Source organism: Equus asinus, chromosome 10 (genome assembly GCF_041296235.1).
Source record: "Equus asinus isolate D_3611 breed Donkey chromosome 10, EquAss-T2T_v2, whole genome shotgun sequence".
Classification (NCBI taxonomy): Eukaryota; Metazoa; Chordata; class Mammalia; order Perissodactyla; family Equidae; genus Equus; species Equus asinus.
The window spans coordinates 88,976,515-89,264,872 of NC_091799.1; the positions used below are offsets into that span (position 1 = coordinate 88,976,515).

The 288,358-nt window shown below is 35.6% G+C and overlaps 1 protein-coding gene across 1 annotated transcript; it reads left to right on the top strand.

The window, feature by feature from the left end:
- Positions 1–14,740: 14,740 nt before the first annotated feature.
- LOC106822705 (cadherin-10) lies at positions 14,741–183,955 on the top strand. Its single transcript, XM_014827978.3, has 12 exons — positions 14,741–15,155; positions 71,145–71,500; positions 134,266–134,560; positions 136,103–136,222; positions 136,655–136,822; positions 160,270–160,457; positions 162,018–162,271; positions 165,292–165,428; positions 170,607–170,728; positions 176,631–176,739; positions 179,913–180,164; positions 182,907–183,955. Exons 2-12 carry the CDS (start codon positions 71,270–71,272, stop codon positions 183,395–183,397), a joined length of 2,367 nt encoding a protein of 788 aa, XP_014683464.1. The 5' UTR covers positions 14,741–15,155; positions 71,145–71,269; the 3' UTR covers positions 183,398–183,955.
- The last annotated feature ends 104,403 nt before the right edge of the window (positions 183,956–288,358 follow it).

The following is a 288,358-nucleotide window of genomic DNA, read 5'->3' on the forward strand; positions in this document are numbered from 1 at the left end:
AAGATGATTTAATGGAGATTTATGCTGATCACTAAATGTTTAAAAATATTACTTTGCTATAATGTAGTAAGAGATATACACATTAAAGTTATATTAAACTAAATATTATTTTACATACGATTTTAAAATTTACGCCTATATATTTAGATACTTCATATGGGTTTGGAGAGAGTTTATTATTGAGATCTACTTTTCAGCAAGATGACAATTATTATAAATGTTTTAACTAAAAAGAAGTTACCTTTGGCATTATTCTGATTAATTCACTTTTTAATTTAGTATTGAGTGTACAAACCTCAGCCTCCCCATACCTAGTACAATGTTTCTCTAATAAACAGTGCTGACAGTTTTGAATTAATGAAAACGAGAGTAGTTATTTTTTTTTTTAAAACTGCCCCTCTCCCGCCTTGATTTTTTTTTTTAAAGATTTTATTTTTTTCCTTTTTCTCCCCAAAGCCCCCCAGTACAAAGTTGTATATTTCTCGTTGTGGGTTCTTCTAGTTGTGGTATGTGGGACGCTGCCTCAGCGTGGTTTGATGAGCGGTGCCATGTCCGCGCCCAGGATTCGAACCAACGAAACACTGGGCCGCCTGCAGCGGAGCACGCGAACTTAACCACTCGGCCACGGGGCCGGCCCCGAGAGTAGTTGTTTTAATATTTGAAACCTATCACCTAACAGGCCCAACATGTTCATTCCCACCTAACATCACCTAGGAACCAACTGCCATTGCTGAGAAAATCAAAGAGAACTTTATAATACTGAAATCTCATCTCAATGAATTTGCATATGTCTTCAAAATATCATTCTTATTTAGATTTCCAAATTAGGTTTTATCTAAGAAAGCATTGACTAGAAACTACTCAAGTGAAAAATGTGTAGTTTGAAGGGTGGTTAGGAAGACAAGTAAGCAGAAAACACTGACGAGATGAACTTCAGAGTGAGCAGCACAGAAGGAGGGTGTCAAGCGTGAAAATACCCATGGTCTCTCCTTATTCTGGCATTTTTAAATTAATGAAAACAATAAAAGTCATGTGTGATGTTGCAGGCAGGTCAAAGACAGAACAAGTCAACATATGTGAGGTGTGGAAAGGTAAGAAATGTTTAAAAATCACTAAACAGACAAGTATTTTTGTTGGCCCCGAACCTATTTTTCCCTCAGTTCTCCATCTCAGTATGGAGACTCCATTTTGCAGTTGGAGTCATTCCCTTTTTCTTTTTTCTAACACTAATACCTAATCCAGTAGCAAATCCTGTTGTATTTATTTTCAAAATATATCCAAAATATAACTATTTCTCACCAATTCCTCCATGATGTCATCATCTCCTACTTGAACAAGTCTCTTTGTTGGTCTCCCGGCTAGACCACTCTATTCTTCCCTTCCTGCCATCTGTTCTCCATCAAGTGATCAAAATGACCCATTTTAAATCAAAATCAGGTGATGTGTTCCCTCTGACCCCCCCCCCCCCACACACACACACACACCTGCAAAGGCTCCCTATGGCAATCAGGAAAGAATGCAATGATATAAGAGACCCAGCTGGCTCCCTGATGCCAGCATGCATTACTGAATCCTCCATCCTTGATTTACTGCTTTTCAACCCTGATGATCTATGCTATTCCTCAAACAATTGAGCATGTTTCTGCCTCAGGGCATTTGCACTTGCTATTGCCTCTGCCTAGAGAGTTCTTCCCACACGTATGCAGATAGCTGGCTTTGTCACTTCATTCAACTCTGCTCAAACATCACATCATCAAAGACACCTTCTCTAACAGGATTATGCAAAAAACATACTCACCAGTCAGTAATCTCTCTTGGTCTCCTGTATTAGTTTTCTATCACTGCTGTGACAAATTACCTCAAATTTGGTGGTTTAAACAACGAAAATTTATTATCTTACAGTTCTGTAGATCTGCTTTCTGACAAGGGTCTCCCTAGACTAGAATCAAGGTCTCGACAAGGGCTGCACTCCTTTCTAGGGGGGATCTGTTCCACAGCGTTTCCTAGCTTGTAGACACTGACTGTATCCATCTGTCTTTTTTAAAGATTGGCACCTGAGCTAACATCTGTTGCCAATCTTCCTTTTTTTCTTCTTCTTCTTCTCCCCAAAGGTCCCCTAGTACATAGTTGTATATTCTCGTGAGTACCTCTGGTTGTGCTATGTGGGATTATGTGGGACACCACCTCAGCATGGCTTGACAAGCAGTGCCATGTCCGTGACCAGGATCTGAACCAGTGAAACCCTGGGCAACCGAAGCCGAGCGCGTGAATTCTCTCGGCCACGGGGCTGGCCCCATGGCTCATCCATCTTCAAAGTCAGTAGCAGTGGGTCAAGTCCTTATGCTGTCATGTTATCTCACTGGTTCCATTCCTCAGTTTTCACATTTCGTTTTGAGCTGAAAAATGTGCTCTGCTTTTAAAGACTCGTGTGATTATACTGAGTCGCCGGAATCATGCAGGATAAACTCTTCACCTCCAGATCCTTAACTTAAGTACATCTGCAAAGTCCCTTCTGCTACGTAAGGTAATACATTCACAAGTTTCAAGAACTGGGGCGTGGGCATTTTTGGGCTTCATTCTTCTGCCGACCACATCTCCTTACCCTGCTTTATTGTCACCTAGAGCACTTAGCACCATCTGTGGTATTATATGCTTGTTCATTTGCTTACTGTCTTTCTCCCCTTATCTGAATGCAAGTTCCTCGAGAATAAAGACTTTTCTGCTCTATCCCCAAGACCTAGAATAGTACCTGGAATCTAGGAGGCATTAAAGAAATATTTGATTAATGAATAGATGTCAGGTGTATTTAATAACTACAACAGATATTTATGACCAGGACTAGTAGATTCAACATTGAAATTAAGAACTATTACTCAAGAAATTTGTGATTTAGTTTGATTACAAGAATAAAATTTGCAGGTGTAGTGAAATAATATATGTCATGTTTTCATTATATCAATTTGTCTGCAAACCACCACATGTTCCATGCCCATCCAAGGAGTGGTGGGTTAAGGAAAGGAAAACGAACAAATCTTGTGTAGAAATTTTATAACAAGATGACATTTTCATTGTTTAGGAGAAGTGATACACACAATAACATATTAGCAGTTAAGGTAGATCACTTCCCACAGATTCCAAACAGTATGTGGGTAGGGGGTGCAGGGTCACTGGAGAAAAGAAATGATGTCCATACCTTTCATCCTAAGAGCTTTTGCACACCAATGTCTTCTAATTGAAAAGTGTTGGGGCTGCCCCTGTGGCCAAGTGGCTAAGTTCGTGAGCTCCGCTGCAGGCGGCCCAATGTTTCGTTGGTTCGAATCCTGGACGCGGACATGGCACTGCTCATCAAACCACACTGAGGCAGCTTCCCACATGCCACAACTAGAAGGACCCACAATGAAGAATATACAACTATGTACTGGGGGGCTTTGGGGAGAAAAAGGGAAAAAATAAAAAAATCTTTAAAAAAAAAGAAAAATGTTAACACTCATTAAAATAATTATGATCTAAATTTATTTCCTTTGACTATGTTCATAAATCTATCCTGATTGTTAGCATTTAACTTTTGATTTTTTTTTTGAGGGATTGCGTATAAACAAAAATCTACATATTTATTTCTGTTTGCTTCAAAAATGGGCACATGTGATCTTGCCTGCACTATAGACTGAAAGCCAACAAGGAGAACAGAAAGCGTAAAAGGTAATAACATCATGATAAAGATTTCGAAAGCTCTAATAATTCATATCTGCAATCTACTTCCCTCTATGATATGACATAGCCATTTACGTATGACTGTATATGGCGCTAAAGTTAAATACATCCACATATTGCACAGCTCACATAATTGTGTCAATACTGCTAATACAATAAAGATTTAAATTCTCCCATCTCAATGTGTTTATCAATTTCATAAATCTTTCAATGACTTCTTTTCATGTATAGTTTTCTTCTTTGGGAAAAAAATATAAAAATTAATTAAATGACAGATTTTACTGATCAGACAGACAAAGACAGAGACGCTGAGGAATGTACGTAGACCTCTAACAGTGAATAGGGTATGAATCATAAACTCGTATTTTAGCATAGTTCACTTTATCCTCCATCCTGGTTTTATGGAGGGTGTTGACTGAAAAAAAAGAGTCTAGGTAAATGTTAAAGGAAGGAGTTTGTTCAGATAATCTAAGTGAGGAGCTTGAGTCCCAGGAAACAGTACAATGGAGTAGTCTGAGGAACTGCTCCGGGGTCTACAGATCTGAGTGCAGTTTTTCTACTTTTTAACAATGCAGCATACATGCAGGAAAGGGCTTACACATCTAATATTCGTATACTTTAAACATAACGTGAACAAGAGCTTTTTGGTTATACATCAAGCAAGGCTTGAAGTGTTAGTGTTATCTATGTTTGGAGGGTGGCAAGGAGACGGGTCATTACTTTTTCCCTCAATCTCTAAGAAACTGTTGCTGGGAAATGAGAGAGCAAGGCACCCTTTATTTTTTCTGTTGGGGAGCTGTCCAGCTGGTGCCTTCAGTCGTGAAGTGTGGGGTTGCGACGTCATTCTAACACAAGCTTAGGATGGCCACATGGCTGCTTCACAGCACAGCCTGGATTTCTGTACTGACTTTAAGCCTTTGCAGCTTGCTTGCTAGATTCATCTGTTAGACCAAGGAGAGGGGCTGCAGTCTCATTTACAAGGAGAAACAGCCCATTATTGTGGTTACAACCACCTTACCCAAGCCAGGACCAGAAGCCTTCAGTGATGAGGTCAAGCGTGGAGGCCTCCCTCTCCTGGGGCTTTGATTCAAACTCAGTTCTTTCCCACTTCTTCTAGGTCATTGCATATCCTCCTCACTTCAGGCCTTCCCTCCTTGCTAGTATCTTCTCCCAAACCCAGTGCAAGATATAAGGAGCTGAAAACATCTAGATTGATTAACAATGGAGTGAGCATGAACTTACCAAAAAAATGTCAATTAGGTCTGGGAGACTTACAAAGGGAGGCAGGAGAGAGAGAGGAAGGCAATTTAGAATTAAGATAAGAAAGAGAATTCATTTGATTAAAAAAATAACAATATAAAGTTTAAACATACTTTGATGATTACGATGTTCTGAATATCACGTCTATATAAACACATTAAAAAGTTTTAGAGTCATTATAATGTTATTTGATATGAGTTAACTCATATCATATGATTGACTGAAAGTCACTGATAGTTTTGTTTCTAAAATGTTTCCCTTTATTTGGAATTCTATATGTATGACTACTTATTTTGTTAAATGATGTTGTTCTCTTGTTTTTCTTAAATTTGATGATTTTCTTTTCACTTTGGAAAAAGACCATTTTACTATCCTAGAATGATGACAAATAAGAAATAAGGTTAATAAAGAACACAAAACATTTCCACTCCTGGAGCACTATTTACAGAAACCAGCTTAGGAGTTTCACAAATGATCATTCTTATCCTTTGATTTATTTTGTTTCCTAAATTTAAATTTAATATTTTAAACTAGGCAGTAATTGAACCGCTAATAGTTTGAACAAATCAGCTAAAATTTGCTATTGATTGTGCATTTTTTGCAGAGACTTTTAATCCATTTATATTAATTGAATTAGGATAAGAAATGCAAAATGTTAAGCAACTCTACTTAGCTTGAGATCTTGTATCTGGTTGAATAGTTATTGTATCAATTAAATGATGAAATTTATGAAATACAAATACTTAGCTAAAAATAAAACTCCTGTAATCAGAGTGCATTTATTTTGTGTCTTGGTTTAACCATGGGCTGAATCATGTCATGATTAAAAAATCTAAATACTTGGTAAATCTTGGAGGCTTTTCAGCCAAAAGATATTTTGATGCAGGGACCATAGTATAAAAAAACAATCTCTAAATAAAAATTAAACAATGGCATAGTTCACTATATAAATGAGTTGTTCCAACAAAATTTTTTTTCCCCAGGATTTTCCTAAAATATGGTCTGATACCAAAGAATTAACAAATGGTTCAATATTTGTTGTTGTTTTGCTAGTGCTAAAAAGCTGGCAAAGATAAAGTACTTTCACTGGGCTAGAGAGGTAAGCTTTAGCACATTGTAACAGTTGAAGTATGTTTTGCTCTAGTCCAATGACCTATAGCATGAGCAAGATGTTCTTCAAGCAAGAAAAGGGATACATATGCACAATATGTCTGATAAGTTAGGAATCTATTGTGGTGGTGGTTACAAATATCTGCAGTAATGGAACTGTTTGGTCAATTAGGTGCCAGGAGGGCAAGATTTGTGCTACCAGGCAACACAGAAAATGATTTCTTCTAAAAGTCACTGGAGTGAAGGGCATTCTATCATGTTTCTAATTTCACCTCAAGCTCCACCTCGTCTAAGAAATTTCTCTGACCCCCTTTCTAGCCCCTCTCTCTGCTTGCCCTCTAGTTGGGTCAAGACCCTTGTAAACTGCAATAGAATCAAGTGCCCTCTTTCAGAGCGCTTTTCATGGTGAATAATAAGACAATCTTTTGTGAGATTAAATAATTATTCTTTCCTCTTACTAGAGAGTGAGCTCTGTGGGGATGAGAATGGAGCGAGCTATTGATTGCCATCACATCCCCAGTGCTAAGCAAAATGTATGCCATATTGTAGCAGCTCAATAAGAAGCTGGAGAGTGAATAACTGAATACATGAATGAATGAAATTTTACCCACTGATTTCATCGAGGCCTTATGCAGTACCCTGACATTAGAGATCAAATGTTATAGAGTCAAGCCCAGCTTAACACGAGTCAAGTATACTTTACTGTCCTTGTTTACTAATGACAAATAGATTTATCAATGTGTTTGTCTGTAAATGTCAACGTTGATTACTGTTCAAACACTCACCTGTGATGGGATCTTTTTAGTTCATGGGTGACACCATACTGCATCAGCATGAGCAGCAGTTACTAAACAGATCAGTGGCAAAAATCATGTGCCCCAGTGCAAAATGAAAATGTGGAGGCCCTTGTTCAAAAGTTATTAAGAAATTCAAGAGTGCACCAGCAGTGCATTAAACCAAGAGTGGACCCCTTCTAAGGGTGGCGCCATGTGTGACTACACAGAATGCATACTCATAAAGCCAGCACTGTCAATCAGGGAGAAGACATTTTTGGTTTTCTTTTGTTTTGGAATCGGATTTTATGAAATTCCTCTGATTTTATGAATTTCCTCTCACTGCTTCATTCTCTCTTCCTCATTCTCTTCCATAATGTCACATGAAGGATTACACAGCGTTGAGGGTGAGTGTAATCACAGAGGGACTGAGGTAAGGACAGACATTTGCATACAAAGCAAGCTACCATCATCAATGGAGATTATCAGAAAAGAGTTCAGAACTCCTCCTCTTTCTGGTCTATTCTCTTGGCAACTCTGGTGGGACTTTATTTAATCAACATGCTGCTAGGATGGAGCATCATGACCAGGCATTTTCACTGCCATCTACCCCCTAGCATGTTGAATGCTGAAATGAAAACCAAAGCTGACATTCATCACAGTTGCAATACTCTATTTCGAAAACTTGAGAGTAACTACTTCTTCATTCATCACACACTTGGCAAAATTCCCTTCTTTCTTCCCATTCATTTACTTTTGTGTATCACTTGTCTTCATTTCTGTCTCTCTCATTAGGTGGTTAAATCCTTATTTAGCCAGGACCATGGTTGTAGCTCTCTCCCACAGTCTCATAAATAGCATAACGTTTTGCAGTGTTTCTGCATATAATATGTATGTGTCAAAAATAATAAGTGATTGTATAAACAAATTTTATGCATTCATAAATCATGAGTTTTAAGTCAGGGTTTCTTTCTTTTCTAGATTGCTTTAACATAACTATAGGCCAGTGATTCTCACATTTTAGTTCTCAGAATCACGTTGAGACATTTAAAAACACAGAATGCTGAGCACTCCCATAGTTACTGATTCAGTAGGTCTGAGATGGGACCCAAGAATCTGCATTTATAACAAGGTCCCAAGTAATGCTAATGTTGTTGGCCTAGAGACTGCATTCTGAGAACCATCGTTCCAGACATTAAAGAAGAGATTATTCAGTGACACATGCTAAAGCACGGTAAGGAAGCTTATTCAAAGGAGCCATCGTGATGGACATGGGGGACCACTGCAGTGGGGTCTTGCAGTGGGGAGGAGAGATTGGGCTCAATTCTGAATACAGCATGGGCAAGTGGGAATTTGTAGTCAATGAACAGAGTGGGGGTCAGTGCACAGAAAACTACTAAGAGAAAATATCAGGGGCAAGAGGAGATTCTACCTAAAGTGACCTGACAGTATTCTTGCTGAAGGCAGAATAGGGTGATCTGACATCACTGGGGGATGGTGGAGCATGAGGAATCTAATTAAAAATCAAAAGTGATCAGATATTGAGGGTGGGGATTCTGGTTAAACTGAATTAGCAGGATTCTCACTAAAATTGGACAATGCAGAGACGAGTCCAAAAGTCAAGTTTAGTTGAAAAGGAGTTCAGGGGAGCCTGAGTAAAGTTTCATCAATGAGAGAGTCTTTGTCACAGGCCATATAATTGGTCCTATAGGTAGAATACCCAGTCATCTGCAGAATTTTTCCTAAGGATTAGGGTAACCACATGCTGGGAATAGGTGAGTTTCATAGCCAATATTTATCATTGGATCAATAAATAATAATCTTGTGAGATAATTTTCCATATGTCTCTCACATTTCTGCACTAACTTCTCTTTTCTTTAAACTATCATTTTAAGTTCATTTGTATAGGAACAGCCTTGGATGATGAGATATTGTCCCCATCAGAATTGAGGGATTTGCATATTGTACAACGAAATAATGATAATGTCTCCCTTCGGAGTAAAGTTCAGGCAGTTTTGCTCAGTCTATTATATAACAAATGGAGTTCCCTAAGCTTAGTGTCCTTCAGCTATGATACAAACCCACTTCATGTGCAACATCCACCTGAGCCCATCTCCAGCATCGGCCAAATGAGAAGCGGGGGACAGAAAATATGATGACCACACTGCTTCCTGTGCCTTTTGTCTCTGACTTGAGAGTCTCATGTCTTCTGTCAGCATCCATGAAACTGGTATGCTAATTTGATAGCTACAAGTCAGGTAAAATATCACAAAGTTAACGGCTATTGACAAATAATAAGGTGCGGAAAGGAGGAGAAGGAATGAGATGATATTTTAAGAAAGAAAAAACAAAATAATAGTTGTGATGTGTCTACTCTTTTATTGTTATTAGTCCATTGAGTCGATCCTGACTCCTAGTGACCCTGTGTCCAGCAGAATGGAGCCCTCTCAGGTCTTTTTGCGCCATCCTCTCACCTTCGGCACTACATCAGACAATGCTCCGCTGATATTCACAGGGTTTTCATGGCCAGTTTTTCAGAAGTGGGTGGCCAGTTCCTTCTTCCTCGTCTGTCTTAGTCTGGAAGCTCTGCCGAAATCTGTCCACCATGGGTGACCCTGCTGGTATTTGGAATACCAGTGGCATAGCTTTCAGCATCACAGCAACGTGCAGTCACCACAGTGTGACAACTGACAGATGGGTAGTGTGGTTCCCTGACCAGGAAACGAACCTGGCTGCAGAGGTAAGAGCACCAAATCTTAACCACTAGACCACCAGGGCTGACCAGTGTTTTATAAGAAGGTATTTAATATATTTAAAAATATTGCTTTTTCTTAAAAAGATTCTAAGAATTCTTAGAATGGCTTTTCAGAGCGATGATGTCAATTAAAATGCTGCTTCACCACTCAGATCTAGTCTCTGCATTAACAATACAGCTTAAAATAAAATATAAAAATAAAAGATTATACCTTAGTTCACTAAATACAATTGCAAACACATTATACTTATGATTTATTGTTTTCCACTACTTTTTTTTATTTGAAAGATTTTTCTTTCATTCACTTTCTCAGGCATAAAATTAAATCACAACCAGACAATGGAAAATTCATTCCTGATTACTTTCACTTCACCAATGTTTCAACATTTAAAATAGGCCACTAACCTTATTCGGGTATGGATGGAAGCAGTCAGACTGAGTAAGAATTTACTTTTCAGTCAACATGAGAATTATTCAATCTATTTTTTTCTGTCTTGCTAAGAAGATAGGATTCAATTTACTTGTAAATCTTTTCATATGTAACCAAAATTTTTACATTAAAAATAGTAGGTAAAAAAACTCAAGCAGTGTGATTCAGGTTTGATGTAAGAAAGTTAAGAAACTAGCCCTGACCTTTAGACCTAAAGCACACAGAAGACAGTGGCTTATAAAGAAAAGAAGAGTCCGAATAAATTTAAGATCATGTGTTCTCTCATTAACTCTTTTTTTTTTTTAAAGATTGGCACCTGAGCTAACAACTGTTACCAATCTTTTTTATTTTTTTTTGCTTTATCTCCCCCTCCCCCCTCCCCCCTCCCGCCCCCCTCCCCTCCCCTCCCCTCCCCTCCCCCTCCCCCCTCCGCCCCATACACAGTTGTATATCCTAGTTGCAGGTCCTTCTAGTTATGGGATGTGGGATTCCGCCTCAACATGGCCTGACGAGCAGTGCCACGTCCGCACCCAGGATCCGAACCCTGGGCTGCCGCAGCGGAGCACGTGAACTTAACCACTCGGCCACGGAGCCGGCCCTCTCATTAACTCTTGATTGTTTTTCAAAATAATTACATTTAGAAACAAAACCAGCTGTTTGATACATTAATTTGTCCTGGCTCAATCCTTCATCTTCCCATTTCCAAGTTACGTGATCTAAGAAATGTGGAGATACGGTTAAACAGTCACAGTGACAGAGCTTACTGTGACAGAAGATTCAGTAACCATTCAGTTGCAGGTAACAGAAACCACTCTAGCTACTTTAGGCAAAAACAATAATAATTATACTATTATTTCATTTTGAGTAGTAGACGGTAGTTTACAACATGAATAGAAAGAGAAGGACTGGGTGAATATTAAGAGCATTTCCAGCTGCCAGAATCACACATCCATCGCTGTGGTCCAGTGGTCAATACCACCTCAGGTAAGGCTGAACACAAAACCATGCTTCCTCGGCTACTGTCCTGGGTGGCCAAATCAACGCCTTCCACTTTGCCTTTCTCCATATTTAACTCAATTTCTACTTCAAGGATGAGGAAGACATCTAACAAACAGAATATGAATCCCCCCAACTCCCACAGCCACCCCAAACACTGGCTGCCAGGGGAATGTAATCTTTAATTTTCCAACCCCTATAGTCCAGTAAGACAGACTGGAAGGAGATTAGAAAAAATGTTGTGTCAAACAAACGATACAAAATTATTTTTCAGCCAATGTATTTGAGGGGAGTGAAGCAGTGTAGACATTCTCTACTCTTGTCTCATAGCCATAGAGAAAGAACTGGGTTTGATTCACTTCCTGTTATGGTGGAAATTGATATTATCTTGAATATCATTCAAAGGAACCCAGGAAAGGCGGCTGAGAAGCTATTGTTTTAAAACAAGTATGTATCTGTTTAGTAAGTGACACCTTAAGGGCTGATGCTTATTGTTTAGTGACAACAGCATGACAACTTTTAGGCACATAATTCCACATGGAATGGAAGGTGGTTTTATTTAACTGATTTTAACCAAATTAGGTCTTCTACATTTGCGATGAAGACAATCAGCCTTCAGAAGGTCCCATTGTTACAATGGTAGAATGCCCTTCAATTTCTTGAGTGTTTTATGATTATAGTAAGGCATTTTCTGTGCAATTTCACATTTAGTTTTAAAAGTGTAGAAATGCATTTTTAAATTTTAATTTCATCAGCTTTTATTTGCTTATAATGGACATATGGCCTCTCCTCACAGAGAGAGACATTTTAGTGAGGCACTGACTCATTCATCCCATTCATATAGAGCTTACTGGCCATTTTTCTGACTTCGTGGGCCACCGTTTCTTAACATTGGTGACTATAGGGAAGTTTTATCTAACTAACAGAGCTAGTTTACATAGGATTTCCGAGAAAATGCAAAAGAAATAAACAAATTCACAGAATCTAAAATTAACCCATTTATAGAGTGAAATAAAGAAGAAATTGAAAAATGATATTGTTTAATAAAATAAAATTCATTATCAGAGGTTTTCATTTTTAGCCAATGTTGTATTTGTTCATTATTTTATTATTATTATTTTTTACTAAAGATTATATTCAATAGGATAGTATATGTATCTCTTTATAAGGAGAGCATTAAGGAAAATGGGATAAATTTTAATACATTCATTGTTCAAATGTTCTCTCTCTTTCTCATTTCTGTTTCTACATCTCCTGAATTTTGGAATACATTGATGCCCTTTCTATCATTTATTAAATAATTACCTCATCATAAAACAGAAAATGTAATAACCAACAGTACCATTGTTTCATACTTCAAAGTTTTAAAATATTATCAAAATGACTTTGCAAGGATACCATTCTCTAACATTATGACAAAATTTTAATTTTAAACAAGGACAAAATTTTGGTTTTTCCTCTAAAAAGCCATAAAATATGCTACTATATGATGCATAGATATGATGGCTCTGCTGCTGTTTGTATCCAAAATTCTGCCATCTCCCTCTCTAACAGTATCCATTGCTTTAACTGGGCAAATAGCTTTCCAGAGTAAATACTACATTTCTAAGCCTCCCTTGCAACAATTCATGGTTAAGTGTCTCGTTTCCAGCCAAGGAAATCATAGAAGATTCTAATAGAAGGGAGCAGTCTTTCGTTTTTCATTTTGCCGCTGCTTCTAGACAGCAGATTTGGGGGTGACCTCTCTCGGATCAAATACATGAGTTCAACTCCTTGAAAGTGGTTAAGCATTAAGACAGAAGGAACCTGAATTTCTCACGATTACACAGAGCACAGTAATCATACCAACTCAGAAATTTATGTAAGAAATGAATAAACTTCTATCTGGTTAAAAAGCTATTATTTGGGGAACACATCATTGCAACATGTATTTTCATTAATAAAATAGCATTTCACATCTGATCTCAGCCTTTGGTTATTTTCTCAACTGGACCCATTTAAATGAAATCCAAACAACTCCTCATGTTATGCAGCCATTTACTCTGAAACTAATATCAAACAAACATACAAAAATGGTTAATCTAATAAGAGGCTATCATATGTGTGTGCACCTGATCTGCTGTACTTAATTAAACATGGTGTAATTTATATAGAGAGTATGAGATTCTAAAACTTTTGACAACCAACTTTAACATATCAATGGCAGTATTATATTGAACATATACATCTTATTAATACAAACACATCCCAGAAAAAAACGCAATACTTATTTTGACCTGACTCTAAAGTTAAGGCATTCTGTTGAAAAAAACTATGAGTAAGTGATCCAGAGATGAGTGTAAGAATTCCAGCTCTGTTATCACACAACTTTTAGTAGGGTCACTACAATTTTCCAGATCTTAATGGCCTCATATGTAAAATTAAGTGTTTCAAAAGTCGCTTTCTGCTATCAGTATCATTTTGTTGAATGGAAATATTTGGCATATTAAAAAAAACTAGTTGGTAGCATTAGTCATATAATAAACTTTTGGTACACTAAAAGTGTTTTGAAATCTTATCTAGAACCTCCCTCCCCATCTTTTTCTCCCCAGATTCAGTTTCTTTCCTTTCCCACTATGCTGACTGTATGAGGGCCCTACTGATGCTGGAATCATCAAACATGTACCCAGGAGGTAGTATGACATCTCAGAAACAGTACTCAATTGGAATTATAGACATAAATGTTATATATTTATATAAATAGATATAAGTTATAAACTGTCATTGTTTTAACTTCGTCACTAGTTATCTCTGTGAACTTAAGCAAGTCATTTAACATTTCTGAGCCCTGTTATCTATTTTTAAAAAAAGTCACAGCTGGACAAGATTGTCATCCTAATTCCTCCTCTAGTTTTAAAATTATTTTTATAGTATACTATTTTATAGTATGTTTAAATAATTTATTTACTTTAAAAAGAAATTTACATGTAGCCAGAAAAATATAAAGGTGTTCATTATTTTGTGGAGCTATACTGACATCCTTTGGTAAGGTTTTGGTTGATTTCAACTCAATGTAGAGATAGATAAATAGATGGACAGTTAGAAGGTTGATAAATAAACAACCATCCAGGTGTATTTACACTCTGTTTACACAAACATTTGGGCATGAAATGCAAAGTTTTGAGGAAAAAGTTAAAGAAAAAGGAGACTGCGTCAAGTCCAAAGTCTAAATAATGTAATAGCATTAATTGCATATTTAAATTATGAGTAAAACACTTTTATCTATAAACTATAAAAACGCAAAGCAGATAATACTAAGCAGACAAGCCCGGCTCACGGACATTTCAAAACGATGAACAAGGTGTGTTCTCATATGACAATAAGCAACAAAAAGAAGGAATTTGGAGAATCAAGAAAAGTTCACTGAAAGCAAAAATAAATAAAAATTTTAAACGGCAACAAAAATCACTCCGGTAACGGATCAGATTTGGTTGCAATTTGGCTCGGCGCTCCGTCAATACGCGTATTTCGGTAGTCTGGCGTAAGGATGGTGCAGGAACATATATGTCAGAAGAAGTGTCTATTAAAAAGAATTGCAGGAAGCAGTCCTGTTGCTGAGATTGCGTTGGGGACACAGCCGGATTAGATTGGGCTGATTACCTTCGCCTTGAAACAGAGAGTCTTTCTGCCCTGCGGGGGAGGGGACGCCTTTCATCCACAGCCCTCCTCGCGGATGCGCCCTCCCCTCGCATTCACTTGCAAATCGCTGTGTGCTTGCAAAAGCCAGCGCTTCCCCAGTCTCTAACCTTCCCATGGCGAGCGCTGCAGCTCTATCAGCAGAACCTTTCTCTCCGTGTGAGGAAGGGCTTTTTTCCCCTCCTCCTTTCTCTTTTTTTTTTCTTTCCCCTTAATCAGAAGCACTGAATGAAAGCCAATCAGAGAGAGCTCGCCCTCCGTTTTCTTCGGTTCCCTACCGTCCAGAGTTAAAAGTGATGCTGAGAGAAAGCTTGAGTTAGATTGAAGTAGAATCAGTGATAGAAAATAACAGGAGAAAACAAACAAAAAAGGAGACCTTGTGACAGTTTCTCCAGGATTATTTTGGCTGGAACCAACTTCCGTTACCCAGAAGCTGATAAAAAAGGTAGGAAGACTTCGTTTCTCTCTCTCTTCTTCTTCTTCTTCTTCTTCTTTTTTTTTTCTTTTTTAACTCCCTTAATGTCTTTTATTTTCTTTCTCTTGGGGGAAAATATTTGTTTTTAAGTTGTATTTAATAATTACTTCCAAGTAATTATCTTTAATATATGCATAAGTTAAGCATAAAACTCTGCATATTGGATTCTAGAAATAACTGCTTTGAATACCTATAGCGGTAATGTAAAACTGGATAAATTATATATTATGCTCAACAGTGGGTCATGATATTAAAGTTATGAATGTATTCACTCTGAACAAATGCTAAAAATATATTATGGAGTGTAATTTATCATGCTCATACTTGCTCATCTTTATTTTAAAAATCAGTTGAAGAGAGAACATTGTTGCTGTGAACTCTTAACATGTAACATTACTTTGCATTCCATACGAATGGATTCACTCTGCACTTATTTGTAGTCATAGTTCATTGTACCTTCAATATAAAGAGAAATGACAGGCGGAAGACAGATTCCTTGAAACTGTCAATGGTCCCTAAGCATCTACATAAATAAAATAGATTGCCATTCATCAGAAATAGAATAGGCATAATTCCTATATTCACATTTTACGTCTCAGTCAGAAGTATGAGGGGGGAAAGATGAAGGGGGGAGATGAAATGCATGTAGTCAGCAAATGCAGCATTTATTGTCTCTGCTGCAATAAAATCCATATTTTATGTGGTGTTAAATTAATGCAGCACATTGCAACTCTAAATGCCTGTCCCCAACAAGTAACTATTGATAGCACTCTAAGTATGGGCAAAAGCAGTAGTCTGAAAGTATTTTTATGCCACTACAGTAAAAACCTCCCATCTCCTTACCATTAAAAAGGGGAGTTTACAGGTACAGTCAAAACAAACATCATTTAAAAACTGACCTATCATCTTTTGCTTCCAAAAAACAGTATAACTGTGGGTCTTCATTCCAGTAAAAGATTCTAATATCCAAAACTGCCCAGCCATTACTTTAGCTGTTAAGAGATGCATTATTTTTTCTTCTTCTTTTCTTGAAGGATCTGTATTAAAAATAATCTGCCCTCTGATGCTAACAACTGTTCTACTTCAGTGCGTATGTTACTAGACTCTCGCCCTCCACACCATGCCCCTCTCTATCCTTCTTTAAAACGTAGCTACAAGAGCCTCTCTGTGGTGAATACCACTTGGCAAGAGTGTGCTCATTTTTTAGGTCTGGTATGGTGAGGATTTTTAATTAGTAGAACTTTCATGAAAACGTTATGTCATTGACAAGAGCTCTAGGTTCATTTTTAGTTAAAGTGATGAAGAAAAAAGGAAGAGGTTGTGTCATAGATAAATAGGTAAATGATAGGTTGCATAGGTAATCTGCCTGGCGCCCTTTCCCGGAAGAGTAATAAATGTGGCACATATGTATTCAATGCATAAGCAAATAGTGGTTTATCGGGGGGGGGTGGGGGGGGCACAGCCAAGGGATTAGAGAGTGCACAAATATAAGCAGAGTGTGTCTGTGGCTTAGGGACACATCAAATACAAATCCATTCTGATGGTAAAAACAAAGAAATGCTTCGTGTGTTTGTGTTCACTTTTTTTCTTGGGGCTGTGTTTTTAAAAGTATGAGTCAATGTCTGCTTTCATTAAATCAGATACTTCTTTGCTTTCAAACGCTTGCTGCTAACAAATTGACTTCCCTGGTGAATACATGTGCCTTCCCTGACTCCAATCAAAAAAGAGAATTCCATACCCTTAGATGTCTAGAAAAGGAAAAGAAGAAGGGAAATAGGAAAGGAGCGAATAATCTGTATGACATCCACATACATATGCATTTGTGTGAGGTCAGTGGTTAAATTGCCTGGTCCTGGTCTGTGCTTCAGATGATGTTCCTAGATGTTTATAAAAACTAGCTGTTTATTGATAAGAACAGTACTACACAGCTATTCAATTTAATATGACACTGCTAGATTTTTTCCTACACTGAGATTTTCTTTAAAAAAAAAGGAATAAAGGGATGGAACACTGATTTTCTACCTAGAGAGAGATACATTTCTGGCACATTATTAGGAAAGTTAGTGTAATCTGAAAGAGGTATGATTATTTTTTCTTGTTGAAAAAGGGAATGTTTGAAAATGAAAAGGTTTGTTCCAAAATTTGTGGACCCTGTTCACACTCTAGGATGCGTTTCTTGATCTTCACTTAATTTCCCATTTAAGCAAATAAGTGAGGCAGAGTATATATTACCTGGGAGATTTCTGGACACATGACTTATTTCCTGTTTCTTAACCTACTTTGCAGCCGGTGATAACACTGGGTCCTCCTGGAATATGTCATTTTTATACCCAATCATTCCGCTAGGCTGCAGCACAAGAACAGCGTTAGCTCCCATGATGCTGATTCAGCAGCCAGGTGAACCACATTTTTAAGTGTTATTATCAGTAACGGCGTTGCATAGTTAGCAGTTAATACCAATGAGAGATATAAACCCAACTACCTCTAGTCTAGCCCTTGAGTTTCAAAAGCATTAGCCGTAATATCTTATTTCTACTATGCAAATTACATTCTAATACTGTTGCCACGTTAGACATGCTTGTAAATTACTGAAACAAAGTGACAAAGTATTAAGTAAAGAAATCTAAAAATTATTTATGCCAACCATCAGTAATTTTATGCAGATATTTGATCTCCAAATTTCAAGTCTATGTTTGAAAACTTCTACTTTTGATTAACCTAGAATATTATCTGGATAGTATTTCAGAAAAGTCACTTTACTAACCAGATAATATTTAACAGTCATGTCTGAAATAGGCTGAAGTTGAAAACTAACTAGCAAGAAATGTGCCCTCATTCTTGTTAGGCTTTTACAGAGCAGTGGTGACATTGGTGAAGCATTGTACTAAGTATATATGGTCCGTATTATGCATATTTTGAAAAAAAATCAGTCCAAGTAATAGCATTATGAATACATGTTTGAGAAGTGAAAGTTAACATAGGAAAATCGGTTTTCCTTTTCTTGACACTACTGAGGATGAGTTCATCAATAAAATTTCATTTTGGCATAATTACAATAACCTGAAATATGCATGTAGAAAAAATGTCCTGTATTTAAACATTTTTCAATCGGCTTTCTTTTTTTCTAGTTAAAGCATTTGGATTATGTTTACAGAGCACTAATATAACATTCCTTGCTTTTATCCCAATAAGTTCAACACTCAAAATTACAGATTTTTTTTCATGCATAAGAATGAGAAAATTTCACAAGGAGTGCCTGTTTTCGAAGATAACAACCTCAGCTCAGGGTCACCTCTGTCCTCTTCTTCCTTTCATGCCCTACAGCAGCCTCACCTCACTTGACATTTTAGGATGAGACCTTGAGCTCTTTGAAAATCCAGTTGTGGTGTCTTTTGTAAGGGTATCTAAAGCATATGAGGCCATGTTTGCCTTTGCCATGTCTTCTTTGTCACTACTCAGTCCAACTAACTCAAGAGGCAAACATCGTGAGAAAAGCACATCTAGCACTTTAAAGTTGTAGATTTCTGGGAATGCATTATCCTTAATGTAACGTTAACATCGATCCATTAAAATAATCTGACAGTTTAAAAAAATTGTTTCAGTATAACTTTTGCTTAACTCTTTATTATTAGTGCAACTTCTCACAAAAAGTAACGATTTTGTAAAGAATAAAGGTACTTTGATTTCACTAATGTCTTTATATTTTTATCCTATTTCTCTCTTGCAATACCTGTGATGTTCTGTCCTCTGTATTACTAAGAGACATTTGTTAAACATTACCGTGTTAGTGGTGGATGTAGAGAAAGGGAAAGCTGAAAACTGAGTAAGAATGAATAAAATAAAATTCCAGTTTATCTCATTTTAGAAAATAAAATGTAGCCTTCCTTGAAAATAATGACTACCTGTGGGAGGTTGAAATACCTTCATATGACAATCCCTGGTAGTAAAGGGATATCCATCCTTAGAGAGTTTGTCAGTAACATTATAAAGCACTTTACCAAACCATGTGATCTCAGTTTTCAATTCCCCCTCCCTTTTATAGAAAGCAACCTTGATTCTAAATATCAATATAATGCAGAAATATGAATTAAAGTTAAATAACGTTGTGAGCTTCAGGACAGGATTAAGCAATAGGCTATAAGGTATAATGCAACATCATTTCACAACAGGAAATTCAGCAGTAAATGACATGTCTAAACACTTCAGAGCCTGCTGATTCTCAGAAATTTAGCACTGCTCTCTCTCCCTCTCTTTCTGTCTCTCTCTTCCTCCCTTTCTCCCTCCCTCTTCCCCCATCCATCTCCCTCCCTCTTTTTCTTCCCCCCTCCCTCATTAATGACAATTACAAAAGTCCTTGATTGAATTTCCCATGTGCTTTTTTATATTACCCTATATGAAATAATATTTCTGTAAATCTTGTGATTTTTATGATCAGTATTCTATCATTTGCCACATTATAAACTGGATTTATTACATTATCCTTTGCATTATAGCACAAAGTATATGACAGTTCAGTTAACTAGAGCATGTCTTTTAAAATGAAAGCGATTCTTATGGATATGATAACACCTAGGCTTTTAAGGAATTGAAATTGGCACCAATGTAGTTTACTGCACTAGCAAGCAAAATATGGGAAATTCAGCATCTATTAATGAAATGACTTCTGCAAAGTATCCGAATGTAGAATGCATAGACATGAGTTATTATAATCAGTGTGTCAGTTATTGATTGGGAATCTTTGTTGATTTACTGTAACAGAGGATATTGAAATAGTTTGACAGAGTCCTGATTTAAAAAATAAATTTAAGGTAAATTGTGTGTTTCCAGAAAGCAGACTTTCATTAGACATGTTGATTCTTCTTTGTTGTAAGATACAGATATTACCAGTGTGTGATCTAGAAATGTACACTGATATATAATGAGGAAATGTCTATTCTGGATAATGTAGAGTCATGAACTACCATTGCTCCTTCTTGTTTCCAGCTGGAAATGCGGGAAACATATACTGGAACAATAATCAAGTTCAGCAGAATGTGTGGGAACTTAAAATAATCAATAAACTGAATAAAGTAAATGTTTTAACTTGGGTTATTCTGGTAATTCTGTACAATGTTCACATAGTATTCAAAAATACAAGAGTTTAAGTTGAAATTTGACATAGTTATATGAATAGAGCAAAGGCAATCAACGTATTTGCCTAGGTTATTGAGTACCTTTTATGCATAATCCTGCTAATGTCATAAGTTTTTAAAATGTGACCGATTACCCTTTTTCATGTAAATCTACTCCCAATAAAATGAAGTTAAATCAATTCCATTTGAAAACTATGTAGCTTCTGGGACTTTTAAAAGTAATGAATGTTTCCATAATTCTTGAATCAGACTTCAAATTTAAATGAAGTACAGTAAGGTTTCTGGAAAATTTGACTTCTAGGCATCAGCTTTAAATTGATAGCCTTATATTTAGGTAGATTTGAAAATATTTGGACTATCTGAGGGACTTTAATGGTTTGGTGTTTACCATGTAAATCTTCTACATGTTAAGTATATTCATTAGTTTTTTATTTAAGGTATTTGCTTTAAATAAACTAAAAAATTAAAATTTTATCACCTCTAACTCATTGGCTTAAATCTATTGCTAATAAAATAAAGAATCTGAATTACATGTACTTTTAATACCAACAGTGTGGTGGTTATTTGCTTTAGCAAAGACATAAAGAAAAGAAACCACTGGAATAAAAGAAAGTCTATATTACCTTATTTAATCAAATGAGCAGAAATTGAGTACATGGTGATTAACCATTATCCTAGTTAAGTAGAAATTTCTTCTTCTTTTTTTCTCCTTTTTTTGTCTTCCTCCTAAAGCTTGATAACTTAGGGGTTATTCCTGCTCTGTAGTGTTGAACCATATTGTGTCACTAGAGTGACTTTTCAATATGTAGTCTCTGGAGAGTGAAAACCACGAAGACACACATTTATTCTGTCTGCATGTAGCTTCCTAAATTTGAATAAAAGCCATTCCCCATGAAGAAGAACCATGGAAAGTCTTTATTTTTTATGCCCTCCCTTCACCAAGGTTTCCGTTATTCGTTTGGAGATTTGCTCAAAATTTAATCTTAAGTACAGGCATGTACTTAGAAGCCCTTTTCCCTCTTTCTCCCCTTCTACTCTTTTTTCCTGTTGGAGTGAAGAGTGGGGATTTTCTGTAGAATTTCAACACTAAATAAATACTTTTTTTCCTACTGACGTAAAGCTTTTTAGAAGGGTGCAATTAAAAAAAATGAGAATGCTACATTTTTGTAACACTCTCTTCTCTTCCAGCTACTCTGACTTTTAAAATATATGCCCTAATTTTTCAACATTTAATAACTAAATGGTTCTACATATTCTTTTTTTTTAAAGAGATATCTAGCCTGCTTTAAAAAAAAAAAAAAAAAAGATTGGCACCTGAGCTAACAACTGTTGCCAATCTTCTTTTTTTTCTGCTTTTTCTCCTCAAATCCGCCCAGTATATAGTTGTATATTGTTTTAGTTGTGAGTCCTTCTAGTTGTGGCATGTGGGACGCCGCCTCACCATGGCCTGATGAGCAGCGCCATGTCCACGCCCAGGATCCAAACCGTTGAAACCCTGGGCTGTGGAATCAGAGTGCGCGACCTTAGCCGCTCGGCCAGGGGGCCAGCCCTACATATTCTTTTTTTATTAGTTTGTAAAACTGCATTATCTTTGAAATAGGCACAAGTATTTATTTTCAATACTAAACAAAAGATATACTTGGGAAGTGAAATATCTCTAAAGTCTAAGTTAAAAGAAGTAATTTCTTTACTAAATGTTTTTTTCTTGGAATTGGATTATCCTCTGTCAGAATATGAAATCTGAACCAAGTGAGGGAAAAACATCTTTTCTTTTTTGGTACAAAGATCTGTGTTAGGTGTATACAATCTCTTGGGCATCCAGACCAATGGAGATGTCAAGTTAGAGAAATGGTAACCATAATCTTGACTTCAGAGCAAAGACATTCATTCACTTCACTTTATAGATAGGGGCTGCATCAAACCCATTTCTAGGTAAGTCCAAGATGAAAAACGTGTGGATGAGAAGAGCCTTGTCCTTTCTAGGAAGCAAATGAAGACATTGCGTATAAACCACTGTTCCCAAAAAATCACTATGGAAATTTTCAATTTTTAATAGTGCTAACAGGCCAAATACTATGATGATGAAAAATTCACAATCGTTAATTTACCTGTCTCTTGATTTTAGGCTATCATACATAGCTATTTATTCTTTTGCATGTGTTATATTTTCTTTTGTATTTTCCTTTATAATTTTAAATGATCTGGCATCTAAACAGTAACTTCCTCCATTTTCCTCAGCTTCTAATTAATTCTGTTTATTTTGGAGGAGGTTGCTAACAGCCATTTCCTTACTACCACACCCAGGGACAGGACGTAAGGATGAATCCAATACGAATTTTCTGCTTGAGGAGAAGTGGTCCTCATGTGAGATATTCACCATTAAATATCATATGATCTATAATAGAAATAGTAGATATGTTCTAAAACTTTCCATTTTTATGGAATAGTGATCAATTAGATAGCAGGGTATCATTTTGCAGTCACCTATTCCTCTGCCTAACACAGGGACTTCAGGTTTGATTTTCTGTTATATAAACAACTGAAGAAACCTCTCAGTATCTTATTTCATTCATTCATTCCTTCATTCATTCCTCCATTCACCAAGTATTCTTACTGCCTAGTAAGCCAGACACTGTGCAAGCAGCCAGAGATACAATCACGAAGAGAGAAAAAAACAAAACTTTCATTGCAGTGAGGTATTAAATGAATAGGCACAGGACTCATTATTGTATTCCAGTTTTGATAGTTATGAGAAAGATGACTACTATGTACTTTTAAAATGAATAACATGGGACTCTAGTTTACCTATTTGTTTAAAAGCTGCATTATTGTATTCAAAGCTACGTGACATCTTTCAAGAAGATATCAGAATGAGTTAGCAGCCTAGTTCAAGGTCTATTTTTGTGTAGCCTCAGAGTCATTCAGTGGAGTCCCCAGAGGGCATTCTGAATGGGCGCTTGGGTTACGAGCTGCCATCTTGGTTGGTAAGCTAAGTTTGCGCTTCACATTTGCAGTTAGCCAATCATCGTCTTGCAGCAAGGACTCAAATTAGAGACTAATATTCCAATCCCAGACAAGAAGCCTCAATAAAAAGGACATATCTGAAGACCAAGTGGACCCCAGCATTCTTTTGCTAAGAATTCTTATGAACGGAAGTTTCCATACTCCCTCAAGTAATTAAAATATGCACTCCATAGAAGCCACTGATTTTTGGACTCAGTCACTCTGTGAAAAAGTTTCTCTTATATAATACTCTGTTTTGCCGCAAACAACTGGTGAAGGTCATATTTAATAGGAAGACAACACGGTGATATAGCTGTATGGCAGCAGCACTGAGATTGCTTTCTTCGAAGATGTAATGACTCTAACCTAAGTACTCTCACTAAGACCTTTGATGGATGAGAACATGGACCATGGCACCAAGCTGCCAGGGTTCAAATCCTGTGTCACTTACCATATATTGAATATTTAATATTCCTAGTAGTTTTTCCATCTGCAAAATGGGATTAATAATTGTACTTATATAATAGTGCAGTTGTCATGATTAAAAGAAACAATAACTGTAAAGTACTGACAACACCTGACACACGATAGGTGAATTCTAGTGCTACTTGTTATTGTTACTTATCATTTTTATTGGTTTGTTATTGTATGTAAATTCATGTGACCTATGCTTTTTCATTATTGAGCGAGTTTTATTTTAATCATAGTACATGATATGACTTGGGCTACCACTTTAAAATCTTTGAATATTTTGATTTATATCATATAATAATAATTTTGTACTTGAGTTGAAGTGAAAACCACTTGGTGTTTTAATTCTGATTCTGTCACTAATTCTACTGACAACGTCATAAATTCTTCATTCCAATTTCTTTTTGTTTGTGAAAATGGTGGTTTGAACCATGTAATTTCCAAAGACGCAGTTTATTTATTGTTCTGATTGGAAAGGGCTAATAAAATCTGTGACTGTAATTGGAAAGGACTCAATGTATAACCATTACAAACATATGCATTCTCTAATGGTTTTAAAATGTCAGTTGCATGAAGATAGAATGTAACCTGAAAACTTAAATTACATTCTCAGAATTATGTATAGTAATTGCGTGAACTAGGGAATTAACAGATATGTATTTTGGAAATGATAGGAAGGACCCAAAAAGAGGACAGAAGAGGGAGAAAGCATTAGAAAGACAGAGGCGAAGAGTCGTGACTTTCATAAGCCACATAAACTCACTCAGGTGAAACATGAACCATTTCTGAATATGCTGCAGTATATTCACAGATTCTCCTTCTTGAGGTCAGAGTAATGAGAATTAGAACAAGAATGATGAACATTGGCAGTGCATTACGGAAATAATCCCATTAAAGTTTTGATACCTATAAATCTCAAGAATAATTCTGCAATCTTCTATTACAAGCTGAAAGGTCAGTGGGCTCCTGCTTTCTTTGACTAGGTCCCAGAAACCATCTGATAAAGACAGAATCTGCTGCAAAATGTGAAAACTTTAACAGCTTTTTATTTAGACATTTTATTCTTTTCATTCTTTACATCCAAAGTGATATGAAGACCAACTTAAAATCACTGTTTCTGTTTTTTTATTCCTTTTTGCGGCTCTGTTTATATGGTAATTAAAGAAGCTTCTGGAATGAATTCTATGGATTACGTAAAGAAAATATTAAAGCCATAAAATATACATCCCAAGGAGTCCATAAATCCTTTTTAAAACTTAATTTTAAAAATCCAGAATTATATCACAGTTTTTATTTTTCAGTTTTATTTATAATTTGGGACTAATTAATATATTTATTTCAGAAATTCACTTATTTAAAGAATATACTTAGCATTTTATCTCATCCACCCACATGTAAAGAGGAAGTGAGTCATAACAGAGCCTTCTAAACCAAACCAACAGGTATAATTTTGTGAACATCGTAAAAACATAATTCTCATTTTTTGTCACAGCTATATATTTAAATTTATTAACTATTTAATTATATGTATATGTATGTATATGTAATATATAGCTATGTATAGATATATCTATAATATATCTATATTACTTATTTAATCAAAGTCAGTCTTCTTCATGTCATCTTTATTGAAAGCTGTGATCATTTAATAACATTCACTTTTTTCACGGCTTCACAATATTTGGCTAAATGATTTAACTTGATGGCTGATTGATTAGGATAGCTAATTTAAAATATCCTATTAATGTTGTATGCTTTAGTTCATTTGATTTTCTAAAAGTTTGTACTTTCAGAACTAGTCCTTCTGAGGGCTAAAAATTACATCTGCTTCCTCTTTAGTTTTAAAATTATTTAATTATGCTAAAGAAAAAGTTCATTAACTTGAAAATATTTTCCTTTCCTTTAATTGAAAATCAAGGGAGAAGAAAATTGTGCAAAACTAGAGGAGAAATTAATTTTTAAAACCTAAACAAGACAAATGTTGAATAATTAATTATGCAGACTAAGGAATCATTTCCTATCAAAATCCTTCAAATTTTTCAAGGTTTTCCTCCATTTGATGTGTTGTTGTGAATGTCTGCATTTTAAAATAATACAAATTATACTTCAAAATTTAATCAGGAGGTTGAAATGAGTTTATGTTTCTGAAGTATTGACCCATTTATAGGGTAAATTGCTGCTAACATTTCTGGTAAAATTCTGTTCACTTGTCTAGAGGTAAAATAACATACTGCAGTGTTTGGAGCCACCTTGTGGCCACATCATAGTATGTTAAGCAATGCTCCCTGGTTTCAGATTCTTTTCCAACGCAACATTGCCCTTGAAACCAATGTGAACTTACATTAAGGACTATAAAATGGCGTAAAAAATGGATCATGTTTAGATTAATCCAGTTTAATTTTTACATGTCAATATGAATGACAAAAATATTGTTTTGCAAAAATCTAAACAAAATATTTTAAACAGCGCTTTTGAGGCAAGGTGTAATTTTTAAACTAAAATGTATTTTTACTGTGTAGCTCCAAGTAAACTCTAATGCCTTCTGAGACGTTTAACTTTCTCAGGGCAAAATTCCTCCCAGCATCTTCTGGTCGGCAGCACAAAGAAACCGGGCACTGCATTATTGTGATTTTTGCATTTTGTAAAACTTTAATGTAAATATGCAGCCATGAAAAGCGAAGAATTGAAGCCAGCAACCCCTGGGCATTGAATAGGTTTTTCAGGGGGCTCGCTGAAAGTTCAGACAGACAAATTTGTTTGCTTTCATTTTTTCATAAATACTTCAATAATTTATAAGTTGCATCGTGTAATGTACATATTCACCAAATGTCAAGCCTCTTTTACTAGATTTTTTGTAGCCTAATAACACGCTTGCAGGAGAGCAGGACCCATGGTTACTGCTTCTCTTGTAATTTTACAAGAAAGTACCTGGACTTAAACAAAATAATACAATCATTTTCTAGAAGCTGGAAATAGGCACTTCTAGATTTTTAAGTCTGGATCATTCATTCATTGCTTATAAGGTCTTATTCCTCATTATTTACTTTATTATCTGAAGGTAAGAATAAAGAAATTTGATCAAAATGGATTTTCTTGTTACATTTCCCATAGCAATAGATGAGCAAAAAAGTCCTTTAATTAATTTGTGTATCTATACCTATATCTATAGCTATCTCTGTCTATCTGTCTATCCATCTATCTATCTAGCCTTTGTCTATCAATCGATCCATCTATTGATCTTCTATCTATCTCTTTATCTATCTGGAGATATTACGTTACCATCCTAAAATATTGTTTTCATCATCATCCTCATTGTTTTTAAAACCCCAGGAAGACTTCAGTTCCAAGATGGACGTGGGGTCACTTTTTACATTTACAGCTGCAATGTGAACAGCTCCTGAATTGACTCTCTTTGGGGCACTGGGATGAATAACTTTAAAAGAATAGAGCTCCATGGGAACTGAAGAAAAATTTATAAAATAACAAAAAATCTAATGAAGATTGTCTTTATGTTATGTGTTAAAGCCATGAAGTGACCATCTTTATCAAGCAAATCATTTTCTCTCTGTTTTGAACATGCCAGGCTGCCTCTTAACGTAAAGCGAGTGGTCAGAACATGTCATTTCTCATGCACAGCCCAATAGTCTGACTGAAAACAAAGATTGCTTTGCTTGCCGTTAAACCATGTTCCCTCTGTCAACAAAAGTGCTTCTATTCTAAGAGATATTACTATTGATTCGCTTTTATTCTCAAAAGACTGCTAGGGTTTTTTCTATGCAGTGCTGCACACTGTGTATTATTTCAAATAAATAAATAAAGTATTTATTTCAACTCCAAAAGGAAGACAGAAATTGAAATGGTGTATGTAAGGGTTTGGAAATGTTTAAAATTTAGATGAAACTTTTTGATGATGTCATATTCACATTTAGCGCTATTGCTTGGAGGAAAGATTTTGAAGAATGACTAGTAAATGGATAATTATAAATATAGAGAGAAACATATGGAAATACCTCCCAGGTGAGTAAAAACTAAGAAACAACCCAAGATGCTTTTAGCTAGAAATTTCTAGTTCCTTCTCAATTTTAGTCTAAAACATAGCACACCTATTTACTCAAGGTAATTTAGCCTCAAATGACAGGGAGATTGCCGTTATTAACCATCATCCTGAGACCATTTTTACACTTCTTACCATTTTCTCACTGTCCTAGGGCTAAAAATGCATTGCCTATAAATCTTAATTTTTTTTGCCTCAAATATGCTTATTTGACAAATCCTTTTAATTCTAACTGTATGAAAAGTATCAAACTGGTCCTTTCCTTGATTCCAGCTCAATAGTACAGAAGAGGTTCAAATTATCTCTTTCTTTTACGATTCAACTATATTGTAGAGTTTTTAATATATGTTATAGAGTTCACTAGGAACATGGGAAACAGTTGTCGATAATATGGTCCCTTCCTCAATGAGGTGAAAATATGGTCGGAGAGAGCAACATGTAAAGGTAAATATGTTATAAATTGTTTAGTGTTTTACTTGTAGGATGAATGAAGTTTTAGGGGAAGTAGATGGGGGAACATGCCAATTTAATTATAGGGGAGATGAAGAGGCACTTGTAAGTACTTTTTCATTGGTTGCTGAAAGGTGAAACTGAAGAAACAGGAGGCATGGTTCTCTGCAAATCCAAAGACCGATTGGCTGACCTTCTCTCTTCCCTGCTTCTAACTCTCCTTAAAATATATTTTTCTTAATGCATTTTTATACAATTATTCATTCAGTAATACTTATTGATTTTTGCATTATGGAAAAGGCAATATGTTAGGAACCAAGATATGGTAAAAAATAAGTCATATTCAAACTTCCTAACCTCGAATGACTTCTGGTGTTTTCCAGGAGACAATCAAAACAGAAATTACAATAGTCTGATAATTGCGAGGAACGGTATGAGCACTATGAGGTTAAAACTGAGGGCATATGTCAACATTAGAGTACAAGAAAGACTTCCTTCAGGGATGAGATTAAAGCTAAACCCTTAAAGCTGTGACACTTTGTGTCACTCACTAGCTCAAAAATTTTCCTGCACAACTCCATTTTGAGCGATGCTACTACATGGAGGTGAATTATTCTCACTCCAGAGTTGAGCAGATCCACATGGAGTTTTACCTCTGCCACCAAGGAGCTTGGGAATCTTGACCAAGGTATTTGATCTGGCTAAGCCTCAGTTTCCTTGTCTGGAAGATGGGATAATAACATGGCTACTTCTTAAATATGCTGAAAGGATTAAATGAAACTATGCTTATAAAGCACTTAGCAAAGGTATTTGGTTTGTTTTGCAATTAATAAATTCCTAATAAATATTAGCAGCATTGCCACAGCTTATTGAGTAAAATCAGACTCTTTAACCTAATCTGATCTGATTGCTCCTTCTTTTTTTAAATCGTTGTGGGTGCCTCTGCCTGAACTCCTGTAATTTGCCTTATGATGCAGACAAGTTGACCAGCTCTCAGTTCTAGGAGAATTCTCCTTATTTTATGCATTATTATTTTATTATTATTTTTAATCTTTCTAACTTTGTATTGGTCACTCTGCCCTCAGGCTCTGCCTGCTGAAACTCCTCCTATTCAGGTATGTTTCAAATGTGACTTTTTCCTGAAGATCTTCTTCGGGTTCTCCCGCTAGACGGCCTCTCCAGCTTTGGAGAACTTGTAACTCTTTTTTGTATTATACCTCTCTTTTACCGTGGGTCATCATCTGCCTTGAGTTATTATTTTATGCCTTATTTATTTTTTCATATAATTACTTTCTTAAAACCGGGTTCATTTTGATTTTTATCTACAACCCCAACACCTAACTCAGTATCTCCTGTATAGTAGCAACCGTGTGGTAAGGATATTATGCATAAGATAAGTAGGACATGTATGATGGTTTACATTTTACCAGTAAATATACTACTGTAGAATAATTGAAAGAGTAAATACTCATTAAAGTCACAAAAGATGTTTTGCCTTCTACTGGACAATATTCTCTACCTCTTTAACTTAAAGCCATTTTCTTTTTTAGAGGTACAAACTCTAAGGCAGGTTTTTTTCTCAACTTGATTATTTATTTATTTACTTATTTATTATCCTTTTCATTTAACATGCACAACTGGCCTCTCCCTGGAACTAGACCTACTGCCTTAGAGTTTTTTGAGTTATGTTATGGCCATATATATTTTAAAATTCTTGTTGGGTGACTTGAATGTGCACAGCAGATTAATAATTGTAGCTCGAAAATACTATGATGTTTTTATGTCTGAGCCCATAAACTGATTGTAAAATCAGTTTTAAATGAGAAAGTTTCAGGGCTGGCCCAGTGGCGCAGCAGTTAAGTTCACACGTTCGGCTTCTCGGTGGCCTGGGGTTCGCCAGTTGGGATCCCAGGTGTGGACATGGCACCTCTTGGCAAACACCATGCTGTGGTTGGCATCCCACATATAAAGCGGAAGAAGATGAGCATGGATATTAGCTCAGGGCCAGTCTTCTTCAGCAAAAAGAGGAGGATTGGCAGTAGTTAGCTCAGGGCTAATCTTCCTCAAAAAAAAAAGGAGAGAGTTTCATAAATACCTTGAAAATAGTGAGTGTTTGTTCTTCAAAGTAGGAACATTGAAGGAGACATTACTTCTTTTGAAATATACAAATTGTTATTTGATTCTTTTTTAGTTGACTCTTGCTTTATAGCCATTTATTGTCTTAAGCACATATCTCGCACAGAGCTTTATGTTATACACTAAGATGGATATAATAGAAAAAGTAAGAGACATATATTACTGAGATATAAAATAGCACAAGTGGTACCCTGGTGGTATATAATTAAGCACTAAAATAACTCTAAACCAGTAAATGCTAGGAATCATCAGTATAAATCAGAAAGCTGAGGTAATGAGGGAGATGAAATCCTTTGCTTGGAGGGTCTCTAGAATATATGGAAGGGGTGGGGATTCCAGAATTTGTATCACTATGAGTAACGACAGGATTGAACTGTCCGGGTTCTGTTGGTCACTAAGGAATCAAGCTGGGTTTATGCCGAGAAAACGACATTTATGAGGAAACTTGAATACTAGGTTAAAGAGTTCAGGCATGATTTAAAAGTTCATAAAAGAGATACTATTTTAAAAGTTCATGAGAAAAGGTGTTATTTTACCCTGAACTCATTGGGACGAATAAAGTTAAAAAAAAAAAACAATCAACCACTATTCTTGGCATTTTATATGCATCAAATAGTAGTGTTAATATAAACCTAAATGCTTCAATATCAACCCAAAACTCTTGTTTCTTTAAGGTAAGCCAACCTGGGAGTGCCAATGGAATTTTGCTACTAAATAATATGTGTCTGATTCTGCCCATTCTTCATCCCTAGCAATTTGCTCGTATGTGCTCTCAAACACTGTATACTCTCAGTTAACATTTGGTGTCTGTGATTTTCCTCCGCTCCGTATAGAGTTCCTCATGGTTTGATTGTCGTCTACCACTTTCTCCCACTGGTGGAAGCGTAGTTTTCTCTAGTCTATGTTTGCTGACGGGAACTGGTGTTCCAGAGCTATTAAAATGACGGATGGTCACACTAAGGAATTCACATCTTTGATGTGTCAGATAGTTTTGTTTAAATTCCACTTCAATTTAGGCTCATTTGTGTGACCAGGGGTTATTTATTTCAAACTCTGTTTTGTTTTGCTTTTTTTTTCCCTGAGAAAAGAACTTGTTCTTAATCTGATGGCTAGTTATTGGAAAAATACGAAGTAGAACATATGTCTTAAAACTCCCATCCCTGCATTATCACCATGCTATAAGAGTAGTCAAAGTTTTCCCCACAGTAAAAGGAAGACCCAGGCAATATCAACTTCACAAATGGACTTATTTTTTATAGTTAACTGAGATTATACATAGAATGTGCTAGTGTTGTGTGGTGTACAGTGCATACTCAATATAATAATTAAACCTATCGTTGTTCTTTCACTAATACTGATTATTTGTAGAAGATAGTAGTTCTGTTATTAAAAAGTTTTAAAGTAAATGATTAAATATTGGTAATACCCATCATAATAACTATCATTTATTGAGAACTTTCTAAGTGCTAGACACTGAACAGTGTGATTTACATCTCTTATTTCCTTTAATCATCTTAAAGATGGCAAGAAACATTGTTGTCTCCATTTTACAGATGAGAGAATTGAGGCACAGAGAGGTCAGGTAACTTTCACAAATCACAGAGCTAGTAAGCGAGAGAGCCAGAATGCAAACTCTATAACATGGACCCTGCCCCTCTATTCTTAACCTCCACCCCATATTTATATAAGTCAGGTGTGTATTCCTGAGAGGTGAAAATGTGTCATCTATTTTTTCTACTCCTATTTTCCTTTTTATAAAATTTTTATTTATTAATAACATGTTTATTGTTTCTTTTTCAATAAGAGAAAATTGACCTAAAAATAAGTGGAGTTTAGCATTTAAAAGTGTACCAAACGTGCCATACTTTAAGCACTATTTTATTTTATTAATGCATAAAATTGAGTTGTCAAAATTTATGAGTGATGAAGAGAAGTCTTGCATTGTAGAAAGGAAAAGTGTCACTAAAAAAACTAACTCTAAAAGTAGTCATAAATTCCCCAGTGGACTTCATGTCATTCTCTTAGCATTATATACTAGGTTTTTTGTTTGTTTGTTTTCATTGGGAAATAAGTCATATAATGATATTTTTTAATGTACATAGAATATTTTTTAATATGAATAGGAAGATAGTTATAATGGTTGCCTCTGGGTACAGGGGTAAGAGATTTATGTGTCTACAGTATATACATAATTTTGTTAGAAAGTGTTATCGTGAATATGCATTAATTTTTCAAAAAAACTAATTAAAAAAAGCTTGTCATTCATCAGGAAGCCGCGAGCGTATGAAAAATCAAAGGTTCCAAATTCTTGAACTCATCTTTATAACATAGGTAGACTCAGTCATTGTCTCTTTATATAAAGCAAAAAAAAATGTTAAGTGCATGTACCCACGTACACACAAACATATTACTCACTGAGTTTTAGTAAACTGAGTAGTTTTACCAGGAAAACACTCAATAACATTTCTTCCCCGTGTGGCTCTAACAATAAAGGGGATTTTATATTTCTTTAAAAATTCACTATTAGAGAACCATGTTGAGGTTGTTACATAAACCAGTATTTCTCAAACCTGATTCAGGTTACATGAGTTTTGAAAACTGTGAGCTTTCATATGGTAATATGAATATATTTTAATATAACCATTTATTTAAGGTGAATGATTATCTTGTAACAATGACTCTCATGTTATTTCAAGACCCACTTTTTCATTATGATCATGCTTCCTTTAGGTTTCTGAAAAAAGAAAAGAGGTGGAACTATTATATATCTTAGGGGTTTTTGCCAAGCAAGCTTCAAGTGAGGTTATGAAGAATTACTATATGAATTATTTGAAAGTTTTGCCATATAGAGAAAAGTGAATCTAGAGTGGACTTTGCTGTATTGCATTAAGCTCTAAAGAATTTTCGTTTCAATTCTCAGTGCCATATTCATGCTCATCAACCACTTCGTTTTTATGAACCAAAAGAAACTGATGCATAAAATTAATGTTAGCTTGAATGCTATTAGTTTTGTGATTTTTCCTTGCAATTGTTACTTTTTGTGCCATATTATAAGCACAAATGTTTATCACTTTACAGATAATTTATATAAACTCTTATGCTTAGTTTATACATGTTCCACTAACATTATTCTACAAGTCGTTCATATCAATGTAACAGCAAGGATCATGATAAAAGAACACGATTCAACATAAAAGCCCACAATAAATCTGAAATGATCTCTCTCAATATTTAGTAAAAATGTTGCAAATCCTAATCACTCAGTGACTAATAAGTAATGATGGTATTTTATTCTGCAGCTAAGGCTAACATTTTAAAATGTGATGGACCTCATGCTGTGAGACAACTTTATAGATCCCTAGCACCAACACACCAAGATGCTTTGAAATGAAGCCTTCCTCATACCAAAATCTAGAATGCATATCTGGTAGAGAAATAATCTTTGATACCTTTTCATATTTATGAATTTGTGAGTATATATATCAGAAAGACCTTGTAGCTAAATGTAGAGATTTAATCCAAACACTTGGAGGGAATGCACCCTCAGAGAGAGTTCAATATATGTGTCTAATCACATTTTCATAATGGTCACTTGGAAATTTTACCTTGGCTGCAAGAAATTAATTCATATGACAGTTAGTTACCGAGTACATATTGTGAGCAGAGTACTGTACCACCTCAACTCTTTTACTATTTAGCCCATCTTACTAAGACACTTGGTTCTTTAAGTTCAGTGTGAAAATCTTCAAGCTTGATCACTTCAAATATAACTGGAGAGAAAGGGGAGCCCTGTAGTTTGACAAAGATAAAATCAGTATAAATGGTATATTGGGCCACTTCCCTTTAATAGTCTAGAATTGATTTATTGTATGTTTTTATATCTAAACCTTTTATGAAGCTATCATATTTTCAGCCTGTGTTACTTCCCTGAGCACTCTACCTAATAAATAAAGTAGTATCGCACTTCCCGTTATTTGTCCTAAATTTATCTCTTAAACTCCAGAGGGTGCCCTTAGACCTGGTATAATGGAAGTTCGTGGATAGCTTGGCTTTCACACTATCCACTGTCTTCATGATTTAATAGATGTTAGAGTTTCCAGATTGAAGATTATAATTTTTAAGGTCTTCCTTTCCAAAGCTGCTCCACTCTTTTAATGATAGTTTAGTTGTCTTTCTGCGAGCATTTTTTAGCTTTATTATATTTCTTTGAAGTGATGCAGTCAGCATTGTGTGAGAACATTTAGGCACGTGGTTCATAGAAGTTCATAATAGAAAGCATGAGCATTTCAGAATATGGGTTCCAGTCCTGCCCTTTTCACCGATCAAGGGATCTTTAACACATGCCCTAATACCTTAATACCTTAAAATCTTGAGTTTATTTTGCTTTCATCAAATATTGGGCATTTAAAGAGTTGACTTCTAAGTTCTTTTCTGAATCTAGAATCAGAAATGAAATTACAAAATTACTATTTTTAAAAAAGAAAACAAAAAAAAACCTTTTCGATCTGGTTAATGACACAAGGAGTAAAATGAAATGACTTAAACTTCACCTTTGTGTGGTGATTAATTTGGAAATAGCCACTCAATTGCATATAACGACATAGGAACCCTCTCATACCTCCGTGACCACCATACCCCGGTCTTGTGTCACCTCGTTATAGCTTTCTTTAAATGTCTCAGAGAGAATTATGGTTTCTTTCCTCTTTCTTCATGTTCTTTACCCACAATTGGCTTAAAAAGTTTTCAGTGATATTTGGTAATTTTTAACTAATTCATTTAAATATTGATTGAGGCAGTGGAAAAATAAATTTATGTAAGAGAGACTAAAATCTATGACCTCATAGAGTTTACATTCAAGAGTAGGGATCAGAATATAAAAATCTAAATAGCAGAAATATTTAATATGACTGACGGAAAGAAGTGCTATGGAAGAAACAATGCAAAAAAGGCCGTGTTATTGGTCTAAAAATCACAACAGGATGCTGCTTCTCAATGGCCAGGTTTTGGCCTCTTCTATACCTTGAAGGACCTAGTGAGTTGTCCAAAAAAGGGTTGCCTTGTGGATATCTGGCTATGTCCTGTTTTTTCCTTCAACCTGCTGTTATCCTTTGATAGTGAAGAAATGTTACAGAAATGTATTTCTTGGGGAAAAAAAGAGAGAGAGAATTTTCATTTCTCACTAGATAAGGTACATTTCAGAAAACGCAAAAAATAGTTTTGAGTGATACATTTTTCATTTTCATCGCTGATATAGTTGACAGTTACGTGAAGAAAAAAAAAAAAGACATGCCATGAGACAAATCTCTAAAAACATGTATGCGGTTATTTAAAAGTACAGCTCGCCCTGCAATTGCATTTGGAATTCAGCATTGCCTTCTGCTTGCATTGTTTCTGATAGCTTTCCTTTTCTTCAAGGTAAGAGATCCTCAGACCAGAGGGTTGTTTTATTTCATAAATATTTTTGTTCACATAATGCTTAAACGCTGTTGAAAAACTCCTGCCAGACCTGCAAATCTCTCTGTTTGGGGTTTTCTTCTCTGTTGTTAACTTTGCATCATTTTCCATTCACGTAGCTTTGAGTTGATTGAAAAGAGAGAATTTCTCTGATTGTTTAAATGATTTCGGATTTGAAAGAAATACTCTGCTATAAGAATGCACATTACATTGACATTTCTCTTTTAAAATTTGTTATGCAATTTACACGTTTTGGACTGTCACTGCACGTTTGTTCCGTTGTATATTTTTATTACCTATTTTCCTCGTCGTGTGTCATATTTTATATGCAGTCATCAGACACTTTCATGCTCAAGTGGTCGTTAGCTGTGTGCTCTCCAGCTGTTTGAGACTGTTAAATAAGACTAGTGCCCCCATCGGGAGCGTGCCTGACTGCCTTGCCTGCATCTTCAGGAACCGCTGGCTTGGTATTGGTGGCGAATCAACAATGTGAGGCTGCGTTGGACCAGGAGCTCTATTTCCCAGTCCTATATCTTCCTCCTGTGTGACACAAAGGAAAGGTGAAATAATACTCATTTCTGGCAGAGGCATACTGGCTTTTTTTTCTTCTTCTTTTCCATGTACTTGGCATTATAAGCGTGGCACTCTTTGAAGCTACCTCACATTTTTATATGTCCTAGAAAGTGCCAGAACTGAGGTCAAATATACAAGTCACATAACTTCATTTGATCTCAGAATCCTCTTTTTGAAATGAAAGAACTGAACTGGCTGATTCTATTATTTTTTTTCTGAACTTTACAAAATGGACTGTTTCTAAGTAAGGAGTTTATTTAAAATATATATGAGTAAAATATAAATCTGACATTAGGGAGTTTTTTCCCTAACTACCTGTATTTTTATTTCTTTGTCAGTAAAATACATGAAGCCATGTTGATGTCACATAAATATTGGGAGCCGCCATACTACTAGCATCAATAAATGCTCCTCTCTCCTAGAATTTTCAAGTGCTCAGACATCAAGAGGAGTAAGTCATAGTCTATATCCAAAAGTTTGTATTAGCAGATTTAAAGTGCATCATGATTATTCCTTTCAAAACCGACAGGGATTTAGAATGGTGATCCCTTCTCTAATCACAAGCAAGAGTGATTTGGCTAATGCGCATATCTGATTCTGCACATTCTCATCCATCCTAATGCATTCCAAATTCTGCAGCTTACTGGAACAAATCCTTCAGTATCCACAGAGCTAATGAATCTCATATGGCTAGCTCGGAGAAATGTCCCTTCTTCCCTCACGCTCTTATCTCCTCCCTCCGTGCGAATTCTCAAAGCCCACTTATTATTGATATTTTCTTGATCCGCCATGTGTACTCCTGCCCACAACATTTAGAAGCTGAAAAAATTTGATCCACAATCGTTCACCACATCCGATGAATATGTTTTGTCAAAGGTCAGCTGCAACTTGTGAGTTTGAGTTTGTGCTGACATTTTCTGGAGTCTTCATCCAGACTGAATTGAAGAGCATTCAGATGGGTCTCCTTGTTTCTGCACTTGCCCTACTCAACCTATTCTCAACTTAAGTGAGGTTATGTCACTCCTCTGTGCAAACATCTCACTTGGTGTAAAAGCCAAAGACTTTGCAAGATCTGGCAAGGCCTCTCTATAGTCTGGTCCCCATTCCCTCTCTAGTCTCATCTCCTTCTGCTGTCCCAGGGCTGACATCACTTCTGCCATCTTGGTTTTTAGCTGATAATATACCATTCTGTCCTGTCCCTGCTTTGAGTGAGGCCTTTCCATTTTGATGGCCCTTCTGCCTGGAAAGATTTTCCTATACATTTTCATATACATAATACATATTCATATATATACACATTTCGTATACATATAGCATATATCTATTTTATATGTATGTATGTTTGTATGTATATATGTATGTATCTGTCTGTCTAACTTACATCTGCCAGGCTCACCTTTTTTTCCTTGCAGTTTTTATTCAAATGAGACTCCTTCAGGGAGGATTTCCCTGACATCCCTTTTTAAAATAGAAATCCTGCAACACTCTCTATGCCATTTTCCAGTTTTGATGTTTCCTAAACACTTCTGACACCCAGGATACTATATATTTTACTAATTCCATTTGTTCATTGTTAGTATCCTCCCAATGAAATCAAGCTTCTTGACGGCAGTGAATTTGCTTGTTTTGTTTCTGCTGTGTTCTTTGTTTATTGTGTTTATTGTTTAAATCCTTCCAATAAAATGTAAGCTCAGTGCTGGCTGAGAATACTGTTTGATTTATTTAGCTTGATGCCCTCTCAATGCATATGCTTTGGTTGAATGCATAAGGAAATGAATGGGTGTGGGGATTCTGTCGGGCTTCTAGATGGCGGCCCATGCTGGAGATTTCAAGGAGACTAGATCACCTGTTTGGTTTTCTTGCTCCCCGCTGCTGCTCTCACAGCCGTCAGTTTTGTGGGTAGGGGTAAGAGGCAAGGTGTTTGTAGACACTCTAAGGAGTGCCTCCCCTGAACTGGCAGTTCCGACTGTCCTTGAGTACCACTGATGAAGGAGGTTCCTTCCTGAATTAAACTGCATCAGAGCTCCCAATATTTGCTGCATGCTGGCAGATATATCCCATTTTCAACCGCAGAATATATTAAGGCAAATGCTGATAGGTCCAAATGTCTTAAATATTATGCTGGCAGCTAGACCTTGACGATAAGATGAAACTAAAAAGAATTTTCCATAAACCTTCAAAAGTTGAAGCAAACTGTCCAGAGCTTGTCAGTCAGCTAAATTGATTGCTGCTTTATAAGATTTGGATGTTTTGTCTGTGCCTCTTCTGTCAACATTCTTTATGTCTAATGTGAATACCTGGTACAGGAACCAATTACAAAATTGTGGCAATGAGAGGAGAAAAAAACCTGCTTTGCCCCGTAACTGTGGTAATATATAACTGGCATATTCAGAGTCGATTGCCTAGAGTAATTCTAAACAATATATAAAGGTTAGGAAAGTACAACTTTGACAAGTATATGTCCTGACCCTACCACCCTTCTAAAAAAATAGTTGGGTTTATAGGATTTTAAATCAAATGCAGTGTTAATGTGCTTCTTCATTTTTAGAGAGCTTTCTTTATTCACAGGCCAGATTTTGAGGAGAAAAAGCACATGATCACATTCTATCTGTCTTATGCAAAGTTTTTTCTTATTTTAACTGATTCACAATTAAGCCTGGTTCATTTTAGACAAAATGAAGAACTTTGCTTTTTAATACTAGTCTTTCTCAGTGTATTTGAAGGCCTGATTATTGAGGAAGATTATTTCATCTTAAAATAATAAGGAGTCTTTATAATGCATATAATTTTGTCAAAATATAATAGGTTTAAATAATTAACTACTGTATTTTGAGCTGTTTGACAAAAGGACAACAGGGAAAAATAAAAATTCAGGAATATTAGAAAAACTGTTATTATGTCTACTGGGATAAAAATTAAATACCTTAACATCTGTGAGAGATAAGTGCCTTATGCTGAGGTCAGTAAGGTAGGATTGAAAGGGAAAAAACATAGAAGTTTTTTTGGAGAAGAGTCTATGCTGATACATGTAAGTATACCTCATTCACTTTGCTGATAAAAGTAATTTTTTTACAAACAGATCTCAATTGTAATGAAGATTAAAAAGAAAAAACCCCAATAAGCCCAATGTGGTACCATTTACATAGAAACAATACAAAATAAAATCATATGTTGTTTTTGGATACATAAATTTTGGCAAAAATTGAAAAAATATACATAAAAACACACACCAATTTTATAACAGTTATATTTGTAAAAGGAGAAGAAAAAGAAGAGTTGGAATAATACTTATTTTGATTTTTAAAAAGGAGTCATCTGAAGCAAAAATGATGCTATTGGCATGTCTAAATCTGATTTTTGGATATTTGAATTTCTGTTGCAGTATTTGCTATATTTTAAAATACAGGCAATAACATAGACGTGTTTAAGTGCATGGACAAATAATATCAAATTGCGTTTGTAGAACCTATTCAAAAATTTTGAACTATTTTCAAGCATTCCAGATTGTGTTTAACTTTCTTTCCATGCATGCTATTGAAAAGAAAGAAAATGCTAGCTTCCCCTTTTCACAAAGTACTTATGATTACGTTTTTGGTCATAGAACCGAACAGTTTCAGAATTAGAAGGGATCTGCTATAGACTGAATGTTTATATCCCCCCCCCCCAAAATTTATGTTGAAACCTTATTCCCAATGTGAGGGTATTTGCAGGTGGGGCCTTTGGGAGGTGATTAGGTCGTGAGGAAAAAACCCTCCTGAATGGTAGTCATGCCCTATTTGAGAGAGATTCCAGAGAATTCCCTTCCCCTTCTACTATGTGAGAACACAGCAAAAAAATGGCCATCTGTGAACCAGGAAGTGGGCTCTTACCAGACAACAAATCTCCTAGTGCCTGGATCTTGGACTTCCCAGCATTCAGAATGGTGAGAAGTAAATGTGTCTTGTTTAAGCCCACCAGTCTATGGTGTTTTTGTTAGGGCAGCGCAAACGGACTACGCCAGGATCTTAGCAGTCATTCTTTCTCCACTCCTTATTTTATATACCTAGTCAAAAATGTTTTGTGATTTTCCCTGTATCTCTTGCAAGAGCTAAAAGGGCAGATTACAGCCCCCAATTCATCAGTGTCCAATTTCGATGATTAATTATCTGTTCATTCAAGAGCCCATCTCAGAAAAATGAAATATTGCTATAAGCATAATATTGGATAATATTAGGTTAAAATAATTTAACATGGCGGTGATGGCAATAATTTGGGGGTCACTGGAAACTGCACTTTTAGGAGTGTTACTGAAGGCTGATTAGTTTTGAAGCAAAAGTTCAAACGAATTGAAGTTAAACGTGCAAACTGCCTGAAGCTGGTTCCTGAGTGCTTCATTACCACTTGTTTTTTAAATCATGTCAATTAACATGATATTTACCGAATTTAAATATCACTATTAAAACTCGTATGACTATACCACTTTTATGCAAAAATATTAAATGGACAACACGAAAACTTTTTCTTTTGCGAACTTTATATTTTGATTAAAGTTGTAAATTTGTATTAACTATATCTTTTAAACTCTCGTCTCAATTTTATTCTGACATAGTGATTTCAAGGAAGGACTGGTTCCATCTAAGCGGTAACCATCTAACTGATTAAATAAGTGGTCCATTAACTACTGCTGGCCACTTGATAGAATCATAGAGGAGAAAAAAGTTATATTGTATAATTATGTAAGCAATGCTGGAGCATCACAATAATTTAATCAAATGTTTGTTCATGATCATAAAACTCAATATAGGAACATTTCCTTTTCTTTAATTGGACTTCTTCCTTTGTAGAGGTTATTTTATACTGAAATTAAATGATATATTAAGAAGTGTCAAGAGGCATTCCATAGTGTCAGTGATAAATTTCCTATCTTCCTAATCATCCTCAATATGAATTTGAAAAAACAATTGCTTGATTATTTAATTTTGAATTATTTGCAAACTTCAAAGGCCTCTGTCAAAATTTTAATTTTTATCATTCTTATTCTTTATTGTTTTAGTGTGTCCCGTAGGATTTTTCAGTAATGTACTAAAACAGTCAAACTTAAAAATAACTCAAAACACGAGTTTATTTTTTAATTGATAAGAGTATGTACAATAGTGATGTGAATTTCCTAATCTCTAAACATTTATGCAAATGTTAACTTGTTTCTCTAAATTCAAAGGGCAAGAACAAGAAAGGGTAACTGTAAGCACCATTTTACACATTTCAGTGAGATGTGAATTAGTCCCTCTTCTATGAAATTGGATATAAAATATGTGTGAGCATCTTACTTTTAGGAAGAAAATGTAGGCATAAATTATTTAACTTAAAATTCTTGGCATTGTATATTAGAAATATGGATTATATTATTGAAGTTGTAGGATTTAAGTTATTCACTGGATAGAATTTATGGTTTAGACTTAAGATTCACATATTCAAAAGTTCAAATCCTTATTTATGCTTTTTTAAAAAAATTACTTTAAAATCTTCAAATATCAGGTAAAAACTATGACACAATGTTAATAAATAAGTCCATGGATAAATTTAAAAATGCTCACTAAATGTCCTGGGAATAAATTTTAATCTTACTGCTTCTAATGAGCAAGATATTACCTGTATCAAAACACACTCTTAGGAATTCAAATGGCAGATTTTTAGCAAGTATTAATCCCACTGAAGTGATCATTAAATGTCTTCATTACTGGAAGTTTATTTAGAAAGATCTCACACTTGCTGAGTTAGTAATGCTATCAAGATGTTTTCTCACACTTAATGTATTTGTTAAGATGGCCAACATTCTTCTTGTTTAATGAAAAATTGCTTTTTCATCAAGAAAACAATTAAACACCATGTTAGGAAAAAATTTCATAAATAAAATAATACATTATCTTGTATGTGGAGCTAAACCAACAAATACTATTTTATTTCCAGTTATACATCCATAGCTTGTCATAGGATGTTAGGATGATTTTGTTTGCAAATTTTAGTGAACCTCCAGTTACTAGATTTAATTAGATCTTTAAGAAAACCTGTTGGTCCAATTAGCTAGGAGGCCAGAGATGAGTCAACCTTATGGTTGCCTGAAATAGAGATTCTGTGCTGTTCAAAGACCCAGGTTCCTTCTGGCTCTTTTCTCTTCCAGTTGCAATTTTGAATTCATCCAGTGATAAAGCCCCTCATGGTTGTAAAAGTAGCCAGTAATAATCTGTTACATGTTTATGATTAGCAGGTGAGAGAGAGAGAGAAAGCAAAAGCGAGACAGAGATATCATTGAGAAGAACTGACGAGATCCTCTCAGAATTCTCTCCTTGAATCAGTCAGAAACAAGGGGCATGGCATGGAAATTGCAAATTTTGATGTGGTTATGTCTTTCCTTGAGGCTCATGAGCTGACAAGGTGGGAGTGGAATATAAAAATCTAAATATGAGATTAAGAAAGAGGAAAAAGGAATGAATACTGGCTAGCTTGGGAAATTTCTTCCAGTCTCTGGGCATGCTTATTCCAATAAGATGCCTAAAAACTGCATACATTGCTACTGGATAGTTTGAGATCTCACTGAGCTGATCATGAGTTAAAATTAAATCAAAAGTATATTTTGACACTCATTTGTCCCCATTCTGGCTAGGGGACAGAAAATCTTTTATTTTTTGCATCAGAAAATCTTTTGGATCCCTAGATATTTTCACTCGCTTGAAACGTTTATCAAAGTCCTCAAAATGTCTGGCTATTTCTCTCCCCCTGGTTCACAGTTAGCCCGGGAAATATTCACAGTCTCATTTGGGAAAGCTAGGGAAAAGATATTTGTGCTGTTATCATGGTCATCACTCAGGTATACTAAAATAATCATTCACTGGGCTCTGAGTCTTTGAAGTAACTCAGGCCTGTAATTTGGCTGAAGAGCCATACATCTTTGTTATAGTTGGAGCATCATTTTTCTGCCTGACCAACCAAAAGGTTTTTCAGATATATAATTCATGTAGACCTCTAGACTGCTGTACATATATTTCAGTCCTAGAGACTATGATCAATTAGCCACTGAAAAATGCTCTCTTGCAGTGCCACTATTAATTACCGAAATTACATCTTGCATCTGATGATTCACTGACATTATTTGTTCTCAACATCCAAGGATCTCATCATGCCCATGCAAATAAGAGAGCCTATTTACTGCAGAATCTCTTAGCGATGTTCATAGCTAACAGAGAACAACCTCTACAATGCTTTTTAAAGATGCTGATGTGCCATCATCCGTGTGTTCCTCAATACTCAGTTAGAAAGCGTTTTTCATCCTCTCTTAAGAGAGATAAGGAGTAGGTTGAAAGAATTACCCGTGATAAAACCACTCTTCCATTCTCATTTCTTTCATTAAGTGAAACTTTTATACACAAAATACTAAGGAGTTTTGGGCATTCCATGTTTTAATTAGCTAACCAAACAACAAAGCAAACCCTATTATCATGAGCTGAGGTTAGCACAATAATTCTAAACTATATGAGAAGGGCAACCATATTAATAAATGCTGCATTATAAAATTGTGTCCTGCAATCCTTGGTTTAGTACTTTTAAAACTTATTTCTATATATATCTTCTAGATTTTTGCTGATACAAATCCAAAAATTCTCGCAATATTTTCATGCTTAATCATCTCTTCTAGAATTTGAGTTTGTAATTGTCTCCCTGGGGCATGTTGGGTTCTGATTCTAATTTCGATCAGGAGATAATTAGAAGTGGTGGAGGATGAGCATAATAAGAATAGTTTTCCCTTGTAAGATAACTCTCTCAGATGAAGTCGTTATTGGATTTTAAGAGCAGCAAAAAGAGCCTTCTTGCTCTTGGAAAGGCTGCCTCTGCTGACAATGAAGACACAGAGATGTTTGGGAGTTTGAGGATGCTTAGCCAACAGGATTCTACCACATTTCCTTGCTCCAATATTCAGAATCTTATTTGTTCTCAATCAGTTCACTAGCTTTCATACTGCAGTAATAATAAGACTGTGCATGCAACCAACTTTTAAATTTTATAGTTGGCAGGATCAAATTTTTCAGTTTAGTGCTCTGCCTTAGGTCTACGATTGTGGATACAAGATTACTTCATCAGTCACAAAATTCCCATGGTTTCTCTCTGTGCCTTGAACCAAAATTTAGCGCTTTGAGCTTCTTTGTTTCCTTCAAGCTATCAGTACTGTTTGAAACAACCAGCTCACCTTCACAGTTTACACGTTCCTCGTGCTCTTTATATTGTTCTCAAAGCCTGGGGCTCGGAGGACATTTTATTCCAGGTTACCACAGGTCCTAATTTAATTAGGTATGTTGATACTGCAAACTATGGGATGATAAAATTTCATTTTTAATTTTAGCTGGATTTTTTTTTTGAGACATCAGCTATATCAGGCCTGATAATAAAGTCAACATTTCTTGTATTGCCCTAAGGTTGTGTTGCCTACATCCACTTCTACCAATTTTTGAATCTTTTTGAATTTTGATGTGTCCAGTTTGTGGAGCCAAATCCACATGTAGGTCTTAGCCATAAAGGAGGCTAAGAATCTATTCTTTGGAATTCTTCCTTGGGATTCAGGAATTATAAGGCAGGACATTCAATCAACATTGGAAGGATATTTGAAATCGACTTCTCAGCAGAAATAATAACATATATATATAATACAGTGATTATTATCTTTCCTTTGGCCATTGTTTATTAGTTTTGTACTTATTTTCTCATTGCGCTTCTCATTTTTTTTTGTTAATTGGTCAAAGTACTTGGTCCCTTAGAGGTATTAAATCCTTTATCATATGTGTTGCATGTATTTTTTTCCAGATATCCACATTGTCCTTAAAATGTGTAAGTTTTTTGTTCTTATAGCTTTTACATTTATTATCTCCTTAGTGTATTAATTTTTTCTTTAAAGACTTTTAAAATGTCATATCTATGATTGTGGGATGAATTTTTATAACTACCTTTTGATTCATATTGATTTCGATTTCATTAGGATCCTAAGTACTTGTGTGTGTACGTGTTTTCTCCAAAAGTCTCTCTGAAAGTACCAAAATCGTCTTTTTCCTACTGACATTTGGAATATTTGAAAATATAGTCAAAGCTTATACTTGTCAGCTTTTTCTTTGATGTTTTTATGCAAACAAAACAGAACAAAATCTTAGTACTTCTCTCGCTCCTGGGTCTGCCGGTCAGCTGGCCTAAGTAAGTTACATGACCAACACGAAAGTGAATGGAATGGGGGTATGGGTTTCATTAACTCAACAAGGAGGATCTTCTTTTCAGAGGTACGTGGCCAAGAGTATAGGTATGTAATCCTAGCAGAAGGAGCAAAGGAAGACTTACAAATGGTTGTTTAATTATTCCTTTGTAACGCCTTCCTTTAATTTATGGTTAGATGTTTTTCTATTCTTCTGTTTTCAATCTAAGAACTGAAAAACATTAAACAACAATTTTACTTTTATACTTACTCTTTAAGTCATTTGGAATTTATGTTGACATCCTTAGGCTGTGAGGATCCAATTTTATTTCAAATAATCAACTAATTTCGTCAGCAAATTTGGCTGGATATATGTATTTTTCTGTTTTAAATTAGTGCCAACTGTTTCCTTTTTAATTGGGGAAAGTATTGTGAGTATTGAAAAATGTCGAATAAACCAAGATCCCTAAGTCATCAAAACTACCACAAATGATATTTGATTGTCATTATTGCCTCCAAACCAAAAATGAAGATGTTCTTTCAAAAGGTATATTGAGTTAATGCGTTCTAGTGAAAACTATGGTGAAAATAAAGATAGATGACTAGACAAACCCTTAGGATAAAAACTCAGACAAATATATGCTGAATACTGTTGCTTAAAGAAAGTGACTTTTTGAACTCTTCTGAAACTAAGCATTCTTACCTCTCCCTTCTCCCACATACCTCAAGTGCCAATTTTTCCAGCTAATCTCTATGCAATTATTATAGAATAGAACTTACTAAGTGATATCAATCACACACTTTAGTGTAAGGGAGCTTTTCCATATTTTCCTGAGTTTCTGTTCAGTGTGTTGCAGGAGAGAGCCCAAGTGTATGCTTGAGAATATACAGAATGTTGTAGAGCATATATGGAATGTTTTAGGGAATTTGGTGTGAGATTGGAGTCTGGAGTTTGGGTTATTGGATCAGCTATGTTGGTATGAACCCTTGGGAAAATAATTTACCCCTATGATGATTCATTTTTTGCATTGGATTAGATTAACTTCGAGGTCATTTTGAACTTTAGGCTTTTACGAAAATAGCTTAGAAATGAGAGAACAGAAGAACATCCTATAAAAAACTTGGCTTATGTTGTAAGTTTGCATATGAATTAATTAGCAAACATATGCTTAATGGCTTCCTCTTTCCAGGACTTTAGCCAGGTCCTAATTTCAGTCTTCCTTTTTTTAAAAACTTACACATTTTGTTTAGGGTTTGCTTTCAGCGCTTCATTAAGTTATTCATCTAAATATAAATATTCTGTGTGATGTTACAATTTTGTGGCTCTTAATTGGGGGTCATGTTGCTTCTACTCCTCCAGGGATGGTTTGGCAGTGTCTGGAGACATTTTTGTCCTTCACAACTGAGCAGGGGGGCATTGCTACTGGCATTGGGTGGATAGAGGCCAGAGATGCTGCCAGACATCCTAACTTGCACAGGATGCTCCCCACCCCCGCCCCACAACAATGAATTGTCCAGTCCAAAATATCAACAGTGCTTCCGCTGCAAAACCCTGATATAAATGCACTATGAATACAACTTGACGCATTCGCAAAGAGCTGGATTTGCCATTTCTTTTCAGTAATGACCAAGCAAAGATTTTTGACTAAAGGGATATATGTTTTAAAAGGATGAGATGTTAAATCCAATGGAATCATAATAATGAGGGATTTGTGTTTTTCTAAAATCGCTATCTTGCTTAGATGTTCTTAGATGAAAAATGTAAGATATATTCCTAAGATAGCTGCTAGAGGAAAAATAGTGTGGGCGCTCTGAGGACCAATACAATCTATGGTTATGCCGCAGACTGGACTTAGCTGATAGACAAATTGATCAACACAAGACTTCGGCCTTAGCCCAGTCGTCTAATAGATAAATGAATTTGATACTCTTTTTTTATCCAGAATCAATGAAAGAATCTGAATGCCTCCCAAAATATTCTAGAGAATACATTTTATTTTGTTACACAGCTAAGTTCTCATAGAAGAGTACAATTGATTGTACAATACTTTTTTTCTAATATGGAAAGTTTTAGTTATGTCCAGATTTTCCAACATAATTTTAATCTAGTCATGGCCTCTACTTTGTATTGACTTCATTCACATTTATCAGTGCTATGATTTGTTTTTATATCTATTTATTTTATATTTTCTTCTTTTTTTGTCTTTCACCTTTAAGAAATCCCCAATTGTAGAACCCATATTCAGTGTTCTTCCCTAAAAATGCAAAAATCTTGAAAACCATAATCCAGATTTATCGCTCAAAGAACAAATTCCTGATTCTCTTTAGCTTTGCAAAACAACACAAGGATAATTCTTCTTTTAATGACAAGTAGTGAACATTTGAATATTACTTGGTCTTTGCAGCAGAAAAATGAGATAACTAAAGTCTTCTTTTTCTTGCTGAGGAAGATTCTCGCTGAGCTAACATCTGTGCCAGTCTTCCCCTATTTTATATGTGGGTTGCTACCACAGCATTGCCTCCAATGAGTGGTGTAGGTCTGCACCTGGGAACTGAACCTAGGCCACTGAAGCAGAGCACACTGAACTTAACCACTGGGCACACGACTGGGCCTAAAGTCTACGTTTTTACTAAACCTGGATACCTCTTAAAAATTACTATACATTGACCCCCTCCGTTCTTTTTAACTTGCTGAAAAGAACTAAATCCATACAATGTAGTGGAAAATATCTGGTTTTTTTTTGAAACAGCATAACAGATAAAATAATTATAGGTAACATTGCATAAAATGAGGGTGGCTCTCATTGATATAATTTGGAGTAATTAGAACAGAAGGCATGCTAGTACCTTGGTAATGTGAAAGGATAAGTGAAAAATGCTATAGTCAACATCATAACTTCTAATTGCCAAGTGATTTGGGTAGTGAACATTTGCTATGGTTAGCTGATCACAGTGGGAACCACTTCTTCCTTCAGGGCATAATTTCCGAAAGATATGGCATGCTCAGCCTTGATCACTTTGTTGAATTACATATATGAATTAATTTATGACATCAACAGTATAAACAGAGTCAATCTAATTGGTAGGCTTAGAGGTGAGTGTCCGAACTGTACCTGGAAACCAAGTGAAAGTTAGAGATGTCTGTTTATATTATTTGCAGCATTATCTTCACCAAAAGAAGCTCCATCCATGATAGATACAGAAGGTTTCAGAGAGGCTCCCCAGTCTTAGAAAGGACTAAATTATTCGTTCATTCTTTGTTTCATTCGATTTGTTCTACAATGTGCTGAGCACTGCTCTGTGCTTGTGGCTGCAAAAAAGAACAATATATATTAGTTTCCTGTATTCATGTAGCATGTATTTTAGGGATAGATGACAAATAGTTAAACAATAGATAAAAATAACAATTTCACTGTGTGATAAAATTTATGAAAGAAATGAATGAGATGAAGTGAAGCAGAAATTTCTGAGGACGTGATATTTGAGTTGAGACTTGAGAAATATGAAATGTGATCAAAGGGCTTTCCACGCAGGAGGAACAGCAAGTGTAAAGATCCTGAAGAGGAAATGGGCTTGATGTATTGGTGGAAATCAATGGAGGCCAGTGTAACAGAAGAAAGTTGATCAAGAGAAATAGATGAGTTTAGAAAAATAGGCAGGGACAGTATTATAATGCATTGTGAGTAACTTGGGCAACTTGAGAAGATGAAGGGGGAGGAAACGGGAAGTTGTTGTTCAATGGGTATAAAGTTACAATTATACAAGATGAATAAGTTATAAAGATTTACTGTAAAACATAGAGCCTATAGTTAAGGATACTGTGTTGTGCAAAAAACTTAAGAGGATAGGTCTCATACTCAGTGTTCTTCCTACACACACACACACACAAAAGCAAGCAGATGCAAGAAATCTTCTGGAGGTGATGAATATGTTTATTACCTTGTTTGTGGTGATGATATCTTGGGTATAGGCCTATGTCCAAACTTATCAAAATGTATACATTAAATATGTGCATTTTTTTATGTGTTAAGTATACCTCAATAGAGTTTATAAGAAAAGAAAGAAAGGATAGTTAAGAGTGTATGTCAATGGGTTGGGGAGGTGGCCACAGTCACCCGTGACATCAGAACATCTGATTCCTGCCAGGTGCCTGGCTCCTGCGGTTGAAAGGTGGTGTGATGGTTGAAGCCAAAGCATGCATGTCTTCATCAGCCACTGTTCTAGGCAATAGGAAAGCAGGGAGGAACTACATAAAAAATGAGCCCTAATCTCTTAGATTTTCCTCAGAACAAGCAGGTGGCAAAATGAATAATGAAAGGCAAGATAAACATGGTTCTTGTATTGTGCCCCAGTTTAAACAGGTGGCCTCGATTCATCCTCAAATACATTTTATTCTAGTTGACAGAGAGAATTATTGAAGACATGCCTAGTCTAATAGTTGTGACTGGTTCTCTGTTTACCTTGTCTGGAAAACAAGTAAATTCTCGCATCTTCAGATGGTGGCTCCAACAATGAGAAGGCTGTGAAAGCAATGAGAGAGAAAACATGGTGGGATTGACCCCTCACCCATTTCACTGGCTTCTGCCATGTCATGCTCATTGCTTTGCCAAATACTTAACTTTTCAACCCTCTATTATTTAGAATTTAAAGCTTTGATACGTAAATCCTCAACTACAGTGAGATCAGCAAGGTGAGCAAATATTTTCCTGATTCTTACTTTTCCTGTTCCAAATTAATATTGTCCAAATTCTATACTGTATGATCAGGAGGAAGTGTGGCTACCATTGAAAGAGTATGAGCTCTAGAACTAATTTCATGACAATAAGAGAGATTTTTCTATTTCTTTGTGGTTTTAGAATGGAAATATATTGCATGTTGTATTATGCCAGGTCCTGTTATTCAAACATGCCTTGTTTTCATTGTCTTACTTCATAAATTTTCATTCTAGTGATGTGATCTACCCTTAGATCTCACAGAGTTTGTCCTATCGATAGCAAGTAATTATTTTTTTAACACTTTTGAATCCACCATGTTAGTATTATAGATATATGGTAATGCTGACCGTACAATAGAACCAGAAAACACCCTTATCAAAGTTATTATAAGACTATGTTCCTTAGCTGTCTATGTGACTTTACTCATACTCTTTGAGAATGCATATTTTTACCAGCAAAATAGTCTGTTAGTTTTGGTGTTTAGGTATCCCTCTGAGTAGATAATTCCTCAGATTCACAGTTGCGTTTATTTTCCTATTCTCAAACAAATGCTTCATTGAAAAAACTTCTGTTCATTGAATAGTTTAGTCAAGGAGTTTTCAGTGGAGGTGGGAGAGCAATGGAAACCCAGTTCAGGGCCCGGCCCCATGGCTGAGTGGTTAAGTTTGTGCACTCAGCTTCCGCGGCCCAGGGTTTCGCTGGTTTGGACCCTGGGCATGGACGTGGCACTGCTCATCAGGCCGTGCTGAGCTGGTATACAACATAGCACAACCATAGGCACTCACAATTAGAATATACAACTATGGACTCGGGGGCTTTGAGAGAAGAAGAAAAAGAAGAAAAAAAAAAGAAGATTGGCAACAGATGTTAGCTCAGGTGCCAATCTTTAAAAAGAAAAAAAAGAAAGAAAGAAACTCAACTCAAAAAGGGCTTTCTGGGGCTGGCCCCATGGCTGAGTGGTTAAAATTCTGTGCATTCTGCTTTGGCAGCCCGGGTTCGCGGGTTCAGATCCCAGGCGCAGACCTACACTGCTTGTCAAACCATGCTGTGTCAGAGACCCACATACAAAATAGAGGAAGATTGGTGGCAGATGTTAGCTCAGGATGAATCTTCCTCAGCAAAGAAACAAACAAAAATAAAGAACTTTCTGCTAGAAGTCTTTTTACTCAAAAAATAGTGAAAATATTTCATCTGTACTATATATTATATCTTCATAAGAGACTGATTCTTTAATGACCAACAATTATGTGCCCTAGAATTAGTTTATTTAAAGCTTGAAACAATCTCCAGGATGTCCTCAATAGGAACACTGTCCCAAATCCTACTTACTGAGAATGTCTTCACCAGCTGCCTCCAATCCTTCCAAGAACATTCTTTCATTTTTATGGCAAATGAAAGCTGTCATTTCATTTTTTTCAGTGAAGAGGATGATTGCAAGCAAAACAATAGAGTGAAGAATACAATGAAAACAGTAAACAAAATTTTGAAAACTAGTATACAGGAAAAAGAACACATAGAAAATAAAGATGATTTAATCTCTCTTTTTTGCTAGAACGGCTATAAAAATGAATGATACTGCTGTGAAAATGAGTCTTATCTAACCACTCAGTTATTTATACTTGCTTATATTTATATTAACAGCAGAGAAAGCAAATGCATTATTTTTCCTGTTTTTTTTTTTAATGGTACTTTTGCTAACTGCAGCTAGAGCCAAACAAAACATGAAATACTAACAGTTTAATGCTGATACCTAAGCCACTCTCCATACATTCTCTACTGCTGATTTGCACTTCAATTATCCGTCTTCATTTTTAAGAAACGGGTACCTCCAGTAAGGGTAGAATGAAAATTATTACATTGTACTCTTTACCATTTTTTTGTATGGATTTTCTAGGATTATCTTAGGCGATGACAGTGATACCCACAACCAGTTACTTGCAGTTTGTCTCAAAAACAGTAGGTGTGAGTTACGTGTTTCAGAGGGGTGTGTCCTCATGCTTTGCAAATAGGGTACTGCACAATCCTGATACAGACATCCGATCATCCTTTAAAAAAAGACCCACAATATAATAGGAATATTCCATCAGTGGCTGTCACAACCACATACATGTTTTGATGGATTAAAAACTACTCTACATTCCCAAAGTTCAATTTGTGTCATTTCAGTTTTACCATATTGATCAAATGGGACCATAGCAATAAATTGAACAAATGAAAAAATAACTTTTTAATCTACTGTAAGTAATATGTGTATAAATTTGAGGGCTATATATTTTCTTAGTTAACTTCTGAATTTCTAAGGACCACCATGTTTTTTATTCCAATATTACAGACCCAAAAAAAGAATATTAAAAATGTATACTATAACACATGGATAAATTATTAGCGTTCATCAGCTGTATGAGTACTATTTTGTGTCAATAAAAGAATAAACTTCTTTTAATTCATCTATAGTGTAAATTGAAGGTGTTTTCTACATTCAAAGATGGTAAAATGTGGAAAAATATGCATCTTTAAATGATAAGATCAGAAGACAGAGTTTGCATCAAAACTTTTTTTTTTTTAAAGATTGGCACCTGAGCTAACAACTGTTGCCAATCTTCTGTTTTTTTTCTGCTTTTTCTCCTCAAATCCCCCCAGTACAGAGTTGTGTATTCTAATTGTGAGTCCTTCTAGTTGTGGCATGTGGGACGCCACCTCAACGTGGCCTGACAAGCGGTGCTTTGTCCGCACCCAGGATCTGAACCAGTGAAACCCTGGGCTGCCAAAGCGGAGCGCACAAACTTAACCACTTGGCCGCAGGGCCGGCCCCTCAAAAATTTTGTTAAAGCTTTCAAAAAATTTCCTTTTTGAAATACCTTACTATAATTGGAACCACATTAATTATGGCATTTATTGTAGTTCAAGGAACTATTCTTACTTCAAGTGGGCCACTAGGACACTTTGTGTCTTTCCTACATGTATTTGTATAATCATAAGCAACTGATACTTTTTTCTAGCATATATCACCCTTTTTAAAAATTAACTTGTTTGAATATTGTCATATTAGTTATATATTAATGTATAACAAATTATCACAAAACTTAGATGCTGGATTTTATTTTAAAAGATTGGCACCAGAGCTAATATCTGTTGCCAATCTTTTTTTCTTTTTTCCCTCCGTCTCCCCAAAGCCCCCCAGTACATAGTTGTGTATTCTAGTTGCAGGTCCTTCTGGTTATGCTATTTAGGTACTTTAAAACAACATGCATTTGTTATCGTACGGTGGCTGTGGGTCATGAATCCAAGCATGACTTAAGATCTTTAAGATCTTTCAAAGGTTGCAATCAAGGTGTCATGAGAGGGACTAAATAGATGATTGTTGGGAGGATTCAGTTCCTTACTGGTTGTTGGACTGAGGGCCTCAGTTCCCTGATGGCTTTTGGCCATAGGCCATGCTCACTTCCTTGCCACATGGTCCTCTCCAACATGGTAACTTGTTCATAAAGCCATGCCAGCAGAGAAGGCAATAGGGAGAGTCTACTAGTAAGATGTAAGTCGCAGCCTTTGGAATTAATATACCTTCACCTTTCCTGTATTCTGTTGGTTAGAAGCAAGTTACTAGGCCAGCTCACACTCAAGAGGAAGGAATCATACATCAGTGTGAAGACCAGGAGGAAGGAACATTGGGGACCATTGAGATGTATACCTACCACAATTATTAATGCAAAATTTACTCTGAAAAATAGAAGACAGGAAGATTTAACAACTTTTCTAATGATCCTGTTTTATTCTCTCCCTTATAACTATGTTTTTACTGTTTTAAAACTTATGAACAGTCTATTGTTAGAAGATAATGTAATAAAGAGGAAAGAGAGAAAAACTGTTTTAAAATCTGAGTTTAGCCACTTACTGGCTGTATTACACTAGACATGTTACTTAATTCCTCAGCATTGTATGATTTATCACTTAAATAGGATTAATATTCAATATGACCTAGCTGAAGGCATCCTGGGAGGGAAAAATAATATATTACTTTCCAAGGATTTATTGAATGACTATAGATGCAAGGATCCATGCTAGATCCTCGGGATGAGAAACTAAGTAATAAATCGTCTTTTCACAGAACAGTAAGTAATCTGGGATGAGAAATAATATTTAAACTCTGTAGAAATTTGTGTGGCCATAATAGTCACTCAGCCAATGTTGGCCCTGCAGAGGCCTTTTGTTCTTTTTCTATTTTCTTTTACTAAATATTGATTGTTGATCCTTCAGTGACAGCAAAGGAGCGATTGTTATCCTCAGGAGATCAATTGAAGGAGCAACAGTCCATCTTTCTCCAGCCCCCTCACCTGTTAGTTTACATTTCTTTACCTCTTTATCATTTCCCATCTTTCTTCCCTGCCCTCTAAACTCACGTAAGTACAAGGCGCTTAAAATCTTCTTGAGGATTTGGACTGAGGAAAATAAAATACCGACGATGAGAATATTGCCAGGAAGTATTTATTAATGTTGGTATGTGGATTTCACCAGAAATAAATTAAATCAATATATAATCTCTGTATTCAGGGATCATAATTCCATTTGGTAGAGCTATTTAGCATTGCCATTCAGAGGAAACGAAATGTTTTATTCATAAGTGTTTTTTGAAATCGAGGCCAAACATTCATATTTCTGATATGAAAAAAACACATTAATATTTAAATATCTATCTCTAAATTTAATCAAATGCAATTAGCATAATGGAAGTAAAAATACAGATGACCCTAGTCAATACAATTTTTAAATGGACTATAAAATTACTGTTTATTGAAATTAAGCTTAAAGAATTCAATTTATATTTAAGAAGCTATTTAATATGATGTTATTTTCTGTAGCCCAACACGTGCATCTTAAAAATCTTTTTCCTTATTTTTCCCATTTATATCATTAGAAATCTAATTCACTGTATTTGAAGAATTAACTTAGCGTTTGTGAAAGTACCTTGCTCAGTGGTTGGCACATAATAATTGGTGAGATATAAAAGTTGATTTTCCAGAACTGTCTCAAGATAAAATTAGGTCTTACAAACAAGGACCAACTAGCTAAAAATGTCCAGTGTAGGTGTTTTAATATGGAATAGTTCTGGCTCCAGCACTACCTTAGAATCTGCTGATAATTTATACTGGGATCCCCTCCCTGCTCCTCTGCCCTGCACCCCTGTCTTGCATTACAATGGTTACCAGGTGTTATTGCCTGAATTCTGGGACTGGTAGGGGAAGAGGTGAAAAGACATTGACAGGCCGTGAGCAGCATGATCAGCAATTCTGATGGGCACCTGACCATGGAGGCAAAGCCAGCTGACCAGGGGAATTCAGAGACCGTCAGCTGCGGTAAGGGTGACTCAGTGTGTACACGCAGAGAACAGAAACCCAAACATTTCAGGGAAGCTCACATAGCCTCCTGGTGGTGGTATGTGGTCTCTTGGATTCCTGTTGGTCTCTGTTGAGAAGTAGCTAGTCCCTAAAAACCTACACTGTGATCATTTGAGGGTGATCGTTTTGGTAAATAACCCCAGAGTTGTGCTGGCCTCTGATGTAGTAATTGGCTTAATATTTTCCACTAGTGTCCTGCTGCTGAAGTCTGTGGTCCTGCTGTCTTGCCTTTTTCTCTCTCCCTTCTAATGTTCTGGTTCATGAGTTGCTTCCTTAGAACACTCTTGATGGTATGGGGCTCTGTGAGGCTGCCCTCCGACTCACCCTCCTAGATGCATTCATCAGCCATTTCTATCTACCACCTGGTCTGTACTTCTGGCTTTCCCTCTCCATCCCTCAGCCAAGCCTCAGAGATGTTGACTAGAGGCTTAGAAGAGGAAGAAAGTGCCAGGAGCCAGGAGACTGACCCTTAGGTCACTTGCCATTCGATTTCTTTTCCCAAGAGCTCTTCTTCAGAATTCATAGTTGTTTCTGGCTTTCCAGTGGGGTGGGAATTCTACATTCTATCCTTAATTCTCTCCATACTGAGATTCTTAGGAAAGCTATATAGATTCGAAATTTACTGACGTTCAAGGCATTAATCCTGCAAATAATATTGAAGAAAATACAATTTGAAGTACAGTGCTAAATAATCCACAACTTTATTCTGTCCATTCCCTTGGAGCCTAACACCCAAAGCCTCCAGCCCAAAAAATAGTGTTAAATCAATTGAGGTATAGCAAGGAGCAATGTGTGTCATGGGAAATTTTTTAAATGCAGAAATTTTAATAACTTTAAAATGCTTCTCACTCAGTTTATATTGTTCATATCTCTATTTCTCCCTGTTGAATTTTAATCTTTTTTAAAGGAGTGTTGTTATACCTTTAAATCCTGATTGTGTATCACAGTATCTGGTTTATACTGAGTCTTAAATAGTTGTTCATTGAATCGACTAATTAAGTGATGGAATGATAAAAATTTTGATGGTTTCTTTTCACTGAAATATTGTGACAATGCAGTTTGCACTATGATGTTATATTTTGAAATCTTTTGCTAAAATATTCAGAACATAATAAATCAAGCCATTAAAGAGCAAGACATATTGTGTTGACAGAGTAAGCAAAGTCAAGAGAGATGGCTCCCTTTGCTAACACAACCCATTACTGCTCCATATCTTTTCCCATTACCACTGGTTTAAAATGAGATAATTCTGTTTGCAATCTATTTTGTTTTGTAAGACTGTGTCTATGTTGTTATTAAAAAGTACAAAATATTGTCTCACCTACAATATTTAGTGTCCTTTCTCCTCATACTAACATTTCTTCTCAAGGATCTTTCAATAGCAAACTGAACATTCAAAATATTGTCAGGAAACTAAAATGTCTGGGTTGATGTTATCAAATAAAAAAAAATAGAGGACTTGCTTTAAAAGATAAAATTACCTTTACAACAATACTGAGTTAATAATTTTTTATCACCAGATTATCTTTAATATTTAGGTCAGACTAAGAGATAAGATATTTAAAATATTAATAAAACACTTTCATGAAAATCATCACAGAATATTTGCTTTTGCTTCAATATGAACAAAACTTCACTTGTATGATCTCAGATGAAAAATCTTTCGTAGCTCTGTGAATGATACATAATTCAACTTCTTTTGAGAAATCATTAATTTGACTTTTTCAGATATAATTTTAAAAGGTATGACTAAGGACATCCCTAAACAGTGAAGAATAAAATACAATATATGAATTCTAACTCATAGTTCTTGAGTTTCTCTGGGATTTACAAAGGATTGTTAGAAAGCTTAGCATATAAGTCATAAAAATATTATTCCTTATTTATAATTTATGTTAGGAATTTGTGTGTGAATAAAGTGGGAACCATAGAAGCCTGGTGGTATTTTTCATAGCGTTCGTTCTTATAAATAATGCAGCTCTGTTGAGTTTGTTTCCTTAGTTGGCTGGCCTTAAAGTCTGCCCTTCCCTATTTTGGTTCTGTTCCATCAGATACTTGTAAGTCTCAATGCCTTTGAGAATAACTCTCCCACCTTTGTGTCTGTCTCCAAGGGAAAATGTAATCTTACTTTAGTCATCTCATCAGCAGTAGGAGTTTCTGTGCTGCAGGCTTCGACATCAACACAAGTTGTGATGAGCCAGCCTGCTGACATCGATGAACACTTTATTAAATTACACACTCCCCTAAGCAGGCACAGGCTTTCAGAGCCCTAATATTTTATGCACTATTGCACTGACTCCGTTTGCTGAAACTGTGAGTGTCCAGGCCAAGCTGAGGGTATAAAGTCTTGATGAGATTATGGAGAATTTTTTAACAAGATTTGGCATACTCCTAGGTGTTAGGTTTAGTCTATTGTTTTGACAACTGATAACTAAAATGAAAGAATAATAGGAAACAAGATGGGGCATACAATCTAGGGCATCTTTTTCTTTGGAACAGCAGTGGCTCAGAGTAGAATAAAGAATCATTGATCTGAATAAAATTTCAAAATGATAAATCTTTTCTTGATACTGCATATTTATGTATGTAATTAGTATGTAGTAGGTTTTGTTTCCTGGATAATACATAAAATTGTGTGTTCTTAAGTGGTTTTAATTATTAAAATATTTAGCATTCGATAAAAGGAAAGTGTAATGAAGGTAAATATTGTTTTTAAAAAATGACATTTGTCCTTTTGTAGAATAGCCGTCCTACCAGGTGTGAGGTGAGATCTTATTGGGGGTTCGATTTGCGTTTCCCTGATGATTAGTGAGGTGGAGCATCTTTTCATGTACCTGTTGGCCATTTGTATGAAGGTATAATTTACAGAGAGTAGAATCCATCCTTTCTAGTGTAAAACTCTATGCATTTTGACAAGTGTATACAGTCTTATGACCACCATCACTGACAAGATAGAGAACGTTTCCAGCTCACTGAAAAGTTTCCTGATGCCACTTTGTGGTGATTCAGGCCTGGCAACCACTAATCTGTTGTGGTTTGTATCTGTATACTTTTAGTCTTTCAAGAATGTCATATAAATGGAATCACATGCTGTATATGATTTTTGAGCCTGGTTTCTTCTGCTTACATAATGCCATTGAGATTCATCCATGCTGTTACATGTATCAATAGTTCATAAGTTTTTATTGGTAAGGAGCATGCCATTGTATAGATGCACCAAAGCTGGTTTGTCCACTCACTCATTTGAAGCCATTTGAATTGTTTACAGTTTTTGACAATAATGACTAAAGCAGGTATAACCATTTACATACAGGCTTTTGTGAACAAGGGTTTTTATTTCTCCTGGATATATACCTAGGGTGGGAATGCTATATCAAATAATAAGTGCATGTGGAACAATTTGAGAAACTGCAATTTGTAATACAATTTATTTTTATATTATTTATATTAATTATATATGTATATAATTTTATATAATTAATATTATATTTATATTGTATTTTATCTGTATTAAATGTATGTATATTTGCCTTTCATCTCCTTGATTTGGGATTAATTTATTCTTCTTTTAAAAGTCTCTTAAAAGGAAAGCTTAGGTAATTGATTTGACAAGTTTCTCTTTGCTGAAATTGCTATTTAATGCTGTAAATTTCCCTCTGAGCACTTCTTTAGCTACATCACACAAATTTTGAAATATATTGGGTTTTTTCAATTTTTATTCCATTCAAAACATGTTCTAATTTCTTTTGTGACTTCTTCTTTGACCCATGGGCTGTTTAAAATTTGTTGTTCAATTTTCAAATATGTATAGATTTTCAGATCTTGCTGTCTCTCTTAGTTACTAATTTAATCTGTTATAGTCAGAGAAATGTTGTATGATTTCAGTCTTCTTCAATATACCATGACTTGTTTTATAACCCAGAATATGGTCTTGTTACTGCATCTGATAAGTATACTCGAAAAGAATGTATATTCTGATATTTTGGGGAGGAATGATGAAGGTGCCTACTGTAATTGTATAATGGTTGATTTTTTAATTTCTTCTTTCAGTTCTATCAATTTTTGCTTAATGTATTTTGAAGCTTTGCATACACATTTATGATTGTTGCATTTTCTACATGAACTGGCCCTTTCCTCGTTATATAACAGCTTTCTCTCTGCTGGTATTTCTTGTTCTGATGTCTTCTTTATCTGACATTAATTTAGCCGGCCCAGATATTTTATAAATTAATGTTTGCATGACAAATATTTTCCATTCTTTTACTTTCAACTTATCTCTAACTTTCTACTCAAAAAATTTTCTTTTATATAGTATATAGTCAGGTAATACTTCATTACCCACCCTGGTAGCCTGCAAGCTAGGATACTAAGCTTCCTAGTATTTGGAAGAACTTCACTCATCCTAGTAATTAATTCTAAAAATAAAATGCAATTTACTGTAAGCTTGTTACAGTTTATTACATTTTTGTTATCCATTTTTTTTCCTGGTGATAAATCCACCTAATCAAACTAAAAATTAAAATTAAATTGTCGTGCTTTATATCCATAGACCTTATTTGCACTGACTTTGGCAAGTGTTAATACCATGAAAAATGTAGTAAAACTATTTTTGTCCCCACAGTTAACTAAGTTAATTTCTTTCAATTGCACAATTTCTTTTCAATTGTGACTTTGTAATTGTTCTTTATAATGACAAACTTAGAATGTATATTTGTGCTACACAACAGATGTATACAATATTAGGGGAGAAGAAACTGGAAAGGACCGCTACAAGCTTTAAGATCTTAAATTGTATTTCGTCTATTGTGTCTTCTCATGTAGTTTTATCATCATTTTCCCACTGCCATGTATTCTTGTTCTTCAGAGCCTTCAGGTAAAGTCAGTGTTAGAGATACGAGCCCACTGTTTACTGTATCTATACAGCCTGCTTCATTTGTATTAGAATCCAAAGACAAAAAGTGAATCGAATGGTTTTTACAAATAGAGCTGAGGAGGGAAGAAACTGATAACTCTAGTCACGCAAAGCCCCGTACTTCCTTATTGCACTGTGTTCTCTGTTCCTCTGGATCCTTTATTTCTTCCCTGGTTGTATTGAAAAAATTGAAATCAGCTGGGTATTAGAAGTTTCGCTATCAGATGACACTTCCATAGTCCAAGATAAGTTATGGAAGTGGTCAATGGTTATGTTTAAATGGGTGAATATACATGTTTACAAAAGAAATCAGGAGATATCTTGAATGAATACAGGAGGCTTCCATTCTAGAAAGTTAGGATTTGAGACATATTCCTTTTTTGTGACTGCTTATTCTCATTCCATAGCTGAGAGAAAGTGAGAAAACTCTAAATAAACTTTTAATTCCTTTTCTATATCCCCCCTCTCATCTCCCAGCCTCCACTTATCTAGGATTTCATCTTCCTAGGTGGTGGTAGGAGGCAGGAAAATAAGTTAAATTGCCCTCAAATGTAAATGCATGCTATATAATGCTTCCTTTGATTGACTCAGTCCATTAAAGGCCGTTGAGGACACACACACGCACAAATTCACGTACACACAAACTCATACATACACACACATAGCGATAAATAGGAGGATGCTTTTCCTCAAGATGCTGAATGCCTGTTTGGAGGAATAGTCAAAAGTCAGGTACCACCACGTAATAAGTATACCCAGGCAGAAATTCAGACGGTATCCTGTACACATGGAGGGGAAGTATACACAGAAGGTATACCAACTCTCTGAGGAGCTAGTACTCTGCTTGAAATTGTAACTTGCAATTAAATGAGTGAATGGCATTTTATAGATTGTGTCCAAATGGTCCAGAATTTAGATGTCCTGCTTTGTTTCTGGCACTAAGCTTAATGCACTAACTTCTTATTGAAATGATGAATCTTTCTGGTTCCCACAGTGATTGTGATTAGATATGGGTCAAGTATATAATTATTTCAGGGGGCCAATGCATAATCTCTTTTAATGTCTGAAAGCTTACAATTTCACTGGCTTCAGCAAGCATAGATTTTTGTTCTAGTGATTTTTTTTGGTACTATACTGGATTTGGGCACCAAATGATACAGTGAAGCAGACTTGTAAACTCTAATTCTTCTAACTGTTAAAGTAATCACAGGCTGTGATTTCACCATTGGTGTTTGCACTTCCAAAAGAAAAGTCAGATACACACATATGAAAAGCAAAATTTCTTAAAGTGAGTGGCCATAAAACTTATCACATGAAAGAGTGCAAGCTGTAGGTTGCAAGATTTCCTATGAAATCCAAGAGGCATAGCTGGCAATTAATTGTGGTAGGACCGGGATGGGGGTGTGAAGTTAGTGAGGGGCGGGGGCAGAAACCACTAAGCACAGCCATACTTTTTAAGGAAATTTTTAAAATCTGTTTTTTATTAACTAATTTACAACTTTAACCAATTCCAGTTTTCCTTCCAAAGACCCAATTCTTAAAAAAGAACAATTCGCTACTGAATCTTTGTTCTCAAGGGGACTTGAATAGCAAATTTGTACTTAAAATTCAACATGTCTGTGATATGTTTCAAATCAAAAGCAATCTGTGGAATTTACATGTGCAACCACATTTTCATGAACGTTTTTAGTAAATATTCTTTACCCAGAACCTTACTATATGTCTCCAAGTACTTCCATAGCCTGTGGTTCCTAACCTCCCATGGTATCAGAAATCTCCCACTCTCTGCGGGTCCATCTTATTGTGCTCAGCAAAGTGGAAGCTAGTCAGGATGTCTTCTAGATAAGAGCATTAAAATGTAAGTTTTAATCATAATAACATCTGTTCATTATTAAATTATGCAGGACATTTCAGAACAGTGCAGGGGGAATCTGGTGACCTGAGTTATGTTTCTGGTTCTGACACTAACTCTCTGAGACTGAGCACATCACATAACATTACTCTTGAAACTGTTCCCATATCTGTCAGATTAAGTTACAGGAGGAAAAATTTATTGCTGAAACTCAGTTCAAAAGTACTTGATCATCTGTTGCTGCTAAGGTCAGGGCTGGTTTCTCCATTAGGCAGAGTAAGCCCAGGGCCTAGGGCCCTCAATCATTTCAGGGAGGGACCCGTGAAAATGTTTTAATTTCTTTTAAAATCAGAGGAAAAGTTGAACTTTTAGATCAAAGACTATGCTTTACTATATAATATTAATATATGTGTCTTTATCTGTATGCAGTTGTAAAATATATTTTCTTTTATTATTTTCTTGAGGAAAAAGCCCCTGAAGGTAGACTGCGTAGGGCCCATGAAAGCCCTAACGTAGCTCTGGCTAAGGTAGAGGAAATTGTGGCTGAAGGATTAGTTGATTTGGATTCCATGTCGTAAGAGGCCTGGACCTAAAGTTAGATTTGAGCTTAGTCATCTTAGAATTGTGTCATATAATCAGAGCGAAATTATTTCATTATCAGTGCATATGCTCTTCCCCCCACCCCGAGCTTTTCACATTCTTTGCCTTATTTATGGCCCATTACATATTCATGACCCATTATTCCAGTTCATGGAACACAATTCCATCCTGTTGTGTTGTCAGAACTCAGTTTAACTCCCACACTCATTTGCATACAACATGCACACACGTACACACAATGACACTCTGTCTCCTCTTTCCTGGGTGTCATCTAGGACATGATTTCCTCCAAAAGGACTTCTCAGACCACCCATGTTGGAGTAGGTGCTCTTTTCACCCATTCACACTGTTCATTCTTAGATGGGAATGATTCTTAGAATCATTTCAATGTTGTTTACATTTGACAGCTTTCTTGTAGCAAAACGTGTGGCACATAGACAGCGCACCATGAACATGGCTGAGAGGCTCAGTGACCCCATCTATAGAATAAAAATTCTAAACACACTCCATTGAGATGTGTGAAAAAAGACACAGCTACAACGATTTCTACCACTAGTTCATTGGGGTGCTCATTATAACACAGCTTAATACTCCACGTATTTCCAAAACTAATAGTATGTTTTAGAGTCTAGAGTCTATACTTAGGCACTGATACCTTTAAGAATTAAAAAAAAGTAAGAAAATAAAGAAATAAACCTTCTTGTGTTGTCTTTTTAGTTCAGTTGAAAACTGTGAAAAAAGTACTATTTAGCATTGAGCCAAGCATTATGAAAAATAGAAAATAAATTATGCTCCAGTCTCTCTGTCCTCAAGAAAATGAAATTTACCTCACGCAATGCTATTCCAATTTTATATTTCAGCTACAGATACATAATTTAGGAGTTAATCCTTTTTTGTGTAATGGCTCTCTACATAGAGATAAGATAGGCTATCTACAAATGGGCTTTTTAGTATTGTGCAAATATTAAAGCATAATTAGAGTTAAAAATTAGTGCTGATAAAATTTTCAGCTTCTTTTGTTTAAGTCTGATTGTCTCATAAATGCATGGCACAAAGATCTGTCTTATGCTTACTGTGCTTATCCTCATGTAATAACTATAATTATACTTGTAACTTAAGTAGATTTTTAATGACCAGTGATATATCTCCCCATGTTTGTACCTTTGGCTAGTTTTCACAAATGACTATCACAAGTGTTTTTGCACTTTCAGGTATAACAGCAAGGACACATTTTGCAATATAGTTGATCCCAGTTTGGTACTTATTCTACACATTCATATAGTAGAACATGCTAAATGTGTAGTCATTGTTTACGCACTATTTATTGGCACATGCGCAGAAGGTCTTTGTAAAAGTAACTTTGAATGGAAATGATCTTTAACAGATTCTTCCAGTTATGAATATTTTTTCTTGATGTTCTACTAATAATGCATTAAATGAGGAATGACACCCTCTCTTGGATAGGAATTCTTAATAACACTCCCAAGCTCTCTCTCCCCATCTCTTCACTTATTGCATTTCAGAAGCAGTTCAAGTGCTGGATCAAAGAAAATTGGGTACCAGATGGCTTTCATCCTAACATCTTTAAGTTACCCTGAGAGCGTTCTTGCTACCAATTTCCCCATAATGAAATAAATCCTAGCTACAGTAGAATGAGACTTCCAGGAGCAGCAGGTGTAATGTCACAGCTGTATTAGCACTACTAACTTGGTCGTGGATCAAGTTACATCTGGGACTGTCACACTTGCTGCTGAAGTTAAAAAGGCTGCTGAGAGAGTAGCAAGAACTCTTGGGTGCTGTTCCTTAGCCTGTTAGCAGAACATGGCCACACGAAGTTATGTGTCTCACTCAACAGTGCTTCTCTTTACCCTTGCCATATGCTCTATCCATCGACCACCCAAAATTGATGTGGGTTATAGCTGGTTTTACAAATTTTCATTTTAAGATGTTAGCAGGTAGTATAGCTGGAAAAATGTATTACTGGTTTGTGTGCAGGTCACATTTCTGGAGAAGAAAATTAATTTCAAATGGTTTTGCTTGAAGAGGAAATTTAATCTGAGAAGAATAGCAAGGATCAGAGCTTCTTGGAATTCTGTCTGCACTGGTAACAATCCCCGCCATGTTTGATAACTTATCTGAGACTGGCAACCCTTTGTGTTGCGTATTTCATCCAACAGTCGTGTATTGATTGCCTGTTTGATTAACGTCTTGTGTGAGTTTTGTGATGTTGTATATAAATAGGATATAAGCACAATATGATGTAAATGATCCTTGGCTTGTTGCCGTGCTGTTTCAGGGAAAGAAATAAAGTTTCCTCTCACTGAAATATTTTAGGGAGAATGGTAATATTCAACCCAATTCAAAACATATTTATTGAATAGTTTGTGCAAACCCTGTATTAGTAACTTTGGATGGAAGACATAAGACCCTGCTTTAAACTTACAGTCTGAGCAGAGATACATATATAAATAAATATTTAAAATAGAGTGATGAATATTCAGTGTGGAACTATACATTTTCTATGCCGTTAGAGCACAGGAGGCAATGTGTAATGAACTCCTGGAAAATATGATTAGGCATATGGACTCATATTATTTGTGTCCTTCGCGTAATGCTTTGATTCGGTTATCTCACCTGGTGTGTTATAGTAGATGCATAAACTGGTATCAGCTGCTTAAAAAGGAAGTATTTAGTATGCACTAGCATATTTTAATTGTATAAACACACCTGAAAACTGTTCCTTTATTTCTCAGTGTTGAAATTTCATTAGACTGTATTGGTGCTATGAAACTCTAAAAGAATTAAAATTGTTCATCCATAGAGGTTTGAGTTTGGTCTCAATAATCTTTAGCATTTTGTTACAATTATAAATGGTAAAATTAAAGGAAAAAAAGGATGATACATTAGGATCTTAATCAACATAATCAACTGACTGGAGAATGACTAATTCCTTTTATTAGCCAAGTATGGATTGCAGCTTAATTGATCACCCGTGATGTGTGGAGACTTAAATAATCATGGAGATACATCAAAATGCCTATTATACTGTATTCTGCGATCTGCTGTTCTTGGCTTTCTATATAATAAAATTAACAGGTTATAGAGAAAATAATGGTAGTGAGAAGTATTTCAGAAGAGTATTGAACACTCTGTGATGATAGAAATGGAATAAGATTCAGTGAGCAAATGCTTTAAAATGTATCTATAAATGAAAACCTAGTTTGTAGTATGATCAGGAGAATAATTGCTGTAGTGTGTGCTGACTTGAATCAGACAGATTCTTCTAGTCAAAAAAATTCCAGGAAAATATTGATTATTTAGAAATAATGTTGTGATCTTCCCACAGTAGTCACCTTATATTGTATTTTCCCATCAATGTAGTAGGCCGCATACTAGGGTTGTGAGACATGAAACAGGAAAAACTTATAAACACATCCTGAAGATGATTTTAGGTTTGGAGAGGTCTCCACCTCTGCTGTTCAAAGCGTGTGGTCCAGCCACATGGGCATTGCAGGGGAGCTTGTCAGAAATGCAGGATGTTGTGCCCTACCTCGGACTTGCTGAATGAGAATATAGATGCCTGACAAGAGCCCCGGGAGACATGAATATAGAAGGCTTGAGAAGCGCTGGTCTATAGGAATTACCAGAATGCAGACTGCTGAGGGATGGTCTAATAATTCTTAAACTTCATTTAATGTTCATACTAAATTATTTTTGAGATTAAAATAAGGAAATGTGGTTTTGCAAGAATTTCTTGAAAGTGAAAGTTATTAACGGGAAATAACATTATAGAATTTCATTAAATTTTAGCATTTTCATTCCAGGAAATAACTGTGGTCTCAACCTACTTGATTCCTTCTAATTATAACTCTGTTTATAATTTCAAACAAGTGCAACTCCCTTATATAATATTTTCATATTCTAAAATTCAGCTTTTATTTTTCATCATAAATAGTCCAATCTATTCAGGAGGCTCTTTTATGAACATATTAATCACTTAATTCAAGAAATGTTCACTGATACACCTATATAAACATAAAAATGTGCTATTCACCAGTGAGGGAAATTCAATAATATATGAGTATTTAGACATGATTCACAATTATATATTAGTGGGGGAGTAGTTTGTACATGTAGATATTTACACAAGAGGAATGAAATCACATGCTCATCTAAAAACTTGTATATAAATGTTTATAGCAGTTTATGGATAATAGTGAAAACCTGGAAACAAGTCTAATGTCACAGGAATGGATAAACAAATTATGGTATATCCCTATAATGGAATGCTACTAGGTAATAAAAAAGGATGACATTTTTTGTTCCACGTGTAAGGAGCTTGGAAGTTACTCCTCCATCCTAAAAACAACAAGAAGCTGAACAGACTGAAACTGAAAAACCAACAACTCTTCTTGGATCCATAAGAGATGGAGGCCTCAAGACAAACTACTGCCCTCAAGATTGGAGACATTGGCAAATAGAGGGAAGCGCAGCTCACCGGCAGAGACATCTCTGCAGAAACCACCACAAAACCAGTCATGGGGCAGGAAACCTGAACTGCAATTGACAAATTGCTGGAGACTTACTGGACACACGTCTGAAAATTCAAAACTCCAAAGAGACCCAGTCATAGAGGGCCCTCCTCAATATTGTGAGATTTACCTCAGGGAGCTTGATCAGGTTCCCACAATAAATATCTGAGAAAAATCCCATTGTGCTTCCCACAGGGGGAAGGGAAAAGGAAACATTTTGAAATACCTTAGATCACTGTTCTTAACAAGATCTGCCCTCAGGGGAAACTAGTTGCCCTGGGAGAAGAGAAAGACACAATCCAGTCTTCTCCAGCCATCCTGCCCCATCTAAGGAGGGAGAACAAATCAGAAACGCTTGTGAAGTTCATAGTCCAGAAGCACAGGCTCACTGACAGACAGTACTAATCACAGACTATAGAACCCTCTCCCTGCCGCGACACCTAACCATCACGTTACTAAAGAACTATTTACAACAGTTCAGTTTCCCAGTACATCACGTTGGCTATCAAGAAAAAAATTACAAGGCACACCAAAAGGCAAAAAGCACTAATTGAAGAGACAGAGCAAACACCAGAACCAGATATGGCAGGGCTGTTGGAATTATCAGATGGGGAATTTAAAGCAACTATGATTAATATGCTAATAGTTTAATGGATAAAGTACACAGCATGCGAGAACAGATGGGCAATGTAAGCAGGAGATGAAAATTCAAAGAAAGAACTAAAATGTAATGCAAGAGATCAAAACACTGTAACAGACACGAAGAATGCCTTTGATAGGCTAATGGGTAGTACTAGGACATGGCTGAGTAAAGAATCTCTGAGTGAAAAGATACATCAATAGAATCCTCAAAAACCTTATACATTCATTCTTATACATTTGTCCAAACTCATAGAATATACAACACCAAGAGTGAACCTCAGGTAAACTATGGACTTTGGGTGATTATGATGTGTCAATGTATGTTCATCCTTGGTAAAAAGATGTACCACTCTAGTGAGTGATGTTGATAATGGGAGAGATTATGCATGTATGGTGGCAGTGGGTATATGGGAAATCTCTATACCTTCTCAATTTTCTTGGAACTCTAAAACTGCTCTAAAAAATGAACGACTGATAAACATACAAACAAAATGAAATAAAAATAGGAAATTATGTGAAACAAACCAACACTTAATTTGCCCAATGTTAATTCTTCCTGGGTATATTCTATGTAGCTAGAAGCCTATTTATTAGCCTTTTCAAAACATTGCTCCTTCATTATAAATACCACAAATAATCAGAGTTGCTCACAAATATTTTTAAGATTAAAGAAAGAGCTGAAATGAGAAAGGCTGTTGCTTCAATAAGTTGTAAAGCTTTTATAGAAGAGAGAAGATACCCTGGATTACACACACTCCCCCCTAACTCTCAGGAACAGTGTAAGTTTCTGGAGACTATCATCTAGCATGTCCTGACAGATAAAAAGACAAACATTGCTTTGGTAAATAAATGTTCCTATTACTTAGAATCCAATCCATTGAGTTTCTGTAAAGTCAGTGCTTTGTGATCTAAAACCATTTTGTGCATCAGATAATTTCTATAAGTATAGCATTACATGATATATTTTAATACAGTCTACATCTGTCATGTTGGATGCTTCATGTGTTGTGGAGAGCTCCACTGTCATTTAATACACTCAAGGGAAATACTGCTTCACCATTAATCTTGTTTCTAAAGCATGTTTGCATTGACCTTTAAATCTTAATAATAAAACAAAAAAAAAGTAAACAGATTGCTTACAAATCATTGTGGATGAAAGCATAAATGTCAGAGCTGGAGTACTTAGAATGCATAGCCATATTAGAGAAGTAGAACTCAATCCTTTTAGTCCCCAAAGCACTTATTATAACAAATATTTTATCATATCCTGAAATAAAATTCATACCTAACAGGAAACAAACAAAACAACCTACAGAGAAAAATGTAAAATAATATCCTAACAATATGAATGAAGAATAAAATAATTATGATTTTAAAATGTATCTTTTCATACATAAATGTTGACGTATAACTAGAGAAGGTAATGGCACTCAGATGTTTGAATCAACTTATTGTTCACTCATTCATTCAAAGTGTTTATTGAGCATCTACTATGCGCAAGGTTCTGTTCTAGACACTGAAAACAGAAGCAAAGAGCAACATTCCCTTCCTTCATGGGATCAGAGCAGGGAAATAGAATATACACAGGATAAACAAATAAAGCACATGTAGCATATTGGTATATATGAAATGTTAGGAGAGATTTCCAGAAAGCCCTCATGGAAGCAGAGATCTACCTGTGTCATATTTATGGGGAAAAGCATTCCAGGCAGAGGGCACAAGGAGAAAGGTCCTGGTTGAGGAGAGGAGCATATGAAGTGTGTTGCAGGGTAAAGTAAGAAGGACACGTTGACTGGAAAGGAGTCAGTGTTGGGAGTGGCCTGGAGGATTGAAGCGAAACATGCTGTCAGAGGAGTGACTGACAGTCATGAAATTGAGTACAGAATGGTAGGTCCTTGCCAGACACTGAGTTTTACAAAGTGAGTTAAGACGTCATTGGAGCGTTTTGTGCAAAGTCGTGACATGATCTGACTTACCTTTTAATGGGATGTCCCAGGATATTTCATTGCAAAAATAAGTGCAGGGAGGGAGGTGGACAGCAGTCAGGAGCCTATTGCACTAGTCAGGCTGGGGCGTCATGCAACTCTAGAATGGTATTGTGACAGTAGGGGTGGTTAGAAGTGGACAGCTTGCCCAAGTGTATCAAAAGTATAGCTGACAACATGATGAAATCCGACTACAAAACAGTATTAATTATATTACAAATTGATTTACTACAGTTGAGATTTTTTTCTACTCCAGGAAACTCTAGGTGTTCCACAGACCAATCTAAGAGGGAAGAGAGAGAGGTCTTTGGCCCAAGGCACTCCTGTTTTTGGTTTTGTTTTTGGCTTTACTTCTAACTTAAAGCAGGATTAAATTTGAAGAAATTGTGCTGCGGTTTAAAAAACATTTAAATATCATTGCATTGTACAGCAGATGCGTGTTTTCTGTAGTTTATTTAAATCACTATTTTGTTTTCAGTGTTTTAATTTATGTTAAATTGCTCTGGAAAATTTGACATGCAAAATTAATTACATCTCAACTCTATGTAGGGATTATAATTTCTGAAAACTGTTCAAGTGCCAGGAGAAAAAAAAAATAAAAGCTTAATGTATTCCTTCTTTAGGATTTGTTTGAAAGAAATTATTTACCATTATCTTTTCTTAAATTGTAGACATGTCACTAGGCGAGTAATGCTTCCCAAAACTACTCATTATTTTATGTAAAAGAGGAAAAGTAAATATTTAGGTTGCTCTTATTAATTAATATGTATCACTTTAGGTTTAAAGTGACAGGTAACATTCATGATGTTGTCAACTGACATTTTTTATTTGTTTGTTTGTTTATTTCAAGGTTTTGGAAACATGTCCTAAGCACTGATGAAATGTTGGAAACCAGTTGAAACACAGTAAAATTCAACCCAATAAAATAGGACTGCTTTTTCTTCATCCACGTTGGGAATTTTCAAGAAGCGAACTATGACAATATATCAATTTTTGCTACTGTTTCTACTCTGGGTATGCCTGCCACATTTCTGTTCGCCAGAGATCACGTTCAGAAGGACTCCTGTGCCCCAGCAAAGACTTTTAGCTGCACATGTACCTAGGAGTGATGGCAAACTTCTGCATCGTCAAAAACGTGGCTGGATGTGGAATCAGTTTTTCTTACTGGAGGAATACACGGGATCTGACTATCAGTATGTGGGCAAGGTAAGTCTGCATTGAAATGGCAAATATTTACGCTCTTTCTTGATGTGTCTCAGGAAAATTTGAAGATTATCAAGACCATCATTCTTATAAAGTTGATTCTCTAAATATCCCTAAAGCAATTTTTGTTTATGCGATACAAACTATAATTTGAAAAACTATGGAGTGAATGAATATAGCGTGATAAAGGTAGGAATTCATTTACTGGAATTATTTCTCCCCAATACCTCATGGATTAAAGAGATACTAAAAATTGCAGCTTTAGGATTTGTAGTTAGAAATCAATGATAGTGAGAAAATTATGTCAATATAGTTGTTTAAAATGACAATGCATATGTATAATATACAGCACATATCGCTGTTGACATCAGTGAGGAAGAAAAGATATTTAAAAGTTGTTTAATATACTACAGAATGAGAAAACAAATGGCATTAAAAATATGACCTAGGGCCAAAATAATTGCTTTTTTATAAGAAAACTTATTCCAGATATGAGTGTTATTTATTTTTATTCAAGTCCCACTATGATACATTTATATAAAGGAAAAATAAATAGGAGCACAAGCAGGTAAAGTAGTTGACTTATTGTGATATGATGTGGGCAGAGACGAGTTTTCATTCTATCCAATTATAATAGATAGTGAAGAAAATTAGTTTTGGTTGAGAATGGACTGAGAAGTGTGACATACAAGTAGCAACGAATGCTTTTATCTACTAGATTGTACTAAATTCCAATTTTCTTTCTTAGCACCATCTGAGTCTAATCGAAGTTAGATAATGTCTTCAGAAAGAATTCGTTTTAGTAGTCAGGGTTATTATTTTTATGGACAATCTATCAAAATACGTCAGAGAAAAAAGAAGTTAAGCACACTAACAAAAGGAAAACAGATATAATCACATGTAAATACCTCACATGTTAACACTGTGAAATTGATAGGTACATTACTGTGTTGGTGACTTTTGCATTAACCTAAACTTTAATAGCTTCAGTCAAATAATTAAAACTATGCTAAAAGTTTTTTTCTTCTAAGGAAAACTATTTTTGAGAGAATACATTTTCATTGATTTTAAAACGCTTTGATATGTTTTTTCATGTTCCAGGTATTTCAGTCCTTTTTAAATGTCTGGCAGTGTGGCCAAGATAACATTAAAGGTTAAATGTCAGGTTGACTAGAAGGAGAAGGAAAAGAATCAGCAACCTAAGCAATATTACCAGAAATCTCTTAGGAGCAGACTTGTCACAGGTCTCATCTGATTGGCTGTCTAAGATCAGAGGGTTAAGGTAAATTTCATGGTTGCTGCAATAGGCAACTTTTATATAGGAAACCAACAACATTAAAGTGTAATAATAGAAATCTGGACTGTAGAAACTGTCAAGTAAGCAGTTTCCTTTTGTTCTTCCCAGACGTAGCACTTATTTGGCTTATTTGCATCTGTTTTCTTCATCTTGTCCTTAATGAGGATCTAATAAATGTTGGTAAATTAAATTATCATTACATTATATACTCTCACGTGATAGTCAAGTTACTTCTTATGTATTTTCATTTGTTCTCTCCCAAAAGAATATCAATACCTTGAAATCAAGAACCTTACTTCATATCTCAATTTGTCTCTAGCTCTTAGAGTAGAGCTTAATATTCAGTTGATTGAATTGACTTGAGTTGTATTGAATCAAATTCCCAGAATCATCTGATAGCGCTGGCCTCTTTGGTTGAAAACTAGTCCAGAAAATGACTTCACTATTGGCAATTAAAGCTTCTAAATGCTTAAGATGTATGCATCTTGATATACAAGTGAAATTTTATTCTTCCTTGCTATGCTCTATAAAAGCAAACTCTTTAATGAGGACAAAGATGAGGAATTTATGGGATGTGTTCACCCGTTCCTTTCTCTACAATATGTGCTGAACTACTGGATCAACAGAAATTTATTAGATTCTGTAGCTATGAGTTTACTTCTAATGTCCAGAGTGTCTATTTCTTAGCTTGTATTCCAAGTCTCCTCTACTTGTATTATACAATTACCTATTAATTATTTATATATTGCATTAACTACTTATATGATTAAAAACTTTATTGAGGTGTAAACATATGGATTTGTGTATGCCAAAAAGGCAATGTGCAATATAGAATATTTTAATAAACATACATTATAATGAATATAAGTTGAGGCCAAGATACATTTTCTTCGTGAAGTATACAAAATTCAAAATCCTCTAGATATTCTTTCCAACATTGTTTCTAATAAGTTTATTACATAGTCATCTTTTCTGTCAGAAATTTCACTTCCAGTTTTTACTACCTTTAGAGAAGGCTTCTTCTTTAGGCATTGATGCTCAGTGATTCAGTATCTCTAGGTTAGCTTAGGTGTAGTAGTCATACATGTCCTAATTACTCAACATGTGGGAAGATAGTGATAGACTCCCCATTGAGGAGGGTAATATTTTGAGAGCTCAGAATAGGAACAATGGAAAGAATTACACTGGTGGGAATTCTCACTGGTAGAAAGAGTGGACAGCACATGCACGAAGAAGGAGAAAAATTTTAAAACACCAAACAATTAGCCAACCAAATCCTATAAAGAATGGATGGCATTTAATTTTTCAGATGAAAATCCATTACTGCTTAGGGAGTTAAAGCAGAGAGAAGCTTAGGAAAAGCACATAACTCTCAGAAGACCTAGGATGTAACTCTGTTTGGGTCACTGTTTTTCTTTCAGTGGTTAAATCAGCTAACATCTCCTGGCCTTCATTTTCTCATCTATGAAATCAAACTGTATGATTATGTCAGTGGTTTGATATATATATTCATTTTATATACTTAATATATATCATATTTTATATACATTCATTTTTAATATATGCATTTCCATCTACATTCAGTTTTAATTTAATAATATTTTAAAATATAAATATAAAATATGTGAGTATTTTAAAACTCATTTAGGAAAAAAGAAGAAATAAAGAGAGACAGAAAAAGAGAAAGTCCAGTAGCTAAATTGTCAGTGCCATAACTGTTATTAAGAAATTAAGCCAACCAATAATGAACTCAGTGCATTTCTTTGTTCAGCTCTCAATGACGTAAAAGCATTTTCCTCTAAATCATTCAATCAAATAGATTCTAAGCCAACATATATTCAGTGTAAGTTCTTTTCCTTTTCAGTGAGATAATCACAAAATGGACCTTTAGGCAATTTCCTATACATGATAGAGATAACATGATAGAGATAGAGATGAGAAGGTGTTAACCTTCTCTACCCTTTCTTTACCTTTCATAGCAAGGGGTTTAAAACTTGAACTTCAAGCAATTTTCTTTTAAGCTATGTTGCTTTCATAGCACAACCTTCTATAAACATATTAAAATTTCCCAATTTAATATTTGAGAAACACTGTAATTATAAACTTTTTAAAATTAATGTAATGTCTTTCACATGTAGCTTTTAATCACAGTTTCCCATTGCCTGATTTAGTTGCCCTGGACAGGTCATTTCAAATTTCTAGGCTTCCAAATATTCAAATAAAATAAATAATAACATTAAACTACATATTTCTTGAATTTACTTTTAGGTGTAACAAATACACAGCTCTAAGAGAATTACTAATTTTATTTACTGCACAAACTTTGTAATTTATATAATAATTATTCTCAAGTGGAGAAAAGCATGTTAAAAATAAATTTTTAATCAAAACCAGAGATTGAGAAAAGTCCCCAAACACCAAAAAAATTAATAATATAATTAGGTAACAGTAATCTTGATTCTGAATCAGCCACTAAGATCATTCACTCTGGGAAGTAAAAACATAATATTTTTTTAAATACTTAGGATAACTGACTATATCTTCTTGATATCATGAAAATAACTGGGTGGAGGAAGGAAGGCTACTGGCATCTAGTTGGCAGAGGCCAGGGATGCTGCAAAAATCCTACAAAGCACAGGACAGACCGCCATAGAATTTTCCAGTCCTAAATGTCAATAGTGCCAAGACTGAGAAACTCTGTCCTACACCTCCTTAGTTTGCCAGAGTCTTTTACATTTTCCTAAACACCTCAGTCTCTATGTTACTTCTTTCTGGGTTCTTGCTTCTGAATCTGCTCTCAATTATCATCATACTTCTTTCCTTCAAAGTTACCATTAGTATTTACTTTCTACAAGTTGGGTTTCTCTCAAGGTCTCCTCTCCTTCCTGTCCTGTCTAATCCTTAGGGCAGTTTGGCTTCAGCCTCTTGATCATCCTTCTCTGTAGACTTGTGGCCCCACGAACCCACTATGAATGGAGTATTTATTCATTCTCTCAGCAAATATGTAGAAGACCTTCTACTACTCAGATACTCTGGTATTAAATATTCACAGGTAAAAATGTAATTTCTCTGCTAATACAGTATCTGCCTTTAAGAGAAGGAGAAAATAATAATTAAGAGTAACAGGAAGTTATGGGGCTCTTTTTATCTCAGATACAGCACAGGTGCCCAAAGCCAAGAGCAAAAAAGTAGGTGCCAAATATCCCCATGTTCCATCTCTGCAGTACTTGTAAATAAAGTGGAGATAAAAGATTTTTGGGATTTGCATTACATGAATTAATGCTGTTAAATGTTGAAATTGGAGAGTCAAGCTATATGCTTTTGTTTTTTATTTATCTGTTTATTTCTTTGAAAGGGTTGTTTGATGTGCAATGCCTCATAAAAAAGTGATCATTGGAAATTTCTAGAAGAGAGATCTCCCAGAAACTGAAAAAAAAATGATCCATGAGAGAATAACCCGGCTTTAAACAGCTACAAGGCCTGGAAATACCAACTGTGCCCACCATGTTAGACCATGTCCCTTTTGCCCTTAAAAATATGGGTATCGTCAGGTCAAACTGGCTACAGCAGGGAAAAGAGTAGTTAGAACTAGGAGAGAGAGAAGATGATGAACTGGCCTCTCCACTGCCATCTTCCTAGGGTGAGCTAGATCTAAACTGAGCACATGGAGAAACTTTGCATTACATGAGAGATCAGGGGGTTGGAAACACTCTTCTGGACGTTTTAATAATGGTAATGGTACTGTTCTTGAGGCTTAAAATTTCCAGGTAACTATTTTTTTAAATCCAAACATGTCAAAAAAGACCTACATAAAAAAGCATTTAGTTGCCCAATACGTATAGACCTGATTTTAGTGGTGGGACGGAGGCAGGAGGGGTGTTGGTATACAGTTATTTTCTATTTGAATCCTATTAATTGCATCTATAAAAGGGATGAAGCATGAAAGAAATACAGTAGGTAATGTTAGATAGAAAAATTCCTGGAAGAAAATAAATCAGGATGATGTGATAGACATTGGCAGAGCTACTTTGGATTAAATGATTATAGACCTTCCCGATGAGGGGGTATTTGGACTTTTGGATGAATGAAGACATTATTTCTCTGATATGTAAAGACCACAAAATAAGGTGAATCAGAATTACAGGAGTTTGTAAGAACTTTTTATATTAATCCTCAAGCAACAGGTAATAAAGGCATTTTTCAATAGAGGCATGCACTGCAGAATCCTGATAATGTTTTCCAGGTGGACCACCTCTTGGTTTTTAATTCTCAAAATCCATACAATGTTTGTGTCTTTTAATACAATGATATTTTAGCCAGCAGTTATATGGGGAAACTATGCTTATATCCTCAAAACTCACTATAATATTTTAACAAAAAAGTATTTAGGAAGATTTTGAGTTGCATTCCAGATACACTTGGTAGAACTTCAAAACCACCCATAGGTGATTTGAAGATAACAAAGGCTGTCAAAAAGACTGTGCATCAAATATTTCATAAGCACTTAGAGAAGCCACGCTAATTTGCATTAACCTTTATGTGATTAGGTAACACTTGTTTAATCATTTTATATATTAACATTATAGCATGTTATTCATATATGGATAGTTTTCTGTGCTTTAGTTATATTTTAGGAACGTGGTTTTGAATTTTGGATTAATGTGTAAGCATTATATTTGTTCCCATTTAAAGTAATAGGAAATAAGCTCCCTGTTAGCATTTTCAAGCAAATGTCAAATGTCAAATGTCAAATGTTGAAGGTAAAAAAAACCACAAGATAAATGGAATTAAGTATGGGATGCTCATATACAAGTCACAACCACAGTCATCCTTTTATTTATAAGTTCTTACTGGTAGTAGAAAAACATATGTTTACTAAACTCTCCCATGAAGTTATTTACATATCAGGTTATCATATATGAAGATTATTCATGTATATATGTGACAAGTTCATTTGATAGCTTTCATGAAACAAAAAAACACACACCCCCTAAACACATTCACCACACCCCATCGCTCATACTATGTGCTAGGGATTTGTGGAAAGTCTGCCATCCCTATCTCCTGTTTTTCCTGTTGAGTTACTAACCCAGAGTCACTGTGACTGTTGTCGTCTTTTCTTTCCCACCACAGCCTTGTCTTTGTACATTTCTCTCTCAAATTCTCCATTTCATTAACCCCCTCACTCAGAAGCTTTTTCATCCCTTTTTCCTGTTTCTTCAGTTTGTCACATAGCATCTTTTAAAATCCACCTCTCTGTGTTTTAGAATATGTTTTAGATAAGCGATACTTAAGGATTTATTTTCAAAAAAATATTATTTCTGTGGCTTTTGGCCAGGGAATTCAAAAAGACTACTAATAGTTGGAAGTAGATAGAAGGACTTTGACAATGATCATAGACTGATAATAATAAAAAACAGAGTCAAAGAAATTTTTCGGTGCCAAATAAATTTTGAAAAACTTTACCTATTATTTGAAAATAATCAAATTCAAATAAAAAATTTAAGTCTACAATTTAACCCATCATTTTTCAAATATAAAGCTTTTAAGAAATGTAATCATCTTGGAATGAAGATTATGTGAAAATTGAGTTGATGACTTCTAGCAAAAATTTGAGAGAACTCTCTGTAGATAAAAATGTATTTAATCTCACATAAACTTGCTCTGCAGAAAATATCTCAATGTAATTTATCAGTAACAAGTACCTATGTAATGGCCATGAAGCATGGGAAATTATTATTATAGTATTATGAAATTTCTACTAAAGCCCTCTCATTTTCTTTCCTGGAGACAATATATAATTACGTATTCCATTAAATTTTGTTCCCATTGTACTGAGGAATAGTTTTCTTTTCAGTAAAGAAAATGAAAAAGTAGGATGAATGTTCTTGTGTTTGCTCATCAATGTCTCATACGTGGTATATGTTCATATATTCAAATTCTCAATTGCTTCTTAGGAAAGCATGAATAGAAAAGGAGGGAACACTTTAATAAATGTTCTGAAGTGAAATATTAAATGTTCACATAATATAGTTAAATTTCTACCTTTAGTTTATTAAAAAATATTTAATCTAAATATTTGTTGTATTGTTATCATTATTATTACTACTGTTATTATTATTATTGTATTTATAATTGAGTAACTGCATTGCATGGCTCCTGGTACTTGTAACAAAAAGTTAAAATAAAGAAAGTCATATAAGTTTCCAGGGAGATGCACTAAATTTAGAAAAGGAAGTAGTAATTTTGTTGGGATATAATGTACAAACCTTTCTCTACTGAGAACTCTCTTCCACAATAGTCAAAGGGCACTTTATGTAAATTTCAGATTTTCTTTTTAGTAAAATTCTTTCACTAACTTCACATTTAAAGCTGTACTTTATGCATTTAAAGATTACATAAACTCTAAAATTTAGATTTTTATATTAAGATGTTAAATCTCAGCCCAGGACTAAAATTATTTTACCAAATAGGAAATTTTACTAAATAACACTGTGTACTATTGTAGGCATTTTTCTGCAGGAATATTTCCTATTTTGGCTGCTATTTAGCTTAAATTTCATCAGTGAACTTCTCAGTTCAGTATTGTATCTTCCAAATACACCCCAAAAGCTCCAAGACCACTGGGTTTTTCAATTTTTTTGACACAAATTTTATCACTGTTTACAAACCAGCATCAAAGTCTACCAGCAAATCCAGTTTGTACCTGTTCGATTATCCTGAGTCCAGCAGAGCAGAGGGACAGAGTTGTGAATCACGAATGGACCGAGCTTCTGCATCCATGATAGTTGAGCTTCTGAAGGGAGACAATAAAGAGAGAAAGCAAAGATCAAGAACATGACCTTTGATTATAAATCAAATAACGTAGAGGTAGCGAACATCCAAGAGGAGAAGGCGATGTGGGGAGAAGGGCAGACTGGGGCTATCATAGAGGGCAAAGGAGAAAAAACAACAAAGAATACAAGACTCATCTTGTTCAGTGATGCAGACTCATCAAGGAGAGAGGTGGGGCGATTTAGAGGTCAGTGTGGGCCAAAGAGAGAGTTATTGCATAATCTGAGGCAAAGGGGGGTCAGATGGCTTTGCATTAGCCTAGAAGGTGGCTACACAGTAATTTCTAGTAGGCAGATTATCAATAAGTTAAAATAAGTGAAGAGTGAGAGATACTTGGAAACGATGAAGAGCTGGGGAGAGGATATTATGATATGGACAGAAAGAGAGGATGTGAATGTGTACAACAGGTGAGCTCGCTCTCCTTCTTAAGAGTTAGAAGTGAAAATGTATTAAACTGATGGCCAGCATCCTACATAATTGCTAAACAAAAAAAGTATTTTCTTTTAAAACACCAGCAGGAGTAAACTCCACCCCACAGAAAAAAACAAACCACCTTTCTCGTCACTAATATTTAACACACTTCTGGAAGCAAAATAACCATGTAAATAATATTACATACAGTTTTATGTGAGAATTAACTGAGATAATATGTAATATTCTGAAGTATCCTAACATAGCCTGATAATGGTACCTCTAAAATTTATTTTATTTGTTATTACTTAATATTCCAACAACCTCATAGAGTAGTTTTTATTATTGTCTCTCATTTAAAAGTAAGGACAACATCCTTATGTTCTAAATACGTTGTCTAAGGGCCTCGATCGAGTAATTTGAAGAGGTGGGATTCTGACCCAGAAAGAATGACTCCAGAGTAAATGCTGACATTGCACCCCACTGCAGCATTATTAATAACATTGTTAGGGCCGGCCCGGTGGCGCAGCTGTTAAGTTTGCACGTTCAGCTTCTCAGCGGCCTGTGTTCACCGGTTCGGCTCCCGGGTGCAGACATGGCACCGCTTGGCAAAAGCCATGCTGTGGTAGGCATCCCACATATAAAGTGGAGGAGGATGGGCATCGATGTTGGCTCAGGGCCAGTCTTCCTCAGCAAAAAGAGGAGGATTGGCAGTAGTTAGCTCAGGGCTAATCTTCCTCAAAAAAAATAATAATAATATTGTTATTAATATTATATGTGTTACCTCTCCAAAACAAGTATACTCTTGTTTAAGCAGTACAATAATGAATGTGTTTGGTGGCTTGCTTTCTGAATGGTAGCAGTTCAAAATTAAAATTGCACAGGTCACGGATATTTCTGCTATTTTATACAGAAGTCAAATTTACTTTTGTGCTTGTGTGTTTATTATTTAATTTATATATGGATTGTTAATGCATGCACTTTGTATAAACTTTAGAAGGCAAAATAGAGTATATAGTTAAAACTAAGACTCTCACCAGGATCCTCAGGCATCCGTAATTCTCTTTGTAAGAAACAACCATGTTTACCAATTTTGGGGGTGTTTTGGGTATATGTTCCAAAAAACATTCTAGAACTATGTAAACTCATATGCATGATTTTATTTTTACATAACAGGTGCTGTACTTCCAATGTCATATAGTGTGGGGTTTTTTTACTTGCGAATGTAGCTTGAGGCCTCATTCCATTTCAGTACATAAAGATATGGTCTTTTTTTTTTGTAAATTTTATTGGCTGCATAGTACTTTTCCAGTGGATGTATCATAATTTGTTTTACCATTTTCGTTTTAAAGCGTATTTAGTTATTTTTAAAAAATTATTTAGTCATGTAATAATATGATGTATTTCACACAGTGCTGGTATATCTTTAGGAATATGTCTAGAAGTGGAAATGTGGAAGCAAAGTCTTGAGAAATTTTAAATTTTCGTATGTATTGCTGAATTGCTCTCCACTGATATTGTTTCCATTTATCGTACCAACCGTAATGTGTGAAAGTAGCTATTTCCCCACAATTGTATCTAATCTCTGTATTATCATTACTTAAAAAATTTTCCAACCTTGTGAATGAAACATTTTTCTCTTATTTTAAGCAAGGATGAGCATTTCTCCGTGTTTAAAGCATTTTCCATTTCTTTAAATGAGTGCTTATATCCTTTATTAATTTTTTTACTGGCAAGATACTCTTCTTTTTCTTTTGGTCCATAATTTTTCCATATTAATTGTCCTTTAATTCTTTGTTTTTTGATTTTCAAATATAATACATACTAAAAGTTGAATAAAACGCATATATACACTTTAATGAATAAATATAAATCAAGTGGGGCGACCACAAGCTGGATCAAGAAATGGAAAATTGCTAGTCCTAAGAAACACTCCCTGTGGGTCTTTTAGAAACTCACCATTTCTCCTTTCTAGAGGTGACAAGAAGCTTCCTTTTGAGTTAATAATGTCTTGCTTGTCTTTATAGTTTGAACCTTTATGTAGCCATTCCTAAACACGTACTAGAGTTTTAAATGTTTCTGAAATTGAGTGTAATCATAGTTCATATGTTCTCTGTGTGTTTCTTCTTTCACTCAAATATGTTTATGAAATTAAACCATATTATTGTGCAGAGGATGCCTTCATAAGAATATGTTCGGATTTAGTTACACACTATCAATAGTGGATACATGGTGTTGCCCTTTCCCATAGCTTTGCTTATTGCTAACAATGCTGCTATGAATCTATCTGTACACGCATCCTGACACTTATGTACATTGAATAACTTTAGAGTCTATATAAGTAGGAGTAAAATTTCTAATCTGTAGTGTGTGCCTAGCTTCAGTTTTTCCATGTATTGCCATATTAGTTTCCCAAGTTTAAACCAATACATACTCCCACTGGCAGTATGTGAGAGTTCCTGTTATTCTGTGTCGAAACTGAAGCTTGTTATTTTTAGAATATTTTTCAAATCTGGTGGTTTAATTTGCATTTCCCTAAATAACAAGGAGCTTTCTTTGTGAAGAAAGTTTTTAAGTGTTATACCAATCGTTTCTTCAGATCTTTTGTTCTTTTCTTCTTGATTGCTTCATTCCCAAATCCATAATAGGTGTGGAGGACCTATTATTTTCCAAACACTCTCAAGGTCACTGGGTCACATCACTGAATAAAAGATCATGAAGCCCACAATTTTAGTGGGAAATTGAAAACAAACGTAATAAATATATTACTCTGATCCCATGTTAGAAGATGAAGAGAGCCATCAGAAATGAAGAGGTAAAGCGAGGTGAGGAATATGGGGGGGCGGGGGGTGGGACGCAGCAGGTGGTGATGGTTGATGCCTCCTCACTGAGAAGGTGATACTTGAGCAAAGGGTTGTAAGGAAGTTAAAGAAGTAACTAAGCAGCTATCAATGGAATACGTTTTGCATGAGGAAGTTACTGCAAACACTGTAAACCTGGTGGTTCCTTGTGAATATTCAATGAAGGGCAAGGAGGTGAGTGTGGGTGGGGCAAAGGAAACAAGAAGCAGGTGGTAAAAGGGGAAGACAGAAAGATAATGGGATACCCAGATCCTACAGAGCATGGTGATGGAATAAGGGCCCCAAAGACATCCACATCCTAATTCTCAGAAGTCGTGAACATGTTATTTTAAATAGCAAAATAAGACTATGCACCTGTAATTAAATCAAGGATCTTGAGATGGGGGTATTATCTTGGATCATCCAGGTGATCCCAATGTAATCACATGGGTCCCTATAGGAGAGAGGCAAGAGGGTCAAGGTCAGAAGAAAAGAGATGTGACAACAGAACCAGAGGTTAGGGTAATGAGCTTTGAAAATGGAGTAAGGGGCCACAAGCCAAGGAGTGCAGACAGCCTCTAGAAGCTGGAAACTGCAAGGAAACGTCTCCTCTGAAGCCTCCAGAAGGAGTGGAGGCCTGCTAACACCTTGGTTTTAAACTTATGACCTCCAGAACTATAGGAGAATAAATATGTGTTGTTTCAAGCCACTAGGTTTGTGGTAATTTGTCACAGCAGCAATAGGGAACTAGTACATAGGACTTTGTAAGTATTCCGACTTTTACTCTGAGTGAAATGTGAAGATATTGTAAGAATTGGTGGCAAAACACTGACATTATATGACTTAGGTTTTAAACATATCCTTCTGGCTTTAAAGTTGATACAATGGAAATTTCTCTAGTGTTATATATGGAGTGTTAAGGAGTGTTGTTATGGATGACTCAAAAAAAAAATTGGCCTGAGTGACTGGAAAGATGGATTTGCTTTTATTTGGAGTGCTAGAGCATTAGGAGTAAGAAATAGAGTTCATCTTTGGGTGTGTTAAGATAATGGAGTTTTAGGGGCTGGTCCCATGGTCAAGTGCTTAAAGTTCTGTCTGCTCTGCTTCAGCAGCCCGGGTTTACAGGTTCAGATCCTTGGCACAGACCTACACCAGTCCTCAAGCCATGCTTTAGTGGTGACCCATATACAAAATAGAGGAAGATTGGCACAGATGTTAGCTCGGGGTGAATCTTCCCCAGCAAAAAAAAAAAAAAAAAAAAGGTAATGGAATTTTGAGATTATGCAAGTTCAGGAAGAGTTCTAAGCTGAGACCTCTTAGGAGTTATCAGCATATAGTAGGTATTTAAAGTCATGGGACTGTATGGTATCAAGAAAGTGAGTATAGCGAGAGAGGAGGAAATAGGCTGTTTTCAGGGACAAACCCAATTAAGACGTGTGTGTGAGGTGGGGGAGGATGTGGGAGAAAAGAAGAAAAATCAACAGATAAAATTGAAAATGAGTGTTCCTTGAGCTGTAGGCAGTACTAAGAGTCTAGGGTGATTCAGAAGACAGGTGAAGAACGTGTTTGGAGGAGTGTGTTAACTGCGTCAAGAGCTGCTGCTAAGTCAAGTACATGAGAGTTTTGAATTAGCTATTGATTTCAGTTTTGTGGTGATTACAGGTGAACTTGATGTTTATGGTTTCAGTGATAAGGTGGGTCCAGAATTCTTACTGCAGTGGATTTAAAAGGGAATGGAGAGAGAAAAATTGGAGAAAGTGCGCGCAGGCAACTTTAGAGTCTTGCTGCTGAGAAGCACTTTATGCCGCAGTATCTGGCAGGAGAGAGTGTTAGTGGGATCAAAGAAAAAAATCATTTTTTTAGTTGTCTTTCTGTATTGATAAAAACTCCAATACAATATTGAATAGATGATTGTGAGAGGAGCATCTTTATTTTGTTTTTGATTTTAAAAAAATTCAACATTTTACTATTAGTTGTGAAGTTTCTTGAGGTTGTTTTTAAAGATATTTTTGTCATACTAAAGAATTGCCTTTTAATTCTAATGTGCTGTGTTTTTAAATCATAAATGAGTATGAAATGTTATCAAATGAATTTATGCATCTATTGAGCTGTTTTCCCATTAATATGTTAATCTGAGGGATTAACTTAAATGATTTTTCTCATTTGAGCTAAACTTGCAGATCTGAAGTCCACATTGGTAATGATATAATTGCTTTATATTATTGTATTCCATTTGCTCTTATTTTGTTTAGAATTCTACTTTTATAAAATCATTGATTTTTATCCAAGATATCACCATATAAAATGTATTTTCTTTAAAGTCTGTTCCTATTGTATTTAGGCATCAAAGTTATGATAGCCACATAAAATGAAACAGGAAGTATTACCACTTTTTCCGTTAACTTAAATAATTTGTATGATTGAATTTTTTTATATTTTATTTTATTTATTTATTTATTTTTGAGAAAGATTAGTCCTGAGCTACCATCTGCTGCCAATCCTTCTCTTTTTGTTGAGAAAGACTGTCCCGGAGCTAACATCCATGCCTATCTTCCTCTACTTTATATGTGGGACGCCTACCACAGCATGGCTTCCCAAGAGGTACCATGTCCGCACCCGCAATCCAAACCGGTGAACCCTGGGCCGCCAAAGTGGAATGTGCGAACTTAATGCTGCGCCACCGGGCGGGCCCCTGTGTGATTGAATTTTTGCTTTCACAAATGTTGGCTAGAATTCACTAAAAATTCCCTTTGGTACTATAGTTTTATTGTAGGGAAATCTGGGCTATTGACCTATTTTCTTTAATGGTCATGGGACTACTCAGGTTCTCTGTCCTTCTTAGTTTTTGTAAGTTGCATTTTTGGTGTGTATTAAATATTTTTGAAAGAAACAAAACAATAATGCAGAAAAGAGTCCCAAGGAGACTTTTAAAAATACACTATTTTTGAATCACTTTAATTTTACAAAAGAGTTGCAAAAGTACAGAGTTCCTGTTCACCCCACACCCAGTTTCCCCTGTTGTTAACATTTTAAATTATTGTAGGGCATTTGCCACAAGTAGTGAACAGCGGGAACAGATTATTTTTTGACTGCATTCCATAGTTTATCAGGATTTCGTTATATCTCCCTTAAGGACCTTTTTCTCTTCCAGGATCCCTCCAGGAGACCACATTGTATTTAGCTGTCATGTATTTTTAGTCTCCTCCGGGCTGTGCGAGTTTCTCAGATTTCCTTTGTTTTGATGACTTTGACATTTTCGATGTGTACTAATCAGGTATTTTGTAGAATGTCTGTCAATTTGTATTTTCCTGATATTTTTCTCATGGATATACTGTGGTTGTGAGCTCTGGGGAGGAAGACCACAGAGGTGAAGTGCCATTCTTAACATCATGTCAGGCTTTAAATATCACTAATTACTGATGATGTTAATGTTGATTTGATACTGGCTAAGGTCTCCGCTGTAACATCACTTTCAATACTGTTCTCTTTGGGAACTAGTCACTAAGCATAGCCCACACTTAAGGGACAGGCAATTATGTTCCAAATCCATGAGGTGTAGCATGTACAAATATTTGAAATTTTTCTCTGTGGACGATTTGTCTCTTCTCTCCTGTTTATTTATTTAATAATTTATTTATATTCATATAAACATATGGATATTTGTTTTTCTGGGTTACTCTCTATCACTGCTTGATTTAATTTGTTGCTCAAATTGATCCAGATTTGACGTAGGGAACTCTTTCAGATTAGCTCCTGTGTTCTTTTGACACACTTCGCCATTTTGTCTTTTAGGCACTTTCTTATTTTCTAGCACTATACAATGTCCCAGATTCATCTTATATATTTCCTGCCTCAGCACTAAAACAAGGTCTTCGAAGAGGATATTTTTTAAAATAGAAAGGTGTTGAGGAGATTTAACCTTCTAGAGTTTAAATCAAATTATATTATAATCCTAAGAAGCACTTGGCTCTGACAACAAAAAGAAAAGAAAATCCAATATGCTAAGAGAAATTCTAAAAGATGATGTAAATTTTTATGAAATTTAAGTGTAATACACATCAGGAGCAACTCAGTAATAGAAAAGTCATCCTCACTTCCATTGCTGTTGGAGATACTGAATAACAACATAGGAAATTTAAATTCAAATTATAGCTGATTATAACAGAAGAAATACAGATAACAGGTCATCACAAAAAAGTAAAAATTGTCGTTAGAAATGAGAGAAATAAATCTGTTAAAAATAATCGAAGTTGTAAGAATGTTATTGGCAGATTAAAGAGAAACAGGTACACATGAATGATGGCTCTATAATTTGATTCAAATTATCAGGAATCAATATTTCAGACAATATGTAACAAACTATAAATGTTTATATCTTCAATCGGGTAATTCCAGTTTGCACAATTAAGAAATTATTAATCCCAAAGAGACAAAAATGTTTAAGGAGATACACCTTATGAAACAGCAAATGGAAACCTATCCAAACTCACAAGAACAGGATAATTACTGAGCCATTAAGATATCTTAACACCATTTAAAACTTGCAGGGGTCTTAACACACATACAGACTATATTAAAAATGTGACTGGGAGAGAATATTTTCATTACTGGAAAGAATATTACAAAATAGAAAGCATGCGCTATTTATAATAAAATGAATATATACGTCTGCTCACTCACCATCATTTATTCAGCTATCCAATAAATACCCATCTCTTTGAGCACCTACAATGTTTTGGATGCCGAGGATACAGTGTGACAAGTCAGATGTAGTTCCAGCCTTTGTGAAACTTTTATTTGACAAAACCTCAAACCATTTTACAGCAATATAATAAAGTCAAATGTTCATTAACTTAATTTTTAGGCAAAATATCTCAATTCATAGAAAGATGAAAACAATAGAGTGTTCTAAAATTTCCGACTGAGGATGCAGGATATCCTGAAGGCGAAGTTAACCTCTTTGTCTCAGATCAGTTTGAATGACTGAAAACTTTACCTGAAAATACTCTTTTTTTACAGTTACTTTCCATCCTGGTGGAAGGACTTTCTTGGTAAAACGTCAACGTAATTGACGTCATTTGTAAATAATACATTGAGGTATTTAGATTATTGACACTTAATATGATTATTGATATGTTTAGGTTTGAATCTATCATCTTGCTATTTGCTTTCTATTTGTACCATCTGATTTTGTTGCCTTCTTTCCTGTTTTCTACCTTCTTTTGAACAAAGTCAATTTTTTTATTGTCTCATGTTACTTTTTGTCTCTGCTTGTTTGTAACTCTTCATTTGGTATCTTAGTGCAGGAGTTGGTAAACTATGGCTAATGGGCTAAATCCACATGGCAACCTCTTAGCTCATGATCTAAAAATAATTTGTACGTGTTTTTAAGGGTGAGTTTTTTTTTTTTTTAAAGAAAGGAAAAGAGGAGGACTTTGGTGTAAAGACGCTGGCCCTCAGAGTCTAAAGTTTTTACCATCTGCCCTTTTACACGCAAACACAAAAGTTTGCTGACCCTGTCTTAGTGATTTCTTTAGAAATAAAGTGTACAAAACCCTCTTTTTGCCTGGTAGTGTGGTACTGTGTCTGTGCATGCTGGAACCATGCAACGTGATCGCAACAATCATTTACAAAATGCTATATTATCTTAAAATTTCTTTTTTGTCAAAGTTTCAGAACCCTTCTACTATTTGATATAAATTTATTGGAAATGGATAAAATAGAAAACTAATATTATTGAGTGTGCTATAATCTAAAAGATTATAAACATTGAGAATTAAATTTTTTTATTTCTTTATAAAGAAAGATGAGTAGTTTGAATAACGCTTGCATTCTTCTCACCATATACGTGATACGGAGTGAGCATCGTTTTTTATGCCGTGGCAAATTCTCACACTGCTTTCTAAGTGTTGTTGTGAAATATTTTGAAGATTCCCTTTAGTCTATAAGGTTACCTGGATGCTGGGTCGTAAAAGTACCACAGTGTGCATTCTCACTCTTCATCTACAATATGAATTATTGATTCATTGTCTTTTATGTTCTTTCTTTGTTTAGATTTACCCACATCTTTTGCATTCTCTTCACTCTGTTTCTTCTTACATCTCAAACATTCAGTTAGGAATCACTTGCCTTTATTATGCAACAAGTATATTTATTAGTATATATGATGGTGATCGTATCTTCAGCTTTCTTTATGAAGATATTTTGGCCTTGTGTTAAAAAGTTAGTTTTTGTGGATATAGAATTTAGGAATGGCAACCACTGGAGGTAACATTTCTCTGTCTCCTGGATTATTAATGGCTTGTTGCTTTTGAGAAATCAGCTGACAATCTGCTTCTCTTTTGGAGATAAATAGCCTATTTTTGCCTGATTGGTTTCAAGTTTTTATCTTGGAAGTCTCTGGTTTGCTTACATATTTTTAATCTGGCTCAAAATATTGGTGAGGGCTAGCCTGTGGTCATAGCTCCTCAAGGTCAGTTGTTTTTCTTTACCTTTAGTTACATATGCATTTTCTTTCCTTTATTCCTCTAGCTCTACTTATGGGAAGGTGATTTTCTCTCCTTCTGTAGCATGAGCATCAGGTTTTAAGTGTTAAATCTTTGCATGTTGAGTCTATATCTTTGGCCTTAAATTGTGTACCTGTTATCCAAGGAGGGCAACAAAGCTGAAAAGCAAGTTTTACCTTATAAACATATTCTCATAGAAAAAGTAGCCTTGTGCAATGTTCTACAGGTTTTTACTTTCCATTAGATTTTGTTCTAGCATCTTGTCTTGTCTTTATTACTTTCATGAAACTCTTGTTTGTATTCTTTCCAGCGTTTTAAATTGTTTCCAACGTAAGTTTTTCTGAACAACTTCTCTACTGTATCTGAAAATGAAACTCTGAGAATTTTATTGAGTTACAAATATATTCTCACCAGTATATATTGTATTTAGCCATTTGAATATGTATTCCTAAACAGATAATTTGATTATTTTTATGAAATTAAATTTTTTATTTGTTTTTGTCTTCTAAGATTTTCCCCCTGATTCTATTCTTGGAAACTTCTTTCATTCTTTTTTTTCCCTCTCAAAATCTTTTTATTCCTCACCCAAAAGATTTAGTGTTGATTTCTTTCAAATAAAGGCATTCCCTTTATTTTAAAGAGGACCATCAAAATCAGGAAGTTAACGTTGATGCATTGTAAACATCTACCTCAGGCCCCATTCAAATTTTGTGAGTTGTCCCAATAACATCCTTTACAGCAAAATGATGCAGCTCTCAATCATGCATCACATTTAGTTGTCATGCCTCTTTGGTTTCCTTCTCTCTTCTGATAGAACTCTCAGTCTTAGTTTGATTTCATGACCTTGACACTTTGGAAGATGACAGGCCAGTTATTTTGTAGAATGTCCTTCAGTTTGTGCTTGTCTAATGTTTTCTCATGATTAGATTTAGGTTATGCATCTTTGGCAGGAAATCACAGAAGTGATGCTATTTCTCTCATTGCATGTTATCAGGTGGTGCAAGATTTCAATTTGTCCCATTATTGGTAAGAACTATGATGATTGGATTAAAATGGCATCTCCACTGTAGAGTTACTCTTGTTACTTATTCCCTTTTTTGTATATTATTTTAATTTATTTTTAAGACTATCTTTAAGAGCAATTTTAGATTCACAGCAAAACTGAAGAGAGGAAAACATATTTCTGATACACCCCTTCCTCCACACATGCATGGCCTCCCCGTTATCAACTACAGTGGTGAGCCTACATTGACACATCAGAATCACCCAACGTCCATACCTTACCTTACAGTTCACTTTTGATATTGTACCTATTGTGGATTTGGACAATAATAATGCTAAGTATCCATCATTATGGAATCATAGGGCCTATTTCACTGCCCTAAAAATCCGCTGTGTTCCCCCTATTCATTCTTCCTCATCCCCTAACCCTGGTAATCAATGATCTTTCCACTGTCTCCATAGTTTTGTCTTTTCCAGAATGTTACATAGTTGGAATAATACACTACGTAGCTTTTTCAGCTTGGCTTCTTTCATTTAGTAGTGTGCATTTAAGGTTTCTCCATGCCTTTTCATAACTTTATAGCTCATTTCTTTTTAGCACTGAATAATATTCCATCATCTGGGTGTACCACAGTTTATGTACCCATTCACCAGTGGAAAAACATCTAGGTTATTTCCAAGTTTTCCAACTATAAGTAAAGCTGCTATAAACATTTGTGTGTAGGCTCTTGTGTGGATATAAGTTTTCAACTCCTTTGGGAAGATATCAAGGAAGATAATTGCTGGATTATCACAAGAAGAGTCTGTTTAATTTTGTGAGAAACCACCAACTTGTCTTCCAAAGTTGCTAACATTTTGTGTTCCCACCAGCAATGTGTGAGGGATCTTGTTGTTTCACATTTTTGCCAAAGTTGGATGTTGTCAATGTTCCAGATTCTGGCCATTCTGATGGAAGCATAGTGCTATCTCATTGTAGTTTTAATTTTCATTTCCCTGATGACATATGATGTGAAGAATCTTTTCATATGCTTATTTGCCATCTGTTTATTTTCTTTGGGGAGGTTAATATTTATGTCTTTGGCCTATTTTTTATTTAGGTTCTTTTTTTGTTTTGTTTTTTAAAGATTGGCACCTGAGCTAACATCTGTTGCCAATCTTTTTCTTTCTTTTCCCTCATATTCTCCCCAAAGCCCCCCAGTATATAATTATATATTCTAGTTGTGAGTGCCTCTGGTTGTGCTATGTGGGACGCCACCTCATCATGGCCTGATGAGTGGTTCCATGTCCACGACCAGGATTGGAACCAGCGAAACCCCAGGCCACCAAAGTGGAACATGTGAACTTAACCATTCAGCTGCTGGGCCAGCCCCAGGTTGTTTGGTTTTTATTGTTAAGTTTTCAGAGTTCTTTGTATATTTTGGATACCTGAGCTTGATTATCAGATGAGTCTTTTGCAAATATTTTCTTCCAGTCTATTATCTCTCTTCTCATTCTCTTGATGTTATCTTTCATGGAATGGAAGTTTTTAATTTTAATGAAGTCCAGCTTATCTATTCTTTCTTTCATGGGTCATTCCTTGGATGTTCTATCTAAAAAAGTCATCAGCATGTCTAATATCACCTTGATTTTTCTCCTATGTTATTTCTAGCAGTTTTATAGTTTAGTGTTTTTAGGTCTGTGATCCATTTTGAGTTAATTTTTGTGAAGGGTGTAAGAACTGTGTCTAGATATATATATATTTTTTGCATGTGGATGTCCAGTTGTCCCAGCACTGTTCATTGAAAAGAGTACCTTTGTTCCAATGCATTTCCTTTGCTCCTTTGTCAATGATCAGTTGGCTATATTAATGTAGGTCTATTTGTGGGCTCTCTATTCTGTTCCATTGATCTATTTATCTATTCTTTTATCAATTCCAGCTTGTCTGGATTATGGTAGCTTTATAAGTCTTGAAGTTGTTAGTGTCAGTCCTCCAACTTCATTCTTTTCCTTCAATATTATCTTGGCTGTTCTAGGTCTTTTGTCCCTCCATATCAACATTAGAATCAGTTTGTCAATATCCACAAAAATGATAAGATTTTTGTTAAGATTGCATTGAATCTATAGATCAAGTTGGGAATAACTGACATAGAAAATATTGAGTCTTCCTTTCCATGAACATGGAATTTCTCTCCATTTATTTAGGTCTTTGATTTTGTTCTTCAGGGTTTTGTAGTTTTCCTCATGTAGATCTTGTACATATTGTGCTATATTTATACCAACGTTTTTCATTTTGGGGGGTCCTAATGTAATGGTATTGTGTTTTTAATTTCAGATTCCACTTGTTCATTGCTGGTATATAGGAAAATGATTTACTTTTGTATATTAATCTTGTATCCTGCAACCTTGCTATAATGACTTATTAGTCCAAGAATTCTTTGGTTGATTCTTTTGGATTTTCTACACAGACGATCATGTCATCTGTGAACAAAGGCTATTTTATTTCTTCCTTCCCAATTTGTATATGTTCTCTTTTTCTTGCCTGATTGCTTTAGCTAGAACTTTGAGTGTGATGTTCAAACACAGTGATGAGAAGGGTCATTCTTGCATTATACCTGATCCTAATGGGAAAGCTTTGAGTTTCTCACCATTAAGTATGATGTTAATTGTAGGTTGTTTGTAGACATTCTTTGTCAGGTTGAGGAAGTTCCCCTCTTTTTTGTGTGCTGAGAGTTCTTAATATGAATAGGTATTGGATTTTGTCAAATGTTTTTCTGTATCTATTGATATGATCACATGATTTTTCTTTTTTAGCCTGTTATCTCTAAATCTTCTTGACTCTAGTTTCTTATTCATTTTGCTCACTCTTCTTGGTCTAGTCTTCTCTTTTATTTATTATGTTTATAGCAAGTTCTACTTTTTTGTTGTTTCCAATGTTACTTCATTTTTGTTTTGTTTTACTCTTCTCATTTTTTCCTGAATTCTGTCTGTTTGTATTTTAACCCCCGTCTGTGTTATTAGAATATCTTCTATCAGCTCTTTTGTCAATGCTTGGGCTCTTATGTAGAAACACATTTTCTTGATACTTTTTTTAACAATTCATGCCAATTATCCTGAATGTCTTGCTTATTATTTCTATGTGTTCTTAAAAAAATGTACTACATAAATCAGTACCTGTATAGTATTTTGAAATTTCATATAAATTATAGTATATGATAAGAAAAAAATTAATACCTGTGTCATCATAATTTTCTGATGGCCTTTTTTTGTATATGTATTTTGGTTCTGTTCTTTTGTTCCTTTTTTTCTTATTCTAGTATAATTATAGACATTCTGAGCTGTTTCCTTTTTCTTCATCATTGAACGCACTATTGTCGTGGGATAGTTATTTATAGGTAACATGTGAAGCAAAGGATAGAGTGAAGGACAGGAATTCTCTGTATATGTGAATTTGCTGTGAGCTATATATGAATGTGGTATGAATAAGTGGCAAGATTTTTGTTTATTTTATTTATTTCTTTGCAGCCAACTCAAATTGGTGGCTCTAGAAGTTCAAAATGTAGATTTCTCTCCTCTCCGTCTCGTACTAATATAGCTTCCTGCAAATATGACTCTTCTGTTTGATTCATTTTACCCTGACGTATGTGTGTCAAAACTGATCCCCTTGCTCCTGCCATCAACCCACATAACCATTCATCTTTTTCTAAATAAGAGGGTGTTGATTTTTTCTTGCCATGTGATATCAAATATTTTGTGAAATTGAACTCTGCCAATGTTTTCTTAGATCTCCAGCTCCACGTATCCTCCCTTAGTGTCTTTTTTCCTGACATTTTAAAATTCACTGCATATGGATAGCCTTAGGATATCATTGGATTTCTTCAAAGATGGGGCTGCTGTTATTCTTCCTGGGATCTCTTAAATTCCTTTAGGTGTTTTAAAGAAGAGAAAGAGGCAAACCTTCTCTCTATTTTGCTATTTCAAACTGGAAGATGTAAGGCAGTTCAAAAGGGTTGCCTTTATTCCTCTAGCTCTGCCACTGGGGTTTCTTGGGTCCTTTTGAGCTCCAAATTAATTTTGATTTCTGGCCCAGCCAGAATTCTGGGATAATACTGACATCTCTGTAGCTATCCAGACAAGTAATTTTGGTTTTTTTTGCTTTTTGTTTGTCCTGAAGACTGGTTTCATAAAAGTATCATGGATTTTTGCACCACAGAAGTTTATGTAAATTTGAGTCCACCCTTTCCTGAATTTATGATTTGCATTAGTGTCTTCATTTTTGAACTAGATGTAGTGTAAATGAAAGTTCGGCCTCTGAACCCAGTGCCAATCCAAAGAAGGAGAGGAGAGTCTTGGGTAAAAAGGAAGAAAAACACCTTTACTTTCTTTGCCAGGCGGAGGGGAGCAAAGCAACAGCTAGTGCCTTAAGAAGTGGATAAGGGTTTTTAAAAGTTTGTGAGGAATGTGGCTGCTTGTAGGGAAGGGGAAATAGTAAGATAGGCAAATGGCAAGTGGGCATCCCTGGTTGTCTGCTTTTGTTATGGATGGTGGATTCTGGCACCAGGAAGCCGAGGAGTTGAGGTCCGAGAAGCCTCAGCTTTCTGATATTCTCTGGACATCACTTTCCCTGTAATAGACTTCAAGGACTCGTGATTAGCTAAAACCTGAATGTGAGCCCGGCCACCTGGGCTTTAACAATTTGTAACGTCTGTTTGCTTGTAAAGCTCAGGGAGTCAAAGGTTAAAGAAACAGATATTTACATATGAGTGGAGCTAAAGACACAGGGATGAGGTATGGGTGCTTTTGGTTTTAACCCCATATTTGCTGGGTTTAGGGTAGGGGAACCAATATCAGGGTCAGTAGTAATTAAAAGCCTGTAACAAGAGCAGCAGTGATGTGCTGGAGCCAGGTCATGCCTGCTTGCAAGAGCCCACTGGTCATTTTTCAGGATGTTTGCATGCCAGTTAAGTATGGTGTGGTATTTACACCACAGAAATTGGCAGACACTTTAAGTCAAGCCTCCTGCCTCTGGAGAGCTAGTTGTTAGAGATTTTCCAGTTCACCACTGCATAGCAGTATTTTTTTTTCTATGAAGATATTGCTAGAATTGAATATAGTAGTTTGTGGAATATGCTAAGTATGTTTTCTGGCATACTGTAAATACTCAATGAATGTTAGCAATCTCTCCCCTTTCTTGTCTTCCTGCTGTGCTACTCTAACCAGTGTCTTAACTTCGGTTCTCATGGAGTTTCTTCGTAATTGTTTCCTTGTTCTTATACTGACCTTGACTCAAAACTGAATAATAAAGCTTTCCTGGCCTTTGACTTAAATTAATTTATTTTCCTGTCACATAATTCCTCACTCATTCCTTTCTCTGAGGCATTTTCTGATTGCTGACCCCTGTGGCTTTTAGCATTAATCAATCTCTTCTTAGTTTAATTGAAGCTCTTCCTATCATTTCTGACATCCTGCTTTTTTTCTTTTTTCCAGCTTCTTAAAATCTTTCCTTTTGTCTCTACAGTCTTCAAGGTTCATCATGAATCTCACTATTAAAATGCACCAAAGCATATAAATTATTAATATATTTATCCTATATATGCAATCCCCAATTGACTGTTGAGGACCTGATTATGATGAATGCCGTAATAAAGTGAGAAGAGATTTGTTCTCTCTAAAAGCTCTTAAATTGGATCTTTACCGATACAAAATTCCATTTTGAGTAATATGCAACTTCTGCAAGAAGGAATGAGTTAATGGACACTCTTTCTTTTCTTTCTTCAGATAAAATTTTGAAACAGATGGGGCTGACCCAGTGGCATAGTGGTTAAGTTCATGTGCTCTGCCTAAGTGGCCTGGGGTTTATGGGTTCGGATCCCAAGTGTGGACCTAGTACTGCTCATCAAGCCATGCTCTGGTGGCATCCCACAAAAAGTGGAGGAAGATTGGCACACATGTTAGCTTGGGAGCAATATTCCTCAAACAAAAAGAGGGGAATTGGCAACAGATGTTAGCTCAGGACCACTCTTTCTCACGAAAAAAAAAAATTGAAACAGGCTATCAGGAACAAATCTTTATTAAAATAGGTAATAAGCCAACAGGACTTCAAAACCAGCAGCTGCTAGTACATTCTTCATCTCACACGATGGTGAGTCTAGCTAGGTCATAATTTCCTTTGGAAAAACCGGCATGATGTCAAAGCATTTGGAAAAGTAGCTTGTTCCTAATTAGTAAAATTTAAATGGTGCCAGAGAAAATTAGATTAAAAATATGAAGCACAAATGTATCACAAGCTCACATTTTCTGGATATTCTGTATAGACAGTTTTTAAATCTTGAGATCTGGTTAGAGCAAATGGTATATATTTTGGGTATTGTATAATGCAGCCTTTTTTGGAATACGTATTAGGGAGTTCCTTGGCATAAACACCTGTGGAAGGGAGAAGTAAGAATTAGGATTGGACAAAAAGAGAATTGATCAGTGATGCAGACCCGACAGTCTCAGCCCACCTTATGGGTCTCTGGAGCTTAAATAGCCCATCAGGATCTTCTTTCATTGACTGGAAGTGGCCGGGCCCTTACCCCTCTACCTCTGTCGGGTTCTGGATGTGAGTTTCCCGTGGAAATGGTGACCTGAGCTTGAGGAAGCTCTCTGGAGTTGAAGCAATCCAATAATGGGAGTTCACACAGCTGGGACAGCATTCTGCCCATCGAGGCAACTCCACGCTCAAACCAAAGATAAATATTTTCGCCTTGTTGGTTTCAGTTAAAACAAAATTGAATACAAATATTTTGTCACTCTTAAAATCAAGTGCAAAAGTTTCAAATTAATCTCTCTAAGAAAGTAATGGATTCCCAATGCAACAGAAAACTCAAACATTTTCAGACAAAAATAAATCTCAAGGAAAGCACACCCTTGCTCACACAAACACATACACAGAAAAGAGTATGTCCCCAATAAAGAATAAAAGTTTGAAAAAAATACATATATATTTGAAATAAATTTACTGTCTACTAAAATTTTGTAAAAAAAATAATCTAAATTAAGAAAAAGTATGGAGTCATTTTAAATAACAAATTTTTGCAAATTATTTTAGAAATTATGTTACTGGTTCTGAGGAAGACCTATGTTTTTGACAATAGAAATTATTTTCAAAATATCTCAATGCATCTTTAGAGGCATGCATTTATTGAATTTCTTTATTTTATGGTGATACCCTTTTCTAATTTATTTATTTTTTTAAGTGAGATAACATTGGTTTAGTATATTCTGTAAATTTCAGATGTATATCATTCATTTATTTCTGTGTAGACTGCATTGTGTTCACCACCCAAAGTCTAATTACCATCCATCACCATACACCTGTGTCCTTTTACCCCTTTTGCCACCCCTGTTCCATGCTTCCCCTCTGGTGGCCACCAATCTATGCTTTGTATCTATGTATTTGTTTGTTGTTGTGTTTTTTTAATCTTCCACATTTGTATAAAATCATATGGTAAATTGCATTTCTTTTCACATTTATATAAAAGGCATTGCACATCATCAATATTAAAATTAGTATACGAGTAAAGTTTCTAAAATTGTTTCTTTTATTATTGTAGTAAAATATACATAATATAAAATATGTAAAATTTACCATCTTAACTTTTTATTTTTTTGATGAGGAAGATTGTCCCTGAGCTGACATCTGTTGCCAATCTTCCTCCTTTTGCCTGAGGAAGATTATCCCTGAGCTAACATCTGTGCCAGTCTTCCTCTATTTTATATGTGGGATGCCACCTCAGCATGGCTTAATGAGTGGTGTGAAGATCTGAGCCCAGGATCCAAACCCACGAACTCTGGGCCACTGAAGTGGAGCATGAGAAGTTAACCACTATGCCACTGTGCTGGCCCCCATTTTAACCATTTTTGAGTGTACAATTGGGTGGCAGTAAGTACATTCACATGGTTGTGCTACCATCACCACTTGCCATCTCCAGAAAAGTTTCATCATCCCACAATGAAAACATCCATTAAACAATAACTTCCCTTTACCTCTTCCACTGAGCCCCTAGTAGCCACCATTTTATTTTCTGCTTCTGTGAATTTGACTCTTCTAGGTACCTCATGTAAGTGGAGGCACACAATATTTGTCATTTTTTGTCTGGCTTATGTCACTTAGCGTAATATTCTTAAGGTTCATTCATGTTGAAGTATGTACCAAGAATCCATTCCTTTTTAAGGCTGAATAATATTCTATTGTATGTACACGTCATATTTTGTTTATCCATTTATCTGTTGGTGGACATTTGTGTTGTTACCACATTTTGGCTTATTGTGAGTAATGCTTTTATGAACATTGTTGTGTAAATATGTTTGAGTCCCTGCTTTCAATTCTCTTATGTATTTATCCAGATGTGGAGTTTCTGGAACATATGATAATTCTATATTTAATTTTTTGAGGGACCACCATACTGTTTTTCACAACAGCTACACCACTTTACATTCCCACCAGAAATGCAAAAAGGTTCCAATTTCTCCACATCCTTGCCAACATTTGTTTTTCTGCTTTGCTGATAATAGGCATCCTAATGGGATCTCATTATGGTTTTGATTTGCATTCCCGTAAGGATTAGTGATGTTGAGCATCTTTTCGTGGGTTTATTGGCTATTTGTATATCTTTGAAGAAATGTCTAATGAAGTCCTTTTCCTATTTTTTAATGGGGATGTTTGTTTAAAATGCTTTCATTTGAATAATTTTTTAAATGTGAATTAAGACTATGTTCTCTATTCCCAAGATTCCTTTATAGAGGTGATACATTCGATACATTAATGTTTCCCCCTATGATTTCTATTCTATATTTTTTATTTACTTTTACAGCAATCTTACTTTTTAAAAAGTTTTTTGAAGTTTCTTATACTAAAAACTAAGACTAAAAATATACAGTTAAGGCAAACAATCTCATAGATATTTTTCTGGAGAGTAGATCATGAGACTTGTGTTGAATTACATGCTCTGCCACTAACGCTCTGTATGATTATGGGAAAATCATTTAACTCCCTCAGATTCTGGTTTGATTATCACTAAAAATGGAGTATCGGGGTGAGACCAAATTTGAGACACCATTATATTCTGTAATTCTATGTTAACACAGCTAATAAAATAAAAAGCAAAGAAAGGTCACATATAAATGCACACATAGTTACACAGTTCTAAGGAGGGGAAATAGGGTTTGTTGGCATATTTAAACTTTCTCAATAAGTCTCTTCAAAACAAGCATTTTAAAATTTTGAGGTGTGATTTACGTATAGTAGAACACGCTGATCTTGAGTGTGGTCTGATGAGTTTTGAGAAACACATATACCTCAGCAACGACATGAAGATAGACGACATTTCCATCATGCTGGAAAATTCCCGTGCTCCTTCTCAGTCAGTCCTCTATCCCTAACAGGCAACTGTTGTTCTTACTTTGTTCAACAGAGATTATTATTTTCTCATTGGGAATTTCTTGTAAGTGAATTTATAGAGCAGGTAGTCCGTGGCTTCTTTTTCTCAGCATGATATGTTTTGAGGTTTTTTGCATGTTATTGCATCAAAAATATATTTAAAATATGCCAGGTTATTATTTGGATTTTATTGGATTTATAGATTAAGTTGGAGAGAATTGACATATTATATTAATCTACTTGCACTGCTTAACAAAATACCATAAACTGATGGTTTAGACAACAGCAATTTATTTTCTCACAGTTCTGGAGCCTAAAGGTCCAAAATCAAGGCCCAACAGATTCAGTCTCTGTTGGGAGCTCTCTCTCTGGCTTGGAGATGGTCAGCTTCTCACTCTGTCCTCACGTGACCTTTCCTCATTGCGTGTGTAGAGATGGATGCTGGGAAGGAGAGGAGAGAGTGAGCTCTCTGGTGTCTCTTCTTATAAAGACACTAATCCTAAAGGATCAGGGCCCCACCCTTATGACTTCATTTAACCTAAATTACTTCTTTAGAGGCCCCATTGCCAAATATAGCCAAACATAGGCCTTCCACATGTGAATTTGAAGGGGACACGAACATTCAGTCCATAACACATCTTAACACTGAGTCTTCCAATCTATGAACATATGATATCTTTCCATCTATTTTGGACTTTAATTCTTTCAACAGTGTTCTGCAGATTTAAGTGTAGTGATCTTACATACATCCTGTTGTGCTTTTCTCTGAGTGTTTTATGTTCTTTAATGCTGTTGTAAAAGGTGTGCTATTTTAGATTCCATTTCCCAAGTGCATTTTGCTAGTATTTAGAAATACAAATTATATTGTATTTTTGTCCTTGCATACTGTGGCCTTGATTAATTTATTTAGCAGATCTAGTGTTATAAAAAATAGATTGCTTGGGATTTTCTACACAATCAGGTTGTCTGAAAAAAGATAATTTTACATCTTTCTTTTCCTTCTATTCCATCCCCTTCCTCAACAATTCAGTTACATCTGTTTGGGACAGAGCAAACTAGACATCCACTTTCACAACTGAAAAAGCCTCAGTTGCACAGAATGAGGTTTCAGAACAAAATCAGGATAAGTTGGAATCCTTAGAAAAGGAAGCAGGAGGTGGAGTGCCAGAGACTGAACACAGTAAGGAGATTATATAGGGATTTGGACCAGTGTAGGCAGACAGAGTTGGAAAAGGATCAGGAGGGCGCATACACACTGGAGTGAGCCAGTGTAAGATTCAGAATATGAGCAAAGGAAAACGTCCATGCACAAGATGAACCAATATGATGTGTCACAGCCTGGGGAGGTAGCTGAAGTCTCCAGAGAGGGAGATGATTGTGGCAGATGTGGGGGGTTTGTTACATACAGGAAGAATGATGGAATAAGTCAATATATTAAGGATCATCATAGCAAATATTCTTTCTTAAGTAAAGGGAGTTACACATAAGGAAAGGAATAAAACTCAAATCACTTCTGTGCTGTTGGATTGCAATTAGAGATATTGGTGTGAACTCATGGTTTTCAGTATATTTATATATATATATCGATATAGAAATATATATCTCTGTATATGTATAGTATGTGAGTATACAAGTATTCCTTAGTTGTGTTCAAGGAGAGAGCCTTGGGAAAGCAATATCCCAGTGACAGTGAGTGTACCAAATACCCCAGATCTTTGCTTCTAAATATCATTTTACTAAGAGGAACAGAGACCTTTTGAGAGATGGATGATTGCACAGCTGGAGCAGGGTGTGTACAAGACAAACCTGACCCATCTTCTTGTGCCAGAAAGCAAGTAAGTGCTCAAGGAATGAAGGGAACTTGTGTAAAGGACACAGAAGCAGCTCGAATAGGATCCCACTGGATGTTCAAACTGGGAGCTATTTGAACATTAAATGTTAATAAAGGATTATAACCTACTGGAGAATATAGGAAAGCATTAGTCCATGAACATATAATTGATTGGTTGATTAGAAAATTTTATGAGGAATGGGATATTTACATAGATTTTTTTAAAGCTTCCTGTAAAACCTATATTAAGTGCAAAGGGAAAATTTATAACTTTCCAGTTGAGAAGACTGAATCAGTTGGTCAAAGTGAATACCATCAATAAAGAGATAAATTGAAACTCAGTCTTGCTGACAGAATGTGGTAAAAACATAACAGCATTTCTGTGAAAGTCCTGCCAAAAATGCCTCACCCACATCACAACATGAGGAAATATCACCCAAAGCTCAGTTGAGGAAGATACTACAAAATAACTCATCAGTGATTATTATAATTGTTCAAATCATGGAGCTGAGGAAAAATGAACTATTCCAGCCTCAAAGATACTAAAAAGACTCAACGCCTAAATGCAGCACATGTTTTGAGGTATATACTTTTACTACAAGAGATGTTATTGGAAAAATTTTATTGCAAGTGATGTTATTGGAAAAATTGGTGAAATTTAAACGGAGTCTGAGAATTATATTGACGTATTATATCACTGTTACGGTAGTGATTTTGATAGATGATTTAAGACATGTAAGAGAATTTACTTGTTGGTAGGAAATGCCAGCTAAAGAACTCAGAAATGATGGTATGTCAAGTAGACAACTTAGTCTCAAATGGTTAAGAGAAAAAGAAGTTCTTTATACCGTAGTATCAACTTTCTATGAGTTCGTGAGAGTTTCAAATTTTTTTTTTAAACAGCTTATTTCTCCCATGGCAATTAGTACACCTGTGATTTTATTTTTATTTACAGATTACAATGGTTAGGATCTTCAGTATTATGTTAAATGAAAATGATGAGAATCGAAAATCTTGTCCTGTTTTGACCTTACGGGGAAATCATTCTGCTTTTCTACATCGTATATGATATTAACCATAGAAATTTTGTAGAATAAATAGAAAATAAGGTTTTGAGCTACTTACAATGAAAAAAGTAAAACAAAAACACACAGTCAATGCTAAAAGTCTTGTAGACATTTTTCTGGAGAGGGTTTCAGGAGACGTGTTGAATTCCATGCTCTGCGGTAATTATCAGTATGATTATAGGCAAATCATTTAATCCCTTGGGTTTCTGGTTTTCTCATGACTGAAAACAGAAAAGTTGGATAAGATTAAATTTGAGACATCATTACATTCTGTAATTCTATATTAGCATGGCTAATAAAATAAAAAGAAAAAATACACTCATAGGTATAGGAAGGAGAGATAATAACTCTTGATCATTTAACCTTTCTCTATCAATCTCTTCAGTAAAAGTATATTTTAATTCTTTAGATGTAATTTACATATAGCATGTTTCCTTATAAAAATTATGAATATAGTATATTTAAAAATATTAAGTGTGTATTTTAATTTGCATGAATAGTATTTTGTTAAACTAATTTCATTTTTTTCTTATTAACACTACATGTAGTTTAAAGATTTATATGTTGTTTCTACGTCTACAGTGTTGAATTTAACTGTTGTACTGTGTTTCATTATATGCACCTGCCAAATTAAATACAAAATAACAAACAAACCATTCATCAGCCCTACCCAGAAAGATTCCAACTCAATTGGTCAACAACAAGAGCCAGATGTGTTTTTGTTTGCTGGTTTTTGTTTTTATGTTTTAAATTCCTGTGCATGGTCCACAGTGGGAGCAGAAACATGAGCCTGGCCTCCTCTGAAGTTCTGAATCCTTTAAATAATTACTGTGGTCATTGTCCCATGGCTTCTTTATGATAACATGGTTTGTTGCTCCAAGCTTGAGTTTCCTCAGCATGTCTTAGGGATGAACCCATTTTACTGTCAGTTGTTTTATGCTATAGTTTTAATTTGCTTTAATTTTCCATCATTCCAAATAATAGGCCCTTAATCTTAAAATGTAGGAACTTTCCAGGAACTTTACACCTTCTGTTCTAATATGACACAGTGGTTTTATTCTTTAAAAGCATAGGCATATTCCTTCATTTTCTTTTAGTTGTTGGAGAGAGGGGGTGAATAAAACTTGGGATAAGCCTAATAAATTACACAGGAAAAGATAAGGGAAAATAATAATGCAATAGGGTCATGAATGATGGCTTGTTTTAAGCTGATCACCAAATTACACTTAAATTAAGAGTAAATTTACTACACCACTGCTATAATTGTATATAGTGTTGTCTTTTTGTTTTTCCCATTGAAGTTTGTCTTCATAATTTCCTCATAGAATTATTATTTATTTATTTATTTAAATTAAGACTTTGTTTAGAGCAGTTTTAGGTCCACAGTAAGATTGGTACAGAGATTTCCCATATAGCCCCTACCCTGACACATGTGTAGCCTCCTGATTATCAACATCACTCAACAAATTGAGTCACAGTTTGAGTTACAACGGATGAATCTATATTGGGTACATCATAATCACGCAGATTCCAAGGTTACACTATGGTTACTCTTGGTGTTGTACATTCTTTGGATTTGGACAAAGGTAAAATGACATGTGTGCATCATTATATTATCATACAGAATATTTTCACTACGCTAAAATTCTCTGTGCTCCACCTATTCATCTCTTCCCCGCCCCCAACCCCTGGCATCCATGATTTTTTTACTGTCGCCATAGTTTTGCCTTTTCTAGAATGTCATTAGTTGGAATATAACATTAGGTAGCCTTTTCAGATTGGCTTCTTTCATTTAGTAATATGCATTTACGGTTCCTCTGTGTATTTTCATGGCTTCATAGTTCATTTCTTTTAGTGCTAAATAATATTCCATTGTTTGGATGCACCACAGTTTGTTTATCCACTCACTTACAGAAGGGCGCCTTGGTTGCTTCCAAGTAGGGTAATTATGAGTGAAGCTGCTATAAACATCCATGTGCAGGTTATTGTGTGGACGTAAGTTTTCAGCTCTTTGGGTAAATACCAAGGAGTGCTCTTGCTGATCATGTGGTAAAACTATGCTTAGTTTTGTGAGAACTCCAAACTGTCTTCTCAGTGGCTGCACCATGTTACATTCTTACCAGTAGCAAACGAGAGTTCTTATTGCTCCACATCTTTGCCAACAAGGGTGTTCTCAGGTTCCAGACTTGGGGCATTCTAATAGGTGTGTAGGAATATCTCGCTGTTATTTTATTTCGCATTTCCCTGATGACATGGTGTGCAGCACCTTTTCATATGCTTATTTGCCATCTGTCTATCTTCTTTGATAAGGTGTCTCTTAGGGTCTTTAGCCCACTTTTTAATTGAGTTGTTTGTTTTCTATTGTTAATTTTAAGAGTTCTTTGTATGTTTCGGATAACAGTCCTTTGTCAGATGTGTCTTCTGCAAAATTTTCTTCCAGTCTGTGGCCTATCTTCTTATTCTCTTGACAGTGTCTTTTGCAGAGCAGTGTTTGATGTCAGTGAAGTCCAGCTTATCAATTCTTTCTTTCATGGATCATGCCTTTGATGTTGTATCTAAAAAGTCATCAGCGTAGTCCAGTTTCTCTAGGTTTTCTCCTATGCTGTCTTCTAGAATTTTTATAGTTTTGTTTTCCTTTTAGATCTGTGATCCATTTTGATTAAATGAAAATTCATAACAAACGTGCTTCTGAAGTGACTAATATATAGTACGAATTTTATGTTAATTCCCCTGGGATTTCTACTTTTAATTTCACAAGTATTCAGTTCTATTCATATTTTTTACTCTCAATATAAACATAATGTTAACACTCTTTACAAAATTGAAATTTTAATACTTTTAAATATTAGATAATGAAAGTAATATTAGTTACCATTTATTGAGGGCATAGTGTATGCTAGTTATTGCTAGGCACTTTAGATGCCGTAATTTATATGACATTCTTGCAATATAAGGATTACTATGCCTACTTTACCAGGAGGAAATTGAAGCTTCGAGAAGCTAGCTATTATGTCTGGTTATTTAGCTAATAAATTATACAGCTAGGATTCAAATCTAGTACTATCTTATCAAGAAACTTGGATTATTTCACTATGGTGTACTAGCATATTAGTAAATGGATGTAAAATATCACAGAGGAAACACACCTTTTTTTAATTTTACTCTTGTGGGTAAGGTTCTTATTGAATACATAAATCTATCAGCGATAAATTTCAACCTGAAATTGCTTTACTTGTAAAATACTGCCAACCATTTACAGAGGAAACAACCCCGGAGTTTCAACTTCAACACACATTAGCAGCCAAGACTCCTTGAGAACATGGCCTGATCTCCCAGAGTCTAAGTTTCCATATTTTTAAAGGAAATAATAACATCTCTTCATGCAAGCTGTAATTTTGGAAATCAAAATTAGATGATGAATATGCAAACTCTTTAAAATCCATCAAGCCCTGTCCAAACACACAGCATTATTACAATTTAGGGCACAGATTAATGAATAAACACAATAGCTTCTAACAAAAAGCATATTTAATTCATTGTAGTTTTAATTATATGGATGAAAAGAGGCACCTAAAGGCAATATCCAGAAATGGAAGTGCCAGCATAAGTAACAGTTACATCTTGGCCATGTCCTCTGTTGATGGTTGGGCTTCTTTCCCAAAATACTTTCCTACTGGCCTGTTGAATATGCCAGACACTTGTAAGCCAAAGGGAACAGGTAGATACTGAAAACTACACACTCACATATAGAATTGGAAGTATTTCCAAATGTAATATCATTATCTTATTTTAATTTCATCAACAGAAAGTAAAGAAAATCTTGCTTTTAGTTGAGCAGCTGGGATCATGGATTGCTAAAGTAAATCATCCAAACGTGTTAAGTTAAAGGCAAGACACAAATAGTCAGATGTTCACAAATAATGAAAACTAGTAAGTCTTTTAAGAGCAGTGATATAAAAGTAGAAAAATATTAAATGTCACATCTTTAAAACTTGGAAAGTATGAGCATACATTTAATTTTAATTTGCTCTCTGGCCAAAAACTATATAGCAGCTGAAATCTGGCCTATAAAATGAAGAAATTGATTTTTTCCCTCATTTTAATCAGTTAAACAGTTCTAAATGAAGATTTTTATTCTCCTTTTTCTGAATAGTAATTTTCGAATAGATTATAATGTTTCTTTCTTATGAAATTTGGACTTTATTCTCAAAACATCATTTTGCAACCAATTGTTTTCTTTTTTTTAACCTATCAATTACTCCTGTAACCTTTTTCTTTGTCAGAAGCCTCCATTTTTGGCAATACTTTAACCAAAGATTTTCTTGTATCAGAGCAGAGTGTTTTTCTCTCTCTTGCCCGTAATTTTCAGCTGACCAGAAACCATTTGAGTTTTCTCTTCCAATAAACACGTTTCTCAAGATAGAGTACTCAGTGCGAATTAGTCCCACAGTGAAATGTCGGAAGGAAGCGTTGTTGATTGGATATTGATCTCGGGTCAATTTATGCATACTCTGGCCATGAATTCGGTGGGTTAAAAAAATAAAGGTAATTCATTAAGAATGTTTCTTTTATGTGCGCAGATATTCAATTGTGTGCACAAATTAGTAGCTAAAAAATGTCACAACCAAATAATAAATTTCGGCAGATGTCTATTCATGACTAAAATTGGCTTTATTTACAACTTGGCTAAAGCAGCTGTGTAGGATGATTTTCCTGAAGAGTAAAATGACTACGGCCTATTTTATTTACCTGTTTATTTATACTAAACCCTGGGAAAGTAATTCCTTTGACACCTATTTCCTAACAGCATGTTTATTTGAGTGCACTAGTAAAACAAAATAGGGAATTAAGTGTATGTTTTTTGAAAAGAATTATCCTACTAAAGAGACCAGTTAAAACAAATAATTCATACTAGCCAGAACACTCCCCCCGACCCCCCATACACCACCCTAAGCAAAATATTTGCTTTTAAAGGATAGGATTAAAAAAAATCATTAAAAATAAAAATAAAGGAAGATCACTGGAAGAGACAGGACTAAGCTCATGAGAAAAATACACTGGATCTTAAAACATGTAAATGTAAAATATTTCCATAACTAATATGCTGTGTTAAATTTTGTATTGGCAGGTCCCAGCAGGTTAAAAACAAAGACGTCTCCATCATTGAACACCCTAATTCTAACGCAGAGTACACGCTTTATAAGTATTTTTTGAACCAAACTGCTATAAATTGTAATAATCTGGCTATCTGTTCTTACAATATTTCTTTGATTTTTCTCTGTTCCTTTTTTTCTTTCGGTTTTCATGTTATCTCCATTTTTTGACTCTGACTTTTTCTTTGTTCAATCTCAAAAGCATACCTTGAGAAGGGTAATGGATTTTAATACCTCTTAAAATATATATTTGCTCCTTTTAGGGATTGAATAGAGTTTTCCATATAAAGTATAGTGATCTAAAATAAAAATGTGGTTTTCTAGGGGCTGGCCCCGTGGCCGAGTGGTTAAGTTTGCGTGCTCTGCTGCAGGCGGCCCAGTGTTTCAGTGGTTTGAATCCTGGGCGCAGACATGGCACTGCTCATCAAACCACGCTGAGGCAGCGTCCCACATGTCACAACTAGAAGGACCCACAATGAAGAATATACAACTATATACCAGGGGGGCTTTGGGGAGAAAAAGGAAAAAACTAAAATCTTTAAAAAAATAAATAAAAAGTGGTTTTCTAAATTAGTCCTCCAGACTACTTATGATATTTTAACTTTCCATCCCAATAGATTTTATTATTGTGCTTAATTTCTTGTAATTGTTATGTTATAATATCCTTGCTTGCTAAACATAAATAATAGTTTGGAAAAACAAATTGTTTTTCAAAGATTGGCCCTGAACTAACATCTGTGGCCAATCTTCTTTTTTTTCCCTCTTCTCCCTAAAGCCGCCCGGTATATAGATGTATATTCTAGTTGTAGGTCCTTCTAGTTCTGCTATGTGGGATGCCACCTCAGCATGGCTTGATGAGCAGCGCTGGGTCGGTGCTCAGGATTCAAACCCGCAAAACCCTGGGCTGCTCATGCGGAGTGTGTGAACTTAACCACTCCGCCATGGGGCTGGCCACTGGAAAAATATTTGAAATTGTGAATATTCTGGAAAATTCAGAATCCTAATCAGAATTTATAATAATTAAATACTAAACAAATGTAATTAAGTAAATTCTGTATGTAATTTTTGTATAACCAAATATTCTGAAATGATAAAATATACCAGCATTATTTTAAACAGCCTCAGTTATGGAAAGTTTGCCCAAAAACTTAAATAATTCTCCACATTGCTTATTGAAAGTATTACAGATTTTCAACACTTAAATGATCTTTGGTTTACACTGTACTTACTTGTTACTCTCAGTTTAAAAAATATAATTTATCTTTTTAAAATTTTTCCTGTGCTTATTTTGCTTAATATCACATAAAATTACATTAGGCACAAAAGTAGTTTACTTTTATACTTTGCCTCTTGTTTCAAAAATCTTGCGTTCTGGGAGTGGTTAAAAATTTTAAGCAACATATGAAATTTCTCTTATCATTTCTCAAAAGAGTTAAAAACAATTAAATTCAATTCTTCCTTGAGAAAAACAATATGCGTCATTAGTTGCATCTTCAATCCATTCCATTCACCTTATTTGGCTTAGTGACTGTACCAGTTGTTAAGTAACTGTTAAATTCTGTAGGGATGGTTCAATTGGAACATCATCAGTTGCTTTGCATAAGCTGAAGTAGTTATTTATTCTCATAGAGATCCTTATTGGCAATCTCAAACCTTTTTTATTTTTTTTAACTGACTGGAAGTAAGCTTTGTAAATTCATCTCATTTTCTTTTCCTTTGACTAATGGCTAAGGGATACAAGCAAACAACTTAGCTGAAACATGGAATTAAGCTATGGAATTTTAGTAGTGTGTTGTCTTTATTTTTATGTGAAGATCACAAATGAAATTAAGCACAAAATTATATGGAAATATATTGAATCCTTTTTTCAACCAGCAATTGGTTCTATTTTACTAAAAACAGAATGGATATAAATTAAAAATGGCACAGTGGGAAAATAAGAATGATTATTTAAAGGTATTAAAATAGGAGAAAAATCAAGCCATTCATTGTTGGCAATAAAATCAAATTACAAGGAATGTAAAAAAAGTAGAAAATTTCAATTTAAAAGATTGTCAAGGAGGTATTGGTGGTAAATAGAAATAATCTAAATTGAAGTGTAGAAAATAAATGCAAAATAAAAAAAGAATGGATTTTTATAACCCCATTTTTATCTTTGTTCAACGTTGTAGAATATAATACTAACAAAAGAAAGCTATCTACCCCCCGCCAAATCCCCACCACACATACACAGTAACATTTTTCATAGAATTTAGGCAAAGGAAATGAGGTGGTTTAGGCAAGCTTGAAGAATATCTTCAAATATAGTTTTTAGTTATGATTTTTAATAAAAAAAATTCTTGAGAAAGGTTTTACATCATTTCAAATAAGTGAGAGTATATATAAAAATATTTTTGGGGAACAACTCTAGAAAACAAGTAAATATGTAATAATTATCAATGTGTAATAATAATAAGAATTAATTATGCTCAATTAATTTCCTCTATTACAGCTTGTCATACATTGGTTTCTATTATAGATCAATGGGCTGCTCTTTAGTAAAGATGTATTAAATATTTTACTAATTTTTATTAATATTTTAAATCTATTCTTTATAATTTTCTAGTCATTAAATTTAAAAAAATCATCCAAGCAATTACTATTTAATGGTTAATTCAATCAAAAGTTTTGTTTAATCCTTAGTGATAGAAGGGCCTGTAAGAGATTTTTCAGGAAGGATGGCATTTAAACTGAGTGATTTTAATTAAACCATATAAAGAAGTCCTATTGAGTTAATCAAACAAAATAACTACGTTTTATAGATTTTAAATATCCTTAAGGTTTGGAGATTCTACAGCAAAAAATAAAAATTAACACCACCTTTACAGTTATATTTTAACTAATAACATAAACTAAAACACAATTATTAGTATGGCACTTGGAGCCTACATGTTCAATTTGATTCAGTAAAATTGCACTGTTTTTTTAAAAAAACAGGTTTCCTTCAACACAGTAGCCTAATCACTCTTAGTTATACCTTTCCAACCTACAAAAGAAGAAAATGAAACAACATATAGATTAGAAGCAAAGGGAACAAACTGATGAGCCTTCAGATGAACAAAAGTTACCAAGACTTTATGGGGAACTGAAAGTGGAGTGGCTCACTGTGATTGCTGCACCAATCACCAGAACAGAAGTAGACGTTAATGAGTGTAGTAGAGAAGAAAGCTGAGGTGGAAGTGAGTATTATTTTCAATCTTAGTTTGGACCTGTTGGTTATTTAGGTTCCTGCCTCCTCCACAATCAGCTGTATGGACTGGCATCTGTTTCCTACCTCCCCATCTCCTACCTCTACTAATAGCATAAGCAAAACATTGAATCAGATATCTTCCTAGAAGCGATTCTGGCCCTCACGTTGGGCATTACTAATTCCCAGTGTTATGCATGGTAGCGGAGGTGGGAGCTCATCTCCTTCACGTTTCCCATTTGCACAGTTTATTTTGAAGTTCCCAATCACAATAGACGTATTCTATCCTTGTTGAAAGACAAGTTTTTCATATTTCTCTCACATTTCGTCACTTCTCAATATTAACAGCCATTTTGCTGGATTGATTTACATTCCAGAACAGTGCAAATAGAAAGTAGCTTACTCTCCAGTGGTATTTCAGGATAATATATAAAAACCTCTCTCTCCTTTCCTCAATAAAGATTGGCTTACATTCCAGGAAAACAAAGGTAATGCTAGAATTGCCCTTGGGAGTTTCCTGGGCTCAATGTCTCTCAGCTATGACACAGACCCACTATATTCATCATCCCCTTGGGACTTAGGGAGCAAGGGGAATTGATACAAACATGAAGCTTAGGCTGTCCTCTATGCTTACACTAATACATTGTCTAAATTTATTTACCCTCATTGTGTCTTTAGCGTCCAAATCTACGGAGGTGTGGGACGAACCTAGCAGCTGCCACCATGCATTGCTTAGGGACCGCTTGGCTGCTTGACGATCCCATTTGGACAGCGTGTACTCCTCATGCTCATTTAATGGTCAGGCTTGTAAGGAAGGAGATAAGTCATTTAAGCCTCTAATGAACCCTTTAAACAAATGTAAAGGAATAACAAAATGTCACTAGCACTTTAGGAAATCCCGCAGCACAAAAGAAGAGCCTCATTTAAGAAATAGAGCATCACTCTGGGGAAACAAGAAATGAGTCAGAGAAGAGTAAAGAATTTTAGAATAATTAAATTGTATCTTCTAAAAGGATGGAAAAAAATAGGACATTTTGATAAAAATAATCATTTGAAACAAACAAACATTTTATTTCAAATGATAAATAAAGCAAATTTTAAAAGGAGGTGATACAGATAAAACAGTCAAGGATAAATCCAGAAGCTTCCAGAGAAAAATAAATCCATAGGGCTTACACAAAGATTGGGTATTTTCTAATGAATGACTACAGACTCCTTAACAGCAATACTAATATGAAGAAGATGAGTAGTGTATTCCATATTTTCAAGAAAAAATAATATCCAGCCCTGACTTTGCCCAACAAGAGAATACATATACATCCAGTATTTGGATGTCACATCAAAATCAAAGGTACAAACCAAAAAAGAGGAAAACATACTAGAGTTTGGAGAAGCAAAGGATTCTGGTGAAGAAAGCTCAGAGGCTAACAGCTGGAAACAAAGTTTGAATGTCAAACCGTCCCTTTGGGAACATGTCAGAAGGCTCTGGGAGATTGTCTTCAGAAAGATAAAACCCGTTTAACCTCAGCAGGTTGAGAGGAAATTTAGACAGTTGTGGAAGAGTTTGTGATTGAAGTAAAGAAAAAAAAAGCATAGAAAACTAAGAATTTAGACAATTAGTATTTGTGAGGAAAGGAGAAACTTAAAAATAGTGACAAGATATTGTATTGGAAAGGAAAATTAATCATCGTGGGGCTGGAGGAATAGAACCAAAGTCAACTTTATGTTTTTAAGAGTTGACTTTAATTGTATTAACAAAGAAAAGTTGAAGCTAACACATGGAAAAATACTAACAAAAATAAAGAATGATTAGCTATATGATAATAGGCAAAATAATTGCTAAAGATATAGTGAGATATTTTTTCAGATTATAGGAAAAACTCACAAGAAAATTATGAAATAGTGTTTAGTGGAAAACTTATTTGTTATTCTGATTATATAATTGTATTGACGTCGATCTGCATGTACAATCAGTTCTTCAAATCACCAGAATTAATAACAATTTTGCACTCTAGAAGCAACTATATAATTTGAAAAGTATATAAAAATGATCCTACTCCACAGGAGGAAGTCTCTAGAGACCTAACAGAGAGTCTCACGAATTCCAATGTTAACAGTGAGCTAAACATCAAAATAAAATGTCAAACTATACTGAAGGGCATCCATATGTCCCTAATAAATGGAGATATGCAAAATATTTGAGAATATGAAGTGTTCATATGTTTAAGATGACACTCTTTCCCAATCTGTAAGTTCATTGCAATCCCAATCAAATATTTAGCACAGTATTTTGTTCTTCATGATTTTTGTTTTTTTTTTTTAATAGAAAGCGTAATGCTGATATAAAAATACATGTGGTAACGACCAAGAACCTCAAGACAATTTTTTAAACAATGGATAAGGGTGCTTCTATTATGCGATAATGGTGCCAATAGACAAATGGAACAAAACAGTAGGCTCTAAAACATGTCTGTGGTTATATAGAAAAAAAAAATGTTTGGAGGACCGTCAGCTTTAGTAGTCATTCATGCTTAGAGAAGAGAGGGCTTGGACCCTGAGGACGTGGCTGGGTCCTGCCTGGTCACTGCTGGTGGAGGGCATATGCAGGGGCCAAGACCAGGCAGTCTGGTTCTCTCACGATGGCCTTCAAGCCCAAGCATGAGGCCCCAGCCAGCAGCCACAGCAGGGGCCAAGGGAGACACTGGGGCTGCAGTGTCCCAGGTCAGGACACTGCATAGGCCGTGGTCACTCATAGTGGGCTGCACTAGAGGCTGGTCTGCTGCTGCATTGGCAGAGGGAGGGACATCTCTTTGTTCCTGCAAGTGTCCTGAGACTGAGGGCCGCACTGGCCCCTTGATGGCCCATACTCGGGCCTGCTCCTTGTCCGTGGGTGGCTATGACCCTTCTTGGGGGTTTTTCAGTTCTGCCTTTTGAGCTCCGCCACTCCAGGCTCCAGGAAGAAGAGCCACCAAGGATGAGAGCCCGCCTGGGGCTGGCCAGTGTGGCCTGACTGTGGCAGCTCATCCCGGGACACTGTCCAGCAGTCCAGCGGGGCCAGCCTGGGCTCTGACAGTGTAGTGGAGTGACGCAGAGAGGTGGCCCTAAGGCCCAGGCGGCGTCTGGGGTCTGGATGGCTGTGGCTGGGTGCAATCTGGGCAGCTGAGACCTTGCTACTGGGGAGCCACGTCCATCATGGGCTTTGGCGTCCAAAGGCGGTGATGAAGATGTTGAGCATCACGATGATGAAGACCAGGCCGGTGGCCAGGTTGTTGAGGAAGTCTCACTTGTCATGCTTGGCAGGGCTGTTGAGGTTGCACTTGGTGAGGAAGATGAGAGCACACCCACACAAATCTGCAGCACAAGGGAGCTGGCGGTGAGGACCACCGGGGGAACAAACACAGCGAGGACGGGGGCCTGGCGGCTTCCAGGTGGGAGGTGTTCACCTTCAGCAGCGTGATGTCCAGCATGCCCTGGGCCATGCTCTTCATATTTATGTAACGGTCAAAACTATATGTAAAAAATAAAACATGTGGTTATACAGAAAATTTTTAGGTGACAGAGTTGTAATTAAAATCAATAGTTTAACAAATAGCTATTGTATATCGTTATTAGAAAAAATAAATCTAACACTACACACATACACACACACATAAAACATTTTCATGGTAAAAGTGAGCTAAATATCAAAAGAAAAGCTTTAAAAATATTAAAAGTGAAGAAACTATATAAGACCATATGTATGTCTTTGGGCTAGGAAATTATTTCTCGAATAAGATACAACAAGGAATCACCATAGAAGGAATGATTGATAAATTTGACTACATTAAAATGAAACATTCTTTAGGACAAAGGAAACTATTATGAATGTTAAAAGAAACATCTCAGACTAGAAGAAGATATTAGTAATGGTATGACCATAAATTATTAATATTCAGATATATAAAGAATTTCTTAGAAATTGAGAAGAATATGAAAACAGCAAGAGAAACAGAGGGAAAAAAGATATGAATGCACAAAAGAGATAAACTGAAAAGCCTATGAAAATGAAGTAAGGAAGTGCGTCTCGTTCCAAGAAACAGCTAGTGCCAAAGCCTGGCGTAGAAACAAACTTGCATGTTCAAGAAATAGGAAAGTCAGTATGAGTTCAAGTGGTTAAAGGGAGAATGAAAAGAGATGAGGTCAACGTGACAAGCAAGAGCTACATCATTATGAATGTTGTAAATTAGAAGGTACCTAGATAGTGTTCTAAATGCAATGGGAAGCCATTGGTGGGTTTTGCAAAGGGTAGTGGCATGCAGCAATTTGCATTTTTTAATGATCACTCTGGCTAGTGGGTGGAGAATAACCATAGAAGGATAGAAATAGAAGTGAGGAGGCCACTTGGAAGCTTCGGTGACAGACTATGGTAGCTTTTATGGGACTAGCAGCAGTGGAGGCTGTGAGAAGCACTTGGAGGTATATTGTGAAGTCAGAAAGGCTTTGCTTATGGCATAAATGGATAGAGTTGGGGGCAGGGGATCAATGACTCCTAGGTTCCTAGTTTGAACAACTGGTTTGATAATCACACAGTTTACTGAAAATGAAAAGAGTTGAATTGTAAGGAGAACAGAAATGAAGCATTCTTTTTAGGACAAGTACTATTAATACTCAAATTGTAAAAATATAAAATATGGAAGAAAAAAGTGCACCCCAATTTCAGGATGGTGGTATGTGTAAGGATGTAAGGAAAGGAATGAAAGGACAGAGAAGGCTTCAACTGTATGAATTACAGTTTATTTTAATTCCATTTTATTTCTTAAAGCAAGGAAAACCTGACATAAATTTGGCAAAATATTGACATTTTTGGAATCCTGGCACTCACTTGTTTGTTTTATTATTCTGTATGCTTTTCTTATATTCCATTATGATGTCATCCATTTTCTTGGGAATGATAGCCAGATTTATAAGCCTGGAGTTGATGGTAGATGAAGGTGGTGGAGTCAGATGGAAAGTGGGAAGACATCAAAGATAAATTATGCTAATTTTACATTGAAGAATAATGAAAATGCAGAAAAATGTGCATAACAAAACTTCACAATTCAATGTGTTTTCACAAATCAGTTTAAATTAAGAATACTTTAAATCTTTCATCCCCTCTTCTCTATTTCTATTATGTTATTGTCATATAGTTTATTTCTAAATCCAAAGGTATTGCTATTGTTTTGTATATCCAGTAATCGTTTATATCTACCACATAGTTACAGTTCTGGTGTTTTCATATCCTTCAGAAATTTTATTAGAGATCACTTTCTTCCATCTGAAAACCTTGTTTAATATTCCTTTTGTGGAAAGCCTATTGAGATAAATATCCCTAGTTTTTATGCAAGAACATACTTATTTCACCTTCCTCTGTGAAGCTTATTGTTGCACAGTGTAGAATTTTAGGTTGCTAGCTATTTTCTTTCACAGCTTTAAGATGTCATTCCATTGTATTTTGGCTTCCATCATTTCTATTGAGAAACAAGCAATCGGTCTTCTCCTTGCTGCTTTGAAGTTAACGCATCTTTTTTTCCTGAACTCTTTTACATAAGTTTTTCTATGCTTTCGAATTTCAAAAACATGACTGTAATGGGATTAGTTGTGGTTTTACTTTTATTTATCCTTTTGGAGTTTCTCAGATCGTATTGAATCTGTTGGTTGATATTTTTCACCAACTGAAAAAAATTCTTACCCATTTTCCCTTCAAATATAGTTTGTGCTCCATTCTCTCTTCTCTCTCTCTCTCTCTGGGAATTCAATTTCATCTCTGTTGCAACTTTTGATTCTGTTTCACAAGCATCCGATGATCTTATCTATTTTTTTTCATGTTTTTTCTCACTGCATTTCAGTTTGTATATTTTCTATGTACCTAACTCCATGTTGGCAATCTCCTTTTACCTTCCAAAAAACTAATCTTGTGTTTTACTATATTCAATCTGCTATAAAAACTCTATTAATTTAGGAATGCCAGATATTGTATTTTTGGTTTTAGAATGCTTTTTTGATTCTTTTTTCATATTCATTTTTCATCTATTCTCCCCATCTTATCCTTACATTTTCAAATATTTTATGTACATAGTTATCTTTCAATTTTGTCTCCTAAATATAATGTTAATCATCTGTCATCTCTTTTTAGTCTGTTGCTGTGAAGGTATTTTTTTAGATTTCATTTCAACAAATGTCTTATGGGAAGACTGGGCAATACATTTGAGGACCTTCATTTCTCCAATATTTTCACTCCAGTACCACATGAACTCTAAAATCTTTTCTGGTTCCTTTTTACCCCGGAAGTGACCCTCTTCTTGGAACAACCACATATTCTTCCTTCCAAACCCAGGCCCAGACTGGCAAATTACCCTGGGGAAAAAGGAGCTGCCAGTCCCCAGTTTGTTACCAAACCAAAGTCTATTCGCTTCTTTGGTGAGATGAAATCAAAGCCTTCACCAGAAGTAGTTGTCACACAAGTAAAATTTATTTGCAGCAAATAAAGAGACAACAGGGAATTGCTTCCAAAGCTGTGGCTTCTGAGAAAAGGAAAACAGGTAGCTTTTATTTTGGATGGGGGATGAATACTCAAAAGCGAGGTTTCATCATCACATGCAGAGGTGGGTATTTGCTCGCACATGCACAGTTTGAAAAACATGCTTCCACATAGATCACATATTCTGCTAATAAGGCCTAAGCTCTGCCTGGGGCAGAGATGAAGCAAAGGTGACTTGGACACTTCTCAGCCTGTCTGTGCAGGCATCACTCTTGAGTGGTGTCTGAACTGAGTTCAGGACAGTTGGTGATTACATCTCCTAGAATGACTAAAAAACAACTTTGAGAAACAATTAAGTGCTTCTGAAACCTCCTTTGAGTTATTTGGGCAGTTAGTTTGTGACAAAATCCCTTCTCTAGTTTAATGCTGCTCCTCATTCTTTTTTCAAAGATTGGCACCTCAGCTAACATCTGTTTCCAATCTTCTTCTTCTTTTTTTTTTTTCTTCTTCTTCTCCCCACAGCCCCAAGTACATAGTACATATTCTGATTGTGAGTGCCTCTGGTTCTGCTATGTGGGGTGCTGCCTCAGCATGACCTGATGAGTGGTTCCATGTCCATGCCCAGGATCTGAACTGACGAAACCCTGGGCCACCGAAGCAAAGCGTGCGAACTTAACCATTCGGCCACAGGGCTGGCCCCCTGCTCCTCATTCTTGAGGGTCATAGGGTGAAGTCATAGGGTGAAGCTTCTTCTGTAACTGCTTCCTGCTGAACACGGGCATTGTCATATAGACTGGTAGAGAGGCAGAATTTTTCCCCAGGTAACTTTAGATATGTTTGTGGGTCACCAGGTATTACCCAGAGTTGCTCGTATCTTTGTATCACAGCCATCTATAAATTTATAGCTTCAATACATGTAGTCACAAATTATAGCAGACAATTAAATATGCAGGATCCAAAGATCAAAAGAAGAAGGATACCCATGAGGAGGCCCAAGAGCGGGAGGAGCCAAGATAAGCTGGGAAGGACTTGTTTAACTCTATTTCACATTTGTTCTGTGAGGTCTGGCTGGCTCTTTTCTATTAGCCAAGTGGTCTTTGCTAGTAACTTGGTTACCCTTTTTTCTGTAGTGCCACTAGCATTAATATAGAAACAGCCAGATGTATTAGCTGAGGCACCGACTTCTTGCTTGGTCTGCCACGATGCAACAGAAGAACACAAAGCACCCATGATGCTATAGCTATCTATAGCATTCCACAGTGAGCCAGACATTCTAATTTTTTATGTTCCTACTGGGAGTAGGAGTGAGTCATATTAGAAGAGCCAAAGCACTCAATTCTGGGTGTCCCAGGCAGGGCACTGGTGAGTGTAAGAGTTAAAGCTATTAACAAGGCTATAATGAATGTCTTCCCCAGTATTTCTACAGGAGTAGGTTGACAGTTCATTGGGATTTACTTATCTTCATGGTGTCTCTGAAACAAGAGTTTCAAATTAGAGAGTGGTTCACAGAAAAACTGGACATCATCCGTCGTCTGCGACGATCTCTCTCTTGATGTTCAGGTGTGGGTTCCTTTTTTTACCCACGTGTGGTGGACCCGTGAGGTGACTCCTTCTAGATTTAGGGAAGAGTGAGCAGTTAGTAACACCAAGGGAGGTCCTACCCAAATAGGATTTACCTGATCTTGGAGTGAATCGCTTTTCCAAGTTTTAAGATAGACACAATTTCCAGGTTCCTATGGGTGGAGCATGACCTCTGTGGGCATGGGAAGACAGAAGTTTCTGTATTTATTGAGTGTATCTACCACTTGCTCCAGATTGATCATGTGTTTGATTGCTGTGGAAACCTCTGGGTCTGGGTTTGTGAGCGAATCTGAATCTTGAGGGAATGGCCTCCCATAGGGTCATTTCAAGGGAACTCAGCTTCAGTTTGCGTTTTGGAGCTGCCCTTTTCTGAGTGAGCACTATTGGCAGTAATTTTAGCCAATTTTCCTGCATCTCTTGGCACAGTTTACCCAAGGTTTTCTTTAAAGTTTGATTGGCTCGCTCAGTTTTTCCAGATGATCATGGTTTCCATGGAACATGTAGCCCCCATTTAATTTTTCAAACTCTGGCTACTGCAGAGATTATCTTTGATATAAATACTGGCCCACTGTCACTTTGAGTTGATTTAGGCAACTCAAAATGGGAAATTATCTCTTTTAGTGATACCTTTGTTACCTCATTCACCCTTTCTGACCTACAAGGAAAGTCTTCAATCAATCCAGTAAATGTATCCATAAACACCAAGAGGTATTTGTATCCCCCCTGGGGCTGTAGGCATAACAGTAAAATCAACTTGCCAGTCTTCCCAGGGTAAAGGTCCCCTAATTTGAATTGCTCTGGCCAGGGGAGGTACGGGAGGTCTGATTTGTGCATTGTTCCTCTGGCCACAAACACATTGTGCAGTTATTTTTTCAATAAATTCTTTTATATCTTGGGTGCTTATTACCTTCATCAGCCATAAGTATAAGGTCTCTTTTCCATAATGGATAGAATCATGAGCACTCTTAAGGACCCCTCAAGCTATTTGCTTGGGGACCCAAATCTTCCCTTGTTGGTTTATCATTCAACCCTTAACTACTGGAGACCACTGGTAACCCTGTGTAGTGGCTTCCCGTACTTTTTCAGGGGAATACACTTGATGTAAACTCATAGAAGGGCAGAGTGGGAATTAATGGTAATTGGAGAAGCTCTCCTGACATAGCAGCCCTTTTTGCAGCTGCGTCTGCCGAGTTATTCCTTTCATGGCCTCTCATTCTCCCCTTTGATGGCCTTTACAATGGTCCACAGCTACTTCATCTTGGGGCCCTGTACCACTTCTAACAGTTTAAGGATCTCTGGCCTATTTTAATTTCTTTACTGCTGCTGTTAAGAAGCACTCTCTTTCTAAATGGCTCCATGAGCATGAATTAAAGAGAAAGCATACTTAGAGTCTGCATATATTGTTATCTTTTCCTTTCCCAGTTTGAAAGCTCTAGTTAATGCAATTATTTCTGCTTTTAGAGCCAAGGTGCCTGGTGTCAGCCCGTTGGCTTCTATGGTTGCATGCAGGGACACTATTGCGTGACCTGCTCTTCTTTGTCCATTGTTCATGAAGCTGCTCCCATCTACAAACAACCCTTCCTCTGCCTTAGCTAATGTTCACTCCAGAGATCTCTGTGACTAGAGTAAACCTGATCAATCACTTCTGAGCAGGCATGGGGAATAGGCCCATTGGCATCAGGGAGCAGGTAGCTGGGTTTAGAGTGTGACAGGATTTTAAAGAAATCTGAGGGGAGTCTAGCAGCATAGCTTGATATTGTAGTATCCTATTCTGGGATAACTGCAGATGTCCTTTAGTTTCTAGTGGGCTAGAGAGTTGATGGGGGGTCCATACCATCATAGGTTGGCCCATAGAGTTTTTCTGCTTCCTTGATTAAGAGACAGGTGGCAGCTATAGATCTCAAACATGGGGGCCATCCTTTTGCCACGGTCTCTAGCTGTTTTGAGAAATAGTCTACCGCTCCTTTTAGGGGTCCCAACATTTGGGTGAGCCCTCCTATAGCTATTTCCTGTCTTTCTTGAACATATAGGTCAATCGTTTTGCTCAGGTCTGGTAAAGCCAGTGCAAGCACTTTCATTAGCAAATTTTTAAGCTTATTGAAAGCTTGGTCACATAGCTTATCCCATGCAAAGTGGTCCATTTCTGGCCCCTGTAGTTTATCATAGAGAGACTTAACAATTAATCCAAAGTTAAGAATCCAAATGTGGCAAAAGCCAGCCATCCTCAAGAATCCTCATCACTGCCTGCGCATCTTTGGTGGAGCAAATTGACATATTACCATTTTTCTCTCTTGAAAAAGGCTGCATTACCCTTTTGAAGTGACAAACCCCAAATACTTTACAGTCTTTATAGAAATTTATGACTTCCCCTTACACACTTTCTATCTCTTACTGACTAATAAGTTCATAACTACAGTTTTTATTGGAGATTTCTTTAGTAGGGCTGGCTATTAGGATGCTATCTACATGCTGTAACATAGTACTCTGTTCTAATTTTAGTTCCCTTAAATCTTGGCCTAGGATTTCCCTAAAGATAATAGGGGAGTTTTTGAACCCTTGGGTTAAAGCAGTTCAGCAGTACCATTGCTTATGGTGGAGTCTGAGTCCTCCCATTCAAAGGAAAATATCTCCTGGAACTTGGGATCCAACGGGATGCAGAAAAAAAGCATCTTTTAAATGCAGCATTGTATAGAACCTGCTGTCCCCAAGGAGATTAACTAGCAAGGTGTAAGGATTTGGCACTACAAGATGTAAGTCTCAGACTCCTTCACTGACAGCCCTAAGGTCTTGAACAAATCTATATTCCACTACTCCTGGCTTTGTAACTCGCAATATTGGAATATTCCTTGGGGATCTCCATGGCCTGATCAATCCCTGTTCTAAAAGCCTATTGATTACAGAAAGGATTCCTCTGATGGCCCCTGGTTTCAAGGCATTGTTTTACCTGGGGCCAGTGATCTATCTGCTTCAATGTTATCTTTACTGGCATGACACTGGCTGCTTGTCCCACCTGTCCTGTGCCCATGCTTCTGAGTTAACTTCGATTAAGACACTTAGGGGACTCTCTTGCTTCTCAGGGGCTGGCATGTTCCGTAATAGGGCCATGAGCTCAACTCCCTGACTTTTAGGGTCTTGGATCTCTAGTTTATCTTGTTCCCAGTTTATTGAGGCCCCTAACTTAGATAACATGTCCCTCCCTAGAGGGGAACAGGGAATACAGAAAAGAATCTTTCAGCATTTTTGATCCTGATTCACAGCTCAAGGGCTCCAGAAACCTTTTGGTCTCTCCTTTTCCTGATATTCCTTTTATGTCACACTTTTGTTTTGGAAAGGTTTCCCTTTGAGTGTTCAACGCTGAAAATGTGGCTCCAGTATCCAGCAAGAATTCAACCTGCTCTCCTCTCACTGCCCAAGGCTTCTCAGGGTAGATGATGATTTCGTTGCCTGAAGCCAACCAGGGAGTCCCATGGCCCTGTCACATCTCATCTGTAGTCAAAGGAAGCTGCCGTGGCTCTGTCCTGTTCCACCCCTTCCCTCTCTGGGGATCGTGTGGATAATCCTGCCGCCACTGCCCTTCCTCTTTGCAGTCTGCACGCTGATTCGCCGCCAACTTTGTTGGTGGGCTTCTGACCCCTTGGTGGGGGCCAGAATCACTCACCCATGGCATCTTCCTCCTCTCCCTCGGGTTGCCTTGAGTAGAGTGGAGGGCCACAGCTGACAGGATGGCTCATCTTTTCATCTTCTTGTCTTCTTTTTTATCCCAGTTGTGGAAGACTCTAAAGGCAGCCTCTACTAACTGTGCAGAATTAGTATCAGGACCTATAGCCAACTTTTGGAGTTTCCTACAGATGTCTGGAGCACTTTGAGATATGAAATAAATATTAACAACCACTGTACCACCCCGGGTCTCAGGGACCCAATTCGTATATTGCCTGAGGCAGTCCTGCAGCCTCAGTAAAATGGCAGAGGGGTTTTCCTCAGGGCCTTGTTGGATCTCCCTTAATTTAGACCAGTTATTGGGTAGCTGGCTTACCATTTCCATGGCTTGCAAAAGCAGACCACAAGAATGTCCTAACTTTTCTTGATCTTCAGAGTCATTGAGATTCCATCTAGGGTGAACCCCTGGCATAGCCTGTTCACTAGGCCTGCGAATGTCCAATCCTGGGTCACATTCATTATCTACTTGTTCTCTAGTTTTTAGCAGAATAGCTGACTTTTCCTTGTCTCCGAGGAGGCTAGTTAACAGGCTTTGAATATCTGCTCAGGTTGGATTATGTTTGGAGAAAATTTCCTTTGTCACATTCATGAATTCCTCTGGATCAGCCCTTAATCCTTTAGTGTATACTTTCCAAATGCATACATCAGAGGTGGAAAAGAGGGGAAAAACATTAATAAGCCTACCCTCACCATCAGGGACCTGTCTCAGGGGAGATATCCCAGGTTCGTAACTGGTTGCCAATCTAGTTGTACTATCTGGAAGAGGAGGGAGAAAGGTCTTTTTTTGTTGGATAGTCAAATTCCCTGTAGGGGGATTGCCCAGTGGGGATAGTAAAAGGTTTGGCCCTGAATACACTGGGTTAGGGACTTTGGGGTTACGGCCTCTGGTTTGAGTAGGGATGTGATCTGAGTAGATCTCTCAGGGGTCATCAGCTGCCCTGATGGTGGGGCTGAAGCTGGAGTGTGTGAGCGGAGTGGACTATGAGGTTGACTTGCCTTAGCCCCACATTTCCTGGCTTGGAAGAGTAGATCCTCCTCATCAGAAAGATCTTGTAACATGGGAAGTATTTTCAAAGTCTTAGGTCCAACTTTTAATTTTCAAATCCTGTATTTCCTTTGTAACCCTTCATTTTGATATAGTGCCATGAAGCACTGGACATGGGGGTTTCTTCCCATTTCTTGGTTTTTTTTTTTGCAAAATAGATCAAATTGTAGTGTCTGTTAAAATTTAGAGTCCCATGCTCTGGTCATTTTCCCCATCCTCCAATGAATATTGAGGCCAGGCTGTATTACATAAAAAGATCATCTGCTTTTGGATCAATACAGAATACCTGATTACCTTCCACTTCTGGAGGATGCAGTCCAATGGGCTCTCTTCTGGGATGGAGCTTTCCCCCAGCCCTCATATTCTAGAGTCTTTTCTTATGGTCTGTTTCCAACTTCCAAGAGGCAAGTTTTAGTGGTCAGTGGTGATACAGATGCCACAAGATTTTGCCTAGAGATGTAGCACCCTAGTAGCCTGAAAGTAGATGCAAGATAAGTAAAAGCTAATGTTTGGGCATCCAAGTGGATCTAGAAGGTCAAGTACTGGGGATTGAGAGCTGTCTATAAGGGATGCCTTTTGAATCCTTGCTCCCACCAGGCACTCCCAAAGAAGTGGACTGGGCAGAGGGTCTGGAGAGGCCTGACTAAGGTATAAGATTTCAGACCAAATGTCTCACTTTAAGGAAAGAATGAGCTCAGTTGTAAGATCTTGCTTTGTGAGCCCAGGAAAAGATCCTCCCTTTTGTTGACCAAATCTTGTAAGTAGATGACAAAAGAGACAAAAGTACCTCACTGAGACCTGGGGAGGTGTTCTGGGAGGGAAAGGACACCAGTTGAAATCCTTTATCAGAGAGTGAAAGGGCAAATAAAACTGGTGGGTGCATGGGTGCTGGGTTTCACCCAGAGAGTGACAGTAAAGAAAGCAAGGAAAAGAGGGGGACCTAGGAGTCCAAAAAGCCGGACTATAGAAAAACAAGATCAATGTCAGGCATCCCCAACCAAAAAGACAGACTCAGTAACTCCAGAGGGGCCTCAAACCCACACATTGTCACTCCAGGACTCGAATCTCCGGGAAAGACTAGTCAAGGGTCGAATTGCTCCCATTTTGCCAGACCCAGAGCTCTTAGGTTTCCCAATGGCTGGGTCAAGCAACCCATCAATTCTATAAGTTAGGATTAAATGTATTTTGTGACACAACTTAAAGAAATAACTCGTATAGCTGTGCCATGGAGTCAGCACCACTTGCTTCTGTCAAGAGATCCTCTGAGCAAAGTGCTCAGTGTGGCTGCTGGGTCTCCCCATGGGGCAGTGATGTCAAGCCAGCGGCACAAGCACCAAGAAGGGAGTCCTCCTCGTGAAGTCCAATCCTCAACCCCCAGTAGCGTGAACAGGGTAGCCTGAGTGTGCTGCTGCAGCCCACTGCTCCATCCCTTGGAAACCAGGTGGCCAGAGGACTAGAACCTCAGGGATAGAAGTCCCTTGATGGTCACCAAATTTTGTCATTGAACCAAAGTAGGTTCACTTCTTGGTGAATTGAAATCAAAGACTTCACCAGAAGTAGTTGTCACACAAAGTAAACTTTATTTGCAGCAAATAAAGAGACCACAGGGAATCCCTTCCAAAGCCATGGCTCCTGAGCAAGGGAAAACAGGTACCTTTTATTTTGGATGGGGAATGAATGTTTAAAAGGGAGCTTTCATCATCAGGTAGAGGTGGGTATTTGCTGACAGTTTGAAAACATGCTTCTGCATATATGGCATCTTATGGTAATAAGGCCTCTCTTGTGGTAGAGTTTGGACTGGTTCAAGGTGGTTGGTGATTGCATCTCTTAACATAACTAAAAAACACCTTTGAGAAACAATTAAGGGCTTCCAAAATCTCTTTTGATTTACTCAGGGCAGTTCATAGGTGACAAATTGACTTTTGTGCAATTCTATCCTTCCAGGTTTTGGTTTATTCAATTTTTGTTTACACTGCCATACAGCCTTGGCAATATGACATTTTTTGTAATCTATCTGGCTGTTCTATATGTTGTCAGTTGGGATGTTCTCCTATTATTATTATCAAACTACCGTATCCTACTCTTAAGATAAATTACAGATGTCTACAATGACTTGTCATACGATCTCAGAGAGAAATTTGGATTTGCATTTCTATCCCTGGCTCTTCATTGAAAAATTTAAATTTGTCCTCTGATAATCTATGTATATATCATATTCCACTGATCCAATCTTGTAGTTAACTGGAGTTTCTATCTAACTTGCAGTCCCAATCTTTTTCAATATGAAGAATAGAATTTTCTTTGCATATGTTTATACTTAGAATGTAATTGCTGATTCCCACTTCTCAATATGGACTTCTAATTCCATTACACTCCATTCAGAATATTAAACCTTTCCAAAGAAGTAGCACAAAATGAACTCTTTATTCCTCATGTCTGTGACATTTGACTGTGATGTCCATTTCCTTCCACAAATAAATAATTCTGTATTATGTACTGTAAAATATTGGGAGTCCAAAAGAAAAGAAATTTAATTCTTATCCTCACAATAAATATATTTGTAGTTCCATAAAGACTTATAAAAATAATAGTTCAAAATTTGTACAGGTGTTATAAAATTTTCTATATATGTATACACATATATATATAATTTTATATATATATATATTATGCATACATATACAGACAAAATTTTATATTTTATATATATAAATATATACATATATATATATACACACATTCATACAAACACACACAAATTATAATTGGGACACAAAAGAAAGAGATTAATTCAGCCTTACAGGAGTTTGAAAAAGTGCTTCATATAGGAGATAAGTCATCAAAATAGGATCTTTATAGATGAGTAGGAATTTACAGGGTGGATAATTAAGGTAGTGGTGGAGGAGACAAGTTATAAAGGCATGATATTGTCTCATAAATTTGGGGAGTAATTTTCTCCATTTCATGAAGATATGAATGTCTCTCAGCCAAATGAGCAAACCCCTTTCCTGAGGAGAACATCTACCTGATTTCTCTATTCGTTCTTTTGTATAAAAACATAGAAAGTTGATCTGGCATAGGAGTTTTTTATTTAATAGTCTATGGCTACCTTTCAGGGGGTATTTGTGTTTCCTGATACAGCATATAACATTGTTTTTGTATTTTGTACCCAAACACATACACACACACAAACGTAATTTTTTTTCCTAGGATATCATTCATAGCCCTTTTTTTAGATTCTCATTTCAGTCAGTGCCTCAAAAAATCCAGTAACTGTAAAGATTCAGACCCCTTTTAATTTTCCCCTCCTTGACCTTAGCCCCTGCAGACAGCAGACAGCTGCCTGTGTCTTCTCCTTTGGGCGTCCAATCATATACTTGTCATTCTGTAGCTTTCAAGATAACAGCATCTTTGCAAGCCTTAGAAACCAAACAGCTTCAATACTGCCTCTGTGGCAAAATTTCTGAAACTTCTGAGTCCTAAAATACCGCACTTAGGATTCGCATCATTCTATTCAATTTAGTTTAGTTCAACCAGTTAAAGAAACATTGATTTAAATGAATTCCTTCAATAAACACCTCTTCCTATCCCTCTCCTTCCTTTCAAACCTCCTGTCATCACACCTTTCTTGGTGAAAAGGAGGGAGGATAAATTCTCAGCTGCCTCTGGAGCCCATAGAAAAGAAGTGATCAGCCTTTATTAATTATTCTCTAATTTCTTTTCACCTTATTAATCAAAAATGAATCTCTTGGCTTTAAATATTTTACATTTACTTAGCGACTTTTTAGGCATATATTTACATATATCCCTATATTATAAATCCAGGATGCTTAAGAAGAGTTCTTCAAGTTGTGGAGAAAAATAAGGAGTGAAATGTTCAATGTCATGTTCATTGACATTGAAGGGGATACTTTGCATAATTTAGTGATTTTCGAATCTATAAGAAGGAAGATGCCAGGCTTCTAAAGGAATATGAACTTTTTCTAAAATATTTCCCCTATAACTCTCTTTGGAAAGGATAAAGTAATACATTAGAAAGAATGTGCCCACTGTGTGTTATACATACCATGTAAGGTCTTAAAGCAGATAATGCCCTGTAAAAGTATGTTCATGCAAAACTTAAATGCATGCCTTCAATGCAATCTTGGCATCTTTACAGTACTGGCAAAGAAATGTACCCTGGTTGAGACAGTTCAAGATGTGAGTTAGCAGCAATTCTAGCAGGAGTTATCTTCTTTAATTTTATAGCACTCTCTGCAAAGAAATCTGACCTGTTGTAGCGTCTTGAGTAATTCCTATTGCTCCAAATAGAGCACCCAAAACTCCAAGATGATCCCAGATTGGACTCACCAGTCAGGGGGCCCATAAGCACAAGACCAACTTTCAACAGGCTGCACTCTTAAAACATCAAGTAAAAAGAGGAAACCCTAGTTATTAAGTCCGGAACTCCCCTGGAGTTTTTCCTCTTGGAGGAGATCTCTAGAGAACCCTCTCAAAAGTGGAAAATAAATCACTTTAATTTTTTTGGCAGAACCTAAGCTTTGCAGACATCATTTTCCATCAATCATTTAATCCTCTCTGCTCACCTCTAGTCCCAGAAAGAAATTGTTCAAGAAAGTCTTTATCAATCTAAATCCTATATGTGACGTATTTTTAAATTATCATAATTGTTTTTACAATCCATTCCATGGATAAGCTTTATTTCTCCTCCCTATTTCTATTTTTGAAGGAAAAATTATTTCATTGGGATTCATAAAAATTGGTCTATATTTTCCTATATCATTAATGTTAAAATAATACTCAGTCTTACACTGTAAGCTTCACCTACTCCAATTCAAGATTTGCCATCCCTCTTCCCTCTTTTCCCCCAGTCTCAACAAAATGAGTAAGTACTTATTTCTGACCAGATTGTGTTTACTTGGTTTAAGATGCTTTCAGCTGCTTTCTGATGCTGGGCCATGTTCACTAGTATTTTTTTTTCTTGGATGCAAATTTAAAGTTGTTTGATTCAGTGCCTTATTTTCCATTTGATATTATGTTACTCACTAGAGCAATTAGAGCAAAATGCTAATGATGATGCTACCACACAGCATATTTGCCACATTCTGGGTTGTTTAAAACAAATATAGCATATATTGGCCATTTGAAAGAGCAGCAGGCATAAAATTATCACTGTACATTAGAAAATCCATTCAACAATTTCTGAAATTTTCGAGTTAATAGACACACACGAAAATGCGAAATTGTCAAATCGGATAGTAAATGTTACAGTCCTTGTGGTTCATTCATCAAAATTTATCCTTTAAAGAACTAGTCTAACCATTATAAATATAATTCTAATATAGTTCTACAAATATAATTCTAATTTCTTCTACTGTCTTTTCTCAATTTTTGCAATGGAACTAAATACCAACAATTACCAATATCCATAAAGGTGTCAATATTATAAATGAAAAAGACTCTGATAGCAATATAAATTCCTCTAAACTAGTAATCAGACTTTTACTGGCAGTATTGGCAGATATGTTTTTTCACTTCATAAAACTGTTCTTTATTTTTTTTCTAGCCAGGGTGAAAAAATAAGGTAAAATCTTTTATCAGTTATCTTTCTGGTAACAAATTACTTAAACTCTCTATACTTTGTAGATAGATACTTTGATTGTTTTTTTAAGAATATTTCCTCATTTAATATGAGACACTGAGAAATAAAAATGGACTGATGTTAAGAGGAAGGTATTCCACCAACACGGCACCTATCCTGAAGTGTTATCTTAATTTAACATCTGTGTGATAAAAAATTGATTGCATCTCAATTTCTTCCTCTTAGAAAAAAAGAAGCCCTTAAACTAGATAAGCCACAAGACCCCTTTTGGTTTACAAACTTTCTTCTAGGCAAATATCTTAAGATGATGAATTATATGAAATGTTACAGACTTATCAGAAACCTGCGACATTTAAAATTACCAGGCTTGCATCATATAATTTGTGGTTAAAATATTTCTTGAAATTCAATGGGCTGTTTAGTTTTAATTATTAATCTACTCACTGTAAGCAAATGAGTTATAATTAACCACATCTAAATTAAAAAGTTAAATAATAGGAAAATGACTTTTAAATGTGCAGCACAGTCCCAGTTGTTCTATTTCCATTAATTGTCATGCATCTTGCCATGTCCTTTATCTGCTTGTGAATTTACAAGGAACACAGCAGGTTGTGAATTTTTAATAGGCTTTCCTCAAGGAAAGAAAAGGTCAGTATTAACATAAAATTCTTCTTAAAGATTTGTGGCACAAATGTTTCACACCGGAGAACAGGTGTTACTGAGAAACTAAAGCCACAATACTCTGACATTTTTTCTATGTTTAAAGAAAACTTAATGTCTCACATAATAAAATAGCACAAGGTCAAATCAATATAAAAGTTATTTCAAAAGTAGACGCTGTAAGTTATTTGGCACATGATCCATAATCCCACTTCTCAGTATGTAAACAATTAATTTTGTTCAATTAAATGTTTAATAAATGTAAGTATTGATATCTAAGATCCAAGTAAAAAAGGGAAAAGTAATGGGAAAGCTACAGTTGTAAGGACTAACGCTTGTCTGATCATTATTTGTAAATGAGTTGGAATATGAAATAAAATTCTATCATCCACACAAGGAATGAGAGAGAGTGACAATACTAGTGTAAGGGTTGAAAAAGTATCCAAAGGAAGGGATAATTAAAATAATAATGAGAAATTTAAAAAGATGACGGGGAGCTGGGGCAGGAGACTATAATTAAAGAACTTTGTCCATGGTGTCTTTCTGTAACTGTTAGGAAATCATCATCCACATACCTGTTATTACTTAGCTCTTGCCTCCCATCGGTTTCATCTAGAGGAGGAAGCTCTGGAAGTGCATCTCTCTGCCCTATGGTAAATGTCTGTTGTAATTTCTTTACTTGTCCAGTTCTTAAATATGTTTATTTAAATTATATTTTGATAAACATGAGCTAATGTCAAGCCCTCAAATATGGTCTTTTTGGTCCTTTATTCTAGTGTTAATGTTCAGTTATTCCCCTCTGTAAGAAAAGAATGTACTTTTTTTTCATGCAAGCTTTCATGGTTCATAAAACATTTCTTGTAAGTCTGGCTTCTTAAAACCAAAACTTACTAATTTGTATGTCTAATTTGTTTCTCTTTATTATATTCCCATTGGAGAAGGTAGCAATCCTTTCATTTCTGATTCTCAAAACCACAGTCTGACTTCCAACCCTCATCTCTTTGATTCCCCATACCGTGTTCCATTTTCTAATCCAGCAGAAACTCCCACAGCATGTGGTCCAATTACAGGATTTAATTTTCACTCTCTGTAGTATAAGTGAAGGTAAGAATCCTGCTGTGATTCATATTCCAAAACTGAGCTCTATAAAAATTAAAATCTCACTATACTAGCAACTTTTTTGCATGTCTAACTGATTAGAATAACAGAACTGGTCTTAATAATTCCAGTCTTTCCTTATATCCCTCACTACCCTGAATCTATGTTCTATATTCATCCAGTATTCTTTATGAGATGTAAAGTTTGTAAAATGCAAAAAATTTCCCAGATTGAAACCTCTACTCATTCTTTATCAGGTAGTTTAGGTGTTATATGCTTAAGGAAATCCTCACTCATTCCCATGGGCGAATTTAGGGGCTGTCCTGTGAATTTTTATTACACACAGTATTTGAATCTTCCATGGAACTACAATGGAATTGTTGATTTACTTTTAAAAGTACCTTATTCTTATGAAAGTAAAGAGATATTTCTCAATTAAAACTGTTGAATAATAGATAATAAAAATCATAACTGTCTATTACAATCCACAAAGTTATCTGATCAAATGATTGATAATATCAATAATCTTTTCTTGAATTATTTTGATTGCCAGACAGAACAAGAAATATGCAACACTTACATCTGCCATTTGGAAAATTGCCACTGTGTTGTGCATTCATATAATTGGAAAGTTTCCCAGCAACTCTGTGCATTTTCAATTACTAAAACGCATCAGTCTTGTGACTTTTTGAGAGTGGTTCCCTGGACAACACAGTCTTATATTACTTCTGAGAGCCTTTTGGTTAAAAGCAGATATTTCTTGAGTTTTTCAACCTTACTCTATTGTTTATAAATAGCTGAAAATGCAGTGAAAAACTATTTGTTACCTGACTTCTTTTTCTCCAAAGTACATATCCATTTGGGATTTTTCTTTATCCATTATATCTGTAATGAGTTATTTGTCCAGAAATCAGAAAAAATGATATTTGATCCAAATTTGATAGCTAAATGCAAATTACTATGAACCATTAACCAAAAATTAGACTGCTTTTGTAGACACAGCAATAACCAGTGATACAATATATTAGGCATGTGTGTGTGTGTTTTAAAATATTTATTTAATTTAAACAGTTTTGATGTCCATATAAAAATGTTTCCTGGTCAAGGTCATTGACATGAACTCCCATAAAGAAAAGAAATAAAATTTTCTTTAAATAGAAACTAATCAATTTAATGTTTCTAGACATAATTAGATGAAAATGTTTGTTGATGCAAGTAATCTAAAGAGCAAAAATAAAACCTATGTAGGTAAATATCTAACTCTATAATGTTTGGCATAATTTAAGGATAATGTATCTTATTTTTAATTCTCTAGGCTACAGGTTGGTGTGCCTACTCTGATTTATGAATATACTTTATATGAATATTAAAAAGCAAACATGTTGGTGATGATGTCTAAGTTATAATAAATGCTTTGTTGAGATCTAGAAAATCTACACTTTATTTTCATATTTCTTACCAAATAAAAAACAAAATAAAAATTTAAAAAACAGAGTCTCTTATTGCAAATAATAAAACTGTGATCATAGCATAGAAAATGTTCATTGGTTGGGTGGTACAATTAAAGAAAAACTTATAATCCTTGTGTTTTACAAAGCCACGCTCTGTTCCTCCAATGGCCAAACCCCTCCCTTCAGGGTAAGAGTTCCATGGGAGGTAGGGGATATTCACATCTGGAACCTGCACATCCATTTCCAGACTGTGCTCAGGGTACTTGGGACCAATTATTCCCTGCCCAAACATTCCTGAGCTTGCTTCAAAGTCCAAGGAGGGTTTCTTCTCCAGGTCGTTCACCCAAATGCCAGACTCGCTCACTGTTATATGCATCCTTAACCCCTAGTGGGCATCTAGTAAAAGACACCATAAATGGAATTTGCCCATGACACTGGGCTCCTGGGCGAGCATTTGCACTGGGATGGGGTGAGCACTGGGCTGAGATGTCCACATGAATGCATGCTCTTTGACACGATGACTTGGATTCTGGAAGATTAGTGTTGTGGGCATAGGCTGGGGGCAAGAAACAGACTTGCCCTGCATTGTCTTGTTCCTTCACAGAACTTTCTTAAGTTTGTTGAGAAGATAGATTGGACAAGGTAGGAGGCTAGATAGAACATAGATTTTTTTTTGGTGAGGAAAATTGACCCTGAGCTAGCATCTGTTAGCAATCTTCGTCTTTTTGCTTGAGGAAGTTTGTCCCTGAGCTAACATCCATGCCAGTCTTCCTCTATTTTGTATGTGGGATGCTGCCACAGCATGGCTTGATGAGTGGTGTGTAGGTCCACGCCCAGGATCTGAACCCGCAAACCCCAGGCCTCTGAAGCAGAGTGTGCAAAGTTAACTACTACACCACCAGGCTGGCCCCTAGAGCTTTAAAATATATAGCCACATGTTATATAGACATCTATTTGTACTCTTACTCTGAGGCCCGCAAATATTTATGGTGTAGTCACTGTCTTTTGTATGAACCAAAAAATGATGCATAGTGTTTCTCATGTAGGAACTATGTCTCATACAATTTTGCCTGTCTCACAGTTCTTAAGATATCACTAATATCCCAATGGAAATGCAGTAACTAATAATAAATTTGTAGGAGATGAGTTTCCTGCATAATGTGAGTAAAAGAATTTTCCACTCACAGAAATAGGTGAGAGAAACAATGTTTACACCAGCATGTCAAGACTGATGACTTATGTCTTTGTCAGGAGTTATTTGCCTATGAAAATAGTTATTTACCAAGGAAAGCACAGAGAATAGCTCTGTTTGGCTTATTTTTATTACTTTTTTTCCATTTAGAATAAAAATCCCGCTGATATATAAAAGGCTAGTCCTATTGTTTAAAGTATATAGATGAGTGTGATCATACTTATTCAACTCTGATTTCAAGAACTAAGATAACTGACCCCATTATTCAGTGATGGGACACGAGAGGCCTTCTTTGAATTCTTTCAGCATTATGTACCTTTAGACATTCTCATGGATATACACTTTTTTATTTCCCCTAGCTTCATTCAGACCAAGATAAAGGAGATGGATCACTCAAATATATTTTATCTGGAGATGGAGCTGGGACTCTTTTTATTATTGATGAAAAAACAGGTGACATTCATGCCACAAGAAGAATTGATAGGGAAGAAAAGGCCTTTTATACTCTACGTGCACAAGCTATTAACAGAAGAACTTTGAGACCAGTAGAACCAGAGTCTGAGTTTGTGATCAAAATCCACGATATCAATGACAATGAGCCAACATTCCCAGAGGAAATTTATACAGCTAGTGTTCCTGAAATGTCCGTTGTAGGTAAGTTCATGTACAACATTTATGACGGTAATCAAAAAGTATAAAAATTAACAAGAAATTCATAAAATTCTATGATCAAGTAATTGAAATCATCTTTGATTCCCAACTAAGAGTACATATTTAATTTCCTAATTTAGGAAATGATCAGAAAAAAAGGGATGAATGCATTTTTCACTTCCTATGGATTTGTAAATCTTTACAATGCAAATCAGTAGACACTTTCCTCAAAAATCCAAGAAAATACTATTGAACTTAGTAGAAAACTGCAAAAATACAATTTTTTGTCACATGGATTTAGATACAGCTGTGTAAAATTTTGACCCCAAATATATTTTAGGTACATTTAGAGCACCATAGATATAATATAGGATCTTTGCATATATTCTCTATGTATTCGTTAGTCATAATTTGCCTAGAGTTTGTTTGAATTATCTAGATAATAAGAATGATGTAATTGATTAGATTAACTAATTCTTTCAAATTAAGTATTTGAGAACATCCTTTCATTATAACTATTATATATAAAACTCTGCCAGTATAAATCTCTTATTCAAATAAACCAGTTGAAAATCCACAGTTAATCACACACAGATACAGATTTAAAAATTTAGGTTGTGGAACCTGTAAAACAGAAAGTATTAAAAAAACTAGAAGCATAACATTCAAGAAAATGAAATTTCCCTTTTCAATGTAAATAAATAGAAGTTGTATTTGTAGGCAAAGAAAGTTAAGATGGCTTTAATTTTTTAATCAAATAGAGAATGACAGAAAATTAAACATCAGGAAACAGTGATAACATTTTTAGAAATATGTTTATGGATTTAGTAGAATAAATGCGTTTCTCAAATGTGGGAGAAGTTGTGTAAACTGATGAAACAGTTCTGATACATTTTTTCTTGTAACAGTTATAAAAGCCAATTTGCAAGTCTGCATTTCTCAAAAGCATTGTTCTGGGGTTATCATTTAATATTTACTTCAGTAAATCCCAAGGACTTTTGACAATTACCTGACTATAAAGCCCTTTTAAATATCTTGAACTTTATTGAATAGCTTTTAAGAGTTCGTGGAACCTGGGATCATCTTGGTTTGTTTCTAAATTTAGAATTTAATCTATTCATAAAATTGTACTCTAGAGCAGATGTTAATTATTTTTATAGTTAATTAGTGGAGGGGGAGAAAGAGGAGCATACATACTCCTTTGTGATTAGACATGCCCTTTACACAAAACAAATCTATTATGTGACAATGAATTTAAATATCAAACCTGAGCATTTGTAAAGTGACTGCATTTGTTATAATCTGATACACTGTAGCATTGTCTATTGCATGCGTGAAATACGCCTGTTAGCTAAATATTTTTGTAGTTGAAACCAGAGTTTGCCTGTAATAACGCTATATATGTGATTTTCCTCTAAATTGTATAAATGTTTCTTTAAGAGGTCATTATTAAAACCAAAAATCGTTCAAGTCTTCCATGAAAACCAGTGCTTTTGCTCCTCCTTCTGGTACTGTGCAGAACTAAGCTGAATTTGGATACTTCAGGTACTTCTGTGGTGCAAGTCACAGCTACTGATGCCGATGACCCTTCCTATGGGAACAGCGCCAGAGTCATTTACAGCATCCTTCAAGGGCAGCCGTATTTCTCTGTGGAGCCCGAAACAGGTCAGGAATCATGAATCAGTGTTTGTTAATTTAATAGTCTTTATGCTCTTTTTACGTAGAAAGGAGGGGGGAAAATACGAACTAAACCTTAACGTTAATACTCACAGAAGAGTGATGATGCCACTCTTAAAGATTTAAGAACTCAAAGTTGAAAGGTTGAGTCAGCTAATGGAAGTATACCTGTTTTATGTGTTTACATATGGGCTTAGGTCTTTGTATAGCACACACGGTGTTCTTTTGGAAATAGTAAAAAACACCAATTGTGAAATATTTACACTGAATCACTTTTGCAACTTCTAGACAATAAAAATTAACAGCAAACATATATTTTGTCTTTCAAAAATCACTACATTAGATATACAATTTGTGGGCTTAAGCAACTAATGATTGAGATTTTAATAAGGATAACACAGTCTTTATATTTTCTTCAAGGTATCATCAGGACTGCTTTACCAAACATGAACAGAGAAAACAGGGAGCAATACCAAGTGGTGATCCAGGCCAAAGATATGGGCGGCCAGATGGGAGGCTTGTCGGGCACCACCACTGTGAACATCACGCTGACAGACGTCAATGACAACCCCCCTCGCTTCCCCCAGAGTAAGCTGCCTTTAATGGTCTTTCTGCAGGGCAAAAGCCTTAGCGTTAAAAAATAAAAGAAAGGAAAAAAGCGATTGATCATTTAATCTAAAACATCAAAAATGTGCTACAGAAATGAAAAAAAAAGAAAAGGTAAATATGCTGATGAATTCACTGTTATTAAAAGATGACAATTAAATATTTCAGATATACTTCAGAGACAGGGAGATCTATGACCACAAAACCTCTCCATATACGTACTCTGCATCTATGATTGTAATGCCAAAGGAAATAATGTTTTACTAGAAAACAAACTAAATCATTCTTCTACAGTGAGTGTATTTATTTCCACATGCAATTTAATAAGGAAGATCCTAACTTGAGGGTAAAAGTGTTCAATGAAAAATCTAATTTGTCATATTATAAAGACTTAGCAAGAAAGTGCTACATGGGGGAACCTTGCAAACTAATCAGACTTGCACTTAATATGACTGCGTCAGATTTGCATTGAATACCTCTGTGTTTGGAATAGCCATCATCCTAAAACATTTTGTATTCCTGATCTATTTATAGATCTCTTTTGTGTTATAAAACTAGCCGTTCATATTTTCACAATAGGTCAAGAATAGGTTAAGAGCCATTAGCTTCCAACCATGTAATACATGTATTTGTTCTCCTTTCTTATACAAATTTGGTAGACATGCAGCTGGAGAGGTTGATATTAGATCTCAGTGGACACTCTCAAGACTCAGCCAATTTCCTACTAATCTAAAAGATCCTATACTTCAAGATAAAATGTCATGTTGCTGGGAATGTGGCATAAAATGCAAGCTCTACTATGGTCTATATCCTTGATTTTTAGCATTTGCTGTGTATTAACTTCTAAATTGATCCTCCAATTTTAATTAGCTTTTGGGCTAAATACCATTGTGATAAAGTACTAAAATGTAGCTTTTTGTGTTATTTATGTCTTTACACTAAAGACTATTATGCAGAAGGAATTATGGTCTAAGAATTGACTGTGTTATTTTGACTGTTTAAAAGCATTTTACCTCTCTTCAATGCTATTTTTACCTAACTTTGATTATTAATATTGCATGATTTGAATTGAATTGTTTAAAATCATGTGTGTGGAAAGATGATACCATTCAGATAGAATTTTCTTGGGCAGACTAATCGTATGCTTATGTATTTGTGCTGATTCTTTTGTTAGATATTTACGGTCCCTGCCCCTCAGGTCTGCTCTTGTTGTGTTCAGCCCAAAACACAGAGAGAAGGCCGTTCCTTTATGCTCTTTTCAAATCATCAGGATTCAGCTCCAGGTTACCTCAGCATTGGCAGAGAAAAGAAAACCAATAATAATCATTTATAGTTCTTTTGAACAAGCCTAAACACATGCCTAGTTACATTAAAATTCAAATTTCAAATTTTATGTGTATATCTGACCACCTCTTAGTGTAAGCCTGTTATCAGGAGAATGAATATGCAAATCCAAGAGAAAACTGATTAATTATATAATCTACAATGAACAAAAAATATTCCTGTAAAAAGCATTTTATCAATAATAAATAACCATTGAGAAATATTATATTTTAAATGCCCAAGAACATATATGCACATGTCTAAAATGCATTCCATTTAAAAATGATGCATTCAATGAGAAAATTAATAGATTCTAGTTAAATGGGAAAATTTGACATTTGAAAGACAATAATATCCAATGAAAATTCATTTTATTATTTTTTCATCTATTATAACACCTTTATTAATTCATTCAATAATTATTTCCTTTCCTTTTGTTAAGTCAGAATTTGGGTTTGGTATCTGGTAGGCATGTTACACAAGCCAGGACTTAACAATAATTAATAGTAATGTAATGATAACAAAAAGAAGCAGCAGCATAACTTATATTTTCTAAATGGTATTTTTTGTTGGACACTGTATCAAGTTATTTATTGACCTGCTTCATTAAATCATAATAATCATTCAGGTCAGTCTTATGATCTCCATTCTACAAACGAGAAAACAAAGGTTAGAGGCATTAAGGCTAAACTGGAAGTAATGGCAGAGGTTGGTTGAAATCCATGTCCAACTTCAGATGTACAACACAATACATTTAGAGAAATTTTAGAGCATCCTGTATCTTGTCTCATTATTTTTTAATTATAGATGGAAACATAATTTATGGGTTTTTATTTTCTCAATTATCTTTTCTGCTGTGAATATTTGCAACCATATCTTACTATTGGGAACACTCAGTCATGGCAATTAGAATGTTACTTGATAGTCTAAGTCATCTAACATCCGGAAAACTACTTTTTCGTTTCTAATATCATTTCATTAAATAGCCAAAGTTTGGAGAGAGTTCCACAGTTTATGAAGACTTTCATATGTAGCATATCATTGAAAACTCACAACTAACCTGTAAAGACCATTGTCATTATCCTTATACCCAATGTACAGAAAAAGTAAAGGAGATTCAGAGTAGAAATGACCAAGAGAACAAACCAGTGCTGCCTAATAGAAATATAATCCACACCAAAACTGTGTGCCACGTATGTAATTTTAAATTTTCTAACACCCATATTAAAAAAGTTAAAAGAAGCAGGAAACCTTTATTTTAATCATATATGTTCTTTAACTCAATACTATCCTTTAGACGTATCATCAATATAAAACTTATTCAGATATTTCATATTCTTTTTTCCCATAATTCTTTGAAATATCCACTTACATCAAGTATTTTCCGGTTACATCAAGTCTCAGTTCAGACTAACCATATTTCCAGTCAATAGCCACGTGAGGGTTAGAAGCTTGGCAAGGGGCTGCCATATGGAACAGCTCAGGAGCAGACTGTGGAGTCATTCTGCATGAGTTCCAATGCTCTTCTTCACTTGGTAGCTTTTTCACCTTCGTCAATTAAACTGACGTCTCTATTTTTCCATGCCGTTCAGTAAAACTCGATAGCAGTGCATAAAACCATGGAGTGGTATAAAACGAGATAATTTAACATCTCTGAAGCCCTTGAGTCAGTGGCTGGCACTGGTGTACTTACGTGTTCAGTAACGTTGATTTATGTAAGTGCTACTCTGTTGTTATGATTAGTCAATATTATAAAAGTAGGGTCAGAACTTAAACTTTCACATGGATTGGCTGATCCAAATTTAACATTTCCCAATATGCTGCATCTGTGGAAGATAAAAATCTCAGTCATTTGGAGGGGACAGGGACAGACGAAAACCCAGATATTACGCTTCCTTGTTTAGCTTATTTTATTGTGTAGATCTATAACAATCATTCTCAATCAAGAACAATTTTGCCCCCCGAGAGGACATTTGGTAATATCTTGAGATATTTTTGCTTGTCTCAACTGGTAGGTACTACTGGCATGTAGTGGGTGTAAGCTAGGAATGCTGCTAAACATTCTTACAATTGACAGGACAAAGAATTACCTGGCCCAAAATGTCAACAGTCCCGTAGGTGAGAAACTGATATGTTATATGAGGATCTGTTCAAGTGAAGTCATAAATTCCTTTATCTACAACTATTTCTTGAGAACACTTTTGCATGAAACACTATTTTAGAAACAAGATATATGAATTTTGTAAAAAAAAGAAAAATAGCCCTGGTTTTTTTCCCTATGACCTTTTATGAAAGTAGAGGAGACAGATCACACATAAGTAAAAACATTGTATAAATACGAGGTGTTGGCTCAGTCCTGGATAAAACGTGGAACATGTGTGTAACGGGAGGATAAGGGAAGCTCCCATTCAAGAGGTGATATTTCACTGGAACATTTTAAGATGGAATAGACCCAGCCATTTTAAGATGGGAAAATCCTCCAAGCAGAAGAAATAGCCTGTGAGAAGCCCTAAGGTTGGAAATTGAATGGTGTTATGTCAGGAACTGCAGACCAGTGTGGCTGGATCATGCCAAACAACAAGGAGGTTGGTGGGAGACTAGAGTAGAGAGCTCTGCATTCACAGGAACGTTGACAATAGTAAGTTATTATGAACTGTGTGCCTGATATAAGCTATCATTTGATCTTGTGGTTTTAGAGGTACATAGATATGTGAGCATTAACATAATATGTGCACCTTAGTATGATTCTAAGAGACAAGCAATGGTTTAGAAGGGTGAGGTGAACCTGAAAACTGAGTTCCAAAGTATTTTCTGCTCTTTTGCTATGGATATTAAATTGTATTTTGTACTCTCAAAAGGATATCTCTGTCGAAATTGTTTCAGAATCATGGGTCATTTCAAGTGACTTAATTTAATTTTAAAAACAGTACGTGAAGAAAAAAATCGATTGCTTACCTTCCAGTGACTGGTACTGTGTTTGCAGTTAAGCACATGAAGATTAATAAGTCTTGACTCCTGCTTATGAGTGGCTTATTGTCTAGCAGGGGAGAGAATATTTCAGTATGAAATGATAAGTGTGATAAAGGAACTATGCACAGAATGTATACTGTACAAAGGAGCAGTATATTTCCAAATATGGGAGTTAGTGGACGAATGCATCCTTTACAGTAGAAGCTTTTTGTGGAGAACTTCGCTCTTAGCCTAAATCTTTTCTTTAACCTACTCCTTAAAATTACTGTAAGCCATAGGAATAGGAAAAGAAGGCAAGCTCATGAAGGTAGAAATTAGCAGAGTTACCAATTTATGAAAGAGCATATTCTGAGGAGGATGAAAGGATCATGGTAAGGAACATGCTTCAAAGTGATGGTGATGAAATAATAGATGCTTTTCATGTTTGCAATTTCCTTTTTTATATATTTTTATTTTTTTATTTTTTATGTTTTTTTTTTTAAAGTTTGGCATCTCAGCTAACAACTGTTGCCCATCTTTTTTTAAAAATTTTTTATTCTTCCCCTCAAATCCCCCCAGTACATAGTTGTAGATTCTAGGTGTGAGTGCCTCTGGTTGTGCTATGTGGGATGCCGCCCCTGCATGGCCTAATGAGCGGTGCCACACCCCAGGATCTGAACCAGCGAGACTCTGGGCCACCAAAGTGGAGCGCGTGAACCCAACCACTCCGCCACGGGGCCGGCCCCAATTTTTTATATATTTTTATACTTTTATAATTCTAAAAGGAAACAGAATAGCAAAGAATAGAAATAGCAAAAATGACAGTTGCTTTGAAGAAGTCCAATAAAATGAGTACTAGATAGCAGCTACTAGAATTGACATAATGGCGGTAATTGTGGAATATCCTTTCCAATTGGTTTTAGTAGAAATCATTTTGGAAGAAGCTGGAGGATACTAAGTTGAAAAATAAAAGAAAGAAAGAAGAGGATTGAAATAATGCCTGCAATTTAAGAAGCTAAGATGAACAAGAAAATAAAATAGAAAAGGAATATATTGCTGTTGTTAGAAAGCAATCCTGGATTAAGAATGGGTCAGTAGATAATTTTGAGTAACTCCTGTATCCCAGGCTCTAAGGGATTAGGCCACAGCAGCCAACAATGGACCTGAGCTACTGGTTGAAGGTATAGACAGTGACGTGATAACCATGTGAGTGTATAATATGATTTCCAGTTATGCAGTAAGTGCTCTGAAGAACATAAAGCAGGTAAGGGACTAGAGAATGATGGGGGTGCCATTTTAGGAAGGATGAATAGGGGAGGCTCTGTAAGGAGGCCTGAATAATTTCAAGGACTGAAAATGCACAAAATTAGGTAATTTAACTTCTCTAGACCAGTTCCTATATATACAATACTTATAGTGTTACAATTAAGAAATAAGGTTACATAGATAAAATATCTTCAGGAGTAATTGTAACATAAACTAGGTTCTCAATACATCTGGATTTCCTCTCCTCTTTTCCTTCGCAAGGAGTATGTCTGTTGTTTCTAATCTTCTTGTTTTCCTTGCTCTGATGCTATGCAACTGTTCTTTTATGGCCAGCCAAAGATTAAATGAAAATACCTTAAGCCTGGAGAGACCTCTAAGCTCGGCGACCACAATAAAATGGTGTGCTTACCTCATATGAACAAATGAACATTTCCATGATTGAGGACTCCAGAGCAAATTTTCCTCCTCTCCAACCAGTCAAACATTCAATGGTCCTTGAGTTTTGCTAGGTTTCATTGTGTTGACATAGGTAAATGTTACACTTCCTCACCTTAAATCTAACTACTTGGTATTCCCACTTGAATATTTTAGTCTCTTTCACCCCATTTCCTTCCTTCTTTCCCTATAATCAGAAACACAAAATAGGCTCCATGGAAAAGGTCTATGAAAAGATTAATTATTGGGACCTGATTATTGTAGGGCTTGGCAAAACCAACTGGGACAAGAGGATTTGTGCCCAAATGGCCATTTTTTAGAGTATCTCTTGGAAAATGTTAGGATACTGATTTTTAATGTAGACCAGAGTCAGTGATTAAGAGGGATCTGATCTGCAGAGGCCAGGCTAGTCCTGGCATCTTTGCCTTAATACAGCAGAAAAGGCTGCATGATAAGACTCTTACATCCATTCCAAAAAAGGAAAAAATCAACCTCAGAAAGGAAGGTCCAGGCCTAGAGAAAAAGTTTACAAAGCAGTTATGCAGATGGTCAGGGTCCCAGCCAACCAGCTGGTGCCCAGGACTTGGCTCTAGTTCTTGCGTGGGACAGCATTTCACTAGGACTCAAGAAGAAGGAAGGAAACTAAGCATCTGAGACCAGGCAAAAAGTTCCAACCCACAAATGAGTCAACTCTGGAACATAGTTCAAGACCACAGCTCTTTATGCATTTAGGTGCTTTCCCACACATCTGTCAGAGAGCAAAGAGAGAGAGTAGACTCTTTTCACATTCTGCTTAAGAGTGGGTATAGGTTCCTGAGAAACCCACCTGTCATAGAAACATGCCCCTAGTCTACTTAGCATTGAGTCACAGACATGTTTGCACACAGCTTAGGTGGACAAGTAGAAGTCAGGGACCAGTGACAAGTACATTTATGTAATGTTAGTTGAGCTGAAACTTTATGAGGGGCAAAAAATTTATAAACTGCAAACAAAATATTGTATGATTGAATGATGGCCATATTTGTTTTCATTTATGTTTGACCCTCCTAAGATAAGTTTCAGAATATTATGTGTATAGGTAGTCAGTATGAAATTTATGAGAATTTGGTAAATATTTATTATGTAAGCTTCCAGGTCTATCCCAAGTGCACTCAAAAAAAAAATGAATTTATTCCTGTCTACTATATTTTTGCCATGAATTATTGAGAATAGTAACAAAAAATCAGTTCTTCACCATTTGGTTATTAGTTCTAAAACTTAACACAGAATTTCTTGCTTATAGGAAAGACTTTATTAAGATAAATTATAGGTGATGGGACACTTTGGGTGTGCAAATAAACTTAATGGGAATCTAATTTCCTGAGTATTTTGATACCATCTCTTTATATTTCCCAACAAATTATATCTAAGGATTATACACAACTACAGCCAATCGAGAAGCAATAGTAAGCAATTGCAGAATCACTCAGAGCCTAAAAAGATTTCATTTCTGTGTTTGTTTTATCTGAATGATCTTGTGTGGCTACTGACTTTATTTAACCCGTTACGTTACATAAATATGGATTGCCTGGTTTACCTCAACTTAAAATAAAACAGCAGTATAAAAATAATAGTAATAGACACAGTATTACAGCATGTACTAAACACTATAAAATATAATGTAAATATTAACTCATTTAATTTTCACCTTACATAATATCGTATAGTTATTTACTCCTTTTTATTAGTTAAAAAATTTTGAAACACATACATTTAAGTCAATGGTTGATGGTTCTACAGCTGGAAAATAAATAAAAGCCAGGTTGGGGACGTAGATTCTTTGCCTCAGAAATCTGCACTTCTAACCACTACACCAAGAAAGAAATTGGTACATCAAAGACTGTCTTTATCTTCCCTGGTGCATCTTGCCTTTAGTTAATTCCATGATTCGCTACTTCTATATAGATTATAGGGACAACTTCAGGTGGGGCATACCAAAGACGACTGATTCCTTTGCTGAGACCCTTATACTGCTTGGACAGATAAGTAAGTCTGCATGAGACAAGGCCTTTCAAGGAAATGTCTATATGATATACATGGGGATTTAAGACACGTACATTCGGTGAGCTGTGAGACTAGCGTAGTCCCTGCCTGGTACAAGAGAGGTTTGATTTAATATGTGCTGATTTTCGCTTTGTAAATAGAGTCAACCTCTCCTCTACTGGGGATTCCAAAGTAATGTAGGCCCCGGGCTGATCTGCATATTTTAAAATTGTCAAGCACATTTCAAATAGAGCAACAGTCAGGTATGTCCCAAGGAAGATTCTTTAGCATGAGAAAGAAGGGGATGAAATTAAAGCTGTCTCTTTTTCCCTTTTTTTATTATCTAGAAAAAACTGAATATTCTTACATTCAAAAGCACTTTTCTACAATTTGTATTGGTTAGATAGGGCTGAGATTTTTACTGTGACCACCAAAATACCCTCAAATGTTTGTAGGATTTTCCCCATGTTCCCAATACCTCTAGTTTGTAAGAATTACAAAGAAATAATGTTATTAAAGCATTCCTTAATTTATTAAACACTGACTAAAGCCCTATATGTGGCAGGAACCATACTAGAAAATAATAATAAACTAATAATCTTGCAGTGAGAAATAAGATACAGAATATATCCATAAATGGTTTGCATTCTGGAAAGTTACACAGACACAAACTCTCTTTCTCACAAACACACGTATATAGACTTTTATTTTATTACATTGGGGTTGCTCTCACATTGTCTCTCTCTTTTTCTTTCTTGCTTCCAAATGTAGATATAGGCTAAATATATATATGCGCAAACATAAGTATATACACACATATATGCACATATTATATAAGCTTTTGTACATACATCTACTTGGAGAATGATGCACTAGCATGCTATAATTATTAAAACCCAAATCATAAAATGATAAACTCTTTGGATGTAAGGGGATCAAGAAAGAAAAAATTATTTAAGAGTTTATTTAAAAGTTTCCAGGCAGGAAAACAAGGGGCATTAAGAGAGAGAGCGTTTCTGTTAGAGAGGACAGAATGAACAAAGGTGGAATTCAGGGAAATGTGTGTGATTTGGTATGACTGGATCCCAGGATTTGAGAGAGATGAGAATGGAAATACAAGCAGTGTTAGCATCATGAAAAGAGGTGAATACAAAAATAAATGTCACATCTATTATCTAAGGGAACATTTTTTAGGAGAGCAGCAGGCAAAGTTCTTCATTTTGCCTAATTATTCTGGCAGCAGTGAAGCACACTGCTTGGATTGGAAGAGAGCGGGAGTCGGTGAGAGTCTGAACTCATGCCAAGGAGAGGAGGGATTTGAGATATCTGTAAAAGGCTGATCCATAGGACTTAATAATGAGCTCAATAGAGGTTTTAAGGGAGAGAGGAGAGCAAAAGATGCTTTCTACGAGAAAAGCTTGTTCGAAGAAAGAGAGTGATTTCAGTTTGATTTGAACATTTTGAATTGAGATGCGTGCAGAAAGATAGTGGGTTTTAAATATCCAGTTGATCTGAGGTACACATGTGACATGTAAGTGAAAACAGACATGTATGACCTTGGCTAGGCTAAATGTTTCGAGTGACGTAACTGGGAAAATATAGAATTTTCCAAGTGTGATAAAATATATAATTCTCTAAGAAAAATAGTGTACATGGAAATTATACAAAAATCCACTTGGAACTCTCCAGGTATTCCAGTGGAAAGTTGCCTTAGGCTAAACTGCTTGGCATTTTGCATAGTGGGATTCAGAGTCCCCCTGTATTGTGGTATCCTCTAGAACAAACTTGGAAAATACCCCTGGGTAGGTATTGAAATAGATATATAGATACAAAACTAGCTGTGCAAATATCTTTAGACTCAATTAGGCTGCTGTCACAGAGTTTTTAATACGCCTAGGATTTCAGGCGAGACGTCGCAAAGAGACTGAGCACCTAAGACAACATAATATGATTATGAACTACTCATTTAAGGTTATCCTAACCTCCCCCAATCCTATGTACTTTTTATGTTTCTAAACATTGCAATTGTGTGTGTCTATTGATGCCAATTAACTTGGAGACAATTTCAAAGAAATGTATCAGGATGGATTCCCTAGTCTCTGGGGATCAATGGCAGCTTCTCGAAAAGCTTTGTCTTGTTGCTTTCCTCAATGGCATGAACAGGAAATTGACATCATACAGCATCTCCTTTTGCTCGAATTTAACTTAAATGCTCAAAGCTAGGTTGATGATCATGTCTCCAGTGCTCACAAATTTAGGTTTCTGTCCTCTGGTGAGACCCCCACTTGCAAAGCCTCAATCCTTTGTCAGTCTCTGGTGTGCCTTTCAGCTCCCCTCTTTTCTCCTAAATGCCCATTTAGCATTGCATAATTTCCTTAACTACCCTGCAGTTTCCTCCAAGGAGCCTTATCTTGTTTTTAATTTCTTCCTGTTAAGCTCATTAAAAAAGATCTTTTAAGCATTATACAATGGAATGGTTTATAAACGTGTATAATTGTGTCATTTTTCTTAAAGTAAGTATTGTTGGAGATTATTATGCAGCATAGAGATATTACAATAAGATTACACACAAAGCAAATAAAAAAATTAAACTAATGTTAAATTATTTTGTTGATTCATATATGTGGTGCTTTTTAAAATCTCAACTCTGGAGAAGTAGAGTGCTTATGTAAAAGTGAATAGAAACAGGGCAGGGAACAAAAGGGAAAGACAAATTAGATCTCTTTGAACCTCATTTTTTTAATCAACAAATAAAACAGCAGCTATTTGTTGCCAAGCTCAAAACCTGGGTTTGCCCTTATTGTCCTCTCAAGTTGTGTCTTTTGTTCCTGAGGAAGTCACTCTGTCACATCTCTTACTTTGCCTCTCTTATTTATATCTTCCCTCCAAAGCCTCTTACATTGTCAGTTATTTCTAATTCTAGTACACAAATCTGTAGTATTTGTAATATTCAAGTGCAAAAGTCCTATCGATCAAATTTTTGGTAGAATAAATGACCTGGAATATTTAGTCTTGAATCCTATAAAATCAGAACAACATCAAAATTGTTTGAAATCTTTAATAATGAAAATTCAGATGTGTGAAGTCATCAATGACACTTATTTAAGTGCACTTATTTAAGGAGCCACATATTTTGCCCAGTCCTTAGGAAGCCTTCTTTGCGATATTATCTTTTAGATTTTTACCTCTAAATACAACTTTCTGTATGTGATCCAGAAATGGCAATTACCTCTCTCCTCCTCATTCATGCCTTTGTGCTTAAGTCGATAACCAAACTAAGAACAGGCTCACCGGGAAGAAATATTTATCTGCCCTAAACATTAAAAGAGAAGCGGACATTCAACCTGACACCTGGGAATGAATTTAAAACAACTATAAATTGGAATTGATAGGAAAGCATCCGACATAATTACAGCTCCATCAACTGTAAGATAAAAATAAGGAGCATGCAAATAGATGTCTTTAGGGAAAAATGAAACTTAGGGATGGGTGACAGGTGCTCCTATGCCCGTGTCAGTGTGTGCATACGAGTCTATGTCTCATTCCTGGTGTCCCTTCTCTGTGCCCCCTACGTGGGAAACAGTCTTGCAGCCTCTTAATTAAGGTAATTTCCATTTGCTTGACAAACTGTGATTCTTGTGTTCACTAGACAAATCTTGGAAATAAATAAAAACTATGAATGAATAGTTCTTTCATACATTTAAAATCTAGAAGTGTACTTTTTAACCTTGAAATAGACCCAATAAAGCCTGTCCCCGAATTGGTGTCTGAGCATAAACATTATTCCAAAGAAAGCATTATTAAATTATATATGTTGGGCATTGAGTAAACATTTGTTGAATGAATTAATTAGGAAAGTTGCCATACAATCAAAACAATCATGAATATGTGGTGTATGTGTGTATACAACATATATATCTTTGTAACATAGCCATTTGAATTATTTAACAGAAGAGCTAAATCTATACTATTTTGATGAATGGACTCAGTCTTAATCATGACTTTTCTGGAAAGTATGGAATACCTTGAAAACACTTTTATTAATGTTTCAGGGAAAAATAAATATATACATGTATGTGAGTGTATGCACACGCGCACTCACAATTCACCTACTCACCCACCTCTGTGTGTGTGTGTGTGTGTCTGCGTATCCCTTGCAACAAATTACTGAGGAAGAGAATTGAAGTACATATATATATATATATATATAATAATTTAGGCTCCTCATCACATGAACCAATGAAGCAAGATCACTTTCCACTTTAAGTCTCAGAAGATACTGAAAATTAACATGGCTAATGCTTACTCTAATCAAAACCAAATACACTTTGTAATGCAGACAATCTCTGCACCAACTGAGAAACAAATCAGTTTGGATCCTTGACCAGAACTATAGTGATGAATTCAACGCAGACAGATTTCCAGAATCTAAGCGTGTGCCTAAAAATACAAGCGATCTCAAAGAAGTCCAAGCTAAAAATAAAAAGTGGGAGAACAAAGTCCCACAGACAATGCTCACAGTGAAATCCATGTGACAGTAAAATTAATGGAACAAAAAAATCGTTTTTTCTTTTGTTCTCTCTCTGGCTGTTAAAAGGAGATCCATGATATGGAAACTTTTCACTGTAAACTGATAATCTCTAATAACGTCAGGAAAATTTTTGATTTAATTTTTTTGAAAATGACTATTGAAGTATTAAATTCACAGATACATTTTTTAAAAAAGGAAAATAAGCCACCCTTTCCATTCCTCCTTGCCAACAGCTCTAATTCTCACAGAAAACAACTTTAAACTGTTACTCTCTAGTTCGTTTAGCTTAAACTGCAATTCTTTAAGTAATATTTTCTTGTTGAAGTATTTTTATATATTGCCTTTTGACTTCCTCTCATGGTTAATGAAAACAGAGCTCAGTAACATCTCAAAGTATTCTCCCCTAAACATAATTCCATCACTTTTTTTTCAGTTTCTCTATTGGTTATCTTAGCAAATTTAAGTATTATGTTATGAAGTTTCTTTTCTATCCACAATTGTCAGCCTCCCTCTCTGTCTTTTTGTCCCAAGAGCACTCTCACTGAAGATATATATTTTTATTGTCCAAAAATAAAGTGTAATTTTCAAAATGCACTTATCAAAATGCTATACTATTAACTGTGTAAAATTCTGGTCTTTTGTGCCAAATATAGGGCATACTCTGGCTCTCCAAAGTCTAAGAGGAAAAGGCCATTTTATTTCCCATGTAATAATTTCAACTATTGAGTATTAGAGATCCTCCTTAGCAAAGTTATATTTTCCAAGATATTACAGGTCTGTGCTTTTGGTGTGCTGTGTGTACAGCTGCTCAAAATTTATTAGTGAGCAGCCCTATAGCATTGGCTTCATTTTGGCAGCATCCAGAGTTGCAAAACTAGAGGCTTCAGGATGCCTGTTCTAACGTGGGCTGGCTAATTTCTATACCTCAGGAAAACCTGCCATCCCAGATGTTTTGTTCTTACTTTCATAATTTGGATACATAGCTTTCTGGATCTCATGTATTCCTTTATCTTGGCTTAGCCTGTTATTTTCCTGGAATACATTCTTCATTGGGTTATTTAAAAAGGCCCAAAGGGAGATAAATTTGCTCAGTCTAAAACTATCTTTATCAGATTATCACACTTGATTAATGGCTAGAGTGAGCATTCAAGGTTCAAAATAATTTTATCATCAAATTTTGATGACATTGCTCAATATTTTTTTAGGATCAGAGATTGCCTTGAAAGGTTCATTGACATTTTTATCCATGTATTTTTTTTCAACTTAACAATTATGTATGTATTCGTTTTTAATTGCACACTTCCTTCCATTTATCCTCTAGCTCATTAATTCTCTCCTTGGATCATTTTAATCTTCTATTTAACCCATTCATTATTTTTTTTTAACTTTATTATATTGTTAGTATCTATTTATTGTATTTGGCTCTATATCAAATACGCCCAGCCACTTTTCATAGTTATTCTCTAGTGAGATTTTTATGATCACTTATACTTCTTAAAGCTTATTAAGTATATTTTTTTATATTCTGCATGTGATGATTCCATATGGTTGTTTTGTTGATCTGATTTCAGCTAGAGGGTCTTATTTTTGTTTTTTGCTTTCAGAAATTCTTTTTCTAATCATTGCTGCTTTTAGTGTTTTGGGTTTTTGCTGACACTCACTCATATTTCCTTTTGTTGTTATACATATATACTGTTGAAATTTCTAATCATTGAAATTTGTGAGGCCTGATACTGAATTCTAAATAAAAGATGTTTGCTTCTGTCGAGTTTCAGGGTTGCTACCAACACTTTTAAGTGAGGCTTGACTTGACAATTATTTGTGGTGTATATGGGTTTGCTTGTTTTAAATTTTCACGTAGTATATGTGGGAGAATATAAGTAGAACCATTTTAAAGCATCACAAGGACTTTAAAAGTAGTTTGCATTCACATGTATGGTCCTTGAATGTTTTGCTATTTGCTATATATACAGAGAGAGAGATAGAGAAAGAAAGATTATACACATGTGAAAAAAATATATATATATACACATACATATGTGTATTTGTGTGTGTGTGTGTGTGTGTGTATATATATAGTGTTTATGTATCCCTAAACAACATATTATGAAACAACATTATTGAGTTCTGAAACTGACTTTTTCTTCATATTATGCATTTAAGATTCATCCATATTTATCCCATGTAACTGTAGCTCACAGTTTTCACTTTTGCATTATGTTGGGATGTGTGATTATATAACAGTTTATTTACCTATTCTCATGCTGTTTGACATTTGGGTTTTCTTCTTTTTTTTTATTTTACAAACAATAATTCTGTGTGACATTTCTGCAACTGTTCTCCTCATACACCTTGCTGAAATTTATTTATGTTAATATTTAACTTCACATTCTGTAATCTCATACGGTTTCCTGTTATGGGTTGAATTGTGTCCCCTAAAAAATTTATTTTGAAGTCCTAAGCCCCGGTACCTTAAATGTGACCTATTTAGAAATAAGGTCTTTACAGAGGTGATCAAATTGAAACGAAGTCATCAGGGTTAGGGCCCTAATTCAACATGACTGATGTCCTTATAAAAGGACACAGAGAGAGACGTGCACAGAGGGAAGCTGATGTGAACATACAGGGATGCCGGCCATGTATCTGGACTAATGCATGTACAAGCCAAGGAATGTCAAGGATTGTTGGCAAACACCAGCAGCCAGAAGAGGCAAGGAAAGATTCTTCCCTAGAGCTGTCAGGGGGTGTGGCCTTGCCAGATAGCTCCGTTTCAGACTTCTAGCCTCCAGAACTGTAAGACAAGAAATTTCTCTCGTTTTAAGCCCCCAAGTCTTTGGTACTCTGTTGTAGCAGCCCTAGGAAATGAATGCATTTCCCAAAGTCATTGTGCCAAATTTAACACCCATCAGTTCTGCATAATAGTTCCTGTTACACCACATACTTTTAACACTGGGTGTTGTCAGACTTACATTTTTGTTAACTTAGTAGGTGTCAAATGATATCACATCATTTGCATGTGCTTAATTAAGATCCAGTACATTTCTCTCTATGTCTGTCTTGTTTCCTCTACTATAGATTGTTTTCCATTCACATCCTTGACTAATTTTTCCACTAGTTTATCTGGCTTTTCTCTGGTTCTTTAGAGATGCTGTTTGTCCATATGAGTGCTGAAATTATCTTCCTCCTGTTATTTGTAACATGTTTCACTTTTTCTATATTGTCTTTTATTTATAGAAGGTGTTAATTTGAGTATAGATTGACTTATCAACCTTTTATTTTATGCTTTATTGTTTGTTGTATTTTAGAAATCCTTTCCTTACCAAAGATCATTAAAATATTAGCCTACGTTTACTTGTAAATTAATTTAAAGTTTTAGAAACATGTTTTTGTAAGTTTAGGATTGTGGTGCTAACCAAAAAGATACAGGCTCAGAATTTTTAATGAAAATTTTGCATGTGTGAAGGAAATAAAAAGGGGCCCATGAAGGATGAAGTTGGAAATTACCACATCTCATTGTAATCCCTCTCCCAGGTAGGTTACAGCTGTCTTTGGTGGTAAAATAGCTTGATTAATATACGAATATGACTTAGTATTTTACAGTTCAAGAATTATTTTGAAACATGCAGGAAAAAGAGAGGAAACTTACGATGTTCATTGGAAGGGGACATCTTGTGATAACCAAGGCAGAACCTGCAACACTCTGGCAGGGCTGAATTTTTCTTCATTTGGAAATTTAAAAGCTTATTTATAAATTTGGCTGATAAAATATTCCATTAAAATATTAAAGATCTATTAGTTTAAGATTATTTATATGTGTGCATGTGTATGCATACACGTGTGTTGGTATGTGTCCCTAACAGACACTTGACGTGTTGTTCTATATCTTACAGCAGCTGACTCCATCATTTTCCTTCCTTTGTGGTTTTATGAGCTACATATTTACAACTAGATTCTGATTGAGCTGTAATACATCTTTCCAGGGCTGTTAATGTCTCTCACTTTTCGAGAAGGCACTTGAGGAAGAAAGGTATAAGAAGAGGTGGCCCAGAAGGATCCTCTCAGGTGGCGTAATCTCCGTGATTTTCTTGTCCTTCCACAGATTCTCCCTGAAGTAACTGTACGCTGTCCTATGATCCTTCACCTCTCGCATTCTGGATGCCACAGTGTCATCTTTTCTCCCCTAGCAGTTGAAGCTGCCTATGTGTGTAAAAATACAGCTCTGAAGGTCATCTGAACCCGTACTATGAATGCAAAATGTTTTTCAGGAGGGCTTGTGTCTGGAACCCTTCCACTGACTGTAAAACACTTACTAGTCCTAGTTTGTTGTGGAGACCATTGGCTGTTGATTATCCACCCTGTGGATTACCTGGAGTTTGATATAAGTCCTCCTTGCTTCAAGAGGCTATAAAAATAAAGATCCATTTTGTGAAAATGGCAAATATCTTCATACCAAAAAGGGGCTTCAGTCTTCCGCTTGTTTCTCCAGGTTCTCATTTCCCTTCAGTTTGGGGCTTGTACTTTTTAATACCTTTACTTGTGCATCTCCATCTCCATGTATGATCCACAAATTTGATTGTTTTTCAGCTGAAAAGTTGTACTGAATTATCTAGCTTGCATTGCCAGAAAACAACTATGATTTAATGCGTTTTAATCAACTAAATCATTGTTATCTTATTGATGATCAAATTTCCAAAATACTGACCAGTAGAACCAAGTTGATTGGTTTCTTTGTACTTTTTTATGATCCCATTAATCGCTGATATCTTGCTTAATTTCTGTCTCAAAAAATCTTAATCTCACTTTTCTTTCCATTCCTCAGACTTAGAGACAGCAAATCTCCAAGAAGACTTAGTTTATATTATTGAAAAATATTTGTGTTAGTAACTAGTGTTTGGGTATAAGTGTTGTGTTTGGTGCTAGTGGAATGGAATTGTAGGCCTTTTTAGTGACAACAATTAAAACAAAAATGTCCTACTTTATAAGTATGAATTTATAAATAAAGATGTATGTAGTCAGTTCCAAGATTATAGTGTTTCTATTTAAATACTTTTATTCTAATATACTACAGGATTTTCTCTTATGCTAAAAAGTCTTAAATACTAATATTATAAAGCATAGCACCCTAAATTCCTTTTGAAAGATACAGATATTTTATTTCTAAAGCAAAGATCAACTAACATGTTAAAAGACAATAACATTATTATTTAAATTTTTATATTAAAGACATAATTAGATTTCTTATTTCAAATATAGATAATTACCTTCCTTTGGCTTTTTCAGCGTTATGAAGCAAGAGCTACTCCATTTATTGAAATATTTGAATCCTGACTATATTAAAAAATTATGGTTCTGGGGCTGGCCCCGTGGCCGAGTGGTTAAGTTCTCGCACTCCGCTGCAGGCGGCCCAGTGTTTCGTTGGTTCGAATCCTGGGCGTGGACATGGCACTGCTCATCAAACCACGCTGAGGCAGCATCCCACATGCCACAACTAGAAGGACCCACAACGAAGAATATACAACTATGTACCGGGGGGCTTTGGGGATAAAAAGGAAAAAAAAATTATGGTTCTTTCTCCATTAAATGAAACCGGGACTAACTTAGAGACGTGGTTCATTTCAGGGTTTGGGCAGGGAAAATATAAAATGAACCCGTAACATTTTTGTGATACCAGAGACTAAAGAAGAATTTGCACAAAACAACAAATAACCATATTATTAGATTATAGCAGATAGAATAAATGTCCTTGAGTCTATATTGCTATAATAAATAATAAATAAATGGATAAGTAGAGGCGAAGGGGCAGCTTTTCTTTACAGAAAAATTCCAAATAATAAATGTAGAAAGAATGAAGAAAATAGAAAATCACCATTAGAAAACCACAGCATTAATTATTGCAGGCAAGATCACTGATCAATGCTAAAATTAATGGGCAGACTTTTGAGGAGAAACAGGATAGTTGCAAAATCTTAAAGTATATATCCTGAGATATATATTGATTATAAAGAAAAATAGAGAGGCTAGCCCAGTGGTGCACGGGTTACATTCGCAGGTTCTGCTTCATTGGACGAGGGCTCACTGGTTTGGATCCTGGGTGCAGACTTATGCACCGTTTGTCAAGCCATGCTGTGGCAGGCATCCCACATATAAAGTAGAGGAAGATGGGCATGGATATTAGCTCAGGGCCTGTCTTCCTCAGCAAAAAGAGGAGGATTGGCAGCAGATGTTAGCTCAGAGCTAATCTTCCTCAAAAAAAAAAAAAGAAAAATGGAGAAAACTGGCAGAAACACCTTCTTAACCAAGTTATCATGGTTAACATCAGTCATAAGACATATTGACATCACATGCTCCCTGATACATGATACACTGAGAACACATCACTTCTATGATAGAGCTGACAAAAATGCATAACCTCAACCTAATCGTGAGAAAATATGAGACAGACTCAAATTGAGAGATGTTTTACAAGATAACTGATCAGTATTGTTTAAAAGTGTCAAGGTCGTAGAAGACAAAGACTGAAGAACTCACACAGACGAGAGGAGGACAGGACAACCAAATGCAAAGTAAGATCTTTGGAAAGACTTTAACGGGAAAGATGGTGAAATTCAAACAAATTCTGGAATTAATAGTAAAGTGATTAGAGTAGTGTGTCTCATAAACTAAACTTTATATAAGTGATTGTGAGTTAAAAATTAAAAATGAACTTGCTAAAGGTTATACAATTAGATGGGCTGGAGCTTGAATTTTAACCCACGTTATATAACTATTGGACTCTTCTCATCTGGCTTTGGTATCAGTGTTACAGTGAACTCATATCATGAGTTGGGAAACAGTCCTCATCTTTTCTCATTTTCTTTCTCCAGGAAAATAAGGAATTTTCTGTACCATGAATGTTCCTTGAAAATATTTGAGTTAACTGTTTGTATTTTGGAGAACTGATCATTTTAAATTATACTTTATTTCTTCTTTAGTAGATTTGTATATTCTTAATTATTTTTAGGCATTTACCACTCTAGCTAAATATTCAATTTTATTGACATACAGGTGTTCATAATATTGTCTAATCTTCTAAAGCACTACATTATCTGCAGTTATATTTCTTTTAAAAAATTCTTAATAAAATTCTTTGCTTTTCTCCCCTTTCCATGAAGTTTTACCAGATATGTATTTATTTGATAAGCCCTTTCAAAAAACCAACTTTTAGCATTTTTATTCTCTTTTTTGTATATTGCTTTCAAATTCATGACTTTGTTTTTATCTTAATGATCTATTTATTTGGCAAGTATGATGTCTTTCTTTTCCAGTTTCTTATATTTACTGCTTAGCTCATTAATTTCAGCTTGTCTTTCTCTGTTTGTCAGCATGTAAAGTTATAAATTACCTTTTCTAAGTAGAATCATTTTCTCTGCACCACACGTTTTAATTTCTTTTCATTGCTTTTTCAAGTTTTTTGTGTCCAAATTTGTATCTTATTTGAACCATCAGTTACAGAGAATTTATTTTAAATTTCTTCTTTTAAAAATTTCAAGAATATGATTAGTGGGGGTTATCGTTTTTGTGTTAAGCTCTACCTTAATTGTAGCATGGTCAGAGAATTTAGTAGATACTGATTTATTAAAATTTATTCAAACTTGTCTAATAACTTAGTACTTATGAAATTGGGTTCAACGCTTCATGCCTGCTTGAAAAGAATCTGTATGCTCTAGACGGTGCATGCAGGATTCATATATACATCAATCAAATCATCCATATTGTTTGTATTTATTTTGTAAATATTCCATGTATTTATAATGTTTTTGATCTGGTTGATTGAGCATTAATTGAAAAAACATTAATGTAGCTGTCCTTAAAATATACTCTAGATTTGAGAATAGATAATCATGACACTGAAGATTTTAATAGAAACGAGGTTTTATAAGACATTATACCCCAAATAAAGAAATTAAGAATTTATCTTGCCAGGGAGGGGAAAATTCCCCTTTAGCCCTCTTGGTTCTTTTGTGTGGTCTAATAATTAAATTGACACAGAACAGATTAACAGGAGGAAAAAAAGCAAATTTAATTTTGTAAGTATGGAGGTCTCATAGTCATGGGACCCAAGTAGTGACCAAGGCAGGTTGTTAATATACCTTTTAGACAAAGAAACAATAAACTTGTGAAGAACTGGCAAGATAAAGAAACTTAAAATTGGGTACTAGTTAGTGAAGAAACTAAGTAAGAGTTTGTTTAAGCAGTCTTCTTGTCTCTGAATTCCCTATCTCTGGTGATGAGGATGTCTCTACCTCCTGGTACAAGAAGGGTCCCTTTTATAGGGGTGATTTATTTCCCACTTTCAGGAGGCCAGACAGGAGGATCAGAGTGTCCTTCCTGCACCAGTTGTTTCTCAAGAAACTTTAATACAAAATAATCAATATGCTAAAGTGGCATATTTGGCTGCAGCCTACCCTAATTCCCATTATTCCTAACATCAGTAATAAGTGCTTTCATCAGAGCAACGATATCATTTTTAGATTTTAGAAAGGCTACTTCTGCTACAGTGTAATAAATCAGTTTACTGAGGTGCTGCTTCTATAAGATTTAATTTTTAAAGAAAGTTCTTGCAGTAAGTAGGCTAGAGTTAATGATGTTCTGTGGTAGAAGCAAAGCTAGTGAAATAGAAATATATCAAAAGGAAGACTCAGAGGTTGCCAGGCCAAGAGTTATGGGGAAAATCTATCATAAGGAGGAAAAGTCTATTACATTGAAATAAGAAAAGCGTATTGGAAAAACCTAAAGGAGATCAGTGTTATGGAGAGTATTAATTAAGAGAAGAGAATGACAGGGAAAAGGAGCCAATTTATGGAGAGCTGGCCTATGTATGTTTTATTTTAAGTACAATGGGATCAATCAAAGAGCTTTGAAGCTCTGAGTAATTATTGATAGGATGATTGCTTTCAAAAGGGTAATATGGCTGCAGTGTGTACTGAGAGCGTCTGAGATTTGATTGGATTTGGCCAAGTGGAGGAGCTGATAGACTAGTTAGGAAGTTCCTCATTTATCAATACACAAATAAGTGGATGCTGCCACTACAGTAAATAATATAATGCCAGCAGTGGCAGTGATAAGAAGAGTGACTGAGAGTGGTGTGTGCACTAGGGTTATTTTCAGTAAGGTTATTGGTGACAGCTTCTGAGGCGGTCACCGTTGAACAGTCCGCTGAAGGAAGTAAGCAAGAGAGCCATCTGATTATCCAGGGGCAAGTGTTTCTGGGAAAAGAAACATCAAAGGCAAAGAAAACCAATGAGGTGGTTGCCAAGGAATGAGTTGAAGTTGTTTTCAATAGTGTGATACCAAAGATAGAGAGAGAAAAAAATGCAAAAAAGAGAGTCAAAAATACACTCTAAGAGACTTACTGGAGTGTGACAGAAACTGAGTCTTCATGCTGTCTCCTAGGGAATGACTTACCAAGCTAAGCAGATAGAGGTGTGTATATTAGTTTGCTAGGGGTGCCATATCAAGATACCTCAGACTGGGGGGCTTAAACAACAGGAATTTATTTTCTCACAGTTCTGGAAGCTAGAAGTCCAAGATCAAGGTGGTTTCTTCTGAGGCCTCTCCTTGGCTTGTACATGGCCATCTTCTCCCCGTGTGTTCACATGGTCTTCTCTCTGTGTCTGTCTGTGTCCAGATCTCCTCTTCTTATAAGGACACTAGTCATATTAGATTAGGGCCCATCCTAAAGTTCTCATTTAACCTTAATTACCTCTTTAAAGGCCCTGTCTCCTGATACAGTCACATTCTGAGGTCCCAATAGGGGTTAGAGGTTCAACATACGAATTAGGGGGAGAGGGCACAGCCCCCCAAACAGTCAGCCCATAACAGGGCCATTTTCTCAGATTTGGTAAATTGTGTTATGATTATATGACGGTAGTGGGGGAATTCTATGAGAGGGAAATAGCATGTAAAAAGTAGAGAGAGAGCTATAGGAAATTAAGTTTTGACAAGAAAATTGAAAAGTCCAATTGGGTGCAAATCTTTCATGGAAGTGACTAAAAGAAAAATGCATTTGGAAAGATATACTCAGGCAAGAGCATGACTGGCTAAGAGATCTGAACTTTATTATGGATATTAAGGAGAATTACTTAAGGTTTATGAGCAAGAAGGTGCTATAATCAGAAGTGTGCTTCAGGTCGATTAACTTGTCAGTAAAATGTGGTTTATGATCAGGTGCTAAAACATAAATCTCATTAGCAGTAGAGGTTGTTCATGCTGGAAGCACATCGTGGTGAACCCGGGGCTTAGATCAATTCTGGTTTTGCACTGGAATGGAGAGGACCTTGTCAGAATTTAGCATTTTTCCGTTGACACTGTGAAAACCATCTTTGTATTTCTCCCACAGACTATCCTTTGTTTCTCCTATCACAAGTAGAAATAGGATTTCTCCCCACTGTGGCTGATTTCATGAATTTTGTGATGTTCTGCCCTGCAGCTGAAATAAACTAAGAGTAGTAATAACTAAATACAAAAAAGGAAAAATAATTAAATAGAAATATTCACTGTATATTCTGTGATTTTTCGTGATTCTATAAACACACGTAGGTACATATCTTCACTCAAAGCTGATCTTCAGTTATTTGTGCAAATGCAAAACAGACATGCTCCTTTTCGAAACCAGAATTCCTAATACAAGTAGAGGTTGGTACTCACTATTCATCATATGCACAGACAAAATCCTGCGAAGTTCCACTTTTTCTGTTCCTAGACTGTAATATTATCCATTTTGTGTGTATTTGCCTTATTAATTAGTCAACATTTAATATAGAAATTTAAGATTTCTAATGATCTCCAAGGCACACTTTACCTTTCAATATTGTATTGAGAACTCTTTCTCTCCCTCTGTCTCTCTTTTCTTTATGTTTTGCAGACACCATCCATCTTCGAGTTCTTGAATCATCCCCAGTTGGCACAGCCATTGGAAGTGTAAAAGCAACTGATGCTGACACTGGGAAAAATGCTGAAGTAGAATACCGAATTATTGATGGTGATGGAACTGATATGTTTGACATCATAACTGACAAGGACACACAGGAAGGCATCATAACTGTGAAAAAGGTGCACAGCATCAGCATAAATAAGAAGCTGCCTGTTTAGAAAGAGGAGATTTCATTATGTACTATCCACTCATGCATTATCCATTAGGAAGTATCACTATCATCTTCAAATATAATTTTCAAGTATTTCAAATAAATATCATGTTCAAATAAAAATTTATATGGTGCATAAATATGAGGGACATAAAGCCAAAGATCTCCGTGAACTTTTTGACCAAATGTTGTTGTTGATTGAAACATGAAACCTGAGGTTTTACAAGATTTAAAAGGCTGGTTAATATAGGTGTGATTATATTTCTGAGCCACATTAATAAAAGCCCCCCACAATAACATTGTCTTCTTAAAAAAAAAAACAGTTAATAGCTAATAATGGCAATATATCACCACAGTTGGAGGCATAAAAAGTAGCATGCCATCTATCCAGATGTATGAAGCAATAATTAGAGTTGCTATTAAAAAGAGACAGCATGGATTGGAAGATAATTTAATTGTTCACATTTTCCCTTCTGCTACATAAATTAAACTTTTCTGCTAACATATGCTGAGTGATACAGTTTAAAGGTAACTAGGTTTTTATTGCAGAGTGAGTACCATCATTATAAGAAAAAAATGAGGCACAATGAAAGTTAGATTCTAATGAAATATCCAGAACATTCTATATGCGTAAAATAACCACTGAAGCTCTGGTTCATCATGACACTTTCCCGAGATGCTATTGCAAAGCTGAGGTACACAACAACTGTTTTTAAATGAACAGTGGCCAGCAAAGGGGAAAAAGCAGCTTTCTTGTTGGTTTTTCATGACTGGGAAGTAATAGTAATGCAAATAGAATCTGCTGCTTCTCAGATAAAAAAAGAAGATCTAGGGAATCTGAATCAATAATGCCTTTTTTTTCTAACACAACATACATTTTAGAATAGGTGACCCATGAGGGGCTTAATTTTATACTTGTGACAGTTAAATTATATCAATATCTAAGTTCCTTCTTGTTTCATATTGTAACCTAATTACCAATTTGCCATTAAAATTTTTGTCTTTTCTCTTTACCCATGGTATTCCCTATCTTAAATGTTTCATACAACTGTTGAAAGTTTTACATTAGTCTTCCAAATTTCACAAAGTTTATGTAGTACCATGAGCCCACTAAATTGCATAGAGGTAGCACAACATAAATTTAAAAAGATAACTAAATTCTTTTTCTTAGAAAAATTTAGCAGTACCCAACACCTCAGCACACACACACGAACACACAAATACACACGCAACCCACCAGCACATTTTTTGTAGAGAATCACCTTATGAGATAGGTTTTAATATCCTTTCCACTTTTTTAAAGATTTAAAATCTCATTTTCCTATGTTCTGAAGTATTACATATTGCACACATAAAAAGTAAAAATTGAATCTTCTCTGATATGTAAAGATTATATTTTTTTAATTATTTACAGTTAATGAACAACTTGACAGAACTCAACCAGGCTTTAAAAGTCGTCCTGTAACTTGGAAGGAACATATAATCCAGTTTCCCTCACTCTAATTTGATGATTTATTTTTTTATACAGCCACTTGACTATGAGAGCCGAAGACTTTACACCCTGAAGGTTGAAGCAGAAAATACCCACGTGGATCCACGTTTTTATTACCTAGGACCATTTAAAGATACAACAATTGTGAAAATCTCTATAGAAGATGTGGATGAACCTCCTGTTTTTAGCAGATCCTCCTATCTGTTTGAGGTTCATGAAGATATTGAAGTGGGCACAATCATTGGTACTGTAATGGCCAGGGACCCAGATTCTACTTCAAGCCCCATTAGGTAATTATGCCTGCGTCTAAGATGAAAAGAAAGGGAATTGATGTAAATATAGAGACCATAAAATTCTATTGAAAGCACTTACTGCATTGAAAATTACAAGAATCTCTCCATAAATTGTACACAAATTTGGTGACCACAAGTGTTTAAATTGTCTTTGTTTTGGGGGTAGGGCATGCACAAGTTTCATAGTTTACTTTACTTTTAATCATGCCCTTTAGCCTGAAACTTGGCTTGTATAATCTGCCTGTCTCTGGAAGGTATTTGACGTTCTGACCCCTGGTACAGATAAAGGGCACTATGTAGGCTGTGCATTTACAATGCAACCAAATCATTTTCTTTGTGCTTTCAGGTTCTTAAATAATATGTGAGGTCAAGAAGAGTTTTAATAGCTAAAAGGCGTATAGCAATGTTTCTATGCAGTTATATTATGATTTTAGAAACTCCCCTGTACTACTGCCATCAAAGAGGGAAGTTTTTTTGTTATCATTTTGGCTATATCAAAAACTATTAGAACATTCCAGAAAGATCAGAGTAATTTCAATTTCTTTTCGTTTGCTTTCTTATGGCAGCCTAAAACCATGAGATGTGACAAACACATACAAATGAGAAAGACTCAAAGTTACCACTGACATTTGTTCTGTCATTTTAGAGAAATACAGATCTCTATATACAAGATTCAATTCAGCATCAAAATGACTGCTCACTTTAAACTGTTAGTCCATCATGTGTTTTGAATTTCATTTGTTCCTCTAATTCTCAGCTAGCTAATTTTACTTTCCCCTTGTTCCGCATGGACCAGTCAAGTGGGAGTTCAAATAGTTGTGCAATTTCCAATTTCACTCTTCTCTGACTCCTAAGTCTGCAGCAGTGGAATGTAGGAAACCTCTAATTTGATGTGCCATGGGACTCTAGCTGGACTTAATGTTAAAAATTCTGTAGGTTCTCATCAAGTGAAGTCACATTTTATATAAAAATAACTGGTTTATATAATTTTACCTAAATATTTTCTTATATTCACACACAGCATCACAGGTGACAAACTGGCAGCAGAAACCTGTACATGGCAATCATGTACAGCTCCCATCTGCCAGCATGACTTCCCCGTAAATGCCTCTTCCTCAATCCATTTATCTTCATTGAAATTGCTGCATTCCTTGGATTTTTTTTTTCCTTTGAAGCTTTTAAATAACCAATATAGACATTTAATTTTCCCCATTAAATACTTAGCAAGTATTTCCTTGGCATAGCTCCTAACTGACTTTAACAGGCTGTGTTCCATGTTCCTGTTTTAAAATGGCCTTTTTTAAAGGAAATATAATATTTTAAAAAGAGTTCAATTTAAATCTAGTGGTATTATTAAGTGGCAACATAAAGATATTTCTCTACATAATGAAAATAGATTTTGCATCCTCTTATAGAATAATGGTTATCATATGTCAAAATATGTCTATGGATTTTTGAATCCATAGACATGAATATTGACATTGGATATTTAATCAGGATACAAGTCTAAACACCAAGAGGAAAGAATACATTTATGTATACTATATGCCACAGAATTAATGACTTCATTGCTTATTAATGGCATAGTCTACACCATGAGGGTTGTTGTATGAATTTATGCTAACTTGATGTAGGAAATTCAAATGAATATTCCTGAATGTTAATCTTGATAGACCATGCAGGTCAAAAAAATATATATATAGAATACAAAACTGAATTCATATTGTCTTCACAGAGAGGGCTAGAGTTGATTAAGGAGATTTGTAAATTACTGACCTGTTCTATTTAGAACTGATTTAAAATAAAAATCTAAAATAAGCAGTCCTCAAAAGTAAAATCACATTAGCTGTGTTCACATGTTAAATTGTTCTTCTAATGCAATTTATTAAAAACCTGGCATAAGGATTATAAATTTCAATTGATTTTTGGAAATATTATACAAGTTTGGAACACTAAAAGAGAAAAGAGTTTTATGGTACCTTTTTAATTATTTTGTATTATTACTCACAAAACACAATTTAAAAACACTATTTCATATATCTTTCCTTAAAATGAATGACAGTTGTGGTTCAGGAAAAGATATGCCATAACTGAACATTACTCCTAGTCTTGCCATCGTTGCTTTGCTTTGTTTTCTTTATTTTTTAATATGGAGCATTAAATATAACGGGAATTATGCTTGCTAACTCAAGAACTATAAAACATTTGTAAGGCACTAGGATTGTGAACTGACAGGAACTGATGAAGGGTATAGCTATTTTAAACTTTGGCTGACAGTCCCCAGAATAATAGGATTTATCCCAACTGCATCAACCTGATTGATAAACCTGGTGTTAGGCTTTAGAATGACACCCAACACAATGCCTTTAATCACTTTGCAGAATAACTGTTTTTTAAAGTCAAATACTAAGACTTTATTTGATAGAAATGTATAAAAACTCCTATCCCAAACTCTTCTATTTTTAAAACGTCTCTAGTTAAAATGTATACATTTTATAATGATACATGTGGTTAAGAAACTGAAGCTACGCGTGTATCATACCATGAAGCTACTAAACACCATCATAAGTTGATGACCTACTACTCTGAGGAATCTAACGTTGTCTCCAATTTTCTCACTAAGAAAAAGACTTTTCTTCTGAGAATGATCTTTTGCGTTAGATTCTTGTAGTAATTCCTCAACAGAATTTTCACGCCCTAGGTAAAGTCAGTCGGTAATGTAACCACCTGTAATGCTAACTATTTTGTGGAAAAAATACATCAAGGACAGTTGAATATGGCAATAGATAATGATTTAATAACACAAACATTCAGAAGACCAGCATCTGAACGCAGAACAAAGTGCCAACTCTGTGTGTGTGTGTGATAAATCCGTGACACAGTCTGCATTGTGGATCAGTAATGTACTTTCCTGAAATTATTATAAATCACTATATGTGTGTCTTTGCATTTTACCATTTTCTCCTGCAAACCATCAATAATACTGCCATGTATTTTTCTCTCCCCTCTATGTTCAGATTTTCCTTGGATCGCCATACTGACCTTGACAGGATCTTTAACATACATTCTGGAAATGGATCTCTTTATACATCAAAGCCACTTGACCGTGAACTATCTCAATGGCACAATCTTACTGTTATAGCTGCTGAGATTAGTAAGATGAATTTTATGTATATAATATTTAACATATATTTTTAGGTTTTATTTGATATGAAAAATAATTCCTTTTCATTGCACACATGAATTGTAATTTTAATTTTAAGATTTTAAAAGGCTTCTCAATACCTATAGTTTTTTTCAATCGTTCTATATATATTGAAGGATAGCTATAGGTATTCATAAATCTGTATTTAATATTAACTAATAAAAATGATCGAGAATTGGAAACTAAAGATATTCTCTTTTAGGGAGAAAGAAAATTTTTTTTCTTCTTTTTCTTCCCATATCCCCCCAGTATATAGTTGTATACCTTGGTTGTCCCTCTAGTTGTGGCATAAGAAATTATTAAATTTGTTGCACGGACACTGAATTAAAATCTATGCTAAATGCTGATCGTGTATCATTTAACAGTGATTAGGTAGATATTATTACTTCCTTTTACAGATGAAGAAGCCAAGGTATTGGCAATAATAGCTAACATTAAACACTCTATGCCAGGTATTATTCTAAGAATTTAAATTAATTTTCTCCTGCTAATATTTTTATTGACCTTATTTAACAGAGAAGGAAATAAGGCTCCAGAGGTTTTAGAAACTTGCCCAAGGTCAAGACAATGCCAGAAGTAGTAAAACTGGGATTTGAAACCAATCATTCTGTTTCCAGATCCAGTACTTAATTCTATACCTAATTTACAAAATTTCATCCAACTATTAACAGGCAGAGCTATGATTCAAAACCATCTCTCTCTCTAATTACAAAAGTTCTTGCTCATACACAGGACTGGCTACACAATTTGTGGAGCCTATTATAAAATGAAGCTATCAGGCCTCTTGTTAAAAAATGGTTAAGAAATTTAACATGGCAAGAGCAGAAGATTAAAACAAGTGTAGGGCCCTTCTCAATGTGAGGCCCTGTGCAACTGCACATGCCATGAAGCCAGCCCTGTCTACACATGCAAACCTGTTCATGGTTTCTGATTCTTGTACTATGATGTACATGGAATAGAGCAACTCCTTAACTGTTTTAAAAGGAAACATTAATTAGGGACTGAATCATGGTGAAAAGCTAAGCCTATAAATTCCACATCTGAAATACTAAGCTGAATCCACAAACATGTATCACGGTCAAGCTGTTTGAAGTAACGGTTCCAGGACTTGGAAGGCAGAGCACTGGGGCTGAATCACCAAGAGTCTGAGAAGGATGGGAGTAGGCTAGACAGAACATCAGGAAGGAGTTCAGTTTCAAGATAAAGTGGTAGATTTAGCTTTCTCCTTAAATCTGGATCTGGAATACAGATTAACCCCACCATCCAAATGATCCAGTTCTTTTGTAGTGAGATACAAATGGCTGTGTCTTTTAAGGCTAACTGAAGATTTTTTGAGATTTTCTTTTAAGGGAAGTTTTAATTTCTATGTCTATCTCCATATCACCATGATTAGATGTGTCTGACAGGATCCAATCTGGTCATTTCAGAATCACAATTGTTTGTGCTTGCTGCCTGATTCACGATCTTTATTCAAACCCAATGAGCTAAGAATTGCATTTTCCATTTCAGATACCTTGGGAAAGTTAACTTCTAAAGCTAGTTGAAGTAATTACGATTCTGTAAAAAGCTAAGACAATTACTTTCTTCTTTTTAAGAACTAAACCTATTTTTTGTCCTTAAGTAAAATCAATCTATAGAGTAACTGCTGGAAATGCCTACCTGCCAAACCACAAACAGTCAGGGGCCCATTATGCTGTTCTGTGTATTAAATGGAATGAGGGGGAGAGGGAAACAGCATATAGGGCATTGTTTTTACTAGATTTTAAACACTGGGTTTATGGTAAGTGTGTCATACGCCAAGCACTGAGCAGGGCAGAATGACGTAGGAATGTACTTCTTACCAATGTGTTTCCAGGCCCTGCCTTGAACAATTTAATTCTACGTTTCATAGCAGTATATCCCATCATATGGCAAATACTACTCCAGGTAATTATTTTGTGCGTTATATCATGCAATAACTTCTCTTTTTCTTCTCTAAAAAATATTTTTAGGGGGCTGGCCCTGTGGCATAGTGGTTAAGTCCAGCACGCTCTGCTTTGGTGGCCCAGGTTTTCAGGTTCAGATCCCAGGCATGGACCTACACCACTTGTCAGCCATACTGTGGTGGGAACTCACATACAAAGTAGAGGAAGATTGACACAGATGTTAGCTCAGGGCGAATCTTCCTCAATGAAAGAAAATATATATATTTTTAAAAACTATGCAGAGAATAAAAAATCTAAAATTAAGGTCACAATGAGGGATTGTAGAACACATTGTAAAAACCAATGAGTTCCTATAACCACATCTGAAAACTTAACTATAATCATTGCAATGCATTCTGAGAACTGTAAAGCAAAGTTTATGACTGAAGGACTCCATTATCTAGACCTGGGTCCTTATTTGTGGAAATTCTTGCCCTAAACAGGTATAAAAGATACACCTTTCTAAAGCCTGGGATATCTAGATAGTGATTTAAGCTTTCCTCTTCTTGGAGGTTTGGAAAAGCCTGTGAATACATAGACATGGTTTCACCTTAGGACACACAATTTAGGATCCTTTATAGCTGATACATTCTTGCTACAGTAGAATTTGCCTGGATGGCTCTGAAAGAGACTCAGGTGGTAAATATATGCCAGCTTCCATTCAGTATGATGCTTCCTTGGAATGCTTGTATTTTTATTTATACATAAGCTGCAGCATCTGCCAGTAAAAAGATTAGTATAAGCACTGTTTTTTGAATAGGTGACTCCAGGCCTGATGGTTTACAAAGCACATTTATCCCTGTGGATTTAGCTTTTGATTTGAAGAGCCTTGAGGTATACCTAAAAAGGCTGGAGAATCTCCATATTGTATTAGGGATGGGACTGGCAGAGCAAGTTTTTAGATATGAAACTTTTCTGTCTCTCGGCTTCTGTGGCATAGTTAGAAAGTGAATTGCTACCAAAAAAAGAGGTATTTTTATGTCAAGACCTTATATTGAAAGAAAATATTTTGCTTATGTCTGCCAACTGTATAAGTAGGTTACAGTGCACATTCTAGAAAATATGGAAGAATCGTACCTTCCCACTCTTCTCTATAGCAAGAAGTAACTTTAGGTAGTTGAGGATTCGTTTGTAGGTGAATACTGTGCATCTGGCTATTAGCAAATGGTGTAGAAATAGGAGAGGTAGGAAAATAGTGGAATAGCACTTTTCTATTTTTTTCTCCTCTCCTCACTTATCCCCACAAGTACTCCTCTTCAGACCCATCTGAATTGTAGGAAAGCTAGTTAACACATTTTTATTGTGTGGATGCTTTGTGTAGAGAAAGATAGCATAAGCTCTCAAGTTATGTAAGGAAATGGAGATGTGACAGTGATAATAAAGATGATCTTAATAATAACAGTCAAGGCTTATTGAGTGTTTACCAACAAACTGATACTTGGATAAGAACTTTTCTTGCATTAATTGTCCTAGTTTTTCAAATAACTCTTCAAGATTGGAAGTTCTATTTTGATTCATATTGAGTAAACTGAGGCATTAGGGAGGTGTAGTAAATTGGCCAGTCTCACCGTGAATGAGTGGTGGACCTGGAAATCAAAGCAGCTGTTTGACTCCAGCTTCTGAACTCTTAACCTTCTGACACACTAAGAAATGAACAATATGCAACAACACGTTAGCAAATATAAAATCAGAACGTGAGAACTGAATGCAGAGGGGTTAAGAAGACTGAAGAGGAGTATTGAAGAGGGGATATGTTTTAAACTTTCTCTTGAAAAGAGGAAGGAAAGGTAAATACACTTCAAATGGAGTTAGAATTCTGTCTGCCTTCCTTCATACTATTTCAGCCTTGTTAATGTCCCTGCTGAGGAATGAGTTCTTACACATCATTTTTAAAAAGTGCTGATTTCATTATTTTAGTAACATTATAATTACATGGAGAGAAAGGAGGAGAAATAAATTATTTTGGGTAGTGATATACTCCCTATCTGTACGTATCTGAAAATGATTTAGATAAAATTAGAAAGTTAGATAAATTTCACAAGGGTAAATGATATTACTCATAACTCATGTCGGTAGAGGCATTTAGCAAGATCGCTGCCTTCCCTCAGCTTGTCTGCTATTTTTTGTTCTGCTTTGTTTTTAGATAATTATCTCCTTTCTCCTTTAATATTGTTCTTCAGCTTGACTCTGTCAAAGTTCACACAGAAGTTGATTATATCCAAAGACTGAGATTTTGATACCTCCAAGGCTGATGAATATAACCTGAATTTAAGAAGTCACAACACTCTCAGATAGCAGTACAAGTGCCTTAGAAAAATCCATAGCGGAAATAATGCAATTATGACTAGTATGAAGTTGTTGCCTAAGGCTAAGTTAAATAGATGTTTACATTTTTAAATTCCATTTATAAATCAAGATAATTGTTAAAATGCGTATTTTATGTGAAAACTTTGATGCTCTTGATTTTAGCATTTGTAGCAAAAAAATCATGGTTAAGATACTATTTGTTACTATTGAGCTAATTTTGTTATGAAATATTGAGACTGGATTGTGGAAATGGGGCCAGTAACAGTAATATCAATGAAATATTTGAACTCTCATATTTCATTGTAAATTTCCATCCAACTGTAACATTAGTAGCCATATATTAAAATTTCCAAAAGGAGAGTTGAGAGTAGCTGTTGGAATATATTTTAATGATAATAGTCAGAAGGGTTGGTTGTAATATAACAACTACCACTTAGGAGCTAATGACCTTGGGCAACTTACTAATTTATTTAAAACTATTTCTTCATCCAAAAAATTGGTAAATATTAAGTAATACAATAATGTACAACAATAATTTAATAAATATTTTTTGTCATTGTTTTACATTTGGACAGTAAAGACACAAATATAATATGAATTCAATGACACTGGGTTGTGCTTTTATAAAAATTCTCCAAAATAATAGTAGTGCTCATGAGCCCAATAATAACTGAATTCATGACTACTTAATTAGGCGCTGTAGTAATTTTCTTTATTGCATGTGCTCATTATGTTAGTGGAATGAATGCAGTGCCTGTTTGTATGTGAGCACTTAATATCCACAAAATGCTTATATGAATTAAATCTGGTACGCAAATCTGTCTTCCTAAACAAAGTTTTCCTTTCCCTGTTCTAGACAATCCCAAAGAGATGACTCGTGTGGCTGTTTTTGTGAGAATTTTGGATGTTAATGACAATGCCCCACAATTCGCTGTGTTCTATGACACCTTTGTATGTGAAAATGCCAGACCAGGACAGGTGAGCACCTGCACGATTTAAAAGGAACATTTTAACAGCATGTTAAATATTTTATTTTCACAGTCTTGACAGGAATGAGGAAACAGAGATAAAAACACTTAGATATAGTCCCAATAATATAATTTTAAAAAACACACAAAAAACAGAGGCGATGTTTCTAAGGGCTGAAAATGTTTTAAATAACAGTCTAACAGGTTTCATATTTCCTTTATAAAGGTAAGATTTTACCGTTGCCACAAAAATCGAGGTATAAGAAGAAATAACTTTTTAAACTTTCAAAAAACAAACACAAACAAAAAAGAAACTAAAGGAAGAAACCCAAAGCTGTGCCATTAGATACATATTGATAGCTGCCAGAGAGATGGGAAATCAAAGTTGGGAAAAACAGAGACAAATACATGGGATCCGAGAAAATTCCATCAATATTCCAGTGTACGCAAATACCATTTCCAAGCAGGGCCAAAGAATCTGCTCCGTAGATTATGCATTGCATTTCATCATTATAGCAACACATAAAGTGCTTAATGACTTAGTTTTTGTCCTTTAAAACATCCTTTCTACATCAGCTTTGTTTATAACTCTTTAAGCCATTTCCTCAGTGGACTCATTTTGTTGTCTGGAAACCTCCAGCGTATATGGCTGACAGAAATGCTCTTAATTGGTTTGAGTGCTATCTTCACAGAAGGAAGCTGCATGTTATAAATAATAATTGGGAATCAAATGTGTTTTATTAAAGAAAGAGGAGCCATCGCAAAACTGTACTGTGTTTTGACATCATTTGATGCTCTTTATAAACATCAATGTCATTGTTACATTTGTATGCAAATTGCTTTGTGGAATAGCTCAAATTCTTCCTTCTGAAGATTCTAACAGGGAATTCAATAGGCTGTCTATTGTTTGAAATGGTAAAATTGCTGCAATTGGATTCATTTATTTTTATTTGAAAATGTTATGGAAATGTTTAATTTGGAATATTTAAATGACTTAGCTATGTCTGACCTACTTCTTAATGAAACAGTGTGTGCCCTAAAAATACCATTCCAAACAGTCCTGTGCTTCGCAGGCTCAGCATGATATAAGTTGAAGCCTTTTCTCCAAGAGATAAATTACCCACTTCGCAACTGCTGCATACATTGCTCCTTCTGTGGTTATTCTATTTGATTTTCAAGAGATATCTTTTCAGAGCACTGGAGTCATTATAAATACTGATTTCCAAATGAATTCAAAATATACAAAGTAAGGGATTGTGTTTGTTTACTTTATGCCTTTTTTCTTTTTTTTTTTTTAACTATATCTGGCTCAGTAACTTTATACTTTTTAGACTTTTAAAAGCCAATTGGCATATTAAAGGAAAATAATTAAATGAAGGATAATTTTAATAAGAAAGTCATTAGCCTATTTTGACAAACTTGATAGGAAGAACATGTTTAATTATTTTGCCTAATTGTAGGCTGCATGTGCAATAGCTTCCCATAGTAGTTAATTTTAATAAGACTAGTCAGATGTTATTATGGGCTCGTAGGCCGAAAAGTGGTTGCTTAAACTAAACTGTTATATACTTGAGGGAATTCTAGGTTATGACATCCTAGCAGACAAAATCAAAGTGGCTATTTGGTAAAGTCCTTCTTCACTGAGCCTTCCTTGAAATTCACTTGTTAACTCTGTCTCCCTTCCTCCTAAGGAAGTAGGAGCTGGTTGTGACTTCGGGGAGTGCTCTTGTTATTTATAGAGGATTTCAATCCACCCAATACTCCTGTAAATTAAATGCCCTTTAAGAGTAGCACTTAGAACAACGACATGGAAAATATTCTATTCATTTGCTGTGGGGACAAAATGAGCAGACAAAAATAAAGTTAATTGCCACCTCCTCCTCCTTTCTTGCCTATTCCTTGGTCTAAGGGTAGAAGACTTTCCCCCTTGGAAAGGATGCAATTTACAATCGATGTAGTATTAATAGTCCCCATTTGTGCCTGAACTTGACTACTTGACTCCCCAACTTTTCCATCTCAGACAGAGTGGGAGCACCTTGGGAAAGGGCAGAAGTGGGGACTGGCTCTTTCTCTGTTCTTCCATTTTACCTCACATGTACCCCAACTCCTTCAGTCCATAAAATATATTTCAATAATTTTTAATCTCTTTGGGAAGGAAATAGCATTTCAGTCTTACAGGAGATTTCTCAGAGAATCTCCCTAGGGAGGAGTGCTGATTATATTTACCTATGCATAGTATCTAAGCTCCAGGCGCTTATCAAACCCAAAATATCTCATCATATATTTCCCATAGAACAGTGTTTAGTTACTTCCCCAACAACTAAAAAGGGTGGTTTTTACCAGAAAAAAAGGAATTTTTTTCCTCAATGGAAACTAATAGTTTTTCACTGAAAAAGCTAAAATATTAAAACTTAGAGACCAGTTTTCTAACTTTAAGTATCTTAAAATCTGTTTGCAATCCACACTCCATTATAGTATGATCACTGAGACACTCCTCAAGTTGATTTAAGACTATTTTCGACTAGCCCAGTGAAAATACAAACCCGTTATATGACTTCTAAGGAGATAAAATATAAATGACTTATCTGTGTGTATTCTTCATAAGCTCACAATGATTACTAGACATCACCAGTATTTTGTTTTTCCTAATTGTGACAACCTCTTTTATTGGAAATGGGTCAAAATGAGTTTGTCTCCAGTAAAGATAAAATAGTGAGTGCTTATATAGAGAGACAGGGGAAATGGTTTTATCTCCTCATTGCCAACTTCCAGTCTCTATCACAACTCTTTATGGTACATATACCAAAACAACATACTGTGATTTTCGAATGTATGCCTGGAAATGATAAGGAAGACTAGACGGAAAAGTAAATTCTGGATATGAAGAGGTTGGACACTGGAAGCCAAGTTGTGTCTGAAAGAAAAAAAAATCTATCTGGTAGAGGAAGTAAGTGCCTCCAACTGCAATAGAGAAGTCTTTAGGTCATAAAAATATGGTGTAATGTGATATAGATTTGCAACATGTGATTCTGTTTGTATAGTTAATATGAGTTTGACTTTTTCCCTTTATAATATTTAGCGAAAATATATCAGTGAACCACTGATTTTGAAGTCAACAATGCTATCATCTTTTATTGAAATAATACATCTTAACTGAGAATTTTTATGTAAATCTTTATAATTTCTTATATTAAAGATGTGACCATTTTGTTCTCTGAAATGTATTCTTTTGATCCAAAAAATCAACTTGAAATTACAATTCCAGTTTGAGACATTGTAGTTTTTATTTTAAAAGACCATTAGCTCTACTTTCACTTTTTATCATTTTATGTGTCAATATGTGAGTGTTAACATATTAATCTTAATGATATATATAAACATAAGAATTTCAGTAGTTGCTATCTTTATTGATATATTATTTCATTTATGCCATTTTTTCCTCTTCAACTTATTCTTATTAATCACTATTTAAAAGTAAAATCCTTTACACTGCTTGATAAATAAGAGTCAATCAAGAAATGTTTTTGTAACTGAACTGACACCTCTTTCAGGGGACTAACCAACATTATTTTAACATTTTTCTCTTGAATTCCTTCATATATGTACCATCTTTTGGTTTTTTTATTGAAAGAATATGCCATTAGTCATATATTCTTGCTTCTATTTAACCTTAAATTACCTCTAAAATCTTATAAAGTAGTTATGCTGTATTTTAAAAATTATTCAAAGTTTTAAATAATTTTTTTTTTGCTGCTTATTTCTAGACAATAAACATTTACCTTTGGTCCAATTATATTTCTTTCTTTTTTTTAAATATGGCTGATTTTTTTTTTTTTTAAAGATTGGCACCTGAGCTAACATCTCTTCCCAATCTTGTTTTTTGGGTTTTTTTTTTCCTTCTTCTCCCCAAAGCCCCTCCAGTACATAGTTGTATATTCTAGTTGTGAATGCCTCTGGTTGTGCCATGTAGGATTATGTGGGACGCCGCCGCAGCATGGCCTGATGAGCAGTGCCATGTCCACGCCCAGGATCCAAACTGGTGAAACCTTAGGCCACTGAAGCAAAGGCCAACTTAACCACTTGGCCAAGGGGCCAGCCCCCCAGTTATATTTCTTGTATCACTTTTGAAACAATGGTTAGGGTTTTAATTAAATAAGGAGTACCTCAAATTTGCCACATTTTTATTTTTATACGACACTTTAAAAGAACAATAATTTAATAAAGAATAGCTAAAATAATTTCTTAATTTTCCTAATTATTTTGCTTAATGTTTTAAACTTGAAACCCTTTTTTTCTTTAAAGATTGGCACCTGAGCTAACAACTGTTGCCAATCTTCTTTTTTTTTTTTCTGATTTTTCTCCCCCAATCCCTCCAGTACATAGTTGTATATTTTAGTTATGGGTCCTAGTTGTGGCTTATAGGATGCCAGCACAGCATGGCCTGATGAGCGGTGCCATGTCCATGCCGAGTATCCCAACCAGTGAAAACCCAGGCCACTGAAGCCGCGCACGTGAACTTAACCACTTGACCACAGGGCCAGCCCCGGAAACCCTTTTTAAATCAACAAAACATCAGTAACATATTTCCATCAAATATCAACACAATGTTAAATTGAGTTAACATAGTAAAAGTATGTTAAGCATAAATTTGTTTAAGATTTAGTTAAGCATAAATTTGACCATTTATATAGGCATCAAAACATATATTTAACAACTTTTGAGGTCTTCTTGCAAAATTAAAATATGCAAAATATATATATATGTAAAATATATATATAAATACATATAAGTTAAGGACAAGTTGGATATATATGAAAAATAGTATTTGGCTATCTGTGACATATGTATGTGTCATATGTATATGTGTCATATTAATCAATCATATAATTTTTCAAAACAGTGGTCTGATTATAGTATAAGGTGTTAAATTTTCTACTGTGTTACTAGATAGCTCTTCTTATATTGTCTCTTGTCCTAAAATAAATTGAAGAGTTGACCCTTATAAAATAACCATTCTCCATTGTATGCATATGTTGAATTTAATAATATATAACTTTATTGACAGTGCAAATGAAGTGAACTGTTACTGTTAAAGTAGATAATGATTAAGAATTTCCTTTAAAAAGTTATGTATAATATTGTCTATAAAATCTCTACATTCTTTGAATTGTTCCACTTTAACTTTTTGTTGTTGTTGAGGAAGATTGGCCCTGAGTTAACATCTGCTACCAATCCTCCTCTTTTTGCTGAGGAAGCCTGGCCATGAGCTAACATCCGTGCCCATCTTCGTCTACTTTATATGTGGGATGCCTGCCACAGCATGGCTTGCCAAGCGGTGCCATGTCTGCACCCGGGATCCAAACCAGCAAACCCCGGCCGGGCTGCCGAAGCGGGATGTGCGAACTTAACCACTGTGCCACCTGGCCGGCCCCTCACTTTACTTTTGATGAGGAGGAAAGCCATAATCACAATGATTTTCTAAAATTTGCCTACATCACATCAACTCTTCCAGATCAATGTTTAAATATGTATGCAATAGCCCACTCGTTTCAAATGCTATATCTAAATTAATAAAACTGCAAAGAATATAATATGACTGTTTCCTATTTTGAAGGAATGGATACTATCTAGGACAAATTAAGAGAGAGACAGAGACAGAAACAGAGAGAGAGAGAAACTGAGAGAGGGAGGAAGGGGGGAGAGAGAGAGACAGACAGACAGAGGGACTGTGTTAAAATCAAAGTAACAATAAAAAAGATGGAATAATTCAAATAAAGATATATGCACAAGGAAGAAAATTGACTGCCTTTAAAAAAACATTATATAAAGTTGGATGTTAAAAGAATTACATATTATAAAGCAGATTATACCCATGGAAGTTTGAGAAATATGTATTTTTCTCTTTTCTGCAGCTAATACAAACTATAAGTGCAGTAGACAAAGATGACCCCTTAGGTGGACAGAAATTTTTCTTCAGTTTAGCTGCTGTCAATCCAAACTTCACAGTACAGGATAACGAAGGTAAAGTTTAGAATGTGTCCATTATTATTTAAGGTGACATTAACAAGAAACTTCCTTGAAATTGACAATTACCATATACATTATCTATTGATTTACTGATCTGTGTTACAAAATTTTGTTTTCATCAGATACGTAATGAGATAGTATGCAAATTTATTGACTTACACTGTTTACTCTCTTGAATTTTAAAATGATGAAATATATGAAAGAAGTCTCTATATGGGTACTAATGAAAGGTAGAATTTTGAAAACATTAAAAAGGCTAGAAATAATCAGTTCCTATAATAAAAAGGGTAAGACACATAGGGTAGAGAAATGAATGATTCAAGACTCTTGTGCAAACTTCACTGAGATTTAGCAGCAGCAGATTCACCAGAGCCAGAAAGGCATACAAGACAAGTGGAGAAGAAGGTAGCCATATTAGCCTATGAGGGTGTTAAGAGCAAAAGCATGGCTGCAAGGGCAAGAACTGTTGTCTTGTGTAACATATGGATTTTATAATGTCACTGTGATAAAAAATACTGAAATTATATTTCTTGCATTCTCATAAAAGGCAGAAATATATTTTAGAGGAAAAAGAAGTGAAAATGGTTACTATTTTTAAAAAGTAGAACAGCTTTATTCTTTGGACAATATGTATGGTAATTATTCTAGTCTAAACAAAAGTATGCAATTAGAGCTTTTCTCTCCGTAGTACATTTATGTTAAACTAATTTTATCAGCTAGTTTTTGTTAAAAAGTCATACTTGTTGTAAAGCAGCTGCAGATATAGGTATTCTTAAAATAAATCTAATAACTACATTGGCATATTTAAAATACTTTCATAAAAGTGTATGTATGCTGGCAGAACCAGGTGGCCATATCACCTCTAAGTGGCTTTCAGAATATCAGAAAGTAGTTTAAGATAATGGAGAGATTTACATTGAGCCCACCATTACCTGAGATATTTAATGTAGTAGAAACTTTGCACAAGTCAGTTGAAGAGAGGGTATCCATTGGTAATATCTGTTTACTAAATCTGTGTTTCTGAAATGTCGATGCTTTCTATCCGTCTGGACACTTAAAATAATTTTGATTGGGAAAATTAACATAGAGTTGGTAGATAAAAATACCAAATGCTCAGTTAAATCTGAATTTCAGATAAACACCAATCATTTTAATTTGCTGAATTTGGCAACCTAAACATACAACTTAGACTGGACATCCTCAACACTGAATTGACAAAATTATATCTCTTTCTAGTTGTATTATTTGTTTTATATTCCTCTTAAACTGAGCCCTGGATCCCAACAAGCTCCCTCTCAATTTTAAAAGTTATAGAGACTCAACTTAATATTGTCTTATCCCAGCATTTCACAGTTAGTGGGGAATCAACTCAAGGCTAATCTTAATTAATTTTTGACAAGGAGTGCTATTTTCCTGTTAGAAAGAGTTCCTGATCCTAAATAAGTTACTCAAAGCAAGGGCTCAAGCCATATGACTATGAACCTGAACATCTTACTAAACAGAATACATATCGCTAAAGTCTGATGGAATATTTGATCTAATCCTGCATAAATTCACTATTTTCAGTTATTGGGAGGCTTTTGAAAGGAATTCCAATGACATAGACATCACATTCATGTTGCCCTTCTTGAGAAAATACCCTTGCATTTATCTACATGCTCATCTTAAAAATCTTTAACTCTATGGCATCATTTTTTAAAAGATTAGTATCTGGCTTCTGTGATACCACACTTAGAGCTTTTCATTCTTGAGATTCTCTCACTTTTCACTATCTTATAGGTCAAAAGCATTGTTGTATGATGACTTTCTGAATATTTAATCAAATAACTTGAATAAATGGTTACTGTAGGGTAAAACTTCATCTGCTTCTTCAATATACCAAGGCTATTGTAAGCAAAATTAAGATTTAGAAACTTTTGAAAAGTTTGAAAACAATAAGGCAAGAAGATTCTAAAAATACCCACAGGCATATAAATGTTTATCTCAGTGTGGGTTTGAGAATGGAGGAATTGTATCACACTACTTCTTAGAACATACACCAAATTGCAAAATTATCAGGACTGTATTTTATTTTTAAAATTTGCTCATGTACATCTATTTTGCTAATCTACTTTCCTAGTTTATGCAAACTGATATATTAGAATTTAACTTCTAATTAATAGTTTAGGAAATTATTGTTTTAAGTTCAACAGCTACACCTGCAAGAAATTGTCACTTTTTTTCTTTTTTTGTGTGCTGTCCAGTTTGTTTGCTTTAGCAATTGGCTAACTTGCTCCCTTCCCTACAGCGGCTTTTTAAACAGCCCTGTGGGACTGGCTAAACAACACTAAGTGCATTGGACAAGCAGATAGGAAATTATCCAAGTATATATTGATTGTATTTTTTAATATTGGTTATATAGGGCTCAGAGAAATCTTTTCTATTAACCCTACAACCCTCATTTAAGGACACTTGGTGAGTTATTAGATAAAAGAATTATCAGTGGCAATATACTAGGTGGTAGGATGCTAGCCTTTATTAAACCCTACTTCTCTCTATCGGTCTATCAGGCACTGTACGTTGTCATCCACGAATACTTTGAGTTATACGTTGTATTCACTTTAATGGGGAAATCAAAGTTGAGAAATAGGTAACTTGCTCACTGTTGTTCATAAACAGGGACTCTGGAAGGTTTGGGACTGCCTTATTAATTTTAAAAGTGCAACAACACAAAATTTACCCAATCATATTTTTCTTCATGAATATTCAATTAATATGTGTTTTGTGTGTGTGCATATGCACACATGCATTTGTAAATAAAAAATCACTTACTATTTTTTCTTGGTATGCAAAATATTTATGTTTTCCGAAAACTCTGAAAAACAATATGCTATCATCTATGTAGTCTTGGTAAATAATTCACTTATAAAATTCACTATTTTGAAAACATTATCCAAAAATTAGTTGAAATTCTAATAAATAAGCAATCATAATATTAGATTCCTCAAACACTGTAATGTATCTTCTCTCTATTTTAATTACATTGTGTACATTTTATGGAAAAATTGATAGCAATTTTATACATTACGTAAACATCTTTCTATTTATATGTAAGTCAAACCATAGTGATCAGGATGAGACAAATTTACTGTTTCAAGCCATTTGTAATATTTTAAAATTTATTTTAGATAATACTGCCAGAATTTTAACCAGAAAAAATGGATTCAATAGACATGAAATAAGTACCTATCTCTTGCCTGTGGTGATATCAGACAACGATTACCCAATTCAGAGCAGCACAGGGACACTGACCATCCGCGTGTGCGCGTGCGACAGCCAAGGCAATATGCAGTCCTGCAGCGCTGAGGCCCTGCTCCTCCCGGCCGGCCTCAGCACGGGAGCCTTGATCGCCATTCTCCTCTGCATCATTATTCTGTTGGGTAAGAAACTTTAAAGAAAATGTGATTAGTTCCTAGATTGCTTACTTTCTTGTGTTTGTAAATAAGAAATGTTGCTATTAAAATATGCCTCCCAACTAACCCCAATGTTTAAGATAGACATAAATAACTGTGGAATGTTGTTTATGTTAAAAATATTTTATCTGATCAGATAGAGACCTTCCTTTTTTACTTTTTATATTTTATATTTTTATTTTTTTTTTTTGCTTGATGAAGATTCACCCTAAGCTAACATCTGTGCCAACCTTCCTCTATTTTGTATGTGGGTTGCCACCACATCATGGCTTCTGGTGAGTGGCATAGGTCCATGCCCAGAACGCAGGCTGCCAAAGCAAAGCATGCTGAACTTGAACACTAGACCACAGGGCCAGGCTTGAAACCTTCCTTTTTTAAATAATGAAACTGAAAGTTACAAATATTCAAAACATTTCCCAAGGTCACACAGTTTCTGAGTAGCTGAGCCTGGTGCCTTGCTATTAGTCACTGTGTATACAGTATATAGTTTTTCAGTAAATCTCAAGTTCATTTCCACTTTTTTTTCCTCATTATAACTGGATGGAGGCCTCAATATCTTACCTCTTCACTGAAATAATGCTAAAATAGCCATTTACCTAGTTCTCTTGTCCCTGAAACAATGATACTTGATTTTAGAACTCAGCACAAATTTCTTTTAAACTGTTTTTGAATTAAAAATTAGATTAAATTTACTCTCTAGTTGAATTATCTTAAAGCTATTGTGAATATTCCTGTGACCCTAACCAAAAAAACATTGTATCTAACATTACAAGAAGCTGTGAAATGAACTTGGATTTTGGAGCCAGTCTTAGTAAGTTTCATTATCTTCATCATTAGAACCTTTTTTACTGGGTAGGATCCCATGGTTGATAATAAACAATCTAACGTTTAAAATCTTTGCATCACAAGTTTTTGTGTGTACACGAATACATGAATTTAGGCAAAATAAAATGTCATATTTTCTCAAAAACTTGAGTAAACATTGATTTCTCTTTTTGGTGGTGACATATTTATTTTTAATCACTTTGAAGGTCAAGAACCTTTATCAATAGATTAAAACTTTCTTTTTTGTAGCATTAAAAAAGTCCCTTGTTTGCCCTCTCACACAAGCCTGAAAGCAAGTAATCTTAACCATTCTATGTTAATGAAAAAGAAAACATAACTTAATACCCCTTCATATAATAATATAATTGTCCTGGTCAGTTCGGGCTGCTGTGATAGAATACTGTAAACTGGTAGTTTACCACTGAAATTTATTTCTCACGGTTCGAGCGGTTGAGAAGCCCAAGATCAAAGGTTGAGAAGCCCAAGATCAAAGCGCTGAGAGATCCTGTGTTTGGGGAGGGCACACTTCCTAGTTTGCAGATGGCTGTCCTTTGTTGTATCCTCACATGGTGGAGAACAGAGACAACAATCTCTCTTGTGTCTTTTTTGTAAGGGCACTAATCTCATTTGTGATGGCTCCACCCTTATGACCTACTTACCTCCCAAAGACGCCATTCCAGATATCATCGCACTGGGGATTTAGGCTTCAACTTACGAATCTTGAGGGGACACATTCAGTCCATAGCAATAATAAATCCCACATCCTTTAAATGTTTGTTCTAAAGAGGGTAAATAAATATAGCTGTTTCTTCATATATATATAGATACATGTATGCACGCCTAGCAAGATATTTTCCCTCTCTTTTCCCATTTAATTGAATTCATATCTGTTTCTGCAAATCATCATTTTAAAGGATTAGGACCAAAATGTTGGAGGATAGCATATGAGAGTGGGAAATTAATGCAACTGGAGAAAATTTCATATTAACTTTCTCCTATTACCATTACTATGATTATTAAAATGATTTTTATGTGATTATTATTATTGACACTTTCTCATGGAGGTAAAGAAATGTCCTTTCTGAGGGAAACACATTTCTCCTTGTGGATCTACATTTAAGTTGCATCTCGCCAAAGTTTACATATGGTTTTTGTAGTTAATTCAATGTTGTAAGTTGAATGCACTTTGCCATCATGTGATCCAACAGTTTTTTTTGGTCTTATGCACAGCATATATTTCCATGGAAAACTTCATAAATTTATAAACCAATCTAATGTCTAAATAATGTGGTCTTTTTTCCCAGTAATTAAGGCCTTCTTTTAACAATGTAAGAAAAAAAATTATGTAAATCCATCAGCAAAGCTATTTAACAGAAACCAATACTCCATATCTTGTGAAGAATGCTGCTTTTTTAACATTGTTTAGGGATGTGAAAAATATGTTTAGGGATGTGAAAAATATGAGCATATTTTTGCCCTTCTTAATTGCTTTATTTGAAGCTGAATTCAATCTGTCTTCTTTTTTAAATATAACATATTATGTCACTATTTCAAAGTACAGATGATGTCTGTCCAGTCAGGAGCTATCTTTAAACATTTCTTAGAAAAATAGATAAAATAAGTCACTATATTTGAGAAATATCACATATTCCTTTAAAAATAAATTATAAACACTGTTCTTAAACATGATTCCCCTGGCTGAATCCTTCAACACTCCCCCCCCCCCCCCGCCCCCCACCGATCTGTTGGAAGTACAAAATTAATCTTAAATTCTAACCTATCATGGAAAACATAAATAATTGAAACTCCTTTATCGTACCTCCACTGGTTATTTATATAGTGTTTTAGATGGCCCTCTAATGTATCTTCTTTTCTTTTTTCAAGTTATAGTAGTACTGTTTGCAGCTCTGAAAAGACAGCGAAAAAAAGAGCCTCTGATCTTGTCTAAAGAGGACATCAGAGACAACATTGTGAGCTATAACGATGAAGGTGGTGGAGAGGAGGACACTCAGGCCTTTGATATCGGCACCCTGAGGAATCCTGCAGCGATCGAGGAAAAAAAGCTCCGGCGAGATATTATGCCGGAAACTTTATTTATACCACGGAGGACTCCCACGGCGCCGGATAACACGGATGTCCGGGATTTCATTAACGAAAGGCTAAAAGAGCACGATCTGGATCCCACCGCACCCCCCTACGACTCCCTTGCAACCTATGCCTACGAAGGAAATGATTCCATCGCGGAATCTCTGAGTTCCTTGGAATCAGGTACCACTGACGGAGACCAAAACTACGATTACCTCCGAGAATGGGGCCCTCGGTTTAATAAGCTGGCAGAAATGTATGGTGGCGGAGAAAGTGACAAAGACTCTTAACCTAGGCTGTATGTTCCGTCCCAACAAGAGGAAGTAACTTTACCCACACCGTCTCCACTTCACAATATTTGATATTCAGGAGAATTTTCCTGCCACTCAGCACAATTTTTTCCCATTTACTTTTTAAATTTGTCCATTAATTTCATTAATTCTTTCCTGTAGGACGTCTCATGGAATATATACGGCATTTTATTTAATCTCTTCCAAGAGCCAAAGCTATGGAAATTCAGTGTTGTCCATCTTAGGAAATAAAAGATAATTTCAGAAACATGAACAGGATAGTTCTCCTTTAAGTAACCTCACAAACAAGCCGCTTCTGTTAGATACACGTCCTGCCCTTGCAAATGAAGCTTTTAAAAAGGTGAAGAAAAATTTAAGGTATATCCTGTTCTGTACATTAAATTAAAAAAAAAATGTACACGTGGTGTTAGTAGGTGTGATATAGAACCTGGTATACAAACGTTTGTGCAATTTCATTTCATCAAATTCTATCTGCTAATGTTTTATATTTATATTTTTGTATTTATTTTTAAAAAAATAAACCAGTTTTTACAACTACCTTGTCTCCAGCTTCTTTTTTCCCTAAGAGGAAAAAATTTCTCTCTGGACTAAATATCTTGGTACAAAATTACGTTGAATGCAGGTAAGCACACAAAATCGTTATAATTACTATTGAGAGCTCTAAGCAAATTAATATGATTTAGGTAAAAGTTACTTTTTCAATAAGTCCTGTTATGCTGTGATTTCTGAAAATCTCTTCACATTAAAAGTAATAGTCATTTATAGACCACTTAAAAATTTACCATTTAAACAAATTTAAAACAGCCATCCTTATGCTAAGTATCCCCAAACACAAGCAATGCAGTAATTTCACTTTGTTCATATTCACTAAAATTGTATCTGAAAGAATAAAACATTGTCTTATTTTTGTGTGACATTTGTGCTATTGAGGTTTATAGGCAATAATAGTTCACAGATTTCAGACAGAAATAATCCTTTAATGGAAAATATGCTTACCTCCCATGGTGACTCTGAAAATGCCTGGTAATGACAGTAATAATGTTGAGTATTCCATTAAGATACAGCATTGTAACTATGTCAAGTTTTAGAAAATGCATTACATGTTTATTTGTAACAAAGTCTGTTTTTCTGTCGGTGAAGGATTCAATAGAAAGTTTAAAAAAAGTACTGGCAGTTAATTATCTGGAGTTCCTGAGATTCATGGAGGCCAACTGCCACTAACTGATCCCTCATTGCTCAAGATCCAAACATGATTTATTTATAAATGGAACACTTTGTTGGGTCTACACTAGGAAGTCGAATTCCCCACTGAGTATATCGTAAACAATACAAAGATTTGTGTGCTTTCCAATTAGTGAAAATGCTATGCTTTTGGAGTGAGTCAGAGAGCAATATTGACATATCCTTAATGCAGAATTAATTATTTCAATCATCTTGAATGGTATTTTTTTCCTCAACTTTCAGGCTGAAAAGGCACACATTCCTCTGACTGCAAACATTTTGGTTTGCCTAGTAATTTAATTATGGAAGAAAAACAACCCATGCGGTCTAGTTAAAATTACAGTTACATTATAAAGCTAAGTGACACATCAGCCATGGTAAAACGTAACTTGGTCGTCTTCCTATATTCAAAAACCCATTCATGTAACCAGAAGACTGGTTAAAGGACAAAGTTTAAGTCAAAAAGAAACAAGAACAAAAAAGATTTAATCATATAAGCTGAACTGAAGGAAAAGAAAACCCTCAATATCCTAGAAGGACTGTTTATCAAATAAAATCAGCAAAAATGGAAATGACAAAAGAAGGTTTTTCTTATGAGCATTTCATATGAGTTATAGTTAAAAATATAATATTCATTTGATTGAAAATTTCCAGCACTAGCTATTTTTATTTACATTAGATGTCAGTAATTGGAATTCTTATTTGAATATTTTTAATTATCCTCATTCAGATAATTTCAAGCTGACATTAACTTGATCTGTCCTTTATGTTATTTGTCATCCAGTGTATAAATATAAAGAATTGTGCCAGTTATCTCAAGCATCACCCACTGTCACCCAAAGATTCTCTTTAAGGAGATTGATTAGCAGGCTTCTTTGGCAATATAGGAACCATATTGTACAGAAATCATTTTTCAGAGTACTGAAACAGTTCTCAGTAACAGATATCCTAATTTTTTTAATAATGAAGGTGATGGGTTAAACAGTTAATATCTTGGAAACACTGAAATTAAAAAGTATGCCTATAAAGACCTGCTCAGACTCTTGCAGTAGTCTCCCTTGCTCTTCCAAAGGAATACCCAATATGGAGATTACTCTATGTCCAAATGTTATTTAATATGGGGAGTGGGGAAAATGTCTCTCAGGATCATGTTATTGATTTCATTAGATAACTGTGGACCTTTTACTTGTTCGTCCATTTATTTCTTCATTCATGAAATATTTGGGGCATCTTTTGTGAAAATCAAAGGGTGTTCTAACCCCTAGGGATGTAATAGTAAATCATATATAATTTTTATATATGTACATAATTCCTGTATTCATGAAAAGGAAAAAAAAAATGGCAAACAATTATCAAAACACTTAAAATTTATAACAAAATACCTAACTTTTACTATTATTATTTTTTTTTTCCTGAGGAAGATTTGCCCTAAGCTAACGTCTATTGCCAATCTTCCTCTTTTTGCTTGAGGAAAATTCGTCCTGAGCTAACATCTGTGCCAGTCTTTCTCTGTTTTGTCTGTGGGTTGCTGCCACAGCATGGCCACTGACAAGAGGTGTAGGTCCACACCCAGAAACCAGACCAGGGTCACCAAAGTGGAGTGCACCGAACTTAACCTCTAGGCCACAGGGCCTGCCACTACTAGTATTAATTTTTTTAAACACAAAGAAAAGAAAGTATTCTGTCATCCTTTTTCATGTTTTAAATATTCAGATAAGTGAAATAAAATGATTTATAAACTTTGGTAGTTAGAAATGCTGATTAAGTTAATCCATTCTCATTGGTTCTGTTTTCAACAAAATATCAAAGAAAGTTTATGCAATGATAAATTCATGCTCTTAGGCTGAGTTCCTCTGTATATGTCAAGTAGCTACTATTGGACAACTGCAAGAGCTCCAGACATGTTTTGGTAGACTTAAACACATGAATTATGGGTAATTAGCTGTCTAGGATAGTCTAAAAGAAGGAAACCTAAGATTTAGGATTAAGGATATTCATATATCTGGGTTCATTTATCAATACATCTACATAAGTATCTACTTATAATGCATTCAATATGCCTTCACCAGCCACACCCACACCCCGAGGGCCACCTGTTGCCTGGCACTGGAACTGTAGGCTGCAGCTTTCTGGCCCCATGGATTTGCGCCTGGGTGGGTAACCCGAAGCGGCACAGCAAGAGTGCTGGGCAAGCTGTAGCTACTTGTGGCCATAAACAGAACTTCCCTGACTCACACACTGCCCCTCCACATCTGCTAGAAATGCAGCCTGTGCCTGAGCTTGAAATAATAGTAAACCCTTGGTCTCTTTATATCCCCTGGCCCAGCTGCTGGACCTCTCCCACTGCTCTGAAAGAGCGCAGTATTGGCCCAAAGGGTTCAGGGCCCCCACTTGGTCACCTGGTCATTCTGCAGGTTGTAAATAGTATACAATAGTAGCGTCTAGTCATTTCTTTCCTTTGCTGAGAGCACATGAGAGAGCCAAGTCTTTCCCCTTTTCCTCCAATGTTGTGCTCAAGCCCAAGACTTTGTGGTCATCTGGATCCTACCTTTTCTTGCAAATCCCACATCCAAGAAATCAGATTCATTTTCCTTTTTAAAGCATACACAGAATCCCACCACTTCTCATCATTTCGATTCCCTGACCCATCACCAACCCCTATTTTTCTCAATTATTAAGAGCAATTAACTTCCTAACTGGCCTCTCTCTTGCCACATTTCCCCACTTACACTACTATTAGCATGGAGATCATAGAAATATGTTCAAAATGAACTTTCCACTTGGTTGTTCCCTGGTTCTAAACTCTACTCCCTCCTCATTCTACTCAGAGTAGAAGACAAAATCCTTATAATGTCCTAAAAGCATCTCCATACCCCTCTGACCTCGTCTGCCACTTGTTTACTCTGTTCCAGCCTCTCCCTCTCTGCTGTTCCTTCCTGCGTCCATGTGTTTACACTGACCATTCCCTCTTCCTCCAGCTGGTGTCCTTACCTCCTTCAAGTTCTTTATCAAATGCTCTTTTCTAAGTAATGTCTACCCTGTCCACCCTACTCGGAGTTATAGTATTTCCCTGGACTTTCCCATCATTCTTCCGATGTGTCTATTTTCTCCCAAACACAACCACCTTTTTAATTTCAAAGTTATGTGACTTACTTGTTTACTATGATTATTTTCTGTCTCCTTCAGACAGAATGTAAAATTCACAAGAGCATGGATTTTATCAGTTTTGTTCATTGTGATGTCTGATAAACAGAATTATGTCTATCTGTTTAGCGGCTCAATGGACATTTGTTGGAAAAATTAATAAATGTTGTACTATTGGACTTATCACACATTATACTTACTTTTAAATATATATGTATACTTATATATATTATATGCATATGATATTTCTGCCTCCTCCTTTATATGGTGAGCTACTCAAAGTTATCAGAGGCATCTTAGTGACTTTCTTGTTCATATTCTGGGAACCCTTTTTCTTCCAGACTGGTACAGCACTGGGCTATCGTTTTAAGGATAAACAATAATTAGCTAATAATTATTTTGGCTAATTGCTTTAGGAAATTGAAAATAAATATTAAAGCATACAAATCTGCGAAAGTCAAAATATTGTTTTAAATGCAGTTATATTGAAATGTGTTTGGAATATTTGCAAAGTGCCAAAGATTATGATAGTGGGACTTGACATAAAATAAAATAAAATAAATGCTAGAGACAGAGAATGACTGTCTTTTCAGGTTCCCTTCTTGTGTGGTTGGGGTCTGGGTCATGATTTTTGGGACCTTAATAGTGCTGCAAATAGGCCAGATAAAGAGACTGTTGATCAGGGAAAGGTTTGAGAGAGATGATGATGAAAAGGAAAGTTGAAGCGGAACAGAAGACCAAGCCCCAAGAAAAACTCTCCTGCCTTCTTGCCAAAAGGCAGTGGGGTTTAACTTTGTAATTTGCTTGCTTCTTGTATATTTTGTTTGTTTTTTACAGGCTGTAATTACTGGGATAAAGAGTTAGATCTGTATTTCTTGATTACTTTTAACGTCTCACTTGTTGAAATTGCTAACACATACCAAGTTATTGACATGCAAAGAGAGCATCTTTCAATTTTACCCAGGCATGGACTCTGGAGACAACCTTGATCGATCAAGAACTCACAACAAAATCAAGGAAATGAGCGGAGAGAATTGGTGTGAATGAGCAAAGATGCTTGGAGTCAAAGGTTCATTGATGGTTAAAAATAGAAAACAACCAAACATATATATTTTATATATATATATATATATATATATAAAGTCTCAGCCTCTAAGAAAACCCCAGCAAAACAATATGTATATAAAATTTATATATATATATTATAGATAATATATAATTTATTTTAGTCCACTCAAACATTTATTATACATATTACAATCCCCCTGATAACCTCATTATTTCTTTAAGGTTATGAATACAGTAGTAACCTCCCCAACTAGCTATTTCATTTCACATTTGGAAACCAACTAAGCAAAAGAAGAGAGAGAAGAAACTTTTCACAATTGTAATTAGTACAAGTAAGACCAAACAAAAAGGCAAATGAAGATACTTTGCTTAACTTTATTTTCTACTATTATTCAAAATGCATGCGATTATTTTAGAGTATGCATAAAGTTGCACAATGGACATTCCTTATTAAATTAAAAGATTTATATTGGAAAGGATTAACGATTAATAAGTGCATAATAGAAAACTGGTAGACAGTTTGTGAAAACTCTTTTCCAGCTGTGGACTTATCCTGAATTTGGAACATGACATTTACAACTCCACAGGAAGGAGAGCGCAACAACTCCATTCCCAAATTTATCTGAGCAAACCTCCTACACAACGTGAAATATTTAGAAGCATCCCTAAGACTCTTGCCATGATCTTTGTCTCTATCCTTTTACAATCGAGAGGATCTAAAATTTTTTTTATCAACATGTAAAATCTATGCCATTGTGATGGAGTTTACATTTATTTCCATTATCCCCACTACTAATGTAGCTTAAAATAAATCTCTCCTAAATGATTTTGTTAATGTCAGTACATCTTTGTACAAAACAGCCAAAACTTAGTGATTGATCTATTTCTGGCATATTCTACTTTTCTTTTAGACGAGTAGGACTTTAGCATTACAAAGTTATTTGTTTGAAATTTTTATTTATTTTTTACCAGCTTTATTGAAATATAATTGACATATAACATTGTATAAGTTTAAGGTGTACAACAAAATGATTTGATACATATATGTGCATCTTAACTACGTAAATTGCATATTTCTGTTTCTTCTAAGAGTTAAATTTTATTATAGGCAGAATTTGATTCTGCATTTGAAATAACTCTGAGCATAGAAAATATTCATTCAAAACAGTGTAGAGCCTTTAGCAGTTCCAACATATGGAACATTCTCTTGGCAGATCTATGTAATTTAGACTAAAGCAATTCCTTGATTTTGTGGTTACATTTCGTTAAATACGTAAACCTGATAAAATGCTCGTTCGAAGGACTGGACACCTGAGTAGATATTACATAAATACCTGTTGAATGATTGATTAATTTTGGCATTCTAATACTTTGTTTTCTAATTTTGGCACTGCGGAAAATGTCAGGTTCCATGCCTTCCCTACCCTCAACCAAAAAGGCAACATGTTTCATTCATATTTGAAAAAGCATATTCTAGAAATGTCACAGTAACCTTTTAAGATGACAGTCTCTGCCTAGGAATTCTTGACAGCAGCTATGCACAATTATGCCAGCTATATATTGAAACTTTCTTACATCATCTTCCCAAAAGTGGTAGCCTGAGCAGACAGCATTTAGATGGATGGGAGAAAACGCAAACTCGCTGCACTCTTATAAACTTTGTGTTTTTGAGACAGGAATAGAAAAAGTGAAAATCAATTTCTGGTTTATTTATTGGCAAAGTGAATCATTTAAGTTATTTAAAGATAACCATATTATATCTCATTTTCCCTGTGAAGCTAAAATCTCGTGGAATTACTAACATAGAATATTGAACACAATTAATTCTGTAGCTTGATACATTCCTTAGTAAAAATTTTTCAATTTTGTTGAAAAATAAGAAAAATAAAGACAAACAGAAAGATTATTCTCCAAATCACTTAAAATATAATCATGCATCTCTTAAGTGGTAAACTTAAGTACATAAAATGTCAGTGATGAACAGTATCTTTAACATGTGTGCTTGGGAAACTTATTCGCAGAATTATAAGGCTCTAATTTACGATAATAGTAATGATTAAGATGATGAAGGTGATGATGATGATAGTGACTAACATTTTTGTCCCCATTATATGCCAGGCATTGTTGGCAGTGTCTTACACATATTAACACATTTAATAGTCACAATGACTCTCTGAGCTAAGTGCTATTATTATCTCCATTTTATATGATGAAAATACAAGTGAAGATTAAATAAAATTGCCTAAGTTTCCATTCTTTTTACACAAGAGAACTGGGAAAGACAAGTGACTCAGCTTTAAAGTGGAGTGCTCTTAAACCCATACTTACTATTGGTGAGGATAAAATAATAAACCTTGATATCTCAGGGCAGTGATGACAGTGAGAAGATTTCTATCAACAGTGTTGTTACGGAAAATGAACTTTTTAATAAAAAAAAAAGTAGTATTTGAACCACACACATTTCATCTTAGCTTCTTGGCTGGCGCTAGACCATCGTCTGGGCCAATAAAATCTGTCTAATCGTGATTTCTAGGTAATTTGGTTGGGATTTGTCCCCCAGGCTTTCTAATACAAGAGGGTCATATTGCACAATATGTCATATGGATGCCACATCTTCCTGGTATCTGGAAGGGTCCTTGACATCAGGGTAGCCCTTTCTTGAAGGTACCCCATTTCCATTTAACAATGAGGCCTCAGTACCCATGCTGAGACTCTCCTGGGTTGAATTCCTGACCCAAGTGAGGGTGAAGACTTGTTTGCAAAGCAGTACAAGCTGGGAGCCCAATAATGCCTCTGTCTCTCAACGGGCCCAGTAGGCTAATAAAATTTGCTGCTCGAGTGGCATGTACCCAGATGCTGTCTGGGGCAAGTATTTGGTCCAGAACCCCGTAGGCAGCTGTGCTTAGTCTAGAGATTCCATGAGGCATTGCCAGTGACTCCACTCAGAAGTATGAGCCCAGAGGGACTAAAGGCAGGCCCTGCTGTATGGCTTGTTGGGCCAGCCACAAGGCAGTTTGTTGAGGTTCTCTCCAATGGAAATAAGCCAATTTGCATGTAATAGCATAAATAGACTTAAGTAGAATGAGTAAGTGTGGAGTATATTGCCACTGAAGGGTGCAGCGACCTAATACGTGTTTGGCCTGCTGTAATGTAGTGGAAGGCTTGACTGCGAGTCGATGTTTTACAGCTTGAGGAATTTCAAGGCCCTCAACTAACCTTTCTTTGTGGTCACCTGAGCTCAGTGGCTGGTCCTTTGATCTTATGCTATAAATATTGTGTTACTAGGTGTAAGTTTTCCCCGATGGCATCCTCAGAAAACCCCCATAGAAGAATGTCATTCTATATAATGCCAAAGGTGGCAGTGGGTTAGTTTGAGTGAATTTAGATCTTGTCTGCATGGTTATATATGATGGCTAGGCTACTTAGATAACCATAAGCAGCCTGATAAATGTATACGGGGTGCTCTTGAAACTAAGCAAACTGAGGTTGTGAGCCTTCAGTTATTTGGACCAAATAAAAGATGTTGGCTAGATCTAGAACAGAAAAATAAGGATCCTGAGCTTTCTGGGTGTTATCTATCATCTCTACAATATTGGGAATGGGAGTCTTAATGACAGGAACCTGTGCACTTGTTTTGATAGCCAATTGTTAATCTCCATTTACTACAGGCCAGCTTTACCACTGGCCAGATAGGGCTATTAAGGGATGAGATGGTGGGCCTAATGAGCCTGGTGTCAAGCATATCTCTAAGGATGGGCAGAAGGCCCTCTGTACCTTGTTTCAACTGAGATTGTGGTGTATTTACTTTTTTCACTGGAGAAGGAATTTGGGCAGGTTACCATTTATTAGCTCCCATGAAAAAGGCTAGGAATTTGGGTTTATTATACCAGACGTGTAGCTGGAGAAGGGCATCCATACCTATAATAGATAAAGAGAGCCAAGAGGACCATCATCACTGGCAACTGCTTTAGAAATATGGTGTCAGTAGACACAGCCAGCTTAATTTGTACTGTCTTTACAGTTTTACTTGCTATGCCTTGTAGGACATTTCCTTGGAGAATCCAGAAGGGTTACCTGGAGTTACTATGGGAATGACTTGGGCTCCTGTATCTACTATGTCCGAGAATGTCTGGTTATTGCCTTTGTCCCAGCGGACCACAAGAGTAGTCAATGGGTAACTGTACCAAGAAGTGGCACAAGCTCCAGTCTCCATGGTAACGCTCTGGGTTGCTGCCAAACCCACAGATGGGAGAAGTTGGTTGGAGAAGAGGGAGTATCTGGACCCTTTGAAGGCCTCTGGGCCATTGAGACTAGACTCTGTAATGAAGTGATCAATTATTTTAAAAAGAGGAGTTTGCATCAAGGCTTCCCAGATATAGGCTCACTGGGGACCCCCAGTTGCTGGAGCTGACAGTATAAGGCACTCTGCTGTTTAGAATCATCCCTGTTGGGTATTGCTTCCCAACATGGTTGGCATGGGGACTCCAGGACCAGGCGGTGGGAAGAATGCTCTGTGAAGTGGGATGCCGGGCCTGGCACTCAAGGGCTGGCCTTGAGGTTGTGGAATGTCTTGGTACTACAAAATCTGGGAGTTTGGGTGAGCATCTCCCTCATGGCGGGCCATTGTGTCTATTCCCTCCATGGCCCCCTGAATCCCATGGAAAGTCCCCAAGTAGTGGAGGAGCATAAGCCTTGTACTTTGAGAGGGTAGGGGGCTGTATGTGAGAAGAATTCTCTGGAGTCAGGGTTGATTGGGGCCTCCTTAGGATTGGAGATGAAATTTAGGTCATCTGGGTTGCTATCTTAAAAGAAGTGATAGATCCATTAAACCGTATTAATCTTATAGAGAGTCAGACTTCATCTACTATATTCCATTGGCTTTGAGCCTTTGAGGTAATAACATTGATAGAAGGGTGAGCTCAGCACCAAGACATAAAAATCCAAGTAAGGAGGGGAAGAGATTCTCTCTGTATATCTTTAGGTCTTGTGCCTTTGGGTTTGAACTTTCCCTCATCATTAGAAGCCTGGATTGTGGCCTTGTGATTGTCTGAGTCAGCAGCCTTTGCTTTAAGTCTGGTTGACTTAGTCCTGGGGTGGCTTGTGTAAGTGGAGGGTTGAAGTCACCAGTGTGTCTCAAGAATGTGGCCCTCAGGTTCTGGGGGCCTTTTAAAGGTTATGCATTTTTGGGTCCTTGGAAACACCAGCTGGTTGCCTCATTTCTGTGGCAGTATACAATAGCTCAGAGCCAGGGTTAAACACTCTCAACATCTAGTCAGCCCCCTTTTTTTAACCCTCTTGCTATACCAAGTCTTTTAAAATATTTTGAATCTCCAGATTGGTAAAGGTATGAGTTTCAGTTTTTAATTCTCTATTATCTCCCACTGATTTGACCTTACAAATTATCACTGGAAAGATCTGCAGTGGATGTCCCCAGTGGCCAGACTCCCAGGCAGCCCTTCCCCCAGGGTGTCCCAAATGACCTCCCTGGCACTGGGGTCAGCCTCCACTAGTGCAATGGCGGCAGGATCAGCAGGCCCGGCCCTGGATTTGGAAAGTGTAGAATCAGCACTTTGGCATGTTGGTTGGCCATGGTGCTGAGTGGTGCCCAGTCTATCTCTATGAACATTTTAAGTTTAGTGAGATGCTTATTAGCCTCCTTGGGGGTTTCACGGGGCATTGGCACTAGGTGTTCCAGCCATCTGTATTGGGCCATTGATGTTGTGCTACTACAAGCCAGGGGTGGGACCCACGATATCTCATAGGGTCAGGGGATGAGATGTGACAGCAGCAAGGTATGCAGCCACAGAGGGACCTCCGGGCTCAGCTGCACTTGCCTTGCCAGGGGCCATGACCTCCTGAGTCAGGGTGCCCCTATCATCCTGATGCTGCCCGCAGACACAGGTGTCAGGTAAGGGGAGTCTCCCTCTCCTCCTTATAAGGATACCGCCTGGCACCTTTATACAGTAGCACGTGCTTCCAAAGAGGTTGCCACTCTCGTGCCCCGCCCATTAACCAATGCAAAGGGACCCTACAAAAATCTTAGCCAGTTCTCCTAACAGTTGCCAGCTGGGTGTGTTCTTAGAGTCAGGAAACACATCTGAAGCCCAAGACCCGCTGGGGGACTTTACCCTCTCCCTGTGGGATGTTAATAAATACACCCATAGCAGCTCAAACCTGCTGTGATAAGCAATGCCCTGAGGTTCAGGCTTTTTTCAGAGCTTGTATGGGAAGCCAAGGCAAAATTTGGCACAGTCAGTTCAAAGCAGTGAAAAGCAGTGCAACTGCAAGCCAGTAAGCAATGGACCCCTCCCAGAAAGAATTACCCACCTGGGATAACCAGTCCATAAGCCATTTGCAGCTAAAATTCATTCCCTGTGGTTCATTGAATGCTGGACTCAATCCAGCCCAGTCCTGAAGCCAGCTGTTATGACTTTGCTAAATTAACATTTGTTAAGTAAAGCCCTGGGATGTCGGATGGTGAGCCCTGGTTGGAAAAGGCAAAGTGAAATAGAGAAGTTTATTTCTCACAGGTTCTGGAGGGGATACACAGCACTCCTGGAGGGCCACAAGAGGTCAAGACGGTACAGACAGAAAGAGTGGGGCAGGACCTGGGGCACATGACTTTTTCAGGGTCTGCAGGTGGAGTGCTTTCGGGTTTCTGGCTTAGGGCCAAATGAGTCAATTTAAACCAAAAGGAGCCAGGTTTTGGTAAGCTTCATGGGGGCCTTATTCAAGGGGAAGAGAAGTGGAAGGCCCTGGAGGAGGGGAACATGCTTACCACAAGGGCAACGGAAGGAGTCACATCAGGACCTTACACTTACTTGTGACTCTGAGGGGGGTTATCTAGGGCATGCACTTGACAGGGTAATCCCTGTCAGCTCAAGGGCCATGCAGGTTGGCCACACAAAATGGATGCAGATGTAGCAATATTACGGAGTAGTTTAGCTAAACTCTCAACAATGGGCCATCTTTGAGTTTTCAACCTTTCAAAGTGTTTCTTTTGAATCCTTCGTATCTGAAGAACAATGTGGCTAAATAAACCCTTGGCATGTACTTTGTTTCCTGAGTTTCTTGAAAAGGTTTACTACCCCATTGCCCAGTTTTGTATGGAGCATTTGGGAAATCTAATGCCAACCTAGTTTTCATTGACTTCTAAGCAGCCTGATTTTTTTTTTTTTTTGAGGAAGATAAGCCCTGAGCTAACATCTGCTGCCAATCTTCCTCTTTTTGCTGAGGAAGACTGGCCCTGAGCTAACATCCATGCCCATCTTCTTCTACTTTATATGTGGGACACCTACCACAGCATGGCTTGCCAAGGGTGCCGTGTCCGCACTGGGGATCCAAACTAGCGAACCCTGGGCCACCGAAGTGGAATGTGCAAACTTAACCACTGCACCACTGGGCTGGCCCCTGATATTTTTGCCTACAGTTTCCAAGAGTTTTTTTCTTTGTCTTAAAGTCTAAAACTTTTACTGACACATGTCTTAGGATTGATTTTTTGAAGCCCAATTTTTCTAAGGTATATGCTGGGCAGTTTCAATAAGTTTAATTAAGGTGTTTAAAGTCACTTCTAAAGGATTTTTCGCATTATACCTTTATATAGTCATTCTGTTTTTGTTTTCTTCTTCAAAAACTCCCCCTATACGGGTATTGGACCTTTTTTGCCTGTCCTTCGTTTCAACAACTTTTACCTCTGACCCTTTCTATTTCTTTCTTTATTTCTTTTTCAGTTCTCCTCGTTGTTTTATTTTATTTCATACGTTTGCTTTGTTAGATTCACTTGACAACTTTGTAATTTTTTGTTTCTGATAGTTTCTGCACCTTTCTGAGACCAATGAAATTGCTCTCCATTTATTTCTCTTTTTTCTATTATTCTCAATTTTTGGATCTGATTCTAAGGGATATTTTGATTCTTTTTAAAATCTCAGAATGTTTATATTAGATGTTTACTTCAATTAACAGCCATAAAATTTACTTCTACTCTGTGTGTCTTGGGCATACAATAATCATTGGCCAAAATATTTTGATGTGTATTTTCTCTTTTTACCATAGCTCTATATGGAGTTTGTTTGATTTATTTTCTAACCCTAAATATTTCATGGAGACAGTTTGTATTAGTTTTCTATTGCTGCTTTTACAAATTACCACAAATTTAGTGGCTTAAAAATGACAAAAGTTTATTATGTTACTGTTCAGTAGTTCGAAAGTCTGACACAGGTCTCACAGAGCTAAAATCAACATGTCCACCAGCTTGGGGTCCTTTCTGGCTGCCCTAGGAGTGAATCAATTTCCTTTCCTTTTTCACATTCTAGAGGTCAATCGCATTCCTTAGTCAGCGTCCTCTTTCTGTGTCTTAAAATCCCAGTGGTGGGTTGAACCCTCACAACACATCACTTGGACTTTCTCTTCTGCTTTTCTGTTCCATTGCTAAGGAGCTTTATGATTCTGTTGGGCACAACTGGAAAATCGAATATAACCTCTTTTTTAAGATGAGCTGATTTATAACCTCAATTTCCTAAGCATCCTTAATTCCCTTTTGTCATGTAGGGAAATATATGTACAGTTTTCAGGGACTAGGATGTTTCTACTGGTACGAGCCATTATTCTGCCTACACAGGTTCCAAGTCCAATAGCATCCACTTCTGTCAGTTTATATTGTTTAAATGATGACCTTGTGGATGACGGAGGTAGTGGGTGAAGATGAGGGGTTAGTGAGTCTTGTTTCTACTTGATTTCTGTAGAATACTTAACTCTTCACCCTTCCCATTCTTTTGCTTCTTCTTGCTTTATCTTCTCATCCAGAGAAATGTTTCTGCCTGTCTCTCACTTCCTCTCCTTCTCTCTTTCAAGCTACCTTCTCGCAGCTGATGTTATGGACTACCAAGTCCCAGATGTGACTTTTGTATTTTGGAACTTAGTACTGGAATTTCTCTAACTGAAGGTCTTGAGGGTAATTTAGTGTATGATTTGTTGAAGTTCTCCTCTTTCCCCTCTGCCTTTTCAAGGAGTCTCTTAAGTCTCCTCTCCCCGCCTTGGCTCTCTGTATCAAGAAGCTTGCAGCAGTGTGGGAGCACTATAAGTAAGTGGTGTTTCTCTCTCTCCTTAGAGGTAATACAATTTTTGTGATATTCTCTGTTTCTTAGTAAGGCCGAAGGTATGGAATGTGTGTGTGTGTGTGTATGTCGCTACTCGTTGGTCTTATGCCTTTCTTGGGAGGATATGGTGAGAGAATCAGATTCAAACAAACACTATTTTCCTTCAGAACCAAACTTCTCTTGAGTATTATTCTTTACTACTAAAGAGCTAACACTCTTTCTGAAGAATTATATATGCTATGAATCTCTTTAATCAGTACTAAAATATCCTAGTAAAAATGAATTTTAACAGGGTTTTTAATGTTTTCTAAGTGACAAACCCTACTATCAGTCACCTTTTATTTCTCTAACTTTTAAGTACTTGTTAAGATATGACTGGCTAAATAAAACTAAAGTCAAGTTATTTTGGAAGGCAAAAATATGTTTCTTTAGAACTAAATAAAATCGCTATATTAGAATATCTCAGAAATAGTAAAAAGGCAAAGCAAAATATGTCATATGCAAATTTACATTTTCATATATTAATCCAAAGATCATGCAGAGACATGAAACAATTATTTCCTTTCTCAATTTCCAGTCTCAATTTCCTCTCTGAATAAGAGAGCTTTGAACTAGATGATCTCCATTTCAACAATTGTAGTTTTATATCTAATATCTTCAATTGCTTTTTATTTCTAAAATTGCTTTTTACTCCTGCTTAATGTTTCTAATATCCTTTCTTTTTTTCTTTTCAATATTGTACACACACACACACACTAGTTTTGATTCTTTTATTGGTGGTTTACATTCCTCATAGTCTTTCACTGTGGTCATCTTCCTCACGTGTCATGTGCTCATTTTCAATGCTCATGGATTTTTGTTTCACTCTAGCTAATAATGTCTAACTCGGGCTGGAGAAGGGGTGGAAGTCTAGTACCTATGTTGTGCTTTTTTGGTTAAAATTATAGCACTATTTTCAAACTTTTGTTTTATTGCAACCTACCATGGAAAATATATTTTTCATAAAGTATTTTAATAAAGTATCACATGCTTGTATTTATTAAAAGATATTTATTGAGTTTCTATAAAATACCAGACACTGGTGCAATCTGGCTCTCTGGGTATCAGGATGGAGCAGAACAGACCAAAATCAATGTCATTATGGAGTTAAGATTTTACACAGCATTTTACACAAAGATTCTAAAAGTTTAACTTACAAATATTTTATGAAAACACACTTGCTATCATTCATGTGATACCTTGATGTTTCAATTCAGTTTCTTTTTAAGTAAACACACTCAGTGTGGCCCACTAAAATGCTTTTTTGATCTACAAATAAGTTATGTTTAGCAGTCTGAAAAACACCCTCTTGGTGAGGGAGAAAGGGCTTGATCTCTCCCATTTTTCTTCCACAGGTTTTCCTATAACTCCAAATAATTTCTCCTCACCTCTGTTCCAGGTACTACACAACCCTTAGCCTGCAATTGCCTGTTGTGATTGACAAGCACCTGTATATGTTGTATGCTGGGAAGTAGATCGAGAGAAATGAGAAAACATACCAACATTCCTTACTTTACACATTGCTGGTACCTAGTTCCAAAGCTCTCTCCTTCTCACTTTGTGATATGCAATGGTTGTGCTTTCTTGTTGTCAATGAGCTCACAGGCAAGCTAAGATCCCACTTGGTCAATTTGCAAAGGAACAATGGCACAAGTATAATAATTTCCCCAGCCTGTCCTCCATCATCAGTGTGTGGCCTCTTGTCCTCTCCCACTCCAGGGCAGTGATTTCTCCTCCAACAGTGTTGAGCTCCATTTTTCCTGTTCCTCCCACATGGGCTCCCCATATGTTCCCACAAAGTTGTCCGAATTCAGTAATAGTTGCTAGCCCCAGTTCCTCCAATCTACTCTTTCTCATCGGTTCAGGGTGGAGTCTGGGAGCTGACGTATGTTACTCATTTGGTCAAAAGCTTGGATGTTGGCTCAAGTCTTTCCTAGCTTTAACATTCTATCTTATATTTTGTCTCATAGCCTCTCAATTATTTGAGAAAAGTGGATGTGAAATCACAGGAAAAGGATAAGTTTAAAGGAAATGTTAGTTAATACTCACTTTTATTTTGCAAAAGAAGAGAAACAAGAAGCAAGGTTTATATTTACCTCCAAGTACATTTATGATTAAGACTATAATTAATAAGAATATTTTAGGATTGTTTCACAAGGAAGGAAAAAAACACATTATTCTGTTATTATAATGAGCAAAAAAGGGGCCTACTTTTAAAAACATAATATTACCTTAAGAGTAATGAACTAAATCTATCTCCTTAAAATGATCTGCATAAAAAAGTCACCAATGCATTAAAAATAAGCTTTAAATTATGTAATTAGATAGGGCTGACCTAGCTGTGGAGGAATAATGACAATAATACTCAAATATCTAAACGTGCTTTTTAAGATGTAGTTGAACATATTGAAATTCAAATGAACTTTTCAACACGTGGTTGAATAACTGGAGAACAACCAGGCTTTAAAATGTATTTAAATATATACTGAATTTTCTTGTTTGTTCTTAACGATCTTGTTAACATTTATTGGTGTGTCCTGAGAGACATGTACATCTGTTAAACACACACACCTGTACATATGTATATATGTTCATACAAATATACGTATTTATGTACATCCCCTTATAATGCTGTCATATGTATACATATAAAACTGTTATACGCATATATGCAATTATGTACCTATACAGTTATATAGATTTCATGTATGTGATTTTTACATATAATCCATCCTTGTAGCAGTTTTTTGTTATAGATCAGTAGTCATAGATTACAGTCATATTTTGCTTTAAGGTAGACTATTTTTTTTTAATAAGGTATAATTTAAGTATAGAACTTTTTGCGTTTTGCCAAATATGTGCAATGTCTAATTCCTACACCAATTAACCTATAGAACATCTTCCTCATTGCCATGTGTTTCTCAGGTCCTGTTTCAGTAAATCCATACTCCCAAGTCCCCCAGGGCAAAACAAATTTCTGATTCCTATCGCCATCAAATAGTTCTGCCTGTCTAGAACTTAATATAAATGAACTCATACAATACGCACTATCTCGTAATTGGCTTCTTTCACTTACCACAAAGTTTTGAAATTCATTCATGTCATTGCAGGCATCAATTCTTTGTCTCTTTTATTGCTTGATATGAATTGTATGAATGCCACGATTTCATATGTTCATCCATTAATAGATATTAATGGATATTAGCGTCATTTTTCCCTTTTGATTACACTGAAAGAAGACTTTGTGAATATTCTCTGAGAGTAATTGCTGGGTCATATGTTTAGTGGATTGAAATTGGTGGGTCATAGCGTAGGTCTTGCTTAATTTTATAAGAAACTGCCAAACTATGTCCTGAAGTGATTGTAACCATCTTAGACTCCCAGCAGGAATGTGTGTGAAATCCAATTGCTGCATACTAGCTAACGTTTGATACTATCAGACTTTAATTTTAGTCATTAAAGTGACTATGAAGTAATTTTTCTTGGCGGTTTTAATTTGCATTTCCATGAAGAAGTCTCTTGCACATTTTATAAACTGTTAGTCCTATTATGGAATTATAAGATGCAAACTCCCCTCCAACACACACACACGCACACACACACACGCACACACACACGCGCACACACACACACGCAAACGCAGACATACCAATACTTTGCATACGAGTCTTTTGACAGCTTTACCTCTAGTAAATGTTTTCTGCCAACTTATGACTTGCCCTTTCATTTTCTCAATATATACTTTGAGGAGTAGAAATGGATAATTTTGATAAAGTTTAATTTACCAATTTTCTTCTATATTTAATGATTTTAATGTCTTTTATAAGAAATCTTTACCTACTTATAGGTCACAAAAATATGATCCTAAGTTTTCTTCTAAACCTTTCTATTTTTCACACTTATGGTCAGTTTGATCCATTTCAATCTAACTTCAGTGTGTCATTTGCGGTAGGAGTATCAACTCATTTTCCCTTAAACAGATATCCAGTTGTTTTGGAAAATTTCTTGAAGAGAAGAACCTTTCCCCGGTTAATTACCTTAGTGTTTGTCTCATGATTTAATTGGTCATATATGTTTATGTCTACTCTGGACTCTCTAGTCTGTCCCATTGATCTATTTGTCTACCCCTACATTCTCCTAATTACCAGAGATTTATGTGACTATGGTATTAAAATCAAGTAGTTACAAGTTTTCCATCTTGGTCTTTTGCATTTATATGTCCATTTTAGGATCAACTTGTCAATTTCTACAAGAAGGCTCATTGGATTATTTACAGGAGTGATCTTGAATTTGTATATTATTTTTCGGAGATTTACATATAAATAATGTTTAAATCCTTTAAATTTATGACATGACCTGTCTTTCCATTTATTCAGATCCTCTTTAATTTCTCTCTGCTCTACTTTATAGTTTTCATTGTGGACTTACCATATTTATTCTAAATTTTTTTTATTAGAATTTGCCATAAATGGTATTGTTTTTAAAGTGCTAATTTTCAATAGTTTATTAGTATACAGAATATAATTCATTCTTTCATAATGATTTGAGCCCTATAATCTTGCTATATTAATTTATTAATAATCGTAGGGATTTTTTTTCCTGATTAACTAGTATTTTACATAAAAGCAATCATGTTTTCTGCCAAAAAGATAATTTTCTCCTTCCATTCTTAACTGAATAATTTTCTCTTTTTTTGTTCCCTTGGGAACTCCAACACAATGCCAAACAGAAGTAGTTGCCTTGTTGCCATCTTAGGGAATTTGTTGTCTATCCACTTAGTAGTATATTAGCAATAGGTTTTCCATGAATATCTTTTATCATATTAAAGATGATCCCTTCTATACCTTGGTCACTGGAAGTGTTTATCATAACTGAGTTTTGAATTTTGTCAAGTGTTTTTTCTATCTATTGAGATGATTATATCAACTTTATTCTTTATTCTGCTAATATAGTAAATTACACTGATTGATTTTGAATGTTGAACACATCATTCTAAGTCATTTACAGATGTCAACTCATTCAATCCCCATAACATCTCAGTGAGAGAGGTACTATTAATTTACCCATCATCACTCAGATAATAATTTGTCAAAATAAGAGTTGACACTGTAAGTTTAACACCTGAATCTATGCACTTAACCACTACTATATTTAACAGGAATCATTACTAACCAGTCACAGGCAAACAATCATTTGTTACTCTTTTAGAAAAATGCATACAGTACAAATCTATATTACAAATAAGATTATATAAGCATTTTGAAACTTTCGAATGATACAATAGTAAACTAAAAGCTAAATTCTTCCTAAAATCTTCTATAAGTTTGGGTACTTGGGGAATTAAGGTGTCTAATCTCCCTTACCTTCTTGAGCAAGAAATAACAAATGTCTCTTCTGGCACAGATCCTCATTCCTGTCAATTTCACTTGGTTTAATAATGAGAAAAACAGTAATATATAAAGACTCACTGTCAGTTTGGCAAGCATTTAAACATGTGATACATTATTAAAACCTAATGATGATCATTTTTTTTCTACGTGGAAAGTTGAAAATTGTAACAGCCCAGCCTCTTGAGGACTCATTGACTTCTTTATTTCCTCAAGCCAGTTACCTGCATGGCAGTATGTCAACACATTTTTTTCCTCTGATAATAGAGGATTATCAATATCAGAAGATAATCAGAAGAGTACAGAAAATATAAAATTAAAATGAATAATAACATTGGTATTTTCATACTAAATGAAGTCATTTTTGAGGCTTTTTCTTAGGAATATTAACTGAATTAAAATACAGTTATTTAAATTATTTTCCAAGTACACTTAAAAGATGCTGATCTCTATGATAAATAATACTTTACCTTGTATAGCATGATATTTCAAAGTATAATAATATGCACTATTTCATTTAATCTCTAATTATTCTTGTGTGTGTATGTGTGTGAGGAAGATTGGCCCTGAGCTAACATCTGTTGCCAATCTTCCTCTTTTTGTTTGAGGAAGATTACTGCTGAGCTAACATCTGTGCCAAACCTCTTCTATTTTTTGTGGGGTGCCACCACAGTGTGGTTTAACGAGCTGTGCTAGGTCCATGCCTAGGATCTAAACCTGAGAACCCCAGGCCACCAAAGAGGAGCACTTGAACTTAACTGCTATTCCACCAGGCTAGACCCCAAATCTCTAATTATTCTTATAATCACTAGATCCTATTTCATACTTATTGTATCAGCCATGTTTCAAAAACACTTGCCTTCTGCTGATTTTGAGTTGTTTATTCCCCTACTGATTCCCTTTCTTGAGTAATTTTTGTCAGTCCTTAACCACTAAAGATGATTTACAAATCAACTGATTTCTAGGCATCGTTAACTGCTGGTCTCAATTTCCTTAAGAATTTTGTTCAAAGGTCATGGTTTCAAAGATAGGATAAAACTGAAACGGGCAGCCCCTTCTTCCAGTCAAAATCCTGATCCTGCTGATTTCTGCCATCCCTGTGTCTTGTCCCCAACAGGAAGTAGCATGTTAGCGCTCCCTGCTGTTCTCAATCAGCCAAATACTGCTTCGGTGTTGATGGGGGACTTCTGTCTTCCCAGTGTGGTGCTCAGACACAACTTGATGCCAAAGTAGATCAGGGCTTCCACAATGAAAGCTCTAAGCAGCTTGTAATTTAATTTATTTATATGCAGCCATAGACTAGTGTGACAGAGTCTAGAAAGATACCAACAACACCCACAGTGTTTGACCTAAAATCTGTCTTCCTCAATTACCATTACCTTTTCTAAGGTGAGTTGATCCTTGGAAGGACACTTGTCCTCCTTTCCTAGATTTGGCCTCATTTGGGGGTATACTTAACATAAGCTTAAAAAAAATTTAAGACTTATGGTAGAATGGAGAAAAAAGTGCCTAGTTTTACCTGGAGATGGTGAAGGTTTCATAAAGAAAATAAGAACTGGGTTCCAGTCTGAATAGTGTACAAGAGTCCTCTCAGCAATTAAAAGTGATAAAGCTTCATGGGAATGCAAAATGGCACCACCACTTGGGAAACTAGTTTGTCATTTTCTTATAAAATGAAATATACTCTTATCATATGATCCTGCAATCATGCCCTTGGTATTTATCCAAGTAAGTTGAAAACTTATATCCGTACAAAAACCTGCACATGTATGTTGATATCAGCTTTATTCATAATTGCTAAAACTTGGAAGCAACCAAGATGTCCTTCAGTAGATGAATGGATAAATGAACTATGGTACATCCAGACAATGGAATATTATTCAGCTCTAAAAAGAAATGAACTATCAAGTCATGAAAAGACATGGAAGAAACTTAAATGCATACTGCAAAGTGAAAGAAGCTAATCTGGAAAGGCTATATATATTGTATAATTCCAACTATATGACATTCTAGAAAAGGCAAAACCATGGAGACAGCAAAAAGATCACTGGTTGCCTGGGATTGCAATGAGGGAGGGAGGATAAAAAGGCAGAGCACGAGGATTTTTAGGGCAGTGAAACTATTCCATATGATAGTATGATGGTGGATACATGTCATTATACACAGAAGTTGTAACCCTAATGTAAACTATGGACTTTGGGCTATTATGATATGTCAATACTGTGCTGTTGCTTGTAACAAATGTCACACTCTGGTTGGGGGATGCTGACAACGGAGGACGCTGTCCAGTGTGGGACAAAGTGGGATATGGGAACACTGTACTTTCTGTTCAGTTTTGCTGGGCACTTAAAACTATTCTAAAATATAAAATCTATTTTTTTAAAAAAATGGTAAAGCCATTCAGCCAAAGAAAATGTCTTCTCTAAATCAAATATACATTCAGGGGTGGGTCAATGTGTGAGGTGTCTAATAGACCAAACTCTGAGCAGTACCATATTGTCACTGGAAATGTAACAAGGTAGAGAAAATTATTTTTGCTAGTATTTTGTAGAATGTAATGTTGTACATATTAGATTAAATAAGATAAAATTGTCAAAATCAGACTTTTTTGACCAAGAAAAAATATTAATGTTATATGGCTCAATCTAATACTGGAAAGTTAATGCTGATTTGTGGTTTCTATAGGAGGGTAAGTCACCCCTGCAATTTCTCTAGGTTGGTGGTCAATAAAGTGGCTCAAAGTAGGGCAAGTCCAGCGGACCATTTGTGATTTGCTGAGAGTTTTTTCTTGATTACTGAGAAGACTGGGGCCAGAGGTGAAATGCTTGGAAAACAAAAAAGGAGGAGAGTTTACATAATGGCACCAAGAGTCGAACTGTCCAGTATTTGGTTTCTGTAATCAATATGTATTCAAGAAATATTTAGAGACTATTTTTGTGAAAGGGCATCCATTTATACACTAGGATGACTGGGTGTTTCAATTAAGTCTATGTAAAATCAAGGAGACTAAAAAGAGCATGGGGAACCAGAAAAAAGAAGAACTTCAAATGTGCTGGATTCCAGGAATCATTCAGGGAGATATGAGCTGAAAATCATGAAGGATCTTGGGATCCATCCAGGCTTATAGGCCATTCCCCAGAGGTATTGGAGATTCATGGGAAAATGAGATCTGATTTATACTTTAGAAGTAATTTTATCTGCTGTGAAATAAATTGATTAGTTGGGCATGTTAAAGAAGGCAATGTCCATTGAGATGTGTTGGCCTTAAACAAATAGACAACCAGTTATTTCTCCAGAAAAAATGGGTTTACTCTGGATCAACAAAGAACTGCAATTGGGGTCTGCAACCATGGCCAGGTACGTGCAAGTCCCCCAGCAACAAGGGGAGGAGAAACTCTTTTATAGAGAGGAAGAGGAATTTGGGAGAGCTAGTATAAACAAAGAGTTTGAGGTGTACTGGCTTTTCATTGGCTGAGTTGTGGCCACCTAATTGGCAGAGCTCCTTGCTGTTAAGAAGAGGAAGTCTTTCTTCTCCCACTTGGGCTCTGCTATGGATGTAGGGCATGAGAGTTCCCCCTTTTGGCCTCCCAACTCCATTTTAATGATGTTTCTGTTTATTAACTTCCACAGATGAATGCAATAGGCCAGTCAAGAAAAGATAGATGTGGAACCAAACAGTGGTAGTAGACATGGAGAGTGAGGGAAATTGAGAAAATATTTATTGGAAAAGAAACAGTTAAAACAAACAGATGAAGAAAATACTGGAGAGTTTAAATGAAGGGAGTAGGATTAAAAGAGGAGACAAATAAGACTGAAAATTTGTGTAGGGATATTGGGAGAATGTTGTTGCCATTCCCTGAGGAAAAGAAACAAAGAATCAAAGAGAGAAGCACATTTTCACATAAAAATCTTTATTAAAGCAACAAATTGTGTATAAAAGAGTACAATGTTCAAGATACCGAAAGATGAGTGAGTTTACAACATGAACAATATAATGGTGGAGATTGTTAAAAAATTGAAACAAAATGAAAAAGTGAGGAAGACATACACTCTGCCTCTCACTTAACATTCCATGAATGAAATAAAAAAGTATTTTACAAATAATAATAAACCTATAGATGTCCAGCAAAACAAGAAACTGTGAAGCTACTTGATAGAAATACCGAGAGGAACCCTAAAGGTTAGAAAGTAAACATGCTCAGATCTCAAACCTGAATAAATCACTTCCCAGAACATGTACAGCAGATTCTTGCTGCAAAAGTAGGAGCAGCATCAGAGAGTTCCGTGCTGAGTCATTGCAGGCGGGATGCAGCAATGAACTTGGGAATGTTTGTTGTCAAGGAGACTGATAGGGGAAATTGATTTGGAACAGCTAGGCCATTTGAGTTTCTCCCATTTCTACTCAGAACTAGAAGGAGTGGCACTTGATCTTGAGCTGGAGCAGTGAGTGTCAGCCCTGAGAAAGGAGAGAGGAGAGATGTTGGTGGGATCTAATACCCAGGCGGGAGGGAACAGCTCATATCCAAAAGAAATGACCCTGGCACGTACCTCTCAGCAGCAGCAGTACATTCTGGCCATTTTATATAACATCAGGGAACAGATCACAGCAAATTAGAACTGGAATAGGATTTCCTGATAACAAGTAAATTAAACAAGAGTCACAAAATATTGGAAAAACTTTTACAATGAGGCTAAAACAACAAATTAAACCAATAAAACTAAGCAGAATAAAGATAGGAAATAAATTCTAGAATGAATATAATAAAAAAATCTTCAGAGAGATGTCTTTAGATACTGTATATATATAAAAAATTAACCAATGAACTTGAAGATTCCATTTTTATTTTCAAAATAAAGTAAATTTCTATTATATATAGAATATTGTATCAGTTTAAAACAATTGTCTTCTTTTAACAGAGAAAACGTATAAATTCCTTTATAAAGTGGTTGCCTTTACCTTATAGTCTCCTGAAAGTTCTTTTCAGTTAGAAGCACGCCTAAGTATTTTCAAAATAAGGTTGATTGCATAAGAGAAAGAAATAGGCATTCTTTGTAATACAATGTTAAGACACTCGACAAAATTTTCTTGAATTTGAACTTTTATTTTAAGACTATATATGCTTACCTAAAATGAACAAAACCTTATAGTTCATGCAGTTGTTTTTTTATTATATGAAAATTGCCCAAAGGTGTAGAATGGAATATTAACTTTTATATTGGCACCTAAATTCTGTCTTTGCTAATTGAGTATGTCGAGTTCACATTCCAACTTGCATTTCTGAATATGATTATGATATTCATTTCTCTCTTGCTGAGAGTAAATTCCATGAGGATAGACATCATTTTTCATTTGTGTTTTCTTCACAGAAATTGTGCATGGGATCTACCATACAGTAAACCTTCCAACGTTTTATGAATGAATGAAAGAATTATTATTTTCAGGTGTACATCATTATATTTCGATTTCTGCATAGACTACATCATGTTCACCATCCAAAGGCTAATTGCTATCTGTCACCACACACATGTGCCCTTTTACCCCTTTTGCCCTCCACCTTCCCTCTTTCCCCTCTGGTAAACCTCCAATCTAATCTCCGTATCTATGTGTTTGCTTGTTGTTTTTATTTTCCACTTACGAGTGAAATCATATGTCAGCCTTTCTCCAGCTGATTCAGTTCACTTAGCATAATACCTACTAAGGTATTAAGTCATTATAAATAATACCTTAGTAAGTAATACCTTACTAAGGTACTTAATACCCAAGAGAGTAATTACCTTACTGTGCAAATTTGTTACTCAAAACCAGTTTTTAAAGAAATAGTCTTATAATCAAATCAATTGTAGAATCAGACCCAATTGGAAAGTGTTCAGGAAGTAGGTTACCTCAACATTTTCAAGGAGAAAACAGAAAATTACCTCTTCCTCACACTGTGCTCTTTCTTGTTCCACTCCTTTCACATATGTGAAGATAGGGAAGATTGTTCTTTTGAAATTATTAGGAGATTGTCTGACACCTAGTGGGCACTCACTAAATGCTTGTTGAATTATGTTACGAAAGTACAAGAGAGAAAAAAATGAGGGCAATGTCAGAAAAGTATATAAAGCATCTTAAGATGCCTAAAACTATAGCCAAGATAGGCAGAAGGGCTGACGGCTCAGAAGCTTCCTGGAGGCATGCTTTGAGAACGTTCTTCTGGAGACTAACGCGAATATCCTGAATTTTTATAGCTAAGAGGAGCTTCAGAATAAGACATGCTAGTCTGCATATGTGCACGCATTTCAAGAGTCGGATAAATTTATAAAAGTAACTTATAGTTAGTATTCGGTGAGTAGAATAACCTAATCGTAATTTGTAATTCATCCACATAATTTAATGATTTAACGTAATAGTAAATGCCAGGCTCTGATCTGAATAGAATATATTTTTATTTCACAGACTGTTATTGAGTTAGCAATTCTATGTTTATTTAGAGGCTTAAAATCAAGAATAATCATGCCACACAAAGAATCAGTAAAAACACAGCAGAATAAAGAAATGAACATTTCACTTAGAACAGATTAGGTGAAGTGGAACTAGGGCAATGAAAGTTCTAACAGTAGTATATGTTGCACACTATTTTAAATAAAAAAGGCCAAAATTTTATCTAAAAAAGTATTTTTTCTATGCTGCTTTAAAGTTGATGGTTATACATTAACATATCTCTGCATTTTTATTTACAGTGGAATGATTTTTTTCATGTAAGACGGTGAGCATTCTTAGATTTTGTAATTTAAACACTTTTTAAAAGATAATCCAATGTATATACCCAATGTGTCTTCATTGCTTAAAGTCACTGCCCATCCACTCATTTTTGGCCTGAAACCATATACAGATGCAAACACGAATAAGAAGGCGGCTCTCACTGAGAGGAGGGACGTTGTGTTCAGTCATCGATGTGTGTACCGGGTGTGCAGGCTGCCAAGCACAGTTTACTGGACACCTATGTGCCCCTGAAAGAATTTGATGTGGCCCAATGCCACAAAGGCAGATGGAATTCCAGGGCCTCAGAAGTGAATATATAAATCAGCTTTTATGTGGACTTGCTCTTCCTTTGAAATTAATTCATGTACACTACAGTTTGAGCAGAGTATGCAATCCTGAAGTTGCCATCATTAATTAAATTTTAGTTTGTTACTAGAATTGGCGTCAATTAGTTGATTATCAAATTTTAAGTTGTAGTGCAATGTTGTATAACTATACCAACACAGTAGAGTCAGCTCATTTTCCTGAATTAAAGAAAGAAAACTGAGAAACATCAGTTAGATGCCAAAAAAGGAAAATACAAAAGGTTAGTTTGTTTGCCCATTTCAGTATGAGCAAAAATCATTTTTAAGCTAAATTTATTCAGTAATGTAATATATACATTACTGATTATTTTCCCTCTGTTTATTTTTAGACTTAGCTCAAGTTATACATAATCAGCATTGCATATATCAATGGTATTTTTTCTAACACATTAAATCACATGAATATGTAAACATAAGAATGATATATAATTTGGAGTCAACATCGAGACAAACCAAACAGAAAATGAAATGAATGAGTCCAGCACAACATTTTACAAAGTCAATTGTACTTGACAGGACAGTCCACCTATTATTATATACTTAAGCTGAATATTGAAAAGGATCCGTAAATCTGTCATAATATTTTATACTCCTGACCAACCATATGCATATTTATATTAATAAAATGAGGAGACTAATCTTTATTCATTTGGCAATAACTTACTGCCCAGTGCTGGTGCCCAGGCACTTTGTTAGCTGCTGCATATACATGGCTAGGTCAGACACAGGTCCTCACCTGGAGGAGGTCACTGTGGAGTGCGACAGAATTCACAGAGCTGTGCCCTATAGAAGCATGGGGAAAGACGACTCAGTGTCCCTGGAAACTCATAGGAGGCTTCTGTGTAGAAGATACCAGTCCATCTCAAACTTGAAGGAGGAGCCGGGCGTTGTGAGTGGATAAATGCGGACAGACATTTCACGCAGCAGGGATGACATTTGAAAAGGAAGGAGGCAAGGAACAATAATTCCTTTTTCCATCCAGGCTTTTTACTCAGGGAAGTAACCTGTTTATCTTTGCTTAATGTCTTGTAGGACTAAAACTTACCTGATTCAAAATAGACCAGTTCTTCATCCTCCACAATCACCTCTTTTCAGAATCTCTCTACCAGCCAAGTAATCATTCAAAATAAGCTATAGGAAACAATTTTATGCTCTCTCGTCTCTCAGTTCCCACGTACAGACCTGGCTCTCACATGAATCTTCTCTTCTCCACATCTACCTCTATTAGGAGATGGTAAAGCATATGGATGACACGTTCGTTCTCAGTATGGAGGCAGATATCCAGGTGCTCGAATGCCAGCTCCACCTTTTACTACCTCTCAGACGTTTTACATGTTATCAGTTAAGCAAACTACATCTTGGTTTCATCAGCTCTATAATAATGGTTAATTTTGTGTGCCAACTTGTCTAGGTTACCATGCTCAGTTGTTTGGTCAAACACAAATCTAGATGTTGCTGTGAAGTTATTTTTTTTAGAAGTGATTTACGTTTACAATCAGTAGATTTTGAATAAAGCACTTTATCCTCCATAATGTGAAGGCCAATCAGTTAAAAGCCTTCAGAACACAACCTGAAGTTTTCTGAAGGAGAAGGAATTCTGCCGGAAGACGGTAACATAAAATTCTGCCTGCGTTTCTAGCCTGCCACCTACCCTACAGATGTCAGACTTCCTAGCCCCCACAATCGCTGGAGCCAATTCCTTAAAATAAATCTCTCTCCCTCGCTCTCTGCCTCTGTCCTTTCTTTGTCTCAATCGACTGTTTCTATATAGAATATATGGATATCCTATTGGTTCTGTTTCTCTGGTAGGAGGTACTAAATAAATTCAGATAATGTTTTTGTTTTTATTATCAATATTATTATTCTGCTGCCTTTGTTTTGTAGACTGGATGGTTCTCATACTCTGTGAAGAGATTCTCTAGCCTGCAGTGTCTTCCTCTCCCGATGAGTCCTCTACACAGCTGCTGGCACGATCTTCCTGTTGAATAAAGCCCTAAGAAGAGTAATAGCAGTAGGAATAGCAACAGCATTGATTGCTGAAATTTCAGTAGAGTTAAACACTATGTTCATCACGTAAATTTTATTATTTTAACCTGACAAAGCCATAAAAGGTATATATATATATTTATATATCTCTATATTTCAAACATGAAAACCAAGCCTTATAGCTGTCAAGTAATTTGTCCAAGGTGAAACAGTTATTACAAGGTGGAAGCAGGATTCGAGCCAAGTTCTGCCTTACTCCAGTGCTCACAATTCAACCACGCTTAAAGGCCCCTTTCAAATTTAACACTGAAAAGCTTTTCTCCAGCTAAGCTACCTGGCCCATACCCTTCACCTTCCTTTTCTTCAAATACTGCTTTGCTCACTCTGCTTGAAAAATCCATGCACTTGAAGATATCTGTTTTTTGCGCCTTTTCCCTATTTCCTACCGGGTACATCTCGCAAAGTGCTTCAAAAACTGTAGGATTCTGATGAATCCCAATCTTCTTGGGAAAGCGCAACTGACAACCACTCCACCTGAAGCTGGAGTGCGGCCCCTCCTCCTCTGTGTTACCAATGCAACACGCACGCACGTCTGTGACAGCACTTATATTCTGCTTGGGCTATTTTTGCCTGCTCCTTTAGAATCTGTAATATGTAAAGTCAAACAAGGACATGCCCTGTTTATCTTTCTATTCAATTATCTAGCAGAATATCTGACACACAGAATGAATATTTAATTAATGAATTCATGAACGAAGTAAGTTTGGGAACACATAGTGTAAAATTTAACAATAAGTCTTGACTTTTAAATGTCAGCAATGTAGTGATTAAAATAAAAATTTAATTATTATTTTTTTAGCATAGAGGCTAAGAATGTTGATAAGAAGAACTTTGTAAAAAAATGAAGTGAAAAATATATGTCTTGATTGAATTACATGTGAGAGGCTTTATATTTTCTTGAAATTACAGCTTTTGCAAAAAAGAAAAAGAAGCTATTTCATGATTTAAATTGATTGGACATACTAGAGCTTTTGAAATCCATAGGATAATTATACAAATTTCTACTTAGCTTTATATCTCTGACCCAAGAGTCAAAAAGGAAGGAAAATGAAAATTTTTAACTTCAGGCAAAAATAAGCATCCCGCTAATTACTATGAGTCTATTATATTATATAAGCATGAAATTCTGATACTAATGAGCTACTTTATGTAAGCCTAATTATCCCAAAAAATGGAAATGGATTTGTGCAAATGCAAGGACTCCATAGCAGTTATGATAGAAAGTATGAAATACAGGTTGCTATCAAACAGAACATCAGCATGTAAAGGCTGACAACTTTGGTTATTTCTTCATATGATACAAATCACAGCCCTCTTGCATGTGAAACAACATAAGAATTTTTTAGTATGAATGTGCATAGTGGTTTCAAATTCTGCAGGCAAATAAACAGTGAGTTTCCTTTTGACACCAATTGATTAGTCGAAACATAAATGCATGGAACAACTAATAATAAAGGAAACCTCTATAGGGTATTGTAAAGAGTAGGCTTTGTTTTTGTTTTAATAAGGCCATCCCAGGTTCGGTCTCTGACCCTTTTCTTTAGTATTTCTAGGCTTAAGGACACACTTATGTCCCTTGTATGACTCTGTTTTCTAATCTGTAACAGGAGGATCAGAATAGTTCTTTTCAGATCTCACAGAGCTGACATGAATGTCAAATGTATTAATCCCTATGAATGTGCTTTGAAAATAGTAAAATACTAGGCATACTTTGCTAATGTTATTAACATTGCTATTTCTATGATTTTTGACTAAAATGGGATATTATCCCAGAGTTTAAGGTGAAGTATAAAGATTGAAGAAATCATGAAAAAAAGAAAATTTAATGAGTGTCCCTGGAAAATGTGATTTTTAACTTGGGCTTAGAAGTACACAGTATGCTAGAATTTTTGGAACAGCATTGTGAAAAGTATGCCTGGAGGAAAGAGTTTCCTTGGAAGGGTAACAAGTCATAAATTCCTCGGATTGGCTGATTTAATCCAGATATCACTAAATGACTGTAGAAGTCTGAGGCTGAAGCAGTACATTGTAAAGGAGTCTTGATAAGGTCAGAAGACTCAGAGATAGAGTGTAAGCCATTCATGTTGGAGAAAGGCAAGATGTGAAGTTGAGACTTCTTGCCAACTTCAGAGACAAGAGATGGGACTGAGTTTGAAGTCCCAGATGATTCTGGAACAACACTAGAGAAGGAAGGCACAGAGAAACAGCTTTTCCTGATCTTTTCATTCAGGCTTTTAAAGCAGAGGCCTGTTCATTGAAGGTGAAGATAAAAGGGAAGAGAAGTAATTCTTTCAAGTAATCTTTTGCCCATTTCCCGACTTGTTCTTTAGGCAAGTGATTCTTAAAAACATTCCAAACGTCCTTGGGATACCTGTGGCTTGTGGTAGGTGTTGGCAGTGGGTCCTTCTGTGCCATGGTGTGACTGCCATTGTGCCATGTACCACAGGCATCTGGGAGGAGGACGACTTGATTTTCAGCTGGATATCTGAAAAAGCAGGATGCCATGGACTGAATTGTGTACCCCCCCAAAATCATATATTGAAGCCCTAATTCTCAATGTGATGGTATTTGGAGATGTGGCCTTTGGGACGTAATTAGGTTCAGATGAGGTCATAGGGGTGGAGTCCTCATGATGGGATTAGCGCCTGTAAAAGAAGAGACCAGAGAGCTTGTTCTCTCTCTCTGCTATGTGAGAACTCAGAAGAAAGTGGTTGTCTTCAAGGCAGGGAGAGGACTTTCACCAGAATCCAACCATGCTGATACCCTGATCTTGGATTTCCTGCCTCTAGAACTGCGAACATAAATTCATTTGTTTTAGCCACCTGTGGTATTTTGTTATAGCGACCCAAGCTGAGTTAGATACAAAACATTCCATGAAGTAGGCTTAGATAAATCTAGGATTTAGAATCTTTAGAGAAGTGTTTCTGACCAGAGATCTCAGAACTAGAGATCGTCTCATCACTGCTCTCTTTTCTTTAAGGTTACTGTGAGTGGCACTGTCACTCTTCATTGGCTTATTCAACCATAATTCCAACTCATCAAAAACAAGATTTCTTGGTCTGGTCCCATGGACTAGTGGTTAAGTTCTGCATGCTCCACTTCTGTGGGCTTGGGTTCAATTCCCAGGAATGGACCTACACCACTCATTGGTGGCCATGCTGTGGTGGTGACCCACAACCAAAATAGAGGAAGATTGGTACTGCTGATAGCTCAAGGTGAATCTTCCTCAGAAAAAACAAGCAAGATTCTTTGTATTAATTTAAATACATGGCTAAGTAAAGTGAAACTTAGCAAAATGGGAAGAAAAGCAGAATGTTTAAAATAGGACCTTTGGCTGCAGTATAGAGTCTAAGGTTTTTTCTTTATTTTATTCAGCAATTTGAGGAATATATCATAATGAGATGAAGGGAAGATTTATATGAAATATATTCATTGTGGTCATATTTTTAAAGAGAACAATTAGAGATAACAATAGTGTTTGGAGAGAACAAAAGTATTTACTAATTTTATAGAAAATTCCTCAAGTACAATACTTTAGAACTATTGAATCATCTTACAGGAAAATTGCATGAAAAGGGACACATGTAAATTTATACACACACACACACACACATCATAAACTAAGTGCCACTGTAAAATATCGAGTTGTCATCTACAGTTATTTCTGGGAAGGATAATTTTCTGTGATTATTATTTTTTCAAACTCCCTGTGGTTTCAAAATCTTTACAACAAGCATCTAGTACTTGCATAATAAAAAATGATTCTTAAAACTAAGGGAGAGAGGTGTTACATCAGTATGACATATAGCAAAAGGAAAGCCAGTTTCACTTGATGTTTAAGGTAAATAATTTCTATATTACATAACACTCAAACACTATACAGTGCTTGTATGTAGTTGTATCGAATTAGGATACATGTAATCAAATGTTTGCAGCGTCCTCCTTAACAAATGCTACTATAAAAACATTAGGTTAGGGGCTGTCCCCGTGGCAGAGTGGTTAAGTTCATCCACTCCGCTGTGGCCGCCAGGGGTTTCACTGGTTCGGATCCTGGGCGCGGACATGGCACCGCTCATCAGGCCACGTTGAGGTGGCATCCCACATGCCACAACTAGAAGGACCTGCAACTAGGATATACACCTATGTACCAGGGGGGATTTGGGGAAATAAAGCATAAAAAAAACCAAAAGACCAAAAAAAATTAGGTTATTTCTATTACTATTTTAAAACTGATCACAATTTAAGAATTGCAGAACTTTTGTGAAAAGTCTCAGGAGTTTAGCCATCAGAAAACAAGACACGATTAAATGAAATATAAAATAATGCCAAGTTCACTGCCTTGTAAAGACTCTCATTATGTTAATGGTAATAAATATCAAGAGAAGAGGATTGTGTGATGATAAAGAAGACACACTGGATGAAGGAGAAAGTGAATTCATCAGTCTTTAGGACTTAAGCAAAACCTCCGTTCCCTGATCTTTTAAAAACTGGTGCATGCTACTGCAGAACCACTAGCGCACGTTTCACTGCATTGTATTTAATTATTTTATTATTGTCTTTCTCCGCTGTAGTGTGAGCTGGAGGAAGGAAAGCATCTTGTGTATTGCCCAGACTGTATATTCACTATGTAGCACACTGTCTGACACATTGGGAGTAATCAATCAATATTTTGAAATTAATTATTGAGTAAGAATAAGTAATCAAACAAAATGGAGTAGAAGTGAGAAGAGGCAGAGAAAAAGAAAGAAATCAATGTTGTTGACGTTATTATGTTAACAGTATTATAGAATGATTTATTTATAATTCATATATATTTATATTTATTTGTATACTTATTTAGATATATTTATAATTTATATAATTTATACTTCTATTTCTGACTAATGAATTGGGCTATTTTATTTTTCTATTCTTTCTTTGACTTTTCTAAAGCAGTGTTTTTGTTCTAGATGTAGACATTTGTGACATCCACGCCAAGTTTTCAGGGGTTGTTAATAACGTCTCTCAAAATCAGACTGAGGTAGCAGAAAGTAAAAGACGATCTAATATCTTGTAAATTCATGCCATGTGGAAAATATAATTATTAGCTTTATAGAAGTCAATCCACCTAAAATTATATCAATATTTATTTTCAGAAGTTGTCACACAAACTTCTTTTTTATTCAGCTATCCTGATGAGAGTCAAGAGAGCAAAGAGCAAGACAACGTAAGGCTCTGTTAACTACTAATAGAAAAAAACAAACAAGCACACTTAGAGTGACAAGAATGGTAAGTAAAATTTACCGAATTGACAGAGGGTTATTAAGGGCAAAAAATACTTGTGCCAAATGTTAAAGTAAATAAAAGTACCATAAATTCTCCATCAGAACCCATTAAGAAATACAAAGCAAACATTTTTCTTTTTCTGACTGTACAGTCAGTTTAAAAAAACTGAGTAGAATATTGTTCCAAAATGTTGGCCATGGGATGTCGAAACATGAAGCCAGAGGAACTTTCAATTAGTCATGAGCTGCCTGAGAAGTCTTGCTTGATTGGGACAATGGACTTGTTTCACTTTAGGTCTGTACTGTTAGGTAATGGGAATTACTCTTTGAGATATTGTACACTGTGCCAATTCCAATACACCAAGAGCAGAGTGGCTGTAAATTTCAGGAAATCTATTCTGGGGCACCATAGGGAAAAGCTACAATAAGGCTTATGAAGGTTAAATAGACCGTATATTTTAGTCGAGGCTACAAATCTATACCAACCTCAAGCCAATAAAAACAGGTAATGTCTCCAACTGAAAAGAAAAAGAAAAAATGCTTGTTTAGGATTATTGTAGAAGATAAAATCTTTTTTAAAAGTGGTGAAATCTACGACTTCGTGAGAACTTACTTTTGTTGCACTTATTGTATTTGAATCCCTTTCTGTCTTTGTATATTCTCTTAATGTTTATGTTCACCTGCCTGTAACTGTGTTTTATTTCTTTTAAGGAAAATAAAGGCCCTTTGATAAATGACTAAGCTTAATATTTTCTTGGTTTACACCATCTATACCATTAACTTGCATGTGGTGGTCACAAAATCTTTCAATGGTGATAAATGGGGTCTGCGGAAAAGATATGATTAATGAAGTAAATCAAAGGTCAACAGTGAAGAAGAAATCTCCCTCAGATATTCTGGCAATGGAGAAGCAGCCAGAACACTTTTAAGAAAGAGGGACGTGATAGGAAGAAACCTACGACGGAGAAGATATTGATTAACACTAAGTGTTAATTGGCACATGTAATGCTGAAGAGGGATTAGCTTTCCTATTCTATTTGATTTCATATTTTTTATTGATGATGTCGCCTCCACTTCTGCTTTCTCTCTCTAGTTGATTCTCAAATATTTTGATTTATGATTGTTTTTGAATGCAATTCTCTGTGGCATTTTTACATGCCTTGCGAGAGCTTTTGTTCCCAACTCTATATTCAAGGATGTTTATATAGCAAAGACCCTTGGAAGATAGAAACAGTGTCTCCCAGTAGGGGCAGAGGGTACATGTTTCCTGTTGAGTCTGATAAAAAGAGTGTCTCCGTCTGGGACATAGTTTGGGCAGGTTTGCTAGTACCCTCCTCATAAGATAGGGGTTTTCTTAAGCTTGGAGTTCCTCAGTTGTTGTGCAAATCCACTGTATGTGCAGTGTACAATTGTGCCTACTTCCAGACTGCCCTAATGGGACTTGGGGGTCAAGTGGAAGCCAATGCAAATATAAAATCATGCTGCCTAGTGTTCAGTGAAGAATAAACTCCTTTCTTTGTGGCCCAGGAGTCTCATGTCCTCTGCCAAGAATCTGTGAAACTGTGGCCGAATTAACTTTACTGTTCTTTACATTTGTAACGGCAAATTCTTCTTGTGATTATTCACTTTGAGGAATAGCAAAAGGAGAACACATACAGAGTATATTTATGGCCTGCAAACCCAATGATAAAATGCAAAGGTAATAGCCTTTTGAATGTGACTAGAAGAATAAGTTTATTTTAAATATTTCAAGAATTTCCTCTTTGAGTAAGAAAAGTCTCTGTTTTTAAACAAGTAGTTATTTTGGATAAATAAGCTAATAAAAAGTACGTAATTTTTATGGGACAACATTTATTGATGGTCAAAGATGAATAACCCTCTATTTTTGTAATAAACTGAGTAGTGTTCTTTACTCTAGGAAACCTAAGCTAAGAATAAACTGGGACCATTCGAAGTGGTTGCTTCAGAGCCTGCTGTTTCAGATAACATCTTGAAATCAGGATTTCTCCCTATTTCCCCATTTTGAATAAACAACTGGGGAAGAGTCATCAATGTTGATCAAAACTACTGTTGACTATTGGTCATTACCATCTGCTCTGTCGCAGCCACATTTGTCATGAAGGTGAATGTCCAGACATGAATCCTTTTGTCCTGCAGAAGCAGGTGACCATGTGGTTGGCTGTTACCTCTCATTCCTTCCATGGGAGCTACACAGAATAACTCCACCTCCTCAATTTTTCCAGAACCTGATATTGAGTGATCATTCCTAAAGGCACATTTTTAGGGTTGGGGGAAAACCCTCCAGATAATTTAACGGCCAACTAAAATGTTGCAGTAATATTTCTGAATATTTCTTCTTTCTCACTGGTCTGCTTTTTTCTGATTTACCTATTAAGAGATACTGGGGACATTTTATTCTGAAAGGGCCTCATTTATAATTAAAAAAATATAAATCCTCTTACAAAGTCTAAATTCACAGTGGTTTGTGATGAGCAGCAGCTTACATTTTGTTGTATGTTATAGACAGTAGGAATGAGTGATATTTTTAGGCATCATAGTGTTCGGTCTCCTCTGTGCATAGTGTGACTCGTATTGAACAGACCTAGAATATTATATACATTTCTTTATGATCATGGCCCCCCTTCTTGATTGTCTTTCATAATTAAACAATCAAATGATTCCTTTCGTTTACCTTTACACATTAATCTTACTTCAGTCCATAATCAAAGAAGTCTTCTATTTATCTAAATATGAGATAGTCATCAACTCATTTATCTACAGTGAATCTAAGTGAGATTCTGTGACAGAATTTCCAACTCTTTTTAACTCATCTTGAGTATTTAAATTTTGTTTCTCAACCTTAAATATATTCCTTTCCTCTCCAACCAAAATGAGGTAAATGTCAGACTTTGGATTTGATTTAAATTTACACCGAGCTCTTTCATCTCAAATGCACACATCTCATCTGTGACTGCTTATCATTGAGATGACTGAAAGCAATTGCTTTAAGTGCCTAACTCAATATATCTACAGCCCTCTGTAGAACTTCGGTGCCACGCTCAAATATATCACCATGCTCCATGCTTCTGTGATTCTCTCTATGGAGAATATAAGTCTCGTAAGACGCGTACTTGGCATTTGTCTTGACTCACTGTGTTAACCTAACCCCGCTGCCTTTCTCTCACAGCACTGGATGAAGAAATTACAGTCAAGTGCCAAAAATTGAAGACTTGGGAAAAGAATATTAGCTTTCCTTCCTATAACAAATACTCAATATTTTGTCTTGGGAAAAGAATAACGAAATATTGAGTATTTGTTATAGGAAGGAAAGCTAGTATGCACTTCCGAAGAAAAGACAATGCTAGAGTAGAGTTTATTCCCTGAAGCATTAAAATGTTTTCCCTTCTCCACTCAACAGCCTGTGTGTTCTTTGACCCCAGGTGACCCAATATAATTTATATATTTAATTTTTATCTATGAGAATATGACAGAAATGATAACCAAAACTGCCTTGGAGTAACAAATCAATTTCAGTGTGTGAAACGTAAATATGAATGTCAAAAATAGTTTTCACCTTAATGATATTATGGATTAATATTGTCACAGCAATTTGTCTAAGGTAACCACATCAAATTTAAGCTTGTCACATTCCTCCCTATACACAGAAATTTCCACCATATAACACTTTCAGTGGTCTGTAAAATAATTATAGATTCTGACTCAAACTAGAAATAAGCAAAATAGGTTAGTTTAAGAAATTGTTTTCCTCAATAAATTCCAGTACCCTGCTATAGAAAGGTTGCCTAAGAGTCTAAAAAACTATATAAAATATTGCTGTGCTTATAGAATATCATTACCTGCTGTTTTAATAAAAATTGGATTAGCTTAATATCCACAGAAAATCAAATACTGATTAATTTCAATTTTTGGAGAGTTCTCTCATAAGTTTTATCCTTTAAAATTATTCCTATATTACTGAATCAAGTGTAAACATTTGTCACTAAATCTTCCTGTAAATCAGTTCCAAGTAAGGTGGCATTTACTGTTATGTTACATCTTGAACTCCTTCTAAGCAAGATCTATTACCAAATTGTCATTGAGCTATATCCTGGCACTGATGTCTTAGTTTATAAGCATATTTCTTACCCTCAAGTTAATGGGACTGGGGCACACTGGCAGTGGAATAAGGGGAGGCAGAGAATCCAGTGACTCTGCCCCTGTCAAAGTTCAAGAACAGTTCTGCCTTGTGCTTCTGAGAAAGGTCGAGAAACTTTTCTTTCCAAGGCAGCACCTCTTGTCTCCAGTCCTGCACCACTCCCCTCTCGAGCTCAGAAGAGGCCAATGTACAAGCCTTTAGTCCCAATTTGAGGGTCAGTGTGGAGCGGCAAGCTCCTGCCAGAGCTGGATTAGGCAGCTTCAATGCACATATGATGAACTTGCTTCTCCATTCCTTCCGGCCAAACCGTGTTTTCATGAGTAAAATGCCGACATGTTATTCTCAGGTCACTGTACTGTTAAGACTCAGGGGGCGTCTTAACGTTCAGTTAGCGTACCTGCGACAATAGCCCTAAAAGAAACGGAGAATGATTTTCTTTGTTATTTTGTAAAGGTTTAGTCATTTATAAAGTATGTCATTTTTGAATGCCTTTTGCATGGAATATTCCTGGATTTGGTGTTGTAAAAATAAAAAAATATATATTTACCCTTAAAGAAGAAAATACTATCAGCAAGAGTGAAAAATAGACACAACCATAACACAAGGGGACGTGGGTCAGAATCATTAGTTATGGAAGGGGATGCAGGTAAAATTTGGAATTGTCCTTCAGGCATTTGATGGAGGCTAGATTTTGATGAGGGATAAGATTGAGCTAGCATTCCAGAGAGAGAAAACAATAAAAGCAAATACTTGAACAGGAAAATGCTTGGCAAGTTGTAGAGTGAAAGTGCAATCTGGTTTGAATGCAGCACAGTTCACGTTAAGCTGTAATAGCTCTCAAATGTGGAAGCTCTTGAATGTCCCTCATAGGAATTAAGATGCTATCCTGAGGGCAGGAGGGAAGCCACTGAGGGAATTCTGAGCAGCATCACACCTTATGAAATAGCATTTGGGATGGACTGAAGGTAATAAGGAAGACTAGAGGAGTTAAAGAAACCGTTACAGGAGTCAGGTAAGAAAGGAAGTGTCATCTGAACAGAAAGATTGGTACAAAGTGCAGAGGAAGGGATGTTTTGAGAAGACACTGACTTCTTTAGGCTTTATTATAAAGTGAAAGAATCCACCAGAAAGATATATTGATTTTAAGTCTATATTTACATAATAATAATGCTTCAAAATTTTTAAAGCATTAATTGCTGTAAGAAAAATACCCTAATCCACAATAACAGCAGGAGACATTAATTTTCATTAACTTATAGATCCAGCAGATAAACATAATTAGTAATGATATACAAGACTTGACTACACAATTAATACACTTGAACTACATTTAAGATATACAACAGCATGTCCAACATTGACAGAATGTACATTATTTTGATGTGAAAATAAAATGTTTATCAAAATTGATCATATGATAGATGATTGTATGCTACTTTTTGAGACTCAATACATTTCAAAGATGTAAAATCACTTGGAAGATGTTCCTCGATCACTGTAGATTTAATGACTACTAGATACTTTTTGTTTGAAAATGAAGTGATACAGGTCTAAGTAACTGTTGAATCAAAGAAGAAATCACAAAAGAAATTGAAAGTAACTTGAGCTGCATGATCATAAAGAAATGACATGTCAAAGCACGGGGATGCAGGTAAAGTAGTGCTTAACCAGAAGCTTACAATCATAAATGCATATATTTTAAGGAGAAAGACTAAAAATCAGTTATCTAACATTCTTTCTCATAAATAGTAGAAAAAGAAATCTAACTCAGAGACGGTAGAAAGAAATAAGGATAGATAAAAATATCAAATAAAAAGAGAAAAATAAAATTATTTAAAAAGATAAAAAAAAGATAAATCTTAAATACTGCTGGAGGCAGTATCTACTCAAGCTGAACCTATCAATTTAGCATTTCTAATTCTACATTTAAACCTCCCAAATGGATATGTTCAACAAAAGACGAACCTAAATGTTCATAAGAAGCTTTTCTTAATGGCTGTGAACTGGAAATTAACAAATGTCCATCTACTGTAGAATGGATAAATAAATCACAGTATTTATAAATAATAATATAATATAATAATATAAATAAATATAGAATATATATTTATATAATTGGATACTCTTCAGAAATGCAAATTAATAATATATAACTATACACAACTTGGATGAATCTCACAGATAGAGTGTAGAGCAAAAAACCCAGCACAGAGGCACGCATCATGGAATTATTTCATTTATCTGAAGTTGAAAGCCATGCAAAGCCAAACAATATTGCTTAAGGCAGAATAGCAATAAACCTTGTTGGGCTAGGAAGTGACCGTGATGAGGAAGTAAGGATGCCATCCCAGAGAGACTGGTAATGTTGATTCATGTCTAAGTGCTGGTTACAGCAGCAAGTTCCCTTTGTGAATCCTGAAAAATGATGATGTGCTTTTTTCTGAAGACATTTTATAATTTAATAAATTTATCAAAAAAATAAAGCAGTCACAACTAGTGTGTATAATTAAAAAAAACACATTTGTATATGTACTCCACTATGGATCATATGATAGCACTCATATTCAATCGAAACCCATAATATTACAGTTTCTAAATATGCCTGTTTCATCTTTTTGAATTTGGAGATGTCACTTCCAGAATAAAAGCACAGTATTTAAGAGTGACATAATATGAAGATCCTTGCACGGTTTCATGTGTAGATTACAGTTCTTTATCAGATAAGTGTTAACAAAGACTCTTTCATGCAAAGAACCCAAGGGTGATAGGCAATTTGATTTAGATAAAACATTGAGCAAAAAAAAGAGAAAAGACTAACACTTTAAAAATAGTTTATTTCAAAGAGGCAACAGTTTTATTTTTGGAGTCTTTATCTCATAGCGCTGATCTGGACACATACCCTCAAATAAGGTTTTACTAAATAATTTTTCTAGCATTGCTAAATTTAACGTGCTAAAAATTAATTGAGTAAAGTATTTATTTGAGCGTATGTGCTCATATCATCACTGTGAGATGAGTAAAAACTCTAAAAATGAAAATAGTGTCTCTTTACAACAAGAGAGACCAACCGGCCACCTGCTGGCAAGTTGAGTACCTTCAGTTCCTGCTGACAAGCCATAGGTTTGTCTTTATAGGGGTAAGTTTGGATATCCTGCCTGCAGAGCCTGAGAGATAGCATCTGACCTGGGAGACCACTTGATGGCAAAGGAGTAATGGAAATTGCCTCCACTGGTCAATATATATACAGAACTGTCTCAAAGAAGCTTGCATCATAGAGCACAAGAGCAGCATTCTAAAGGCATAGCTGAAACTCCATACTATGAAAAGATGTGCTGTCATCCTTTAAGATGTAGTGAACTCATTAAATTAGAGACCTTAATGTGCTACTGTGCCATCAATAGGAAGAATGAGTGGAAACAAAGAGTAGAAACAGGAGTGATTCCATTTAACATAACTCTAAATACCTTGCTGGGGTATTTTGTGCTCACTGTACCCGAAATTGTCTTCTCCACAAAGTTGGAGACCCTGGTCCCCAAAGAGGGCATAATAGTAGCAGAGGACGTGGCAAGGGTCCCATTAGACTATAAACAATGGCTGCTGCCAGTGTACTTTGGATTCCTTGTGTCCAGGGACCAGCAGGTGAAAATAGGAGTCACTGTCCTGGAGGGGTGACTAACCTTGATCAGCAGAGAAGGTGTGGCTGCATTTATACAATGAGAGCATGAAGCAATACGTGCAGAACCCAGATGATCCACTTGGTGCCTCCTGGTACCTCTTTGCCCCGTTGTAAGGTGAATGGGCATGTGCAGCAACTCTGACCTGAGAAGGGTATAATTGCTAAGGGGTCAGGCTCCTCAGGAGTGAAATCTTGGGTTATACCACTAGGTTAAGCCATCAAGACCAGAGGAGGTGATAGCTCAGATGAGGGAGGATTTGAATGAAGACTGGAGGAAGTTAAGGATGAGTACCAGTTACAATCTTGAGGGCAACCGCAGGAAGTTCCTCCTACTCTTCTAAATTTCCCCTCCAGAAGAAAAGCCCATAGGAACCACAAAGGAGCTTCTCCCTGAACTTATATGGATATAGAGAAGTAAGCAGTATGGACAATGGAGGCCATAAAAATGCACTGCTCATCTCTCATGCCATGGGATCCTCAATGACTGCTGATCCTGTGTCCACAACTATATTTGGGCCATGGCCACACTTCTTGTAGTCTGCCATGACCGAGGAAGGCAAGGGTACTAAGGTCAACCCATTACAAAGAGAACAGGACACCTCTTAGGGGCAAAATTGGCAAGGGATCATAGTCCACCTGCCAATTGGTCTTTGACAATTGGGCTTACCCAAAAGAAAAGTAAACTTTCTTCTTTCTTAATCACAAGAGGTAGTTTTACAGCGTGGGTCAAGTGCCCGTGGAAGTTAGGCTCCTATCCTCCCTCAGAGACAGAGAAAGGGGCACTACCCTCCTTCGAGATGATATTTCAAAGGGATGGCTCCCAGGTCCTTGAGAAAAACAGTCTTGGGTTGTAAAACTGGCAAGAGACTATTACAACATTCACATCTCAAAGGAGCAGAGAAAGAAATTATAATGACATTTTTTAAAGTGAAGGATCTCAGAAAATGGAGGGGATAGGCCTCTGCTTAGGCTTTGGATTCTGTAAGGGTCAGGGCGGGAGGGAGGTTTGGAACCTAGAGGCAGGAAGTAACCTGTCTAGAGTTTAGCCCAGCTGAGGGGAATGTCCAGGCCATCTTGGTCACCTCTCAGGACTCTTCTCCCCTTCTCTTGCTCCTCTGACCCCCACAAACAAATTTCTTTCATGTACATCTGTCCTTGGAGTCTTCTCAGTGGACACAAACTAACCAACACAATATTACATGCATCTAATTCATGAAATAGACTATGTTGCTCACAAAATAATGTCTGCCATGCAGTATGTGGGAGTATCAGAGAGCTTGTTGGCCCATAAATGCCTTGTTGGAATAAAAACTTGCTCAAGACTGACACAGTTACTGTTCCAAGGAATGAGTTTGGTGAACACAAGGTACCAGATTTCAGTTCCCCACTGGTCCCCTTATTCTGGAGCCCTTGGTTAGAATAAAAGTCATCAGTTTTGGTTATTATTATTATCTCTGTTGCCACTGTTCCATGCTACGATCTTATCTTGCCAATTGCAGTGGTCTTCTTGTCTTCCCACTTCATGCTTCTTATGCTCTGAATAGAAACACACGCACGTGCACACACACACACTGCACGCAAACACACACACACGGACTCAAGCATCCTCTTTTAAGAGAGTCATAGTATGTATTCCCTTAAAGTTTCTGTAGGATTTAAACAAAGGTGATTCTAAAGATAAATACTGTATTTACCATGAAAAGCAGATTTACACAAAACTGGATATATACTTTATTGATTATGCATTGTCATGTGAGTAATATAGGCATGAAAAATTATAACTTCTCTCAATATTTATATCATTTTGCAGGTTTTATTTTTAGGAACTTCATTTATCCCACTGATGTTAATGATGACTTATAATAACTGCCAAAACCGTTAGTCAATCATTGGTATGCTTTCAATTATTTGAATATATTGGGCATGAATAATTAATTTTTCAGTTCTCATTTTAATATTTTTCATTATTCATCCTGCAGAAGTTTCCCACCCCCATCTGCGACACACACACACACACGTGCACACACACACGCAGGAGCAGTGCCATTTCTATCATACTTTCTTTTCCTTCTCACTGTATTATGTAGTGTTAGGGAAATTTGAGAGGAACTCATTTAATTGGGGCCTATAATATGCCAGTAACTGAGCTAGGGATCTCACATATGTCATCTCATTTAATCCTTCTAACACACTGTGCGATTGGCGTTATACCATTCATATTGGTAAAGAGATTAAAAGCTCAATCTGAGAAGAAAAAAACTCACTCGGGTTCTCAATTAGAAAACTGTAGAGCCAGGAATTAAATTCAGATATGTCTGACTCCACAGGCTGTGCCTTTCCACTCTATGAATATCTCCTTTTCCATTATACTATTAAAGTCATCAACCAATGAGTGCATATGAACTTAGCAGTAAATATTACAGTGGCATGTTTATATATTTTATTAGCATTAAAATAAGCTAATGGTTATTGCTATATTACTGAGATATATGTTGCATAGGCTTACTGGTTATTGCAATATTAATAAGATAGGAAAGAGAACTTTTGTAGTGGTGGTTGCCGTTTTAAGAAGATGTATGAAGAAGTTTATAGGCTACAAAAAAAATAAATATGCTGAAGGAAAACACTGTCATAATGCATGTTCTAAGACTAGCCCTGCCTGAATGGTTATGGATTACAAAAGTAATTGCACTGGAAAGTTTTAACGTCTGTTAAATGTACAGTTAAGAAGATATAGAGAAGATACACTTAAATGGTCTCCCTGTCTGCAGGCTTTCTCCACTTCAGGCCATCTCCTAGAGTCCTCTTCTTCCTAAAACGTAGCCTTGATTGTACTAAGTCAGTTTTCCAAGTTCCATTACTTCTGTTTCCTTCAGCACTGACAGGAGAATAAACACCATTTCTGTAACTTCCATAACAAGCCATTCATGACTTGACTCACATTGAAATTTCTCCTTTCCAGTCCTACATTGTTGCCTTTTTTGAATAAATTTGACTTACTCCCTGCGCATAAACCCTCGTTACATACTATGTCTTCTTCTAAATTACCAGTGTCTGCTGACACATTAAAAATCCCTTCTATCTTCCTTTAACCTGTTCAAGTTATACAACTTGCTAACACCCTGTTCCTAGCTTATCTCACCCATAAGCTTATGTTAGAAACATTTCTAAGTAAGTGGGATTTTTTTCAGCACGCATTTTAATTGTATATTTCTCAGATGTAGGAATACAAATGATTTTCCTATAATAAATATATAATGAAACTCTTTGGTTATATTTTATGGTTTGTGGATTGATTCCAGTGTGCTGATAATATAGTCAGTGAAAAAGTCAGCTTTGGTTATTTCTTTCTAATTCTTAGGTGTATCTTTAGCGTATCTGTGTGTATGTGTAGGAGGGCTTGTAAGGAGCTGCTGGCCCAGGTGCTGGTCCAGGAGTATCTGACTGCACTGTTAGGACCTTCAGCACGGTAGTGAGCAGAGGTGATGAGAGAGGGCACCTGAACAGAGTTCCTGATTATTCCAAAAGGGAAAAGCTTACAAATGTTCACCACTAACTGTGTCTGCTGCAAGGTTTGGTAGACTCTATTAAGCTAATGAATTTCCCTTCTGTTCCTAGTTAATAAGATATTTTAATTTAAATCATGGTTTGAATATTTTTAATGCCTTCTCTACATATTTTGAGATGATCATTTTATTTTTTTGAGGGATCTGTTAATATGGTAATTTGCATTGCTAGCATATATAGTGTTAGGTTGTTCTTGCATTTCTGAAGATAGATGCAATAAGATCATGTGTGTTTGCTAACTATTGCTAACCTACTTAAGACTTTTGTATCAAAATTCATAAATGAGATTATGTCATTATTTTTCTTTCCCGTTCCAGTTCTAGTCTGGTTTATTGATAGCATGATGATGCTCTTGAGGCCTAGCAAGGATTGTTAAGGTAATTAAACAAGGAGGCCATGAGACTGAGTTATCTCTAATGCCCTGGTAGCCTACACAAGCAAACCAGAACCTAAACCAGAGTTAATGCCCTCAAATCTGAAAGAACAAAACTTAAGAACAATTAATCACAGACAGCCAACTTGACTTTCTCAAACAAGGCAATTGCTTAAGCAATAGCCAATCAAATTCCTTTGTTTTGCTTCTGTGTTTTCTCTACAAAAGCCTTTACCCCAGCTTCTGTCAAACGCACTAACCAGTTTTGGCTTCCCTCTGCTTGATTGGAATTGATGTTTGCTTAAATAAATTCTTATAAATTTTAATGTGCTTCAGTTTATCTTTTAAGAGATTTTTGCTTTAAAGTCATGTTTTCTAATGATATTATGACAGTGACAATTTTCCTTTACTTAGAATTTTCCTTGTACAATAATATTTTTAAAATATCTCTACCTTATGTGTGGCAATTTAGACATTTTGCTGATTGTAATTTTCAATATATTAGGAATAATTTCTACCATTATAATCTGTGTTCCTTTACTCAGTATTTTTATACTTTTTTTTTCTGATATCTTGGACTTCGTATGTTTATTTTCCCACCCATCTACACTCTGGTTTAAAATTTATACATTCTTATTCTTTTCTTTAAAAAATTACTTCTGAAATTTTATCGTTTATCCCCGACTTAACTAATTTTAAAAATAATATGTAAAATCCTAAAATAGTCTGCTCCAGGGCAGCACAAATTTGGGTATAATACAATTGGTAATGAGTTTCTTTCCTCAGCTATTCCTAAGATATTCTATTAATGTTTCAATAACTTACTCTACATATTGACATGCTGGGATGTAACTGCTTTTAAAAATTTCTCAATGTGTTTAGTTATCTGTGGTTTCACTAAAATATGCCTACGTGCAGATTTACCCTACTTAAAACTTGTGCTTTTTGAATCTTAGAAGTCATTTCTTTTTTTTTCCTAATTTTTTTTTAAAGTATGCTTTTGGGTGAGGAAGATTGGCCCCGAGCTAACATCTGTTGCCAATTTTCTTCTTTTTTTTTTCTCTCCATATATCTTAGTTGTAGGTCATTCTAGTTTTTCCTATGTGGGATGCCACCACAGCATGGCTTGACGAGCAGTGCATAGGTCCATGCCCAAGATCTGAACTGGCAAAGTCTGGGCCGCCAAAGCAGATTGTGCAAACTTAACCACTTGGCCACGTGGCTGGCCCCCCTCAAAAGTCATTTCCATACCAAATTATTCCTTTGCCTTCTCCTGATTCTTTGTATTTCCTTTTGAAGTAATTCCAATTCGACATGCTATACTGTATTCTGGTTCATTACATTGCCTTTTATGTTTTTCCTTCTATTGGCCTGTACTGTAACATACATCAAAAATTCAGGTCTTTCTACTTTTTCAGCTGAGTTGAATTTGCTGATTAAAATCCAATAAGTTTCTAAGTTTCAAACTCAATAACACTCTTAGAGATCCCATTTAAATAATTTTAAAATGATCTTCTCTTTTGGATTCTTATATGTTTGAATTTCTTAGATATTTCATTTATTTCTCTAATTTAAATCAATTAAACATCCTTACTAAAGAGCTTATCAAATGTTTCTATAATCTGTAGTTCTTGGGAGTTTAATTCTGTTATTTATTTACACTTATCAATATATCACTCATATTATATTTTACCTTTTTTCCCTTTGGCCTAGATATTAATCCTTTGTCAATATTATATATGTTGCAGATTATTTCTTCCAAAATGAATTTTTTAATTATTGTATATGTAAGTCTTAAGTTCCATATTGTTATTTTTTAATATTGATATAGTTAATTGTTAGATGTTATTCATAAAAGCTCTTTCTTGGTTATAAAATCTTTTTTCCAATATTTTTTCAGTTTTACTATTTATAATTAGCTCTTTAATTTCTATTAATTTTTGTGTATGCAAAATCTAAATCTAAATTTAATTTCCCATATGCAGAAACTATTACCCGACATCAATTTTTGAAGAGCTAATATTTACCCCACAGATTTGAAATATCAGATTTATGATATAATAAATTTCCATGTGAGGAAAAAAAGATAACCAGCATGAGTTCTAGCTCCCTCCCCCAAATGGAGATGCTTCAGAAGTGAGAGAAAAAAGGAGTATGTGGATGTGGAAAACTGGCATAAAAATGTGCGTGAAAATCCTTTAGAAGTAGAAGACATTTAAGAAAAAACGTTACCCAAGAATACAGTGTGTGTGGGGGGGGGATTATCAGAGGAAGGTAATAAGTAATGGAAAATCTTTCTATGTACTGCTTTGTTTAAATCTTGGACTACTCCACTGCCCCATCACAGTTTATAATCTATTATGTATTTTGTTACATTAATGAGATGTTGAGGTGAAAATAATCTCAATAGAGTCACAAAAATATTTTGACAAAATTTTATTTTATATGTGTGACTTTAAAAGATATATTCTGTAATAAGGAACAGAAGGGAACATTCTAAACTTCTGATGCCTACATTACACGCACTTAACACGATCATTGAAATTTGTGGAGTAACTAAAATGCATTTCTTGTAAACTTGGAAAAAAAATTTACAAAAGCATGTCTGCCTTTACTGCTATTGTTCAAACTGAACCCTGAAAATGTTTTAAAACAAGAAAAAATGGTGTAAGAAAATACTGTGATGCCTGTTAGGGTGAGAAGATGATTAAATTTTTATTATTTGCAGATTTTATCCGCCACATTAAAAAATCCATGAGTCCCAGCAAGTTATTTTATAGATATTGACAAACTGATTCTAAAATATAGAGAGAGAAGCAAAAGACCCAAAATAGCCAATATAATATTGAAAGAGGAAAACAAAGTTGAAGGACAGACTCTACCTAACTTCAACACTTACTATAAAGTTATAGTAATCAAGACGGTGTGATATTGGTGAAAGAATAGACTAAGAGATTAATATAACAGAATAGAAAGCCCAGAAATAGACCCCCACGAATATAGTCAACTGATTTTTGACAAAATAGCAAAAGCAATACACTGGAGCAAAGATAGTCTGTTCAACAAATGGTGCTGGAATAACTGGACATCCACATGCCAAAAAAAAAAATGAATCTAGACACAGACCTTACATCCTGCACAAATTAACTCATAGTGGATCACAAACCCAGACATAAAACACAAACTAAACTATAAAACTCCTAGAAGATAATAACATAGGAGAAAACCTAGATGACCTTGGGTGTGGTGATACCTTTTTAGATACAATACCAAAGGCACCATCTATGAAAGAAATAATTGATAAGCTGGACTTCCTAAAAATTGAAAATGTATGCTCTGTGACAGACAATATCAAGAAAATGAGAAGGCAAGCCACAGACTGGGAAAACGTAGTTGCAGAAGGCACATCTGATAAAGGACTGTTATCCAAAATCTACAAAGAACTCTGGAAAATCAACAAGAAGAAAACAAACTGATTAAAAAATAGGCTAAAGATGTCAACAGACAGCTCACCAAAGAAGATGTACAGGTGACAAATTAGCACAGGAAAAGATGCTCCTCATCATTTGTCATTAGAGAAATGCAAATTAAAACAACAATGAGACAACACTATACATGTATTAGAACAGTCTAAACTCAGAACACTGACAATTCCAAATGCTGGTGAGGATGGAGAGCAACGGGAATGCTCATACCTTGCTGGTGGGAATGCAAAATGGCTCAGACACCTTGGAAAGCAGTTGGGCAGTTTCCTACACAACTAAACATACTCTTGTCATACGGTTGAGTAATCATGCTCCTTGATATGTACTCAAGGAAGTTAAAAACTTATGTCCATACAAAAACCTACACATGGATATTTATAGCAGCTTTATTCATAGTCACCAAAACTTAGAAGCAACCAAGATGTCCTTCAGTAGGTAACTGGATAAATAAACTGTGGTACATCCAGACAATGGAATAGTATTCAGCTCTAAAAAGAACTGAGCTATCAAGTCATGAAAAGGCATGGAGGAACCTTAAATGTATATGACTAAGTGAAAGAAGCCAATCTGAAAAGACTACATATTGTGTGATTCCAACTATATAACATTCTGAAAAAGGCAAAACTGGGGAGGTAATAAAACAATCAGTGGTTGCCAGAGGTAGAAGGGGGAAGAAATAAATAGGCAGAGCATAGAGGATATTTATGGCAGTGAAAATACTCTGTATGATATTGCAATGATGGATATAGGTCCTTATACATTTATTCAAACCCGTAGAATGTACAACACTGAGAGTGAACCCTAATGTTCTTTTGGTGATTCTGATGTGTCACTGTAAGTTCATTCTTAGTAAAAAAATTTAACATTCTGGTGAGTGATGTTGATCATGGGAAAGGCTATGCCTATGAGGGGGTAGGGGGTATGGGAAACCTCTGTACCTTCCTCCTAATTTTGTTGTAAACTTAAAACTTCTCCAAGAAAATAAAGTCTTAAAAAAATGCACCAGAATCTGAAACTAAGAATTGATGAGAGTTCATCATAATTGCTAAATATAACAACTTATAAAATTTAATAATTTTTATGTAAAATGGCACTTACTATTAAATTAAAAACAAGAGTATTATTAGAAACCAAACAAAGTACAAGATCTATGGATTAATACATAATGAAGGCACAGGACAATAAGAAATATTATGTCAATGAACAATATAAAAATGATGAGAATAAGAACAGACAGATAAACCAGCACGTGGATCACAAATCTTAGTAAAGGAAAGTTTCAAGTTGCCCCTCCTCCCAATAACGGCTAAGTATGTTTAAATTCAAGGAAAAAAATTCAGCTATCTATTTTTAGCAACTCTGCACATTTACAATTTTAAAAAAGTCCATCACCAATTAATTTCTTTAGAGAAAAGAAGTAGAAGTCAATTTAGCTGGTATAAAAATATACTACAAAGCCATATATTAAATAAGTTTGTTCTGCCAAAATGTCAAGAAAAAAAGAGACTAATGGAACACACTAGAAAGCTCAGAAACAGATGTACATTGGTAGATATGACAATGATGTTACCTCAAATAAATGAGAAGGGATGAAATATTTAGTAATTGGTTTAGAACAATCTGGCACACCACAAGAAAGAAAAAATTAGCCCATATTGTGTTGTAAAAATATGCAAAATGAATTAAGATTGTGAAGCTAATTACAGAAAATGCCAGAAGATCAATTGATAAATAACATGTAATCTTGTGTCAGGTAAATAGCTTTTTGGAAAGAGAAAAAGTATAATTCATAAACAGGAAAACATATTGATTTTAGTGTATAAAAACCAATGATTTTATTCAGTGTATAATTCTATAGGATAAGTTATTAAAGCCACATATTTGCACAATTTATATAATAGACTCTGTATGATGCTTAAGAATAACTGGAATGCACTGCATCAGGGTACCGACTATGGAGTCAGATTACCTGTTTTCAAAAGGTTGTTATTTTTTTTGTCATTGGCATTTTTCTTTGTGAATCAGCTTTTTTGTTCCAGTGTTATTTTGGTTATCGTATTTTTATGAAGATTAATCAAGATAGTACATGGAAAGTGATTAGAACAGTGCATGGAATATAAAACCTCTTAATAAATTTAAGCTCTTATTTTGTTTTATTATTCGAATTATCATCTTTTACCAACAAAAGCGTACAATTTAGATCATCAAAGGCAAACTTAAAATTCAAAAGGTAAATACAGGAGAACAAATAGAAAAATGGTCACAAATATAATAAAGCAATGCATTGATGGGGAAAACAGATGATTAATAAGTACAATATATCAATTCTTAAAAGATAAAAAATCACTATTTTTCACATTTTAACATGCCTGGAATTGGCATGTCACTTACATTTATTGTTTTATATGGTTTAATTAACAGACTTTTTAAGTTGTACATCAGTAATGGAGAGTGCATTTAAATTGGATGGGATCTTGTCACTTATAAATAAATGAAGAAGATGAAAACTCCTTAAATTCACAATCAAAGAAATCCAAATTTAAGAAAAGAGAAAACTTTATATTCATGATATTGGCCAAATACTAAAAAGTTAAACACCACCAAATTTTGATGAGGATTTTGGAAAGCAGAAAGCATCCTGCATCTCTGATGGGAGTGTAAATTTGTCTCCAAAACTGGAAAGCCATTTGGCAGTACATAATAAAAGTAGTTACATGTATACAACAAGACTCATCTATCTACCTAATCTCCAAAGTATACATCGAAGAGAAGTTATTACAAAGGTACAAAAGAACACTTGGACATTGATAACTGCAGTGTATTCTTGGATATGAAAGAGAATTTGGAAACAAGTTTTCATTATGGGGGAATATCAGACACACACTATGGAATACAGTGGACAGCAAACTAGATGTATACACAGTAACATAGATTGAACTAATACATGTAATGATGAGTGAGAAAAATCAAGAAGTGAAAAATGCATATGGCAAAATATTCGTGGAAATTAAAAATTACATACAATATCTAAAAAACACAACTAAAGATATACGTTCAAAGGCATGTACTCAAGGGCACATAACATTTTTTGAGTAGTGAGCCTGCTGTACTGGAGTTAGGAGAACAACAATGGAGATTAAGGATAAAGCGGAAAAAATGAAATAAAGCAATTGTCCATTCTCGGCTCACAAATGATAATGTGGTATGAACAAAGACACAGCTGTGGCATTTTAAGTTAGAATATAAATTAATGAATGAAATAAAGAATATTTTTCTGGTTTTGGGCTATGGATTCTGTTTCATTTATGTTTGGTTCATTTCTGCATCATTAGCACATATTTAACTACTTTTAGTCATTTTAAATAGTGTCCTAAAGGTCTTATTCCCTCAGTTTATTCACCATTTTCAAATCTGGTTGGAGGACGTCATTGAGAGTGCTTGACCACTTGTTGCGGGACTGGGGCGATCAGAGGCTCCTCACACCCTTCCCTGTCCTTGGAATGTATGTTCCACCCACCATCCCAAGCTCTAGGAGCTGTTTCAAGGACACAGCCTTAAGAGAGCAAGGTGTTGTTGAGACCATCTGGACGGTATATGTGACTGAACCCAGGTAATGCCTCTATATAAACTTGTAAGATTCTGGCAGACGGATGTGGAGATCTGCTCATCTTGCAGCTACCCAAGCAAGCCTCCTGTGTAAGTTCTTTTGCTTCTTAAACTTGCCACCTACCAATCTGGAGTGGGGCCTGTCTTTTTCTTCAGTCTTTCCTTTCCTTCTGCGTACAGGGACTAGTTTTAAATTTCACCCCAGTTTCCAACCAAACTTTCAAAGTTTCAAGCCAACAACTGTAAGCCAGCCAGGAGACCAAAGAAATGGATCTTGGGAAAGAAGCATCATTGGGGAAAATCCTGAGTTGGCCATTGACCTCTACATGGGGAGGGGTGGCCCATACATTAGATGCTTGTGGACAGCCACATGCCAGCTGGTCTGTCTGAGGAAGTGCATAGAGCACTGTGGCAAAGAAGGGAAACAAATGGCTACCCCAGCGGGCTGCCTTTACTGAGGGCAATTTGGCTGGCTACGGATCTATTGGGGCATATCAGGTTCTGTCCCCTTCCAGAACTGGGACCAAAATCCTAGGTGTACTCTCTCCTTTTGTTGTCTCTGCCACAGTGCCCAACCCATGCCTTCTGAAGTCACAAATACATTTAACTCAAATGGTAGCCCTGCTTGGGAGATGCCCAGAGGTTTATTCTGCATCATTAGCATTTTTGCCTTCTCAAAGGTGGCTTATTGCTCTGATCTCCAGTCCCACATGTGCCCTTTCTTTACCAGGTGGTATAAGGGTTGGAGGCACTGTGCCAGGTGGGAAATAAAAGTCCTCCAAATGCCTAAAGTCCCTACAAAGGCTCTTTCATGTTCTTAGGGGTTCGTTAGGCTTGCATCTTATCAATCACAGCTCCAAGGACAAGACGTGTCTATCTGAACAAACGACTCTTGAAAACTTTATGGACGTCCCTTTGCCTTCACTTTTCTGTGGGTTCACCATCCATCCTCTCTTTTGCAGATGTTCTGGCAAAGTCTGCAGGATGTCCCTCAGCAGAGGCAAGTTATCACGTGCTAACATTGGATCATCAGTGTAATGGGCTCATTTTGCTGATGTGGGGAAGGAGAACAGGGCCGGATCTCAGGCTACCAGCCCATGACATATAGCACTTAAAAGGTCCATTTCTGTCCCTGCCATGTGAAGGCAAATTGATCTTGTAACTCAGCATGAAACAAATCATCATCATCATCATCATCACTATCAGGATTACATTCTTGTTGTACTTACAAAAATACTTCTACTATAAATTCTCATGAGGCTTGAGTATTCCAATCCCATTGCACATGTTTTTTATTATTTTTAGGAAGGAAAAAATTTATACACTTATTTTTTATTTTTTGAGGAAGATTAGCCCTGAGATAACTACTGCCAGTCCTCCTCTTTTTGCTGAGGAAGCCTGGCCCTGAGCTAACATCCGTGCCCATCTTCCTCTACTTTCTATGTGGGACACGTACCATAGCATGGCGTGCCAAGCAGTGCCATGTCCGCACCCAGGATCCGAACCAGTGAACCCCGGGCTGTGGAAGCAGAACGTGCGAACTTAACTGCTGCACCACTGGGCCAGCCCCTATACACTTATTTATACAGATTTATTTCATAATGTGTTATTGTGTCTGGAAATGAATTTTCAGTAAAGATTTATAATGGGATAGATTGAGGACTTAATTTAAAGAATGAGAGTATTTTTTACATATGCTCACTATATAAAATTATACATGTATTTTATATATATATATATATACACATTGTGTGTGTGACCTATGCATTATGTCCTCATCCACCCCAATGTTGTCAATTCTTTTTATATGTGGAGCAATTACATATATAGAAACACTTAAGTGGACATAAATATGCATTTGCATGCATATATGTAATATGTACATATATATGTCATACACATGTTTAATAGAAAACCTGCATTTCTTAATCAGTTTTGTCAACTATCAATCCTCAGGGAAGTGAAATGGCAGGTCTACAGTGGAACAGTTAACGTAATAACATAATTCACCAAATTGATTGCTGGTCGATTAAAAAAGCCATCACTTTGAGCAGTTTATTTCACTAAATTGTCCGATTTGTTTATTTCAAAGTGTTCACTTGAACACTGTTAGATGGATGTTTTCTAAAATTCAGGAAAATTGGAAAACAAGGTCTAATTATCATTATGACAAGATAAAAGACACTATTTTTGTAACTGGCAAAATATCTTTTGCACTATCATGAAATAAATATCCATGTTACAGATTGTGAATTATACCATTTGGAAATTATTGACAAATAACACAAATATCAATAAGCAAAATGCAAGAATACAAATCATATTAACAAACAAATGTTATATACATATAAGTACAATGTTTTAGTGATATTATTATATTTAATTTCAGATATTTCTGGTTCATGTACAAAATAACAAAAGTAAATATATATATAGTATCCTAATAGGGAGCATATCTTTGACAATTTATAGGGAACATTTTTCCATTTTCTTCTTCTACAGTAATAACATGAACTAAAGACAAAGCATCCTGCAGAATCGATGAAGATAAACATGTTCCTTCTCCCCTTCACTTCATCTGTTTATCCTACACTCCTTTCAAATAAGAGACTCAGGAATCCAGGAACTGTTCCCTGATTTGGCTCAGAAACATAGACTGTCAGGATGAAAGAGGATTCAGGTTTTAGCAAAACCGATGCTGTACTTGAAGATTAGCCATTAGCTTCGAATACATGCCAACAGCAGCAGCTGGCCTTTAAAGGCTTGCCTGCTCACTTCATTTCTGCTCATTGATTTATCTAAAATGAGTGAGGAAGAATAAACAACAAGAAAGGAGGGCAAACATTGTTGTTTATGTTCTTTGCACCGTATTGGAGGCAAGAAAGTTAATTGCTTTTATCATTGAAGGATCAGTAAATTTAAACATGATAGTGAATATTTTGGACCGTATTGGAAAATTCCTCAGACAACAGATTGCGTATATCATGTACTACATGCAAATATGTATGTATGTGTGTATAAGCATACATGTGCACATGCATACATACATATATATCATAAGGAGTTACAATTAATTTGAAAAGTAAAGATATTGGATTAATTTACATAATTACATTACATAATTTACAAAATTGCATAATTTACAGTCCCTCTTGAAGCAAAATTATATAGCTTAATTGTATGCACAGATGCTGATAGTTAACAATAATAGTTGGTTGTCAACATGATTTTAATACCTTATATGTTTTGGGGCTTTTTTAAAAGGCACTGAGGAATTAGATGCGTCCACTTAGGTTCCCCTCTCTCTCCATACCCCGCATGCTTTATTCATCATAAAATTCTTTAGCATTCACTCAGATGGTGGGCAGTAATGGCTTATAGTGGATAAAGATCCATTTATTGCATACAATATGACAATTAGTCAACAGAATGAAATAAAAATTATATCTTAGAATACCAGCAGCATGCTAAAGGGATTAAAAAATTCTTGTCATTCTAGGAGTTGTAAAAAGAGCTAGAGATGTTTCCTTTGGGAAGTAGAAGTTGTGTTCATACTGTTGATGGCCTGTGAGGTGAAAGAGTGACATTACCTTGAGAGGAATTCCCTCTGAGAAGGTATCTCCCAAGAGTTTAAAACTTCAATATAAGGAATGGGAGTTAAAAAAAGCTTCTGGTTCACTGTTAGGTAAGATCATTCTAGAAATGATAACTATCCAAAAGTGGATTGGAGGATTTGGAAGGCTGGCTCTAGAGGTGTTCAAGGATGGGACTGAGGACTGTTCTGGGGCTTCAGTCACCACACATGTAGCAGAACACGTGTGGAGAGCACTCTATTAAAAAACGCACTTTGTCAATTTTAAAGATGAGAAGATTTTATGAATTCAATTTTTTTAAATAACTTAAACACTTTTTTCCCATCTCCCTTTTACTTAGTGATGTTTGACATTATACTTCCAAATGATATAGTTTAATTTGCCATAAAAGCTACTCCAAATGGCAATGTGTTGTCTTAACAAGCAGAAAATATGGAAATTCAAGAAGATATCTGCAGTGTTTTTAACAAATCTGTGAGTTGAATAAATTTTAAAATCATTAAAAATAAAGTGAGAAAAGTTCCTCCTCTCACAGGATTTATCATTTTGGGAACATCTGGCACTTGGAATACAGATATTAAAATAAAATTCATGAAATTTTATAATATTATTTGCAAAGTATAATTGATCTTTTTTAGTAGATTTTTTCAAGTTAGCCATTCTGTTTTCCTTTCAAAACACATATTTTATGTGACCAAAGCATTTTATGCTACAATAAAAATATACTAATAAGAGAGTTATATTATATGCTTTTAAAAAAATTGAAAGTAACTTCAAGGTATGAGGAAATTATTTGGGGAAAACCAAAAAATGTACCATATTCCAAGGAGGGAAATATAATTAAAAAGCTAATCTATACCAGATAAAATCTTTTTTCTCCTTTCTTGGAGAAGCAGCTGTGTAGTTGTCATATAATTGTGCCTTTTGAACAACAAAATGCATAATTAGCGGTCATTAAGACAGTGAGGTCATTCCATGCACATGCCAGTCTTCTCCATGCCCCGTGCAAGGGAGTTCTTGACTAATAGCAAGAACAGAAATGACATTATATTTTGAGGGCCATGAAAAACTGTGTCCAATCATAATTTAGAGTGGATTTTCTTCAAAGTCCTTAATTACAGGTCATTTCAGTGAGGTGACAGATGGTACAATGGTAAGTGGATAACAAGACACAACGACAGGTGGCAGAGATGCTGAGGGAATTTTTTCTAAGATACTGTCAATCTTAGCACTTTGGTGACATTGGGATTCCCAGGGCAAGATCGTGGGAGGGGTTAGTGCTGATCTTCTTGTCATTTAAGAATTGTTAGTTGCCTTAAAGGAAATGATCAACTCTATTAATTAGCACCTTGAGAAAAAAACATGCTAAAAGTACATTGAAGTGTCTTTTATAAACAAAAGCGTATTCCTCATGGCCTTTAAAAGTCTTTTTTTTTTTGAGGAAGATTAGCCCTGAGCTAACTGCTGCCAATCCTCCTCTTTTCACTGAGGAAGACTGGGGCTGAGCTAACATCCATGCCCATCTTCTTCTACTTTATATGTAGGACACCTACCACAGCATGGAGTGCCAAGTGGTGCCATGTCCGCGCCCGGGATCCGAACCGGCGAACCCCAGGCTACCAAAGCGGAACTGCGAATTCAACCACTGTGTCACTGGGCTAGCGCCTAAAAGTCTATTTAAGAATAAAATCTTATATGTCTAGTGAATCAAAAATAAGTTAAACACAAAATATTTGGAGAAATCAATTTGCATCAGCCAGGAAGTTTCTAACACATCAACATATACCAACATATTTTGAAAAATTTCTACAGAAAAATGTCTCCTGATCTCTATTAAATCCATCTCTGTTGGCCTGACTACCCTCGAAGATGAAAGGAGATGGATAGGGGGTAGGATGTCCAGCTAACTTTGCATTTTTCTTACTTGTTGCAATGAATTAGAGTTACATATACTAACCATGTCTAAAACTCTGAGAATGAACCATCATGTGTCATGATTTAGGAACTTTGTAATGCTCCAAGTTCTACTAGAATAGTAGCTGAACACTTCAGCACAACAGTAATGTAGAAATACAAACTCAGAGAACAGGTAGCGCTTCTGTGTTTTAGAAATAAGAATCTAGACTCTTTAAGATGTCTACTTTTTTCTTTTCAACTGTGACTCTCCTTTCAAAGCAATGAGTAACATTACTTTTTAGCAATAACAACAACAATAGTAATAACAAAATGTGTTCACAAGTTCATCATGAAAGCACCCAATGATTCTTTAGATATTATGTCACTAAAGGTGCTGTAGTTGGGCATAGGGAGGTAAGCAAATTAGATGGGCCAAGTGAGTACCTTTACAAGGATACAAAAAAAGATTTCCATTTTCTAACCTAAACTTACATTAAATTGATTTTAAAACAATGGCATTATTGTATTTGCATTCTTGTGGAATATTCATTTAAGAAAAACACACGACTAAGGATGAAGAAAACCTTTTTCCTTTGTTTGTGTAGGAAGAAATATTGCCTGTTCTCACAGTTTATTCTGACACCTTCTATATAGCATATTTGGGACTTAGTAAGACTAATCAAAGAAAAAAATAAACCACCTCGGCAAACTACACTGTAATTGTTTTTTTAAAAGAAAATATCACATAATAATTCCTTTTAATATTCAAATGAAAAATAATGCAAATTTTATTGAATGTATTAGAATATGGCTAACTTGAAATGGCGTCCTAGCATTATTATCTTGAAAAGGCTCAAGAAGGTAATAAAGATTCATATATTAATTTTACATATGTCCTACAGTTTCTATTTTATTAAGATATTATAACAAACCTAAAAAATTAAAAGTATCCAATAATATAAACACAGCACTTTTGAAAACGAATCACTGATCATTTCTCAAAATTAAAATTTTAATAGATTAGACAGATTTTCTCATTAATCTATTAATCTATCCAGGAAATCTCTATTACAGAAAAATGTTATATAAAACCGCAGAAATAACAACCTAAATACAGTTGCTATTGTTGTCTAGGAGAGACATGCCACGGGTCTGCATCAGGAAAGACACATGTGGATTTAAGGGCGGTATCTATTCTAATTGACCTGTGCCTCTTCCTGGATGGTTGTTAAATATTATGAGTACCTCTGCTGAATTTGGCCAACAGTTGCCATGAAATAGTAGAGATGTTCTCATCTGTCTTTTATGTTGAATTCCAATATGTGGGTTCCCATCTCATGCTAACGCAAGAAGATAGGTACCAGGATTGTAAGCAGCTTTTTGCTGTGATCAACTAGGAGTGCATTTTCCTTTACTGCATAAAGAGAATTTATATTTAAGTCAAGATAAGTATATTCACAAAAGGCATTCCATGCTTTATGTGATAGAAGCCACTGTTTATCTACAAGAAAGCATGAGTAAAAACTTTGTATTTTGCAGTTTAGAACAGGAAAGCACTGCTTTCTTCCATTTGGAGAGTTCTCTCTTCTTTACCCAGAAAAACACTCCAGCATCAATAGAGCTCATCAGAATTTTCTTCAAGAAGTAGCTTATGTATACTCGAAAACTTGGGCAAACATTTGATTGAGACACCATAATTGCAAATCATCGCCTATGGCAAAACAATTTAATTTGCAAAATTTTCAGAGCATTCATCCTCTTTACCCTCATAACAACTCAATAATACCCCTGGGTGACATAGATGCTTGGTTGATTCCCCAGCAAAAACATTTGCAGGCAAATGAGTCCAATTTTCTTTGATAAATTGAGTTAGTTTATGTTGTCTTTTTTTAAAAAAAGAATATCAGGTGTTATGGGTTGAATTGTATTCCTTCAAAAAGGGTATGTTAAAGTCCTAACCTCGAGGACCTCTCAGATGTGATCTTATTTTGAAACAGGGTCGCTGAAGATGTAATTGATTAAGATGAGGTCATACTGGAATAACATGGAGGCTTAATCCAATCTGACTAGTGTCTTATGAGCAGTCGGCCATATGAAGACAGAGAACCTCTGGGAGAATGTCTTGTGTTGATAAACGCAGAGATTGGTGTTATGCAGCTGTAAGCCAAGGAGCACCAAAGATTGTTGGCAAACCAGCAGAAGCTAGAAGAGGCAATGCAGGAGTCCTTAACAGATTTCAGAGGCAGCCTGGCCCTGCTGACACCTTAATTTCAGGCTTCTAACCACTGAAACTGTGAGACAACGCATTTCTGTTGGCTTAAGACACTTATCTTGTGGTACGTTGTTATGACAGACTCAGGAAATTAATATAAGTGGCTAAGAAAAGGTTCACTTAATTAAAACTAATGTTATGCTATTATATTTTATGCTAGTCACATTCCTAGAAAAATTGCTTTTTGTGTTGGTTCCTGTTTCATAATAATAAAAGCTTATAATTAGAATGTAGGATACAGGTCTCTCTTTTTCTCTGATATTTGTACATTAATGCAGTCTTTAAAACGCCTAAATTTAGAGCTGGCCCCATGGCCAAGTGATTAAGTTCACACGCTGGGCTCTGGCAGCCCAGGGTTTGCCAGTTTGGATCCTGGGCGCAGACCTAGCACTGCTCATGAAGCCATGCTGAGGTGGAGTCCCACACAGCACAGCCAGAAGGACCTACAACTAGAATATACAAATATGTGCTGCGGGGCTTTGGGGAGAAGAATTAAAAAAAAGGAGATGAAAAAAATAAATGCCTGAATTCATGTTCTTACATTAAATAGATCACAAAAACAAGACACAACCCTCTTAAAATGTTTCGGATTGTTACAGGATTCGCCAAAGAGCCATTTCTCCTACACTAACTCTTATGCTGATAGAGCAGATAAATTAAATAGTCATATCTGAAATGGACTACCTATAAAGTATTTCTGTTAATAGTCAATGACTAATAATAAATAGTTTAATGTAGTTTATTCCTTGATTTTTCCATAACATTGTCTATTTTCTATTAGACAGTTATTAAAGTTTTATTTAATATATGGTTGAATTAAAATATGAATGCAATATATGTAAATCAAATCATCATGCTATATACCTTAAATTTATACAGTGATTTATGTCAATTATTTCTCAATAAAACTGGAAAAAATATGAATGCAGGCAAAACACGGAATAAGAATAATAAGTAGTGATTAAATTATGCTTAATATATTTGCTTTTATAAAATGCAGAAAGAAAAGATTCAGATGGAGGAATTGTCTGTTTTAGTGGGGGTAATAGAATATTGCTTGAGATATAGAGAGGAACTTACTCTTTTGATTTTGTTTTGCCTCTGAATTTACCATTGTAGTTACATACACGGGCTTGGAGAGGGAAACAGTGATTGTCATCAAATTCTTCTAGTATCTTCATTTCAAGAATGCTTACAGGGTAGGAAACACCAAATGTTGTCACTAATAGCATCATCCTTAGTTTGGAAATGTAAGGAAATTTATATCCAAATTTGACTCGTGAGTCTGATCATAATATAATTTGCCCAGGGAGTGCTAAAGCAGTGCCTCATAGTGGAATGATCCTGTTTGGATTATATATGGATGGAGCTCTGGGAAAGCCATGTCCATCCAGGGTTCTGATGTATCAGCCTTTGGGTGTACAAGCTCTACAGATGTTGAAAGATTTCCAATTTAAAGTCAGGCTGTTGAAATGATTTCATGCAAATTTTGAGGGAACTGTAAATGTTAGAACATATTGATCTCTATTTCATTAGAAAATTTATCCAAAATTTTGAGAAAGAAGCTTGCATTATTTTATGAACAATCTCAGAGATTGTCTCTCTGGCACTCAAGGAAATTGATGTGATTTGCCCTTTTTACTTCAGTCGAAAATATCTTTAGACCTGATAGAAGGGGAAAGAACCTAAAGAGTGGGAGAAGAGAAATATATTTATAAATAGAACTCAAGGCTTCATTAGTTGTTGTCCGCAGCCACAAAGGGCAAGGAATGACAGGTGCCGCCAAGGCTACTTGGTTGTTTAAGCAATCAGAGTTTATTGATAAAGGGGAACAGAACAAAGGAGCGGGGAAGCAAACAAAAAATCGGTACTTACAACATCCACACCACAATCAGCTGGGGAAGTCCCAATATTTTGTATGGTGGGCAGGAGTGCCGATTGTCTCGGTCTGAGGCAAAACGTCCTCTCCTCAGTCAGACTTCTAATTGTTCTATGCTTGTAACTCCCTTTTATTCTAGTATTTTCTGGGTTCTGACTCAGAGTTTCAGACATTTGGATACTTTGAGTTATTTCTTCTTGTTCCCATGGATGGGATGTTTTTATCTTTTTGTTCCCACGGATGGGATGTTTCTATAGTCCAGCCAGGTGCCCGTTGGGGTGGCCAGCCCAGATCAGGAACATGATGCAAGACATTTTCTTATTAATTTGTGCCTTGGGGTCAGAGTCAAACTGGCCATCTCCTGCTCTGAGCCCAGACACATTGTTTCACGTAGGCCCCAGATCCCGGTGTCCCTGGAAGGTGGGGAGGTCAATGAACTCTGTACATTAGTAAATAAATTATTGCCTGTAATACAAGACAAATCAGAGTCTTAATAATTGAAACTCTTTACTACAGTTTACCAGGAAAGAAATAATTTTCATAATACCTTTAGGTCCAGGTGACCCTATGAGATGAAAAGATACAGATCTTCATTTTTTAAAAGTTTAGTTTAGATTAACCTGTCACCATGGATGGAGTACTGTCACGAGTCAGGTGAAAGTTCTCACATTGCTTGGCATGGAGCACCATTTTGAGCTACTACTCTAACACACACTTGAGTGTCTCTCAAACCGTCATTTGATCTTAATTCTGTTCCTCTTTTATTCAAACTTTGAGGCATTTATCCAAGTTTCTGAACAACCAGATTTCCTCCTTTTTGCTTTTGAGTATAGATATATATTTTATATTTTTATTATTTCTCAATAACATTTCATAAATGTATTGGGTTTGATGCACAAAGAAGAGATCGTGTGGACTCAGCTCACCATTTGGAAACTAATAATCCCTAGAAAGGTTTAATTCCAGCATTTGATAGATGTCATAAACTAGGACTGCCTGGCCTGAGAGCAATATGTATTAATCTACTAGTTTTAATCTACTCCCTGACCTTACCATTTCAGAGGTATCTTGTCTCTAGCTCCAACCCTGGTATTTCAAAACACACTCCAAGTTGAATCAGCCGAGGGGTGTTTGGAAGTTACAAAGTGATGTACTTGAATTTCATGTTGTACCTGATGCACAAGGGTTTAGTCTTGGACCAGAAAGAGAGAAGTTACTGATTAAGATGAATTTATTCTTTTTATAGCCAGTTGACTAAATTATTGACATGGATGCTTTTCGGGGGATCTTGACATTTTATGCCCAATTTAAAGCAAATATGTTTTGTAATTTTGAACCAACAAGAAAAAATAATTTTTGTATCTAATGAAATAAGATCAGTTGCCCTAATATCTACCTAAGGCAGAGGATATGCAACTGACCAAATTTTAAGAAGTTGATCTGCTATTTATATCAGAATACATTTGCAGGTCAACTTTGAACAGTAATTTGTCCCCTTGGTTTTCTGGAATCTTACATTTTTACTAGTGAAAGCTCCCGACACATCAGGAAGCAGAGAAGCACCTTGCACTTAAACACTTTTCACATCTATTATCTTTCTGTGTTTGAGACTAGTCAAGTTGTCAGCCACAGATGAAAACAGACTTCCCTTTATGTAATGATTTCTATGGCGCTAAAAATAGTACGTCTCCCAGCTTGCCAGTATGTGAGGAGGCAACTACAGTTTTCTTTCAGAATCATAGTGTGAAAGTTAATATAAACTGGACTTTACCGTCGTTCCTTTTAAAGACATCTAACAAGGATCCACAGAAATCTCTTGTGGGGAAATTGACCCAAACATTCTGGACTTGTATTTCATAAATCAGAAACCAAGCTGCTTCAAAAGGTTCCCAGATATGAACTGATATTGAGATTTTTTCCCAGTGCCGTGATGCCCTTGGGTGGTTAGTAAGTAGGGTGGCCAAAAAATTTATCATCCAAACTTGCACATTTTGGACTGAATGGGGGCTTTATTAATTGTGCAAGAAAATAACCATAATGGAAATGTCTTGGGCAAGCTAGAACATGTGGTCACCCAATTTGTGACTTCGTGAATTCTACCAACAGCAAGAGGGCTCTGATGAGTTTTGCATTTCAATAGACAGAGCCATAAGGTCTTGAAGAAATATACCTTAGGTCAAGAGTTTCAGGTCAAAGTTAAGTTTTACAATGTGCTTTTCTACAGTATGCTGTAGGAGCATCCAATATAGATTAACTTGGACTAACTTGGCTCCTCATAATATACATGGCCAAATGCTACCTCTTATGTTCTTCTGGGATCTATTTGGTTTGATTCAATAGTGTAAAAAGTGTGTGTGTGTGCACTCAGACATGCGTGTGTTAATTATTAGGTACATATACAATAATGCACAGGAATTTTCTTGTTTTGAAGCTACTTGACTATTAAAAAATAAAACCCCAGACTTGGCATTTCTTAATTCTATGATCTAACTAATTTAAGTAATTGACCTACATGGTGAACACACATAAAAATTTCTTTACAAATACTTTGTTATGGTGTCATAATATTTTGGGTGTTTTATTAGAAAATTAATATTGTTACAAATATATTATTAAGTAATATAAAAATAAAAATGAATACTGATTTGCTAAACTTGATTTTATCATATCGTTTATACTTAAGCAAGTGACATTGGATGCTGAATATTCTTTCCAGATGTTACACATGTGCACAAATTCTAGTACATACTAAACAAAAATTATAGATCTCTCTTTTACTCCTACCACCTATTGTCAAAGCTATTTTAAAAAGAGCTCCACCCAAGAATTTATTTAAAATTCTGTGATATTTTACATAGATTAGGTATCCCTGAATTATGGGGCCAGGAGGGCCCAGTCTTAGATATAACTGAAATTTAACATTGCTTTTAGTCTAAAACAGTTATAACTTAATAGGCCAGCTGCCTGAAAAAGAACCCACATGAAACTATCTTTATGTCCTTTTATGGGGCAAAAATCACTGTTTCTGTACAGAGCCAATTTTAATAAGGTAGAGGGCCAATCTAACAGCTACTGTTTTATTTTGTAACTACATATATACATATATATAATTTTTAAAAGTTATATATAGAAATATTTATGATATTTTATAGCCTAGCATTTTTTTCCCAGTTGTATCATTTAACCTATAATTGTGTAACAAAAATTCTTGAGATGACATCAATTACTCTCAAGTGCAGATTAATCAACATCCCAAAGTAGAATTTATTTACTTTACAGATTTAACGGGTATTTTGGTGTGCAAATTTGTATTAAAGTTACTTAACCAAATTTTTATTTTTTAATCTTCATTATTCTAACAGGAAGCTCGGCTTATGTATAATGCCTTCATAGGCTTAGGTATTTTGAAATTTAATTATGCATTTTTCTTCTTTACAACCCGTATTATGGTCTAATTAAGTTTGTTTGGAAAAGCTATAATCATTTAATAAAAGCCAATGGTTTTAGTTTATCCTTTGCATACATATATTAATTAAAGAAATGTTTCTTTTTTCTTTTTGTTTTCTTTTCAACAACATGAAAAACGCACGCACTCTGATACAAGGTACAAAATTAGAATAAAATAGATTACAGGCTGAAATGGATTGTAAATCAACTTCTGTACTGTGAATATTTTATAGCAGGCATTTGCAAACTAAAAAATCTGACATTTATACAGCAATGCATGCATAATTTCCCTCTTATATGTCATTTCCCTGAGATGAAAGTAATTTTAAAATGCAAGGTCAAAGAAATGATTACCCCCAACAAATAATAATAAAAGTTAAGGACAAGTATCAGGAAGCGATTTGACTTTTTCCTATGCTGTAGAGCATTTAATATCTAATGTACACCTTCAGATAAGACTAGGAATGTTGAGGTAGGAAATCCTTGATGTAATATGGAGATAACTTCAAGGTAGATAAATTGTTCCACTGATTTAATGGCTGTTATTGTTCCCTGGCCAAAACACAGTTGGAACTGTTCTTGGGGGACCGCAGTATCTCCTATATCTGATAAATGGTATGACCAGGACAACCTTAGTCTCAGCAGGAAAGACACTGAACAAATTGTCAGCATGATTTACATACAAGTTGTCAACAGCATCTGGGTTGCTCTGTGAAAGAATGATGGGTAACAGATGTTCTGGGAAATGCTACCATCTGCCCTCTCTCAAAATACATCCCCTGTGAAACAATGCATTTGAATGGATGCCACAGTGATACCTTTCTTTTGAAGAACTTAGCTATCTTCGATATTTCACTGCTCCTTCTGGCCATCACAAAAGCAAATGGTCTTAAGAGTGTAAACGCAATCAGGGTAAGTAAACAGACAGGTCCTTGAAAAGGTCTTTAAGTTTAGTCACATAGTTTGGAAAGAGAATGGTTGATGACTTTCCAGTGGGTATGTTGGAAAAATTCCACCAGGAGGACAGGAACTCCAATTAATTCTGCATATAGATTGGTGATGTCACTCTGGTGTATTATATTTAGATATTTAAATTCTACAGTGCTTTCATGATATTTTAAAAACTATGCGCTCTACAATTACAATAATATAAATATAATAAAAAATATGTAATTCAATAAATTCATGCCTGTATTCACCTGTTGTATAAACACTCTCAGCAATGTATCAATGTGTTGAAGATTAAGTGTGCAATGGTTAATAACAGGTCAAGGCTTTCAACAGCGAACATTTAGCCAATTTCTTAACCCTTTTCTCCCTAGCACGAATTATTTATTTAAGTGAAAGTTTTCTTTCCTCTCTAGAGATGCTGATAAGATTTGTGCTTGCTGGACCTGGGACCCTATATGCAATGAAAAACTCCTCAGAATTTAACCATATTTTAAAATCTTATTAAACAGTTTTAGGCACTGAATTATTAACAAGAATATTATTCTTAAACATACAATTAACACAAGGAAGCATTTATAAAATTTTCTTCCCTTTGTGAATGTGTCGTATTTCAAATCTTCATCTATAAACTCTTATGCTTATGATAATACATTTATTAAAAATAGGCTAATAGAGATTCATCTTAACGGACATTTAAAAACATGTATCACAATAATAACATAGACTTTTCTTGGTTTACTATGACTTATTAATATAGAATTTTTATAATGATGATCTTGAAGAATTTTAAAAACTGAATACCCTTAAAATGTTAAGTGATATCTTATTTATGTTGCATATTTTATCACATTTAAATATTTCAAGTTTCTCCTACAAGTTTGTTAGAGATGACAATATCACGGTAACCAGCATATTAAGTTTATGAAAGTAATTTAATCTTAATAGTCATTCTGAATAAGAAGAAATATATATTTCTTTTTGGTTGAATGTCTTGTGAGAAGGCTAGTCTAGCCTGAGAGTGGAATTGTGTATCCTCAGATTTACAGAGGACTCTCACATGGCAGTCAAAATCCTGATTTAAAAAAATTAAATTAAACACACACATGTAAACAGAAGAGCAATAACCAGTCAGTATGTAGAAACATCCCTGAAACCTGGCCGTAGCCGATTCTCTTTCATGTTGGAATTCCAGAAAGAACTCTTATCTTCTTAGCTTTTATCTTTTAATCTCATCTTATCTTCTCAGTTTTTCACCATCATCTTTGATAAAATCTGGGAAGGAACTGCCAAATTGAAAGATGGCACATTAAAAGGAAGGGATTAGGCATGCTGCCCTCTTCCTTCAGCTAAGGCTCTAGAAAACTATAAAGTACCAGAGAATTACCAATCAATTATCTTGTCATAATTTCATCCAATTTAGTTCAGCAAACACTTACTCGGGAACTCATGAATACTGCTGAGTGTTAAGGAGGACACCATATAAAAATGCAATTCTTGTCCACAGATGGTAGGGAAGCGAGACACATCTTATACAGAAATACATTGTGGTTGCCCTAAAAATTAAGATTAGATGAGCTAATCTGTCAAATTAACTTCATAGTTTGTTTGTTTGCTTGTTTTTATCAGCAACGAAGCTAGGAACTTCATGATCATTCATTTATCTATGAAAAAGGAATAAATTTGGCTAATTTTCCCATTTTTCTCTCAGCCCTAAGAAAAAAAAGTACTTATTTTTAAAGATCTAAGATATGTAATGAAAACTATATGTACTCATGCCAGAGATAAAGAAAGATTAGGGACATAAGAGTCATTATACATAGAATATCTTTCATAAATAAAAAGACCAGATTCCATTATAACTCATGTCTTTAGGATCTTCAAAATTTGATCAGCAGCAGCTTCTGTGGTGTTAACAACTTTTCAAGTGGGCTTGATTACAGAGCGCTAGTCACAGATATAAACAATCATTCAATGTATATAATTATAATATATAGTAGAGTTTAATGGATGCTCTTTTATTAAAGATAGCATGCAAGGTACAGGAGATTGAGTGCAATGATAGCCAACATTCTCCACTCTTCTCTCTCATATCCGTGTTTTTTGCCATGTCTTTGCAGCTCCTCTTACTAAAGAGGTTGAGTCTTTTTTCTTCAGTCCTGAATTCTAAGTTCCATAATGTAACTCACTTAGGCCAATGGGATGTTAAAATACTTGATGCATGCAGCGACTGGAAAAAAGTGCTCATGTGTTTCCATTTTCTGTCTTGTTTCTCTTGGAATAACATGAGAATATGCTCATGCTTGCCTGCCAGAGGATGACAGACCACATAGTTTCCCCAGGCAACGCTATTTTAGGTCATCTGAAAGTGAGCTAATCCATACATGTGTGAGTAAACCCTAGCAAGATCAAGACACCAAAGACACACGAGCTAGCCAGCCCAACTGAAATCAAAGGGATCCCCCAGGCATGTGAGTTAAAGAAATGGTAAATGATAAATGTCACTGAGGTTTGTGATTGTTTTCTACACAGCATAATCATGATAGTAGACAACTGATGCACAAGGGCACAGGTTTTGTTTCGTTTTATTTTGTTTTTGACTGGGATAATTTCTTAAAAATGTGATTTAACTGAATGTCTTTAGAAATGCATGCAACTTTCAATTAACAGAAGAGTTAAACATATATTATTGTTTTGCACCTGGCCCAAATCACACTTTTATGTTGTTTGCTTAAATTGTGTAACTTTTACTTTCATAGTCCTTGATCTTTAAGGGTATTTCTAAAATTCTTATTCTTTGGAAATAGTAAAGCACTTGACACAGACTTTGATTTTACAAATCTAGTTGTCTGTGAGCTAAAAAGTCTCCGGGTTATCTGCCAAATTAAATATTTCAAGAACAGTCTCTCAAATACAGTTCACACTGTTAACCTTTATTGTAAAATTTGCTAATTGTCAGAACTGATGTCGTAGAGAAAAGTCCAGAGAATATATAATGTAACCTTTACATAGTAAAAGAAGAAATTAAAGAAGAAAACAAGCAAAATCTGCCTCTGGTTATAATAATGATGAACAATTTTTTACAATTAAATTTTGTTTTCAGTAATCAAAAAACTAGTTCTGAAATTAATAAATTAATTTATCACAATTTTCTTTTCAAATATAATGAAAGAGTTAAGGTAATTGGATTTGTATTTTGAGGTAGTCAACATTATTTCCTTTCATTAGTATTTTGAACACTGTCCTCTTCTAAAATATTATCTTAGGTGAAAACATATCAGGCTAACAAACAGCCGTAAACCTACTGCGCAGATAACTTTCCAATCACTTACATTCTGTGAAGCCTATCACAACACAAACAGCTCTTTTCCTGAGATTCTTTACCTGAACTCCTCTAAACCTTATTGGTTCTTTTATCATCCTTGTTTTTCTCTATCCTTCCTTCTTTTATTTGGAATATATATTTATATATTGAGTATAAGCTGTGAGCTTGACCTTTACAATACCAAGATTTAAAAGTCCCCTGTCCACAAGAGGTTTGAGTCTGGTTAGGAGGCGGACTTTTAAACAAATTAACTCCTTCAAGTCTTACCTAAATTATTGATTTTACACTAAGACTACCTTATCGTGCATTGCTATGCATTTCCAAAACTGGAGACCTGCTCCTCACTCGATTATACACTTAATAATCAACTCATCGAGGTTAGTGACTGTGCTGTACAACTCCATACCTTTATCCAGTAGAATTCAGCTGTTCAATTAATTCCAGCGCCCTAGACCTGTGCATGACAAGCAATAGCTCCCTTGCAGGATGCAGTTCTGGGGCCCAGAGTGCATATTCCCTGGCCCCTGTGATTTCAGCTGTGGTCGTGCTGCATATGCTGCCTTTCTGCTGTCTGCTCTGGGGTCTTCCCCAAAGCTACAAGAACCCACTCAGCCTAGAAAAGTGTCCTCTGGATTGTGGAAGAGTTACCCATGGGGACAACTCTCAAACAATTGGGGAAGGGAGCTAGTGGATAAATATCACAATCCTTCTGTGCTTCAGATGTAAAACCTTAGGAGGCATTCTGCATGCTTCTCAGAAAGTCCAAGAGGACCCAGACTTGTGTTACCAACACTACACAGTACACATTCTCCTAAGTTGCCTTTTCTTCCTTCCCTCCCCACTCACCCTAATTTGTTGCTCCAGCTTGTGGGTTCTACCTCCACCTGCCTCCACCCAAATTTTTCTGTTTCAGGGGAAACCAACTAAGACACACCTTAATAGATACTTATTGATAATAAATGGATCACCCTGTTTAGAACAATATTTTACAAAGAAGCTAAATGAATTTTCTCAAACAATAATGTGTCTTTAAAACCCGCGTTTCCATAAGTCCATGACTGGTTGGTTAAGTTACTAAGTGATAAATTTAATATGGGACATGGAGATGGGTAGACTCAGTTGTCTTTGATTGTTGAACCAACGATTATGAATTCCTTTTTCTTGCTATACAAAGTAAAAAAAATTAAATATTGCCAAATAATTATCAAAAAATGTCCACTTGAACTGAGTTGAGGATATAAAATCGAAAAATACATTTTGCATAAAGAAATTAACAATTGATGACTTCTGAATATTTTCTCATATTAAAAATAGTGTGAAATAATTCTTAAGGAAAAACACACACAAAAAATCAAAACGTTATTTCATGGTTAAGTATTATATAATAGTCTTTTATATAGATATTATTTTTACCATCAAAGGAAATAGAGTTTTATTTTCACTAGTCTTACTACATCATACATATTTCTCATGCTTCTAAAGCATATTTATTATTACCATTTTACATGACTATAGATCATTACATCCAATTGAGGTGTTATAATATAACTAGCTGCATATATTTGAATACCTAGGTTTATTTAAAATTTTTGCTAGCATATAATATTTCATATATTTTTTTCATTTGTGGAACAAATTTGCTAAGATGTGTTTATAGAAATGAGCTTAATATGTACAATGTATATTTCATTCACATTGGCTACCAAAGTATTAAGGAAGCTCAAACTTTCATCAGTCTGGAAGTGTATCAGTCTATAAATGTATCAGTTTCACTGTAATTGCTTCAATGTATATTTTTCCTTCTTTTCTTAAAATTATCTTCTCAAGTTCCTTGAATTTGCCGCAACGTTGAAATGTTGTTTCTATTTTTAAATTAAAAATGAACATTTAACTTCTGAAATACTCCATTTGTACCATTGAGCATGTTAATACGTATTAACTTTGTGTTGTAACCTACCAATTAACCAGTTATTTATATTGTGTAAAATACTATACCATTCATAGCATAAACACTTCACATTTCTTGTGTGAAACTGAGTAAGTTTATGTTATGGATATAAATATGGTTTTGAAAAAGTATTTAAAAAGTTAGGATGAACATTTTATTTTGGGGAATACAAATATGAAATGAAGGTTTTCAAAGAATTAAACAATATTTAATATTTAACAGACAAAATGTATTAACAAGATGGAAATTTCCAACAATGTCTTCTGGTGTATAGTAACAAAGTCGTATGTCATTGGATTAAATATGGGAAGTTTTATGTGAATGTGAAATTAATCATAAAAATGGGTCAATCAGTTGTAAGATAAACTACACAGAACAGAAATTTTTAAAGGATGAAAATATCCAAATTTCATTTTTGAGGCAGAAAAGTAACATGGGTGTGGCAGACAATTTCATTTATTCTTGACATTTATTTACTTCTGTAATAATATTTAATTTTCTGTTCCCTGTTTAAAAAATGTTTTCTTTGTTCCTTTTTAGAGAAACTGTATTTATTCTACTAGTTTCTTTTTAAGATTTTAAAATATAACTATTTTTCCGGTTTATAAATACCAAGGAAATAATTTTAGTAAGCTTCATTTTAATGTTTCCCTAATTTCATAAAATCTAGAATTTAAAAACAAATTAGTAGTACTATTTTCTGCAGTATATATATATATATATATATATATATATATATATATATATGTATGTATATATATATATTATTGCTATGGATGTACATATAAATATCTTAAATTTAATCTTCTATTTTAAATAGTTGTTTTTGTTCTGGTCACTGCCAATTCATTTAAAATGTAGTGCCTTTGTTTATAGGGACTGTTTACTGGTGTCATATGGTTGTTTTTATTTTATGTAAGTGCACTATTTCTCCAAATATTTTTTCAACTAGTTTCTCATCTTAAAGATATTTTATTTCAGTACTGCTCTAGACTGAATGTTTGTTTCTGCCCAAAATTCATATGTTGGAATTTAATCCCTAATGTCATGGTATTTGATATATATATCATATATATACACATATATATTTATATGGATATATGCATAATATTTAAAAGAAGCAGTGAGATAGATGAGATTATAACTAACTTACAGAAAAGCAAACACAGACTAAGCACAGACTAAGAGAGAGTAAGTACTTATCTCAAATTACAAGGTTAATATATTGTAAAAATTGGTCTGTGTGACATCTCTGGTGGGGCTCTAAATCTTTAGAGTATGCTAACTCCGTTCATGGTATCTTAGGGCCCCCTCAAATTAGATATTCCTCTTTAAATGTACATTGATGTGACTATATACTATAGCAACTTAAAATCATTTATTCCGAAACAATAAAATTCTGAGAGCTAATTTTGCCTCAGTATCATATAAACCCAATGTTATGTTGCTAAAATATAACATCCATCCAAAAGAAATACAATATTCTTTTAACTTTTCACCAGTTTTCATCATTTGAATCTTTTTTCTGAGTCAGGAAAAAAAAAGGAAGGGCAAAATCATTTTTGGTGACATGAATAGAATCACATATAAATTTTTTCATATTTGTGGTGTACAGGGAACAAAAGATAATGAGTTTTATTTAGAATGTAAGCAATCAAAGAGACAAAATTGATATTTGACTTTCCAAGTATGCATATCAACTACGCCACATAGACCAGCTATTTAAAACTTTCTGAGAAATTTGGAGACAAAGGAAATGATTTTGGACATTCTTAAAGTAAACTCAGGAGTGGGCCCGGTGGCACAGCGGTTAAGTGCGCATGTTCTGCTTTTGCGGCCCGGGGTTTGCCTGTTCGAACCCTGGGTTCAGACATGGCACCATTGACAAGCCATGCTGGGGTAGGCGTCCCACATATAGTGGAAGAAGGGCATGAATGTTAGCTGAGGGCTAGGCTTCCTCAGCAAAAAGAGAAGGATTGGCAGCAGATGTTAGCTCAGGGTTAAGCTTCCTCAAAAAAAAATTAAAAAGTAAACTCAAATCATAAGGAAATAAAGCTTACTGTATGGCAGCAGCAGAGTGCATCAACATTCTGTAGGCTTTAGAAATGTGCCCTGGGAGATCACAATAGCTTGTTTTACTCGTAGAAACAGTTAAAAAATTCATACTGATGTCTTTGATCTCCTTCTGTTGCATTCTATTTTATACTTTGTAAGTGGACCAGTGAAAAGTCTTTGTTAGTGCCCTGGAGTTACGGCAGCTGCAGGAAGAAGGGAAAACACGGTGGAATGTTCACAGGATGAAAAAAAGAAAGAAAGAAACAGAAAGTAAATGAAATGAAAAAAAGTAGAAAAGAATGTAAACATAGAAAAATTATGTCAGTGATCACGTGTATGATCTGTCACTCTAATAGATAGTAACTTATTTTTAAAGAATTTTCTTAAAGATTGGCACCTGAGCTAACATCTGTTGTCAATATTTTCTTTTCTTTTTCTCCTTCTTCTTCTTCTCCCCAAATCTCCCCGGTACATAGCTGTACACCCTAGTTGTGGGTCCTTCTAGTTGTGGTATGTGCGACGCCGCCTCAGCGTGGGGTGATGAGTGGTGCCATGTCCGTGCCCAGGATCTGAACCAGTGAAACCCCGGGCCACCAAAATGGAGCACGCGAACTCAACCACTCAGCCGCGGAGCCAGCCGGATACCCACTTATTTTTAGAGAAACTTGCTCCAATAGACGCTCACCTTCCTTCCAGCTGAGCTGAATATGGCATCAGAATTATCAGTGTAATGCTCCACCTTGCTCTCTTAATTACTCAAGATTAGATAAATGCTACCTATCACTCTGGGGTTAAGGCTCCACCCCCCTTTTATCAATAATTAATGTCTTGTTTTGTAACTTCGCTTGTGTGTCAAAGCAGAAAAACACTTGGAACATTTGAGGAGTTGCTGTTCAGATGATATTTTTTGCATTATTTTTATACAGATACAGTGTCATGAGCACCCATTTCCAATCTCATGGTAATCTTCCTTTTCTTCTAATGTCCTTGGAAATATATAGTGATATATTTTCCCAATAATTTCCAGTACAGATAGCTTCCAAATGAAGAGGGTTTAGTGATTATTAAAGGAGTTTACCCAGTCAACAATGTCACATCCTTAGACAAGATCCCTTTCTAATTGGTGTCTCTTCCTGGAAAGGTAGCCTTATAAAATTACTTTCCTATGGTTCTAAGAAGGTCCCTGGGGATCATTATTGTTTGTTTGTTTAATTTCTTTGTCCAATAACAGCACTAATACATTCTCAGAATTCTTTAACAATTCATTCTCCCAACTCTTGGGGACACAAATATTTCAGAATGCAGCTTGTGTTTGGACTTTAACTTATATATGTGGCTTGTCTATCACAAGTGCATCAAGGTCCAGAGCTGCACTCTGTAATCAAATGTCTCCTGTTGCTGATAACATAGGAACGGTCTCACCATGTGGGCTAAATAAATACTATAAGTAGCCTCATGCACACCCAGGACTGGTTTGCTGCCAAATGAACTTGTACAAAACCTTCAACACTACCACCAACAGCAACAACAACAACAAAACATTTTGGTTTTCAAAGCTTTTAGGGTTTTGAAATTGCTAACAGGGTGTTAAGAAATGTATTATTAAACAGGAGATTTAAACTTTATTAAACTCCTTCTTTTCTTATTATTAAAAGTGATGTTTGATCATTCAGACTTAAAGTCAACATTCTCTGAAATCCAAATATGTAGGCAATTTAAATTCCTTTATGACTTTTACTTTATACTTTTTAAAAAAATATTGGAATCTAGACAAAGCTGTCAGGTTATTTTTCTCATCCAAACTTAATATAATGGGTCAACATATACTTTCATTTACTGTTCTTTTTCACTAGTATGCTGTCTCTGTGAAATCAATTTCTCTGAAGTTCTATGTAAAACAATGCAATTCAACAAGACCATCTGAGTATTTTATGATATGCTGAATTATAGCCTGTTTTTTTTTACATATATTCAATAAATAAGTGTATTGCCAAGAAGAAAGGTGATATTGAACTGAAGAACTAATGTTTTGGCAAAGCATTATTCCCCATAGGAGTCTCATTAATGCTTTGGCACAAAAATTGGGTAAACAACATGTGGTTTAGCAAACCTATTTAGGCCCCAGGGGAGGGCTTTATCATAGGGAGAACAATATGGAGCAGCAGCTTTTACTGTGCTTCCCAAATGGTCATTGCTATTTTATGGAGATGAGGACACAGGTCATATTACAAAGCTTCCCAAGAAATTGCAAGTGTGCAGGCATTTGACACTGGACAGCTGAATATCACCACCACCAGTATCCCCCACTTCCACTCTCCCCACACAAGAGCACACACACGCGAAGCAGTGTATTATAAAGAATTTTTTACATTTAGAAATGTATTTTTTATATTTTCTTTTCATGAATTCACTTTAAAACTTAACTTCCTAATTAAGATCTCTTATTTTCTTTGCTGGTGGCCATGCGGTATGCTAATGTGCAAATGCATTCTAGGACATCCTTGTTTTTGTTAGAATTGCACAAAGGCATCCCTCTGGATGGTGGAATTAAGAGAAGGCTGCAAAGCAGAGCACAAGCAAGTTTTTAGCCATCACTTTCCCCTTTGGCTGAAAAATGCTGTGGGAACTGTGTAAAAGCAATTCTTCTAAGTAAAATCTATATATATGCTTGAGTGTTCTGTGCACAAATAATTAATGTATGAGTCAACTGAGATATTACTCTTCATGAATGACCTTTGCAAACCACTAACTTCAAACTATCTTGAAAATGTCTTCACTACAATGTTTTGTTATATTTCTCTTAATTTATAGTTTTATCTTTTTTCCTACCCTATCACACCTTAGTGTTGAAATAAATGAAGACTATTGAAATGAGAGCAAACAGGCTATTTACTGAGAGCTTGCTATAGCCAAGAGTCAGCCATCATCACTTGAGTTTGCTGGAGATGCAAAGGCAGGCAGTGGAGTGGGAAAGCTGTACAGGGAAAAAAGGAAGCATTCTGTTATGCTCTGAATGAGAGGTGTTGTCATAGGGAAGTTAGAGAAGGGCTAACTAGAAATGGGGCATCTTTTGTGATAGGTTTGAGAGGCATACTTGACTTTCTATTATTGGTCCTGAGTTGGAAGCGGGGCAAACATGAATAAAGGGGGGAAGGGAACTGGCAGTCATTGACCTTGTCTTGACAATTATAGAATTCTGGTTAAATTGCTTCAGAGCTTGTGGGTTGGCTTCCTTGGCTGAAGAGGTTGTGGGTCAGATTTCCATCATCGCATCTGGTCGCGCCATTGCCCACCATATATTCAGCCTCTCGTTAGGTATTTAATTCACTGCAGTGGCTGCTGTGGGGACCTAGAATTGGCCACCCCAAGATATGTCTCTTTGGCATCAGGATTATTTGAGGCTGATTGCTTTTGATAAACTGGGACAGGGAAGGAGGCTCTGAGGAATGGAACTTGCCCTTTGTTAGGACACGTTTACATTTGTAAGGTAAGTCTCTATCTGTAAAAGGTGGCTCCCTCTCTGTACCAGGAAGAAGAAAGGAGATGACATTCTCTCTAAAAACTCTTAGTCAATACCAAAGGCAAGGACTTAAATCTGCATTTTATTGTGCTAGTCTGGTAACCTCCTGTAGCTGACTTCCCTCCCCCTCCCAACGTTGGCGTTTCTTTAAGGATTAAGCATCTTTCCTTAGGCTAGGAACTGATTGCTGCTCACCTGTGACCAGCCAGCTCCAGACAATCGACTTGCCTCCTGCTATGCCCACCGAGATAGCAGACCACTGCCTGCTGTGTCCATCAAGTGCTGTGCCGACAGGGCAATCTTGTGACTATTGTGGGAGCAACATTTCAATCACATGTGAAACACCCCGTTTGGGGGTATATAAACACTCTGTGCACCCCACTTCTTCGGTGCCCTTTCTTCCTTCGGGAAGAAAGGCCCCGGGCCATGGTTCCTCATAAAGCTTTGTTTCATTTTCTCTTGCTATTCTGTCTCCTGTGAATTTAATTCGTTCTCCGGCCAGACGAACCCCCATTTGGGGAGAGGAAATGTCCTCCTCCCCTACACTGTCTATGGCAAAAGTTCTCAAAAGAATGTAGAGTTTTAGGAGTACAGCTCCCGTCTCCATTCCAATCTGGTTTGAGAACCACTGTTTCAATCTTTTCTGTTTTAAATTGTCTAGGAAAATAATCCATAACCAATCTATAAGTGAAAATTGGGGTGAGCTTATTATGAGCCAGATCTAAGGACTAGCTTAGCCCAGGCATTCCTTCCCTAAGGAAAGAAGGGTACCAAAGACGTGGGGGTGTATAGAGTGGTCATATACCATCAAAGAACATGTACACACATGATTGAAATGTCTGTTTTACAATAGTCACTAGATTGCCCTGTCAGCATAGCCATTGATGCACATAGCAGGAAGCAGGTCTGTTGTCTCCAGCTGAGTGGTCACAGGGTGGGCACAGCAATCAATTCCTAGTCTAGGAAGAGATGCTTATCCTTAAGGAAATGCCAGTGTGGGTGAGGTTGCATGTTTATCTTAAGGCCTTTGGTTCTTATCTTTGGGACACAGCAAATGCTTAAAGCAGATACACAATGCATGCTCCATGGCCACTTCGGGCCCTTTTGGGAAAAAAAAACAAGGTTAGGCCAAATCAGCTTTACACCAAATAGCTTCCTCATATACTCCAATATATCCTATTGCTTGCCATTTTAATCAAAATTCCAGGAAATAATGGAATAGAAATCTCTTTTTTTGTAACTGTTTGAGCTTAGAGAGCTTTTAAAATTTTAAATTAGGTTTTTTTCCCTAAGAACCTAAGAATGCCACTTGAAAATCTATTCTCCAAATGTCATTGTTTCTGAAAAGAGACAACTGTGTATTCAGAGGGACTGCAGTTGCTTGAACTGAGGGGCCCTGTATATCCCACCGGTCCACAAGTGTCTCTCCATTGCACTGTTCATGCTAGAGACCAAGAATCTGAGGACCAGGGAATGTTTGAGATTTGCTTAAAATCACATTGTAATTTTAAAACTTAACTACTTCAAACTCTTTAACGATGTATCATCCTATCTTTTATCATAGCCATAGTAGACAACTACAGCAAGCAGAATGATATGAAATCCTTGAGGATTATTCATGCAAACTAATTTTAGCACTATTGGTTTATAAAAAATTAATATTATGCTCTCAAAAGCAATGGCATTTATAATATTTTTATTTATAATTTATCTCAGATGTTACTTGCTTAACCAAATCTATTCAACAATATGGTAAATGAAGCTCTGTGAAATCTAGGACTGGGCTGTACCTCTTTTCCTCACTGCTATTTCCTTACTACACAGAATATTTTACATAATAAATGCTCAATAAATACATGGTGAAGGAATGAATGCTTGAAAACCACTGTTTCGTTGGCATTCAAGGATTTTTAATCAATCCCCCTCACACACACGTTCACACATCTCCTTTATAAATTATTCAGAGCTATTGCAATCTATTGGTAAAATTCGATTTCAAAAAGAAGTAGCACATAGTTTCTAAGTTAAAAAAATTGATTTTCTGGAAAATTTTAATAATCTTACCTTAAAGTTCATCCTTTCTGAATTTTACTTTTCTTGATCAACTGTTTTCTCTACTTAATCTTCAAGGTAATAAATCCTTAATGTGTTGAGTTTGTCATTTCTTTTTCAGAGATTTTTTTTTTTTTTTGCATTCTCTTTCTTTCAACATTTGAACAACTTATCATTGGGTCGGCCTCTATGTTAGATGATATAAGTGAAAAGAATGGCTACAATCATTAGCATCATGAAGGTTTATCTTTTCTGTCTTGCAATTTCCTCTTAAAATGTGATTAAAAATCTTCTCATGCTCACAGATGTCCATATTTTCTCACACACTCTTGGAGTAATTTTTGTCCTAATTGGAGCACTCAAACTTGTGGTTGCTCGATTTGTTATTGTTACTTTGTCTATTTATTAGTGTTGCAAACTTGAACTAATGAAAGTATGTTGAACAATTATGATCATCAGCTGCCTTTAGAAAACTTGCGTTACAAGGTGTACAGTCACACAAATATATATATATATATAAAATTTTTATTTTTAGTTTTATCTTTTTTGCTGAGGAAGAGTTATCCTGAGCTAAGATCTACTGCCAATCTTCCTTTTTTTGTATGTGAGCTACTACCACAGCATGGCCACTGATAAGTGGTGTAGGTCCATGCCCGTGAACCAAACCCAGGCTGCTAAAGTAGAGCGTGCTGAACTTAACCACTACACCATCAGGGATGGCCCCACAAATACATTTTAAGAGGAAGAGTATAGGGTAAAAAGAGAGTCTTGTAAACATCTTGCCAAAAGTATTTCTTAATTACGGTGGTGACTTTAACATATGTTCACAAATTCTTTGCTATTCTTCCCTCCAGGAGGTGGGCTTAATTGCCCTCACCTTGAATGTATGGTAGACTTAGTAAGCCACTTCTAATGGACAGAGTAGGGAAAAAAGAAATGAAATTTTACAGTAGAGAAAGCTGGCAGACACCACTATAACCAAATGGTGAAGGTTAATGCCACCAGTGATGAGTATGTGAAAATCATTGACCTCCTGACAGAGGCAGGGAGAAGGGCACTTCCCCTCTCTGGGGTTGGCTCCAATATTCATAACATCAGTCTAGTAGTAAGAAAATATCAGACAAACCCAAATTGAAAGATATTATAAAAATTACCTTACTAGTACCTTTAAAAGGTTCAATATGTCAATGCAAATAATCCATGATCAACCTATAAATCAAAATTGGCATGAGTTTATTATGAGCCAGAGTGAGGATTATAACCCCTGAAGACCTTAGAAGGTGTTCTGGCGAAGCATGGGTTTCAGTTGTTATATCTTTTTAGAACAAAGAAGATACATTAAACACAACCAGGATACATTTTCAAAGAGGTCTTCAGTTGCAAATTAGCAGTTCAACATGACCCAGATGCCAGGAAAGGGCCTAATCCGAGTGTTAGCAATAGTGCGTTCCTCACAGGCCATAGGAGGGCGAAGTCTGCATTCTTATTATAAGAGAGTGCATTCTTTACTTTAATGGTTAAACAGATGTACAATGTATGTTTGACAGGCCATAAATCAGGCTTTTTAGTTCAATTTGAATCAGATTAGAACTTGAAGGGTTACCCCATATACCTCAATATGTGAAAATCTCTTGTCAAGATCATGAAAAACAAGGAAAGACTGAGAAATGTCATAGACATGAGGTCACTAAGGAGATGTGACAACTAAATGCAACATGATATTCTGGACTACAGCCTGGAACAGAAAAGAAAGGACATTAGTGTAAAACCCGGCAAAATAAGAATAAAGTCTGCAGTTTAGTTAATCCTACTGTATCAAAGTTAATTCCTTAGCTTTGACAGATGTGCCATGGTTAGGTAAGATGTTAAGTTTAGGGGAGGAGGTTATGAGGGATGTATGGGAACTCTGTAATCTCTTTATAACTCTTCCATGAACCTAAATTTATTTCAAAATAAAAACTTTAAAAATAAAGTCTATCACTTTACTGAACAATGACCGATTCCAGTAGTCTTTTGTTTTTAAATCAACCATTCTTCAACTTGTCTCTTTGCTCCTATGCTAATGCCAAATTTATGTTTTAAATTCTCTTGTTTTATTTGAGATGTAAACATCAGGACATATAAGGAGCACTCTACCATCTGAGAAAAGCAAGAATCTCTGGAATGTGCTGAGTTGATACTGTCCATGTGCCTTTCTGTGGATGAAAAAGCCCTTATCTGGGTGTCTGAAGACTTGGAATCCAGATCCAGCTAGACTACTATCAAGCATGTGCTAACACAGTTATTTAACCTCTTTAGAATTCAAATTCCTTATCTGAATATGCAGTTATGCTTATTTAAATTTAAGGAATAGCAATTCTGCCAGAGATAATTTTAGAAATTAACTGTATTACTGAAAAAAATTGAATTAATAAGAGAATTTATCGAGGTTGCTGGGTATAAATGAATATGGAAAATAGATTACATCTATATATAACAGCATAAAATAATTAGAAAATATAATTTTAAATACCATCGTAACCACAGGACCAGGAACAGAATTTGTCATGCCAAAATATTCCTCTTTAGAATAAGAATTATTTGGGGCTGATTTTTTGGGGGAAAGAGCAGAAACAGGGAAAAGCTCTGAAAACCTAGTAGAAGTTTCCCACTTGTAAGGGAAATTTACACTTATTAGAGAAATCCCCATTTGTAAGGGTGTCTCACTCTCTGTGCCAGGAAGGAGAAGATGAATAAATCTCTAGAACTCCCATCAGTAGAGAAAACAATGACCTAAATCTACTTAACGACTTTGCCTTTGTTTACCCTGCTGACCTCACCTTATCAACAGAACGTTAAGGCTATTTTTCAGGGACTGCAGCAGCCAGGAGTATACACCAGAAGAGGAAGTTTTGATCTGCCAATGGAAACTCATCCTGCCAGTGCTTCCACATATGAGCCTGCCCTCCCTGATCCCTTAAACCTTACCCTATACTCTGGATTGGGGAGACAGATTTGAGAGCTCATCCTCCTGTCTCCTTGCCAATCGATTGTGTAATAAACTTTCTTCCCTCAAAGACCAGTGTACGCAGTGTCAGCTTCTGTGTGCATGGGTGGAGAGAGCCCTTGCTCAGTAAGATCATTTATAATAGCAACAAAAAAGAATACCTAGAAAAAAAAGTGAAATCTCAATAAATTGTGTAATAAATTTCATGCAATACCTAAATAAATGAACAAATAAAAGAGAATTTTTTGTGGAACTTAACAATCTGATTCTAAAAGTTATATAAGGAGTAAGAGCAAGGACTTGCTCAAATATTTTTGAATAGCAAGAACTAGGTGAGTTAACTTGTCTTGCCAGGTGTCCAGAATTATTATAAAGTTTTAGTAATTGAGAGGTTTAGGTAATAACACAGAGGAAAATAAGTAGACCAAGTGTACAGAGTAAAGGCCTGAGAAAGAGGTGTGTCTATGAAAACATTGCTATGTGACAGATGTTGCATTTAGGTTAAGTGTAGACTGATGGATTCTACAGTAATAGGAAATAAGAAAATTGATTATCCACATACACCTGTAGGGGGCGAAGACATTTCCTCTACCCACTCTGGGTCCTTCTGGCTGGACAACAAATTAAATTCACATTTAATTAAGACAGAATAACAGGAGAAAATTAAACAAAGCTTTATACCATGTATACATGGGAGAGGCTCAGGCAAACTAAGCAACTCACCAAAATGGTGGAAGTTCTCACCTTAAATACCACCCTCAGCTGAAGACAAAGGAGGATGTTGGGGGTAGGAGGAGTCAGTCATGGGAGATTACCAGAAAAGTACAGTAAACAAGGGTAAGGTTATTATGCAGATTTAAGTCCTTGCCTCCTGCATTGATTAAGAGTTTCTAGAGATAAGGTCAACCTCCCTTCTTCCTTATACAGAGAGGGAGACACCTTTACAGATAGAGATTTTCTTTACAAATGTAAATGTCTCTTAACAAGGGTAAATAAATTCTAAATAAATTCTAAATAAATACTTTTCAGAGTTTCTTTCCTGTCTGCAATTCTTAAAAGTAACCAGCCCAAAATAATTCTCATGCCAAAGAGACATATCTTGGGGTGGCCAATTCCAGTCCCTCACACACCAAGTATGATTGATTGTTACCACATATCATGGACAAAAATTAATACCGGAAGAATTAAAGACACAATATGAAAAGTTAAACATTGAATAACTTAGAGGAAAATAAAGGACAATATTTTTATGAACTTGAATAAGCAAATCTTTTTAAAAATTAACATATGAAAGCACTGAACATGCAGGAAAATATTATCATAGTTAATCATTCTAAAGTTAGCATGTTTTTTTGATCAAACATTACAATAAATGAAATGAAAACACATGCACCAAAATAGAAGAAGACACTTATTGAACATATAATCAAGAAAGGGTTGGCATTCAGAATATATGAAGAGTCCTACAAATCGATAAGAAAATTATAACCTAAAAGAAAAAAAAGCAAATTACATAAATGAATATTTCATAGAAGTATCGAATTTGTCCAATGAAACACGTGACTAATTGAACCTACAAAAACAGGCTCAACTTCACTGTAATGAAGAAAATAAAAAGTGACATCTTAACAAGATACAACTTTACATCTGCTGCATAAAAAGTCTAGCAATACCACTGCTGATGAGGATTTGGAACAAAAGGGAACACTTATGTACAACTGGTGTGAAGATGAATTGCTAACCCCAAGTTAGGAAAACAATCAGGAACTATGCTGTAGTGTTAAACATTTCCATAGCCCACAACCCGATGTACCATGAGCACCAGCAGACATTATGAGGCTATTTACAGCAGCCTTGTTCCAAATAACAACAGGATAACCTTGAGCATGGAAAGGACACGGATTGTAGCCACAGCATCATTGCAGATGAATCCTAGAAACTAATGTCGAGGAGAAAAAATAGTAGATCACACAAAAAAACATTTACCATAATACCTGTACAAGTGAGGAGAGGCCGTGACAATAAATTTGCCCTGAAATAGTGACCGCTTAACAAAACAAAGGTTTAGTTCTTCTTGTGCAGAGCCCTGTGTGAATCAAGCAATGCATTAGAGCATCTCTTCTCCATGTAGGGATTCAGAAATCTAAGCACAAAATGTGGTCTTCATTTTCGCCACCTAAAGGGGCAAGGGCACAAAGATAGCTTACAACCTGTTCTTCTATGTTCCAGGCTGGAAGGGACACAGGTCCTTCCAGCCATTGGTCAGAAACAGCCAAGGCGGATGGGTTAATGTGGGTGAACACTTGGCTACTTGGCAAATAATTAATAGATCTATCTCAGTAACATTTTAACAAGATCATCAACAACAATAATAATACTCTGTTGTTTAGAGATATCTAAATATGTGATAAATTTATAAAAATCAAAGAAAGGACGAAAACTAAGAATAGTGATTACATCAACCAAGAAATAGAACGATGGGGATCAGGAAGGAGAAGACGGAGACTTCAGTAACATTTTATATTATAATTCATGTTACTGGGTCAGAATATTTATTTTGTTATAAATAATTCTAATATAACTTACATTTAGATTTCACACTTACTCTTTTATGGATAAAAAGTTTTCTAATAAAAAATAAAGAATAGCCACGATGTGGATAATTTAAATTTTTTGAGACATGGGCTCTCCTTCATTAGAAGAAATATACAAGGAGGGTACTTATGCCACATTAAGGCATGAAATGACTCTTTAGTGGAAACCTATAAATTTCTTCTGTGTTGTAAATTTTTAATATCTTTCTCTTGACTATGTCTCTCCCTTCTTCTCTTGAGTTATTAAACTTATTAAACAGCATAAAATTAAACTTTATGTTACCCCTAAGTAATGGCAAATCAGTTCTAAGATTGATTCTGATAATCCACAAAAGTTGAGATTTGAAATATTTTATTCATGTCCTAAAAATTAGCTGGACTAAAGCTACATACATAAAAATGTCCAGCAATTCAAAGCTGCAGCCAAATCTGGCCTTCGGGAAAATCCAAAGGAAATTGCATTCTCAGAGTTTTCTCCATTTAAACCTTTATTTCAGAGCCCCAAAGCACGTAATCTGGCCTTATGACTTATCAATAACTTCCTCCTAAGCAATTCACCTCCTTTCTTCTTATCCTATAAGCTATTTACAGATAACGCTTTGGTGAAGTCAATCCCTGGTGACCTTCTGCTCCTCCGGGAACACAAGTGTTAGTCCACTGTGGTATACAGAAGTCAGATTTTGCAGAGCCAATACAATCTTTTAGAGTTTTTCCCTGAGGTTCTGGAACTCACTGGAACCTGACTTGCATAATAACTAGCTGGCAAAATGGAGGGAGTGACAGGAAAGTACTGCATACCGGAACTCTTATCAGAACTAGAAGCATAAGGTATGAATGGAGAGAAGGTTTCTGTGGGGTTTTACCCGCCAGAAGAGTTTTCTCAGTTTCTGACACTCACCTTGTGGTCCCAGGCGACCCCTCTGTGTGAGGAGAGGAGATCTCCACTTCACAGAAAGCAGAGATGTGCCTCTGAGAGGACTCTATGCTCTGTCCTGTGGAACTGAGGGGTCTGCAGTTTTTTGAATGGGTCAGTGGAGATTCCTGCAATGCCTAAAGGTACTCTCCTTACCGATATCTGAGAAACCACTGAAATGCTCTTGCCACAACAAAAATGAAAGAATTAATTTTAAATATTCTTTCAAGAAGGTCACAAATAAAATATTACTGAATAATTAATTTTAGGAAAGGCATAATGATCAAAGAATTGTTTCTCTCACTGCCCCTCTAATTAAAGTAAATAAAACTTGCATTATGTATTTCTGTAAAAATAGGCATATCTCACGAATGTAGCCCCTCAGGTATTAAAAAAAAATTGACTATTGGGGCCGGTTGGTGGCACAGCCGTTAAGTTCACACATTCCACTTCGGTGGCCTGGGGTTCCCGGTTTGGATCCTGGGTGTGGACATGGCACCACTTGTCAAGCCATGCTGTCACAGGCGTCCCACATATAAAGTAGAGGCAGATGGGCACGGATGTTAGTTAGCTCAGGGCCAGTCTTCCTCAGCAAAAAGAGGAGGATTGGCAGCAGATGTTGGTTCATGGCTAATCTTCCTCAAAAAAAAAAAAAAAATTGACTATTGCAGATATTTGTGAAAAACATAACGGTTTAAAAAATAATCAAAAATATACAAATAAAACAGTAAATATTCTCTTTTCTGATGATTGGGGAAGATGCATCATAGTTTGTTACATTAAGAAATAATCAGAAAAACTGGTGGCTTTGAGCATGGTATGTTTTTCCTGGAGTATTGCCTCAAATTTATTTATTGTTGGTGCACCTGACATATCTTAAAAGCTCTCTGGCTACTGGGCTTTTAATCAACACTTCTTTAATGGAATTTGTACTAAAAGAAATTATCAATGAATTTGTAAATAAAAGAAGAATCAATGTCAGAAGAGAAGAAATAACTAGGGGTGAGAAATTCAATGCCCTCAGTAGGTTTTGCAGATTTTTGTGTTATTGTATTTTTCTTCATTCATAGGATAATAAAATGTAATGAAGTTTTATTTTAGTTTTAATACTAAAACACAGAAAGTGAGTAAATTTTGAAGTGACATATTATATTTCTTGTATATTAATAAGAACTGTATGAAATAGTTTCACTTCTACTGTAAAAATAATTGTTTATATTTTGACAAACTAAACATATATTATTATTTCTAATAAACATTCAGTTTAATTATGCACAGTATCTGTAATATTAAGAATAACTACTGTTAATGATACATACATGTTTGTACGCGTTCAAGTGAAAACAATAAGAAGCTAGAAGTAATTTCTAACTTCTGTACCTATGAATACTTAGTTTTGACTTTAAATTGCAGGCAGTAAAACTAATTTCAAATGGTTTAATGCCATATTGTAAGTCAATCTATGACAGTTGAGTAAACTAGCATATTTTATGTATGTGTGTATGTATATATAACACAAACAGCCAGGTAACTCTGAAAGTCTATCTTCCACATGATTTACTGGATATGAGCCTGACTACCTTCTGATCACGTGAAATGCTTCTGGAAGACATGGATTTCTATGAATTATAAATTTAATTATTGATCTGGGTCTGTCAGCTGAAATGCTTCCAAAAGTCACTTCGGATTTTTTAATCTAATTTATAATTATTGTTCATAAATACCATTGTCAGACTACACATTGATGATCAATTTTAGACTTTACTTTTGCTTTAAATAACAATTAAAATAGTTACCTTGTCTCTAGTTTTATTAGTTTCAAACTACATATCATTTCAGTTTTTGGATTTGTGTAAATATGTGATATTGAACCAAAGCTATGGAGTGTTCCATTCAATGATACTTCACTAAAAGGGAATCTGGAAGTTTTATTCTTTGAGCTCCACATGTGGTCTCTGTAGCAACTACTTAACTCTGCCCTTGTGGACAAAAGGAACTATAGACAATATGTAAATGGTGAGCATAGCTGTAGCCCAATAAACATTTTTCAGAAAAACAGGCAGACCTCAGTTTTGGCCCACAGCCATAATTTTCCAACCTCTGCAAGAAAATGTAAGTTTCACAGAGATAAAGACCTTGGTGTTTTATTAAGATTTTTAATAAGCCCTTTGAAGCAAACGTTTGCATATAATACTCATTATCTTCCTCCCACACATTTAATACAAGCGTATTTTATTAATTTCATTCTCCTATGATCATTTTTCTCTTGTCATGAAAAATCAACAAGACAGTGATCCTTATTTCAGTCAGAGGCATTATGAACAAGTTTTGTATTATGTATCCGTAATTTGGCTATTAGTCCAAGAAAATGTTTTATTGGTATTATTATATTTTAGCCATCTTGAAGTAACAGAGTGATAAGGAAACACATAATATGATAAAATGTGTACCAGAGTTGCCTTCGTTATTTAAAATCACTTATGCGTGGAAGAAGCAACTACCTATCCATACTTTGGGAAAAGACTGCAGGCTCATTGTCTGTTGGGTGAAGGGAGCTGTGGAATAAAATATGGGAAGCAGAGGAATTAAGTGGACATGTGTACATTGGATCCTGAATCCAACAGTTTTCTTCTTTCACCTAGATGGCTTTTGGAAGCTTCTGCTTTAAAAATCTTGACCAAAAAGAGGAAAAATGTAAAATCATGATTTTAAGCATGTTCTAATAAAGGGACCCATCCAGATTCTCTTACAATGAAACTCAAACTCAACAAGCCACATCGAAGGACTGACAGTTTCCAAACAAAATTTTAGTCTATGTGGAGACTAGAAAGGAAGATAAAACCGAGGATAAGCTGAAATTTTAAGAATGAAATTAACCTAAAAAAGATGAAAACAAACAGAGGAAAAAAATCTGGGATGTAACAAAATCTATACAGCAAGAAGCAAATAAAGATTATAAAGAAGATCTTATAATAATAAGGTAAGATTAAGATGTTATTATAAAATTTGAAAACCTGGAGAACATAAAAATTTCTCAAAATTGAAAAGGAAAAGTTACCAGAATAACAGTTAATAGAACTTTTGTATAGGACACTAGTACAGGGAAAGAAAATATAATTGAGGAAGGAAGAGCAAAAATAATAGGAGATGGAAAATAGAAAATAATATTTTAGAAAATTAGAAGGCCTGTCCAAAAATTCTAACATGCAGAAAATTGATGCTCCAGAAATAAAACTGAAAAAAGTTGCAGGGAAGAAATTTCTGATGAAAATTAAAAAAAAATAAATGAAAGAAATGGCTTTCTAGGGGAAAAAGCTAAATGAAGAATAAATAGATGAAATTGGGCCCAACAAAGGTACACTACTTTTTGGAGGGAGAATTAAATGAATGGGGTCTACTGGGGAGACTTACAAGCTGAAGGCCAGCAAGGTCAGGTGCACAGTCCCCTCTTCTCTAATCCAACAGAGGTTAGGCCAGGGTAAGCCGAGGGACATACAATGAATTTGTATTCCAGATAGGGACACTAACCCCCTGTTCTTCTCCTTTTTTGTGAAAGGCACATTATTTTGAAAATTTAGCACACGGTGGACAAGGAGAAAATCTTACATGTTTCCAAGCGAACAGACCATATTGAAAGGATCAAGGATCAAGAATTATGATTGTGCCAGACTTTTTCAGAGACATTGAAATCTAGAAGTCAGTTCAACAACGCCTTTAATATCATTAAAAATATTTCCAATCTCTCACTCTACACCTAGTCAAACCATCTAACAACATCAGGATAGAATGTGGACATTTCTTTCCATTGCACAAAGTCAGAAAACTTTCATTCGTTAAAAACGAGGGAGTTAGAAACTTGACACCAGACATAGAACATCCACTACAGAAGATAAAGAAAGTAATTTCCTGGATTATGGAGAAGGAAGATCTCATTCTTAGAGATGAACCAGTCCACTTTCAGGTAGATCATAAACTCTGGGAGAGACATCTCCAAGAAGAAACATTAATAGAGTATCTGAAGTTTTCGCTTGTCCTGAGAGGATAAGTGGATACACGTGGCATCTGTGAGGGTGGAATAGTGATAAGTATAGAGCAAGCAAAGTGAGCAAATGTAAGGCAAACATGATATAGGGAAAGCAAAACTATGGACAGAAAAGGAAAAGTAATCATGACTGGAAACACAGCTGAATTACATTTGGTCATAAAATGTTAAAAATGAATATTGATGTAAAATTATGATATAAATATTGAGAGCATGGACGAATGACAAGAGTGTACACATGTGGTGACAGTGGAGATGCAAGAGAGCCAAACACTCATTTCCATATTTGGAAGTCAATACATAATGCCGAAATTTGGAAACACCAAAACTCCTTTTTTGAAGTTGGTACTTAGAGATATAGTCATAAATGCACACAGTATTAGATAAAGGATTTGGAAATAATTGTCACTCTGTAGACGTAAGTATGGGATTAGCCAAAGAAAGCTACTTTCTTCCTAAAATAATTTGATTAAAAAATAATGTAGGGGCTGGTCTCGTGGCATTGTGATTGAGTTCATGCACTGCTCTTCAGCGGCCTGGGGTTCACAGTTTTGGATCCCTGGCACAGACCTACACACCACTTGTCAAGTCATGCTGTGACGACATCCCACATACAAGATGAAGGAGGACTGGCATAGATGTTAGCTCCACGACAATCTTCCTCAAGCAAAAAGAGGAAGATTGGCAACATGTGTTCACTTGGGGCCAATCTTCCTGACACACACATAAAATTAGAATAATAATGTGAGAGCAATATTAAAAGTTAAAGGAAAGAAATGGTAATGGGCAGATAGGGGATTCATGTTAAAGAGCTTTTCAGGGCGAAAGTTTGGATTTTCTTTCTGAGAGAGTATGGAACAAATCCAAGGGTTTCAAATGGGAGAGTGAGATAATTTTTCTCAAAATGTCACTATAAAGAGCAAAACAACCCTTCGGTCATTTTCTGACCTTTATTTTATGCCATTCTTCTATTTCCATTACTCTAAGAAGTTCTTGATTCTCATGCATCCTTTTGTTAAAATGTAGACTTATATTTGTTTGTGCTCATATTTCACAAAAAGAGAAGAGAAAATCTACTGTATATAAAGTTGATGTCTAGACGAGTAGTTCTTACAGTTTTTGGTTTCAGGATTCCTTTATCTTCTTAAAAGTTATTGAGTATCTTAAGAAGCTTTTGTTTATGTGGCAATGTCTGTCAATGTTTACCATTTTAGAAATTGAATATTTGCAACTGCTAGACTATTTATACTATAATTTGTTTGAGAAAACAATGATAAACCATTACATGTTAAAAAAATATTTTATGAAAATAACTATTTTAAACAAAATATAAAGCATTAATGAAAAGAGTGGCTTTATTTTACATTTTTTGCAAATCTGTCTAATATCTGGCTTAATAGAAGGCAGCTGGATTCCTATACATGTTTCTGCATTCAAGCCATTTCAATATGTATTCTGAGTTGGCACATGGGAAGAAAATTGGGCCTCATACAGATGTATTTGTGTGCAGAAATGGGATTTTAAAAGGGAAGATTATTTTAATAGCCTTTTCAGATAACTGTGGATGTTCTTCTTTGATATTGCACCAATACCTGGCAAGAGGTAGTTTCCAAAAGGTTAATTGTAGCATGGAATATAAGAGCATATCAAAGTTTTTAAAATTTTGTTACTAACACGCAATGACCTATCTTGTACTTTGAAAGGATCTTTTATTCATGCAGGATTTCGTAATAGCATGCATTGTTCATTTGGAAAATATTTGTTTACTGCGTCGTGCAGATTTTCCAAGATTTGACACATTCTACCATGTGAATCTAAAATCACACTTTTAATTTCTCTGCTGATTTCATCAGACAAGCCTGTCCGTGTCGTGAAGCTGTCAAGTTCACAGTGACAAATATAAGTTTCCCAAATTTACATTTTTCTTTTGAGAACTTGAATTTCATCATTGGCATCAAAGAGTGTGAGTTGATTTCTTTGAAGTGACAGCCTCATTTCATGCATTTTTGTGAAAATCTGCCAAATAACCAAGCCTGAATAATCATAAATTTTCAACTAGGCATCCTTTCAAGTATGAATGCTCTTCCTCAAAAAACGTTGCTAGTTGAGCTTGCAACTCACACAATTGGCTTTCCTTAAGACAGCTGTTTTATCTCAGTAGGCCGCAGAGTGCTTTATGCAAACTTCCTCATTTCTTCACACAAAATATTGAAAGATGTGTGTGTTCAAATGCCAAGATGAAATAAAATTAGTGATTTTTAGTGCTTCAAGAACATTTTTAAGTGAAATGAATTTTTTTTTTTTATCTGTGAGTGTGTAGTGAAGAATGCAATGACTGCTAGTTCAATTTGGTGCCACATCGGACTATACAGAACTGCTGAATAGTTATTCTAATTATGTTTTAAATTAAGCACATACAAGGTTTACCACAATGACTTTTAAATAACCAGACATTCTAGAATAAATATATTATAGTACCTATTTTTGAAAATGCCTGCATTTGTTTCTACCAACAGAACATATTTTACTCTAAAATAACATTTTGTTGGTTTGGAGAAGAAATATTTTATGGCCCCCTTTAACAATCAGTATACATACAAAGAAAAGATTCTAGTTTCTTCTGTAATATGTATCAGAAAATCTGCATATATTCACAGGAAATTCAATACTGGATTTTTATCAGAAGCTTTTGTGAAAAATTTTACTGAAAGGATTACTTATGATGATAAAAGGTAACTTTTAAATTTCATCTTTTGCCTACTATAGATAACGTAAAAGTCTCAAATATCTTGGTCACTAGGTTATTTTGAGATCTTTCAATAGTTCTTTTTCTTTTCTGATGGATTAATTCCTAACGAAGTGTAATTGACGGGCAAGTTGAAAGGGACATATATTTTAAAAAATTTGAATGACTAAGACAACGTAAAAGAACACTTAGATGTTTTTGTGTGCTTTACTGTTTTTTACAGGTATTGCATTTAAAAGTTGTAGGTAAAATTTTAAAAGAAATCTGAGTTAGAATATGTGACGTATATTAATCAGATTTCTAAAACATATTTTAAGGACAAAGAATTATAGTCTATCTCAAAGAGAAGGCATACTTAAAATTGCTTATCTAAATTGTAATTTTGGTGAAAGTTTTAAATGCTTTTTTTCACAACTGAAAACGTATTGCAGTCTTTATGCTATTTTCTAAATCCAGATATCTTTGATAGAAAATCAAATGCTGTATCTTTAAAAGAACTTCTTTTAAATTAATACCAATAGCGCCTGCTTGAAATTTTCACAAATTAATATACTTTTACTGCAAATGAAAATATAATAGCTATTAATTTTCTTAAATTTTAGAGTTAAAACAATCCTATTAACATTTAAAAATGTAGAATAGCAGATGTTTGTATTTCCTTAAAATTAGAATTGACTGCAGTAACCTCTTCCATCTTACTATGTAACTCTTGTGACGTAAACAACTTCATGGACAGTACATAAGCTGTAACAATTGCCATTTTCTCCCAGCTGGGCAACTTGCATCAACAGCTGTCCCATCTTCGCCTAGGGGCCAAATGAAGCCCTGGATTTCAAAAGAGAGAGAAACTAGCTAACAGCAATGAATTGGTGATGCTGTCGTTTGAATTTGGACAGTTCTTCACTTATTTAAACAAGTGGGTTTGGATACATCTTTTGTCATGCAAAGTTAGGTGTTTTTACTTCAAAAGCATGAATGGCACAGAAATTTAATTTTGAGTAAGTAGGAAACTATGTATTGAAAATTTTTACATATGAATTATAAGCCAACTTGGCTTTTTAGAAAGTCAAATGTACACACGCACCAGAGCCATGTTTAAGATGCTTCATCTTTTCTCTGGCATGTATCTTTCCTAAATGTTTTAATAGTAACTTGAGATATCAAACTTGTAGTGCTTTGGCCTGGACCATGGTGATGGCAAGGGCCAGTAAGATGTGGAGAGTTACAGTGATGTTAGGAGACCCAAGGGCAGGGTTGATAAAAAGTCTCTGTGAAATCTAAAAACAAAGAAAGGACCTTTGGATGTCAGTCTAACATCTTCCCCACTGAGCCATTTCACAATAATAAAATATAGTAAAAATAGACATGCTCTTCCTCCCTTTGCCCATTCCCCCTTGATGAAGTCACAGGACTAAGACAGTAAGTATTCCTTTCCTTTTGCTTCTGCTCTAAAAATAGATGAGAAATGATGCGGGGTCGGTGAGCCGAGGAGTCGAAAGAAAGATTTCTTGGACTCTCAAGATCTGGCAGTAGTGCTGTTTTATTTAGAGAATAGTATAGAATAGCATGGGGACAGGGCCCACGGGCAGGAGGAGCCGCTGTTGCTGTTGCTGCTGCTGCTTCTTCTGCTGCAAAGTTGGGTGGAGAGTCAGGCTAAATTTAAGGCATGGGTATGTGAATCACCTCTTTACAAGACAAAGGAAAGAACATGAAAAAAGTTAAAATGGTATCAGTGCAGGTAGGGTCCGGCCATTGGGCGGTCCCACAACCTTTAGATAAGAATCAAACCGGATTGAGTAAATGGCAGAAGTCACTGGTTAAATACTATCCTCAGCTAAAGACAAAAGAGGATTGGGGGGGAGGAGTCAGTTACATGACGTTGCCAGACAGTAAACAACTTAAGTTCTTGTCTTTCCCATTAAGAGTTTCCAGAGATAAGGCCATCCCCCATTCCTCCTGGTGCAGAGAGGGAGGCATGGAGATTTCCTTCACAAATGCAACTGTCTCTGATCAAAGGGCAAGCAAATTCCACTCCTCGGAGACTGCTTCTCATCTGAAGTTTTAAAATTAGCCAGCCTAAAATCCTCATCAAAATCTACCAAAACACAGGGATGGGATCCAAAGAACAGAGCTTCAGTTCCTGCATCTGTAAAATGGGAATGTTCCAAATGAATCTATTGTGTTAGAAGTCAAAAAATTTGTTACTCTTATGGGAGGAGTGGTCAGGTTCTGTTTCTTAATCTGGGTCTTTGTTTTGCAACATTTCTGTAATTTTGCAACATTTCTGTAATTATAAGTCAATATTAATAAATAAAACAAACATCGAATCTATATTATAAATCAAGTTATGCTATGCAGATTGGAGACATGGTTCTCATTCAGGAGAGAGGAGAGAGGGGAGTCAGAAAATAAGTAAATGAATAAAAATAAAAGTTTGATTTTTTAATTAAAATTAAATTAAAAATTAAAACATTGAAAAGTCAAGCATGACACTATTATCCAGACACAACCTCATTTTAGTGTGTGACCCCTTGGCTACCTGCACGCATACACACAGGCACACAGATATAACAGGAAAGGAGATAATATAAATGAAATGAGAGTTAAGGACACAACTTCTGATTCAGAGGGAATCTTTTGCTGAGGCAGGTATATTTGTGAATCATGAGTGTGAGTTATAAGTTTGATGATCTTCAGTGGTGCCTCGGAACACCTGAGAACTTGAACTTCTCTGATGGAGTTTGCGATTATGCTGGCTTCCTCAGAAACATCACCTTTCAGCATCGGAAAGAGTAGAAAGGAAATTGTTGAGCAGTGGAGCAAAGGAGTTTGGTCCATGGTAGAGGCCATAAAGGGAATACAGATGAGGTGTGTTTTTTTAATGAAAATCACAAAGAGTAAAGTTGCTTTTGCCTTGGGGCCATACGAAAGTGGCAGCTATTACTGCAGCATCTGTGGCTGAGGCTAAGTGCTGATGGCAGCACAGAGCTCCTGAATATTTCTTTTCAAATGCTGGCATCTGAGTCCTTCCTTATGTTCTCCACGATACCAAGAAGCAAAGATTAATAGCGGCAGAAATCACAGCGAAACTACAGTTTTAGATAGATAAATATATAATTTGATAGATAAATAGATTGGTAATGGATATTTGCATTTAGATATTTGGGAATGGATCCAAAGGGATTATGATCAAAGGCTCTGGTCCTGTATTCTCCAACACTTGAATTTGAAAAGAGTTTTAGATTTCTTCTAAGCTTATCAGTTGTTTTTTATTTGGGAGGAGGGCAAAGGGACAATGCAGTTGAGAAGCTTATGATGTGTAAAAGAAGGGCTTTATAATGAATCTGATTTGTTCATACAATACCAAAGTACTCAGCACTTCAGGGGAAACAGGACGGAATAGGACAATAGGAGTTCCCAGAGGCTGATCTAACAACTTACACTTAAGGCCCTATACACTCAGAGAGAACCTAGGTGAGTTTGGAAGAGGAGATCTCGTCACAGTTGAGAGGCACGTGTGATGTGTGTGGTCAGGGCTCAAGAGCACTCGCACGTGAGAAATGAGCTTAGGAGGTGGGCGTGGGTCAGAAGGATCAGGGGTCGTCACAATGAGTCCAGTGAGGGCAGGCACAGAGATGAGGATAGTGCTAGAGTTGCGACTGTATGTTTCACCAGGATGGCGGGGACCTGCAGCTCAAAGGAATCATTTTAGGCTCCATAAAACTTCACATTTATACACAGGATAAAATTACAAGTCTGGATCTTGATCTTCTGTAGAGAACAGTTTCTCTTAATGCGTGAAGAGTGAATTCCTGAAATGAAGCGAGGTTTTTCAGTGCCAGTGTGCACCTTGAGTTCAGTTAGGTATGGGTGGTGGCAGGGAAGTGCAGAGGGGAATAGGTTGTATGCTTTTCACGGAATGGTGGGAAAATGGAGGACGCAAGGATAATTTAACCTACTTTTGCTGCTGTACCCCTGGCACTCATGAGAGTATTAAACAGGAGGACAAACTCATTTAACCCAGTTATTTGGGGAGTGAAAAGAGATGCTAGCAATAATTAGGTTGGACAGTGGGTGTAAATTGGGATGTATGGGCACACTATCATTAAGGCAATTTTTGCAAGCATCAGTTGGAATGTTCACGACATGGGAGAGCACAGTTAATCTATTTATTCAAGACTCGAGTCCTCGGTCATTTGGACCTTTTAGCACTGTCAGAGCTGTGGGGGATAACTGCTTCCCCAGCATTTATCACTTACTGAATTGTCTTCTTTGTTACATCTCCATAGGTCTGTCTTTAACAAGCCTGAATTTCTTGAGAGAAGAGACTATGCTTAGTGCTGTATATGGCACAGAAATCTATACATTAAAGATAAAATCAAAAGAAAAATTAGGAGGGGGGAAATAAAGATTACTCAGTTTGTGAAATTGGTGTTGACTCTCAAATCCTCCTTCTTTTATACTTTCCATTTTGTGGTAATTAAAAGGAAACACGGTATAAGAATAAAACATCAAAACTATAGAAAAAAATACCAGCTTAAATCACACAGTTTGCTAATTATTTTTTTTAAATCTCTAAATTGTGTGTTTACAAAACTCCTTTGTCGAGATAGGGACATCAATTACAACAATTAAATGGCTTTAATTTCACCTGTATCTTCATCTATTTAAAAGAAAAATGAGAATTACTAAACTGTTAAAAGAGTTAAAGTAAAATATGCAAGGAAGAATTTCTCACAAATATTTCAATCGCACATTGCAAGCATTTATTTTTTCCCAAACATAGCAAAGAAATAGATGCCAAAATACAGGAGTGAAATTTACCAGATGTCCAACAGCCTCAAGCCACACAGATATTGGTCAAAACTTGAAAATTCACAGATGTAAGACAGTCTGTTATTCTGCTTCTAGCACTATTTCCATTCCAGTAAAACCACTGAAGTGTATGACATCAGATAAATCTATTTATATTTTAATTTTGTAATTTTGATTAAATGGAGACTTTCAATTTATAGTATATAAGCATCATGTCACTAATTCTAGTTATGCCATTTTATCCATCATCATATGGATGGAATAAAATATTTCATACACTTAGTAACATACAAATGTAGATATTCTCAGCTAAATAAAATTTATTAATTAATTTCTTAAATCAAGTTTGTTTTAAATAGTGTTTTGTAAAAATGCAACAAAACATATTAATAGACTTTTAAGGTAGAATTTATTATTATTTTTAATGAACATGCATTGAGTGCCTACTATGCAGCATGAATTGTGCTACACACTGTACCAGGACAGCAAAATCTTGTTTCCTCCTTTCGTAGAGATTACATTCTATTAGGAAAGGAGTCTCATAGATCCCTTCTTCTTGACTGGATAGACAAATAATGTCTTTTGCTTGTTGTATTAATGCTTTAAAGGAAACACGTAAAGGACTGAGATGAAGAATAATGGGTGTGGGAGTGGCAAGGCCTACTTTAGACAGGTTGTTGAGGGAAGTTCTTTCACTTAAGAGATGGCATTTGTGCCAAGATGCAAGTTATGAGGTGCTGGTCACGTGAAGATTGCAGGAGGGAGCATTACAAGCTGAGAAAACACCATGTGCAAAGGCCCTGAGGAGGGAAAGGACTTCCTGTGTATGGAGGACTGAAATCATCTTATGTGGTTGGAACACAGTCATAGGAAGAGAGACTGGAGAGAGTCAATGGGCCATGGCAAAGAGTTTAGACTTTATTCTAGGGGCGATGAGAAACCATTAAAATTCTTTAAGATGCAAAGCATGTGATTAAATATGCATTTTTAGGAGAAGAGTTACTGGCCTGTAAGGGTGAGAACAAATGACTGAGGAGTAAACCAGGTGATCCAGTTAGGAAACTTAAACTAATAGGGTGAGAGATGATTGCAGCTTAGCGTAAGGGGTTGGCAGAGGAGAACAAAAAAAGAGGGGAAAAGGGGCTGCCCGAGTGGCTGAGAGGTTAAGTTTGCCTGCTCTGCTTCAGCAGTCTGAGGTCCCCTGGTTCAGATCCTGGGTGCAGACCTACGCACCACGCATCAAGTCGTGCTTAGAGTCATCCCACATAGAAGAACTAGAATGACCTACCGCTAGGATATACAACTATGTACTGGGGCTTTGGGGAGAAAAAAAAAAGGAGGAAAGTTGGCAACATATGTTAGTGCAGGGCCAATCTTCCTTACCAAAAAAAAAAAAAAAAACAAAAAACAAAATAAAAGAGGAGAAAATTATGTTGCTGCACTTCCGAGATGGAGTTGATAAGGGTAGTTGACTGACAGGATGTGAGGATGGTTATGAAGGAAATGGAAAATTACAAATGATTTCTAGCTTTCAAGCTTGAGTAACAAAGTGGACTGTGTTGTTCTTTACTGAGATAGGGAAGGTTAAATTGAAGGAGTGATAACAGGTTTGGGTGAAGGGAAAATTGGGATGGGGAAATAAAAGGTATTTTTTGGACAAGTGAACTTTGAGAAATTTGTGAAATTCCATCTACATGGAAATGTCAGTGCAAAGTTGAATGTGTGAGTGTGGGCCTGGAAGAGCATTCTGGTCTGGGTCTATACTTTTAGGAGTCATTGTGTTAAGACAATATTTAAATCCATAGGAATTGATGGCATCACTTAGGAAAACATTTTAGAAAGAAAAGAGGACCAAAAAGCTGGCTGTAGGATGCAGACTATTTGTAAGTTGGATCTAGGAGGAAGGCAGAGCATTTGAATCACATCATACTGAATCTGCTGAACTAACATCAAAAACGCAAAGAGAAGAAGAGAAAAACATTTATCAAAGATAGGATATGAGATGAGTTTGATAAATATTATCTCATTTAATTCTTCTGAAGTCCACTCAAGTTATGCACCGTTATACTTAGAAAAACCAACATTTATGTAGGTCTTACTATGTTCAAAATACACTTCTAAGCCTTAGGAAACTGATGCATAAAGGGATTAAACATAAATAACCTTTGAACCTCTTCTCCTAACCACAGTGTGATGCGGTCTTCTTATATGATGGCTTTGGTGAAAGAGAATTGAAAAAAGAACCAGTTATTTTACAACGAAGTATTCCTAGAAGGAGAATCTACACCTTAGGATATTTCCTCTGGCATTTTGGCCCTTGATGAGACATCAGGGGCATAGACTCCTGATGAGACATTTCAGCGAGGCCAGGAAACGCTACAGAGCAGAGAGGAACAAAATGACCAACTGTATTTATGAATCTTACTTACTTTCTGTAATATTGAATCAGTTATGCTTTAAACTAATCCCTTTAGTTGTGCTGAAGATCCTATCACCTCTCTCCTCTTTAGTGACATCACTACAGCAATTAACTCCTTCATCTCTTGGGTCACCAGTTCGACCATTCTCATAGAACACAAACGATAATTTATCCATATTCAAAATAAAAAGGAACAAAACTCCTTTGACCCATATCCCTTTTCAATTTAAGTATTGTCTACAATTTTTTTTTCATTTTGTCTTGAATGAACTCCAAAGATTGTGGGTTTTTTGGTCCCCAAGGCCATTTTTGCCAAGGTAAACAATAATGTCCACATTACTAAATTAAATGTTTGAGGTTCAGTTCTCATGTAACCCATCAACAACATTTGGCACAGTTGATGACTACATTATCCTTGAAACAGTTCATTCACTTAGTATAGCCCCTGTTTCACCAGCTACTCATTCTCAATTTCCTTTTCTGTTTCCTACTAATATTCCCAAGCTTTCAACCTTGGCATGCCTAAGAAACCTCATCTGTTTCATAGTACAAATACTACCTGGAGGATCTTATCATGCTCCATAGTTTTAAGTACTACTTGTATCCTCATGGCTTCCAGGCTTATATGCTCCTTTAAAATCTAGATGAATACAGCTACTTAGAAAACATTTTCGTGTGAGTGTCTACTAGGCATTTCAAACTTATGATATGCATAACTGAACTTGGGATCTTTCTTTCTAAATTTTCTCCTCCTTCCATCCCACCAAACCCAATAACTCCATCCTTACAACTGATAAGGCCAAAAATAAAAACAAAACTTCAGATTGACATTTGATTTATCACACCTTTAAAGCATCAGCAAATCCTGTGGGCTTGACCTTAAAAATTTATCCAGGGTCTGTTCACATATAAACAAGGAAGACTTTGAAATAATTAAATACTATGTTATTAAAACTGGGCAATCACACAGTGAAACTAGATAGAAGTTTCATGATATCTTTTATTTTCTTTCTTCCAGGTGAGAGAAAAAGACGTAGAGATGAAAATATATCTGTTAGCCTCCCACTGCTGCTGGAAAAAAGTTACCACAAATGTAGTGGCTTAAAACAGTACAAATTTATTATCTTACAGTTCTGGAGGTAAGTGGCCCCAAAAGGATCTCACATGGTTAAAATCCATGTGTTGGCAGGTTATTGACCCTCCAGGTTCTTTCTGGAGGCTCAAAGGGAGAATCTATTCTCTTGACTTTTCAAGTTTCTAAGGGTTGCTCATTTTCCTTAGCCAGTGGTCCCGTTCCGTCTTCAAACCTAACAGTCACATCACTCTGACCTCTCCCTCCATCATCACATATCCCTATCTGACCCTCTTGCTTCCCGCCTTCACTTAAAAGGATCCTTTTGATTACATTGGTCCCACCTGGTTAGTCCATGCAATATCCCCATCTCAAGATCCTTCAATTAATCACATCTGCAAAGTCTCTTTTGCCATGTAAGGTAGCATATTCACAGATTCATGGGATTAGGACATGGGCATCAGTGGAATTCTATCTCATTTTTCTGCCTGCCACAATTTACTAAGTGGTCTCATTGGGTAGAAGTTAGACACTAGGCAGAGTTGCACAATACTGCCCCCTCTAACTGCTGAGCACAAGTACCAGTGGAGTCCCTGATGCACGTAAGGTGCTAAATCAAATATTAATATCTATTTTAGAGAACTTTTTCACGTAGTGATCAACTGGTATAAATTTTTCAAATAAGATAAACCTTGAAATTTCAGTTACTTCAAATAACAAGAATGAAATAAGTAATAGTATAATTACAACTAAAAGGCTCTTTAGGGGGAAAAAAATATAGTTTAAATCCTCTATTGTTATGCATGAAAAGCAGAGATTCAGGAAAATTAGTGGCCTGTCCATGATGGCACAACTGATCAATGACACAGTTGAAAGCAGAACCAGGGCTCATTTCTATCGAATGTCTGAGATTTGAGTGTCTTCAAATCTAACTACACTCAGTTGCCCCCAAAGAATAAATGGAAAATGCACTCACCCTCTCTTCTCCTAACAGTTTCCTTTCATTTATTTCTATATTATGGTGATTTTCCCATACGATTATCTTACATCTACATTTTCCTAAAAAAGAGATAAGAACTTTCAAGATATTTGCATGATCTTAACTATTTAATGTAATATGATAAGAGAAACAATTGTATTTAAAACAAGTTTCTCCCTCTTTGAAGGAATTAAATGTTACTTGATGTCAGATGTTTTCCATTTAAGAAGCTTATTTCAAATAATTATTTGGAAAGAGACGATTAATGGGTTTATTTTTGAATTGCTACTGTGAAACTATTATAATTTAAATGCGTTCTGACCTCGTATTCTTAAATGAAGCAGAGCCCAAGGATAAATAATTTGAAATACATGAAATTGACTTGTGACATTTTAGATGGCAAGATACTTTTAAGTCCTATTTCATTCATGTTTATGATCTCTTAAAGTGTTTGAAGTTCTGCTTTTATTTCTGATAAACCTACCAATTTAAATTCACAAAGACAAAGTAATTGTATAATTTAGGTTGTTGTGGTTATTGGATTAGTTCCTCTTCTTTGTGAAAGCATAACTCAAAGAACTCTGTGATGGCAAAGACTTAGCAGAGAAAGGCAACCAGTTATTCTGTCACTTCATAATGGCAGCTTTTTATCCTCCGACCCAAGGTCAATTGCATTGTCTTTGGTGAAAGATAGAGAACTATTGCTAAGAGAGATTTTAGTGGGCAGCAATTCTGAATCTATTTCCTCTGATGAAATGTCAATAGCTTTCTAGGACAAAATGTAGTTTTTCTAGAAACAAAGGTGAAATTGGTTTGAAAATGTACTCCACAAATCAATCCCCTTCAATATAAAACATTTGAGAAAGAAAAATTAGCAAGTAATCCACTATGCTGTTATGTTTCCATCTTTTTATTTTAATTCATCAAACATATTGCATTTTCTCCAAAAAACCAATTTAGGGAAGCATTGATGTTCTTCTAATGGTTTTAAAGTCATAAAACTTGTAGTAAAAAGTCAGCTGCTATGAACCTGGAAATCCTTGAAAACTAACAAGAGACAAAATCTTCTGAACGGATAGACTCATAGGATAATACACGTTACATGGCACTATAGAAAAGAAACTGGAATATTAATAAAACATTTATGTATATACTCAAAATAATATATCCCTAAAGATGATATTTTAGAATTATGGTAAAAAGCATATTTATCATTTATAGGAATATCAAATTCCACCTTCCAAAATTTTTTTATTAACATCATTAAATTTTCCGAAAGCTTCTCTTGTTCATTTTTTAAAAATGAAATTCTTTTTTCTCAAAACAGTAAAGATGTAACCCAAGCAAAACAGATGTCAATTTTAGTTTTCCTTATAAAAATCTTAAACTCCTTATAAATTTTTTCGTAAGAAGCATTAGTGGCTAGTCAATTTCCTGAAAACTGTTTGCAGTACAGACAGTCATATGGTATAGGGAATTCTGATATAAAATAGTCAGTTCCTAAATGTATATGTGAAAAGGGATTTCAGATGGAAATATGGCAGGGAACAGAAGGAAGAGAGGCAGGTAAAGGAAAGGTAGAAAAAGGAAAAGCCACAAATAACCCTAGATTATCTTTGTTCAGGAGGACAGGTCTCAGGCACCAGAAATAGCTCAGATGATCTTGGTCCCTTGACCAGTACAGTGGTAAATCTATTCTGGAGATGAGCAACTGAGCAGTGAGCCATCCTCCCACAGGACACACAGTGCCACCAACATGATCCTCACGAAATAGCAAGAGGTTTTGGAGGATCATTTCAAGTTCTAATAGCTCATTAGGGCAATTCTGGGCCTCTTGCGCTCCTGGATCCCCAAGTGGCAGGAGCCCATTGAAGGCCCAGCTACCTAGTACACTGCTTTGCACAAAGCTGTCCTGTGAAATATTCAGATGTGGGAGAGCTTCTGGTACACAATGGACTGTTATGAGCTAAATACTGGATCCCGGGGAGCAACCTCTTGAACCAGGACAGGAAGAGCCTGAGTGTCTGTCCAACTGGCAGTGTCACTTGGATCTCCAGTAATGTCAACACAAACACAGAGCACATGGAGGATGCTCTGCTCAATAATTCAGCTAGAAGAGGGGCCAGTCCAGTGGCATAGTGTTTGGGTTCTCAAGCTCTGCTTCAGCCACCCAGGGCTCACAGGTTCAGATCCCAGGTGTAAACC

Coding starts and splice junctions, on each gene's coding strand:
- LOC106822705 (XM_014827978.3), top strand. CDS start 71,270: ATGACAATATATCAATTTTTGCTACTGTTTCTACTCTGGGTATGCCTG. Junction 170,729..176,630: donor AAAATGCCAGACCAGGACAG/GTGAGCACCTGC, acceptor TCTTTTCTGCAG/CTAATACAAACTATAAGTGC. Junction 176,740..179,912: donor CACAGTACAGGATAACGAAG/GTAAAGTTTAGA, acceptor AATTTATTTTAG/ATAATACTGCCAGAATTTTA.